This window comes from Nematostella vectensis, chromosome 2 (genome assembly GCF_932526225.1).
Source record: "Nematostella vectensis chromosome 2, jaNemVect1.1, whole genome shotgun sequence".
In the NCBI taxonomy this organism is placed as follows: domain Eukaryota; kingdom Metazoa; phylum Cnidaria; class Anthozoa; order Actiniaria; family Edwardsiidae; genus Nematostella; species Nematostella vectensis.
In genome coordinates this window covers 6,583,033-6,826,825 of record NC_064035.1, presented here as the reverse complement: position 1 = coordinate 6,826,825, position 243,793 = coordinate 6,583,033, and the positions used below count along the sequence as shown (strand labels likewise).

The following is a 243,793-nucleotide window of genomic DNA, read 5'->3' as shown; positions in this document are numbered from 1 at the left end:
TAGGCGGCGGCTGCAGACCGGGCGAGGTTGTCGTCCCTCAGGCTTTCGAATTCCAGCTCTAGATTTTTGATGCAGTAGGATAATTTGGTAGCATCGCTTCCGACGACTACCTGATCAACCGTTGCGAGCGTGATCTCGAAGAGCAGCGCCTCGGAGAGCGCCCTTGGGTACAGTACGCCGTGGTCCGTCAGCAGAGAATGGTCTAGCGGGATGGTGTACTTCGCCCCGTGGGCGGCTTTTAGAGCGTTCTTCTTGGCGTTACTAGTCGCTTTATCGCCAGCCTTGGAGCGAAGCTTGCGCATGTTTTCTGACTGTATGCCCTGCTCCAGGCGGTCCTCTCTCTCGACCTTGGACAGGTAAAGCTCCTCATACGTCTTGAAGACATCGCAGCGGTTGGTGTCCTGGAGCGTTTCTCCTGCAAACGTGATTTTCAGGCGGCTCACGAGATTTCGGCCGACGTTGTTCACGACGGTATTATTTGCTTGGCCTGAGATGGAGAGATCGAAACCGACCCTCAAGGAGCCAGACACAAGCGTGACGCCTTCCGATAGCTTTGGGACCGCCACATATAGCGTCTCGCCGGGGGAAGCGGTCGACGGGTTGAGAGTGACCCGGTGAACAGTTCTCTCGCCTTTCAACCCCAGAGGAGTTCTGGGTGTTCGTTGGGGGTCAAGTTTATCGCTGACTGACATTCCTAGTAGTACGAAGTCACGTGACTATGGTGCGGACTGTTAGACATGTCTAATATTGCGTAGCATGATTTACGCATCATGGATAATGTTAACGTTGACATTGACGATACCTTGCCGGGTGCGTCCGCCGAAGACAGGGACGACGAGACGACGCCCCTTATCCCGTTTGACCCCGACGTTGGGGAGTCGATCCCAATGACGAGCACGTCATCGCGGGGGGGCCCGGACGCAAACGACCGCTGAAACCTCGTTCACTACAGAGGGTGCAGCAACAAGACTCGGTCTCCAGTCCCTCAGGGAGAAATACCCAGACCTTAACGAGAATCTGATGCGGTTCCAGTCAGACCAGAGGGGAAAGACTCTAATACAGCTTCGCAACCTCGGCAAAGGAGGTTGGACTATACCAAGACAGCTGTTCAATGAGAATGGGGGCGTTCGACAGGACGTTGTGAAGCTGAAAGGCTTCAAGCTGGCGATAGGGCCTATGGCAGAGATAGACGCGGTCATTAAGGAGAACACAGAACGAGTCCAAGAGCTGCAAGGGGTGGTAACCACAGACAGGGAGACCATCGACGACCCTAACACGTCAGAGAGTCGCCGCCAAGAGGCCCGTGAGCGCAACGAGGAAAGGCTATCCGAGATTGACGAACTACAACGCAAAACGCAAAAACCGAGAGCCCGAGAACCAAAAGCCGCTCAGAGAGCGCATCAAAGCCATCTTCGGCTTTACCGTCACCGCTATCTGGTAGGCCGTAGCGACGACGATCGCGGCCATTGTGACGTCGCTCGGCAAGTCGCTCTCCTCCGTGGCCAGAGGGGTCGGTAACGGGCTTAAGACTATCGGGAAAAAGCTAGGCGAGCTTCTCCCTGGGCTAGTAGGCAGCATCGCGAACTTCGTGTTTAAGGCTGCAGGAGAAGCGGTGAAATTCTTTGGCGAAAATGCGTGGCAGCTCATTGTAGCCGTAGCCGCGTTCTTGGTTCGTCGAATGCAAAGCAATCATCGGAACAAGTAATACGCCGCGGCCACCGCGAGTGCCGACAACCCCGCCTTATGGGCGGTGTGGTCACTTTTTTCGCCCGGTCCGGGCGATGTCATGCTGCGCATACGCGAAGAGGGGGCAGGCGCCGCGCCCTCTTCGTGCACTACGGCCTCGCTTCGCACCTCGCGGTCCTTGGTCACGTCTTGCACCCTAGGATGCCCACCGACCATGTTATGAGCACCGACTGGCTTTGTTTGTTAATCGCGTTTGCGCCGAGCGTCATGGAGTCTATGGCTTTCTGCAGTTTATTGTTGTAGCCCACGACGCTTTGCGTGTTTATCACCAGATCGCTCGGCATCAGCCACACTCCTGAAGCGACCGCAAGACTCAGTCTCACCTTGGCCTCCTGCACGGCTAACTGGTACCTTTGCACGCTTTGAGCGGTCTTTTTCGATGATCGCGTCTTCAAGCAGCTTCGTGAACTCCGCCTGCGCCTCCTTGGCCGGCCCACCGGCCCCCGCGATGGAGGAACGGACGTTCACCTGCGCGCCAAGCCTCGACCAAGCGATCGAGTCTTCCTAGCCCTGCTTTTGTCAGCCCCTCACCTTTGGGGGGCGCAAACCAGCTATATTGCACGCCCCCGTGGTCGTCGTTGCGTACCAAAACCACCTGCTTCCCACTATTGTACGTCCCACCTTCGTCGCTAAACAGATTGAGGTGGCTCGGGTACTCGTCCGCCGCCGTGTCGTAGCCACGGATCACGTGCACGTTGCGATACCCCTCCCCCGGGTAGAACACAAACACATCGCCTAGCCCGTGGTTCCGCCCGCCTTTCCATCGGAAGTCCGGCTTACGCGGCAAACCGAACTCTATACATAGACGCTCGAAAGCGGCCTTCTTGTAGGGGTTACCTTTTTGCGTGAACGGTCTGTCGCCAGGCAGGGGGGCGCCGAGCTCGTAGAGTATCCTCCGGGTGGTAAAGTAGACGTGAAACCTTAGAAATCCCCTGATGACAGAGGGGAGCGTGGCGAAAGCGGGGTCGACTAGGGAAACCCCACATCCGGCGGTTGCGCACCAGACCGCAAAGTTGAGTTGCTGTGGCCAGTACCCATAGGAAGGCCCCGATAGCCACCGGCGAGACTCCTTGGCGGACTTGTGTGTGATCACTGTCTCTTTGAATATGTCTCGGACCCTAGTCGTGTACGCATACAGTGACGTAACAGATTTTTATTGTATCATTTGAAATTCCAGTTGACCAAAATAATTCGGGGCAGGCTATACTAATCACGAACAACCAACTGCAATAACAAACGGGCACATAAGCATATTTAGTTAATTAGACGGGATTGAGCAGAAATGTTACGGGGGACGGATTCATTGGGTGAGGGGGCAGTATTTAGATAACCATGCAGAACCCACGACCCTTCCACAGGAGTTTCGGCTTTGCAAAAGTGCAACAGTCGATTGATAAAACGCTCAGCGGCGGGGAGAAAGAGGACCAGCAGTATAAAAAAAATGTATTATTTGACTTTATTGCTCGACCAAAAGCTCATTTGTACATTATTTGATGGATATCAATGTATCCGATATTATCTTATTTGTTATAATTTTTATCTACTAACTATCAACTCAGCATGCAATATCAACAAATATCCGACCAGTCCAGTGCAATGTTACCAAAATAAAACGGACCGTCGAGAGAAATCTATAAACTGCGAATCACACACACTGACGGTCGGTGATTATTTACACAATAAAAACACACTCGTCAGAGCACAATCAGATAGAACAGGGGTAGGAACATTATTACAGTATGTGTCGAGAAGTCCATCTAAGACCAAGAGAACCACTAAGATTTGAGTGAGATTTCTAAGGCGAAAGCCTCTCGTTTAATGGTTGATTGTTGAGTAAATCGAGGCCCAGTGACGTGACCGCTTTAATAGGAATCAAGGAATGACGAGTCATCTTTGGATGGAATGACGGGTTATCATTCGGACATCATAGCTAAACTGATCTAGAGGTATTTCGGGAGATGAGAATACGAAAGAGGCGTATCTAACGGGGCTTAGGAAGGCGAGAGTGGGGCGTATCTGACTTGTACTGAGGAAGGCGAGAGTGGGGGTATCTAACTGTGCTTAGGAAGGCGAGAGTGGCGCGTATTTGATTGTACTGAATGAAGATGGCTGTCGGATGGCATTATGAACACAAACCGGACACCTTGATGTTTCTGTCCGGTGACCAGCTTATCGGCCAGCATAAGTAGGATTCTCGAAAGTCGTCTTAGCTTCCTTGTAAAGAGGGTTCTTTTCCTGTGATATAAAATACAAATTCCGATAAGTAAATGGCGTCTCTTGATTGAACATCGCTTTTAAAGCTCTAGACCCTTCCCCAGGTGAAGTTAAGACCGTTGATCATGTGAATCTCCCTGTTCCACTTTGACCTCGTGAGTTCACCTCCATTACCCCCCCACCACCACCATCAGTGTTCCCTACATACACGTGACTCACCCTGTGCCGCTTGAGCCTCAAGAGTTCACCTCCATCCCCCTCCCCCCCCCACACACACTTCCATCATTGTACAAACACGTTACTCACCCTGTGCCACTTGGACCTCATACGATCGCGCTCGAATTTTTTGTACTCGATTCGGTCCTGAGGTAAGAAAACACAAATACATAAGACTACATTCACATGACAAATATGGCCTGGAAAGGTGTTTTTATCAATGGGTTGTATTTTTTTCGACAATCAATTCTCATATTTTGTACTCACCACCATGGAAACCATGATTTTACCAATTAATAGCAACAGCAGGCCGATAAGTAGTATCCCCCCGACCACACCCAGTACGATGGCAAGGATAGGGGCTGGTTCTGGACAGTCCTGCTTTTCTTGAACATACAGATCGTACGTCTTTCCGTCCGCACGCTTGTCGTAAGTGAAGTAATACGTGCATTTATCCCTAGCCCCTTCACAACGGTACAGGCCCTTGGCTGCAAGACGGACAGAAAGGGTTATCGACTGTCGGCAGAATAAAAGTGAAGGCAAAATCGTAGCAATGAATCCCTCGTCTTTTCGCATAAGGGACGCCACAGCTACCATTTTCAGTGATGGTGCTTACACGCATACACGAAAATAAGCTACGATTAGCAGTCTGTGTATGTATACTGATGGGAAGTATGGTATGGAGCGTATCTTAAAATGTCATCTGTTGATGCGAACTGCGCGGAGAAATGATTATCTATACTGGCAGGTAACATCAATAACACGTGAGAAGACCATGTAAAAGGCGTTCTACCCAAACAGACATTGGCACTCACCGGTCAGAGTCTCTATCTTGTCCACGAACTCCACGGACTGGACAATAGGCTCGCAGCGGTTCAACTTCTTGCAATCGTCTAGGGATTTCTTCTCGAATTTGGTACAGAGAATACAATCTTTGCTGCGACTACAGATGCCGCCCTCGCATGACTATAGAAACGAGAGAACGATAATGAGTTAATAACGACCAACAGCAATATTATGTTATTCTATAAAAGGTATTGCGTTGGTCAGGTCCAAGATCACCGAGTTGGCAATAACATTTTGCATTTTGTTTAACAAGACAATATTAATGATGACCAGCAGCACAACTACATCGTAACGACTGCGCTATATAGGAAGTCTGATGGTAGAACGTTCGCTTCTAGTGTGCGTCTAGAAGAAATGTATCTCACTAATTTACAACACGAATTAACCTCACCAATATGCTTTATACATTGCCCCCCTTCCCCCAAGCCTTATTCAATAAATCCTGGCTCCACCCCTGTCAGTGGCTCTTTTGCGTGACTTATTGTTAGAAAGGCATCGCAAGGATTTACGACTTATGTATGAATATGGGTATAACAATTTGAGTGAAAAAAGAAATTTGAAATACTAACCGGACATTCCTCGCAGTACTGGCCGGTGTACTTTCGGTTGCACTTGCATTTTCCGCATTCACACGTGCCGCGGTCGGGACCTCCACAAACGGGCTGAAGCACAGATACGAAAAAAATGATATGAGCATGGATACAAAAGTTGGTAACTAGCTTGAACTTAACAAAACGTATAGGCACAGGGAAGAACTCAAATAAACGCCGAAAACTTTGGGATGTCATAGATAGTATTTTGACACATTCCTTAATTTAAACTAGTCAGAAATAGCCGTTATTTAGCTCAGTTGTCTATAATAGAGTCTTGACTATTACTTGGGCAACGCTTTATGAATTGGGAGTATATGATGTGGGCTCTTACAGATCCTTTGTCCTTTCGGCACTCGAAATCGAGTAGTGAGCAGTTTCTCTGGCCACAGTTCACGCCAACATACACGTCCTTGCATTTACAGACGCCGCAGTCACAGACCCCACGCTCATTACCTAAACACATATATTCAATTATTATACTTCTCAACTGAGAACTACCGTGCAAATACACCAGATGAACGTACATTTATTCTAAGCCACCTAGGAGTGCCATGATGGACAAGACCGTACAATTACTGCACTAAAAAAATTGCGTCCGATAGCTCGGGTTAGAATATAGGTTACGTCAGCTTGGATTTTAAAGATCAAAACCTAGTTCGCTTCATTAGAAGACACCACCTTCGGTTATAGCGCCTAACACACAAAATGACCCTCATTGCTGTGAACTGCGTTGAGCCGTCCATATTTCAAGGGAGGACTAATCATGCCTCGCGACGTTTATTTGCAGTATACAAATACTAACATTACAGTTTTGACTACAACACCCGCAGTAGAATACCCGTGCCCTGGGGTTAGAGGATTGTCGCTCCCGGCTTCAAATGAAAAGCCGAGCGATAATCTCTCTTCGGCACTTTTTGTCGCGCTTTTGGGTTTTCGGCGACACGAGAACCTCTGGAATTCAGGGTAGCAGTAGAGAGTCTTATGTGGAGCGGGTTCGTCTCACGATATTAATTTGGGGTATACAGATACTAGCATTAACATTATCGTTAACAACACCCACTTAGCACCACATATTAATTTGGGGTATGCAGATACTAGCATTAACATTATCGTTAACAACATCCACTTAGCACCACATACTAACCTCTGATGCTCCTGAATATAAACTAACATTAACATTATCATAAACAACACCCACACAACACCAACACCACACAACAAGCCCTGATGCTACAGAATATAACATTAACATTACCATTGACATCACCCACTTACCACCACACAACAAGCCCTGATGCTACAGAATATAACATTAACATTATCATTGACATCACCCACTTACCACCACACACTAAGCCCTAATGCTACAGAATATATACCAACATTAACATCATCATTAACATCATCCACTTATGTACCACCACACACTAATCCCTGATGCTACAGAATATAACATTAACATTATCATTAACATCATCCACTTACCACCACACACTAAGCCCTGATGCTACAGAATATAACATTAACATTATCATTAACATCACCCACTTACCACCACACAACAAGCCCTGATGCTACAGAATATAACATTAACATTATCATTGACATCACCCACTTACCACCACACACTAAGCCCTAATGCTACAGAATATATACCAACATTAACATCATCATTAACATCATCCACTTATGTACCACCACACACTAATCCCTGATGCTACAGAATATAACATTAACATTATCATTAACATCATCCACTTACCACCACACACTAAGCCCTGATGCTCCTGACAGGAGAAGTCGTTACATTGGCACTTGTCGCCATAGATGCGCCCACGGGGGTCCTGTGGTATGGAGCAAACAACAAGGGTCATATTCGGGTCCGGTAGGCAAATCATAAATTTATCAGTTTTACTTTTTACTAAAGAATGCAAGAACCTAGTATTCTTCTAAAAAGAGTAATTGGAAAATAAAAACGGTGTGAATCAGACTTCATGGTAAATCAAATGTATAGTAGAGGAAAGAAAAAGCCTAACACAGACGATGGGGACTTACCCGGTTACAGACGCACTTTCCACAGACGATGGGGACTTACCCGGTTACAGACGCACTTTCCACAGACGATGGGGACTTACCCGGTTACAGACGCACTTTCCACAGACGATGGGGACTTACCCGGTTACAGACGCACTTTCCACAGACGATGGGGACTTACCCGGTTACAGACGCACTTTCCACAGACGATGGGGACTTACCCGGTTACAGACGCACTTTCCACAGACGATGGGGACTTACCCGGTTACAGACGCACTTTCCACAGACGATGGGGACTTACCCGGTTACAGACGCACTTTCCACAGACGATGGGGACTTACCCGGTTACAGACGCACTTTCCACAGACGATGGGGACTTACCCGGTTGCAGACGCACTTTCCACAGACGATGGGGACTTACCCGGTTACAGACGCACTTTCCACAGACGATGGGGACTTACCCGGTTACAGACGCACTTTCCACAGATACACTGTCCTTGGCCGCTACACGGCGGCTCATCAGTGGCGTTAGTCCTGCATCACAAGAAAGTGTAAGGCATAGTTTTAATAACTGCTTGAGATACTTGTAAGCTCATCTTCAGGATGTCATTGTCGTCAGAATCTTCCATCAGCTCAGTTCTAGGAATCCTGAAGCCCCTTGTAAACAGCGCCAACATTGTTGCCACTCAGCGGAGCTGGTGCTTTTTGCACACAATGTTGGAAGGTGCTGCAAGTAGTTGTCAGAATTGTCTTGTGGTCATCCGAGTGATACTTCACCAGTAATGCTTGCTGATGCTGTAGCTGTTTGAATGGGGCTTGAGACCATGTCCCACTGAACACCCGAAAGAAGCAACAAACGAATGACTACTTACATTCAGTCTATAGGTGTCTGGTACAACTGACCTCGGGCACCAAAAGTAGTTTCAAGTGTTGAGTCTTAATGACTTGTTGATGAGTGATAATAGAGGTATGTCCCCTAGTTCAAAGTGTGCCCTTCCTTATTTCCTTAGTGCTTGTAATATATGTAGGGCTGTAACAGGGGGTGGGGCACTGTGGGCTTGTGCCCCCCCCCCCCCAATATTTTAAAAAATTATAAGGAAATGACCAATCCCCCCCAATATAACATGGCCTGCTCTGCCTCTGTAATAAAAGTGATTACTTACGCTTTACACTTGGTGACATCCGTTTTCTTGTCAAATGGATTATCACATTCACACAGCTCCCCATACCTGGATACCAAACAAAGGAGCAAACCATTATACATTTTTGTAGTTTTAGAAATTCCAGATAGTTTTCTTAACTATTTTTGGTATGAAATGCCTCGATGGTCTTGAAGGCATACTAATAGTCAAATTACCTTTATGCACTTTCTAACCACTTTTTTTTCTATTGGCTTATTAAAAGAGCTGCAAATTTGAGAGTGGGCTATTATTTAAATTAACATTCGTTCTTTATGACAAAAGTGTTCATTAGTCCTTTGGAACAAATGTATGAAACAGTTAACGATAAGGCTAATGATAAGTAATAGCAGGGCTTTCATTAACTTTCAAAGTAGGCGGTTGAGATTGATAAGTAGGGGGTGGACGTTAATTTATCTTTTTAGTTCAAATCAAACTAAAGTCAACTTAAAAAAAAAATAGTAGCCAGAGCTCGGTGGAAAATAGCTGGTGCTTCCGCCAGCCGCCGGGGCCTAATAAAACCCCTGAATAGTATTATAGTTGGCATTTTAAGTTAAAAAGTATTTGATGGCCATTTTGGGCTAAACTTAAAAAGGATTGTTGTACTCTTAAAGGGAAAACAATATCAAAGAACGGGTGATAAACAAGTGTTCTCACCTTCCCTTATGACACTGACATTGGCCGCATGCATATGTGCCATTTCCCGAAGAGCAACGGGTACTGTTCTCCTCCTACGACAACATTAAACAGCATAAGTATACTCTGGACAAGTGAAAACGTTAAGAGTAATCAGGTATATTTGCATTTGACATTTGATTTTCCATGAGATCCAGGGTTTTAGCCAATGAAAATAAAATGTGATGCATAATGGTTATTGCATCTAAAGAATAAAAACTTCCAGTTTTATCATGGAATCTCACTTTTTCGTTTGTTTTACCAAGATTTCGTCCAAACCCCCTAAAGCACCAAGGTTGATTTCCCTGCCAGTCCCAACACTTTATCAGCACATTAGTTAGGGGCTACAAGAAGCAACAGAGTCTTCCATTGGCTATAAAATCAATAAACTCACTCGGAAATCTTTGCCATCACACTGACAACTGCAAATAAACTCTAAGTCCACATTTAGAAGACCAAATCCAGGAACACGAATTGGAAAACTGTGGAAAAAGGGTTATGAAAAAAGTTAGCTAATATCCCTCTTTTCGTATCAGCTTCCTAGTGCAGAAACTAGTGAGATCCACTGAGAGTGATTCATGCTGGATTTAGCTACATTACTTTAAATAATTCCCACATCACTCATGCTTGATACTGTACCTTTTGTATTTCTGAACATCTTCAGTACAGCGATCCAGTGTAACAGAGACATCAAACTTAACCTACAAACAAACAAATATTGTGTCTAATAAATACAGTCTCATTTACAAACAAACACATGATTGATGTACACTAACATCCAGTCAATAATCAAAAGGAGAGTGAGGCATATTTGAAGAAAAGGAATAAAAGCAAAAAGCAAAAATCAATTCTAGTTAGCAAGTTTGGGTGTGGTCAATCGAAACTATTAGATACAGTACTTTAGTCAACATTATCAACAAAGTATGTTGATCCATACATGCAAAATGGAATTTATTCAAGAAAAAAAATAGAAGGGAGAATGCTAATCAATAAAATAGTTACTATTGAGGAGATAGTAGAAATTTCGAATTAGTGAGGTAAAGCTTAGGCTTGATTTCCAGCCATCGCTAGGCCTCATCTGCCGAGGCACATACTGTGGGCTCACAGAAACAAGGTGGAAATCGAGCCTAGGTAAAGCTAAGTCAAGGGAAATGGAAACAGTTGTAATAAGCAGGGAACACAAGTTATCTTGTTTCTGGTTCTTTATACTGTACAAAATAAAAAGAAGACTTAAGCTTAAAGACGTATTCAAAGGGGAAATTACCTAAGTTCAAGTTAATAAGGATGATTGAAAGTGTATTTTATTAACAGAGTCTAAGTTTTATTGAGCTTTTCTTGTATTTGACATTGGGAAAAAAGTTTTTTCATAATCAGTTGAGTAGCCAAAAGGTTTGACTGTGCTGGAAACCATTACTTCAATTACCTTCTGTCCAATACCAACTCCTGTGCACTCTCCATTAACCACAGGCTGTCCATCCCTGACAACACAACAAACTCATGAGAATGACTACATATCATCAATTAAATAATTCTGGAATACTCACTTGCATGTGCCACTGTAAGAAACAGAGATCCCAGGGGGTGCTTTATATGAGAGCTTGACAGTGGAAGCAATTTTCTAAAATAATATGACACACATTAAAAATGGCTTACATGTGATTTACAAAATGTGCATGCAAAATTTACTTGCCAAATTTTCCTTTATTCAACTTAACAAAGCCACATCATTAATTGGGATTTTGCTCTCTGTACGCCATGTAAAAGGTTGAAACTCTTTTAATCATTTCAATGTGAAAGATCAAAAGATCTAAGGATACTTCACTTCTCTTCTTTAACAATACAGTATTTGAGTGACCTATGGCCAAAGGAAAACTTGTCACCCAGTAAACTTTCTAAGATACATAAGGGATTGTTGATGTCAGAAAAATCGTAGCCTTCGTGGCGCAGTTGGCAGAGCGTCGCTCTGTAGTTCCTGTGCCTCTCACCACTGGGTTCCGGGTTCGATTGCCGGTTCCGACGTGAGTTGTGTTAGTTGGTCTAGCCTTTGCTCTGAGGGTTTTTCTCTGGGTTCTCCAGTGTTCCTCCCTCCACAAAGACAACAATTTTGATCTTAGCTGTAGTCTGTGGTCAGACATGAGTATGGCAGCTGCCTGAGGCGCCTTGCTATGCCTTAAACTCGACCACGTCAGAATCAGGGCTCTTGTAATTCTGCATCTAGCTGTGATGAGAGTGATGACAGTAGCTACTCCAATTTATCTTTATCTATTAAGGTTACCTGTTTGTGTAACTTACTTCATAGCTGTTCTTTATCAGTTGTACTACGTTCCCTGAGTCTTCAGCAAGGACACCTGTTGTAGCACCCAAATCATCCCAGGAATTACTTAAGCCCTGAAATGAATTGTTTTAAAACATTAATAATAAAATTAGTATAGAGGTTTTTCTCAGCTATTACCAGAACTTAAACTTTATTGAGAAAACGTTTTCCATCAATGATGTTTTAGCCCTTGATTATTTTGATTAAGACCTGAAGGTATTGTAAAATACTGTAGTCTCAAGAAATTGCTGATTTACAGTATGTCTAACATCTACCCCCCCCCCAAAAAAAATGACTTACCAAGTACAGATCAGTGACATTTCCAGTGACTGCAAAAATGGGTTGGATTTGTTTCTGCAGAAGTTTTTCATGGAGTTGGGCAATTGATGGATAGTCCTAACCGAACAAAGTAAAAAGAAACAAATATACCTAAAAATAACAACACCAGCAGCAACAATACAAAAATAGGAGCAACACACAACATTATGAATGAAAACAGACACTCTTTAGGGCCAGAGGCAGATATAGGGGGAGAAGGGGGGAGACATAAGGGCCAGTGCCCCCCTTCAGACTGAAATTTTCAATAAAATGTGGGGAAGCTTAAATCCACAGATTTACCTTCCACCATATGCACGAAATATTAGCTTCCTCACCCCCCCCCCCCCCCCCCCCCAAAAAAAAAGTTAATCAGCCCCTGAGGGATCCTCTTACCAGCTCATCAGACTTGGTGTAGACCCCACTGTTGCTTAAATGGCACTGTCCGTCATTTGGAGTGACAATACCTCCCAGCTACACAAATAAACACACTTTAAAAAATAGTTCAATGTTCAAAGAGATACAATAAATAAGCTGGCTAGATGCAGGTGATTTTTAGGTACAACTGTCCATTGGGGCCAATAATGCAGGAAGTTGGAGCAATCAATGTATTCAATCAATGTATAGCACAACTGCTGATAATTCCTGCATTCAGGAAACGGCATGATTATTCCTACTTTTGTTAAGAGAAAAATCTGCATAATGGAAATTTAACATTTCTCTAAGATGCCCACTCTAATTGCAAATTGTCCCTCTGTCAGTACATCTGTCAACTACCCAGTGCTCACACATTACGCTGTCCCACCCCCTATATAACTGCTTCAACAAAGGGATAATATTTGAAACATCAGATCCCCCAACCTCACATCTCTATTCACCCTGCCCCTAGCTCATTCATCTATCAAACAGACAAGCAAACAGCTAGATGGAGTATTCTTATTGCAATTAGTTGTACTGTACCTTGCCATCTCCAGCCAAATGGAAGGGGGCATCAGTGACGAAGACAACAAGACGACGAGATGTTCCATTTACTGACCAACCAATTTGCTGAAATTTGTATAAAAGGAATTATTAAGTAAAATATTTTCTTGAATCAATTGTATGGGAGTTAGAAAGATAAAACTATGTACTTCAGGCCACGGAGAATGACAACAATTTTTGGGGCTTGTGTAAAGTTTACACAATTCAATTGTCAAGTAGCAGCTACATAATCAGAGAGTCAATGGGAAAAATAAAAAAAATTAAACCATATGTTGTTTGAGTTCTTAGATAGATTTTTTGTCTAAAAAAGCCCCATGGTTGGATGTAAATGAAAGTACCTTCAGAGAAAATTAGAACATGAGAGAGGTTGAAAGGTGAGGACCAGTAAATACCAAACAATACCTGATCACACACAGCAACCTGCATAAGAGCATCAAAACCTCCCTCGGGCTCATCAAGATTGCCAGAAATCTTTTGCTCGTTTACTTTTTCCTTTCAAAAACACAAACAATAACTAAACACAGTGACAATGGTAGTACCTCAATGTATTTTTTGTCACAAAAGAATTTGAATAAGAGAATGGACAAGGTAAAATATGTTTAAAAAAATTAAATTTTAGTACAGTTGTGTCTAATTCGTTCTTCAGACAGCTGCTCTGTTTCAAAGTGACTCAGTTGGATCTTCATTGATAGGAGAGAATAAAAGGTAAAGGAAGTGTGGGAATCAATAATATCCAGAGAAGATGGCTTTTGTTGTGCCCACATATCACACATTTACAAAAATACCACCTTACTCCCTCAAAGGTGTCTTTTGAACAATCATGCATGCTATCCAGGTGGAGGGAGGGGGGGGGGGGGGTGTGTGGCAAATAATGTTTTTAGTGAATCTGGATGACAGACCCAAAAAGGGAATACCATTTTTATTTAACACTCTAAGGGCTAGAATAAGGAAATGTGAATATTCCTATGTCTTAAGAAGCTTGAGCATTATGGCTGCATACTTGGTAGATATCTTTTGCATCACCAGGTTACCTAAACCTACCTTAAACATTGTATCATTCCTAACAAGGGGGAGTATGTGTTTAAACCCATAGCTTGCTACACACTCACTGGTGTCTGAGCAAGGCTTTGTGAGCCTAAAATGAAGATAAGTGTTTATTATTTTTTACCATCATTACACAAAGAAGCATACGGTGTACATGTATCAGTACTCACTCAGTGCGGACATAAGGAGAAACTGTTTTGTCTACAAATGATCCAAACCCCAACTTGAAGTTCTTTGTTATATTCTTCATACTTTCAGCTGTTAAAAACAAAAAAATTAAATTTCATGACTTGACTCTCTCTAAGGATTTTTTCGGTCTTCCCATGAAAGCAAAGATTATTTTAGGTTTGCCACTATAAATAAAAATTGCCATGAAGGAAAGATAGAAGTTCTGCCAAAGTAAAGGCTCACCTATTTTTCCTGCAAGCTTTTTCAGGTTATCTAAATCGTTCTCCATGGACCAGGACATGTCCATAAGGTAATACAAGTCCACAGGGTAATTCTCTGCCGGGCGAATAGTGACTGGCAATATAGATGGAATACCTGAAATTTATGAAAACAAATAAATTATAAAAAAAACATCTAGCTAGGAACAGGAGAACTTGTGTATGCAACTCTTCCAGTTGGGGGTAGTATTTTTTCCATAAAACAGTCAACTCTTGCCTCACGAGTACCATGCATACACCCTTTATTCATAAGAACCTTATTTTATAAGAATGTCCAGCCTGAGATTTCACCAAATTTTAAGAACATGCTAAGAACATGCCGAGGCTCAGATAGCAGAAATGTTTTTATTGTTTTAGTCTTGATGCATTCTAAAATGCAGAATTGAATAGTAACAACCTTATTATTACTATTGATCATTGGGTATATAGTCTTATACAAACTAAGCTAAGAACATATTCTGCCTTAAAATGTCCCAAAAAAAGAATGGCCCAGCCTCAATTGAAAAGTAGATGTTGTTATAAAAACAAAGAGTGTAATGTGTAAGAATGGGGAAAAATAGGTCAGAGCTGAAATAATAAAAAGAATGATTGAAACAGGCTCTTGGATGCTCACTATAAAAGACAATGGATCCCAGAAATACTGTATCTGACAACAAAGAGATTTAATACAGTATGTATAAACTGGCAAATGGAGTACAAACCTGGCCTTAGCTTAAGAGTCACTCTTTGAGGTGTGACTTGAATAGTTGCACCAACAGGATCATTCTAAAATAAAATTACCACAAAGGAAGTTGAAACACTCAAATTTCTACTGATATTATGGTCAATTTTGTATATTGTACATAAACTTACTTTAGTTTCTGAAAAAATACTCTGCGGATTAGAAATGTTTTCTTCGCGACATCCATATCCTTTTAGACGCAGGTAGGTGTCACAGCGTGAAGGGGCTTTTGTATCTTTGTCGAAATTCTGCAATCAAGACAGTAAGCATTCAGTTGGCAAATTCATATAAATACAGTATTAAATATCTTTCGCATCAATATACTCAATACAAAATAATATATGGTAAAAAGTACTAACCTCTTGTGAACACCAAGCACATGATGGTTTACTTATGCACTCATTACAAGTACTCTGGCTTAGACATTCTGAACCTAAAATGGCAAATTATGTAAGTATCACAGATATTTTTTTGGTGGTGTGTTAAGGGAATTTTGTATAAATTTTTTATGTCCTTGAATCCTAAGATTTTAAAATTAATAAGTCAGAAGGTTTCATGTTGTCATTCTTAGGTGATCTCATTATCTGATTTTTAATTTTTTATCTTTTAACCATTTTTTGCTCTCGTAATGGTATAGAAGCTATAGCTGTATCTGAGATGCTTTGAAAGGTTACTATTTCCTCGACAGACAGATGTAAGGTTGGAATGAGGGGCTACCTTCTCTCAGAGATTGAAGAAATTTAAAGAAAAATATACCCAAATGAAAAAGGCATAACAAATATCCAAATTAGTGCAATGAATTTTATAAAAACTTTGCCTCCACCCCTTCTTATTAGGGCACCTAGATCTGGCTCTGTACTCTTACCTGCCTCTGTACTCTTACCAAAACCAAGGGCGGGCTGAGAGATAGGAAAGGGTTCATGGACAGTCATATTATGCAAACAGCATGAAATTCTATGACTGTTCAATGAGAAACTTTTTGGTGGCCAAAGGGGAGGGGCAGAGATGCCTAGAGTACACTAGCTACGCGCCTGTCAATTTACACTGAATCAAAACTACCCTTTTTCCCTTATTCTACTGATCAGCTTCTTTGCATCTTCTTGCAATCCCATTTTCACAGTACATAGCTAGTTGCTACAGTGGTTCCTCTAAAAAAGACACTGGGACCAGGTACTGCAGCAGGAGCAGATGCAGGGGGGGGGGTGACCAGGTACTGCAGCAGGGGCGGATACAGGGGGGGGTGACCAGGTACTGCAGCAGGGGCGGATACAGGGGGGGAGTGACCAGGTACTGCAGCAGGGGCGGATACAGGGGGGGTGACCAGGTACTGCAGCAGGGGCGGATACAGGGGGGGAGTGACCAGGTACTGCAGCAGGGGCGGATAGAGGGGGGAGTGACCAGGTACTGCAGCAGGGGTGGATAAAGGGGAGGTGGATTGGGTGGATATTCACCCCCCCTTTTTAAGTAAAAGATCTGAGATCTATGTGACCTACCAAGAACCACTGGATCAGTTATAAGCCATCTATCTGGCCATTATCCACCCCCTATTTTGAAATCTTGGATCTGCCCCTGTGCAGGTATTCTCTCCATAAGCAAACACTACTATACTGTACATTTAGGTTGTGTAACTTACTTGAAAATGAAGAAGGGATGAATGTATAAATCAAAAATAAAATAGCACCGACAATGTACAGCTCCCTCATTGTGCCAGGACCTTCTGTCAATCAAATACAACATTTTATCACAAAAATGATATAATCAAATGAAGCTTGAATGCATAAATTATGCAGGTAATAGTCTATTTTATTGGTAAGGTAATGAATATATTCATAAAGAATACTTTTAGATTGTGTTAAAAATTCACAACAAACAAGGGCTAAAAGGTCGGGGGCCTGAGACAATGGTTTGATAATATTGATTGTCAGCTGATTTCAAAGCAATGACAACGTTAAGAATGCCATCTTCGGGCATTTGCTACATATCATAGCGGTTCTATAGAAAAGCAGTTCTCATTTAACATTTTAGAGCATAATCGATCAACTTATGACCTATAAAAATGTCAAGAAATTGAGTTTTAGATGTCATTGTGTATTACGGTATTAGCTAAATGATATAAATACAATATCTATTCCAAATGACAATAGCATCTCGTTATTACTGAAGCTTATGTGTGATAACAATAACGCCATAATGTCAAGGAATGATCACAAACTTTTTTAATGGCCGGATCTGATAAAAAAGTCAAGCGGCAAATGAGCAGTGTAGTCTTTGCAAAATCACGTTTGCAATGCTTACCAAGTTACTTTTATAAATAAATTATCAATTACCTGTATTTTCTTTTCTTTCAACCTGGAATCCTTAGTATCGGTGCTGAAGAGAGTCTATGAGCGAACCTTTCGATTCCCTCTAATAGTTATTCATCAACATCACACATCCAGAGGAAGTCAAGCCCGCATTCCGTCATACCATATTTGGGTAGAATGACCAATTATGGAAAGGGCGTCTCTTTTTCCCCCACAGGATTTGAGTCCGAAAAGGCGTCATTTCCGTAAAGTCGGCGTAGCTTCCCGGCGCATACATTTTTTTACTACCGAGTCAAATAACTACATATACTCATTCATATCACGATTGGCTCGTCCCCTAATAATCAAGGCGTAACCTCTTTACAAGGTCGAAAATCGAACGCACTCGCATAATGAATGCGACTACGTTCGATAATCGAAAAAAAAATTATTTCACAATCGAACGTAATCGAACACAAACACTCAAATGCTTTCAATTTAGGATTTTGTCCGATTACCGAACACATTCAGCCTGGAACACATCGAATCGAATACCACTCGATTGCTTTCGATAGGAACCTGGATCGTTTGTTTTGTTAAAAATTTTTTTATCTCTCTAGCCATTTTTTTCTTGTTTTGTGCCCAGGGCTTGCTCGACACGACTTGCGCTAATAGATCACGTGATTTTTTGGGTGGTTCGCGGTCGTCAGCCTTTTCACAAAATTACAGCAACAAAAAGAAACTTATTTGGCACCTACGAATAAGCCAGTAAGCTTCTTTGTCACGAAGGAATTATTTTCATTTACATATATTTTTTTTCGTCGTTCTCTGGAGGGGTAATGTTTGTGTGTATTTTGGCTTGAAATGCCACTCAAAAAGGTCACGTGATCAGCTAGGGTGGCTAGGGCAATAGACGACTTGCCCTAGCCACACTAGCTGATCACGTGACTTGATCGGACCCTCTCGTTAGTCCATTTGGCATGAATACGTATGTAATCACTTTGCTAACCTCTTTTATTCAAAGTGCGGCGGCGGCTAATGAGCCGTTTTAAAATTTTAACGTGGGAAAAGTGTGCTCAAATTCTCCCTACTCTCCCCTCCCCTGAAGTGACAAATTCGCCACGTCTTGAGTCGACCAAGGCTGTCAGACTCAACAGCAGGTTATGTGCTCATAACCCTCATGCTCTGTGTAGCCACGCGCTTATTCTCTCAAGCACTGAAACGATCCACATCTCCTTGGTTTCATCTTGTTGCACGAGCCATCCAAAGTCGAAGAATGTCTCGCATTGTGGAATGTGTGCCTAATTTCTCTGAAGGTCGAAACAGTAAAGTAATCGACGCGATCGCGAAAGCCATCTCGGAAACTGCCGGTGTTAGTCTTCTGGACGTTGATCCTGGGGCGTCGACCAATAGAACGGTGTACACGTTTGTTGGTAGCCCTGAAGATGTAGTCCAAGGAGCTCTAAATGGGGCAAAAATAGCCAAAGAGTTGATCGATATGAGGAAGCACAAAGGTAATGCAACTTGCAAGTGGGCCAACAGAACCTGAATGCAACAACACTAAACACATGTATTGTTTGGTAATTCTAGAACCCAAATTAACCTACGAGTGTTTTAGTTTTTGTGGTTTAATTTTATTAGCGTGTTATTATAAGAATTTTGCAGAATACCGCGTCAAATTGCATGTCTTTGTCTATAATAATAACGTTTCAAACCCCGTAGTTGCAAGGGCGGTAGGACTAATAATTGTGCAAAAGCACACACAAGAAAACTAGATGAACACATGCGCATACATGGGTGTGCGACAAAACAATTGAGAAAAATTAAAAAGAGAACCAAAGATATTCTGAGTTGTAAAACATTTTTGTGATATCCCTCAGTCTTATTATGGAAATACAAAAAGTACAGTTGTCAACTGTGTCTCATTGTTTACTTTTTTGTTCATGACACACTACGATGCCATCTGTGCAATATTAGAAGACAGATGCACACAAAAGTGACATCTTCTTGTTAAATATGAGATTTTAGCTAGAATTGACCTAAACAGGACTCATATATAAGGTACACTTTTATGTACGGGGCTGACTAACAAGGTAATTGAATTATAATATCTCACATATAAGATCTCATATTGACAGACAAACAACCTAGGTTTTTCTGAATTAATCAAGTTCTACCGCATTATAATGTTTTTATTACATGGAAGGTAGCTTAATACATAATTGTTTTAAAAAGGTGAGCACCCTCGTCTTGGCGCCCTGGATGTGTGCCCATTTATACCTGTGCGGGGTGTCACAATGGAGGACTGTGCTGCCTGTGCAAGATCATTTGGAGAAAGAGCAGCAAAAGAACTTGGGATTGCAGGTAGAGTTAAGATTTTTATTAACATAGCAATAACTAGCTCCCCTCCCCTAGCAAATACAAGGAATAAGTGATGACTGTCTTGCCCCCTTTCCCAAGCAAAATATTCTAGCTACAGCCATGTGTTGTGGTTTTAGCAAGAATAGTTGATTAGCATTCTTGGTGATACTGTGTCTTACCTTGGCCATTCTCTATTTGTTTTCAGTTTATCTTTATGGTTTTGCTTCTGAGCAAGACTACAGAAAAACAGTTCCTCAGATCCGTGCTGGGGAGTATGAAGGACTGAATAAAAGGGTAAGGTGTCTTAGTTCAGTCATGTTTTGCCAATAAAAACACATTGTGACGCATTTAAAAGTGTAAAGGTAAGATGGCTTTAAACTTTGCAATGTCTGGTCTATATATAGACTAATAAGAGAACAGTCACAGGAAAGGGTCTTTAAAAAGCAATGTTTGATCACATTTTGTCTTAAAAAATGAAAAAAAAATATTGTTATTTGACATGCTTTTTGGGAAAAACTTTGATAATGACTGCTAGATCTGCATTTTGCTTACCTTAGCCATAGCCTGGATCAGGAAACAACATTTTTCAAGAATTCATAATAATAGGAGGCTTGAATACACTGAAATTGGAATTATTTTTCAGAGAAGTGAGAACTTTGCCCTCCATATTGGGAACTGTGTGAACACCCACTCCTTGCATAAGGACATGATTACGCTGGAAGTCCCATTTCTTAATCAAACTCCATTGGACTGTATCAGGGAGGGGTGTGTGGGTAGAGCTACTAGGGAGGTGGTGGTGACATGCCTATTCTACATTTAAGAAGCCCTCTGTAAATTGAGTGGAGCAGTTGATTTCTAAACATTACAAAAGTCAATAGACCATTTTCATGTTGCGCGCGCATCCAAAATGCAGCAAACTGGCGGCCACAGTTGATCCAAAAAGCGGACAAAAGGGAATTTGACTCCAAAACTCCAGGAAGGAAGCACTCTGATACCATTTTCTATAGCTTCATCTGTAAAGTCCACTTTGTGCGCCATTTAAGATCAGCTGTGGCTCTCCATTGTGTGGCATTTTAGATGCACCATTGTGTGTCATTTTGGATGCACACGCAACATTGTGAAAACAGTCTATTACATGTGAAGTACTCAGGGATTATGTGGTGTGTAGCAGTTAAAGCCGCATTGTCACCAGTGTACTTCCGGAGGTCCGACCGAAACCTCAACCTTTAAAAGACAAAAGAATCTATTAAAATCCGAGATATTAAACAGGCCGTCCGCTCTAAATTATCAATCACATCCTCAAAGAAACTTCCAATAAACACACTGTTTTCAATATTTTGAAATACTTTTGGCGTTTTCCGTTAAAAATCATCGGATATTGTTACGTAATCGACCGGGGGTAAACTGGTGACAATGCGGCTTTAACATTCCTTTTTGTCTTTTTTAGATTGTCATGCCTGAATGGAAGCCTGATTATGGACCAGCTGAATTTGATGCCAAATGGGGAGCAACTATTGCAGGAGCAAGAAAGTTCCTGATTGCCTATAATATTAATATTCTCGGGACAAAGGAACAAGCTCACCGAATTGCCTTAAACCTTAGAGAAACTGGTAGAGGAAATAACCAGGTTTGACTGACCATTAATGTAATTTTGACAATATGAATTTATTATTTTTAATTTCTTGGTATGTTATATCACTTTTAGCCAGGAAGATTAAAATGTGTCCAGGGCATTGGTTGGTGGCTGGAAGAGGCAAACCTGGCGCAGTTGTCACTTAATTTGGTTGACTATGAAGTGACCCCAATGCATGTTGCATTTGAAGAATGTGTCAAAGATGCCAAGGTAGTAAGAGTTTTAACTGGCATTTTTACTGATTGAATGGACTGTAAATAGTGCTCACATATTATCATCACCCAGTTGATTTATATCATCATTCACATTCATGGAATACCAGGTCTACTGTAGCAACACTGTCTGGCATCTTGCCCCTGGAATACCATCTATGCTTGCTATTACCTTCCAAGTAAAGTTAGTAGTTTCTACATTTGTGAGCCTTCCAGCATTGGTACCATGACCATGCTAATTTCTGATAATTTTATTTTAAGACTGATTAATTGTTGATATTTTTTTCATAGTTTTTTTTCATAGATGAACTAGCTAGCTGCAAAAATTTTTTTAACACTATATTAGGAAAAGTTGGCCAGCTCTGTTCATGTGATTATTGTGATTTCTTTCATGAATATTTGAGTAATTGATTTGCAGGAACTGAAACTTCCTGTATGTGGGTCACAAGTTGTTGGACTCATTCCATTAGATGCTATACTGAAAGCTGCTGAATACTACATTGAAAAGGAAAATCTATTTATTTTGGAGGAAGATCAGAAGATAAGGCTTGTAAGTAGTAGCTCTTCTTCATTGCTGTCTTTGAAGTGGAACTTTACTGTAATTGGAGTACCCTTAGGACTGAAAATTGTGGTTTGACTATTATTGAGGTTTCTGTTTCTGTCTGATCATTTTTTTTGCATTATCAGGTAATACAAAGACTTGGACTTAGCTCTGTCACACCCTTTGATCCCAAGACACGAATCATAGAGTAAGTATGAGAATAGAGTGTGAGAACAGATATTTTAATATGATTTGCTACACTTTCTGTGGGGGTCAGGGTTGTGAAAGGGGGATCTAGCTTGACAACAGCATGGGTTTTGATTAATTTTGAAGTAGCAGGCTGCATTTGGGATGAAAACAGCTGAGGGCTCAAGGATTATAATAAGGCCCAAGCTCCCCAGATAGGGAAGGGTATCTCACCTTTTTTAATTGTTATCATTTTTTTATAATGAAAATAAAATTAATAAAAACCCAGTTTAAAACTTTTAGCTCACCAGTTTTATTACATGCGATTATTTTATTCTATGTAAATTTCATGATGTCTCTTGGAGAAATGCTTTGTGGTGAGTTTTTTTTAAAGAACAAGGGGCCAGGTATCAGTGAAAGAAGGGCAAAATCTGGCACAAGGACTAGTTCCTTAGGCAAAGTCCTCCTACATTTGTTTCTCTAGAAAATACAAAATGTAGATGTTTTCTTTTACTTGATCTGCAGATACATGATAAGTAGTGCAGACAAGTCCCCACTTGTGTCAATGACTGTGCGGGAATTCATCAAAGCAATAGGTGCCCGGACTAGTGCCCCGGGTGGAGGCTCTGCTGCTGCAGCTATTGCTGCTGTTGTAAGTGTACCGTTTTATTGAATTGTACATAAAAGTATATTTTTTGTTACCAGATAAGTAAGTGAAGATGATAAACATAAATACAGCGAGGCCACACTGAGAGCTGTAGTAGGCATGTAAGATGGGGGGGGGGGCACAATACAGAAAACAGTAGCATTAAGAAAATATTTGGGGGGGGGGGGGTCACAGCCACATCCTACTGGTCATTTCCTTATAATTTTTGAAAATATTGGGGGTACACGCCCCCAGTGCCCCGCCCCCTGCTTTAGCCCTGACACTTGAGAGAGGTTAGCTGTATCAGGAAAAAGCAACAAGGGTTTTTAAGAATTGTGATTTATTCTAATAGAAATTTGAATTTAGGGAGCAGCACTTGGAACAATGGTGGGCTTTATGAGTTATGGAAACAAGAAATATGATAATCTGGACCCACTGATGAGGTCACTGATCCCATCTTTGAGGCAGGCCATGCTGGACTTGACAGAGATGGTGGACAAAGACACTAATGCTTTCAATGACTTTATGGTGAGATACACAGTGAGATGTGGTGTTGGGGAGGGGGGAGGGGAGAGGAAATGTGTCATTCAATAACCTTTGCAGGCATTTACTAGGTTTTGCAGAGGGGGAGAGGGGTGGGGTAGATGTACAGGTTGCGATGTAGTAGTAGAATTTCTTAGATCTTGCGATTCTGTGGTATCTGTGCTACCATGTGTCTGTTTGCGAGTTTATGTCCAAAAAGGTAATCTCATGTAACCTATAAATTCACTACTGAGTGAGCTGATCTATAGGATTAATATTCATATGACACAGTCATAAAGGTCTTAATAATATAGTGATCTTATATATGTTATTGTGTCAAGATATTTTCTTTTTTGAATTGTTTTAATATCTCTTGGATTTAGCAAGCACGAAAAATGCCAAAGAAGACACCGGAGGAAGAAGAAAAGTAAGATTTCATCCATTTCAAACAGATTGTGATATGATACTGTAGATGTTGTGCATTGTTCTTGTCATGTTGTACAGTATATGTATTATGGACAAATAGGACATCTTTAACCTTTTCGAGACAATTATTTAGTTTGAAATAGTAGTTATAGTTATGTTAATTGCCCCTTAGTTATTCCTTTGTATTTCTTTTTGGCCAGCAATTATTTTGGCCAAAAATATCTACAAAGAAGAGACTTGATTGTAATGTTTCATTCAGGCGTGAAGCTGCCATGCAGGAAGGTCTGAAAAGTGCAGTGCAAGTGCCAATGGCAGTGATACAGACAGCTAACAAAGCCTGGCCACCACTTGTGGAGCTCTCCAAAGTCTCAAACCCCACCACTCTCTCTGACCTTCAGGTAAAATTTAAAACAGAGAAAAGCTACAGATAAGGTGTAGAGTAACTAGGGTATCTGTGTTGGCCAGGTGGAATCAGGGAAAAAGATCAACCCAGGGTCAGAAGGATAAATGCCTTGCGAGAACAGAGCCAGTTTTGCATAGCCCATTTGGGGCATGACAAACATCCGCTTCAACCTTGTGTTGATTTTTTTCTCAGATGAAGGGCTAACTTTCAAAACGTCAGCGCAGCTATTCTGTTTTCACAGAGGCGTAAAATACACAAATAAAACCTTTTTGCAAAATTTTAATCGGAATGCTTCCACTCCTTCTCCATTGATCATGTATTCTTCCGCATCGAGAAGGACAAAGACAAACTGCCCCAGTATTTTTGTACTTTTAAGGAGATAGTTCAAGGCATGGCCTTGAACCAAGGCTTACCAAAACATTCTGGATAATCTTCAGGGTGGACAAATATTTGAATTACATGACTCATCTGCTTCTCTGCTAGCAGATGCCTTTTTTTTTCGTAAAAAAAGAAGCCTCTGTTGGTAGATAAAGCGTCAGCTTGTTTAAAAAAAAAACATTTGTGTTCAAGGTTGGTGCTCGGAGTTTGGAGACGGGCGTTTGGGGTGCTTACTACAATGTGAAAATCAACCTTCCTGACATCAAGGATGAACAGTACAAAGCTGAGGTGAGAATGGCACAGCTACACCCCCTACAAACTTTCACACAGTGCGTTTTAGTTCTAAAACAGCAATCACAAAATGATAAGTGCTACTGAAAACTTAACGTTATGCGAAAGCAGCCACACAACTGGTGTGCTGTGCTTTTATGTAGCAACTGCCTTGATCTGTTTGAACGGAGTTTGTGGAGTACATTGTATGGTTTTGCAAGCCTTTTTGTCCACACTTGATGATAGTTAAGGAAACGTTTGGGGGATATAATGGGATATATTTATTGTCATTTTTAGGTGTTGAAGCAAGCCGAGGACGCAGTGTCACTTGCTCAGCAACAATGCCAAGAGGTTCTAAAGATCCTTGACCAGCGATCACCTAAATAACCCAATTCTAGTTGTTAGACTAGTTCGGTTAATGTTGCTTTGAGCTTTGGTCTTTAAAGTGCAGAAGCCTTTGCAATTATCTATTAGAGTAACACAAATGAACTAAAGAAATGATTAACAAAGTAACATTTACGAATAAAGTTTTGTAAGGCAAATGTAGTTTTTTAGGGTAAGAAAATGATACAAGAATAATCAAAGAGAAATATTTTATCAACTTAGGAAAAACATTCTGTTCGGTTAAGTATCCTATTCTATTTAAGTAGCTAGGCAAGCTGGTATTTAAAATGGATTTAAACCTTCAGAACATTTGATAAATTATATATGGTTGGAAATATAAAGTATCTCTCAATGTCACATTTATGATAAACCCTCACATCTCCCACCGCGAATAAGTACAGTCACGTGACCTTACACTTCCCGAGGGGGATCCTCAGGGTGGAGTTGGCAAGTACATCGGAGTTGTTGGTATAAATGATGACACAATAAAGTTTTCAGGTTTCACTATATCTTCCAATAATAGAACTTTATAAAACTTTTTGACATTGATTTGATTGAAATGGATGAATTGATTTTTAAATTGATATATTAGTTGAAGATGTAAAAATCTATTTACTCTAATAGGAAATACAAGTTATAACAATCTGGTATAATATCCCTAAGATTAAAGACGCAGTGCAGGGAATTGTTGCGTCAGGCTAGTACGATCATACAAATTACACGACTTATTCCGAGGTCAACCAGTTTTGCGCAGATGAATGCCCTTATACGTGTAAAAGTGAACCCTAGATCAAATTCTTAATTTATTTATTTTAAAGAATGTCGATCAACTTCTCCTTTGTTATTGTTTATAATTGAAAATTCAATGGTTCATTTGCAAGAAAACTTCAAAATAACCATCCATGATTGAAGTCTTCTACTTTAATAATAATATTAATTGAAAGTTTTTCAGCACTTGCTTGAATAAGCTGTTGGAAATGGATGCTTTGAGTTTTTGGCATTGGGTGGACGCATAAAATGGCGGTGTGATTGGCCTTCTTTCATATATTATTGTGTCGTGTTATGATCTAGCTTAGGCTAGTCGAGGCGAGCAGAGCTTCACCTGCGAGCAAAGCCAGTAAATTTTGTAAATTGTTATTAGTCATAATAACCCCCACCCCCGATCCACCCACCCACCCCCCCGAGCCTAGAACCCTTGGAACTTCGATATAACGGTACACGATATTTTAGATAAAGATGCAATATTTCGGTCATATCGTTTTATCGAGGTTCCACTGTAGCGTCCACAGCCACATTTTCAAATTCGCTCGTCAAATCTAATTCCAGGGAAAAAGCCTTAGAAGCTGTCTAATCTGTTTTATGAATACAAGGCATCCAGATTTCTGTGGTGCGCAGAGAGAGTAATAAGAAATCTGGGTCGAGTGATCGTACCAACCTGACACTCCGAATGCCTGGTTATTCGTAAAAAGTGGCCGCTAACACAGTAAACTATGAAATATCAATAGCATTATATAACAACACATTATGTGAAATGTTCAAAAATCCATGACAGTGACCATTATATAACATATAATATGAACTATTCAAATATATTGGCACAAAAAGCCGTGATATGTAATTTGAAAAGCATTCCTAGGCTGTAAAATGGAAAATCTGTGTTATAAGACTTTGCCTTTTCTCTCTGAGTCCGGGTAGGAGCTAAAAAGCCATTTCTGTGAAGACACGTTCGGGTCGCATGGCCTAACTAGCAGCTTGTCATCCTGGGCTTGCAAGCACGCCTCGTGCAGCGAATGCTTGATGAACCCGCCCTGCAAATAAAGAGCATCAGATAAGCCAACGGTTTATGAACCCCTCTCCCTTAATTTCTGTCGGGGAAGGCGAAGCTCCGTTAATACAGTACCGTTTTGTGTTAGTTATCAGAAGTGTGTTTGTGTTAACATGAGCGGAATCCGTTGCGAAGAGCACCCGAGAGCTATATGATTACAAAACAAAAACGGCTCTACTTTTGTGTAAGAAACGTGTATTGGTGTATAAACCCGTGTATTATGCAAGTGTGCACGAGTTGCGTCGCAAAGCTTCTTTTGTTTGGTAGAACGAATCCTGAGAAAACAGAAAAAAACATTCCCAGATAGGTTACAAAGGTGTCCTTTCTGGGAATGGTTCTCTTTCAGCGGAGTAGACCCGTAAGATGTACACGCTTATTCTTAGATTGCGCTTATCAAAATATATTATCCTCGGGGTCGGTTGTAAGATGGAAGAGTGTCTCTCTAAACAATTTTATTACACAAAGGATAAAACATTGACGTTCAAACGATACGGTCACAAAAAGTAAAAGCGACATATTGCGTGCTTAGCCAAGGGAGGCGTTTATTAAATGTTGGCTCTGAATGCAGCATTAATTCAAGTGCGGTGCTCATTCATGGGCGATGTTTAACCGGTACTCTGTCTTTTGGGAAAGGCGTTATAATCTATCAGCTCGTTGCAATGTCGAAAAGATGCGGCGAAAAGGGAGCGCGGGGCCATAGGGGATAGCGCGTTTAGTGTGCCAGGGCTGCGGAGAGTTTTCGAGTATTCGAGTAGAGGTCAAATTCAATGTCACCATTAACCTTGCCAAAAAGAGGGTAATGCTCGAAGGTGTTTTTAATAAAGCTCCGTTGTTTCTAATTCGAGTATACTTGCATGCGGGGGGTAGACCAATAGACTGTCCTACCTTGGTATGGGTCCACTGCTGGTTGCCGCCCATCCCGTGGCAGGTGTACACCTTAACTTTGGTGTCCTGGTCGCTGCTGGTCAAGTCCAGGCAGAGGTCATCATGCCACATCTCATGCTTCTTCGTGTACATGAAAAACTACCAGGAAACAAAAACAACAACTTTTAAACAAAGAATTACAATGATTGGCATCTCAACAAACAATTAGAACGATTGACATCAATTCTAGACACTTGACACGTCACTTGACCGGGTTTTCTAAATAAACACAAAGCGTGCTTCCCGTGATTTAACAAAAACAAAATAGGAAAATTTAGCCGGGATTTGTGGTATAAGTTACATTTCTGTACCCACGAAACTCTGCTCATACCGCCCGATAGAAGCTGACTGTATGACGTCAGATATGACGTCATGTCACGCAATACCTGGTTGTTGCCCATGCCGTGGCACATGTACATTCCAGGTTCTCCTCCAGCTTCATTCTTAGCCAAAGTGTCCAGGCAAGTGTTGGTACCAAGGTTACGGATCTGGAAATTTAGGAAAACATATAAATCTGATGGTCAGGCACAATGCAATATATGTTTACATCCCATATTTGAACTATTAAAGATATGATACGTCCATTTAGGTATTTTTTGGGCCTTTTTTGTAATTTGTTCGAAGATTATTCCGCCGGGTACAAAAGGCCTTAGCCTTTCTCGAGTACCGAGATATCACCTGCTTCTACAAGCTAACAGAGGGGAGCCTCCCTTCCGGGAAGTGTCATCCCTAATTTCTTGCTGAATCTATCCCTTTCTAATTTTTTTTTTGCTTCACTTTTTTTCGCCTTCGTTTAAGAGACACTAAAAAAGGGCGAGATAGTGACGGGTTAAAAGGCTAAACGTTATCCGTGCTGCTCACCTCGCCTCGGCCGATCGGGTACAAGTCCGGAATAGCAAGTTCAGAGATCACATTGTCTAGATACCACTTGAAGCTCTTGCACATGAGGCGTTCCCGTAAGGCCTTGCGGCCCGAAACGTCCCCATAATCCTTGCCTTTCAGCTGAGGTCGCATCGCGTAAAATATCTTTTTGTAGTCATCCATCCAGACCTAGAGCCAGCAGGGTAACACAAGTACACTATGGCTAGAAAACGTAAACTTTAATAGAGTCAACACTTTACTAAATAGGTATAATGTGATTAGAAAACGCAGAATTTGATATAGTCAACAATCTACTAACTCTACATTTTGCTAATACAATACACCAAACAATGGTATTCGACTCTGCCTGAAGAAGTCTTAAATTAAATTAATTAAATTAAAGACGAAAATTTGGCAGAGTCGAATACCAGTTTTTAATGTATCGTATTTATTCTTCTGGTTCACGAACAAGACTATTTGGGCTTTTAGTATTTTTGCTAATACAAGATATATTTTTATTAAATAGAACGTATTTATTATGCATTGAGGACGTCACACGGCTATGGCCGGTCTCGAAGGGAGAGGGGAGGAGTGCGCATGCGTATTACCTCTGCTAGCCGCATGTTGTTCCTGTCGATAGCACCTTCTCCAATCTTGTACGGCTGACTCTCTCGAAACACGTGACCTACCTTGGAGCAAGGGATGATTTCTAGGGACCCACCGCACATCCATATCTGCCAAACAAAATACATTATCTCAACACAACCCTTGGTGTGGGTTTATGGGCCCGGATATAACCTCCATAGTAAAAATCTTGATAATCTTATCTTATCTTGATACTACACCTCTCGGAGGCTTTTCGTTGCAGCAGTGTATTACAGTAATATGCTTAACCTTTTGAATGTACATTTTGAAAATACATATTATATGTGCTGTTGCTTCGCCTGTTAGCAGGGATGCAAGTATTCGATGATCTTACCCGGAATGAGATTTCGACGTTCTCTCCTCCCCAGAAGGACATCTCTGTATCGTACGATCCGATCTCATAAAAATACGACTTGTCAATGGCAAATAGTCCACCGGCCATTGTAGGCGACCTGCAAACAATGATAAAAAACGTTAAATATATTTTGTGAATCAAGATTACAACAGACCCTTAATACTTAATAACATGCAGAAAGACGGAAGGACAAATAGGACTTGGTTAGCCAGCCAGTCGGTTTAACAGTGATATAGAGACAAACATACAGACGGCCGGACGATTAGGACTTGGTTAGCCAGCCAGTCGGTTTAACAGCGAGATAGAGACAAACATACAGACGGACGGGCGGAAAGACGGTTAGCCAGCCAGACGGATTAACAGCGAGATAAAGACAAATATACAGACGGACGGGCGGAAAGACGGACAAAATCACGGACATACAGACAGATGGACGGTGGGTCGGTCGGGCGCCTGGCCTACCTGATAGGATCAGAGTCGCTTTTTCTCCGTCGTCTTTCATATTCCGGGATTCCACGCCACTTGAATGTTAACTCCCAATTAAAAATCCCTCTATTGTTGGCCCCGTGCTCATGCGTGTAGCCGAAAGTCCGCAGGTCAATGACTTCAATGTCCGGCGTCACCACTATTGACCGGTTCTCACCAATTCTAGCGAGAAGAGGCTCAAGCCAGCCCAAGTTCGCCTCACAATGAGAGTCTAAGAACACCAGAACCTCCCCTTTAGCTTGCTTGGCGCCGATGAGACGTGCTCGAATCAGTCCCTCCCGTTTCGGGGCGCGTATAAGTTGTACCTTGGTGAACTGAGAGATGTAAGACTCTAACTTGCTTCCGAGATGCCCTGAGAGAAAACAATTAAACACGGTCAAAATAAAGGGGTTTCGCGTGTTAAGTAAACGAATAAATAAAGGATAATCAAAAATAGAAAACGCTTTGACACTGAATAAGCCTGACTAGTGCCTAAGCATTATCAGGAGCCAATCGCCTAGTCTTCCGGGTACCAGAGGCTTCAAGCTTTACTACCAAAAGAGCTGCAAACCGGTTCTTTGGTAGTGAAGCTTAGAGCCTCTGGTGTTCAGGGTACCAGTCTTGGGGATTTTTTTTTTCATTTTGAATATTTCCGCGTTCCTCCTAGGCAAACCCTGATACGTGCGTGAATAATATCAAAAGTTGTAACCTCTATACCGTTTAAATTGTTTTTAAAAAACGAGTGAGACTCCGACTCTGCTGAATCGAGCTAACTTTAGCCTGAGCTACCCGGTAAAATTAAGAGAATGCAGATTAAAGCCGTATTGTCACCAGTTTACTTCCGGTCGATTACGTAAAAATCTCCGATAATTTTTAACGGAAAACGCGAAAAATATTTCAAAATATTGAAAGCAGTGTGTCTATTGCAAGTTTCTTCGAGGATGTGATTGATAATTTAGAGCGGATGGCATGTTAAATATCTCGGATTCTAATAGATTCCAATTAGCGATTCGAATAGAGTCTTTTAACGGTCGAGGTTTCCGTCGGACCTCCGGAAGTGAACTGGTGACAATGCGGCTTTAACAGCGGTTCGCGTGATACGTGATAATCCGTGTACCCGCAAACCACAGGGTTCGCCCTCGGCCACAGCATTCGCCGCGCTGCTTGAAAATAATGAAAGTGGCAATTAGTAAGACGCCGGCCGGAGTGTTTCTAAATTACACGATCTCTCGGTTATATCACTGTGATCGACAGTCAGACTGACTGGCTACATGCTAATTATCAACTGTGATCGGAGAAATTACTACTGTTCTCTACAGTATACGGATTTGGCTATTTAAGGCTGTTTTCTATGTAATGTAAGGTCGCACACTATCTTACGTATGATCGCAGACCGCCGCATTCCGATCGCAAATGGGTTTTCTCATGATCGCACACGATCGCAGCTAATTAGACCGTACGATCGCAACCGATCGCAAAGGTTTCCTTATGATCGCACGCAGTCGCAGTTAATTGGACCGTACGATCGCAACAGATCGCAAAGGTTTCCTTATGATCGTACACAGTCGCAGTTAATTGGACCGTACGATCGCTACCAATCGCAAAGGTTTCCATATGATCGCACACAGTCGCAGTTAATTGGACCGTACGATCGCAACCAATCGCAAAAGTTCCTCATGATCGCCTGCGAGTGGTGATCATATGGAAAACAGCCTGAGTTTAATGATCTCAATGTGATTCGAGACTTCCCCCATGGCATTCAGGAAACGCCGCTCATTTGTCTAAAGGTTGTTTCATTGTGTCTTTATACCTGTTTTGGGTAGTTGGGGGAACTACCTGATTACTATAAGTTTGCAATTACATAGAACTGGTGAGTTTTCAAATATGGTTGAAATAAAAAAATTAATAAATGTCTATGACCCCTCCTCCCCCATCATCCAACACTTGCATGTCCATCTACTACGACATGTTCCTTCTCTTGTTTTTTCCTTAGAAGCTGAGGAGGGGGCTGCAATAGACATCCCATCCGTGCGAGCCACCCCCTGTCTCCCTTTACTCACCGGAAGTATCAAGTCTACTATGGTCACCTACTAATACGATCTCACTTAGTAAGTAAGGGGGACCGTGCGAGCCACCCCCTGTCTCCCTTTTACTCACCATAAGTATCAAGTCTACTATGGTCACCTACTAATACGATCTCCCTTAGTAAGTAAGGGGGACCGTGCGAGCCACCCCCTGTCTCCCTTTTACTCACCGTAAGTATCAAGTCTACTATGGTCACCTACTAATACGACCTTACTTAGTAAGTAAGGGGGGCCGTGCGAGCCACCCCCTGTCTCCCCTTTACTCACCGTAAGTATCAAGTCTACTATGGTCACCTACTAATACGATCTCACTTAGTAAGTAAGGGGGGCCGTGCGAGCCACCCCCTGTCTCCCTTTTACTTACCGTAAGTATCCAGTCTGCTATGGTCATCTACTAATACGATCTCCCTTAGTAAGTAAGGGGGGGACCGTGCGAGCACGCTGTGGACTGTTCTTAGTAGCGTGGACCAGGCCTCATTGTGAAAGATGATTATTACGCTTGCAGTTGGTAGTTTCGTCGGGTAACTCAGCGAAAGACAACTGCAAAATAAAGTCCAAATAATATTAGCAGAACTTCCTACAATAACAAAGATAAATAATCTCTAAGAAGAAATTATGAGATGAGAGGTTTTGGTTTGCAATTTAATTGCGAAAAGCGTACTTAGGATATGCAAATTTCTGTCATTTTAAATAATTTGTTAATTTCCCCTGAGGAAATGAAGAAAACCAAAGTCAAATTAAAAGGAGCCCCATCGGGTAGACATTGCTTAACTCTTAGCTATATTTTTCTAAAATTGATACGTCCAAAGTCAGTCTCGCTCGAGCGGACTAAACACCAAACACAAAGCGAGAAAAGCTGTCTCAAAACACGCACGCTAATTTGCTCGTTTGTACGATAAGAACTCGTGATAAAAAAAGCTAATTTGATTAGATTCTTAGTAGGGACATAACACGAGAACATGGAATGATTCTCGTATATATTTCTTGCAAGCAAAGAAACGCCATAATATTTCACTAAATGAAAAATTAGTAATAAATAATAAACGACAATGAGTTGAAGTTTGCTGATACAAACTGAACATCTATGGCAAGGTCGAATAAAAATATAGGATTTTTTAAATAGAATCAAAATTGAGCTAATCCGAATCAAGGAGAAATTTCTACATCGACGTGTAGGTATTTCCCAAGCAGATTTTTTTGTTTCTATTTATTCGCTCTGGTAATATATAAAATATTCATATTGATCCCTTCCTTGTTATCTATCCGGGACGACCAAGAAACAATAATATTTTCTTAACCTAAACGAAACAATTTTTAAGCATGTTAATATGCCGTTCGGGATTTTTTCTTTCGCTTCTTGAATCAAAACAAACAGACACACGCCAAGCAGTTATTATTACAGCGCGGACCTAATCCCTTTGTTGTGAATCGATCAAAGAGAACTCAAAACCGAGAGGTAATTATAGCGGCAATAAAACCCAAACAAAACTCCCATCTAACCTTGCTACACGGACTTACCTCTGGGGTCTATTATCAGGAATGCTTCGATCCAGAGCAACCTTGGAGCTTGCGAGCTCATTGAATTGGTATAAGCGAAATCGTTCTTTTTCGATCTCTTTCTCGCTCGGGCTATTAAAAACTTTCGCCCCATTTTCCCCCTGTTGTGCGATACGTGGGATTTGTGTAACGTACGTGGACTGAAAATCTTGAATTCGCAAAAGTTTGTTGGGTGGTATGGATAGCTCGTGGGAGTCCAAGTGTTTAGTGTTCTTGGATTTAGGTTTCCATGTTTCCAACTCCGCTCTGTTGGATTTCTGATCAAGGCCGAGGCGACTCGTGTAATTCAGCAAAAGTATCTCTATTGACAGCCAAAACGTTGAAGTCAAAAATATGGTGGCTACGATGTAGCGCTTTTTCGGTCCACGGAACATAATGTTGTCAGATATAAAATGCCATATCTTGACCCAAGGCCATGTTTAGTTCAGTGACACGTATGTTTGTAGTATGTAGTCATTTCACAGCCAGAGACTGCAAACTCGGGGTTTAGACGAGTGCAAAGCACCGCGTTATATTGTAGAAGGTAGTGCTAAATTCTCGCTAGTAGAATACACTTTTCGTCAGGTTTTTCGACTGCTTTCTCTAGTCAGTCGTCACACAATTCCATACTTGTGGCGGTTTCCTTGTGGCACTGCTTGTGCTGTAACGTGAGCGATGCGATCTCAGCTCTATAAAAGCACACTTCCGGTTTGCCTCGACTTGGTGATGAACTTTTGTTTGAGACAGGCGGGAATCCCCTGGCGTTTTTTTTAAAGCAATTCTCACACGAAAATGTAGCAACCGTGATACTTCCTTTTCGGGTTATTTAAAAAAAAGACGTCTTCTCAAAGGCTTTATAGCATATACGATCACCATTTGGAGGATACTTATCACGACACTTGAATGGTTTCTAGTGTCAGTGGCTTACAAGCAGTTGAATGGCTTTACAAGCAGTTGAGTGGCTTCTTTGGAAAAAAACACTCATCACAGTAATTTCCGGGTTGCAAGCCATTAGCGCAGATTGTTTCTTAGACGCATTCGTGTGTCAGACCTCCAAATCTATATTTATTTATTTTCCCACATTTCCTCTGGAACATCCTGTTTTCTTTAGCTTATACTAGGCGTATTTAGGAAGCGGGTAAGTTACGCATTTTCCGTTTGCTCAATTTGTTCGCCCCTTTTTTCATTCCTTCTCGTTGATTTGAAGCTTTCGAAAAAGACTGAAAAACCGGTTCTTCCTAGTGTAGCTACACCTTGATCGAATGTTCTTCGCGGTTCTTCCTACTGTAGCTACACCTTGATCGAATGTTCTTCGCGGTTCCTCCTAGTGTAGCTACACCTTGATCGAATGTTCTTCCCTGGTCTTCCTACTGTTGCTACACCTTGATCGAATGTTCTTCGCGGTTCTTCCTACTGTAGCTACACCTTGATCGAATATTCTTCGCGGTTCCTCCTAGTGTAGCTACACCTTGATCGAATGTTCTTCCCGGTTCTTCCTACTGTAGCTACACCTTGATCGAATGTTCTTCGCGGTTCTTCCTACTGCAGCTACACCTTGATCGAATGTTCTTCCCAGTTCTTCCTACTGTAGCTACACCTTGATCGAATGTTCTTCGCGGTTCTTCCTAGTGTAGCTACACCTTGATCGAATGTTCTTCCCGGTTCTTCCCACTGTAGCTACACCTTGATCGAATGTTCTTCGCGGGTCTTCCTACTGTAGCTACACCTTGATCGAATGTTCTTCGCGGTTTCTCCTACTGTAGCTACACCTTGATCGAATGTTCTTCGCGGTTCTTCCTACTGTAGCTACACCTTGATCGAATATTCTTCGCGGTTCTTCTTAATGTAGCTACACCTTGATCGATTGTTCTTCGCGGTTCTTCCTACTCTAGCTACACCTTGATCGAATGTTCTTCGCGGGTCTTCCTACTGTAGCTACACCCTGATCGAATGTTCTTCGCGGTTTCTCCTAGTGTAGTTACGCCTTGATCGAATGTTCTTCGCGGTTCTTCCTACTGTAGCTACACCCTGATCGAATGTTCTTCGCGGTTCTTCCCACTGTAGCTACACCTTGATCGAATATTCTTCGCGGTTCTTCCTACTCTAGCTACACCTTGATCGAATGTTCTTCGCGGTTCTTCCTACTGTAGCTACACCTTGATCGAATGTTCTTCCCGGTTCTTCCCACTGTAGCTACAACTGGATCGAATATTCTTCGCGGTTCTTCCTACTGTAGCTACACCTTGATCGAATATTCTTCGCGGTTCTTCCTACTGTAGCTACACCTTGATCGAATATTCTTCGCGGTTCTTCCTAATGTAGCTACACCTTGATCGAATGTTCTTCGCGGTTCTTCCTACTCTAGCTACACCTTGATCGAATGTTCTTCGCGGGTCTTTCTACTGTAGCTACACCCTGATCGAATGTTCTTCGCGGTTTCTCCTAGTGTAGCTACACCTTGATCGAATGTTCTTCGCGGTTCTTCCTACTGTAACTACGCCTTGATCGAATGTTCTTCGCGGTTTCTCCTAGTGTAGTTACGCCTTGATCGAATGTTTTTCGCGGTTCTTCCTACTGTAGCTACACCCTTATCGAATGTTCTTCGCGGTTTTTCCTAGTGTAGTTACGCCTTGATCGAATGTTCTTCGCGGGTCTTCCTACTGTAGCTACACCCTGATCGAATGTTCTTCGCGGTTTCTCCTAGTGTAGTTACGCCTTGATCGAATGTTCTTCGCGGGTCTTCCTACTGTAGCTACACCCTGATCGAATGTTCTTCGCGGTTTCTCCTAGTGTAGTTACGCCTTGATCGAATGTTCTTCGCGGTTCTTCCTACTGTAGCTACACCCTGATCGAATATTCTTCGCGGGTCTTCCTACTGTAGCTACACCCTGATCGAATATTCTTCGCGGTTCTTCCTACTCTAGCTACACCTTGATCGAATGTTCTTCGCGGTTTCTCCTACTGTAGCTACACCTTGATCGAATGTTCTTCGCGGTTCTTCCTACTGTAGCTACACCTTGATCGAATATTCTTCGCGGTTCTTCTTAATGTAGCTACACCTTGATCGATTGTTCTTCGCGGGTCTTCCTACTGTAGCTACACCTTGATCGAATGTTCTTAGCGGTTTCTCCTACTGTAGCTACACCTTGATCGAATGTTCTTCGCGGTTCTTCCTACTGTAGCTACACCTTGATCGAATATTCTTCGCGGTTCTTCTTAATGTAGCTACACCTTGATCGATTGTTCTTCGCGGTTCTTCCTACTCTAGCTACACCTTGATCGAATGTTCTTCGCGGGTCTTCCTACTGTAGCTACACCCTGATCGAATGTTCTTCGCGGTTTCTCCTAGTGTAGTTACGCCTTGATCGAATGTTCTTCGCGGTTCTTCCTACTGTAGCTACACCCTGATCGAATGTTCTTCGCGGTTTTTCCTAGTGTAGTTACGCCTTGATCGAATGTTCTTCGCGGTTCTTCCTACTGTAGCTACACCTTGATCGAATGTTCTTCGCGGTTTCTCCTAGTGTAGCTACACCTTGATCGAATGTTCTTCGCGGTTTCTCCTAGTGTAGTTACACCTTGATCGAATGTTCTTCCCGGTTCTTCCTACTGTAGCTACACCTTGATCGAATGTTCTTCGCGGTTCTTCCTACTGTAGCTACACCTTGATCGAATGTTCTTCGCGGTTCTTCTCACTGTAGCTACACCTTGATCGAATGTTCTTCGCGGTTCTTCCTACTGTAGCTACACCTTGATCGAATGTTCTTCGCGGTTCTTCCTACTGTAACTACACCTTGATCGAATAGATCACCTTGATAGAAATATACCATTCCACACATATTATTTGTGGTCTTTTTATTTGTCTCGTTTTTTTTACAAACTTTTTAAACTGTCTTATAAAATTCATAAAATATATCAATTATTTTTAGACACTCAGATTTTGTACCAAATAGCTGCAGAATATTAATTTGTACTTTAAAATAGTCCCCCTAGCAGCCGGTCTGGACTCGTCACGCCAGGCGGTGCTTGAGCTCCAGTTGGAGTCGTCACGCCAAGCGGTGCTTGAGCTCCAGTTGGACTCGTCACGCCAAGCGGTGCTTGAGCTCAAGTTGGACTCGTCACGCTAGGTGGTGCTTGAGCTCAAGTTGGACCCGTCACGCTAGGCGGTGCTTGAGTCCCAGTTGGACTCGTCACGCTAGACGGTGCTTGAGCTCAAGTTGGGCTCGTCACGCTAGGCGGTGCTTGAGCTCCAGTTGGACTCGTCACGCTAGGCGGTGCTTGAGCTCAAGTTGGGCTCGTCACGCTAGGCGGTGCTTGAGCTCAAGTTGGACTCGTCACGCTAGGCGGTGCTTGAGCTCCAGTTCCAGCTGAGGAGTCCAGAACGGCTGCGAGGGGGACTGTCTTTCAACTAGATTACTTTTAAAATTTTCTTTATAATTTTAAGTTATTTATTCCTAGAGGGACGAAAGTGCATTTCATAGAGGGCAAGTCATAACGACCTGGTTACCATTACTTGATTAACATCACACTCGTACCCAGTCGCCAGAGCGTAAAAACGCATCACGGGCAAGATGAAAAAGGGATTTTCTTCGACCTGCCCATGATGCTTTGCTTTTGACTCTTTTTCCCTCGTTAGAATCTGGGTACGAGTCATAGGGGCATCAAAGGTCATGGCGCGCAGGGCTGCAGGGGAGGCATTCCACGACGGTGTTGCTATCTATAGACGAGCGTCTATCTGTGGAGGTAGGACCAACACAGGCTAGGCTGTTTGGAGACTTCCACATGGTTAAAAATGACTTGATCTGTAGAGACATGCCTTTGTACAGTTGTCGATTGCCATCTTCCAGAGATCTAAAGGATCTGACGGAGGGGGTAGATGCGTGTCGGATCAACAAATGCTTGAATGGGGTATGGATGCGTGACTCTATTTGGGTTGCCTGTAGTGCGAGAACACCCATCTCTGGGACTCACGTCCGTCGCACGGGTTCATGACGGCATACTGGTCGCTAGGAGATCCTCTATCCAAACACTGTTGTGTCGTAAAGTGCATTAGTGTGCCCTAGAGGGGAGGGTACAAGAAGATGAGATGGTCAGTTCAGGGTCTGACCACGCAAGTGATTTGATGTCACGAGGGACATCAATCAGTCAGCACAGGCCTGTGTGATCTTTACCTTTTCCCGGTCGTGTTTCCACTCCTGGTTCCCACGCATGCCGTGACATTTCATCAGCTCCACAGGGGCCCCAGGATGAGTCTTAGATACATCGAAACAGTTCTCCTCCTCAAAAATGAGTTCTCCTTTAGACGATAAAATGAACATCTAAAACAAAATAGAGAGTGATTAGTCATCAAAGCAAAACCTTTCTAATCCAACCAAATAGAGCCAGGCTACTTTCATGCTATCCACCCTAATGCTGAGAAAGGAATAAAGGTGCGGATCTATGTTGATTTGTAACCCCACCTTTTGGCAAAATATTTGCAACCCTCAGCTTTTGCTGTTACTACATTGCTACAGTAAGTTTATGGACCTGCTTGGTTTCTCAGATATTATCTGGTAAGTTCGTAGTTGGCGAACACAATCCAACCCTTGCGTCAAGGTCCAAACAGCAAGCTTGAGTTAGCTTGGCTTGTCAGAAACTGAGGCATGTTCAAGCTCTGGTGCCAAAGTATTGTTCCAGAGACTTGAACCAACGACGCACTACAGTAGGTGACTAAGCCTGACAATTCCTGGCGGCTTTGGTCTGTGGATAACTAGTTGTTAAACTAGCTGGGAGTAGCCTATGGTGATGAGTATAACAAAAGATTTAAGGTGGTGAACAAAGAGTAGTTAGTACTTGGCATGTATTTACTAACCTGGTTCCCTCCCTGGCCGTGGCAGGTATAAATTCCAACACGTGCATTATGCTCCGGCTTGGCACCAAGTGAATCCAGGCACTGGTTACTAGAAGGGTTGCGGACCTTGAAAAAAATTGATTGCTATAGCTCAAACTTGGATAACTCAAGCTGTTAATCTGAACTTAGTTTGGGCTTCATTGTTAGCCAGATAGCATTTTTGAGTCATTTCGCTAGCTCTTAGCCTCCCAAAGAGCTGTCTGGATTCTTCTGTTCACTGTATGGGGATAATCCAATGGCCTCCCAGCTTTTGTCTTTTCATGCAATATTTATTTACATTTTTCCCGAACTAACACAATTTATTTTCAGCCTGAAAATTAGCTGAAAAACCAGCTCCAGCTGGGAAAAATGTAAAGAACAAAATGCCAATAAAGTTTTTCACCACCAACACATTCCATCTCTCCAAAATACTTAGACTTCTTCCCAAATCTTGTGCATGCTTCAGGCCCCCCTGGAAATGGCATCTTTAAATACAAAAACAGGAAAGAAGCATTCTCACCTCTCCCCGAGCTGGTGGGTCCAGCTCTGGCATTTGCACGTCAGGATAGATGTTATTGATATACCACTTGAAGCTCTTGCATTTTAGCCTTTTCCTGAGTTCCAAACGTTTGCTGATATCACCATAATCACTATTTTTAGCCTGTGGCTTTTTGTTGTAGTAGAGATCTTTATACTCGTCCATCCAAACCTCAGCCAAGCGGTTGAAATTCTTGGTGAGGGTCCTCTCTACTCCATCAGGAAATTTGTAGGGACTGGTATATTTGCGAAAAACATGCCCAACCCGCGAACATGTTACGATCTCTAGTCGCCCACCACACATCCAAACCTGGTAAATGGAAGAAAGGATTGTTCTCTATTTCTATCCATGAATTTCAGGAAAAAAAAACCCGTCATATTCATTAGATAAAAAGGAGAAAGCTTTGTACCCCTGGAATCTCCCTTGGTACACACATGCATAGGAGTGGCCAGGAGTTGTTGAAGGGAAATAAGAGATGGACAAATACTACACTGTATACAGGGTTAAGGGAGGCAAGAAAAGATGTGTGAAAAAGTGAAAGATACTATACAGTGTAAATGTGTACAAAGTGTAAATTCTTACAATTTGTCCTATATTCAAGCAGCTTTTTGGAAGCTTAAGAGGGTGTAAGCACCCACTCCCTCAGCCCTTGGTTAAATGCATATCTTTATTTGCATTTAGTATGATCTTACCCTGAAAGACAATTCCAGGTTTTCCCCACCCCAGATATCCATCTCCTCATCATAAGAACCAATGTCAAAGAAGTACTGGCGATGTATGGAGAAAAGACCACCAGCCATTGTGGGAGTCCTGTGGAAAAGAAACATAAAACATCACACTTGGAGAAGGACTGTCAGACATTTACAAGGAGACTGAGGGCTTAAATGTCTTGTCTTGGATAAATTCCTGTGGCAGAATAATAAAAATAAAATAAAAAACACAGGCAAGGGGCAAGCAGTCTTTTTTTGGAAACCTTGATCAAAGCAAACTTGAAGTTGCCCTCATTGTTATAGAACACATGATCAAACTTCTCCCTTAACACAATGTCAATGTGGCAATGTATTTTTTTTAATAAAGTGTTTACACCACAACACTCACCTAATGGGGTCTGAGTCATCATTTCTTAGCTTTTGTTCTTCAGGAGGGATGCCTTTCCACTTAAAAAACAGATCCCAACTAAACCCCCCTCTCTGGTCAGCATTTGTAGAGCCTTGATAAGCGAAGGTGTCAGCGTTTATGACCTCAATAGCTGGGCACACCACATTTCTCCTATCTGCAGCAATCCTTGCCAGCAAGGGTTCAGCCCATCCAGGTGTGGCTTCACAGTGGGAGTCAAGGAAGGTCAGGACATCACCTTTGGCTGTGTTGGCTCCTTGGAGTCTAGCGCGAACAAGGCCCTCTCTCTTTTTCATCCTCAGGACTTTCACCTTGGTGAATTGAGCAACGTGGTCATCTAATGGCTTCCCCAATTTGGCTGAAACAGTTCAGATATAGGACTAAGAAAGACAAAGTAGAAAACTAAAAAGAAACATGATAATTTTGAGTAAAGAAATAGCAGCTTTCTATAAAGCAAGAGAAAACCCTGAAAAAAACAACAAGGTAAGAAGACAATATGTAAAATGCATTTAATGCCTAGTGCACACTAGCGGCATATCGACATAACGACATGGGCGTGCGCACTCTTTTCTACAACATAACGACATGGACATAATGGAAAAAGAGAACAAACATAATTTTTCTCAGTTTTGTCATTATGTCCATGTCGTTATGTCGGGCTAAACATAGTGCGCGCGCCCATGTTGTTGTGTTGCTAGTGTGCACTAGGCATTAATGTAAGCAATTCCTGCATTAGGATTTTTATATGTTTTGTTACTTAAAACAGGAACTATTTCAGTTGGGGCTTTCGCCTTGTTATCTTTTCCATCACATCTTTGTTTCTTCGATACTGTGTTTTTTATTTTTCTCTTGTCAAACTTGACTTCATGTTTAATTGTAATCCATAATATTTTTGTGTGACACAGCCAATAACTCTAAATTTTGCCTTAAAATTTTACCTAACAACATGATATTAAATAATTCTCCCTCCCCTGTTGAAAACTAGAAAAAGCTGAGAGTCATATATCATTACACTTTTATTACTAACCATCTTGGCTGAAGTCATCCACAACAATAACCTCTGCCAGTAACTCTGGTGGGGTTCTATTTATCACACTATGGACTGTACGTAATAAAACTGATAACCTTTCTTTATGAAAACAGATAATGACGCTCGTAGTAGGCAACTTTGCTGGGTATGTGTTGTGTTTGGCTTTACATCTGAAAAAGTAAAAAAAAAAATTACCATTTTATTTAAACATCAAAACAAAATGATGATAATAAACTGTTTTTTTAGTGAGTTAGTTGAAGCAAAAGTACTACAACAACTCATTTTCAGAGTATAAGACAAATACAGGAACAGAAAGTGTAAATGACAGAGGATGTTGTCATTCAATGTGACTGACATTATTAAACAGCTGCCCAGATGGTTCCTTTAGGGTTTCAGCTGATAGAAACTTGGAGTGGGATTTTGAGAGCTTTAGTTTTTAGGGGTTTTGCTGAGACAAATAAGAAATGCAGGAAAAATGAAAAACAAGTGGTAATCATGTCAAATTGGATATCCCTTTTCGATTATATTAACACTACAGAGAATTCATTTCCTATGTATTGAAAATAAGAAGAGTTTGAAAAATATAATGAAATACAATAGCTCAAAACAAAAAATCTCAATACTAGCTAATCAACACTTTGTTCTGATAACTTTGGATAAATTACAACAACTTGACTAAATTTAGAATAAACTGAAATAATTTTCCTTTTCCTCTTTTATCACACAATCTTTAATATTGGTCTAAGCATCTGATGTGTCCACTTCCGTCAGTAGTAAAAACGCTACTGACGGAGACAGCCATGCAGCTAGTTTTTTTTCCTCCTTTACCGGGAGCCGTGCAAGTAGACACAGCGTAGTAAAATCCAGCTTTTAACAAAATATCAAGCACTAACAATTAATATTGCAACAAGTGAATGGTAGAACAATAACCATGAATCCCAGATGAAGAAAACTGCTATTCGTAATAGACCGGGTGTTTTAACCATGCTTGGAGAAAAAACTTTGACACTATGACTATCTTTTAATCGTTATAGCATCTAGTTACAGTATTAGCGTAAAATGATTTCACCACGGGGGACTATTGACTGTGTTCAACCAACCAAGCTAGCATACTGCAACTTATGTAACTAACCTTTCACTTCGCACATCGTCTAATGTTCGATCCAGAGAAATTTTATCACTTAGTAACCAATTGAAAGAATGGTTAGCAAAGTATTTCTCCGCCAGTTTTTTATTCTCTTCTGATTCTAGAAAAGCGGGTTTTCCTCCACCTCCGAGCTGATGCGTATTTCTCATCTTCCCTATAGAAGCATCATACACTTTTCTATTTCCGCCTTTATACTTGCGAGGAAAAACGCCGATCATAGCGTTAGCAGCGCTGACGATTAGCCCCCTATTTATGTCCTTGTTCTCGTCTTTCTCCCAAGGGTATTTAATGTGCTTATGTAGCGGTTGAAGCGGTTGAACACCAGCGTGAATCATGTATTGATTCTTAGTGTCAGATATTACAGGAGCGTTGAGCATCGTAAGTGAATCCCTTGTAACCTCACTCGTAAACATCAAGACCAGAACTGTGACAGAAAACCAGAATGTCGACGTCAAAACGATTATATTGAAAATCCGCCTGGAAGCCATGGTGACTGGGCGGAGAACCAAAATATTTTAGACACAAAATGCGGGTGCTTATGTGAGTCAAGAGCGATGCCACGTCGCAAATGTTTGGAGTAGTCCGAAGTTTCTTGATCCGAACCACAGTTATCTCAAAGCCAGTCCATCAGGGCAGAGAGCTAAGGAGAGTGCCTTAAGTGTTCATCAACTATAGAGTGAAGTCATTCTAAGCCGTATTCTGGTATCTATAGGAAGACGCGAAATTTTTGATGAGGCTCGATCCGATCACGGGCCGAATAAACCCTTAGCAGCCGCGCCTCCTACTTAGCAGCCGCGCAATACTCAATTTTTTTATTGCCATAAGTAGTAAAATTAACAAATAAAAATGTAAAACACACTAACCTTCTATATTCTTCTTCTAAAATTCAACAGAAAACCTTGTGCCCCTTTTTTATCTTTAATAAGATAATTTCTTGAAACAGATAATAAAGACTACCTTGAACGAAGCATTTATAAATTTACACTCTTTACTATTAACAAGAAATTTTTTATATATTTACGTTAATAAGGAAATGGCAGGAAGCAAATGACACAAATGGAGAAAGAAAACCATTCTTTATCCATGGTTCCCTGTGTCAGCCCCAGCATGCTGCGCGCGCAGATGGTTATGATCTACCGTTCGGACGTCGGACGCCATATCACTGGTTGATGGCAGAGTCCGACCACCAGCCCATCAGGCCCGTCCGGCAGGTCGGACAAGAGGTCACCATGTTTTCAAGTCAGTACGGTATGGGAAGAAATTACTCGGCGAGTAACCTGGCCGGCGCGGGCTACAGTTATCCTGCTTACGGTGATTTCGTCCAAGCATTTGTTTTAGTATGAATCTTTAAAGATTTAACTTACCACTTTTATCTTCCGAATTCATCGGAACATCCATCCTGCACAGAAAAAAAACTGAATACTATTTTTCTGCAGCGAACATATGGTCGTTGGTGGAAGATTGCTCCGTCATGTCCGTGCAAGCTAAAATGCAAAACTCGTACTCCCACAGATTTCATAAGTCAGGATTTTGCTGGTAAGCTGCAATTCACTGTTTAAAGGTGATTATCTCAAAATAGTACCTCATTTTCCAAAAATCAGCGTGAATGAGTTTTTATAGCCATTTCGGTAGCCATACAAAATGAAATAATGCACTAGTCATTTGAAACCCCCAGCCAATGTTCCCAAAGGGCTTCTGTGTTTTCCAACATGGTGGGAGGCTGTTTACAAATTTTATTCGTCCACACCCCTCCTGGACGGGGGCAAGTCTAAGAGTAAAAACAACCCCCTTGGTGCAGATTCTAATTTAAAAGTGCTCTAAACCCCCATGTTAACCCCAAACTTCCTGGGACCATAGGGGAAGAGGGTTTCAAATGACTATGCATAATTGATAAATTATTTGATATTTATAGACATAGCATATGAAGTTCCCGTCTACCCCAAAGTAATCAACATCTTAGAGACTTACAATCCTGGTGCAGTTGTACGGATACTGGCCTTGCAGACAGACACCAACATGGTACATACTAAAAGGTATGAGAAAAAAGGGTCTTTTGCCTTGTGCTAATAGCATCAAGGTTGCCTAGCATTATTTCTAGAAATGCCTGACTCAGCCAATCACGTAAGAATAGAAATTTTGATGAGCTACTTTTAATTAATTGAATTTGTACCCCACAACATGATCTGCAAACTGTGTCAGAATTGCCAAGGCTTTAGGAGGCTTGTTGTACTTCTACCTAATCATGTCGGCCCTGGGGGACTCCCTGTACCGAGATGACAGGGATGCTCGTAGTACCTTTTAGGAGTAAAAATCATGGGTTTTGTACCTTTTAGGGGGTTCGAGTTCAAGCGCTGGCAGTACCTTCAGGGGTCAGAACAAGCTGCTACTTCGATATTAAAAAAAGTTTAATGAAATGGATTTAAATGCTTTTCAACTATAAATGTACGTTCTTACCTTTTAGGGGTAAAAATTGGCTCGAGCCACGCCCTTTTTGGTACCTTTCAGAGGTAAAAATGAAATTCCCTACAAGCATCCCCATCATTATAATATGGGATTCCCCCCCAGGCATGTAGCATCTCCCATTTGATATTTTCCATGTCATCTCAGGAGATGGGTGACACTATGGTCAGGGCCCCCACAATGCCCTCCTCCTGTTGCAAGAATGTTCTCTCCTCAGATCAGACGCTGTGACAAGCCAACCAGGTAATGGCTTTTTATACTCTCATTACAAAAATACAACTTTTTCATTAATATCTTTGTATGCACACCACCACACAGCAAAATCAGATTAGAAGTAACAAAAATATTGATTGCCCTTAACAAACTGTTTTGTCTAATTTGTTTAGTCTTATCCGACTGGAATTCAACCAAGACCATTTAGACTACTACACTGAGCTGGATGCTGTTGAGTTAATGGGAAATCTTCCAGTGGCAAATTATGTTCCATCTCCCCAGCCAGCTAACACAATGTCACCTGCGACATCAGCTGTAGTCAGCACTACCAAGCTGTTCAAGCAACTCTCCATCAGTGACAAATCACAGCATGATGACCCTAACAGACACCCAGCAGGGGACAATGGCTTTTTTGATATTCTGCCAGTGAGTTTAAGGGTGTTGGAAAATTTCTCTGAGGGGCTGTTGCTTGGAAAATTTCAAGAGGTTATAAATCTGCCAAACATTGGTTAAATGGAATGAATTCAGGCATGGCATCATTGTCTATTGAATCTCTAAATGGTGATGACGTCATCACATGATGGCAGAACAGAAAAATTCTATAATCTTAGCTGTTGAAGTATCTGCAGTATCTGCAATAAATATAAATATAGCTTTATAACATTATTAGGGGGGGTGCCTACAAAGTAAGGTATGCGTTTTCGATTTTTCCAAATAATGAAATTTTCGCAGTTTTAATTTTTATTTTTTCCCTCATTTGAATAATTTCTTTAATTTAGATATTGGGAATATTAAGATATTGGAAAATGGATACATAGTTTTGTAGAGGGCAACTAGGTGAATATTCTCTGCCTAAAAAAATTGTGAAGCGTCAGTTCTTCACAAAGATAATACCGTTAGAAACGCAAACTGCAATTAGAATTATCTTTGCATGTGCAGTTAAATAATGCGATAAAGCCGGGTTACTAATGCAAATATTGTGATAATTTTTTAAATAAAAATGTTTACTTTTCTCCCACTTTTTAACAGTGAAATACGCATTAACAACTCTTTTTTTTTATGGAATCAGCACTTCGAGTTGCCAATTAGGTGCCCTAGGTGAAAAACCACACTATCTTATTTTTGTTTTACGGTATTCGTTGTTTATTACATTTTCTTGACAGTTTCGGGAGTTTGTTTATGTAACTAAAATGATTTTCCCACTGAAAAGTATGAAGTTCCCGGATGATTGCGCATGTGCCTAACAACCAAATCGCTAAGTAACGAGATATGTCCCAACACCCTTAATGATGTGTGCAACAATGAATGAGATGTTGTGTATGAGACACAAAATGCAATGAGCTTGTGAATTGAAAAATGTACTAAAAACCTTGGGTGCAAGAAATTAGTGCCTAGAAGAAAGAGTTGGTTGAATTAGGATTTCTCATATATATTTTTCTTTTTTGCAGAGTGAAGTTTGCCATTTTATCTTTACATATCTTGAGTTGACAGATTTGATAAAAGCAGCTTGCACTTGCAAGTAAGTTCATGAATGCTTTTGAATATCTAATAACATGTCATAGATTGTAAAACAAACTTTCTGATTTATTTGTATTTCCATGTATAGGTTATTTTTTCTACACTGCTATGATCCAGTGTGGTTTAAAGAGTTGGATTTACAACCCTATTGGACTTTGGTAAGGATAGTGTGAATTCTGGTCTGTTCTACTTTACATGCTTGTAAGCAGTGGCAGTTTAGTTCTACTGCACAGCTGCCTACAAATGTTCTTATTGAGAAAGTACCAGACAAGACTTATGATCTTATAACAAGGAATAAGATACATTAAGTCAGTAAAATGGCCCTTGTAGCCAGAGCGAAGCCAAAGTTTTAAGCACTTATATCCAATGTTTTGCAACATGTGGTTTTTTCGTCCATTCTATACTATGCATCAGCATAACTACACATGATAAAATTAATTTTAATCCATCAGCCAATTCCAACAGATAGTAACAACCTTCTCCCCATTATATACAGTTATCCTTTCTTTTTTTTTAGTTCAATCTGGACATATATTATGCCAATTATTTATTTTTTTTAATTTACATCTTATGGGAATCTTTTTGAGTTGCAGATAAGTGACACTGCACTTGCAGGGATTCAGTCGAGATGTACTGGAACAGAGAAGCTGAGCCTTGCATGGGCAGGGCCCTATGGTGCAGTAACTGCTGCTGGATTTGAAAAGTAAGAACTATTAGATCCTCTACTTAGAGCTATATGAAAAACGAGGCAGTGCTGCTGTCATATTTCTGTTGTGAGCTGCAGTTCTATACCAGGCCCTGAACTCAGGTTTACAGTATGGGGTTTATAGTTTTCATGCACATTTTTTTCTTGTGTTATTTATTCTTGGTATTTAAGCTATATTTATTTAAACAATATATATATGTTTTTTATTTTCCTTACGACTATCAACTTAAATGTACTCCACATTATTTAATTTTCTTCAAGAAGATCTTTAAAAGAAAAAAAAGTAAAACAAAAAATACCATTGACTGTTATCATTCTATCGCTCAATATTTCTAATGCCATGTTTTCAGTTTTCTTTTGTCTTCATGTGGACAGCTGATTTGTCTGCGCCTCAGTAGTTGTTCATTTGTAACAAGTCATGCAGTCTACACTATATCAAGGACATGCCCTAGTCTTCAAGGTACATTTATTTAGAGTGGACCTGCTTATAAGAACACTATGAAGATACCCATAAAACTGTCCCCATTAACAGGATGGCTATCCACCCCTTATTTTATTAATTTTTGGTAAACGTTCTGGATAAACCAGTGTATACTCTCTCGGTTGAGCCTGGATACATAGCAAGGTTTCAGCCAACTTTCCATGTTTACTGCATGTCTTCCCAAAAAATTCCTAGTACAGTTGTTGTATTTATACCACAATATCCTGTTTTGTTGGTGATTTGGGAGTTTTCAGGGCTGGCAGATTAGCCTGAATGCCAGGCCCTTTTATCGTTCCCTATGAAGTATATACCAGGAAACAATTATTTTTGCTCTCTGACTTTTGAAACATAAAATCGCCTGATACTTGGGCTACTGGCAGATATGAAGCAGGAGTGAGGAGGTCTTCCTAACACATCACCCACAGTCCATATGGATGACCAATACAATACTGCCCAATATGCTATTAATAATAGTTAAAGAAATGTGTCAGCTGGTAACCGATTTTGTTTTAATTTTTCAGAGCTTGACATCTCATCGTGTAAGGCAATAGGGGAAAAGGGATTTCTTGAGCTTCAAATGCTAAAGAAACTGGAAAGACTGAACTTGTATCAAACTGCTATAACAGACACCATCCTTGTTTCTGCTTTATGGTAACATCTACATTTTCACAGGACAAATATGAGGCGATACCCTCTAGCCATAGTGATACCTGTCCTGTGAGCATTTGTTTGCAGCCGGAACTTATTTTTAATACCAGAAAAAATAAAAGGTACAGCCAACCAAGGTTTTTGACAAAAAATACCAATAAATATGAGAATTGAGTAGCCAAAGTGAAACCAGAAAACACAAAAATAAGTCAACTCAAAAAGCCCAGAACTTATTCAATGGTAAAAAAGGTAATGGTTTGTGAATGGGTTTAATGTTTTAGGATAACATATTAACAAATTAGAATGGAGTGCATCTATGAACTTTTGTTCCATTTTAGCATACCATTTTTTGTCATAGCTTGGCATGTTCGCACTTTTCAAGTAATCAAATATCCAATAAATGAACCTCTTACTTGGCTCACTGGGATATAAGCAGATATTTTTTAGTGGAGGAGAAATGGTCCTCAAAATGTCAGTTGCCCTCAAAGCTACCCATTTTGGCCAACTCTTTATCTTTCATACCATTTCTCATCCTTGGACATAATAGGCCGATATCACTGCCACTAGAAGGGTTTTTTTTACTAAATAGTGTTTTGTTTACTTTTTAGACAATTCAGGGTTTTCCCATACTTTTACTCTGACAGATGTTGTTTTGTTTTCAGTTCCTGGCCGACCTTGAAGCATCTAAATCTTGGAGGGTGTGCAGATATCACTCAGTGTGATGACATCACACAGACACTAGCGCTACATTGCAGGTAGTGATCTCATTTAATATCTGCCCTCTAGAGTGCATTATGCCACAATTTAGTGCTCAGTAGTACCAAATAAAAACCAAAGGACTAAAAAGGAGCAACTCACTCACTAAGGCATCCAGTACCAACACAATAAATAAATTGGTATCATATCACTTGATAAATGGTTTTAATTAAATGCATTGTTTTGTTTTAGAAGTCTTTTGTCACTGGATCTTTGGCGGCAGAAGTCGCTGACCTCTGATGGAGTCTTTAATTTAGCAAATGGGTGCACTCAGCTACAAGAGCTGGAGATTGGGTGGTGGTAAGTTCATGCAAGAGTGAGATAAATTGTGTTCCTAATGGGCTAAGGAGTAGTGTTAAAATTGTTCAAGAATTTTTTTTATATAGTTTTAAAAAAGGAACATTGGAGGAAATGATGCAAAACAAAGCCTCTTAACATTAATTGTTTTCAGCACTAATGTGGTTTCCTCCAGTGGTTGCATACAAGAACTCACAAGAAAATGTCCGAAATTGAAGAAGCTTTTCATGGCTGCTATTCGGTGAGCAATATGCAGAATAACCTCCTTTCAGATGGACCTTTTTTAGGGAAGGGCTTGGCAATTTTGTTGAATGATATATATATATATATTAAATTTGCCAAAATGTTCTTTTTTCTTCTTCTGCATTTATCCACGGGAACCCAGGGCATCAAGGTTTACGTATTGAGTTCCTCTTGTTTCACACCCACTACATTCTTTCCCTGCCAGCTTGTTCTGCCTCATTCTTGTATCTTGTTATGTTGACCTCAATGCCCTTAGTTTCCGCGGATGCTCTGGTTTTTCCTGACAATGGTATTTCTCATTCTAAAAATATGTTTATAGTAGATTCCTTACAGGGGTCAATGCAGGTCATGGTTGTAATTTTTTTTTTTACTAGCTCTGTGAGTGATGATGATGTCAACGAAATTGCAGAAAACTGCAAGGAACTTGAGCAACTTGATATTCTTGGAACTGCATTAGTTACTATGGTAACAATTAAAAGGTGATAACTCCCAAACAGACCAAATGCCATTTTATTGCATCATGGAAAATTGTTGAAATGTATCAGAAAAAATATGTGTTTCAAAGGATTCTATTTAATTATTGAAACAGTTCTACTGTTATCTGTTGTCTACATTTTTGTTATGTTACCTTATACAGAAGCATACAAAGTATGAATAGGTATTAATCAATATTTGTCTTTGTTTTCAGAGTGGTACAAAATTGCTGCAAGCTTAAATTTGCTGATCTGTCCTTTTGTAATAAACTGAGTAATGAATTTGTGAAGCAATTGAGGCAGGATCACCCCAACATTGCATTCAAGAAGAGTTTTGTTAGTTCCGATGGCCAATGAATGAAAAAGTTAAATACTTGGAATAAGAATCACACTTTTCTAGAATTTTTTAATTAAAAAAAATTATCTGTACAGTTCACATCATATCCATGCACCTCCTATCACGGATAATAAAGAGATTTTATTGGCATAATTTCTTTGATTGACCAATCTAGTGAGATGGCCCTTTAAAACATTAAAAGCTGAAAAGTATCTGTTGTGTTCCTTATCCTTTCCAAAATAGTGTAGGCATAGCCTACTTGTAGGCTTAGAAGTTTTTTTGTTTCGGGGAGAAAGCCCAGAGGTTGCTATCTTGTAAAATTAGGATGTGGAGGAGCGTAGTAAGTAGTAGATCCTGTATCTTCTTCATGACCACTAGCCTATCAAGTTCCTTGCCTGTCAGCAGAGTGATTCCTAAAAAAAAAACCTTTGCAAACTACAAAGTTTTGTACCTACATACAATCTTTTTGGCGCACTACCTATGTTTTCTGCTTCTCTTTCCACATCTTCGCCATTTGTAGAAGTTTGAAATTTGGCATAGAGGTGTCATCATCAGGGAAGATGTAGTCGTAATATTCCTCCCAGCCAGCATCACTCTGTTAACAAGGAAATCACATAAATCTAAGTGATTTTACAATTTGGATGGATGGAATAAAATGAAAGAGAGAAACCTGATAACCAGGAATTGATAACTCAATTCACATTCAAACCAGAAATCAAACCTGGAACCAAATAGTGAGAGGCACAGACACTACAGAGCAATACTCTACCAACCCGGCCAACAATGCTCCCATTCAATACACCTTTAAGATACTCACTCCATCATCTGCCTGCAGCTTGCGACGCCGCTTCACACGCCGTGGCATTCGGTTTTTCATTTCTGTCTGACTCGATTCATCACCATAAGAATCCTGGAAAAAAAATTTTCTTTACTTTTTATATATTTATTTTTTCTTGTATTACCTATCTGTTGTGTGAATTCTTAAATTTGTGTGAAATAAAGTTAAAAGTTATTATGACATTTCTAATCATGCTATATATTTATATCTATGTTTTAGGCTGTTAAAAGTGTTTAATTTAAAGCTAAGTTTGGAATATTAAAATTACTTCTAAAAAAATCCCTGCATAGACTTAAATCTAAAGGATTTATTAGGGAGTAAATATTTTTGTGTTGCTACATTAAGAATTGAGTAACCTAGCAACCAGGGGTGGGGTGAATGATGCGGACCCAGCGCCTCTGAACTCCTGGGTAAGATTTAAGCCACCCGCTCTTACAATTGTAGGCTAGATTATGGATAGGATAACCTTTCCCCCCATTCTCTGTCATAGACAATTAAACGTGAACTTGGTTGATTAGACACAACAAACCTAATGACCCTAAAACTCTACATAACTTATCACTAACCAATTTCTTTTGTAATAACCTTTGACATACTATCAATGACAACTCGTGGGTTTCTTACCTCTAATTCCTTCCATGACTCGAGTAGTAGCACTCGCTCCTCCTTATTCTCAGCTGAACGCAACTGCTTGTCAGCACGTTTGTAGATACCCCTGTTCAAGACACAAGTCTCAATGAACATACTTTAAACTTTATTTCACACAAATTCAAGACTTCAAACAACAGACAGAAAATAAAAGAAAAACAAGAAAAAAAATACATTTCACATTTGTGGAGACTCAGATCATGGAACAGTAAGAGTCAAAACAATCTCACCTTGCCTGATCCGTGCACCCTTCTACTCCAGTTGTGAGTTCAAACTGTGCATAACTGATCCACACCTAAAAGGAGCAAAGCAGTTAACTATACCTGAATGGGGAGGGGAGGCACAGTCTCAAAACCCAAGAAAAGTCAGGGGGTTTGGATAAACACTCTTCTGGAAAGGGTGGAGGCCTCCCTTTTTGTAAGGATCAAGATTTATCTGTATATTACGATATTTTATTTTTTATCAATTTTGTGTGGATATTCAAAACAGTCCTGCCCACAAACTTGTGTTTTCTGCTTAACTGGCATGCTACAATGAAAATAACAACATACTCTAGCTGCATTCTACTTGGCTAGCATTGTGTAGTGTAGAAACAAACCTTGACATGATTGGTACGCTTCAGTAACCGTTCATAGAGGTCTCGAGTATGATCAAATTCTTCTTGATTGATCTCAAAGTCAATGTAAGCTTTCCAAAGAACCTGATGAGGGAAATATTATTTGGAAGGTCATTGAGTTATTCTATAATTGAATAAAACCCAGGGTATGTTGCACATCGGTGGGTTTTTTAGCTTCCGGCAAAGGGCAGTTTAATTTGTGAGGGCTCATGCTCAAATTGGCTATTATCTGGGTGACCATATTAGGGAGCGGTCATTTATTACTAGGGAGGGGGCTGGCAAATATGTAGGGGGGGTTACATTTTTTGGGCACCGATTTAGGGGGAGGGTCACATTTTTTAGGGCTGTATTAAAAGGAGGGTTAAAAATTTTTTGGGGGCACCAAATTTAAGTCTGGTTTTAATATAATACTAAGCAAGAGAGTCATTGTTTAAATGTTAACTTTATTCGGATCACAATGTTTCCTACTATTGTAATGGTAGCTATTCCCATATTGTTCAGGGACCAATCTTGTCTTTATATAAATAAATTTTGAGAACCCCTCTCACGGTTGACAGACAAAGCTTCCTATTCTAATACTTTAAAATGTTGCAAAACCTGTCTTTGTTAAAATTGTCGACGACATAGTCGTTTTCTAGCGACACAAGTACTTGTTGTTTATCTCTGTGCCACTCTTAAATTAGCCAAAGTGAAGATCTATACTTAACTTAAAATAAATAGTACAAAATTGCCATGCTAGCTGATCTATATTTTAATAAAGGGTATATTCGGTTACACTCAGTATATCAAGTCTCTGTGGTTTTTAAGACATAATAATCTAATATAAAAAGTGGAGGGGTGGGTTGCACAATTTGGGGTCTCCAATTAGGGGGGATCACGATTTATGGGCTTGGATTTGAGGGGGGGTCACTATTTTTTAGCTCAGGGTTTTGCAAAAATACTGACCCCCCCTAGTAATTAATGACCGCTCCCTTACTGAGATTTTTTGCATTCTAACAAGCAACATGTGTGCTTATATCTTTGGTAAAGTTTTTATTGATTAGCACAAAGAGAAAGAAAAGGAATGAGGAAAATTTTAAGTGGGGTAGTATTGTTCTTAGGTCTTTTAACTTTCCAGGCAAGATTTTCTGCAATGTAATTGACATACCTCAGGCATATCAAGAAGTGGTTGAGCCACTGCAAGCTCAAATAGTGCTCTAGCACGATCAACATCACCCAAAACAGACTCAAGCTCAGCATACTGCAAACATAAAATGTAACATGTCAAAAGACAAAACATTGATTTAACCTTTTCAAGAGAGGTATTTTGAAAAAAATTGAAGGCACTTTCATTAAAAAACTAATTCATTAGAAAACTAACAACTAAATAAAACAGCTGAAAGAGTGGCATAAGAAGGAATCTGTAGGGGGAAGGCCATTATTTGCACTCAAAATACCACTCTTTCTTCTAGTGGTAACTGACAACTTAAAAAAGACATGTTCACACACCTTGACCCAGGTTGTGCAGTTTGCAGGATTAAATGTGAGAAACTTCTCATAAATCTTCCTGCAGCGATCAAACTCCCGCAGCTAGAAGAATTAATCGAAAAAAATCAACACCACAAAAAAGGAGGAATTTTCAAAAATAAATTATTCACATAATAAATTACTTTACCTGTAATTCAAGACCTATGTATTCTCGGAACAATTTGTCCTTTGGGCATTTACCAATAGCAGTACCCTGAAAGAAAATAAGTATTATCAGTGATCTTATTGAATAAGTATGTAATAAGTACAGTCCTTGAGTCTGTCCTTGACCAGGGGGACTCACCAGGGCTTTGCGAGCATCTGCCAAGTTCTTCTGCCTGATTTCAAACTGTGCATATAAAAGCCAGATCTTGGCAAAAGTAAACTGCAAGATAAAACAATGGAGAGGTAACAAATATATATATTAATCAAAATTATCATTACTTTAATTGCTGCAGAAAATGTGGTATACTTAAAAAGACTACAGACAAGCTGGAGACAAGCTTATCAACACAAGGGTGAAAAAGTATATATTGTTGTACACCTCTGTGAAACCAATTATAGTTGAGCTGACAGTTAAAGGGCGCTTTTGCTCCAATTAAGGGATAATGCTTGAAGTGTCAGCGCAACTACTCTGTTTTAAACAGGTGTACAACACACCATTCCAAACTTGTATTGATTTATAGCTTGATTGGTTTGAAAAATAATTGCATCAAACTATTCGATGCAATGATTAAAAAAAAAGCATTTACCTTTCCATGTGGAATAACATCAAGGCATGCCCTGTACACAAGTCTAGTCCTTTCAATATCCTGTAGATAGTAGACAAAATCCTCACTCTTATAATAACATGATGTATTAAATGACTTTCAAAACCAATCACTAGGAGGGATACACTTGGTCAAATGAACTCAAGTCTCTCTGAACTCTTGCTTGCACTTTTTTTTCAGAATTGACAACATCTGCTTCATAGAGATTCAGCTCATGATATTGAAAATGTTCACTGTCTTATTTTTTTTTTTCTTGCACCAAGTATTTACGTTCAAATAAGTAAGAAAACAGACTGGTTCAATGTATAATAACTACATTATTAAGCTCTTTCGATAGCAAAATGTCAACAGAGACAGGGCTTATATTAACTCCCAGCTATCTTTTACCTTGGCCATAAGTTCTTCATACAGAGCATAGTTGATCCACAGGTAAATGTACCTTCTCCACAATGTTTTCTCCTGCAAGTAGATAGTAAAAAGGCATAAAAATGTTAATTCAGGCATGTTACCTGTCACAAAAGCAAAAACGTAAAGGGGAGGGGGAAGGGGTAATACAACTACAATACAATTAAGCCAGTCCAATGCTAGGGGGATCGGCCAAGTCCCTTCTGCCCTCCCCCATCCCCTGCTACAACCTTGTGGTTAAAATAGGTGAGTTATCAGTACAATATTATCAATGACATATTATCAAGACAGCAACGATTGAGAGAACAGTGCTGTTGAATATGCTGTACTCACTGCAGCAAGTGGGACATTGGCAATTGATCTCTCGTACAACTCCCTGACTGTACTGACATCAGCCTCGGCCTCCATCAGACGCAAGTAGTCAAACCAGGCATCATAATTGTTAGGGTTTGCCTTTACCTCCTAAAATTCACAGTGTAAACAGGAAATAATTTAAAAAAGCTCTACAACAGCTTATTGTGTTCATTTTTTCAGGCATTCTTTCAGTTGATTTATTCACATACTGTACCTCTTCATACTGGAACTTTCTCTTGCTGACAATAACATTCTCAATTCCACCCTTGTCTCCATATTTCTTTTCATGCTGTGTAAAGCTCTTGTACAGTTCCTAGGAATTAGAGATAATATTATTTTTGTCCTGTGAGCATTTCAGTGATAAACCCAGGGTGACCTTGCCCCCTCCTCCCTTTTAATTAATTTTCTACCCTTTGATTCCCCAGAGCCTAGCTATATGTATAGCATGATACATTACCTGGCATTGCTATATGTATAGCATGATACATTACCTGGCATTGCTATATGTATAGCATGATACATTACCTGGCATTGCTATATGTATAGCATAATACATTACCTGGCATTGCTACATGTATATATAGCATGATACATTACCTGGCATTGCTATATGTATGTATAGCATGATACATTACCTGGCATTGCTATATGTATGTATAGCATGATACATTACCTGGCATTGCTGCTATATGTATGTATAGCATGATACATTACCTGGCATTGCTACATGTATAGCATGATACATTACCTGGCATTGCTATTTGTATAGCATAATACATTACCTGGCATTGCTACATGTATAGCATGATACATTACCTGGCATTGCTATTTGTATAGCATAATACATTACCTGGCATTGCTATTTGTATAGCATAATACATTACCTGGCATTGCTCCTTGGGTAGATTGTCAAGTGCATACTTGTAAATGGTGCGAACTCTATCATGCTATGAGTAAAAAAAATATACGATAAGGCTCTACATATACAACAGGCTTATTTGTCTGCAAAAAGACTTTTGTTGACAAAAAAATTGGAATTACCATTTTCAGAGATTAATGCGACAGATGATTTATTTATGAGCAAACTGTACAAAACAGAATGTACAATACAATAACAGGTATGCATACCTCTTTACAGCCCTCTTCAAACTTCCCAAAAGCCAAAAACAGTTTCTCGTCCATGTGTTCTTCTCCATAGAACTCTACGGCCCTCTCATAAACCCCCCTAGCACCAACTAAAACAAACAGATCATACAAGCACTATCACCCTTCATTCAGTAGATCACTACAGCCCCCTTCTCCCCTAGAACTATATAATTATGATAATATGATTCATTTTTAATTAGCCAAATCTGGAACCCAGTGATGAGGCACAGGCACTACAGTGGGCCCTGCCAACTAAAATCGTAATAAAATAAATATGGCTTTTCATATACAATAAATCTCTACGCTTTTCTTATGAAATCCCTATACTGTAACAGCAGTTTCTTATACAGTAGATAGACAATTAGTCTTTTTTTTGTAGAACTCTATAGCACAGAAAACAGCAGAACAATGAATTGTTATATTACTAGCGCTTAAAATATATACTTACCAATGTTACCTTGACGTTCTTCAAACTTTGCAAACTTGACCCAATTTTTGACATCGGGGTGAACAAGCACAAATCTCTCGTAAATTGTCCGGGCATGTTCAACTTCCTTGTATCTTAACTCCATGTTGATATACGAGTGCCATGCCTGCTCTTCTGGTTCCCATTCCATCCAGCGCTCAAAGATCTGACGGGCCCCTGCTATATTACCAAGCATTTCCTCCATGTAAGTGTACTTATACCTGGGCAAAAAAAAAAGTAAAAAAAAAACATGATTTACCTAATGTTGCAAATCTTATAGCCATTACATTCCAAAAAAAAGTTATGACATTGAATAAATGACTTCATACCATTAATGTTGAAGATAATTGTATAAATACTGTATCTGGTGTTTTGTTTTTTGTCTGCACATGCCTCATCAATACCATGGCCCTGATGGTTTGCCAAAAAGTCTTCTGCTACAACTGTTAATAGTTGTTTTTGTGTATAAAGACATTTTTAAAGGTTTTTTTTAGATTAACAATTTTTTAAGGTTGTATACACTTATACTTATCATTTTGATTCTTAAAGATAATACATGTAGACTGTCAATTTTGATTCTATATTCTGAAATTTATGTTAATTTGTAGCAATTTAGAAACATTACCTAGAGTTTGCAGCATTAAAAAATTTGTTAGCCCTAACTTGACAAAGCACCCTCCTTTAAAAAATAGGCAGACAAAGCTCCCTAAGTCCCTAATGATGGTAAGCTGTTCTTCCCCACAAAGACACAGTAAGCCAAGTAAAATCCTGTAAATCCTCAGTTGCTAACCTAATCTTCATTTCAGCCTTATAACAAATTGGTATAGCAAAGGAAAAAAATTGTCTTACCAAAACTGGTTCACTCTAGGGAGAATGGTGACTGCTCTGTCCCAGATGTTCCTTGCATGGTTGATCTGCCGATGTCTAAAATACACAAACTCAGAATAAGCCTTGTTCCTTACAGGTTATGCTGATTGGTCTAGGGACCTACTGATGCTGATATACCTCATTTCCATCTCTGCATACTTGAGCCATATTGTTATGTTGCGATGGTCAACATCTAAAGACCTCTCATAGACCGATCTGGCCCTAGAATGGAGAAATCATATGGTTTGAACTCTTTAAGAAAGAAGACACCATATCGTCATAGCAACTGTAGAGCTTTCTTAGGTTGATGTTAAATAAAAAGATTTGATAACAGCTATTTAACATAGAATTTGAGCAAAACCAAGTGATTTATACATTTTTATAGTTGAATTATACAAAAGTTGTATACAGGGTTATAAAAACAAGACTTCTTTTACCTACTTTTTGACAGCCCTGTTTATAAATCTTATTGATAAGGGTACTGTAATTATTTGTCATCATGACAAGGACAACAAAGATTGACCCTCCAAGCATAAGAATTATTTGCACTCACTGTTTAAGAAAGAATAATACAGAGTTTGACTAAGCAAGGACTTTAAGAAGTGATCAAGAGTGAATCATGAGTGTAATACCAATTTTAATCACTGTTTGTGTACCTTTGGATCTCTTGTTGTGATTCTTCCCACTGAGCGTACTTCAACCAGTTTGCTACAACAGATCTGTTCTTACGGATATTATCTTCAAATGCCTAAAATAACAATAATCATACATGTACAGTATGATCACATCCATTTGGGTTTGAATTTCTATTTTACTATACAGTATTACTGTTTTTTTTACCTTTCGTTTGCGTAGCTTGTACTCTGCAAGCTCATCAGGGTCTGAGATCTTCTGCTTGGGAGGCTTAAAATTTAAAAAAATTATACACAAATTTGTAAATAAAAAGTAACTAACATAAATGTATCAAACAATTGCTGTATGTATTGTATTGTATTTATTGTTAAAATTATACTTACTGGCAAAGAAAGTTCAAGCTGCCGTTCTTTTGCTTCTCGGAGAAGCTGCTCAGCAGTGATCTGCACTGGAGCTGGTGCCTTGTTCTTAACCTGATACAGAAAATTAAAACAATTTTAACAATAATTGTCAGGATTCTATTTGTAAGGCCATTTTAGCAAGTCTTACAATTAGGTCCCCACTATTGAACCATCAATGTGGGATACTGAGAGTGAAATACAATATGGTTTGAAGAATGGAAAACAGGGATCAAAAACAAAGTTCCAGGGAATTCCACATTAAATGTCCTTCAATCCTTAGTTATTCAAGATAAAAGTTCTTAGATGGTGGATCAAAGTGGAAACCATAGAGGACACTATTTGCAGATAAAAATTTGGAGCCACTACCACAACCTAAAGCCACTGCTAATAAATGAAGGAAGTACATTAAGGAAAAACATATACTCCTACATTGAGGAAAAACCAGGAGCAGGGTGGGTGCAATCAAGAAGTAATTAAAAGAACCATGAAATAGGTAAAATTAATAATGGCATCAGTTTTTTGCATTCTAAGCCATGCCAGGCTACAAAAATGTTATACACCTATCTAAATCTAGACGCCATGCCTTCCTATCCAAATATCCAAACACACAACTCAATCATCTTCTTAACTATAAACAAGGGAGTCAACCGAAGTTGAATCAATCAATTCAGTAGTGAAACGGCATAATCTCTCATCTTAAATCCCCCTCAGGACGTATACCTTGATCTACCATAGAAATCACAGGGTTGTGTTGTTTATAGGCTAGAGCAGAAAAAACTGTGCAAGAAATGTCTCCTTAACTTTTAGGGGGCATGGGGGGTCTCAGATTAGATCCATGATTAGACCCAGATATGCTAAGTGGTTTGTGAAAACATCTTGGCTGTATATCCTCAAATAACAAATTTCGCTTGCATGAGTTCAAATCCTAGCAAAAACAACAATTTATCACTTATTTGTTCTAAGCAGACAAGAGAAATGAAGGTGAGTGTGATAATGGAGTTTATGGGAATTTATTTCTTGTTCTCGCTTTATGCATTTCAATCTTATTTCCTCTGCCATTTTTAGAATTATTTCTGTGATTCATAAAAAAAAAAGATTTTTTTAGGGTGTGATCTGTGAAATTGCCAAACAATTGGTCCGTGTTTAGGATTTTTTTTCCCATGTCCACCCCCTGAAAACCGTGTCCTTGCTTTGCTTAGACAGGTCAAAGCTACACCAACTAAACTTGGAGTTGTCAAACTCGGCAAAGAACAACAAAAATAAAATAAGAAAAATTATACATGCATAATACAGTATACATGGCTAATTCTTGGGTTGTAAAGAAAAGAAACAAAGACGTAAAACTACATAAAGCCTCGTCATCTGACATGCCTTCAAAAAATAAGCACTCAGTACTTGAACACACAAAACATTGAGCAAAGTTTGAAAACGATAACAAGTCGCAATTAAGATTTTTTTCTCTGACGTAGCCTTCTCTCAACTTTTTTTGTTCGCATAAGATCTATCCTCGTAAAATTCTTATAAGCTCAAATAAGTAAATTCAACAATTAAGTACAAGTTCAAGTCTACGTCGGGTAATCGTGTGTTTTAGACTGACCTTTGCCACTTTTGGGACTCTCTTTCCCATCGGTCCTGAGTCTGAAGACGCCATGATTATTTTCAATCAATTTCTCAAACTCGCCGGCACTATTTCTTCTCTAACATACTTTTCACGGATGTGAATAAATAGAAAAAACAAATCAGCTTCCAGTGATGTTGAACAACGTTTGAAGGAACACGATAGACAACTTGAGACTGCGATCTACTGAAACAGCGGTCACAACACAGGCTACCCATCATTATTTAGGACCTTTAGAATTCTTTCTAAAGAATAAAGAAAATGTTGTTTGTAATTGTTTGCACATACTCGCAAATTACAATTTACTAATGTACTTATTAAATTAAAGTCATTAAAATGCTTTAAACCTTCTCGTCATTCCTAAATCACGAACAAAAACTTATGGGGACAGATCTTTTTCAAACTTTGCAGCTAAATTATGGAACTCCCTCCCCCTACACATTAGAAACACCGACTGTCTCAGCAAATTTAAATCGTCTTTAAAGACGTACTTATTTTGTAAGCACTACAACAATTGATTAGTTTTTAACCATTAGAAATATAAGTAGAATAGAGTAGGATGTTTGTAAAGCATTGAGATTTTTATAATGCTATATTAAATTATTTATTTATTTATTTAAAATAAAAGGGTTTTCAGTCGATATGTCATCGGATAGTTGTCGCTGTTTTGTCGGAAGTTAGCACACATTGGGATTCACGTAAAATAGTCACTTGACACGGAGCGGACTGCGAAACTTGTTTTGTTGTAATCTAACGTGATTCACGCTCAGAGATACGCCTCTGCAGTATTAATGTCAACGTGAAATACTTAGTGATGCAAATTGGTTAACAAGAGTCGCTTTACTTTGTGCAATGGCGTCGAGATGGCTTCGTTTTGCGAGACCTGCAAATGATGTTAGCTCGGGAGTTCGTGGCCAGCGACCCTTGTTTTTTTGTAGTAGCCACTCTATTGGTGTCCGGAAGCAACATACGAAACCTTTCCCAGAGTCGATTGTACCAAGTAATGTTGTAAGTATTGATGTTTTCGTTTGTAGAGCTGAAATTCGCAATGTTTTAAAAAGTATTCGATACAATTAGATTCCATGGTCCGTTGGCCAATAAAGTCCTTCCGTAAGGATAGTGGAAAGGGTCAGAAGCACTCTCTGACCCAATTTTTTTAAATTCCCAATTGATTCGGTAACAATAAACTACAATTTCTAAAAAGAATTTTCTTTTTATCTCAAAAGAATCGCGAGTTACAAGGAAAGTTTGTTTTCCGTCGAATATAAACATAACACGAAAGGTAGTATAAATAACTTAACCTTTACACTAAGTGCTATAGGATTCTTTCTGCTTAGAATTTATAAACAAGCCATGTGTTTTCTTTGTCTTCTGCTTATATCATGACTCATTAAGTGTTTCATTAAGTTGTCATTTTGTGCTTCAATACTGCATGTTTAGCGCTCGGTTGCGAACGTTTGCTGTTCTGTGCATTTGTTTTTCTGATAAGATACCATATAAATGATTCGAACAAGCGCCCGGGGCGCTTATGTAATTTTCTGGTCTTTGGTTTGGTAGGTTGGTTTCTTGACTTTGGTTTTCTGTCAGAGGGGAAAAAGCCAAATAAATAATACTTAATGTGATATTTTAATTCTCTAGCCCAATGATAGGCAAAGGAAAGCACTGTTTGGAGACAGGGAAATCAGACCTTTCAGTGAGTTTTTAACAGACACATTTGGGAGACAACACAATTATCTCAGAATATCTCTGACTGAGCGCTGTAATCTCAGATGTAAGTACCGGTATAACATAACATATTATTAAAGTGTATAAATCATATATGTGCCGAGCTCTGCATTTTCTGCTTTATTGCATTAGACATGGTTTTATAGCCTCACTCATATTAATTTCTAACCATCGCCCTGTGTACTAGCAATCTAAAAAATAGTTCTATGTATGCAGGCCAGTACTGTATGCCAGAGGATGGTATCAAGCTTACACCCAGTAATGAGGTGCTTTCCTCAGAGGAGATTATTCTTATTGCAAGAATGTTTGTCAAACAAGGTGTGACCAAGATCCGTCTGACAGGTGGTGAGCCTCTGGTCCGGAAGGACATCATAGAGCTTTGTGGTAAGTGGAAATTGCACAGGGTGATACTTGTTGGGTAAATCTACCATTATTTTTAATTATTTTTATTATTGATAATTATGATGAAAATTATATTGATAATTATTACGGTGATGATATGGTAGCCATTATGTCTTTGTTTATCATTATATTGTGCATTTTTCTATATAAAAAACATTTATTCACACATTTGTATTACAGAGGAACTTGGGAGTATAGAAGGGCTTCAGGATCTTGGAATGACCACCAATGGCATAACGCTAGCAAGGAAACTTCCACATCTACAACGAGCTGGCCTCAATCTACTTAATATCAGTCTAGATACGTTAGTGCCGCAAAAGTTTGAGTTTATAACTCGGAGAAAAGGTATTTATTTCACATACTATCTTATCTCTCTCTCTCTTTAGAATGTGAAAGAGCTATTCATGTTTAACTGGAGTGTTATCTTTATATTTTAGGTTGGCATAAGGTTATGGATGCTATAGACACTGCATTGGACTTAGGATATGACCCTGTTAAGGTATTTATCTGAAGAGTTTTTGTTAAATGAAAAATACTTATTAGAGCTTAATGTAATTAAAGGTAATTACCATATATATGGAACTGGCAATGACATGCTATACTGGATGGAAAATGACATTGTTATTTTCTGTTGGATTTAATTGAATTTTATTATCTCATATTTTTAGGTTAACTGTGTTGTCATGAAAGGACTAAATGAAGATGAGATCTGTGATTTTGTCAGTTTGACCAAGAATAAAGTAGGTTTGGTTTAAAGTATCCAGCAAAATGTGTTAATTTTTTAAAGGAAAAATATTTTACTTGAGTTTAAAGTATATCAGCAATACTCTAAAAATGTTTTCTATTTGTTGTAGGCCATTAATGTGAGACTGATTGAGTACATGCCATTTGATGGTAAGTGTTAAGGGGCCTGGCCGGGATTTCTAAAAGGAGGATGCACAAGGGTCCTTCACAAGAAAACCCACAATTTTAAGTATACCCTTTTGGCCCTCCCCCTGGCCACAGCCTTGTTACAGAGCCCTAGCAAGCATTGTGGCATCTATCCATGACCAGTTTAGCCAGTTTTGCAATGGAAATAGTATGAAAAGGGCCCTCTTACAGCAATTGCAGTAAATGATTAGGACTTGACCCCCACCCCACCCCCCACCTGTATCTGGTGGTCATACGTCGCATCCAGTTATAGCTTCATGTTTTCCATTGTTGCAGGTAATAAGTGGAATTACAGCAAATTTGTATCATATAAAGAAATGCTGAAATTAATCTGGGAGAGATGGCCTGATTTCAGTAGATTGGACGACCATCCTAATGACACCTCTAAGGTGAGCTGCAAGTAAAAGAATAAATGATAGCAAATGGACAATATGAGAATTTTTCAGAGTGCCAGACACAGACAGGATGATTTGTTCAATCTGATGTAAAAAAATTCTATTTTATAATATACATGAATAGAAATTTCAAATCTGATGCTGTGATACAGGAACCCTTTTATTTTTTTCATAGCGAAAGCCTAGCTTGCAGACATTTGATCTGATGAGCAGGCTCTCTTGGAACTGTTAGCAATTGAGTAAAGAAATACTGGGAAACTCTGGGAAAAGACTTCAAGACAAGATTTCAATAAAATTTTCATGATTTTGCCAATCTTTCAGAACCATTCGAGCTTCCTCAAGTTTTCCTGTGAATAAGCTTAGTATTCAGTGGTAGCAGGTTTTTAACTTATAATATTTCAATTTATGTTGCAGGGCTTTCAAGTTCCTGGCTTTAAAGGCAGTGTAGGTTTTATCACTTCCATGAGTGAGCAGTTCTGTGGTAGCTGTAACCGGTTAAGGATCACTGCAGATGGAAACCTCAAGGTCTGTTTGTGATCTTTGTGAAACGAATTTATCTGTTCTGTCACAAAAAAATTGTTTACAACAACCATTATTGTGACGGAAAAATGTTTCGTGAACCTCCCCACACAACTAGTAGGTCCGCTCTAATGAAAGAAAATTGAGTAGGCTTTGATTTTACAAGCAGAATAGTCAATCAATGAGTTTTGTTTGTTTATTCAGTGTTTATTTAGTGGACCACGGAAATGACTCGATTTCAGAGTTTATGTGCTTTTAGATACCCTCTATATAAAATATAACTAAAGAGTTAAAGTTTTCTTACAATGTCCTTGTTAAATCATATCAGGTTTGTTTATTCGGGAACTCTGAGGTGTCTTTGCGGGATGCGTTGAGGTCTGGGGCGAGTACAGATGAGATGCTGGAGCTGATTGGGGCTGCTGTGGGGCGAAAGAAGAAGCAACATGCGGGTAGGCGTACTCATGTTACTATATCAGCACTGATATTATAATGGAGCGAAAGGAGGAGCAACATGGGGGTAGGCGTACTCAAGTTACGATCAGCACTGATTTCTGCAACTTATACAGCAATTTTGTTGCATTGCGAGTTGCAAAAAAATTCGTGTGTAACATCCATGTGCAAAAAAGGTCAAACTAGTTTCTTCTTTCCGCAACAGTGCGAGAGAAATTGCTCTGTGTATTATGTTTTTGCAAATCGCAATGCAATTTGCAAAATCATTTCAGTAAATTAGCCAACCAACGCTCTTCATTTCTGCCGGGAGAAAGAGGCGACCACAGTAAAATGTAATATAAATGTAGACGCATTGCAAGTTGTAAAAAAAAACTTGCGGGTGTGTGTCAGTATGCAGCTCTTACAAGCTGCAATTTGATTGGGCAAATGAACAATATCCGCACCTCGACACAAAGAACGAGAAGAATAGAGACAAAAGAACTCCTTTGTAGAACAAAGATAATAGGAGACAAAGCAGCTGCGTACTTACTCGGCGAGCGTGTATCATCCCTCTGCAACCTGCAAACTGTATAACGTGTATAACTAGGATCACCAGGCCTTTGACACGCTGCTATTGTATTAACAATAATATCAGGATCCTCTGCATTCCAATTCATCAAGGAATTTCAGGAATTGTTCATTTCTTTTCTTTTTTTTTTTAGGAATGTTTAATATTGTGAAGCAAAAGAATCGTCCAATGATCCTGATTGGTGGGTGACTATCATGTACGTAGCTATGCCTTTCATGTTTCCCAATAGGTATTATACATTAACAGCAGAGATCCTCACTAGAACATTTAGCACACAGTAACATTAGAACCCTGAAAACGCACATTCGAATAACTCGGTTTCCGTATTAACTTAAAGTGTGCTCACAATTTTCTCCGGATTTGCATCACATCTTCAGCCATTTCGGATAAAAATAATTGTTCGAACTTAAAACCTGGATTACTCGAACACGATTTTCAGTCGATCCCCATAACTCGCAGGGGCGTTGCCCGAAGTTTTTTAGGGGGGGACAATGTGCTTTCTCGAACCCCCCGCACACTTGAATTGTTTTTGTCCCCCTTGAATTAAAGCCCGAGTTGTCCTGTAAATTCTCTCTTTCCCACACTCCCCTGGATACGTCACTGTAAAATATGCGTCCAATTAACAAAAAATCCTTTGGCCTTTTTATAGCTTGGATGAGGAATAGAATTTCAACACACGTCGACAACACTCCCGTGGCATTTCTACGAGCTTGTCGGTATTCAACGCGTTCCACTTCCAATGACGGATCGAACAACCAATCACAACCAATGAATTTATACAAGAGCCAATCAGATATGTCTTGTACTACATCACAACCAACTAACCAGGACAGTGACCAATCAGAGACCATAGGTCAGGACAATAACCAATCAGGATCTCTGAAGCTAACGCACGTGGACAGCACGGGCATGGCTAAAATGGTGGAGGTCAAGGACAAAATGGAGACAACGCGCATCGCTGTTGCGACGGGCAAAGTGCTTTTGCCCACTGTGGCCTTTCGACTAGTAAAAGAGAACAAGATCAAGAAAGGTGATGTACTAACCACGGCTCATTTAGCGGGTATTATGGCAGCAAAGCACACCTCAACTTTGATTCCTCTTTGCCATAATATACCGCTGACTCGCATCGAGCTGTCTCTCAGGCTCGAAGAGGAAGATCAGGCTGTGGAAATTCGCAGCACTGTTACGACTGTCGGTCGCACAGGCGTGGAAATGGAAGCACTTACGGCAGTATCTGTTGCCGCCCTTACTGTCTACGACATGTGCAAGGCCGTGTCACATGATATACGGATTAGTGACGTCATGCTATTGAGGAAGACTGGCGGCAAGAGGGACTTCACAAGGAGCGGAGAGGACGATGGGAAGTGACGCATCGTGAAAACCACCTAAAGATTTGAACCATAACATTACCTAACATTACCACCTAAAAATTTGAACCATGGAACTATAGTAATAACCGAAAATCAGCTGTATATATACTGGTAGTTTTTATATATTCTCATAATTTCGCACAAGCAAAATCAAACAAAATAAATGGTATAATTTTTATTCATTTTCGACTCACTGACTTTTCTGATCGATTGTACAAAAAAGTTAATAGATATTGAATTCTAATAATTTGTCTAGCGTTTTAGAAGTTCGAAAAGTTTTTACACCTGATGGACGACATCAGGTGTCATCGCTTATAAAATTAACGCCAACTGACACTAGAAATATCTGAATTTTATCTTGACGCCGCGCCCCAGCAAAACAGGACCGTGGTAGGGGATGGGGAAATAACCATGGCTGTGCCATCCAGTATTTTCTTAATGTTTCTGTATTGCGCCCCTCCAATATTTCAAGGCCTGCTAACGGCACTGCAAACACATATACTCCTTGATTTAGTTGCTATTGTCGTTCTGTCTATTCTTGTCAAAAATCATAAAACAGTCTCAATTATACAACCTTAAGAACCTTGGGTTTGCTGTTTTCTCTTGTAATCAGACCTTATTTTCCGTTATTCTCTGCGTATTAATAAATCACAGCAAGACCCATTACTCACTAACCCTCACCCTTATTCCTCAGCAAAATACAAAGAAAAGAGGCCTCTGCTAGGACCTGGCAAGAAGTTCGACAAGCGACTTTTTGACCGCGTGGGGCCCGGGCCCATTTCTTTCAGCAGCCAAACATACAGTAAATGTATGAGACATGACTTAAAATAAAGGAGAAAATTCTGTCCCTGGCTAGGCCCCTGAAAGGGGTGAAAACAAGAAGGGTAGAAGAGGGAGGGAGGGCTCTCTGAGTTTCTTTTTTATCTACACATTGAAATGCCTGCTTCTACATGTGGTTCCTGGGTACCAGAGGCTCCAAGCTTCACTTTCAAAGAGCAGCTTCGCTCAGTCGTCTTTGGAAGTGAAGCTTGGAGCCTCTGGTACCCAGGGACCACGTACATGCCGACATGGGTTCGCTGTGTTCTCGTCACCAGGCTTACTCGTTGTATCCAAAATGGCGGAAGAAAGTGTCTTGATGGCGCCTAACTTTCAAGTCTTCATCGCTACTGAATAAAAGATTGAAGCAAACTCAATCAGTCCAATATGCAATGCTCCGTCGTTTTACTAGATTGTTGTTGCCACCCTGTTGAGGATTTTTTTTATTTGCACAACTGATGAGCCCGAGAAGGGATGTCGAAAACACTTCTAGAGAAAGGTAAGCTTTTGCACCAGCCAATGTGACCAACCCCCGCCCACTTGAAAATGGCATGCCAGAAATGTCCGTAAAACAAGAACCACCGTATTGATAAAAGCGGCTAAGTAAAATTCCGTATAAATATCCTGTAAGGTCAGGCTGCTGTCACAAGGGATCCCATATCTGTCACTGTCTCGCTTGCTAACAGGCAGCACAAGACTACTGTCTGTAGCTTTTAAAGGAATCTATGCGGACATCTATGTTGATGAAAAAATTCTTTATAGTGAAAAATAAAACAACAGATCTTGTAATATTGTGTTTTAGTATTCCTTTATGTTGTAAAGTGGCCCATACATTTCTTTATAGAAGTAGCCTTCTGAACCTTGACCTATGGTTTGCTTGTAAATTGAAGCAAGAAAAAATCTACCGTTTGTGCAAAATAACTGTAAAAAACTTCAGGATGTTGCTTTACCAGGCGTACTGTCGTCTCCAAGTGCCACAACATTCTGCACTCTTGATGGGCCAATTAATGCGTTCTGCTCATCCAAAGATGGATCCCAAGTAGCTGTAGCAGGAAGAAATGGTAACAGCTTCTGTGTCTTTGTCACCTCGTCTTTGTCATCACACCCAGTGATGCCCTTGTCTTAAGTCCATTTATCTTTATCTTGGTAACTTTTTATGTATCTTGTTTTTGTGTTTATCAGTCAATGAATACAATAGAAGTTAATAAACCACTTGATTTTAAACATCCTTAGTTTGTGAAGAATTTGGCTCAATATTTTTCTATTTTTGATTCAGTAATTTTTCATGTAAGCTTTCATCTCAGGAATAATTTTTGATCAGCTAAAAATCCGGAGAACCAGGAAACAATACCAATACCCTTGAGGCCCAAGAGAAACCTCTGCCAAATTGATGTCCCTCTGATAAAGAAGTATAATAGGTTATTAGCTGCATTTAAGTGACTGTATAGGGCTATAAACTTGATTCTATTAATTCTCTCATATGCAAATTACCACAACAGGGAAAGGGTTGAGCAAAAGCAAATAGTTCTTGTAATCTCTGTAATCATTTCAGTTTTCAAGATCGTCTCAATTGACCAAGACAACAAGTTCCAGGAGAAGATTAATTTGCGTGTTGGAAGAATCAATCTAAATTTTAGTATCACTGATGTACAATGGCATCCAGTAGAAGGTATGATGCGTAAGCTTGAGTGTATGGGCTTGTCCTTAAGACAACCTTTTTTGTTTGCTGGATTGCCAGTAAATTGAGCCAGGTAATTACTGGTCAAGAGGTACATCTGAGAAAGGTGCTAGACACATAGTTGCTTCCATACATTTTGTCTAAAATTCAGGTCTGTAGGAGTAGTGGAGGTGAAGGGGATTCAGCAGCTGATAACCTGCTTGGCTTCCCTCTTGTTATAACTGTTCTGTTTGTTGGCAGATAAATATGGTCAATTGCTCTAAGGTCAGACATGAGGCTCAAGTTTCAGATTTCTAGGAAGCATCAGAATATATATTCTACATATGTAGTTGTAATTATGTGACATTTTATTTTTCTCAAAGAAATAGTGCACATCCACTTATTTTCAACCTTGTGAGAGTATTTTCGACCTTTTGAAATATGACAAAAGTTTTTAAAAATAAGGAGAATGGAAATGTCAAAGATACTGGCTCGTTCTCAGCCTGATCTCTTTGATGATGTAGCAATATTGTTATTTTGCTAAAATCGATTTTTTTCAATAGTATTTTTTTCATCATTTTCAGATCACATCCTTGCGACTGCTGCTGGTAATGGAGCTGTTGTCATATGGAATCTCAACAAAATCACCAAGCAAAAACAAGGTGGGCAGTAAACAACTTAAAAGCCTAAGTGGGCTTGGATACTCTCTGGCATTGACTTGATTTCACTTCATTGAAATTATGTGCATTGTGTATCAGCCATATCATTGACCATTGGCTCATTTTCTTAATCATCTATTTTGACCTTGACTTGAAATGATACAAAGGGATACTAAAACCAGATTGGTTTTTAGAACTGGTGTTTTATGAGCACAAGAGAACAGTAAATAGGATCAAGTTTCACCCTCAAGACACCACACTCTTACTGAGTGGTAGCCAGGATGGGACTATGAACTGCTTTGTAAGTCCTTCTCCAGATAAGAGCTTAGAATTATTATTGCAATATGGAAGTTCAAAATGCAATGGAGACTATCTTATACTTCCATCTATCTTCTGGCCACACCCAGATGTCAACAGTCCTACTTGAATGCTAGGGTTTTATTAATAATATTATCTAGAACACTCCTACTGCAAATACAATAATGCAACAAAGAAGCAAGAAGTAACCTATAAGTATTCTTTTAATTTGTAACAACGAGGCCACACAATTATTCTAGTTAGAATTTCAGCAGCTGATGACAAATTTTATCCTGAGCTGAAACTCTAGACTCTGGCTTGGAAGCTGAAAATGTTTGCCAGTTACATACCTGAACTTAGCCAGGGCTGAAACAACAATTAATTGTTCCATGTTAACAGCTGAATTATTAATATTGTGCACATCACCCGATTACTCACATCAAATTATTCTGTTTATCAGGACATAAGAAAACAAAGCGTGCTTTTCTCAGCTCATGGAAAGTCCGAAAGCATCAGAGATATTGAGGTATCAAGATAGTATGATTGTATGTTGTGTGCAGCTAGAATGGGAGTGATAGCAGTTCAGGGTTTGACATGAGTTGAATCTCTTTTTTCTTTGGTTTACTGTGAGGGTTTTTACAGCGAGGGTTTTTCAGTTTTCCTCCCTCCCCCCAAATCATGTGATCAAACGTAAATCATACCATTGGGGCATAATGCTTTCCAAGTTGACATACAGTATCAACCATGTCTTATCTGCACTCTCAAACTTCACCATGCCAGCTGCTAAAAAGAAGATTTTAAAAGTTTATTTTTTGCTTTTGAAATACTTGCGGTTGATGTTCTGTCTTATCACCAGTTTAGCCCATTTGATGGCTTACGGATGATGTTCTGTCTTATCACCAGTTTAGCCCATTTGATGGCTTACGGTTGATGTTCTGTCTTATCACCAGTTTAGCCCATTTGATGGCAAGCAGTTTGCCACTGCCTGTGACAATGGAAATGTTCAGGTAGGTCATACAGTACTTGTCTTTGGTTTTGTTCCCACTCAAACGGACACAAGACATGTCCAAATTGTGAAGACTCATGGGAAAATCCGGAAAGCCTCGCAACTTGCTAAACACAACTCACAAGTTTTATCTTATGAACAGGGCTTCTGGAATTACGCGCTTGTGCGGAAGCGCGTAATTTGGCTTTTTCCGCGTAATCTGTGTAATCCACAAATTTCCACGTAATCCCGCATAATTTGGCTAAATTTTGAAAGGCAAAACATTTAATTGCACAGCTGATGGGTTCTTACCTCTATTTCTCGTAAAAAAAAAGAGAGAGATTCTTCGTAAGATTGTGAAGTTTCGAACTGAATTTCGAAAACAAATAAAATGACTAGGAGTTCTTTGCTAAACCGCGAAGGCCTAGGACTTATAATAAAATACATTTTTTTTAGGCTGGTAGCTAGGAGCCAATGAAAACTTGCCTAAGATATTTTCACGCAAAAAAAATAACCTTTTCAAGTTATTTCGTGCGTTTCTTTGGTACAAAATGTAGTTTGGGCATAACAGTTGATATTTCGTGTAATTAAGCGCGTAATGATTGATTTTCCGCGTAATTTAGCGCGTAATTTATCCTGTATAAACAGAATAGCGAATATCAAGTTGATCCTTAGTCGGCACTACGATTTTTTCATTACAACAGTTTTTTTTTAACCAGCGTGGAGCGTAGATAAGTCAAGGTAACCAATGAGCATCTCATACCAAAGCCAGTATCATCTCTCATTGATCGCACTGAAATCCCACCGAAAATGATTACGAAATAGTTAGTATTATATACCGATGGATTTAAGTTACAAAGGAATTCATAGTGTGTTTGGTTCAATAAAAGCTACGGTTTTGTCTTGAATTCTTGTCATTACGGCTTTTTTAAAAGAGTACCAAAGCACCTTGACAATCTCTCACAGATCATACTCTCTCTCTCGAATCACAAAAAAATAAATATGAAATAGTTAGTCTGGTAATTTCAAGGATCAATAAAAGATATCTAGGGTTTTCGTAGTGTATTCGGGGAATAAGGACAACAGTTTTTGACTTGAACTATCCCTCAAGAGGCGATTGGTAATAGCGCTATTGTCTTGATGTAGCGTCTTAGCGACTTTGCCATTCGATTTCCTTGCTGGCTGTATGTCTGTGGTAACTAATGTGCAAGATATAATCCTACTGCAACTCATATGAAATTTGTCAATTGAATTTTAGCTCTGGGATATGAGAAGAACTGACACCTATTACCATCAGTTCATGGCACACAATGGACCAGTGTTCACTCTGGATTGGCATCCTGAGGACCGTAACTGGATTGCTACTGGGGGCAGAGATAAGTGTGTTAAGGTGAGTCTTAGGGGTGTAGCCAAATACAGGCATGGTGGGGGTACAAGCATAATGGAGGGGGATTGGCATGGTGTTACAAGGGATATTTATATATTTGTATGATGTGTGTTCTGTGTTCTGATGAGCTTCAAAATTTTATCAATTATTTTATTTATAAATATAATTTAGCAAATGAATAGGAACAATATATTATCATTAACAATGTATTACTAATCTATTCTTTATAATTATGTACATCAGCTAGCCGTGGATGAGTAGTAGGTAGTACTAGTAGATGCATAGATATAAAAGATTTGTACTATTGGATATGTATTTAAAATAATTTCATGAATGTATGGTTTTATTATACCTTTTTGTAATATTTTGTTAACTCCTGTTTTGTTAAGGTGTGGGATGTGCAAGGGAAAGCGACACCTGTGAACAACATCCAAACCATCTCATCTGTATCACGAATCAAGTGGAGACCTCAGAAAAAATACCAAATAGCAAGGTATATACTTGCTATTGAAAGTTTCATCAGAATTCTCTGTGATTTACCTTGAAACAATCCATCACAAATAAAGTTTTCCGATATTTTTTTCGAGGGGAAGGGTGGTGGAGCTTGACACTCAGCGATTTTTTTGTGTGAAAAGCAGCAATGCAAAGTAGCCCAATATAAACTCTAAGGACTGAATGCACATGTCCAACCAAAGTGATGAATATATACTCAAACTGGATTAGATGAATACTGTTCCTGAAATGCATTGCTTATCACTATTTTTGATGTTTTTGTTTCCAGCTGTGCTCTTCTCGTTGATTTCGATATCCATGTTTGGGACATTAGGCGGCCCTACATACCCTATGCCACTTTCAGTGAACACAAGGACGTGCCAACAGGTGATGAGATAACTTCCATAGTGATAAATGGTAGTATATGGTAGTCGATCTGTGGTAATGGTTTAAAAACAGTTAATTAGATGTTATAAGAGTGGGTACGTGACATGTAAAACATCCAACAGAGGCAATAATTACATTCAGTGTCATCATTTATGCATTTGCAGATTTGATTTGTTCCGCGAGTCCTGCACATATGTTCAGTATGATCATTCTTTAACTATTTGTCTTTTACAGGAATTATGTGGCGTCAGACAAGTCGTGGCAAGGACCCCCATGTTTTCTTGTCTTGTTCTAAGGACTGTACCTTATACCAACATGTGTTTAGCGATGCATATCACCCTGCGGACCATGCACCCCCAATGGCTGTTGCACTAAACATCAGCGGTGATATCAGCTTTGCCATGTGTGATAAATCAATCACTAACAACACTAAAAGCTTTCACACTAAAATGTAAGAAAAATGATTTTTTTTCTCTAATTTTATTTTAATTGTTAGATGTATTATGATTCACACAATCACAGGGTGATGTACCAATGTGGTATTGCTTTCATAAAATCTTGTTTACTGCCTATTCTTGTGTGCTTCTCGTGGTTGACCTTTATTTTTGTAATGAAAAGAATTTGATTTTTCTGTCTGTGGCCTTATTTGCATCTCTCCTTACAATTCAAATTGTAGAATTATGGAAAATGTACTTATAGCAATTTCGAAATGATTACATATTGAAAAACGAGAAAACATTCTTCCTTGTTGTGAAATTGGGTGTGTGCTCGCCCAGTTAAGTTTGTTGGAATCAAGATTGTTTTCCCACATATAGCCATCAACATTTTGATGTCTATATCTTTTAAGATATATTAAAATTAGATAATGATATTTCCTCAGTCGCACCCCAGTACAGTTGTCAAATCAAGGTTCATTCACTCGAAAGCTCCCAGATGCACCGAGTGACCACTTCACTTCTAGAGCAAACAGCAGCCTGTTTGTCTTCTCTGAGAAAGACTCTACAGTGAGTATATGGCATTTATTCCATGGATGGGGAGCTATTGGTGTGGACAAAAGGGTCAGAGAAAGAAAGATATTTTTCCAGGATGCTGTGTTTTAGCTGTATGAAATCGTGTGAGGCTTTACTTCTCAATCTAGGTTACCAGGGTCTCAATCCGGATTAGTTAAGGTTGGAATTAAACCCTGGATGTCTACTTTGTGGACTGTAGATTTCTTGTCTTCTCGGATAAGCTGGACATCATGTGTCTCATCCAAATCCCCAAAAACATGTTCTGGGTGCATAAAAGAACAGCTAGGGGTACAGGCCCTATCTATAAGATTAATAATTTGGAGAAAGAGTGAGATATTTTGTTGAGACCAACCTCAACGATGTGCTACCATTTTACTTGTCTTTGTCTTCATTCGTCACCAGACTGACTCCCAATTCAAAGTTCTGGCAAAGAGTTATAGGTTAAGTGGGCGCCCATTTGCTGAGCTATGTGAACACAACAGTAATGTGAGTACTTTATTGTTTTATTGTCCAGCCAAACTGCTAGCTCTTTTTCTTGTGACGTGTGACGTGTTTGAGGGGTATTTCTAATACACTTATATTTAGCTGTAACTTATCCAAGCATGGTTGGATTTAGTTGCATTGTGAGAGAATAATTTTCTAAAGGCTGTACGGTGTAGTATACCACAGGTGACCTGTTTTTATTTCTTTTATCCCAGGTTGCCAGCAGTCTTTTCTTATACAAGCATGCGCAAACCTGGTCCATCTTAAAAACCTTGTACACTGATGTTGGAGACCTTGGCGAAACGGTTTTACCGAAACCTTCCTCGGCTGTAGGACATGCAGGGGGTCTGGGCCCTACCGCTGAGGCCCAGCCTGGTATGGTGTGGAGCCTGGAGCCTAATATTGGTTTCCCAATGCATGCACTGTATTTGTTCTTGTGCAAAAGAAAAGATAAGCAGTTTTGAATTGTGAACTGAAGGTTTATTATTTGACCAACAGGTTCACTTCACTCATCGAATCAGGCTACATTTGTGAACCCTAAATCTGCTGTCGATACAGTGGTACTTGCAAATCCAGATAATTCTGCACTGCAAGGTCAGCATTCCCCCCCCCCCCCCCCAAATGTTGAAGTTTACTCCAAACTTTAAAAAAGTAACACAAAGTGATGACAGTTTGATTGATACCAACATATAGAATCTGAACATCCAGGACACACGGAGGTGTGCTAGTTCGTTAATTCCATCATATAGAATCTGAACATCCAGAACATTTTGTCATTAGATGATGATGACACGTCATCGTCAAGTAGTCTTGAAGACAATCCCAAGCTCATGAATATTGCAAGCGGTGGAAACGCAGGTAGTGTACTTGTAATGGGAGGCTAAGGGGGTTAGTGGTGGACGAGCTGTTCGGCAGAATTCCAAGCCTGCTAGCCGGCTCTCATTTGGGTTATTCCAAAATGTTTTTTTGTCAAACTCATGAAAGCCAAGCTTCACTGGAAAGCTAAAACAATGCAATTCACAGTGCAACATTATTTTTCTCTGAATAACCCCAAATACGAGTAGGCTACAGGCTACATAGTTTCAAGCTCATTATCTGTAATGTAGTTGACCATACAAGGAAGATGTGAGTAACTTTTGTCTTTTTAGGGGGTTGGGAGGAGTGGGATAAAAAACTACCTTTTTCCCAGAATTTAGGGTAAATCTACCTCTTCAGAAGAATTCGAAACTTTTGAGATGTTGTAGAAAGATGGGATATTCATTTAAGGGAAAGATTTGGGCAACTCTTTCTCAAGGGAGGTGTTGAGAATTGTATTTTGGCTGAGCGAGCACCTGTTTCTTTTTAGATTTTTTATTTGGGGAGGAGCAGGATGATCCAAGTTTTTATTTTGAGGAGCCAAGTACACTGGATGGAACCGGCCAAGACTGGACATTACCAACCGTACGTACTAGACCTTCCCCGTGTTGAGCTAGTTACCATTGTAATTCCTTTTTGAACCGAACAAGAGCCCTCCCACTTGAGATGACATGGTAGGCCATTATATTGCATTCTAACCTTTCTCTTTTGGTTATTCCATCTCAGGAAGCTTTCCAGCCACGTCAAATAATCACAGAAAGGTAGACGATTATGTTAAACGTACGTGTTTCCACTTTATGTTCCAGTTATGTTCCCTTTCTCTTTTGAGAACTTCATATATTAATGAAATGTAAATGTTGCGAGAGTAAGGCCATATGAGGCATATGATTTACAGTACAATATTAAATGTATGAAGCAAATCGAGGGTTACCGAGGGTTCGAGTAATCGTTGTAATCTGCAGACCGACATCTCCTTCGTTGGATCCAGAGCAAGATCGTGCGGAGTCCCCTACCAGGTACTGTACGATATCATATCTTTCTTCTGTCCACTCTACGCTTCATATCTAATTATATAATGGGTGCCTTGTAGTGGCGTCGATTCCGAATCTGCGTCCGTCCAGCGGAATACCGTAGAAGCCGGCAATCAGGAGCCACGTGCGCGAGGGACTTGCTCGACCCAGGCCCTGGCAAGTAATTCAATCAACCATATACCACACCACAGGCTTCCCATCCATTCGCCACACAAGATACCACATTACCACTTTCACTCAACGCTACAAGAGTCTGCAAAGAATGTCACTACCACGCGGACCGGTGGTAGCCCGGTGAATGACTACCAAGACAAAAAAAACTAAATTTTGTTTAATTCTGACGCTCAAACGCGCTGCAACCACTATATCTAGCCAACAGTGCTCTGTTAGCGGCTATTCTAGGGGATTTCTAGATTAAATTAATTGCAATTAGGAGTACAAAAGAACGAAACAAAGCAACTTGAAACAAACTCACCGAGCTGTCGGCCATTGTCAACCATGTACAAGTGAAAACGTGTGTGGTCGTGACCACACAGGGATACCGTGGCATCGGTAACCACAAAGAACCATTCCCATAATGCTAGAATGCGAGAACTTAGACTTGGTCACCTCAATACTTCTACCCCTCAACGCTAAAAGTGACCAGTACCACAGTGCTACAAATTAATCTGCAGTGGCTAATAATGTGTCACCTTTTTTTCTGTTTTAGTTTCTACCACAGTGGGATTTCTCTCATTTAGCTGTGAAAGTGTTACAGCATTTTGCCGAAGAGGTACTTTTCACTTTTTGCTTTCGTATAGAGATTGGCAGGTCAATTGTTCTTCTTCTTTACCCATAGCCCGAGTATCTGGTGATTTTGTTTTTCAAAAGTTGGAGAGGAAAGTAAAACTACGCCTGACACAAATACTAGACGCGACACCTGCCACCCCTTTTCAGGCCGCTGTCAAAACACATCGGCTGTCAATTGTCCCTCTTAAATGACTCGCATGGAAGTACAATCAAATGCACGAATTGAATTATAAACGGTATTTATGTGTAGCAAACCTACAGTGGTGTTATATGTAGGGTAATCATTTTGGTAACGACGAACCAGGGGAAAGAAAGCGAAGAGGAAACATCTTCAAGGTATAAACTTCAAAAGGAAGGATATAAAGAACCTGACACTCGGGCTAAATGCATGTTGATAAGTACATGTTGAGTGGCTCATTTTGATTTGTGCATATCGATAAGTGCTTGGTGATTGATACATGGCGATGAGTTAATGTCGATTGTTTTGTTTTGACTGGTGCATGTTGATTGGTTCATGCTTATTCTTTAATCTTGATTGGCTTATGATTTGGGGGGGGGGGGAGCACAATACAGAAACATTAAGAAAATATTAGGGGGGTACAGCCACGCCCCTCCTGGTCATTTCTCTATATTTTTGGAAATATTGGGGGGGGGAGGGCACGTACGGCCCTGTTGGGGCATACTTATTGGCGCAAAGTGGTTGACCCACCTTGATTGGTTCAATTTAGTGGTGCGCGTTATTTGTAAAACTCTTGTGAATAAAATTGTTCAGATCGTGTTTTCTCATCCTAGGGTGACATCCAGATGTGCGTATCACTGTTGATCGTACTTGGCGACAAGATCCGCAGCAAGATTGACGAACAGACACAGGAGCAGTGGCTCATGTCCTATATCGGTAAAGTTTATTGGAGAGAGCTCGCTGCAGCAAGTGGTTTGCCTCTGATTTATTGGGAGCCTAGGTGGCGCAGATGGCGGAGCGTCGCTCTGTTGTGCCTCTGCCTTTACCACTTGGTTTTTGGTTCGATTCCCGGTTCTGACGTGAGTTGAGTTGGTTGGTCTAGCCTTTGCTCTGAGGGTTTTTCTCTGGGTTCTCCGGTTTTCCCCCCTCCACAAAACCAACAATTTCGATCTTAGCTGTGATCCGTGGTCAGACATGAGTTGTATGGCGGCTGCCTGAGGCGCCTTACCATGCCTTCAACTCGACCACGTCTGAATCTGCGCTCCAATAATTGAGCATCTAGCAGCAATGAGAGTGATCAACTACTCCAAGTTATGTATTCATTCATTCATTCATTCATTCATTCATTCATTCATTCATTCATTCATTCATTCATTCATTCCATTCATTCATTCATTCATTCCATTCATTCATTCATTCATTCATTTATTTATTTTGTCTCATTCCTTCCAGATCTCCTGACAGGGCTAGAATTATGGTCAATCGCGACAGAAATAACCAAGCTGTCTGGCCTGTCTGCAGTCAGCACCATTAACCAGGTAATGATGCGACAAGAGCAAGTTAGCTAATAACCAGCACCATTAACCAGGTAATGATGCGACAAGAGCAAGTTAGCTAATAACCAGCACCATTAACCAGGTAATGATGCGACAAGAGCAAGTTAGCTAATAACCAGCACCATTAACCAGGTAATGATGCGACAAGAGCAAGTTAGCTAATAACCAGCACCATTAACCAGGTAATGATGCAAAAAGAGCAAGTTAGCTAATAACCAGCACCATTAACCAGGTAATGATGCGACAAGAGCAAGTTAGCTAATAACCAGCACCATTAACCAGGTAATGATGCGAAAAGAGCAAGTTAGCTAATAACCAGCACCGTTAACCAGGTAATGATGCGACAAGAGCAAGTTAGCTAATAACCAAGTTACGAAATCTGCTCGGAGGAAAGACGAGAACCACATCAAACTCAATTCATGTCATATCCTTGACTAGTGACAGGAGAATTGACCAGGATCGAAAGATTTGTCTGTAGCTATGTACTGACTACATTCGTCTTCTCCGACAGGCATCCACCACTGTGTACGTGGCATGCGGACGATGCAACAAACCTTTGTCGGGCTGGTTCTGTACCCGCTGCCAGTCTCTTACTCAGCCCTGCTCCATATGGTAAATAGCAATCCTGAAAATCGCTTATTAGATCGGCGAGGGCGTGTTAGCATTAGTGTTAGGAAACATCTCTGTTCACGTGGATTTGGCTTTCTGTTTTCACCTGTTTGTTCGCGTGTTTTCACCTGTCTGTTCGCGTGTGTTCACCTGTCCGTTCGCGTGTGTTCACCTGTCCGTTCGCGTGTGTTCACCTGTCTGTTCGCGTGTGTTTACCTGTCTGTTCGCGTGTGTTCACCTGTCTGTTCGCGTGCGTTCACTAGTCTGTTCGCGTGTTTTCCTATGTCTGTCCGCGTGTGTTCACCTGTCTGTTCGCGTGTGTTTACCTGTTTGTTCGCGTGCTTTCACCTGTCTGTCCGCGTGTGTTCACCTGTCTGTACGCGTGTGTTAACCTGTCTGTTTGCGTGTGTTCACCTGTCTGTTCGCGTGCGTTCACCTGTCTGTTCGCGTGTGTTCACCTGTCTGTTCGCGTGTGTTCACCTGTCTGTTCGCGTGTGTTTACCCGTCTGTTTCTCGTGTGTTCACCTGTCTGTTCGCGTGTGTTTACCCGTCTGTTTCTCGTGTGTTCACCTGTCTGTCCGCGTGTGTTCACCTGTCTGTTCGCGTGTGTTCACCTGTCTGTCCGCGTGTGTTCACCTGTCTGTTCGCGTGTGTTTACCCGTCTGTTTCTCGTGTGTTCACCTGTCTGTTCGCGTGCTTTCACCTGTCTGTCCGCGTGTGTTCACCTGTCTGTACGCGTGTGTTAACCTGTCTGTTTGCGTGTGTTTACCCGTCTGTTTCTCGTGTGTTCACCTGTCTGTCCGCGTGCTTTCACCTGTCTGTCCGCGTGTGTTCACCTGTCTGTACGCGTGTGTTAACCTGTCTGTTTGCGTGTGTTTACCCGTCTGTTTCTCGTGTGTTCACCTGTCTGTTCGCGTGCGTTCACCTGTCTGTTCGCGTGCGTTCACCTGTCTGTCCGCGTGTGTTCACCTGTCTGTTCGCGTGTGTTTACCCGTCTGTTTCTCGTGTGTTCACCTGTCTGTCCGCGTGTGTTCACCTGTCTGTCCGCGTGTGTTCACCTGTCTGTTCGCGTGTGTTTACCCGTCTGTTTCTCGTGTGTTCACCTGTCGGTCCGCGTGTGTTCACCTGTCTGTTCGCGTGTGTTCACCTGTCTGTCCGCGTGTGTTCACCTGTCTGTCCGCGTGTGTTCACCTGTCTGTTCGCGTGCGTTCACCTGTCTGTTCGCGTGCGTTCCCCTGTCTGTTCGCGTGTGTTCACCTGTCTGTACGCGTGTGTTAACCTGTCTGTTTGCGTGTGTTCACCTGTCTGTTCGCGTGCGTTCACCTGTCTGTTCGCGTGTGTTCACCTGTCTGTCCGCGTGTGTTCACCTGTCTGTTCGCGTGTGTTTACCCGTCTGTTTCTCGTGTGTTAACCTGTCTGTCCGCGTGTGTTCACCTGTCTGTTCGCGTGTGTTCACATGTCTGTTCGCGTGTGTTTACCGTTTTGTTCGCGTGTGGTCATCGTCTCTTTAGTTATGTGATTTTTTTCTGTTCCAGCCACCTGTCCGTGAGAGGTCCATACGTTTGGTGCCAGGGTTGTGGTCATGGCGGCCACTTGGACCACATGAAGCAATGGTTTGATGAGCAGATATGGTGCCCTGCTGGCTGCGGTCACGTGTGTGAGTTTATTTAGATTACACGCGTAGAAAGCAGTGAAAGCTGAGACTAGTGATGGGAATTTAGACACGTGCCAGATGAATGAACCTGCGATCAACTCGGAAGCAATATTAAGCTCTATTATATAGAAAAAATCAACCGGGAATCAACCGGCCTGAAACTAATTAAAAACATGTCACATCCGGCTAATGAACCACACCAGTGAAAAACAAAGATGGCGCTTACTTATTGTGAGTATTTCGCAGCTTTATTTATCTTCAATGTTTCTGTTAGGACGCGAACGGCCTCAATCATACAGCCAAATTGTTTCAAAACAATTTTAATTCAAATATTCAAACTGTATGATAATGTTCAACAAATAGAGAAGCAGTGTAGGATATTTTTTTCTCTGAGACTTTTGGGAAATAAAAATTACAATTGTCTTTATTATGGTTATTTTCTTGTGAGGAGTACACAGACCGTTATTACCCTTATCATGCTATACACGCACGCGCGGCTACCAAACACCAAAAGCCAGCAATGCATAAATAACTTTTATTTAATATTTGTCATAAAAATATTGTTTTTCATCTTTGTTGTTCGTCATCTTGTCGTAAAGACCCTGTAAACAGTTATAAATGAGTTTTAGTATACTTGGTACTTGATAATTCGAGCTTTCGTTTGCATACGATCTGAATGGTGTTGCTGGACAACGATCCTATGATGCTCGAGGATCCACCTCTTTCTTTTATTACAATTTAGCCCTCTAATTTAGGTTGAAACTTGGACTTTGCTAACCTTATTCAATATAAAACGATATATTTATGTAATCTTGAAACAACCATCTATCACAAACACAAAGATTTTGCTTTTCCAATTAATCGGATATATCGCAATGGCTTCGCCAAATCAAACACAGATAACAGGTTTATGCTATACACTTAATGCCGTTTATCATGCGAGTAAATTGAAAATTTGAAAAGATAAATCGTGACCTTTGTGAACTTATAAATGTATTTTGCCTTGCGTCGAGTGCATACCTATTTCAAGTAAGGTTCTAAGAATCCATGTGTAATGACAAAAGGTATGTTCGAAACAACATAAACAAGAATACTAATATTGCCAGTGATAATTTTCGTTATTTAATTAGCACTGCAGGTAACAACAGTTAAATATACTAAGTGGAATAGGTGTATAAGACGGGACGATCTTACAAGACCTTTGATCATTTCGAACCAGTACGATGCTTCTGCGACAGCCTTGTTGATGACTTACGGTGTTTGTCGTAGTATCGGTACCAGGTGTCCTCTGCCTTCAACGCCTCGTCGGGAATCTTTGATCGCGTACGTGATTGAAATCTACCCAACGCAGGTCCGGCTGTTGTTGGCCTTTTGACGAATCGTCTTCCGCCCCAGGCGCCCGCGGATATTACAAAAAGGCTGATCAACAGCGCAGCTATCACATGACCGCGATGCATTGTGGTTTTCGCCTGTTGGTGGAAGCCATATGGAAGGTTGGAGAAGCTCAGAAAATAATTTGAAAAAGGACAAATCACTCTACCCAGAAGGCAGCCATCTTGGGTTGAGTGAGTTGGTAAAAGACATCTCGCACGCGATGTTCTCTTAAATAAGCGCACATATAACAGACAACGTTTGATACCATTCCAACTTTGTGTTGATTTATTGCTGCGATTCCACCTAGTTTTTGTACAGCTTGTCTGTAGTTTTTCTAGTTATACATGTTTCTAAAGTGGTTCCTCTTTTAAGCGTCCGTACAAATAGTGGCCTTAAGCAATTTTTTACCAGCTGGGTTTGCTTGAAATTTCTGACCACTTTTTTCTTGGCTGAAAGTTTTTTTTTAAGACATTAAAGTTAAAGTGGCTAGAAACTTCGGAACATTTTCTACTAGTGAATATTAGTCATAAAAGGCATTTGTGTTGTTTGGTGAGAAATTCCTCCCCAAGTTTTTTTCTTGGAAAAATAGTGACCATATACTATCTTAACCAGCTGTTGCTAGAAACTTCTGACCGCTAGGAATTGTAAAGATAGCTTCACCATGAGACAAATTTTACCTTTTGATAAACCTTTTAACAACATATCCCTACCGAGTATTGTTTTCTGGTGGTAACCTTTGCAAAAAGGATGTTTTTTTTTACCACCATTGGATTTGGGGAAAAATACATTTTAACTATGTATTTTTTTAAAATAAAGAAATGCTACTTCAGAATATTATACTCTGAAAGAATTTTGTGCTTTCGAATGAGAGATGTATGGCGTTAGATGTCTTACCTGTGGGAAGTGTATTCGTGTATAGTAGCGTCCTCAGATGCGGCGAAGGGTTATATCTTTTCCCAATATTTATAGTGGTGGTTAGCATCTGACGTCACCACTATACTTGTATTTATGCACCTGTAAGGGGAAGCTCTGTGTTAGACAAAAGTCCTTAATTCCTTGCTTTGCGTTTAGATTTCAACATGCCATTTGAATATGAAAGCATTTTAATAGCCAGGCTTAACATCGCGACGGCAAAGTGCCATTATCTCGGGCTACAAGTTATTCATCATGCCAAGAAGCGGACGATTGTTAGAAAAAGAGTACAAAAGTCTTTAAAATAGCTGTCTTTTTTGTCTTTTGTATGCGATACATAAATTCCCCACTGAGAGATTTATTAAGAAATAGACCACAGTACTTTTGATCATTTGCGCAATCCCTAACTGTCTAATTTTGCTAGTTTTCGGTACTCTAATGATAGTAATCGAGTAATCAATATTTGACAAAGCCTGCCTTTGGTGTATTAATAGAATTATTACTTAAAATAATTGCGTCAACAATATATCCAAGTTAAGGATATTACCTTTTGGTTGTTTGCCGCAACGTACAGCTGAGTAATATCTAAGAGGAACTGGCGAAATTGCTTGTTCAGGCTAATAAAAACAATCAAAACAAAGTACATCAGGGCAGACTGCCCATTTGTCTTCCATAGTACGTGGGAAATTTGGAAACAAAATTCGCTTTATTAAGCACGATTCTCCAAGGGTGGAGCGCAGAAATAGAAGTGGGAGCGTTGGTTTCCCTCCGGCCGAGAGAGCAAAGCCATTTAAAAATAAGTGTATCCGGCTCGCCATTAAATGGTGTTTAGGTTTTGTTCTTTTTTAAATAGAAAATGAACAGTCCAGAAAAAGAAACCAGCTAGAAACAGCGCCGCTTTTTCTCCTATGGAACTTAACATCGCTTCACGTTCATGTCTGTTTAGTCTAAAGACTGGTGCCACGATTTTGTTACTAAAATAGATGTTTGAAATGGGCGCATTTGGATTTTGGCATGTTCTCCTATGCAACAATGAACAGCACTAAACAAAGAGTAAAAAAGGAACAATTTGGCGTGTTCTACCATTAAAAAATACAGCCGAACGTTGTGTCCAAGACAAAAGAAATGAACAAGTTCAAAAAACTCTTGTGTCATTTCTAAATAGTGAAATATTCTTTAGCCACTTTTAAGCTAAAATTAAGTTTAAGTTAACATTAAAATGTGTGTGATGCATGTATTCTTTTATCTTATACAACACAAAGGTCTCGCGCGAGGATATTAAACATCAATTAGTTTGCTCAAATTGTAAACTTCTTTTCGTTATGGACAACGTTAATGGGGTCGGCTTTAACTTTCTATCGAAATATCCCAACATATTACAGCCATTACACAGTTTGTATGGTCCATCGACAATGTTTTTCAAATATTACTTCAAATGTGAGAACACTTGATTTAATTGATAAATTGATTAAAAATAAATGTACAGCTGTTGCTCTCAGACCTCCCAAAAAGGTAGGTAAACAGCTTCTTGTGTATTTTTTTGTATTTTTTTTACTGTATGACTTCTCTACTAATCATTTGGGCATGTCATCGTTGTCAGAAGTGGCTGATTATATAATTAGAATTTGTTTAACAAAAGCTATTGGGAAATGTGTGTAAAAGGAAATGAAGGAAAGCAATAGCATGATACTTTAAAATAAAATTATTTGTTAACTAGTTCGTTAATAAGCGGTAGCACATCATTATTCGTAGTCAATTAAATAAGGGCCTTAAGGCGATTTTTGTTGTTGTTTTGTTTCTGTTTTATGCTTTAAAGAAATGCAATGATATAATAAACTGAATAATAAGCAAGATAAGATAGGTCATGCATCGTTTTCAAAGTCCTGTCTCTAAGATGTTTGAATTACTCTCAACTGCATTGTTGTGCTTATCCTTGGCTATATAATTGTTACTCGGTAAGTATCGAATTGCTTGCATCGCATTGCTTGTTATGATGAATGCTTTTTCCTGTTGTTCCTTCGTGGTCACGCAACTGCCCCCTTGCAGATGGCTCATGGACCTCCTCTCCATACTCTTTTTGTTGAAATCTCTATTCTTAGTTTTCATGTGAAGTCATAAACAGAAGCATCCACCAGTCACGGTGGTAGATTTCTGTTGTCCATTCACCAGCATACCTTTAGTTTCGTTTGCCCTCCTGGGAATTCTAGCCTGGGCCATGGCTTGTTCGGGATTTCTGTGTTGGCCGCGAGGCAAGATGGCCTTTGTTGATGGTTGCCCGAACAGAAAACCCGAAATTAACGCCATAGGGACTAATACAATCTAAAGCTCGCCTTATCACACATTTATAGTGCTTTGATAATTTCGAGGTCGCTTTTGCTCGCCCGCTCAATTCCCTATTAAAATGCAAACTTTCTGTGAGACGCTAGAAAGACACTGACCCAGAGTAATGCAGGCGCTGTTTTCACACGGTGTTGGAAGTGAGGTGTGTGTGGAGGAGAGGAGGGAGGGGTGCGACGTGTGTGGAAGAGAGGAGAAAGGGGTGTGACGTGTGTGTGGAGGAGAGGAGGGAGGGGTGTGACGTGTGTGTGGAAGAGAGGAGGGAGGGGTGTGACGTGTGTGTGGAGGAGAGGAGGGAGGGGTGTGACGTGTGTGTGGAAGAGAGGAGAAAGGGGTGTGATGTGTGTGTGGAGGAGAGGAGGGAGAGGTGTGATGTGTGTGTGGAGGAGATGAGGGAGGGGTGTGACGTGTGTGGAGGAGAGGAGGGAAGGGTGTGACGTGTGTGTGGAGGAGAAGAGGGAGGGGTGTGACGTGTGTGTGGAGGAGAGGAGGGAGGGGTGTGACGTGTGTGTGGAAGAGAGGAGAAAGGGGTGTGATGTGTGTGTGGAGGAGAGGAGGGAGAGGTGTGATGTGTGTGTGGAGGAGATGAGGGAGGGGTGTGACGGGTGTGGAGGAGAGTAAGGAGGGGTGTGACGTGTGTGTGGAGGAGAAGAGGGAGGGGTGTGACGTGTGTGTGGAGGAGAAGAGGGAGGGGTGTGACGTGTGTGTGGAGGAGAGGTGGTAGGGGAGTGACGTGTGTGAAAGAGAGGAGGTCGGGGTGTAACGGGTGTGGAGTAGAGGAGGGAGGGGTGTGACGTGTGTGTGGAAGAGAGGAGGTCGGGGTGTAACGGGTGTGGAGTAGAGGAGGGAGGGGTGTGACGTGTGTGTGGAAGAAAGGAGGCAGGGGTGTGACGGGTGTGGAAGAGAAGAGGGAGGGGTGTGACGTGTGTGTGGAGGAGAGGAGGGAGAGGTGTGACGTGTGTGTGGAGGAGATGAGGGAGGGGTGTGACGTGTGTGGAGGAGAGGAGGGAAGGGTGTGACGTGTGTGTGGATGAAAGGAGGCAGGAATGTGACAGGTGTGGAGGAGAGGAGGGAGGGGTGTGACGTGTGTGTGGAGGAGAGGAGGTGGGCGTGTGACGTGTGTGTGGAGGAAAGGAGGCAGGATTGTGACGGGTGTGGAGGAGAGTAAGGAGGGGTGTGACGTGTGTGTGGAGGAGAGGAGGGGTCTGACGTGTGTGGGGGGGAGAGGAGGGAGGGGTGTGACGTGTGTGTGGAGGAGAGGAGGTAGGGGGTGTGACGTGTGTGGAAGAGAGGAGGGAGGGGTGTGACATGTGTGTGGAGGAAAGGAGGCAGGGGTTTGACGGGTGTGGAGGAGAGGAGGGAGGGGTGTGATGTGTGTGTGGAGGAGAGGAGTGAGGGGTGTGTGACATGTGTGTGGAGGAGAGGAGGTGGGGGTGTGACGGGTGTGGAGGAGAGTAAGAAGGGGTGTGACGTGTGTGTGGAGGAAAGGAGGCAGGGGTGTGACGGGTGTGGAGGAGAGGAGGTAGGGGTGTGATGTGTGTGTGAAGAAGAGGAGGGAGGAGTGTGACGTGTGTGGAAGAGAGGAGGGAGGGTGTGATGTGTGTGTGGAGGAGAGGAGGTAGGGGTGTGACGTGTGTGGAAGAGAGGAGGGAGGGTGTGATGTTTGTGTGGAGGAGAGGAGGTAGGGGTGTGACGTGTGTGTGGAGGAAAGGAGGCAGGGGTGTGACGGGTGTGGAGGAGAGGAGGGAGGGGTGTGATGTGTGTGTGGAGAAGAGGAGGGAGGAGTGTGACGTGTGTGGAGAAGAGAAGGGAGGGTTGTGACATGTGTGTGGAAGAGAGGAGGTAGGGGTGTGACATGTGTGTGGAGAAGAGAAGGGAGGGTTGTGACATGTGTGTGGAAGAGGGGAGGTAGGGGTGTGACATGTGTATGGAGAAGAGAGGGGTGTGACGTGTGTGTGGAAGAGAGGAGGTAGGGGTGTGACATGTGTGGAAGAGGGGAGGGGTGTGACATGTATGTGGAGTAGAGGAGGGAGGGGTGTGACGTGTGTGTGGAGGAGAGGAGGTGGGCGTGTGACGTGTGTGTGGAGGAAAGGAGGCAGGATTGTGACGGGTGTGGAGGAGAGTAAGGAGGGGTGTGACGTGTGTGTGGAGGAGAGGAGGGGTCTGACGTGTGTGTGGGGGAGAGGAGGGAGGGGTGTGACGTGTGTGTGGAGGAGAGGAGGTAGGGGGGGTGTGACGTGTGTGGAAGAGAGGAGGGAGGGGTGTAACGGGTGTGGAGTAGAGAAGGGAGGGGTGTGACATGTGTGTGGAGGAAAGGAGGCAGGGGTTTGACGGGTGTGGAGGAGAGGAGGGAGGGGTGTGATGTGTGTGTGGAGGAGAGGAGGTGGGCGTGTGACGTGTGTGTGGAGGAAAGGAGGCAGGATTGTGACGGGTGTGGAGGAGAGTAAGGAGGGGTGTGACGTGTGTGTGGAGGAGAGGAGGGGTCTGACGTGTGTGTGGGGGAGAGGAGGGAGGGGTGTGACGTGTGTGTGGAGGAGAGGAGGTAGGGGGGTGTGACGTGTGTGGAAGAGAGGAGGGAGGGGTGTAACGGGTGTGGAGTAGAGAAGGGAGGGGTGTGATGTGTGTGTGGAGGAGAGGAGTGAGGGGTGTGTGACATGTGTGTGGAGGAGAGGAGGCAGGGGTGTGACGGGTGTGGAGGAGAGTAAGGAGGGGTGTGACGTGTGTGTGGAGGAAAGGAGGCAGGGGTGTGACGGGTGTGGAGGAGAGTAAAAGGAGGGGTGTGACGTGTGTGTGGAAGAGAGGAGGGAGGGATATGACGGGTGTGGAGGAGGGATGTGATGTGTGTGGAGGAGAGGAGGTAGGGGTGTGATGTGTGTGTGGAGAAGAGGAGGGAGGAGTGTGACGTGTGTGGAAGAGAGGAGGGAGGGGTGTGATGTGTGTGTGGAGGAGAGGAGGTGGGGGTGTGATGTGTGTGTGAAGGAAAGGAGGCAGGGGTGTGACAGGTGTGGAGGAGAGTAAGGAGGGGTGTGACGTGTGTGTGGAGGAAAGGAGGCAGGGGTGTGACGGGTGTGGAGGAGAGTAAAAGGAGGGGTGTGACGTGTGTGTGGAAGAGAGGAGGGAGGGATATGACGGGTGTGGAGGAGGGATGTGATGTGTGTGGAGGAGAGGAGGTAGGGGTGTGATGTGTGTGTGGAGAAGAGGAGGGAGGAGTGTGACGTGTGTGGAAGAGAGGAGGGAGGGTGTGATGTGTGTGTGGAGGAGAGGAGGTAGGGGTGTGACGTGTGTGGAAGAGAGGAGGGAGGGTGTGATGTTTGTGTGGAGGAGAGGAGGTGGGGGTGTGATGTGTGTGTGAAGGAAAGGAGGCAGGGGTGTGACGGGTGTGGAGGAGAGTAAGGAGGGGTGTGACGTGTGTGTGGAGGAAAGGAGGCAGGGGTGTGACGGGTGTGGAGGAGAGTAAAAGGAGGGGTGTGACGTGTGTGTGGAAGAGAGGAGGGAGGGATATGACGGGTGTGGAGGAGGGATGTGATGTGTGTGGAGGAGAGGAGGTAGGGGTGTGATGTGTGTGTGGAGAAGAGGAGGGAGGAGTGTGACGTGTGTGGAAGAGAGGAGGGAGGGTGTGATGTGTGTGTGGAGGAGAGGAGGTAGGGGTGTGACGTGTGTGGAAGAGAGGAGGGAGGGTGTGATGTTTGTGTGGAGGAGAGGAGGGAGGGGTGTGATGTGTGTGTGGAGAAGAGGAGGGAGGAGTGTGACGTGTGTGGAGAAGAGAAGGGAGGGTTGTGACATGTGTGTGGAAGAGAGGAGGTAGGGGTGTGACATGTGTGTGGAGAAGAGAAGGGAGGGTTGTGACATGTGTGTGGAAGAGGGGAGGTAGGGGTGTGACATGTGTATGGAGAAGAGAGGGGTGTGACGTGTGTGTGGAAGAGAGGAGGTAGGGGTGTGACATGTGTGGAAGAGGGGAGGGGTGTGACATGTATGTGGAGTAGAGGAGGGAGGGGTGTGACGTGTGTGTGGGAGAGAGGAGGGAAGGGTGTGACATGTGTGTGGAGGAAAGGAGGTAGGGGTGTGACATGTGTGTGGAAGAGGTGAGGGAGGGGTGTAACGTGTGTGGAGAAGTGGAGGGAGGGGTGTGACATGTGTGTGGAGGAGAGGAGGTAGGAGTGTGACATGTGTGTGGAAGAGAGGAGGGAGGGGTGTGACGTGTGTGTGGAAGAGAGGAAGGGTGTGACATGTGGGTGGAGGAGAGGAGGGAGGGGTGTGATGTGTGTGAAAGCAGGAGGGAAGGGTGTGACGTGTGTGTGGGAGAGGAGGGAGGGGTGTGACATGTGTGTGGAGAAGAGAAGGGAGGGGTGTGACGTGTGTGGGAGAGAGGAGGTAGGGGTGTGATGTGTGTGGAGGAGAGGATGTAGGGGTGTGACATGTGTGTGGAGGAGAGGAGGGAGGGTGTAACGTGTGTGTGGAAGAGAGGAGGGAGGGGTGTGACGTGTGTGTGGAAGAGGGGAGGGGTGTGATTTGTAAAGAAAATCTTTCGGAAAAAATAATAAAGCTTTCCTTTTTTTCTGGTTGCATAAATCCGATCCTGAAAGTGGTTGAAGCCAAGTCTAACATTGTCAAGCTCCAGAAAACTGTTTAATTTGACAATAAAATAATGTTTTGATTATAATGGTCACTTTCTTACCCTTCTAGCTTTGGACTAGAACTTATTTTAGATCCAACAAGCAGAACCATTTCATTCATGCTATTAAGAGCAAATTACAAACCAAAAATCATGGCTTCAGAAAATCTTGCTATTTTAAATAAAAGATTACTCAATCATAAATCTGATTTCTAAAGATTGATACATGGATGTTACAGATGAAATAGTAGTTAGAATTTGTAGGGGCAACATACCCAAAAATGGCTACACCCCAAAGCAAATACAAGGAATGCCTAAGATCCCCCTCACCACAGCAATTTATCCTAACTACTGTGTACCCTCTGCTGTGTATACACATGCCTCACAAATTATCAGACCCTAAGCCCCACCCACATCTGTTTTATTTATTTATTTAGATCAGGAATTGATGACTAAAGATAAGGGGAGTGCAACCTTGCTTGGTTGAAATATGCTTTCTTTTTACTACAGTATATATTTGGACTTTTAATAGAGTGCCTTAAAACATATCCCTCTAACGCAAATCTAGTATTGAACATGGTTGTTGAGAATTTGATGAAGACTGAATGGTATGACTAGAGAAATTATAGGAAATCTGTTGAGTAACTAAGCTAAAACAATAAATCAATGAAGGCTTGGAGCTGAATATTGTATGTCTTTTTAAACAGTCTAGTGATGATATTAAAATCATAACCCTTTCCTGGAGCAAAAAGAGAGACTAATGTTTGAAATGCCAAGAAAACTAAAGAGGCATACAATGCACAACTTCAGCCTTGTGTTGATTTAATTTCTTGATTGGAACTAGTTTTGATGGTCATGTAAACATGTGTGGAAAGTCCATGTGAGACCAAACTGTTCTTTAACTATCACTTCCAATGGTATACATATTCTTATGAATATTCAACCTATTATTAAATAATTGTTTTATGATTTATAAACATGTATGTAAGTGTCATTCAAACATAAGTAGGATAGAAGGTGAACAATGATAAACTAAGGGTGTAAATATAGCCTTAGCCTAAATCATCAAAGCGAGATTTTTTTTTTACTTTCTGTGGCATATGTTGTGATAAACACTTGAAATACTGATAGTTTTTTTTGCATGTGTGATACCTTATATCCTGTTCGTTATTTGTGATACAACCCTAGGGAAATTTGGTTGTAAATTCATATCAAAGAACAAAGTACAGTGATATATATAAGGTAAGGAATAGAGCTAGTTGTGTTATCTATATTGGTGTTCTTGGACATGAATTTACAACCGAAACTTCAATCTACTGCTTAATATATGTATCATAGTTTAAATATTTGATAATTAGGTTTTTCCTTTAGTGAAGCAGTACTTAAACATTTGGGCATTTTATTGACAACTTAATGTAAACTGTGCCCAAGTAAAGAATTTTATTAACAAGGCAGTTGCCTTGGGTACTATTGAAATAAAAAAAAATGATTATGAATTGGGTAATAAAGTACAAAGAGTGACAAGCCTTGTGTTTGTTATAATAATATAGTTCGTAAGTGCAGGATGAGACAGGATTATTCAAATGTCAAAAGCTGTGGAACACAGGTATTTAGTTTGCACAACGACTTGCCAGTAACTAGTAACAACTGTACAATACAATGTTTACTGTACTATGCCAAACTAGTGCACTCAATTGTCCTGACTATATTATTATTGTGCCTAAAGTCTACACTGTTGATCTCAAATTACAATCGATAATTACATCCACCATTCATCAGAGTATTACACATTTCTTTTTACCCTTTTTACCCTTCTTGCCTTTTCCAGCAGGTTTAGAACCATCGTCCATTTTTCGTGATCTTATCTCCCTCATGAGATCAAAAAATACTTTGTCCACATTAGAACGCGTCTTGGCAGAGGTTTCTACGTAGGGAACACCCCATTCATCAGCCTTGCTTTGCCCTTCTTCGCTAGTAACTTGTCTTTTGTCGGTTAAATCGCTCTTATTTCCAACCAAAAGGAAAGGTATTTTATCATCCCCTTTCACTCGGAGAATCTGTTCACGAAACTCCGTCGTCGCTGCGAATGACTCCGGCTCGGTAATAGAAAACACACAGAGAAAACCCTCACCACTACGGAAATAGTTGTCTCGAATCGCGGCATAATCTTCTTGTCCGGCTGTGTCCAGAATATCAATCTGACATTCTTCCCCGTCAAGAATCGCCTTCTTCCGATAGCTATCCGCCTTAGTTGGCTCATAATCCTCGACAAACTAAAAAAAAAAACATCACAGAGAAAATAGACGGTTACTCAAATTCTTTCATGCAAAGTCGACGAGTTCTCGGTTTGTTTTCTCTCTATTGGGGTTGGGTTTTTATAAGTAAATATATTTCCAAATTAAAATACAACCTTTATTTCCCTGCTCTACGAGTTCAAACCCACTTCTACAAAATCCATAACCTTCCTGTATGTCCTCACTTTCATGGCATGTCCAAAACAGAATAAATCGAAATAAAAACACTTCAATTTTTGAGGATATTTTCACATTGTGCATAATTTCTTACCTCTTCGTACATGAATTGTAAGGTCAAGGCTGACTTGCCGACGCCTCCACTGCCTACCATAATGACCTTATGAAGGCCTAGCTGCTTTTCCTTAGTCTTCGACATGTTGTTGAGGTACCTGTGTGGTAATTTTAGTGATCGGTATCCAGATTCGGTGTAAAAATTAGGAATTTTTGGGCAAGGGTTTGCTTTCTTCTTGCAACCGCTCCTTCCTGTAGTGACAGCGGTGACGTCACGGACTAGCCCGAGGCCCCAGCCGGGACAAATCTCATAGCTATAAATAACCAAACCCCGGTGGAACAAATAAATAGCAGTCAATTTTTGCAGTCCATTAATCATTTGATTCGTTTTATTCGAATACAGAACGCACCTCAGGCTAAATAGCAATTATTCAGTAAATATATGGTTGTTAGTCTAAAATGCAGAAATGGAAGTCTTCTTTCTCTCTCTATTCTTCTTAAAAAAAGGCCCTCTGTTTTCCAGTGTAATGTGAATGTGGGGCTTCTGGTTGGTTTTCACTAGGACGCAAGTGCAACGCACATCATTCTCTAAATCAATGGAGAATAGCAGCTTGATTTTTTTGTGCTTGTGTTTGCTCTTGCCAGTACAGGGTATAGTCTAGTACTTGACCTCTCCTACGCAGCTCAACCACTGGGGTGCATTTCATGATGGCAGTAAGGAAGAGTAAGCACACAGATGGACACAAAGCTTACATGGCCATAAAACAAATATCAAAATTTTTCTAAATTAAAAGTTCTACTTGGTTATCCCCTTACTTATAAAAAAAATTGCCTTCAATCCTTTGATTAAATCTAAAAACTAAAAAGAAGCATTTTGAGTTATTAGACTAACCTTTTACACCAGCTATAAGTTGGAAAATAATGTTTTAGAAATTTTACAAAACATTTTTTACATTATTGGGAACTCAAACCCTTACTTCCCTTACATATTTTATTACAAATGCAGCTTGAGCTAGATATGAGCTGACTATGATCACCGTTTTATCATATGATGGGCCTTTTCGAGCAAGTCCTCTTTGGTAGCAACATAATAACTTTCTTTCCACATTTGCTTTAATTGACTCAAAGTTCGGCCAAATTCTGGACCTGGTTTCAGACCAATGCTCTTCAAGTGATCACCAGTGACAGGAAAAGATGGAATAATCCAGCAGGCAATAGCCTCACCTAGCTCATGTCGCCCTTGGTAGTGCAGTAATTCTGTTATATGGCCCCTGAGGGTTCCCTTTGATTGGGCACTGGGGCTTACGACAAGCATATCTTGGTATGGTTTCAATGGGGTTTCATGTTCTTTGGGCAATCTGTGCTCTGTTATGAACTTTCCAAGGTTTCTCTCAGCATTTGAAAGCTTCCAATGTCTTGCCAAGATTTCTGCCTCACAAGCAGTGTTGACAAGACAGCAAAGAAGGGTTACCGGTTGAAGAGAGAATATTTGGCTTTCTTTCCAAGCTCTGTGGAATTCTGTCATACAGGAAGCATCATAGGTTGGCAAACCTACAGTAAAAAAAAATTAAATGCTTTAAGTAAAAAAATCGAAAAGTACTGCTAATAGTACTACACCAAGATAAAATTCTCCCAAATGAAAATTTCCGCCCTGTACCTTGGTTTGCCACTATTCTCTATAAGGTAGCCATATATGATAAATGTAACTGCATTTATTAACCCCCTGTTACCAAAACACATAAATATTTTTTTATTCATGGATGACACTTGACAGAAGCTTTTAGGGTTCTGTAAGGGTTAATAGGAACCAAAGTTTGGCAGGGAAAACAGGATTTACAGTAGGATATCAAAAGGAGCACAATTTTAGTTTCCTGAAAAATTGTGCTGGATTTTGGAATTAACAGGTTGTAAGTAAGAATTAAGGTAGGAATTGTAAAGAAAAGTTTATGAGAAAACTAGATGAGTACTACCCCTTTTGGATCCTGGCCTGTTCAAGCAGAATTATAATATTTCAAAATGCACACTAAATAACCCTAGGCCTGGAAACCAAATAAACTCTAACCCTTTCACTCCTGGGTACTTTTGAACAAAATTGTAAAAAAAAAAAAAAAAACAGACTGAAAACAGAAACCTCCCCCTTATTTCAAGTCCAACCCTAACATTTAAGTTAGGCTACCACTGACCCAAGACGGTATGCCTTGAAGTTTCCCAACAATGCTCTGCGGTGTCTTTTCAATCCAGCGACAGCATTGCTACAGCCTGTTGCTTACAACAGTTTTGCTTGTAATTTTCTTTAAAAATACAGCTTTTTCACATCTGGAGAGTGCCTTAGAACATCGTGAAGTCTATTTGGGCAAAATTAATGCTGTTCTCATGGATATTTGCATGCTGAGGCTGATTCAATGGGATAGTTCCTTTTTTGGGTTTCACCGAGTGAGAAAGGAATTTTCTAGTAAATGGCCTCATACTCTCCGATGTGGGCCATCTTTGCTACCCAACCTTATTCAAAAATTGTTTTCAGACTTGTTCTGGGTTCCTTGGACCTGATAATGTTTTGTTTGGCTTTGGGGCAAAGACACTTATAAACAAACTGTTATGATTATGGGGGAGGAGTTTGCCCCCTCTTTGTGAAGGTGTTTTCAAGACTCCCATGATGCAGTACCAGCATGCAATATAGCCTAAACATGGAGACTCGCTTCCAGTGGAGGTTTTAGCATTGAATATTGTGGCTGATGGCTGTCAAATGGGACCCGACAGAGAGCATTTAAGGAATCTATTTGTGACTTGATCTGTGTTCGCTTGTCTCTATTTGTAGTTTGAAATTTCGTGTCTATTTTGGTTATGAAATGTTTCTGAGTTTAAGCATTTGTTAACGAATTGGTCAGAAATCAACGTTTATATTTTGCAATGGAGTCAACTCTAATACATTGCTTGGATGTGCTTTTGAAGGTTGTCTATGCCTTGGATGAATCCATGAGTATCCGGGTCTATATTATTTGGGCCTATATATTACGGGCGTCTGGGGACGTTATAGTAATAAAAGACCTCAGGCCTAGGACAAATTATGTTCTTTTCATCTTCTACTCCAAATGAACATAGAATGGTTCATTTGCATGCATTTGCATTTGGAATGGTATATAGAAAGGACAACATCTAAACAAGGCCTAATTTTTCTCAAAATTGTGTGGATGTTCAAGTTACACCATGGCATATTTTCGCTATATACTTGTTTACCTTACCTATATTGCTTGCAATTCCTAAATCATAAAGCATCTGGAGCAAATGTTGGGCATGGTTACCAATCAGTATTTTAGACACTTCTAGCCAGATTCGTTCCACTGATATGATCCTTAGCCCCTCCGCTAGTTCTTTTATAACAGCCAAGGTATCTGGATCATGATTATCTGGTTCTGTTGCTATCTTGCCATAAAATCTAAAGTAACGTAGGATCCTAAGATAGTCTTCCTTGATTCTGAGCCTTGCATCCCCAACAAACCTTACATGACCCTTGCTGAGATCTATCTCTCCATTAAAATAGTCATAAAGATTCCCCGTTAAGTCAACACTCATTGCATTAAATGTCAAGTCTCTCCTTTCTGCATCAAGCTGCCAATCATTAGTAAACTTGACTGTGGCATGACGACCATCAGTTTCTACGTCAATCCTAAGCGTTGTCACTTCAAAGTCAGTTTTGTTTATGTGTGCTGTAAGAGTTCCGTGTTGCAGACCTGTCTCAATGCATCGTATCTCCTCGTCTTTGAACATCTTGATCATTTGTTCTGGGGTTGCATTTGTGCACAGGTCGATATCTTTAGGCAATTTGCCCATCAATAAATCTCGAACTGCCCCTCCGACAATTCTCAGCTCGTAACCATGCTTAGTGAAAACGGATGAGAGACGAAGAAGCTCTGGTGTATGAATAGCCTTAAATCCTTCAGTGTCCGCCAAAACCGTCTTCCCTTCCATTCTACGTTTAGAACTCACAGCAAACTTCGACAAGTACCAAGCCAATATTGTCTTACATTGATTTTTCCCACACGGTTCTAAGCGACTTGGTTGAAAATCCAGATGTTTAGAAAACGCCGCTATGCCAGGAATAAGCTGTACTAGTCTTCTAAACATAAGAGTCCAAGTTGGATACTAAACACTTGCACATAAAGTAAGCAGGCGCCATCTTGGATGGAATATGAAAGAGTGTGCTATGCACAGGGAGCCCACGACAGGCCCGTACCCAGGATTTTTCTTGGGGGGGAGTGCGAAATCCGAAAAAGTGGACCTAATTTTCCGGGGGAGGGGGGTTGGAGGGAGTTTTCTGATAAAAACCTGACCACCCCCAAGAGAACAAAAAGGGATTTTTTATGCCTTTGAAGTATCTCCACGGACATTTATTGTCGGATCTGGCTACAAATAAAGTCTGACTTATATATTGATGACATACCAGAGTGATCAAGCTTATGCTTTATGGAGGGGGGGGGGGGGGTGGGGGTGCGTTCGTTCCCCCTGGGTACGGGCCTGCACGTTTAACCTAATTGCCGATAATAATAAAATACTAATAATGTAACGGGTGTCTCTATATCAGAAAAGAGGTTCCTACGCAGTCATTCAGTCGTTACATATAGTCAATCGTCACATATTGGTCCTACACAATTTCATTGACAACCGCGCATACCTTTACGCCTCCATTGTCCTAAACCTCAATCATACTATTTTTACACAGCAATTCAATATAAAAGCAGTACCCTTGTTCAATTAGCGATACCGTAACGATTCGAATAAGCGTCCATCTTAAATAAGCGCCCCCTTCCCAATAGGCGCCGCCCTTCGACCTCGAATTTTGGAATAGCGCCCCCTCTCCCTTCCCTCCCCCAAAAAATATCCAAACAAAAGCAAATTAAATGGTGCATAAATCTGCATTTTATTGCCATCAATTTATAAACAATCTAACGGCATTTATACTGTAGTTTCAGTTTATCACAAACATAGTTTGGCTCTCAATCGATTCAGAAGCTGGTATTTTCCGCCGAAATAAAATAAGAGCCCCCTCCCCAATAAGCGACCCCCAAAGACCCCAAAAATTGAATAAGCTCACCGGGCGCTTATTCGAATCATTACGTTAATTCAATATAATAATAAAAATTTTCGTCTCCTTGTCATCATTGTATCGAGGTTAAACAGTCCTGAGCTCATGTTCATGGCATGACAGAGGACAGAACGAATTACTCAATATAAATTACTCAATGCTTATTGGCTAAGAGCCAGGGTATTTCTTTCTTAATTGAGGGCAAGATTACGGAAAACATTGAAAACAATTGTGCCAATTTTTGTTAAATCCGAAATTTTACTCGGCCCCATATTATCACCTATACTAATTCACACCTTAATCACTATATTTTTCATTCAGTTACAGATCCAGGAAAGGGAAGGAGTTAAAAGAAGAACTAGGTAAACTACTTATATTCACAGCCTATATGATATGAAATAAATGATTCTTGGAAAGGAGTATCAATTAAGTTGTACTCTCATTTTATTTTTTTATTTGTTATCATGCACATACATTCTATTTATCTTCTATAAAAGACATATAAATTAACACTTTCTATGGTAACATATATTTCTCATGCAGGTTGATTAAATATAAAATCCAGATAATAAAAACAAATACTTATGATTCTAAATCTAGCTTTAAGTTGACAAGTCGACGAAAATAACGATAATTTCCGTCCTCAAAAGCCGTTATCTGGCGATATTTGGCCATACTTTTGGTAGAATCCGTAGGCAGCACTGACAAAAGCAAGCACACAAGACGCAAGTCTGAAATAGACAGCCCAGGTTGACCATGAGTTTAGATGGCAAGAGGGGAGAGAAACAAGCACGTGCCAATTTACATTGAGGCGGAGAAAGAGTTTAAAGAGCAGAGAGAGATGTACCACGATGAGAGTACAACAAACATATTAGGGGAGTGGGCTAAAAGGACCCCCAAATACAGCATAACAAGCGGAAAAATGCTTATTGAACATTCGCAAGCACTTGCGAAGCACGTGACTACCCATAAGCATACGCACCAACATAACTGTCATCCAAAAATAGCCATCGCCACAGTCGGAATACTTGGGCCTGAAGTGGTACCAGTCCATGCCCTTAGTTCTTGAGCAGCTACAAGCAAATAAGAACAAAGTCCAACTCATTTATTCGGAAAAAACACACGTGTACACACTGGTTAATGTGCACTGTACTCGTTATATACACAGATGGTGGTGAATACACAGGATGGCGGCGTGTGCGAATTGCTCGTCATGTACATACTAGGTGATATGTGCAAAGCTTGTTAGGTACACACTATGTGATGTGTGCAGAGCTTGTTACGTACACACTAGGTGATGTGTGAATTGCTCGTCATGTACACACTAGGTGATGTGTGCAAAGCTTGTTAGGTACACACTATGTGATGTGTGCAGAGCTTGTTATGTACACACTAGGTGATGTGTGTATTGCTCGTCATGTACACACTAGGTGATATGTGCAAAGCTTGTTAGGTACACACTATGTGATGTGTGCAGAGCTTGTTACGTACACACTAGGTGATGTGTGAATTGCTCGTCATGTACACACTAGGTGATGTGCGAATTACTCGTCATGTACACACTAGGTGAAATGTGCAAAGCTTGTTATGTACACACTATGTAATGTGTGCAGAGCTTGTTATGTACACACTAGGTGATGTGTGAATTGCTCGTCATGTACACACTAGGTGATGTGTGAATTGCTCATCATGTACACACTAGGTGATGTGTGAATTGCTTGTCATGTACACACTAGGTGATGTGAGCAGTGCTCGTCATGTACACACTAGGTGATGTGTGTAGAGCTTGTTATGTACACACTAGGTATGTGTGAATTGCTCGTCATGCACACACTATGTGATGTGCACAGTGCTTGTCATGTACACACTAGGTGATGTGCGCAGTGCTTGTCATGTACACACTAGGTGATGTGCGCTGTGCTTGTCATGTACACACTAGGTGATGTGCGCTGTGCTTGTCATGTACACACTAGGTGATGCACGCAGTGCTTGTCATGTACACACTAGGTGATGTGCGCAGTGCTTGTCATGTACACACCAGGTGATGCGCGCAGTGCTCGTCATGTACACACTAGGTGATGTGCGCAGTGCTCGTCATGTACACACCAGGTGATGTGCACAGTGCTCGTCATGTACACACTAGGTGATGTGCGCAGTGCTCGTCATGTACACACTAGGTGATGTGCGCAGTGCTCGTCACGTACACAATTTGATGTGCGCAGTGCTCGTCCTGTACACACTAGCTGATGTGTGCAGTGCTCGTCATGTACACACTAGGTGATGTGCGAATTACTCGTCATGTACACACTAGGTGAAATGTGCAAAGCTTGTTATGTACACACTAGGTGATGTGTGCAGAGCTTGTTATGTACACACTAGGTGATGTGTGCAGAGCTTGTTATGTACACACTAGGTGATGTGTGAATTGCTCGTCATGCACACACTAGGTGATGTGTGAATTGCTTGTCATGTACACACTAGGTGATGTGTGCAGAGCTTGTTATGTACACACTAGGTGATGTGTGAATTGCTTGTCATGTACACACTAGGTGATGTGTGCAGAGCTTGTTATGTACACACTAGGTGATGTGTGCAGAGCTTGTCATGTACACACTAGGTGATGTGTGCAGAGCTTGTTATGTACACACTAGGTGATGTGTGAATTGCTCGTCATGTACACACTAGGTGATGTGTGAATTGCTTGTCATGTACACACTAGGTGATGTGTGCAGAGCTTGTTATGTACACACTAGGTGATGTGTGAATTGCTCGTCATGTACACACTAGGTGATGTGTGCAGAGCTTGTTATGTACACACTAGGTGATGTGTGAATTGCTCGTCATGTACACACTATGTGATGTGCGAATTACTCGTCATGTACACACTAGGTGAAATGTGCAAAGCTCGTCATGTACACACTAGGTGATGTGTGCAGAGCTTGTTATGTACACACTAGGTGATGTGTGCAGAGCTTGTTATGTACACACTAGGTGATGTGTGAATTGCTCGTCATGTACACACTAGGTGATGTGTGCAGAGCTTGTTATGTACACACTAGGTGATGTGTGAATTGCTCGTCATGTACACACTAGGTGATGTGTGCAGAGCTTGTTATGTACACACTAGGTGATGTGTGAATTGCTCATCATGTACACACTAGGTGATGTGTGCAGAGCTTGTTATGTACACACTAGGTGATGTGTGCAGAGCTTGTTATGTACACACTAGGTGATGTGTGCAGAGCTTGTTATGTACACACTAGGTGATGTGTGCAGAGCTTGTTATGTACACACTAGGTGATGTGTGCAGAGCTTGTTATGTACACACTAGGTGATGTGTGAATTGCTCGTCATGCACACACTAGGTGATGTGTGAATTGCTCATCATGTACACACTAGGTGATGTGTGAATTGCTTGTCATGTACACACTAGGTGATGTGTGCAGAGCTTGTTATGTACACACTAGGTGATGTGTGAATTGCTCGTCATGTACACACTAGGTGATGTGTGCAGAGCTTGTTATGTACACACTAGGTGATGTGTGAATTGCTCGTCATGTACACACTATGTGATGTGCGAATTACTCGTCATGTACACACTAGGTGAAATGTGCAAAGCTTGTTATGTACACACTAGGTGATGTGTGCAGAGCTTGTTATGTACACACTAGGTGATGTGTGCAGAGCTTGTTATGTACACACTAGGTGATGTGTGAATTGCTTGTCATGTACACACTAGGTGATGTGAGCAGTGCTCGTCATGTACACACTATGTGATGTGTGTAGAGCTTGTTATGTACACACTAGGTGATGTGTGTAGAGCTTGTCATGTACACACTAGGTGATGTGAGCAGTGCTCGTCATGTACACACTAGGTGATGTGTGAATTGCTCGTCATGTACACACTAGGTGATGTGTGAATTGCTCGTCATGCACACACTAGGTGATGTGTGAATTGCTCATCATGTACACACTAGGTGATGTGTGAATTGCTTGTCATGTACACACTAGGTGATGTGTGCAGAGCTTGTTATGTACACACTAGGTGATGTGTGAATTGCTCGTCATGTACACACTATGTGATGTGTGCAGAGCTTGTTATGTACACACTAGGTGATGTGTGAATTGCTCGTCATGTACACACTATGTGATGTGCGAATTACTCGTCATGTACACACTAGGTGAAATGTGCAAAGCTCGTCATGTACACACTAGGTGATGTGAGCAGTGCTCGTCATGTACACACTAGGTGATGTGTGAATTGCTCGTCATGTACACACTAGGTGATGTGTGAGATGCTCATCATGTACACACTAGGTGATGTGTGAATTGCTTGTCATGTACACACTAGGTGATGTGAGCAGTGCTCGTCATGTACACACTAGGTGATGTGTGAATTGCTCATCATGTACACACTAGGTGATGTGAGCAGTGCTCGTCATGTACACACTAGGTGATGTGTGTAGAGCTTGTTATGTACACACTAGGTATGTGTGAATTGCTCGTCATGCACACACTATGTGATGTGCGCAGTGCTTGTCATGTACACACTAGGTGATGTGAGCAGTGCTCGTCATGTACACACTAGGTGATGTGTGAATTGCTCATCATGTACACACTAGGTGATGTGTGAATTGCTCGTCATGTACACACTAGGTGATGTGTGAATTGCTCGTCATGTACACACTAGGTGATGTGTGAATTGCTCGTCATGTACACACTAGGTGATGTGTGAATTGCTCATCATGTACACACTAGGTGATGTGTGAATTGCTTGTCATGTACACACTAGGTGATGTGTGTAGAGCTTGTTATGTACACACTAGGTGATGTGTGAATTGCTCGTCATGCACACACTAGGTGATGTGCGCTGTGCTTGTCATGTACACACTAGGTGATGTGCGCTGTGCTTGTCATGTACACACTAGGTGATGCACGCAGTGCTTGTCATGTACACACTAGGTGATGTGCGCAGTGCTTGTCATGTACACACCAGGTGATGTGCGCAGTGCTTGTCATGTACACACTAGGTGATGTGCGCTGTGCTTGTCATGTACACACTAGGTGATGTGCGCTGTGCTTGTCATGTACACACTAGGTGATGCACGCAGTGCTTGTCATGTACACACTAGGTGATGTGCGCAGTGCTTGTCATGTACACACCAGGTGATGCGCGCAGTGCTCGTCATGTACACACTAGGTGATGTGCGCAGTGCTCGTCATGTACACACCAGGTGATGTGCGCAGTGCTCGTCATGTACACACTAGGTGATGTGCGCAGTGCTCGTCATGTACACACTAGGTGATGTGCGCAGTGCTCGTCACGTACACAATTTGATGTGCGCAGTGCTCGTCCTGTACACACTAGCTGATGTGTGCAGTGCTCGTCATGTACACACTAGGTGATGTGCGCAGTGTACTCCACATTAATTTGTCAGTATACGCATTCATGTGTGCAGTACCTGTTAACAACGTAGGACCTACACCAGGCCCAGAAGCCAAAACTGACCAAAAACGCACTGAAGATGGTTGAGACGAGGTTCAAAAACGCTATGCATGACTTAAACCGGCTCACTAACCTGTAAAAGAATGGAGTCGAGTGTTCTGTAAACATGCTTTACCAAGAGAGCATAAAATAAGAGAGGGACACTTTGGTATTACCCACGCGCCATGTCGATTCCGAATCTGGCTATTTTTAGAAACCACCACCCCACCACTGCGCGTGAGCATTTTTACTCACCCTACCCCCGCGCTTTGGCATTTACATCTTGTTGTTTGCCGCTGTTTTGTGACTTGAAACCGAAAAAAACAACCCTATTTGCACAAATACCATCGAAAATTTCATTCTGGCATCAATGATACGGGAAGTTGCGGTTTATTAAGGGGATGTAGTACTTTGAGGATTGCAAGATTTCGAAAACGAGACTTCATTCAAAATCAAGAGCGGAAACCTCGTGCTTCAAACACCGTTTTCGCTCAAACTCAATGCTTCTTCGTGGTTTCTAACATTCATTATCTTCCTAATGGTCAAACGAAATCTGTAAGTTAGACATTAGATATGATATTGATTCTTGCGAATATTCCGGTGAATTGAGAAGGAATCCAAGAAAAATACATTTCATAAAACTATCCTTGTAGCGAGGGAATGCATTTTTGTGATGATCAAAGCCAGCAAGCTGGAGTATCTAAGCTTTTCTAATAGCGAGAAAATAAAAAGGGGGATATTACTGTACTTCTTTGATGTTGTTATTATTATATGTTATATTATTATGTTGTTAAATTATACAAGCTGGAGTCGGGATTTGAATCAAACGCGGTATCACATCCATTCTTCACTTGACTTCGTCGCTCAGACAAACAAAACAGTCAAACTATTCAGGGATTTAGCTTTCTGTGAGTATATTTGCCAATCTTGCTTACTTAAGTTAGACTTGTTTTCTTCTTTCGGGTTATTTTACATGATCTCTTTTCATTCCTATCGAGTTGGCAAAACAACAAGACGCAACCCGCGGGGGAGTAGGACAAAATAAAAGGAGCAAATCCTCACGCGCAGTGGTGGGGTGGTGGTTACTAAAAATAGCCGGATTCGGAATCGAAATGGCGCGCGGGCAATACCAAAGTGTCCCTCTCTTATCTTATGCTCTCTTGGCTTTACTTAACGCACCCGTTATAAAGAAAGGACCTTAGAAGAATGTTAACAAAAGGGAGCGAGCAATCCGACTCTCTGCTTACCTTGGAGGCCGAATGAGCCCTCTTTGATCCTCTTCAAACACCAGCAAAGTGCTCATCGCGAGGTTAAATACGCTCACGAACAGAACGAGAGAGCACCACAGCCGCGAGCCGCCAACAAGGACACGTGACACCTCGAACACCTGCGGATATAACATAGCTCAGCCCAGTCCCTCTGCTGTTCGGTTTAGTGAGACGAGTAATGAGTGCGACTCGCCCTAGACCTCGCGCTATATCGCGGTCCAACTTCGAACACAGGAAACCGTCAAGAACGGCAGGAATTTATATAACATAAAAAGATCTATCATCTACGATCTTGAGTTAAGGGAAGGCTAGTTAAGCGCAGAAGGTTGTGAACGAGTTAAGCTCTATAACAAGGTTGAACATACCTTTTCAAGAAATTTCTTACCTGGGCAAACAGCAGACAATGGCCGCACTTTTTCAACGAACTAATCATCACGTGGGCGATGATGGCGTGTAACACAGCATTTCCGCTCAACAGAAGCGGTATCATGGGCTGACGAAAATACATCTGTGCGAAACCAGAGGTGCGAAACAGTCTCAAACTAGGACGTCCGACCTGGTTAAAGAAGAATGACCATAAAGTATACAAAAATGCGCGGTGAACCGTTAAGTGTTAGATTTGTGCTTCACCCTCCTCATCTCTTCGCGTAAAACCGAGGTCAGGCGTCAAAATTGACGAAGTTTGTTTTTATCCTCGGTTTCACGCGCTTCGCAAAGAGTTGTGGGAAACTGTGGGCAAGGTGAGTGAAGCATTCCCAAGATGACTCAGCACACACCCTGGTCCCTTGGTCCTTGCTCTTTTTTTGCCTATGCTCCTACGCAGCCGGTTTTAGTTTTGGTCTTCCTGTGCGGTGTGCGCCCTCGTTCCGAGATTTTGGCTACAAAGTAAAAACTTCTCCATTTGATCAATTTTATTCCTATCTATTCCTTTATTACAAATTTTGATCCTTATCAGCCAGCAACTATGGCACGAGGCGAAAAAGGACCAAGTGCATGGCGGAAGAGCTTCCAGCTAACACGGAAAGAGGTGGGTGTGGTTTTGCAAGGGAATAGGGAGATTGGGCGCTTGTTCATAATAGTGCGTTAAGATACGGGAGTTTAGCCACTCAAAGTAAGGTGGGAGTTTGGCTACCACTGAAAAGTGGGACGGGGTGGGGTTCTTGTTAGAATAATGCGGAGAGAGTTTAGCTACAACAGGAAGATGGGAATGGGGTGGAGTGTTTGTCACAATAGTGCTTTAAGATGCAAAAGGCTTTTAGCTTCCAAGGGAAGAGGGGGGCGAATTTAGCTACCAAGGGAATATGGAAGTGGGGTGTGGTGCTTGTTTACAATGGTACGTTAAGATACAGAAGGAGTTTATCTACCAAGGGAATAGTGGTAGAGTGTGGTGCTTGTTTACAATGGTACGTTAAGATACAGAAGGAGTTTATCTACCAAGGGAATAGTGGTAGAGTGTGGTGCTTGTTTACAATGGTACGTTAAGATACAGAAGGAGTTTATCTACCAAGGGAATAGTGGTAGAGTGTGGTGCTTGTTTACAATGGTACGTTAAGATACAGAAGGAGTTTATCTACCAAGGGAATAGTGGTAGAGTGTGGTGCTTGTTTACAATGGTACGTTAAGATACAGAAGGAGTTTACCTACCAAGGGAATAGTGGTAGAGTGTGGTGCTTGTTTACAATGGTACGTTAAGATACAGAAGGAGTTTACCTACCAAGGGAATAGTGGTAGAGTGTGGTGCTTGTTTACAATGGTACGTTAAGATACAGAAGGAGTTTACCTACCAAGGGAATAGTGGTAGAGTGTGGTGCTTGTTTACAATGGTACATTAAGATACAGAAGGAGTTTACCTACCAAGGGAATAGTGGTAGAGTGTGGTGCTTGTTTACAATGGTACGTTAAGATACAGAAGGAGTTTACCTACCAAGGGAATAGTGGTAGAGTGTGGTGCTTTTTTACAATGGTACGTTAAGATACAGAAGGAGTTTACCTACCAAGGGAATAGTGGTAGAGTGTGGTGCTTGTTTACAATGGTACGTTAAGATACAGAAGGAGTTTATCTACCAAGGGAATAGTGGTAGAGTGTGGTGCTTTTTTACCTACCAAGGGGGGTGGGGAGGTGCTTGTTTACAGTTTAGCTACCACGGGAGGTAGGAACTTGGAGACCTTGAACGTGCCTTATATTTCTAAGGGGGTCCATGAAGATTCTTAAGAATCTCAGCCATGCATACATCAATCGCGCCATTATAGCAATGTCATTGTATTATTTAATCGATATTATCAATAACAGAAAAAAAAGAATCAGAATCATTTGGTACTGCTTCAAATATCGATAGAATCCCTAGCTTTCTTCTCAAAAAGAACCCAATAAATCAAATAAACTGTTTTGATAACAAAAGCAAACCATTTGAGGCATTTTGTCGGATACTTTTTAGTATACCCTATCAATGACAAGACTTAAAACACCCCGTGGTTCATCCGTTTCTTTGATTCACTCCAATGAACATTAACCAATCCTTGATAAAAAAAAGTCAGCCAACCATAAACAGTTTAACAAAACATTGACTAAAGAACAACCATTTGAACCAAAACTAATAAAAAAAATCGGAAAAATCACACTGCTGCTGTAGTGTATTCCTGTTGTAATATCTATTTAGTCCGAAAACCTGAAAAAACACCAGTGGAAGAATATAAACCAAGAGTATTGAGAGAGGAAAGAAAAGTGTATACGAGTTTGTTTTTATTCCAGCTCCATGCAACCAAATAACACCACAGTACTGGAACCCGCGACAGGTTAGAATTTTATTGCTTTCATTTACCAATAGATAAGTAAAGGCCTCTAAACAGCCAATTCTTAGTGCACTTCTACATACCCCTCCCCCCATAGGTTAGTATTTTAATTCCAAATCTCCAACGCGAGCGCTTTGCATATCCGATCGCATTGCATTATTTAAATTGCTCGGTAATTGTTTTCAGATAAACAGCTTGTAACACGGAAAAATATCTGCAAAAACGCGCTGAAATGTGTGTTAGAGGTTGCCGAGTGTTTTCAATATAATACTGTACATTATGGGTTGATGGATTAATATGGGAAACGCTCAGCCGACGAGTTCTGAAGGTAAAAAGCAAACCGTTTCGTCAAGTCTGTAGCCATTTTGTGTAACACAGGACGGCGCGGCTGCTTGCATGACAATACAATAGCATGAGCCTTCATTATAACGATAAAACACTAGAAATTTAACTATGAACCGAGTGCAAATAGCATAGCGATTAGAAATACATTCTTTTGAGAGTCTTTGACGTTTCCAAACCAGCGATGTAAGGAAAACATTCCGAGTAAGAGTTTGGTTCCAAGCGAAGCTAGAGTTACGTAGTAACCTTTGATTTCCGTGCGTTGTGCGTCATTCTGTTGAGTAACCCTTCTTCAGTGATTCCGATCTATTTGTAGTGCAGACAGTAAAGCCGTTTAAGGTCTTATGTTAAAGAATAGCGGGCAAACTTCGTTAAGACTTGTGTACATAGAGCAATCATTGAACGCCATTATGTTGCTGCCCTTAGCGTCAACAGTGTTTGCATAAGCTTCAAACTGCTTGTTCTGTAGTGGCTAGCAGACCCGAGCACGCATAACCCAGTCATCTAGCACGCTCAACGCTCGATAAATGCCGCTGATTAGATAGAAAATCGCTTAACAGCCTCGCAACTCGTTAATACTATACTCCTCGAGAGCGAGAAATCGTCCCATTTGCGAACCGATTAATCACACTCAAGCAAGCCCAAGCTACGTTCAATCGCAAGTCAGAAAAGTATTGAATCGGAATTGTCTGAGCCGTGTGGCTTTCCCAGGCACTTTAGATATAGGTCTGAAGTCCGTGCAAAACTCTATCACCTGAATATCTATCAATCTTTTCGACAGTATCTACCCGGAAAGTCCCTGCGACGTTCTAGCACGCTTATGTTTTACTGTGTGTTTTGTGTACAGCATCTCGTTTATCTTAACAGTAGAATAGTACTCGTATCAGTAACCCACAGGGTTTTGTAAACTGCCACCTATGACGTCGAACTAAGTTGTGTGGCTCTGTGTGGGCTAGATGTCGTGTTTGAACAGGCGATAATAAGATAATTGGATCTGAAGATTTTACTGAATTCTCCAAATGCAAGGTTAACTTTCTGGCTTCTGGTTATACGGCCTGGTTATTCTCGGGATCTGACTTTCAAAACACTAAAAATCAAGGCATCTATTTGATTAACCAAGAGGGATTTAATATGAAATATTGTTGTATTTCATCATAAAGAAAAAAGTGGTTATTCAAATTACGGAAAGAGACCTATTTATTCAAACAAGATTATCCCGATTGCTTGATATACTTCGCAGATCGAATTCGCGACAGAATAGGCATGGCGTATATTAGCGATATAACTAGTAATCCAAAACATATCTTTAAAATAGTAATCCAAAACATATCTTAGCACGCTAAAAAACTTATCAGTGCGACCTCAAGTTTTATTGCACTAGTCGAATGTATGATTTCATCGACTTGGTGATTTGATCATGAAGCATGCGTGAGTTCGGGAAAATGTATATCATAAAAATATCTTCTCAATATCATGATATTGGTCTCGTTTTAAATCTCATTGAGTTCTAGATTTACTGTTATTTCATTCTAATGTAATACAGCAAAAAGCTCACGATACTACCATAGCATGTTATTTGTAAGTAAGCGCTTTATTTGTAGGTGTTTATGTGGGTTATCACGTGAGGGGATTGCATTACACACGCACATCTGTGCCAAAACAGGTCTAGAGACAATCGTGAGATACACAAATGCTTCGCCTTTAAATTCCAAGGATGCAGCGATCCGAGCGGAGCACTCTTGCGAATGGAGCTTGAGCAAAAAAAAAAAACTTTTAAAGTTTATCTATAGAGCGCACTAAACATTTTAAACGTTTTGCGACGAGCTCGTGTAGCGTCTAAGTGAGGAGAGGATGCACGTATTGGAAGTCCGTAACAGCATGCTTAACCTTAAATATGAAGGTTATCTGAATAACTGTACAAGAAGACACAAAGTAACCCCAGTGTATCTAGCCATCAATCATCATCATCAGTCACACTAGTCTAGAGGCAAATTTGCCATTTAAATGGTAAGAAATTAAGGGAAAGTTACTGTGTTTGTCTAGTTTCTTCAAAATATGTATCGTTTTTAAGCAACCTCTTAAACCTACATACCTATTTGAACTATCATTGATCATTTTGTTGGATTTCCTTCCAAATACCAACCACTTCCCATTTATGTATGTACCCAGCTCTCAACATGCAAGCCATTATACTCAGCTTTTTGTTTCCTTATTATCATCAGCCCATCACGCTCCATCTTATTCACTGATTACCCTTAAAATGCTAACCAATGCCATCTCTCCGTAGCAACCTCTGGCAAAACCCACAGATCTGGGAAGAATGTTGCTAAACCAAGGCCTCATGGTCAGCAAGTCCAGTCAAAGTTGACAAACAGGAATGGTGTGAACCAGCAAATGCAGAATGGGAGTGCTGGGGACCTTACTCTACCAGTAAAAGAAAATGACCTGCCGGACTTCCTCCAGTTACAGCATCGTCCACAGGGCTGGCACCAATCACCGGTCATGCAGCGGAACCTACGGGACCCAGACTTGACTGTCATGAGCACAGGGCTTATGATACCAGATAATGAATTGGAAGTTCCAGATTTCTTACTGGCAAAAACCCCAAAGACTAATGGCAAGTTTGTACAGGTGGATGTGAATCACCATCCAAGGATGTCAAACGGTGTAAAGGAGCACAACCAGAGTAGGGCAAGGGATCCTGGGTACATGAGAGAGACATCAACATTTGGGATGCACTCATCTAATGACAATATAAACATGGAGTCTGATTCCTATCGGCATACCAGGATGCCAGCTGATAACAGACCATATAGCCCTCCTCTGGCACATGGGAAGGTGGTTACGAAAATTATGCCTAACTCTACACAGAGAACACAGACAATGGTTCACCATAGCACAAATGATTTACGAAGCAGGGAGAACTTGAGCAAAAGCAGAGACAAGTTGTACAGGAGCAGTGAAAGTTTACACAAAAGTAAGGAATCCATGCATAAAAGCAATGACAATGTTGTGGACTTGACAGATGGAATGGTGGATGATTTTGGTGACTTCACCTTGAAAAGAAAGTACAAGAAGCCAGCAAAAAATAGTAGCACAAACCAAATGTCAGATATAGACAAGTTTGCACCAGGTGTCACTGGTCGCCATGCTGTTAATTTCCAGAAAAAGTCACCTTCAGGAAACATAAATACAAGAAAACCCTATAAAACAGGCAATATTCATTTGTCTGGAAACGATTCAGACAGTATTCCAAGCACATCCTCACAGTCATTTACAGAAACTCTGTCACCCAGACGGGACCAGAAGCAACCCAGAGAATATATCACCCCCAGGCAAGACCAGCTAGGTGTTCACCCTCCTCATTTTGGGCTAGACAGTAATGAATCAGAATCAGCTACTCCTGGTTCCCATAGCAATCAAATAGGAGAATCAAGCATGGGTTACCAAGACAGTTCATTGGATGACAGCGGCCATAAAGTGACTCGAAAAAACTCCCTGCAAGCCCATTTGCGAAGGAAGATTCAAGAATATGAAAGATCACAAAAACAGCAAACATTAGCTCAAGTAAGATACGACAGTGACACTACTACCATCAGTGAGCCCAGTGCATTCAGCGAGGGAAATGCATCAGTCACTAGAACCACACAACACGGGAAATGCCCTAGTGCAATAAACAACCTTCCAGAAGACTTACTCTTGAACATCTTCTCATATCTTACCACACCAGAGTTGTGCCTGGCATCTGGAGTTTGCTGTAAGTGGCAGTATTTATGCTGGGATCCAGTGCTTTGGACTTCTATAAAAATTCTCAACCACCAGAACAGTGACATCAACCGAGTGCTTAGGAACACCTTGACTAAACTAGGAAGCAATACACAAGGATATTGCCTGACTGTGCGCAGCATTAAGTTGAATGGGAGCGAGCTGGTTTCTGATAAGGGACTTGGGTGTATCAGCAGGTTTTGTATTGATTTAGAACACTTAGAACTTATTGGATGTTGCTGTGTGACAAGTAAGGGAATACAGGAAGTGTTGATGAATTGTTCTAGTCTACGACATCTCAACGTTGCAGGTTGTTCCTGCCTTAACAGTATCTGCCCACCATCCTTTAATGGATTCAGCATCACAGAAAATGGGCAATTTTTAAAACTACGGCATCTGGATCTAAGTGACTGTGTTGCTTTTGATGATATGGGTTTGCGAACAGTAGGTCTAAGCTGTGGTCTGCTTGAAAATCTTTATCTGCGGCGATGTACACAGGTAACAGATGTTGGCATCAGACACATCGCCAACAACTGCCGGCAGCTCAAAGAGTTGAGTACTAGTGACTGCTACAAGGTCAGAGACTTTAGTTTGAAAGAAATTGCCAAAAACATCCCAACCCTGAAATACCTCAGTGTTGCCAAGTGTCCTGTTAGTGACACGGGAATCAAGTACATCGGCAGATACTGTGTCCATTTAAAGTACTTGAATGTGAGGGGTTGCGAAGCTGTCACAGATGCTGGGATTGCATTTGTGGTCCAAAACTGCCTCAAATTGAGGTCTCTTGATATTGGAAAATGTGCCATCACAGACAGTGCATTGAACACGATTGGAATCCATTGCCCTCAGCTGAAAAAACTGAGCATGAAAGGATGTGACAGAGTCAGTGTTAATGGCATAAAATGCATAGCTAACCAGTGTTGCAACATACAGTATTTAAATGTTCAGGAGTGTAATTTAGATTATGACACTTTTGTCTATATTCGGAAGCACTGTCGCAGCTGTATTATAGAACATACATGCCCAGCATTTTTCTAACTTGTTACAATCACCCTATACTGATGCATATCATAACATGGGCATTTTGGTTGGCACACAAACCCAACATTAAATGTATTTTTCTTTCACAGTTATTTATTACCAGGTGCATACTGAAAACACATGTGAGAAAATAAATGCAATTATTTGTAATTAATCTGAAGTATGGAAATCAATGTGTTACTTGTTTTTTTATAGTTTCATCTATCTATGTAAGAGCCAACATTCATAATCACAGACAATTTTTTAATTTAAATTGGTACCTGTAGCATGTTATCTTTAAAATATTTATACATTGTTACAAACATAACAATGTACTGTACTGAAAAAAACAAAATCAAAATGTTTTATACGAATACTCCATCCTACAAGGTTAGTTTAACCTATTGCTTCTGGTTTATACACTATACATCTCAGTGAATACATTTATAAATTTTATACTTATCAGGGCATGACTTACAAGTTCTATCCTATTGTTCAGGTGGCACTTCTTAATCAATATTCAATTGATGATAATGGGAGAGACAGTGACACTAATTTCATTAAATATTTCTGCTTTGCATTTAAGCAATTATTCCATCTATACTGGTATTTTTTCTGTAGTGTAATGTGTAGCACTGACTCTCTTGTAGTCATAATTGAAGAGCAATAAAAAGTGTGTCTTTATCAGCCATTTTTGGCAATTTATAAACCAAATCTCTGTTGCTTAGAGACAAATGCAATTTTAGGTGGGTACTTGATTTTTATATGAATATTTTTATAGGAAAATAAAATAATCTCAAGTATGAAAACTTTTTAAAATAAATAAATAAATAAATTGGAGTAGCTAATCACTTTCATTGCAGCTGGGAAGCTGAATTACAAGAGCGCAGATTCAGACGTGGTCGAGTTGAAGGCATATAGGAATGCGCCTCAGGCAGCCGACATACAACTCATGTCTGACCACGGATCACAGCTAAGATCGAAATTGTTGGTTTTGTGGAGGGATGAAAACCGGAGAACCCGGAGAAAAACCCTCGGAGCAAAGGCAAGACCAACTAACTCTACTCACGTCGGAACCGGGAATCGAACCCAGAACCCAGTAGTGAGAGGCACAGGCACTACAGAGCGACGCTCTGCCAACTGTGTCACCTAGGCTCCCTAAGCTCCTTGCTTTGTCCTCAATGTTTTTGAATGCAGTGCTTCATATTTCACATACACACTGGATCCTGCCCCCTGCCTTGTGCGCCTATCACTCAATTAAAACTAAAAGGAATTTGTAAAGAGATTTATAATAAAATGTATAACGTTGATATCTAAAATGACAGCGATAAGACTGTGATTTTCTAGCTTACTTGAATGGATAAGTTATATTTCAAAATTATTTTTATTTCGCATTGGTAATGTTTTGATAAAACATGTTTGAAAAGCACGTGAAGGTGCCATTTTAGCATCAAAAAAACTCTCAAGAAGAAACTCCCAACCCATCATGTATGAAGACCAATTTTTTAAAAGGCTGACACGTTTAAGTCTTTTGATTCAAATACCAAAAATACATTATGCGGCAGTCAATTGACAGCCTGACCCCTGGGACATACCGGGGAGGTAACGCTGTCATGCGGGGGATTTAACACATATTTAACACCTGTAGTCCATCGGGGGGGGGGGGGGGGGGTAGGGAGGGGATTTAACAGAAGCCCTCAACAGGCCGGGAAAGGGGGCGTGGAATTAACGCTGAAATGGAAGTTGCGTCCCCGGTTTTTCCCGGTGTATTCAAATAATTTTTCAACAAAGATACTTGCTTGCAAATCTAAATCTCTGATAGTATTGACTGAAGAAAAATATAGTTTACTCTCTATCTATCGATGTCTGTTGATTTTTAAATTTTAGCAATCCTATGCTGAAAATACTAGAAAGGGCCCGAAAGTGGGTGTAGCAGGCAAAGGCTTTTTCTCGCCGAAGTTTCGTTCACTGAACATGGCAGCTCAATGTATGGCTTTCTATGGTGGGACGTTATCGGAAAACACCGGGGCCATGTATCGGGGGTTTTAACAGCGTCACAGGCCCCGGTAGCCGGGAAAGTAACGAGCATTTAACACAACATGAATGTTAATTTCCCCGCTATGTCCCGGGGGTCGGGGTGCCGTGGTTTCAATTGACTTGTGCATCAGCGGACGGAAGTTACCTGTGTCGAATGATCCTCAGTCAAAATCATTCACTTGGTGAATGAGACGAGAGAAACCGACCTCCTGAATAAGCGTACCACAATACCCAACCTTTAAGTGCGCTTTGAAGATGATATGGAGGATCGCTTCTCTACATATTGGCGATCGTAACTTGGGCCGAGGAATATACAATGAATAAGTGTTGTGACTTTTTGTTTAGAGAGAATGAATGAGAAAATAGCGGGTATAACGCCTGCGATCAATCAGCGGGATTTCCGTACAACATACGCGCGCGCAAATAAATAAAAATTATCAAATTTTGTCTTACTGTATCTTTGCTATATATTTTCACTATCCAGAAAAATACCATAAGAGTATCAGCTTTTGTGGAAAACGTCGTTCCACCTTCCAATCTTTGTTTGTTTTCACAATCTAAAACTTTAGAATTGCCGAGCCTGCGGTTTAAGTCAGCGCATGAAAGTTCCCATGGAATGCTGGGATTTCCCGCGCAAATCTGATTCGAGCAAACACAAAATGCCATCAAAATGCATTGACGATACTTATAATATCAGCTGTGTATTCACTGCATTCCCCTAGAAAACAGACCTCAAATGCACTCCAACGACATCCTTGGGTGAATAGACTTGTTATCTAATGTCAATTCAAGTTTTAGTTTAAAATAATTATATTTTTAAAAGAAAGATTTTTAAAATAATGTCTACTCGTCGCTACTCGGTGAATCTGAGCAACAATGGAAGCCGGCGAAGCCCTCGACGGCATCGAACGAAAACACCGTCTTTAAACGAGCTGTCCAAGAAATTTAGTGAGTACTTTGGCTTATTTTCTCTGTAAAATAAGTTGACTAGTCAATCGGCTGTTTTTAAAAAGGCAATGTGTACTTACTGTTAGTTTATGATGTAGCGTCTCGCTCACTCGTCAAGTTCGGCGTTCACTTGATTAAGCTTGTTTTAAACTTTGTCATTGTTTTTTTATGAACTTATTTTAGTTGAGCGACTCTTATTTACGCAATCAGCTTTGGATTTTGATTTCCCTGCATCAAAACTGAAGATAAAACCCCAAACTCTTCAAATCTAATTATCTTTAGGGGTGTCAATGGTGTTTTGGGTTTGAACCGCACTGTTAGAGTTTTAGTAGGTTAAATTTTTGGCCCCTGGCCTTTGGGATCTAATATGTATTTTCCCAATATCCTAAGCCTTGTGGATCAAATCACTGAGACAATCTATAAAAATTATATGGATATATATTTTTTTGGGCATCTGGACTTGGGGATCTGATGTGCATTAGGCTAATGCATTAGTCAACGAAAACCCCGACCCCCCCCACCCCGGGACGAGGTGGGGATTAGTAGGGGATTTGTTGTGAAATTATTCCCGAGGGGGTGGGGCATTGGAAGCGTTTTGCAATTTAACTTTCCCGTGGGGTTGGGCATAGGTGGGGATATGGCCTGAGACTGTGAGTGAAGGTCAGCGGCAACCCGAATGAAATCTCGTCCCTCATGTGCGTTCTTCATGGTTGAACAACAAGTCAAAGGTGAGTAGCTTTTGTTATTCAAATTATCAGAGTAAAATATAAGCCATCCTTGCTTGAGAAGCATTAAATAACTTCAAAACAGTCTTGATTTACAATCTGCGATAAATATTTTTCGTTTTTGTGACCGATTTTGGTGTCATTCTCGGTGGTTTCTCCACGATAAAAAACATGACAAAACTACTTGAAATGTTCAAAAATGCCCATTTGCAGGGTCTGTAAAGGTCAGTGTACTTGATTATTGCAACTTGTTAACACTGATAGAATAGAGGGGGTTTTGGTAGGATTAAAATAGTACAGTAGTAAATAAAAATACACTAAACCACATTGTATTCTTATTTTCAGGTTAACCAAGATGTGCCAGCTACTGAAACCCTGTCCCCAGGGTGGGGCATTTGGTAAAGATTCTCTATTGGACTGTGTCCCCAGGGGTGGTGGGGGGGTCGGGGTTTTCGTTGACTCATGCATCATATTCACAGCCACATTGATCATATCAATGAAAAAGTCTTAAAAAATATATTGAAATAAGATCTTCATTTTGAAATATGATAAATTATTGATTACACTTTAATTGCAGAAACAAGTCCTAAAGGAAAAAGGAGATTAGAGTTTCAGAGTAAAAAGCCACTTAAAGGAAAGAGTTTTTATCTGGATTTGAATGGATACAAGAATATATCTAGTCTGACTAGTAGACTTCAGGAGTTAGGAGGGGTAAGTGAACAAGTATGCTTCCCTCTTGTAACGTACTAGTGATTTGAAACCCCCAACCCCATGGTCCCGGGGAAGGGTAGGTGATTAGACTTTAACCCAATGGTTGTTCCTAAGTCCCAACTTGTGACAAGATTTGTAGGAAAATTAGAAGTCAATGGAAAGTACTTTGGTGGCATTTTGAATTCAATATTTGTCTCAATTTATAAATGAATAATGGAAATAATTTCCTGGGAGGTGTTACTAACTAAATACCCTTTCAATAAGGCACTAATAGCGGTTATAGGTTTTTTTTTGTCATTTTAACAGAAAGTAGAAGAGTTTCTCAGTAAAGACATCACATTCCTGATAACCAATCGCAAGGATGCAGATGGTAGGTTGTCTCCAAGAAGCAACTCTACTCCAAGTCCAGGGATTCCTAGTCCATTTCCTCCAAGTAAAAGGTAGAGGGAAATAATATTTAACTATATAACAAGGTTATGTCTAGAAGGTCAATGTTTAGCCATCTCGATTTTATTTGCCAAACGACAGACGTCCTTTTAAATCCAAGATTCCAGCTTTAAAAGAATAATACTTTTTAATGGCAAATACCATTGACTTGAAAATTTTAGGCTGGTAACCCTTGAAAATGTTGTTCTTTAAAACAGAGGGATTTTGAAAAGTCTAGTGATGAACAGTTAATAGCTCAAAACTTGTTGTCTACACACATTTGTGATGGTTATAGTGTTTATTAATTATTGGTTTTCTGTAAATTCAGCTCATCCACCAGGACCTGTCTCTCGCCATACAGTCCTGACTCTCCATACTGTATGGAGCCACCAAAGCCCACACCTAAGGAGTCCATGCGTGGAAAAACCCTTGCCAAGAAAGCTACTTTGAAGAAAGCAACAGGTTCTTGCAACATTCTGGCTAATGCTGTGACCTGGGGAGTAACCATTATAAATGTTGACAAGGTTCAGGAGAGACTTGCCGAGTTTGGTCCATATGAACCAAGGCAAGCAACCAAAACCATGGTAGGATACAACATGTCAAAGTTGAAAGTGCGTTTACGGAAACTTAAGCCCCCCTTTATCAAAGTGGTTGACAAAAGCTGTCAGTATAAGCCATTGTTTCAGGAATTTAAGTCATGGCCTACTCTGAACTTTGACTCCCCTGTTTGGTCATGTCCATTTGATTCACCAAAGACTATCAGGGACTTGGAAAAAGCAAAGCAGTAAGTATTTTGGTTTTATCATTTGTTTAATCCTCTTATTGTGTAGATGAAGTTCAACACTGTTGGCTTGAATTTTTAGTGATGGATTTTGATATTAGTAGGCCCAAAAAGAATGATCATCAAGAGGTCAAGAAGCCAAAGAAAGGTTACTGTGAGTGTTGCCGTCTACACTATGAGGACCTGGATGTGGTAATTGCTAGTGCCTATCTTCTCACACTAATGTCATCTTTTGCACTAATAATGCCATTAAATAAGCAAAACATACACTCATACAGTTTAAATGAGTTTCATTTTTACATTTGTAATTAGAAATGTATGGGAAAAAAAACAAGGAAACAGCCTGACTAATGCAATCTAGGAAAGGGGGAAATCTTAATGTGTTAAGGGCTTCTGGCCCTTTTTCAAAAATCCACCAGTGCAAGATGATATTTTGTAATCATTATGTCTTAATGTATTTTAGCACTTAAGGGGTGATCATCACCAGGCATTTGCCAGGGACGACTCAAATTACACAGATCTGGATAGTCTTATCAGGCAAGGACCCAGCCTTCAAGTGTTCCTGGACAAAATTAAGTTCAAGTACCAGGACCAGAAGAACACAACTGATGCTAGGTATGTACAGTAGGGATGAAGGCTATTCTTTTACCTTTATTATTATACCAAAGCAGTCATGATCCAAGCATTCATAATCTTGCACCTTTGCTATATATGAGTCACACCCAGTTTAATATTTTTAAAGTCTTTACCAGTCTATTCACATCTATTTGACCAGTGTTTGGTGATATTTTTTCATATTCACATGCCGAATTCAGTTCCTCCTGTTAGCAGGGTGTTCACAGAAGCTTTAATAAAGTCTTTTTGAATGAAAAACAGCATTTCAATGTCTTAACTGCTAATAACTTAAACCGTGTTATCTTGGACCTTCAATAGTTCCTGCTAACTAGGGTTGATTTCCGTTTCCCTTTAGATACTTCCACCTTAGCCTATTGCATTAGATTACTGTAGGTATACAAAATATACAGTTCATAGTTACTTAAATGGCAAGACATTGCCAGGCAAATTTGACCAATCCAAATCACATTCAATTAGTTTGCACATTCTCTACTTTTTCCCTTTAACTTTTAAAGGGGTTTGACAATTGTTATGTTAGCTTAAACTGTGCTCTATTAAATACAAGAAGTGTCTAATATTTACTTGTCTTCGTCGTTTTAGATGCAGAGACATGGACTACATGTATCAAACACCCGTGAAATCGCTGGCCAGGGAAGACAGCTCAAGCCAAGCAGATTGTGGCAAGGAGGAATGTGTGACCCCAAGCAAACACAACAATGACGTCTCAAAGGAAAGCGCGTGTAGGCAGATTGACAGCAAACCAAGGGAATCGAACCCTGGTGACTCTACTTGGGATTTAAAGAAAGGTTATGATGCAAATCATGTTAAGAAAACCTCCAAAGAGGAAAATAGGCAGGCTATTTTAGATGATAGCACGCCCACTGAAAGTGCAAGTCCAAGAAGTAAACCAGTCACTCGCTCAAGATCACTGTCCTCACCTGATGGTGTTCCCTTAAAACTCTGTAGAAAAGCCAAATTGAGAATGGCCACCGAGTCTCCCAAAAATACTGTAAGTATAAGCTCTCGACAGATTGCCGGAACTCGAGCAGCAAGCAAAGCAAATACGAACCGTGTACCTGGTCCAGAAGATGCGAGACTAGCCTTACCCAATCAGAGTAATGATAGTGATAAGGAAAACAAAGAGGGGTGTAAACATCGCGACAAGCAAGCACCATCGGTCAGCGATAGGAGAAAGAATGAGAAAGAAAGCTCTGAAGAGACGGAGAGCATCGAACTACCATCTGATGTGATAAAGCCTACAAAACCTACACACGATAGAGTAGATGATAACACAGATTCAACCACTGAGTCCCTTTCACCAAGTAAAAACACCGAAATAGGAACAGAAGATGAAAATGATACACATCGGCTAAGTCTGCGGGACAAAAAGAGTGTTTGTAAAAAAGCAGTGGCAACAAAAACGCTTCCCAATAGAGCTGATAATGACATCGTTTTAATCACGTCGCCAGGTAAAACCACCGAGAGAGAAGCAGAGAATCAAATTACATTAAATCGGCCGAGTCTACGTGACAGAAAGAGTAAAGTAAGGAGCGAAGTCCCTCAAGCCCCCATATTACACAGCGAACGGAAAAACCCGGCAAATGAATTAAGCAGTCCTAAGAGTGGGCCATCTAATACTTTCTTAAGTAATAGTTCGGGTGGTGATACAACCAGCACAAGCTCTGAATCCTCTGTCGCAGTACAGGTGGGGAACAGTCCTGAACTCCAAAACCAGAAAAGAAAAGAAAACACTAAACATCCAAACCATGAGCAATCAGTCCGAAATCCACCAAAGAAAACCCAACATCATAACCAGGAAAGTGACACTGACGCCAACGACTTAACACAGAAGAATGATGACATGGAAGCCCTTTTCGAGTCAGATGATGAGAACTCTTTCGAAGGCTTCCATGTACCACATTTCGACCAGTTACTGTCGTCAGAAAACGACCTTTCACGCACTGTGTGTCATATCGTGCAAGAACTGGAGGACACTATCGTTGAACCGGCATGTGGAAATGACATCGAATTCCCTCGTACAGACCCTGACCATATACCGCTGTCTAAAGCAGAGTATCTGGATGGGCTGAAGGATGATGTTTTCACCAGTGATGACGATAGTGATGTCTCAAGTATAATTGCTGATAGCACTAGCGGAGAGTATGACGAGCCAGAAATATCCTCGCCTTTTCATTTTACCCATTTTCATCTAAAGAGAAAATCTCAAGATCTAAGTGATGCGGAATCCCGGTCTCCCGTCAAACGAAGACGCACCATTAGCAGCGATGAGTCCGATAAACAGTCCGACTTCAACGAGCCGACAGCAGGGGGCGCGACACGCTCGTTATCTCTCAGCAATGAGAATGGCAAACCAACTAGGAATTACACGAGGAATTCTTATCGAGTTGCCGAAACAAAAGATGAGAGCGAACAACAACCTTTAAGGCGTGAGCCTAGCATGCCCTCCAGGCGTTGCAAGAAACCTGTAGAGGATCCGAACAGTGAAGAAGGTTGCATTACACGCCGCTCCTCGAAGCGCAAATCAGAATCGAATGAGAGTAAACAAGGACTATTCTTGAGACGAGGGCGGGCGACAACGGAGACTAGCATTCGCCTCAGAGGTAGCAAGCAGCCTGTAGAAGACACATCAAGCAGTGAAGATGGTCACATTGCCTTCTGTGCCTCGGAGCGTAAGCGGGATGAGAGAAAACAGAGATCATCTGCGAAGCAAGGGCGTAAAACAACGGAACCCAGTAGATGCTCTGAACGCAGTAAGCTGCCTTCGGGGGACACAACAGCAAGCAATGAAGACGGTCTCGTTACCCGTCGCTCAACAAAGCGGAAGTCGGAATCTACAGACGATGACATGCCTTCCAAGAGGAGCCGTGCACACGCTAAAGATAAACGTGCATCAGGAAGCAGGGTGGCTAGCTCAAGAAAACAGTCCGTGTCACGGGGTAAAGCGTCTACTAAGACTAAGGAACAGAAGACTCATTCGCAGCAGTCAGCACAAGATTTTTCAACTGCATCGAAACATAAAGATAAGCAGAACCGAAATAAAGATTTGCTTTTGAAAGTAGCGCCCGGAAAAAAGGAACAAGCAAGTACTTCCAAGAATCAGAAATCATCTATGTGTCTGCCTCAGTCCGCAGCTGTACCTAAAGGGCACGAAGAATCCTCATTTGATAGCTCATTCCTAGAAAATTTCACGCCTGAGCTTCTAGAAGCCTTAAGTTCCCATATGTCTATTGAAGAGCGTGTTAAGATGCGCACGAGACAAAAGCTCTTCGACACCTCTGAAGTCCTAGCAAAAGACTCACTTGGTCGCGTTGCACGTGGTTCTTTGAGATCCACAACAAAGATGGTAGATTCTTCAGGGAATAAAAGGCCTAATCCAGTGGAGGAATCTGGGAGGTCGTCTGCTAAGTCGAAGTCAAGGCGTAACTCCGGACCACAGCGCCCTAGAGCATCTTCACTTGCGTCGGGCTCGTCTTGTACCGATAACCTACAAACGATATCGGAGTTCTCGTCACCTCAGATGACAAGAAGATCGCGCAGTGTAACTGCCGCGACTAACAAGAATCAAAGAAAACCGTTAAATGATGAAGCGTTTGTGGCTTCGCCTGTAGCCGGCAAACTGGTATCCTCTCCAAGCTCTATATCTTCTGGGATCCGCGGGCCTCAGTGGATCTTCAACTCTGGTAAATTCACGTCCTCTACTCCCCAAAGCGGCAAGAAAGTGTCTCGGGGAGTGACTCGGCGTACGACGAGGCGTAAAATAACTACCAGTCCATGCCTGCGCCCTGGCGATGAATTTGAGTTTGCCGGTGAAGATGCTTTCGCGTTTGATGAACAATGATGCTCTCTCTTCCTGCCCCATCCTATGACATAGATAGGAATTTGAGTTTGCCGGTGAAGATGCTTTCGCGTTTGATGAACAATGATGCTCTCTCTTCCTGCCCCATCCTATGACATAGATGGGAATTTGAGTTTGTCACTGAGGAATTCTTCGCCCTTGATGAAGAAAGATTGAGAAAGTCTGCTTTGATAAACACTAATGTTCTCACTACCAGTCCCTTCCTGTAACATATAGAGAAATTTGCGTTTCCCAGTACGGAAGTCTATGCTTTAAAGGACATTGATGTTTTCACTATCAGTCCCTTCCTTTAACATAGAGAGGAATTTGAGTTTGTCGATAAGGAATTTTTCGCGTTTTATGAACATGGATGTTTTCACTATCAGTTCCACAGTTCTCGTTTTCATAGTTCCTACGCCAGGCCTTAAGCTAGTCACATCCTTCCTTAATATGTATATATTTTAATACATCAGAGCATCTAGAAAATCTCAATTAAATTGTATGAACTAAATTGGAGAATTATAGTCTCACAAGTAATGAAGGACAAGAAAATAAACGATTCCGATATTCCATATCCAGTTTTTATATATTTCAAAAGTGTGTCCGACCATGCTTTACGATCGAGCCTCTCGGGGCTCGAAAGCATGTTTATTTTTTATTTTTTAGAATTGTAAAATAACCAATTATTGTATCTTGTAAATAAAACACGGTAAATGTAGTGACGCTTGAGGGCTCGTGCGTAAGTTAAACGATACATTGCTTCAACGACGTAAATCTCTAAAGTCGGCTTTTGACTAGCGAAGGAATAGGAGACGATTAAGTGAGCAGATACGTAAGAGCTGCGCGCGTGGGAAAATTACAGGAACGTCAGCGAAAAACGTGGAGGTGGAAAAGGCAGAAAAGTAACCGTTCCTTCTCCCCTTGCGTTTCCTTACCACCAATTTCCGTAAACGCGCTAAGAAAATCATCAAAGAAAAATGCAAAATTTTAGCATGAACTTGATCAGTTTCATTTCTTATCTAACCCGGACGCACACCTTGGCACCAGTGCGTCCTGTATAAGCCCTACCTACTGATTTCCAACGTGTCTAAAACGACGGAGAAAATAAAAATTTGCACCGTTTACGTATAAAAGCCCTGTGCATCGAGTAGCCAAAATGCTAAAATGATAACAAAAAGTTGTAAAAATAATTTGACATTAAAGAATTCTGATTTTTTTTTCAAAGATAAACTAATTTTTTGGGCACTTAAGTTTTTTTTTATTAGGCCAAGTAAAAATACAAACATGTTTATCGTCCTGATAAGATCACAAAAGGAGCATGCAGCCCTTTTTATTTATTATTTATTTTTTCTTCTTGGGTTTTTAAATTTTTGTACTGTTCACAAAGGAAATTTCCGCAATGTTAAGTGTGAAAAACATCGTAAGAGGAGCTTTGAAACGGGAACGTCTGCCTTTATTTCAGTGCCCAGGCACCGCTAACGAACAAAATTTGAACTTCTTAGGAACATCAAAACAGCACAATCAAAAAAGCAGTAAAAATAACTAAATAAAAAATATATCGATGCGGCCCCGAAAAAGAATGCGGGCGGGGACGATAAACGTGTTCTTTTTTTACTTGGCCTTATTGTTGGGTGAAGTGATGTTTGTACGTCTATTTTTCAATTACCCGCTTTCTAAGTTCGCATCGTCTAAATGAAAGGGATAATTACCATTGATCGTTAGCAATATTTATGAACGATCCAAACATGAAATGAGCGAGCTTTTTCAATAGTCACTTTATTATCGTGACGTCAGTTTAACACCCGGCATACGTGGAATACATACCGCCGCCCGGCATTTCGTGAGCCAACTGCTACGGTACACGTGCTACTCTCCAGCTGACAAACGAAGGCCCAAAAGACTCAAGGTAAGACTAGAATAAGCTTGTCCAAACCCTAGTCTTCCAGGGGAACGCATCTCAATCTAGTGTTAACCTGGGTGCCAATCGCGCCGTGGCTTCTGATAATATTGGCTGACCAGTACGGTGCGACTACGGTAAAAGCATGTGAACCTTGATATTTTTGGAAGGTTTAAAGGGGATCGACGTCCCATGTAAGTAGATAAAAAAAACGTCAGTGCCAAGGCGAATGGCAACTGGGGAATAGCAGTTCCAAGAGAGAAAGGTGTTGATGGTTAGTAATAGTTCACAAACATAAAGGTTCTGTAGAAGAACTTCACTGATGCCAGAGCGAGACATTGATGGACTTTAATGGATTATCGTATGATTGATTTATATTATCCTACATTCGGAAGAAATAAAATTAGACCCAAGGTACACTTGGCTCGTAGAACTTCCATTTGCCAATCGAAACGTTTGCCGTCTGCAATGACAACGTTTGTATTTTGACACTACCATACAGGCATTACGGCGCCAATTTTGCATCTCATGTCGTTATTACAAGGAATTTATTAATGGAGTTCTGTAAGTCTGTTTTTGGCCGAAACGCCAAAATGTAACGAGAAAATTTCATATAATGTAACAAGAAGTGACGTCACCAGATGAAAGATCCGTTGTATTTTTGGGCTCTACTCAATAGCTTACTTGAAAGCGCGAGTAAGAACATTTTCTAACTTCACGTAATTGTTATCATTTAAAAAATTCAAATTGTCTCTTAGGATGGAGACTTGGGTTATCCTCCAATGTCCAAATAGATGCAGACAATCTTGAGAAGGTAATTACGTTTTTTTTATACCGGCGAGAACAGAGCAGAACCAGAGACCCGTTCAAAACATCAGAATGGCAAGCAAGAGCATAATATATTTTAATCTGAAGGTTATTAAAGATGGCTGATATTTCCCATGATGCAATGCGTCGGCGTAGCCATAATCATTTACGATTTACTTTCATCCATAGAAGAAATTATTGTGCAATATTGTATCCAAATGTTTATTACGTAGGACTTTCTATTAATCAGAACAAAGGAAGGAATTCTGGGAAGGGTGATTGGCCCCTTGAAAGGAAAAGAAAAAGGATGAGATAATGCAAAATTATACCTGGATTTCACAACATTCCTTTAAAAAACGGATTTACCACTACGTTACTACTACAAGCAAGCCGTGTATGCAATGCACGTGTAATGACGACTACACCTGCACGGAACACGAGACTAGAAACTTAATCACCTCAAAAGAGCACCCCTACCGCGAATTAAACTAAAAGTAATTACCAGACGTAAGGTAACAATATTGATAACACAGCCAACATTTTTTTATGTCTTTGAGTGTCGATATTGGTGCATTTTTATGAGCAGTAGGATGTCACTAGTGACTATCTCTTGATTACTTCTGGGGAGATGGAGTGGCTATTCTGTATTAGGGGTTCTCTTGAGACCACGCACACACACACACATCCATATTCTCCCCCTTTGCCCATTCTAAACACTATAACACTCCTGTCGCTATCATCAAAGCTCGTTTACTTATTTATTGCGTCTGTCGCCATGCGAGTACTGTCTAGTTTAGTTGTAATTCTGTTAATTTGATGTTTACTCTATGCGTGGGGCCTTGGTTAATGGTTGTTTTCACATATTTTGTCTAAGAAAGACCATTTGAAATAAAAATAAAATAAGAGGTTGCCAATTACCAGAAAAAATCAAGCTTTCTCGCATTTGATTTATTTTTTATTTTTTTTATTTTTTTTTTTTGCTGTGATTCAATACTTGTCTTTGTCAGGTTAAAATCCAAGCGCGTTCGTCCGCCACTCGGCATTTGTTCGCCGCGTATTTGGTATTCGGCCATGCGAGAGCGGCTGGCATCCAGAGTACAGCCTGCGATACAGGCAATGCTATATCGTTTTACCGCCAATTTCTCCATTCACAGGAACTATCGCCTCTATCAGCGCTCTGTATCAGCCGACAATTTCAAAGTCATATCTTAAGGAGATGAGATTATCAAAAGGTGATTAAAAGTGCAAGCAAAAAGTAGCATTTGTTTGGCAAGCACTGAGCGGCCGGGGGGGTGGGGGGACTCTACATAGAGGTAGACAGGGGTGATCGTCCTTCCTTGAGGATATAAAATTCTGCTGGGGTGTGTTCAACGGTTCTTCCTATTCTGCTATCATTTAAGGGGTTTCACACTGATGGATCATCTATCCAGTAACAAAAGTCGCCACAAATATGGATGTGCAATCAATGTGCTATCTTTTAGGGATAAGAATTGCTGTTGTCCACGCCTAAAGTGCTATCCCTAAGGGTTGAAATTGATATTGCTGACAAATACCCCCGTCTGTTTTTATGGGAGTCCCCCTCCTCCCCGAGACCGTGCGATATGTCGAGTAAAACTGATGGGATAAACTATCACGTGGTTAACCACCCGCTACGGATGTCCTCTCCTAGATGCGTAGACAATGTCCAGTGTGTCCTGATAATAAACGCAACAAAAAACACGATTTGCGTGATTGTCTACAATTATATATATATATACGCATTATAACTACTGTTTCATCTCTACAAGCCTGTTTCGTGGTTGCCCACTCATTAGGAGATTTATTAAGAATATATTACTACCATCACTTATATACTATCTATGTATAAAATTAACATGAAAATAGGGCGTGAAATTTGAATGGCTGTTATGATGAAATTGAATAGTTCAGCTGTTGTATAACAAGGCTTTGTTCCTGTGGCGGCACGAAGACAATAGCTCGTTACGCTTGTAGCGGAGCCAGCGCGGCCGTAGGCCGCGCGCGGAGCTCCATAGGTATAGAAATATGGTATAACTATGCGACTTGGTTTTGTGGTCATCGCGCGGGTACCCTGTGGTGTCACTCGCCAGCCAGCCAGCCAGCCAGCCAGCCAGCCAGTCAGTCAGCCGCGCAACTCCCAGGCCTCACTCGGCCCCGTAATGGCGGCTAAATACAAGCACAGAGCAAGGGAAAAGTTCTTGTCATGCGTTGATTATTTCTTTTTGCCTCAAATTTTGTGACTTAAGGATAAAGTCAATTAGAGGAGATCTACTAACATTCAATCACGCCAAGATTTATGTAAGGATATGTCTGGTTTTTGCTAGTAAATTTAAGTAAGTAATAGTTCACATTAAAAAGCGAACAAAACCACAAAAAAGCGACAAAATTCAAGGTGAGTTTCAGACGACTATTTCTTTTGTCTATTGAGGATATGACAGTTATTGGGCTTTTTGTTGTCCTTTTTGTTTGCTTTGAGAATGAGCATAACACATTTTGTTTTGACATTCTTTGTTCTATCTTTATTCTTGATTCTGTTGAAATATTTCATAAAGGCTAACCAATATCGTGTTGCATTTGTCATATACTGGTAAAGAAGACCGTTCTTGTCTTTAAATCATGTGCTCTTAGTCCTAAGAAGATAGATATCCTTAGAAGATACAGCAACTTTTTCAACTTACAAGAGAAAGTTTCCTTACCGAGGATAAAAACAAAACAAAATTCAACCCCTGTTGCCAATATGTATTGTTATTGTCTGCATCTTACATCTCATGTGTTTATTATTATTTTTTCAAATATTTGTGGAAATTAGTCAGATTATAAATGTCTTGATGAAAAGATTGTTTTGAAAGAAATGTTACTCTTTTATGAACCAGGGACTACCTGAGGGCCAAGATGAATGCTAAAGACTGGATGACATGAGAATTGAAAACCATGTCTTGAAAGACATGTCTGAAAGACAGTAGGGAGTTCTTATTCACTAGTCATTTGATACCCCCACACACATGGTCCCAGGAAAGGGTGGGGGATTAGACTTTAATAAAAGCCTGTTTCCAAGTTAAGAGTCAAAAACAGTCAATACCACCACCCCTCTTGATATATTCTGGTTAAAAAGTAATCTAAAACCCCACATTAACCCCTGACTTCCCCAGGACCATAAGGGAGGGGGCTCAAATGACTAGGGCATTACTATGTGATTCAGCAGTACACACTCAATAGGGTTTTTTTTAGAACAAGATACTTATATTATATAAAACTAAAAACAAACTTTTGCTTTTTAAATAATAAATCTGTATCTTTATTAACCTAAAGATAATGGGAAAGGGGATATTTTCGGAAAGTACTGAATATAATTATCACATTATTGTTATTATATTTTCTTTTCAAACATTTAAAGAAGAGTCATATTTCTTCCTTTCCTTCTCCATGTTGACTATTTTTATGCAATTGATGCTCTTTGCTATTTCCCCTCTACACCAAAAATAAATTAGTAAACAGATTTGATTTTTAAATTAGAAATTTTCATTTAGTACTTTCACTTATATCTTCTTTTTAGGATTTCCTTTCATTTTCCATTACATTTATTTTAAAGGTTTAGATTTATTTCATTGGAATGGTTGGATCCAGGGTTTCTAAAAACACCAAAATATAATGCATTACTGGATGTATATTTGTAGATATTAATTCCCATGGGGATGGAAAATCACCACTTAAAATGGTACATTAAAACTTGAGTATTGCATCTTATCTAAAATTGTGTCTGACAATATATTCTATCTTTGAAATCCTGTTTCATCCATTACTTGTTCTTTGCAAGGACAAAGCTTGTCAGAATGTAGCTTTACAAATGTACATTAATGAAACTTTTATTAAGGAAAGGGTTTTTTAGGGCAAGATACTTAAACTTTATAACACTAGCAACAACCTTGTTCTTTTTCAATAATAGAATTCTGTTCACATAGCTTGGATAGCATAGACATGGCCTGTTTAGAGGCCTGTGGTGATGAAAGGGTAAGGATAATGGGAAAGGGGAAATGTCAAGAAATGCTCAATCAAATTATGTTCATTACTGTTATATTTTTTTCAACAAACCTTTCAAGTTGAGTCAATTCCCTTTATATCTCCTCCACCGTCGACTATTTTTTAGTCAATTGATATTCTTTCCTTCCTCTCTACCCCAAACATAGATCAATGAAAGGGTTTGGTTTGAAATTAGAAGTTAGCATTTTAGCACTGTCAGTGATGCCTTAGATGTTTTTTTTTAGGATTTGCTTCCAAAATCAATTTGTTTTTTCTTCATTGCATTCATTTTGGAGTAGGCCACCAACAACAAGGCCACTATATGGTAAATGGTGGGTGCACCAATATGTAATGCATGAAAGGAGATATATTTTTGGATTTTTATTTCCAGATATTTTTCTGAATATTCGGTCCAATGAAGGAGAGAATCGCCACTAAATCAATACATAAAAATTACAGTATGGCATCTAAACAGTCTAAATATATTATATTAAATCTGTGGAATGCCGTTACATCCATGACCTATTCTGCACAAGGGCAAAGCTTGTCGGAGTATTGTTTTGATTAAAAAAATATATTTATAAACTTCTAGATGGGACATAAGAATTTACCATTAGACTCTTGACAACTTTGACAGCCATATTCACACCAGGAATTGTGTTTGTTAACTTTGATGTACTGCATAATTTAAATTATTGGATAAGGCCTGGATCCATTTGGTTGGTACAATAAATAAATCTCAGTAAAGAGCAGGATCCTAGATCCCCCCAAAATACCTCAATCAGTCAACATAGAAGGTGTTCAATGCTGGCTCCGCTTTTAGGCAGTGCCTAAATCTATATATTTTAAAGTTGATAGCTTGGGTTGGCTATTAACTTTAAACAAGCGTATATATATATATAGCATGTATAGCATTTTTACCATGGTTCTGAAATGCTGCTGAAATATAATGTTAATGGCATATGACTAGACAACAATTTGGCTGTCTTCGTGGAGCTGTAAGTGTCTTATATGCGTGGTACTTTGTTTTCCAATAAAGCCCTTACACATAAAAGTCCGGCTACTTGTATTTGTTGATAAAATAGATAGCGCAATTTAACCAGTCTCTTCTTTTTGTCTAGATTAGACTCTCAAACCTCTCGGTAAAACTTTCACGCTACCTAACCGCACTTTTAGATCTAATATTTATAAATGTGGGTAGGATGATTTTTCAAGAGGTAATTTTTCTTCCAGTTCTTAGTTTCTCTAAGCAATCCAGACACGTGCTTGAATAGTATTACTCCAAATTGCTCCACAATTAAAACAAGATCTTAAAAGCATAAAGGATGATTATCGTTTGGCAAAATAAAGCCAATATTAATAGTCTGCTTATCGTATAGGATTGTGTCAAAGTAGTATTCATCTCAAGTCGAACGCGTCCTTGTGCTAAAAACGAGAATAATACCACCCCATTAACAAATCATAATTATGATCAAAATGCTGAAGCATCGTAGAGAGTATGGTTCACCTTGCGCCGCTGGTTTGGCTGGTTTTAAACAGCGTGATTCATTGTTTGATGCACTATTTATTTATGTATTCTTAGTGTATTTATGTATTCTTAGTGAGGGCTCGTTTCCCGCCGATTGTCGAAGGGGGATTCGCGGCTTTTTGACGTGTCGGGCTAATTGACAGCTTCATAACAAACCACGTTTGTCTGGCGAAGAACACCAGTTAAAACCTTAGTCTTAAGTTAGCGAAAATATCCTAAGGCTGTTCTCATCAACAATCCACAGTTAAGAAAAACAAAATGGAACTAATTGCTTGTGAAACAGAAACGGTTGTTTTTGGAAATTATACGGATTACATTCTATTATTTAAAAAATTAGCGCAGGTGTCATATTTAAACACATTAATATTCAGTAAAAAGAAAATTGTTGCTAAATATCAAAATTATACTACACAACAAAATTGATATGAGCCTTATGTTATCTCTCAATTGTTTTCATTGTGTCATAAAAATTGATTGTTCCCTAATGGAAAAAACGTACCTCCTCACCTTCTGTTGTTTCTTAAGAGAATTCCGTGATAAGTCATTTATCAAAACATTGTGTTGCTGCCGAAGACATGCTTATCAAGTAAAAACAGTACTTAAAATTTTCTAGTCCAGTTAACAAACAAACAAGCAAATAATTAAAGAAGGCGCATGCAAGCGGGAATTCACTTTCATTTCCACATTTAAACAGACTCAAATGATTGTAGCTTTATTGTTAATTAAACCAATGATTTTTAACTGATTATAATTTCGAGGCATTTGAACTGTCTCCTCCTCCGAAAAAAGCTTGTTAAGCTAATGCCATATCATTCAAAATGTTCCTATACAAGGTTGTTTGCCAGAGAGTGCGCCAGTCGAACTGTCTGCAGTAAAGCGCTAATTATTGAAGAGATTGTGGATTTAGACATAAATATGGCATTCTGTAGATTGTCGGGCGGTCTCATAGCGACGGTAAGTTCGCGCGAAAATTGCGCATAGAATTCCATACAATGCAGAGCAATAAATGTTAATTTGCCTCCCGTTTTTTCCGCAGTATTTAAAATCATCGCATGCTAAAAAAAAAAAAAATGAAAAGCCGACGAGAGTACGAGGAAGAAAACATTGTCAAAACAAAAACAACCCGCTACGGCGAATCGGTTCGTTTGAGCACGCATGCCCCTGAGAGCCTTAAAATATGCTAGCAGACCTTGCCGCTATAACCAAATGTTTTGGACAATATAATCTCTATACATGCATTATACTCCACTAGCAAAACCAAAACACTGCAAGTATGGTTAAGACTCTGCATAGGCCATCGCAAAGAAACCCTCGACTCTTTTTAGATAGGAGATCGCCGAATTACACTCTTATCTTTTTAAGCCAATATTGATAACACGAATGTTGCTTAGACAGTTACAAAAGGCTCGCTAATACTAAAAAAAAAACTAACAGGGAAGTGTGAAAAAATAGAAGTAATTTTGCCGAGGGCTAGATCGAGCCAGCGTGGATAGACCAGTCACAGCTAGCAGGTGCATGCTACCGCCCGTGATTGACAGATTCGGTTGTTACCTAGCATACTATTGGCTTCCTCGGGCAATCACCGCTTATTTTAATTCTCATTCTGACTAGGTCATCGCCAACCCGTGTTTTACTGTAATAGTACTCCTCCGAACAAAGCTATCTCGATGGTGCTATGGAGAGCAGCTTTAGCGCGAGGGACGTGCCCTGCCGGGATCGTGCTTACATGTGCCAAGCGCTGGTGATGAAACTGCGAAAGTCTACCTTTGGTCAATAAACGCGTTTTAAGCACCGCCGCACTGACATGTGGACTGCTTTTACACGAGGGACGGGTTACAGTGAATAATGCCAATGCGAAGAGGCCGATTCGCCCCACAGAATACATTCCTGGAGACTATCGCGCAGAAATTCGACCATGGAAGTAAGTAAAATCCCATCGCTCATCACGTAAACGCGTTAACTACAGTACATTTGAGTGCACACTAGCATCGAGGCAGCGATGTACAACAAAGACTGTTTTGTAAAAATACATCTCGATTTAAACCAGTGCATTTAAACCGCAAAATCCGTTTTAAAAATGATTTCTTATTTCACGAATGCTTAATGTAGTGATTTTAATGCAGCAGGATTCCTAAGATATTTTATCAATTTTATCTTTCCTTAGAGATGATTATGCCTCTAATTGCTCGTGATGATCTTTTTTCATACTCCTTTTACTTGGGGTTAAACCTTTCGCAGATAGTAACTTCGTGCTGGGAAGTGCACAAGAGAAGAACAACTACCCTATCGTGTATTGTAGCGATGGCTTCTGTGAACTCACTGGGTTTACTAGAACAGAGCTCATGCGAAGAACATGCGCATGTAATTTCCTCTACGGACTTGAAACTAATCAGGAGGACGTGAGAAATATACAAAACGCTCTGAAGACGCAAAAAGAATTGAAAAAAGAAGTCATTTTCTACAGAAAGAATGGTAGGTTTCATATGATTAAAGACCAGTGTCGAATTTACACCTTCGTGTTTTAGTATAAAGTCCAGTGTTATTCATATTTGTCACTGATATACATTACAAGCGGTTAGCAGTGAGCGTTGTAAGAGCGGGCATTATTTCCTACGTGTAGGTTCGTTGGTCTTAGAGCATGTAGTCTGTACGTATTCTTTACTGGATGCAATTAAATCGCGCTATTCAAAATGCAATAATACTCCAAGCAAGCGCAAACAGTCGCGTGAATTTACATATATTCATACTGCTCAACTACCCTTGAATCGTTCTAATAGTTCCCCTCTTGTATTCATAAAATATTAACCTAGGCCACCAGCCATAATACTGAACATAAAGAGGAGAAGGCACCCAAACAGCGGTGAGGACAGCACGTGGAAACTCGTTAGGATGCGCTCAATTCGCAAAAGGAAGTAAAAAAAAGTGCTTTTGTTTAATTTAGCATTGGCACTAGTTTTACTCTACAACACAGAGATCCGCCAAATTGCTCCTGAAAATTAAGACTCTATCAAAAATAGATTAAAATATCGGAGTTCGTTCGAGGTTAACAAATGAATCGAGGAATTTAAACGACAGTGTAGTGTGATTTTGGTTGAAATAGACATAACATCATCAAAGTAAATACAGACTGTGTTCATTCCTTTTAGGAGATTTTTTGCAGTATTGATAAAAGCAATGATTTGGCGTATACTCCAACAGAACAATAGTTCATTTCTCGTTCGTTTCTCGTTTTTTGTACAGATATGCACTTATTCTAAGCCTACGTTTTGCTGTTCTCCCGTTGCTATTACTCATCCTCTGAGCACCTGTTCCCAAGCTTGTACAGTGTTGTACTTTTCTGTTTGCGTTCTCTTTGATTAACTAGCTTCTTTTCTATTTCTACTAGTCTTATAGAACCGAATAACTTACTCACTGAAAATAAGTGTGAAATCTTACAAAATAATCGAGAATCTTACTCTTTCCGGCATAACCTTAATATTATGCCGTCAGTATATTTATTTGTGTCTTCAACAGAGTACATCTCAAGTGTTTTGATTCCTGTCGTTCTCATATTATACTAGTGATTTGGGATTTGCCGTTTAGTCGACACCGCTACATGCGTGGGTGAATCCCACCGGTAGATTTTCATTCACTTGAGTGTAAAATTTACCGTTCTTTTTGTTGAGCGTTACAAGTCCCATATGCGGCGGCCACCTATGTCTATATCAACTGCTCTAGCTAAGTACTGTTTGTAGTCGATGATACAGCATTAGCCCTGGGGGCGTACGGGAGATGAGAGCGCAATATGACAGCTAACACGCGGAAAACAAAGAGGATAACACGACAGTACGTAATAACAAGCCTAACGGACCGATAGTTCGCATGAAACCCTGCTATTCTCAATATACATCTGGTATTAAAAAAAACTAGACCAGCAAAAACGTAATTCGTAGCGATTTTTAGAGTTTTATATCGAGTATGTCGTAGTAGAATATTTGATACTTGAAAGTCTAAGAATATCGGGTTTTAACGTTATCACCCAACGTGTACATAAGACGACATATCTTCCGCACGTCTTTGTTAAAGGATGGCTTTCAAAAGTAATGACCAACTAGAAGGAAGCAAATCTGGTCACTGTTAATGCTTTGATTTATAAGGCTACCTTGAATCTGCTTTACACGGAACCATTTTTCTATGCTACTCGTAGAAAGAAATCAGACTGAATAAAAAGGGATTTTGTATGTTCTTCGTACGTGAGACTGCCTTATCCCTGTCTTGTTTTCGTTATCTTGTCAAAAAACTCGACCAAAAAGTCTTCAGCTGTCTGCCTCGAGAAAGTGATCTGCCATTATATTCGATATACCTATGACTAATCGACGAAATCCCTAAGTCATCGTTTCTATAGTTACCACAGCTGATAAGAACAGGCTTTTTATTTATCTAGCGCTATCTTAAATGTCTTGTGTTGGTTGTTTTAAGAGTAAATGCTTAAGGACCAGTTGGTTTGACTATTGGAAGCCTTACAATCTCCATTTTATTAGAATGTTGATCGAATAGATGACTATTCAGTAACACATCGCCATATTTATCTCTCAGTTTTATCTTATTCCTAGGGACCCCCAAGGGACATGTAATTAAGATACCAATTCCCCGTTTCCTGGTCATTTTTCTCTCCCTCTGACCGAAAAAACCCCAAACTATATTTTCTTCATTAAATTTATGATCCAGTACACAGTTCTCAAGATTCTTTCTGGCCCATTAGAAATACATCTTTATGGGTACCACGGTATTTTTAATAGAAACACGAGAAAGTATCGGCACTGCAACAAACAAAAAAATTTACGTGCTACAGTATTTGAAGAAAAGCTTAACTCTTCGTTATCCGGTTTCTCACGAGCGTTTCCGTGACATCTCTCGTCAAAACGCCGTCCTAAAGAAGTCTTGCGGGCTAGCAAGCGCTAACGATCATGCCTAACCGTCATGTGCGATAAGAGAAGTCGAATATGAATAGTCACAGTAAAAGAGAACCTTGTCAGAATAACGATTAAAATGTGGGTTGTTTTCTTACGATTTTTTTTAGATATTTTGTAACATTTTCATCAATGTTAGATAGAAAGCAAGTACCATAATGCAATTTTCATCAAAAGATAGAAGGTAGTGTTCGAACTTATCATTCTTATAACCTAAACAAAGAGCTCATCTTTTCATGTTTTCCGCAGTGTTTTTTGGATGAAATGGCCCATCATACTGTTATTGGTGCATTTACGTACATCGCTCTTAGGGGAAAAAAACTTATTTTATTATTGCATTTTTTATTATCATCTAGTTGCCAGTTCTTGGTCGGCATTTTAATTTCATCAAAACGCGGCACTCTATTTGTGTTGCTATTGCTCTGCACGTTATTAGATCACTCTCTAATAAAAAAATATGCCACCCCTATTTGCAAAAAGAAAACGGCTTTTATTAAAAAAACAGGATTAAATCGGATATATTGTGTAAGGATGTTAAAAGTTCAATATTCGGTTTAAAAAAACGGGAACAAAACAGAGCTCTTCCGCCAAACCCAGGGTTGTTTACAGATGTTGACTAAGCCAATATATCTTCGCTAGTTTTAATAGCTTTCTAGCAAGTTCCGTTAACGGCTCTAGTGTTGATAATCATGTATCCTTGGGAGTATAAAAACTTCCTCAGCTATTGAGTGCTTTGGCAACCGTAGGGAAATTAAACCTGACCAATTAGGCCAACATCTCGAAAATTGCACATGCTTTTCATGAAAAAACGCTGAAATGAAGTAAGCCCAACATTTGAAAGGTTATTGTGCCGTAATTTCACAAAAAGAAAAAACACAAAAAGATATAATAACATTACAATTTAGAGTGGCTACCGCCCAAAGGCATTTAAACTTCACCGAACAAAGTCTATAGCTTGATTTAATTGAAACTGTAAGTACTCTCTTAAACAGTGAAAAGCCTTTTACGACTACAAAAACTCGGCTTTAAAAAGGGAAAAAAACAATTAAAATAACTTGAGTGATACATCTCAGAAGGATACCTCTAATAGATTTCCCTTAGCTACATAAAAACGCATCCTGTGTGTGTGTACTGAAAAAGAAGCCTTGATGACTCTTTCATGTTATAACGCGCGGCGGGAAACACGAGGGTCAGGCACTGCCGATCTTGTCGACTGCCAATGTCACTCACTGTCACTCCGATAATACAATAAGATTGCAATAACATCGACAATTTATTCAACACTCTTTATTCTTATACCTAAATAAGAGATGTCTCTAGTTGCCCATTTTCCCGTTGAACACGCTAAAGGTCGAATCTCTACTAACTTGTATTAACAAGCTTCAAGAGCGGACGAGAAGGAGGACACGATGATTCATTTGAGATTTTTCAAGTTAGCTCTCGTCTCTCTTCTGAAGGATTGTTAAGCTAACTGTCTCTCAATGAAAACCCATGACGATAAAATACCTCTTTTTTTTCACCTGGTTTCCTTGAACTATAGCCCTACTAGTATTCACAAAAGTTTTGCTCATACTGCTGACATGTAAAATAAGAAAAGAAAAAAACATGTTCTGGTTATCTCAGCTAGAGTTCGTCACGGCAAAAAGCACAGAATTACTATGGTAATCACAAATAGCATCGCTTTCCCAGTATGCGAAATCTTGTTACCGAATTATCCTCACGTCTCTTGTGATGTGCCGCGGTGGATGCTGGTAGACATACAGGCTGAAAGGATTTTAAAACTCACAAAAAGCCTACTAAAAGAACATAGTTTATGCTATTAGCGTTCAATTGTTAAATAATCTCCAAGATATCTCTTAGTTTCTATTAATTGCATTCCATTCTGACTGATTACGTGCCGCCAGAATCATGGTTAAACCTGATAATTTTTAGAGGGATCTTAAAAGTAAAAAAACTGCGATATATTTAAAACCGCCATTACAGCACTCCACTAACACTATAGTATTTAAAGCAGCAGCCAAAAAAAATCTCCACTAGATAAATATGATTTAAATGAACTCAATTACGCGTTTTTGCAATATTTTTTTTTCAATCTAACGCTATGAAATACTTGATATATGTGCTAGGCGCTTACTCATCCAAGGCACGACACTATCAGTATTACTTGAAGAAAGACGTCATTTCAAGAATCTCTTTGTACAAATAATGGTAAAATGAGATATACGGTGATGTGATGAGCGACGTTGTTTTAAATCTAACAAGTCAACACAAGTATGTAGTTTCGCAAAACATCGTTTTTGACGTAAACTAGAACAATTCTCAATATCATCATAGTCGCTGGACACGAATTTTAAAAAGACATCTCTCTAAAAAAATAATAATTTCTACGGCCTGTCCTAGAAAAGAGCGTTAATTTAAAATATAACTGTTAAAATTGCAGTTACAGATATTACAATTCATCAAGTCTTTTATTTCTTACAACAGCTAGTTTTATGCTCCGTACCCAGTTTGTTTACTCGGGCGCAGGACCCTCGAGCAATCGAATGGGAAGTTTTCCGTTGAAATTTTATCTTTCTGTTCGTTGTAGGGGGTTATCTATTAAGACGTGAAGCAAACAAAAAAGCTCTTTGTATTTTTCATGCGTACATATTTGTGGAGCGAATATGTCGTCTAGTAGTAACATCCTGACGCAATGCCTTTCACTAAAGATTTGCTTGAAGTACTGGGAAGAACCTCAATATCATAGTTTACCTCTCTAATTCAATATCTCCCCAATAGCATATATGGATCCGCATTTGTTATTCAAATGATATTTTGCCTTTCTTTTACATAGAGCAGTCGAAACACGTAACAGAAACACACACACAGACTTACTAGATTTAAGTATCAGAGGGAATATGCGTCCAGCTCGCTAAACACGAAGTTTGATCACTTCCAAAATCCAGGTTCTAAATCAGCGATGTCTTGTTTGTTAGAAACCCCATTCCCTCCACCTCCCAACCCCCCCCCCCCCCCCCCCCCCCCCCCCAGTCCACTTTTAAGGCCAGCGCCTCGCCTACGCCGCCGGCCCTGAAGAAGAGTCACACAATATATAAGCAATAATGATATATTATTTATATATAAATTGTTCTCGTCTAAGCTTGAAGTGTCCTAATTATCGCCTGCGCGTTTCACAACAAAATGTGTCGTTAAATGTTTGCGAGTTTTTCAAAGGTTGTTATGTTTTATGCGTTTTAACTCCTTGATGTGTTGCTCGGTAAATGACGAGGTTTTCCCTGTCTACAGGCTCCCATTTTTTCTGCCTGCTGGACATTGTCCCGATTAAAAATGAGAAAGGAACAGTGGTGTTATTCTTGGTCTCGCATAAGGACGTCACGAAGCGCAAACAGAGCGGAGAGGCTACCCATGATCGCGACGAGAACGGTAATCGATGTACGAGCAGAAAGGGGGGGCCATATAGGAATTGATTACCTTCCTTATATAGAATTCATTGCGTTCAAAATAAACGACATTTTTGGTAACTGTTCTGATATTTTTGGCAAATTTTCTTTACTGCATGTCGCTGCAGCAAGCAGTCGGACGGGGCCTGGGGAGAGAAAGCTGACCCGTTCACGGTCACGCAAGTTCAGTCGGGATGTGTTACTTCATCTGTCACGCCAGTATCAGCAGTCCAACAGCGCGACAAAGCCGCAGTCACGCAGGCCCACAAAGAGATCACGGGTGGGTGAAAGTTCATGGTGAAAATTGTATCCACCAGACCCGTACCTAGCTCCTGCCGGTGAAATGCACCACAGGAAGCCTGGTACCATATATTAGGACAACACTTTCTCGATCTCAATATATATAAACGTCTTGACTATAGTGCTGATAAATGGGGGCATCGTTGAATAATCAATTGACATGACATGTTCTTTCTGTTTTAGTCGTTCTCCTTCACATCTGAGCGCCTACCATTGTACAAGAGGGAAACCACTAAGAAGTCCAAGCTATTGTTCTTACACTACAGCAACGTGAAAAGCCTCTGGGATTGGTGGGTGCTGATCTTGACTTTCTACATCGCCATCATGGTGGGTACAAACACGTGATGATCAATGACGTCATGGAATGTGACGTCACAACACATGACCTTAAATGACGTCACAAGCCCCGGTCCACGATTATAGTATAGTGGGTCATTTTCCAGAGAAGTGGGTCATGTGGAACTTATAAACAAACGTTAGAAGCCCACCTAAGCCTCACATTCGTGCTCAAATACGACAAAGACCCCCATGTCTGGAAAATGTCTTTTTAATTTTAAATGTCTGTTTAACTTAAAAGTTCCATCATATGAGGTAGTGTCTCTATTTAACATGTTAAACAGGTTTCGCCCAATATGAGATAAACAAATCACAAGCTTGTATTTGTCTGACAGAGCTTAAAGAATGTCGATCAGCTCAAACCACGCTATAACACCACATCGCTCTTTGATTTACACACTCCAAGATTCCCATAAATGAAGCGCGCTCAAAGTATCTTGATTCTCCGCAGGTCCCATACAACGTAGCGTTCAGCAGGCACGGCAAGGCTAGGGACCTAATCATAGTGGACATGGTTATAGAACTCTTCTTTATTTTGGACATAGTGGTCCACTTTCGGACGACTTTTGTGAACAAGGCTGGACGGATCGTTTACGAACAGAAAGCCATCGCAATTCACTATCTCAAGGGTTGGTTTATACTGGATTTCCTGGCCGCCCTACCATTCGAAGCGTTATACTTTATCAACAAGTCATGGGTATGTCGGCGTTGCCAATAACATTTTCCACATAGGGAAAATAAATTTTAGCGAATTTTGGTATTGAATTTCGGGAAGAGTATTATTTGCTTTAAGCTTTGGATGGTTAATGGTTGTTTTTCAAGGGGGGGTGTGCACCATGAGTCTAAAAAACACAGGAAAACTTTCATAAAGAGGTGCAAACTTGCATTACCACCACTGGGCCCGCCGGTCTGGAACCGTGTGCTTGATTTCATAAAATCGGATTGATGGTGCTGAAGTAGGTACTCTCTTTCATTCAAGAATGTGTTCAACTTTCTTGGGTTTTCCATCTGACTGACAGCTAACCAACTCCTTTACCATTTGTAAATTCCTATTCCAAGGTCATACGCATCGTACACATTCCGATACACCTTTCATGACCCATATCGTACACATTCTACACATTTCATGTACATATCGTACACATTTCATGTGCATTTCTTACACATTCTACACATCGCATGTACATATCGTACACATTTCCTGTTCCTTTTCATACACATTCTACACATCGCATGTACATATCGTACACATCCTACACATCGCATGTACATATCGTACACATTCTACACATTTTATGTGCATATCGTACACATTATACACTTTTCACGTACATATCGTACACGTGTTTGTATACACCCTATACACGTACAAAGTCCGTCCGATAGTGCAAATCATGCTTAAGGAACTGCGGTCTAAACAAACTATTTTCTATATGACGCTAGCCAAAAACTAGCTGGAGGACGATGGATCAGTTACGCGAGGCAAAAGACATAAACAGCAACATGATCCCGATGGAGCAGATGGGCGGAGCATTTTCACGAGTCACTAAATGGCCTACTCCTGAAAATGCAAGAAAGGGGATTTATCATTCCGCTTTCTATTTTTCTAACCTTTTTTCTTCTTTCTATTGACTGTTGGTTGGATAACAATAAAAAAAAAACACGGTGGAAGAAGGGACATCGGATGGGATATCCGGTACGGACATCTTTACATACACTTTCATGGGACCCGTCCGTGGTATTTAAAGCCGTAAAATGCGAAAAAACAAATAGAAAAGGGGCGTAGAGAGTGGTATGAGAGGAAAAAAGACGAAACTGGAAGAAACTGAAGAAAGTCAAAATCAAAGTAAATGGAAATGAAAAAGGGCGACAAAAACACATTTCGTGTGTACATTGTAGACATTCTTTAAGTCATCGTACACATCATGTACACATCTGTTTACACAATCCATTTACACATCCTACACATTTTTTAAAATGTCTTTAAACTGTCATACTCCACGATCCGTATGCACTGTCGGATGTATGCATATTAAATACCGTCCATTATTTCAAGACGTAAAACTTAACATGTATTACGTGCAACTGCATTTTAAGTCTATTTCAGAGCTTGGCTTTTGCTCCATTATTCGTTCACGTCTATGACTGAAACATGTGCCTCGAGTAACTTGAATGGTTTTCTTTGCACTACTACAGGAGTATTCAGCATTCACTAACCAGAGCTCGGCATACAAAGAGGTACCTGTCAATCATGTCCCACGTCACGCATCACATGACTCGAGGGGAGGGGTGGACGTAGGGGGGGGGGAGATATGGTTTAGCTGCCTTTATTGTTGTAATAGCAGCAATTTTTAAATAATTAAAATAACACGTAAATTAATAGTCTCTAGAAGCTAAAAAAAATATTGCTTTGCTTTTAAGCTAATTGTACCAGCTCAAAGACACTAAATGCAAAATGAGGTTTAATCTAACATTCTAATTGTTTTACATTCTCACACCCAATGCACCGCATAGTTCATACATCCACCTCCACCACCTTCATCACCTCACACTAAAATCATATCACACTTCCCACGAGTGGAACAGACACCGACAAACACGCCAAACACACAGACTGAACACTATAATGAACTACCTATTGCTGGCTAACTACAATTCTGATTCAGGCCTATAACTATTAGCACTAACAATGCGACGTACGGGTGTATTGTACACAATATCCTGAGGTTTGTATTTCTGGCGCTTATCCTTAACTTTGAATCACACTTTCGCCTTTTGTTCTTGGAATCCTACACTTCTTTTAACCCCCATACCCCGGGACCGGTTCCTAGAAAGCAGGTTTAGCGCTAACCTAGAGATTAATACTTGACATTTGATCACATAAAAAGGGCATTCCTCCCAGGTACTACCAAACACACGTGATATTCGTCTTGGCCAACGCTAATTGGCTACATCAGACGCTCAGAGCTCGTTTGTTTTTAATTTCTAGTAGAGCAAACGACTTTTGCTTTACTTTTGCTCTTAATAGTGGACGCACACAAAGTGTCCTATAATTGAGGTTTCTTATTAATGAAGGTAATTGTTATTGTATTTGACTGAATGATTTGCCATCGGAACTTTGAACATGCTCGAAGATCCGGCGTACTTTGCGGGCGCTCCCAAAGGTCACCCCCGCGTGGTGACCGTTTTGAGCGCCCGCAAAGTACGCTGGATCTTCGAGCGTGAACTTTTGAGAGTGTATAAAATGTGTGCCCTAACGAGAGAACTGGCTGTCGTTGACTTTAGGTTTTTGCTCACAAGGAAGTAAGCTGTAGTTGTGTCTGATAGAGCTGTTTTTAGTAACGCATTCACTATCTGTCAACTGTACGCAGGGGTTCTTAGTGCAATTACTCAAGTGTGGTCGCCTATTGCGCCTGTTTCGCGTCGTCCGAAAGCTTCACCGGTATACGGAATACAGCACAGTGTTACTCACGCTATTAATGTTAGCCTTTGCGATGGTCGCCCACTGGCTGGCATGTATCTGGTAAGTATTTCCCTGGTTATTATTACTTGTCCTGGAATAAGACATTTCGGCACTCTCACCACGACACTGACATCCTTCCCTTCAATGTGTCCGTTTGCTTGTGTATGACGTCACTACTTTCAGGGCGTCCGTTTGTGTATAACATCACTTCCTTCAGTGTGTCCTATTGTGTGTGATATCATCACCTATAGCGTTTTCGTTTGTTTGTCTGTTTGTCCGATATCCGTTATGTGTGATATCACCACCTATAGCGTGTCCTTTTGTTCGTTCGTTTGTCCGATATCCGTTATGTGTGATATTACCCCTTCCGTATGTGTGATATCATCTTCTTCGTTTCCGTTCATTACATAACACATTCCCTATCCTTTGCGTTCAGGTATGTGATTGGTCTAGAAGAAGTTAGCCACAACTCCACCATTAGCTGGCTTTACCAGTTTGGCGAGACTATTCAGATGCCTTTTATCGCATTCTCCCCGGACACAGGACCGGACGAGGGCTCTGCTTACGTCACTGCGCTCTACTTCATTCTCACAAGTATGACGACTGTCGGTTTCGGCAACGTGTCGGCTAACACCCGAGCTGAAAAGGCGTTCGCGGTTGTCGTCATGTTAATAGGAGGTGAGACAGAAAAATCCGTTCATCAAAACATTCATATAAATAAGGCAGAGATCCTTCCTTATCAGCACAGTTTAATCTCATATCAGTTGCGATGCATAAGTGACCCCGAAAAGTGTTTGAAATTACGCACTGACTCGTGTTATACGAGCTACTACGACCGGGCTAGATTCTCTCTGTGCGCCAATTAAAAAAAAAAATAGAAGGGAAGTCATAGAAAGGTGCCGCTGCAAAGATCACGGACCGAGAAAGAGACTACCTTTACGGTCAATGCTAACTTACACCCTCTTTATATCTCCAATTATCCATTCATTTTGCTTCTAGCATTGATGCACGCTGCTATCTTTGGCAACGTTGCTGCGATCATTCAGAAGCTATATGCAAACCGAGTGCGTTATCATTCCCGCTCTAACGAGATCAAGCAGTTCATTCGGGTTCACCACATCGAGGCAGATCTTGCTAATAGGCTCGAGGACTGTTTTCACACCACATGGTCGCTCTCAGGAGGAGTCGATACACGAGAGGTGGGTGGGATGGAAACAAATCCGTGATAATTTTAACTGTTTTGGGCTTTAGGGAAGGATTTACTTTATCTCAAGGCTCGTCACAGCAACCATGTTATGAAGGCCGTGTGCACTTGAACCATACAAAACTAAGCCACTCGCTGATCATGCTTTCGACGAATCAGTTACGAAAATTAACTATACACTACTTGCTCGCGTGTATATCATGTACTTGCCACTTAGATCTGACAAGACAGTCACGTGCAGATAAATGAGCTATACATTACTCGATCACGTGTCCATCATATACTTGTGACGTAGACTAGAGGAGACAGTCACGTGCAGATAAATGAACTATACATTACTCGATCACGTGTCCATCGTTTACTTGTGACGTAGACCAGACGAGACAGTCACGTGCAGATAAATGAACTATACATCACTCGATCACGTGTCCATCATGTACTTGTAACGTAGACAGTCACGTGGTAAAAAAACAAATGAACTACACACCATAAGGTTACGTGCTAGGTACCACGTGCTTTATCATAAGCAGTCACGTGTACATCACTCTCTCTCTCTCCCTCCTCCTTCTGGTCTCTCGTTGAGATCTGCTAGGTCATTTACTTTATTTTCATTTCAGATATTGACGACGTTTCCGTACGAGCTCCAGGCTGACGTCTGTATGCATCTCTACCGAGGACTTCTCGATCTCCCGGTGTTTTCTCAAGCCCCGCGCGGCCTATTCCGGATGGTCTCGCTCAAGGTCAGCCCGGTCTATATCGGTCCTGGAGAATACCTGCTTACACAGAATGATGTCATCAACAGCATATATTACATCGCCAGCGGTTCCATGGAGGTTCTTCAGGGCGAATCGGTTGCTGCAATATTAGGTCAGGCTGAAGTGTTGATATACGATCGTTATATGTTTCATAAAAGGCGATCTTACCCTGGGTGCCAGAGCCTCCAGACTTCTAAGGCGATCTATGCCATACAGGATAATATTATTAGAAGTGTTTCGAGTACGAAAAATAGTTGTTTAAAAAAATTATATTTGTTGCTTGAAGTTGACAAACGCTTTAAAAAAACGTCGTATAATTATTATTTCTTCTTCAAATGAAATACGCTCTGTAGATACAGCGCCTGTTTGACGGCGAATATTGAAATTTGAATTCCATTGCTCAGGGTTTATTTGAAATCAGCTCCCAGTTCAAAGCAACTGATTATGGTCCTTGACCTTCCATAGGGAAAGGAGACTTATTTGGAGAGGACATATCTCGCAAGTCACCGATTCGCCGATCCAATGGTGACGTCAGGGCGCTGACGTACTGTGACGTGTATTACATCACACGTGACAAGCTACAGGAGGTGATGCACCTATATCCAGACTTCAGTTACAAGTTCAGCGAGAAGCTGGAGCTCACATACGACTTAGGTGCCAGTGAGGTGGGTCACAATTAACATTAAGTTTAAATATAATATAGGGTAAATTACATAAATTCAGTATTGCTGATAGCTCCGCTGAGAGCATTCCATTATTATCACAAAATTTACAGCTTCAAGTCTTGTTTCATGCCCGAAATGTTCGGGTCACAGTGATTTGAGGCAGCTACAACGTATGCTTTAATGTTCGAGTTGAGTTATAGAAAGTTAACAGTTTTTATTTGAATGCAGAAAGACATTTGGCGCCGAGGTGGCCTGGACTCAATATCAGAAGATGAGGAAGAGGACGAGGACGAGGCGACGTCACCAGAAACCGACAAAGAAAATCCCGTCACATCCCCTACTAGGACAAGATTCGACTTCAGCCCCAAGCTGAACATGCTATCCCGGCGCCGCAGTAACCCTCTGAGATTTGCTAACGAGTCTTTGTGCACGAACAAGGTGCAGAACCGTAGGCCAAATAGTCTCACGATATCCAATCGAAGGCCTCAAGAGACACAACCTCTTTTGAATGCCACGCCCACGCGGCTTGGTTCCCATGGTGACATGAATGAAGAGGTTGGTCAGGAGGATAGTGAAGAAACAGCGCTTGAATGGGAACAAGAAAACTTCACCTTGAAGAAAGAGGAACCCGTGGAAAAGGGTATGGAATGTACCCAAAATCTGACTCTTGCGGTTAGCGGTGAGATCACGCCTTCGGCCATTGACAGGACGGGTCGCTTGGAAACAGACATGGGAATTGATAGTTTACAGTCTCGCAATGCGGACGAGACAGAATCGAGTTTAAGGCTTGATAGAGATTCCTTCATAAAACAGCTGCACCTCAGCACGGACGAGATGGGAAACAGAATGAGTCGGAACACTAGCTTGGGTGATTTGGAAGAGGCAGAAGAATGCAGAAACGACGACGGCGATAAGGAATCATCCACGGAGGATGAACCTTTGCTTGATTCTATGAACTCGAGTCTGCGCAAAAAGAGAAGACCGCAATTCACGCGGTCGCAGGCCTATAGCACGCCAACACCGAGACTTGTGAGGCAGATTTGTGCGTCACCAGGGGGGAGTAGCACCAGGTCGTCCAAGGGGGTCTTGTTAGGAGACGTAAGACGGACGTTTAGTTGTGGTGCTCAGGAGTCGAGTGAGGAACACACAGCGAAGTATAGGAACAATGACTCTCCGACAAGTGGACGAGGGTACGCCGATAACTTAACGAGCGATCACCGAGAGCATAATCGTTTACTCATTGAACCAGAAGATTTTGATTGCGACTTTCCACCGATCAATAATCTAACCTTAGTAAGTGACCGATCAATACAGGACACATTAGAACTAAAGGGTCTAGACAGCGGCTGTAGTACGCCTAGACGGAAAAGAAGTATTTCGCCCGGGTGCGAAAGCCCTTATATGAGTAAACTTTTTGCGTACACACCACCTCCTCATGAAAGTACCGAGTATGGCCATAATTCCCACGAGGATGTAAACGATCTCAGCTACACCACTTTGAACGACGCACCCCGGCATTCTTATTATGAGAACCAAACGCCGGTAGTTTCATCCCCAGCACCCCCCGAAGACAAGCCTCCCGCGAGAAGACGTAAAGTGTCTGCAGTGGCTCCGCCACCAGCAATATTCGCGTCTCTTCTATCCCAGGCGTCTAGTCCCTATGCAGATTTCACTCCACCGCAAATTGTGCGCGAGTCGCCGATAACATGTGACTGCGGCGAGGATGAAACCTGTGTTGCATGCCGGGGTGAGAAACACAGTGATAGTACGCATGCGCTGGAGGATCATACCACCTACTCGACAGCATCTTCATCACGTAGGTTCTCCCGGGGCTCGAGTGAAAACTTGAGTAAGTCAGGCTCCGTGACAAGTAGCACAGAATCCATCTCACGAGGACTGCATTATTCTTTAAGTTTTCGAAGAAATGCTGACCTTAATCGAACTAATGCTCTCCAAGAGCCAAGTGATGACTTGAGAATTTCCACGGAAGGCTTAACTACAGGGTATATTTTAAATGGAAATATCATATCACCTGAAGAAGGAAGCATTCATAATGACACCGCTGACATGTATCTAGCTAATCACAACGAAGCATACCAAAGTCCTTGTGCCTCAGGCAGAGATGATCCTCTCATCGACGCAATGTGCCGCTTGGAGGGGTTTTCACATGGCGAATCGGCCACTATCAACCGCGCGTTTTCAAATGATAGAATTCCGAGTACGCATGCGCCGAATGTTGCGCCATCCAGTGAGGGCGCGGCGGGGGAAGTAGATTTTTGTCTGAGGCTTGGGTCGAGTGCAATATCAGACTCTGAGGAGATTTGTACCGGACCTGAAAATAATGACTCAAAAAGACCCGGAACTGGACTAAACCTACCATTCTTCGACGGTGGTACTAAAATGGGATGCAATCAGTATTTATACAATGACCATCTCCTTACAGTACAAGACTCATTTACCAACACAAGCGACATTTCGTCACAGTCATCTCTTTCGTTCTCACCCGTGACATCTATCAGGTCTTCCGCTATTAAAAGTATACGATCCATGGATAACGTAACAACAGACGATCTTCCACAGCGCTATAAAGAATCCCTAAACACACACCCCGTCAGAAAGCCCAAACTATCAGGAGAACTCTCGACATGCTCGCTACAGTCTCTAACGGATAACACCACCGCCGAACGACCAATCAGGATCAGTTTCTCAGAGCCTCACTTGCATACTAAGTATTTGGGGGAATTGCCTATTACTGAAAATGAACAGTACGGTGACGACCAGTTGGAAGATATTTTCAAAGATGTAGTTAGTACAAAGGAGGCAATGGAGAGACTCCAAGTGATCTTAAACTCACCCGAGCCAGATCTGTGCTCGGAGCTTACAGATACGAAGGAAACAGTGAAGAGGTTAGACAGACAAGTGGTGAATTTAAACCAGGACGTTGCCTCGCTTAGCCGAGACGTAAAAACCGTACTGGAAATGCTTAAAGGATTTAGGAATGGACAAGTAGAGCCAAGGTTTTAGCATAGGCTCTTGTGATTGTATGTTGCGTTCACATTAGTAACGAAATGTTTACTCTGAACATGAATCAAGATTTACCGTTGCCAGATGTTATAAGGAATTGCCGGTGTTAGTGTGAACGCAGCACTTGACATGAAACATGGCAATTCAGGGCAGTTGAGGATAGTCATGGTTATCACTTTCTACACTTGAAGGAATTATATGAGTGAACTTAAGACGCTTCTGCATGACCCACGGCAACCAGAAGTGGAGGACTTTTGTTCTTGACGCCAACAGGCTTCTAGTGTAAGTAAGTTAGTTAACGAGGCCGATATGTCTTCACAACGATCGAGAAAGTTGAACTTCCGGTAGCCGCCGGTTTTGAGGTTTTTTAAGTTCCCTAAGACATTTAGGGCTTCAGATCAGACCAGTTTAGGACGGCAAAATGTTTAGGTGATGACTAACATTTCGATTATCTTCTCGAGTCGTATAGTACTCTTCGAGTTCGAATGATGTGTTTGAAGATTATGTAGATATAATTGCTATTACAAAAACTGTACATATCCTATTTGTACAAATAAAATTATTTATGATCTTCTATTTAATTGTTGCAATGGGAAGCGCTTGTTACTTGCAGCAAAGGTTAGACCGGGATATAACCACTTAATATCTAGTAATTACCAGAGGGGGAGGGGGTACGGTAGGAGTCCCAGTCAGTGTTAGCGCAGATATCCGCCCAATGCGTTTACATTTTAACAAATCAACATTGCTGTCACTTGAAAATTCTTCGGTCTATTGCAAGAAACATGAAATAAGAATTTCAATACTTGAAATACTGAATTTGACCGAAGTATCTAATACTAAATTTGATCGAAGTATTTGAAATACTAAATTTGACCGAAGTATCTAAGCTACTCGATTCTTAAAAAAATGGCTAGTGCGTCTGACTTGTTTTTTTTTATTTGCACGAATATGACCTTTTCAGGTGCTAAAAATCGGACAAGACATTTTAAAGATAAGAAAATCGAAAACTCAATCTCGATAGTGGAGACGATTTTTATTAAGTTAATGTTTTACAGTTCAGGTACGTCTATATTTTATAGAAGACTTGAAAGACGACTAAAAAGTGATTGTAGTTTCCTTTGCTTATTGGTACACAAACGCTCACATGCTACCAGTCGTCTGACCTTCAAACAAACCAAACTTTGTCTCGACTTCAGACCACGTGATCTTTCCATGGACGAGATCCCTGACCAGCTGTGGCAGCAGGCTCACCTTGAAGTAACAAATATACAGGCACGTGTGGGACGTCAGTTTAAGTTTAATACTCGTTTGGGGATACTCGTTAGAAAAACCAAATGAGACCCTAAATAGGGGTGGGTCATCAAATACTTAAATATACCAATTATAAACGGGAGGCTTTGCGATTTATTATAAGCATACCTTTATAATTTGATAGAATGTTTTTTTTTCTAGAAGCGGAATATACTTTTTAAGTAAACAGATGGCCGTGGTTGAAGTAAAATATTAACTTTGGCGTTGATTTTGCGATTAAATCCCAAGTTTATCCCATCCCTTTTAATTACCACTGTATTTAGTCACCATCGCTCATGAACTTCAACAATGCTCCGTACTTGGGCCCCATCTGCCACTTTTCAGTTCTCGGCTTGGCAATATGTTAACGGTGGCTTTTATTTTTTGTTAAAAACACAGCTTTCAGTAAGCTTTTGGTACATCCCACGGCCGATACAGGTCAGCACAGCAGTAAATGGGTATCTTCTACTCGTGGGCATCTTCTACTCGTTAGTCACAAGTCTTACCTCTGCTCTGATTTGACGTGTTGTGTTACGCTCTCGCAGTGTCGCCGTGTGTGGCTCTTTGTTTACTGTGTCAAAGTCCACAGTTATACCAAATGGAATGGCAATTTCGTCTGTCCGGGCATACCGCCGACCGATAGAACCGCTGGAGTCGTCAACCTTGTGTGAAATGTCCATCTCGGTAAGGGCACTTGCTGCAATGGAAGATCATAACCCGGGTCATACAAAACAATTAGTTGACGATAAATGGCGACTGACAAATGGCAGTTGCACGACCGAAAGGACCCATGGATTCCGAAATATTTGTTCCAATTTCAGAAAAATATAAACAAAATTTGCGACTCCATTAAAATAATTACTACCCATAAACACCTTTCAGTAGAACTGCCACTTGGCAATTGCCATTCGCCGTTTGCGCTAACAACCTTTATTGAAAGGGGTGTAGACATTGTCGCGACTTTGTTCCGCAATGTCCCGCGGGTTCCGCGGAGTCCAGCTCAAAGCTCCTAAATAATTGGCAGATTACTCTCGATCACTCGACCTGTCAGTATCTCGGGCACATTGAAGCGATTTCTGTTTCTCTTCTTATGGAATTTTCATTTACATTTTTTATTTCAATAACTAGTCTAAACTAAAGCTTACACAGCTCCTTGACAAATGGCGAGAACTCCTTGTTTTTACTGAGAGGAAGAACAGAACACTTGACAGGGGCAATGACAGGAGGCAATGATAACCACTGAAAAAAGAAAACAAGAAAACTAATAAACAACGGATGATGATTATGCAAATAGACGATACTTTTCCACTGACCGTTCGCTGCTCGTCGCCTTCTCTGATCTTAAAATTATGCTCAAGGACAGAGTAAATGATCCGGCCAATCCCGAACGAGGGTTCGATCACATGGGGCTCTACGTCACGGACTGCAAATCAAAACAAATATTCTACAGAAGGGCAAGCATGTAAACCGAATGGTAATGAAAACCTGCAGCTGTTTCTTCTGTCGCCATTGTTTCTGGCGATGTCATGACAGTTGCTGGCGTTGTCATGGTAGTTGCTGGTGATGTTATTGTAATTGCTGGTGGTTTCATGGTAGTTGCTGGTGATGTTTATCTAATTGCCGGCAATGTCATGGTAGTTGCTGGCAATGTTTGATAGTTGCTAGCGAAGTCATGGTAGTTGCAGGTGATGTCATGGTAGTTGCTGGTGATGTCATGGTTGTTGCTGGTGATGTCATGGTAGTTCCTGGTGATGTCATGACAGTTGCTGGTGATGTAACGATAGTTGCTAGTGATTGTATTGATATTGTATTGTATTCCTTGTTTCAATTGTTTTTTAAATGATGCAACTGTTCTTGTTGTTGTTGTTGTTGTTACTAAGTGTTGTTTACCCTAAAGTTGGTGTTGTCACTGCTTTGTTTCCTAATGTGTTGCTGATTTTTGTTATCACTGTTTTGGACTTTTCTGGCACAGGTTACTCGACAAACACCATCTAGAGATATAATAAGTACCATGAACATCCTTCTGATATCGCTTTATTTCCTTCACCATCGCCTTTTGAATAAGCAACTGCTGATCATCCACTGTCATGGCAAACTCTCTGAAAACATCAGAATACATTGTTTACAATCAGAACTCTTGCGGTTCCAAAAAACGAACTCAGAATAAAGGTGAAACTTAATATCACAATGCTCTGCAGATGCTTCTCCGGTAATAACCTGATTACATGACTAACAGCTTTTATTCAGTGGTTATAAAGTTACGTTATTAAAAAGTAAAATGATTTTAAATGTTCTTTTGTAAAAAAACTAATATAACAAGGATGTTGCACCAAATGAAGATTCTGGGTTGAAAATAATATAATAAATAATAATAATAATATGATTTTATCATCAAAGCCACAGCCGAACGTTTAGCACTGTTTCACATGCTTTTCCGGTACATCCTTCATGTGCACCTGACACTCACCCCTTCTCGTTCAAGGCATCCTCTAATTGCTTGGCGCCTTTACTGTCTAAAGTAGTCAGTTTCTCCATTACTTCTTTCGCTTGCTTCTTAAATGCTTTTCCTAGAATAGCTTTGTCAGGCACAACCTCCACTACGTCAACTTTGACCTGAATTCTAGTCAAGGTACATATAGTATGCCCAACAGTATCAACGGTATAACAGTACAACGGTATCCTATGATCCAGAAATAATGAATTGATTTGTAATATGACTATCGAAAACTGGGTTTTACTCCCGCGTTTCTAGAGCATCATTTTATTTGTCATTTTATCTAAAATAATTGACTTAACGGAAAATCGGCTTCACAGTTGAAAACGACGTATCAATTAGACCAAAATTATTTTGCAAAATTGTTGCTCAAAATTCAGGTGAATCTGTATTTCTGGAAGATTAAAAGCTCTGTGCAGAAATACAAAATGGATAGTATGGAATGATCAGAGCGAACAAAATGTTTAAGAATACCGACGTGGGTCAAAAGCAATACCTCGCCCGAAGAAACTACAGAAAAAAGCCGATTTGTGCCTTACACTACTCGGTCGTTTATCAGAAGCCTTGTTCAATGCGAGAAAGAGAAACGATAAACAAGGCAAGTACAGCTTGAGGATACAGGCTGAGGTAGATCGACTTGCGCCACTAGTTTCTCCCCCGTAGCATTGGTGTGTTGGCACAAGTCGTAGCAGGCTCGATCAGCACAGCCAACACACTCGATCCAGCCCTGTGAGAAAAAAATTGGAGTTATTATATGCGCACTCGACTTCCAAGAGTGACTTTCAATGTTTGAACTTAGTCTAGTTTTAAACATTATTTTACGCACATAGCCCTCCTTCCCTGCCAATACCTCTAAGGTGCAAAACACAACTCTAGTGCCACGATAGCTTAGTTTTACCATAGCTTCGTTTCTTGGACTAATGTCTGATTAATATCAGCTCGAGTTTTTTTTTTTTTTTTTACTTTTTCAGCTGTCAAAACCTAGCTCTATATTGAGGAGTGTAAAGTCTTCTCGAATAAGGGCTTTAACTTGTAGGTAAAATATCTCGTTATCTGTTCTATGAACACGGATACTTACCCGTGGAAAAATCTTCAATCTATTGATTAGACTTCATTTGCAGTTTGTTTCTTTTATACAGATGGATACATAGCCCAGTCGTATCATCGTATGTGATAACTCGCATATGATTGATTACAAATACAAATATATTTACACAATTACTTTGTTTTACGCAGTAAAGAGCTAAACGGATTTGACCCATGTTTGATCTCAAAACCTCAGACTTACAGAGCGAGGTATTGATATACAATAATAATCTGCAAAAGGGGAACCTTACGTAAGATGTGCAGAGCTCAGCATCCCAGCAGTCACAGGCGTAGTGGGCCATCTCGTTGGACATGTGCTGACGGAAGCGAAGTTTGCTTGGATCAACCCCACACTTGATCAGGAACAGGTAGATACGTCCAAGGAAGTACGCCACAGTTGTACTACTGATCATTTTCTACCACAAAACGTGTTATGCGAGAGTTATTTTCAAAAGAGATCACTCTAGCAAACATAAAAGAACCTCTATACGATAAGGAAAACTCATTCAGTATATCCATTTAAGTGACCACCAAAATAAATGCGAAATCTGTATAATTGCCTTCACTATTCATATTTTTTATATTCTCCACGATTCATATTTTTCATATTCTCTGGTCCACTAATGGCCTCTATGGCCATCCCTGATTACGCGTCTGCAACTCTCTCACCTGTTGTATAGCATCACCTAGGGTGATCTGCATGGCTGGACGGCCATCCATCTGGTAGTCTGAGGGAAAGAGTGTCACCTTGAGGCTTTCTACCTCAGGGAATCTAGGGTGGCTCTTGTCTGTTGGGTCCACAAAGTGCTCTATTTCTGCCAACATGAACTCTCTAGCAAAATAAAATGGTGCAGTATTATGACAGTATGTACATTTTTGCAAAGAACATAAAGAAAAATTGGTCAAGGGAAAGAAACTCTCAAGTAGCAGATGTCGGGCAAATGCAGACTTTTGGTAGCATACTTTTCGGGCACATGCATGTATGCAGTTTTGAGCTACTGTAGGGTATGTACACCAGCCTTTACAATATAGACAGATTTAGTGTAATACATACCTTACTCTTAACAAACCAGATCTTGGGGAGATCTCATTTCTAAAGGCTGGACCAATCTGGGCTGAGGCAAAAGGAAGCCTTCCATTGTTAGCTTCAAGAAGACGCTTGAAATTGACAAAGATCCCTTGAGCTGTCTCTGGTCTTAAGAATCTAAACAAGATAAATAACATTACATTATAATAAAAACTTCTTTTTCTGGTTCCTTGACTGTGCCTGCAGTATTATACCATAGTACTGAGTATTATACTTGCACACCCAGGGTGATGTTATTCCAAATACTTATCCAGGAAAATGGGATATGGGAGAAAACTCCCCTTTGTGAGGGTTCAAATTCCACACAACATGCCTTTACTGTAAAACTAATCAAAGGTTTTAACAATAGTTGTTGCAAAGCTTGGATTAGTTTTGCAGTATTTACAGTTGGATTTATCAATACACTGCAAAGAACCTACCTTGCAATCTTAGGGATTACCATAATTATTATGAATACTAAAAAATACATACTTGTATTTTAAAATTGCCCCTTACCCTGGAATTATTCCACTAGGCCCTATCGACGTAGTAAACATAAGATTGAATTCTACAGGGTCACTCAGATCATTGCCAGTCGTTGTTGCTTTTGCATCATATTTCTTGATAAGTTCTCCAAGTTCTTGCATGTTGTAGTTGTCAATCTAGAGAATAGTAGACTTCTTCAAAACAAACTTCACAACAGTTTTGGTTCACATTTTTTTAGGAGTGGTCAGAAATAAACATAATTAAGGCTGCTCATTTTTGTCTCTCCATACATATAAGAGTAATAAGAAAAATGATTCCAAGCAAGATTCATTGCAATTATGTATACACCTAAAAAAAAGCTTGTTAGTGCAAACAGCAAATGGCAGTTCCCAGACAAAAAGGTGCTTATAAATGAACTCCAGTATTTCTAGAGCTAAACACTGATAGCCTTAAATTGATATTGGATGATTGATGCATGTTCTCCTGCATTGGCTTGAAATATAATATGCACGATGCACGAAACCCTTCAGTTGTGGAAAAGTCATTTGCCAATCCCCATTTTAGGTGTGCACTGACAATATTTATTGGAATAGATCTATACAGGATGTCATCAGTACCTTATTAAGCACACTTTGATATTCATTCCTCTTGTCCTCAGGCAATTTTTTGTCAGCCATAAGCTTTTCCAGGTGTCCTATACAAAAACACATTTCATCAGATTGTGCAAGGAGAAAAACAGCCAATCTAGATTGCTAACCTTCTAACAAATGGTCAGCTCGGTAACAGTCCCCTGTCTTTACATCTTTAACCATGACGTCAGCAAACCTGTCAACATGGCCTGAGGCTCTAAAGGTGAAATTGAAAAATAGTTAGAATAGTTAGATCAGTAACTTTGATGTCATTTAATGCACAAAATAAATCAGTAAAACATGGGGGAATATGCACACCAATTCGGGGTACAATGGAACCTAATTGTAACAATGGATAAAATTGAGAAGTAAATTAATATCATTTTACATATATTTTACTGTAAGCAGGAAGACATTAATTTTGGGGGTCAAACTATTTTATTGCATGCTACATTTAGGTTCTGTTAGGTTCCTTGATTAAAGTTCACTCACAACAAAGGAACTATGATTTTTCAAATATAATTATATAGTGTATTTTGCGGTATGAAATTTTGGTTGAGGTATTGGTTTTTATATGAGTAGGTATCATACAACAGAATACCAGGCCCTGTACAGGTGATTTAATAATAGACTATTGGACATGTATACATATCAGGGGAAGTCTTACTTTAGAACAGGGTGTGGGGTTAGTAGAGCAGCCCTTATCTCTAACATATGCTCCTCCAAAATAAAGTGCTTCTTCCACAAATTGATGACATTGGACTCCATGGCACAACCTGCAGGGCCGTAGTCATACAGACCTGCCACACCTGAAGCAAAAGATAAAAAAAAGTGTTATCAATAAGATGTTTGCCATGATAAGAGAATCTGTCAATTGTAAACAAAAACAAGGAACAAGGGAAAGTTTGAAGCGTTGAAAAAAAAGTTGAATGTTGAAAAAAAGGAACAAGGGAAGCTTTGAAAAAAATTATGTGAGGATTGGAGAATTGGTTGACTGGACAAGGAAAATAATCTTGACCTTATTCTATCTGGCAAGCAATCTCATAATCCATTTAACCTCACAGTTTTCTACTTGTTTTGCATTGCAATGAAACTAAAAGAATACTCATCAAGCATGTCATATATACTAAAACAGTTCAATAGATTACAATGCATACCTCCATAGATTTCAAAAGCTGGAACAAAAAAGAACCTTCTTTTCAGAAGATCCTCTAACTTTCCCCTGTCAAAGCTCTCATCTTGTGGAGCTATTTCTTTTTCCTAGAAAAATTGAAATTATTGTCCAGCTATATAAAGGTTGTTTTGCTATTGCATATACTATTGTTTTGTAGGCTGTACAGCAGCATGTGTATTAATTGAATGGCTTATAACAGTGGAGTTCTGAGTATAGTTTGTAGTCAGCACCCCACTGTTTGTTGAAAAAAAAGTAAAAAAATTTGCAAGATATTAATATAAAGTGAATTACAATTTAAAGATCTTCTTCAAGAGATAAGGGGAAAACTCTATCGGATAAGAAAGAAAAAGTCCAAGTTATCATATAAATGTCTAAAAAACAATCAAGTCCTGACCTTTTTCTCAAGTGCTTTTTTTCTTGCTTTAAGTTCTTTGATTGCAATTTCCACATCATTCTCAGGAGCTTTGTCTTCTTTTAACTTCCTCACAAGATCACCCTGAAATAGAGTGTTGATACCAATCCAATAATAATATTTGAATTCGAACAGGTAAAGTTGCAGTTTTAGCCTATGGGAAAGATAAGCCCTAGTGTTTTGCTGAACAACTAATCGCAGAGAACAACAGAGGGCTGTCACAAGATGCCTGGGGGAGAGGCTAAGGTGGACTGTGGATAGAATCAGGGAAATAAATCAACACAAGGTTGCAATGGTATGCTTTATGCCTCTGTGAAAACAGAGTAGTTTAGCTGGCCAAATGCTTGAAATTTTCGTGAAATGTCTCTGTTTTCACTGATCCTATGTTAAGTACAGACCTTATTAAAAAGCAGGGGCGCATCCCCTTCCCAAGGCAGAATATGTAACAGTGGGCAAGAAATTTCTTCAAGAAAAGGGGTAAATATAGAATTCAAATGGCAAGAAAAAGGTTTATCTGCCAGAACAGGGAAATTTTTAGATTTTAATTCCTGGTACCCAGACAGTCTTCTCATTTGAAAAGCCCTGGAGGGAAGATGGAGGGGGGGGGGGTGGGGGGGGGGGGAGATGGGAGGAGGCTTCCTGCTATGCATATGTTTGTTTGATTTTATATAATAAGCATTAAGTACTAGTTGTTTATTGGTCACTTTGGAATACAACTATTCATGATCACAGGCTCAGATATAGTATGCACACAAGGACAATCTGACTGACAGTCAAAAGGATGATGCAATAATGTTAACATTGATCAAAACATTCAGACAGAGCCTAGAACATACAACGCAATAATTAGACATTGAAAAGCAAACATTTGTGAATCGTGAGTTTCGGTACTGAAACGAATCTCAAGATTGTATTTTGATTTGCCTTTGTCCAATCATTGGTCTTATCCACTTGAAAGTTAATAACTTCATTTTGAAATTTAAAGATTCAAATTTGAGGATACCAATATAACTGTGATATCGAAACATACTAGCAAATTAAAATTGTTTAAAAAATAGCTAGATAATCAACCATTTTAAATCATGTACCTGTTCTTTGACTGATTTCCTTAGATTAGAAAGAATTTCTTCGTCGTTTGCAGAAGCCATTACAAACTGTCTTTTTGTTCCTACAAGTGCTATGCTGTCTTGAAAATTATTTTGCCTCGCCCACAAAGTCCCGATTACGAAGGTGCTTTTGAAGTGGCCTCTGTGCGATCTATGGCAGCTTTGTGCAATAGATAGATATCGTAGAGGACTGTTTATTCTAAAAAGTCGGCAGAAACACAATCGAAGCATTCACTCTCTCACGTGTTGTATTGGGGTTGGATTGCTACCGGCGAGCAGGCATGCGTATTACCGCTGACCTTAGACTAACGCCAAACTCTCCGCACAGGCAACCCGGTCATCCAACCATCTTGACCAGCCGAAAGGGGTTGGTTCACCCTCTCCCACCCTTAAAATCTCTACCAAGACCTTTAAAATGGTTGTTTTCATGTACTTCTAGCAATATCATCTTTTGCGCCCACTTTTTTTTTTTGCTCGCATAATTTTTGCGCATTTTGTAAACGTTTCGTAGGGAGTATTTATTTTTTCGGAACGACGTTTCTACGTCTACTGTAGCTGAAAAAAGTAACTTTTATTATGTGATTAAATTATAAGGTCGCGTTTTGTGGGAAGGGAAACTGATTCTAGCCCTGCTATTTTTGCCTTCTTCCGGTGTGGTGGTCAAGTGCACGCTATTTTTCATAGTTGTGCCTTCCCGCCGTGACTGCGTGACGGGAATGAAAGGAATGCAATTGAGCCCACAATTCTCTCTAGCTCATTATGGGATCCGACCATATCAGTTCGAATTCCTACTACTAGAACAACAACAGTACTAAACGGCGAGCAAAATCACCTTTCAACTCTACTCAGTTTAGATAAGCGCTCATATAGAGGTCAGAAACAAAAGCGAAAAGTCCTCACAATTACATTCGCGCGAAGTGATAAGAGAGTTTTTATTGAATATGGATAATTTTCAATTGAATGTTTTCAAATAATTGTGCATGTCGCAAATGAATAAGCGCCTTTCAGAGAGGACATGACAAGCCGCAAAGAGAACTACAAAGATTTAGCTGTTTTTAAGCAGCAACCAAAAAAAGTAAGTAAAAAGACCTTATATGTATTTAGTGTAGAATTGAATTTAGATGTTTCAGTTATAGTCTAACGCATGGTAGCATGAAATATATTCCGTATTACATCTAAGTTATGATTAATTATTAATCAGTTAATCGTTAAGGTTTGACCTTATTTTGATCAAATATGCTTGGCTTCATAATACAAACTATCAGTACCACTATTTTCATTATTATCATCATTTTTAATATGCATTAATGATAGAAACATAATTATACCTCTTTGTGATTATTATCTGAATATCATATTATTACATCTAGCGCTTGTATACTTTTATATTTAGTTTTCGCTGCCAGTCGGGTTTCTCGATTATTTACCCTCTGGTATTTCATTATGTCTTTTATCCATGGCGTTTCGTTCCATTTCTAGAGTGTTTTTATTTTCGCGCAATTACCCTGGGTACTAGAGCCCCCAGACTTCTTTCGTCCAGTGACGCTCAGCCAAAATGCCGTGACGGACGAATGTAATGTAACCCGGCGCGAAAATCATGAAGGAAACTAGGCTATATTAAGTCGCTATATTGTCCGAGCTGTAAAATGCATACAGTTTTTTTTTTGGTTTAGCCACATACCGCTACAGTAGTGAAATGCGACCACAAAATATTTTTTTCCGATGGTATCGTCCTTTTATATAGTCATATGTGATAAGGATTATGCGGGATTTAGCGTGTAGTGAGTAATATTTAGTGATGTCGTCGGATTGATATTTCCGATTATTGGTTACGCAAGCCTATGACATCATCGCAAAAGGGATTTATTGTTTATGCGGCGGAAACGAATTAGCAGCCTGCCTCACCCCTCCCCACTAGTCTTCACGAGACGCTGCCCGCGGCTATATGTATACCGCTGCTGATTGGCCAATACCCTCACGTGGTCACGAGCTCAACAGTTTTCGTAATAATTTATGCTGATAAAGATAAACTAACATTTCCTTGAACGAACTCGACCATCGAGTGAGCGAGTTGCGATGTTTTCACGGGCCTTATTGTGTATCAAAGGGCATTCCATCGTGCTATGATGAAGGTTGTAGTTTGTTTTGGCGCTACCAAAGTTATAGTGCCTTGTGGAAGCGGTGATTTGACGGTCGCGGAACTTACAGAGCGCGCCATCGCTCGTTATAGAAAGGCAACAAACAAGGTTTGTATCGTAGTTACATACTCCTACGGCGTCCCTCGGACACCAATGTCGGTTATTACACTTGCTAGACCCTCAACACGCTCTAGTTGTGGTTTTAGTGGGTTCCTGCTATTGTTCTTGTGTCATTTGACACGCTAGTTTTAGCGACGCTTGATAGTCGAGACTTCGTAATTTGAATTTACTGATTCCTTCGTAAATACGAATAAAATCCCAGATAATCCGCCATTTGATTTCGAATAGCTAGGGATGGCTTCATTTGAAGAAATCTATTTATTCTGTGTATTTATATTCTGTGTTAACATTGCGAGGATAAAGAAATCTGTAGTTGTAGTACGACTAGAATCTTGTCGATGGTTTGTGTCAGTTTACACACGTTTAAACACAACAAACGACTCTCAGACTTATAGTCTGAATTCCATAACTGCAATTTTTACCTTTCAAGCTGTGGAAAGGAAAAAAGATTTCTTTGATCTAGCATTTTAAGAAGAATCTTTATCTGTGGAATTTGCCTTGTCTATGCATGTCATGTCGTGCAATCTGGTTTCGAATTCGGCATGCATAGTTCGAACTTTCTGATAACTAACAACTAGACATTTTGGTTTGCTTCTTGAATATTTTTTGATACTAAGTTTTAGCTTTCCAGTTATGTTCATAGGGTATTCGAATTCTAGCCATGTTGTATTATTGCAGATCAGGAAGTTTTTCGAAAGTTTATGGTGCCATTTGGGACAACGTTGCCGCCCCCTTAGGCATAATTCATCATTATAATCCCTCCGGCGTTTTGGTCACTGTGATCCTACTTATACCACCCCAGATTTCAAAGTGTATATACTAGAATTCTGTTATATGATCATTATTTTATTATGTGTTTTAGGCGGCAGCGGATAGAGTAGATGTGCAAGTTTTAGAGACCATTACTGATCAAGGCATCCTAGATCCAGATGATCTTGTCTGCGATGTTTTGGATGATAGAGACAAGGTACCCCATCCCTTGTGCTGATAACATGTGCAGTTTCCACTGCTAGGATGGTCCTATATATGATGTAAAATAATTCTATGTTTGATACTGAGTATAAGGACCAGCATTATATACAATAAGTATTTGCGTAAAAATAGCTTAATCCTATTCACCATTGTTCTGCTCTACTGTATATTTTCCCAGGGTTAATCACCATTCATTGCACCTTTTTCCCTTCACAAAATGATTTCCACATTTGTCCAAAACCTGAATTCAGTCTGTTTTGCTCATATCACTGAAATGTCAGTTCTTGTTTAAGGATAAAATTCATTAAATTCCTCTAAATGTTTCTGAGATGTTTAAGTAGCAGGAGACCATTGTTTTGCACTTAACAGTTTAGAATACTTCAAAGAAACTCATAATTCTTAAGAGTGCCCTATTGCATTTTGACTGGGTACTATAAAACCTGTTGGCCATGAAATCACATTCCTTGGAATGCTTTGTTTGATGTCCATCTCTGCAAATATCTTTAGTCCTGTGCTATCATGAAGATTATGTCATTTTTTCAATGTACATGTGATGCCAGAAAGCACTTAAAATAAGTGAATAGATTATAATTCTCATATAAAACACTTGAATTCTAAGCAATTATCACTAATCATGCATCCATTTTTCAACTTGTTGTGTTATGAACATCAACAAATACAGAACTCCTAGTGTCAGTTTATTATCCCTCAGGCTTTTTTATCTTTTGGTGTTAATTTTCTGTGCAAAAACATATGGTCTTCTAAGATACTAATCTGTGAATGCACTGTTTGGCTTTGGAGAAGTCACACAATTCACAATCATGTCTTTAAGCTCAGCTTTGAGCAGTCATGATCACCATTGTTGTTGTTTTGTGTTGGAGCAATCAAACTAATGATAAATAAATCCCTCAATCTCTCCAGTTTCCACACTTTAAGAAAAGTTTACTTTTTATTTATTTAATGATTCATCATTGAATTTTATCAAGCTTGTCAAAAACAAACATTGCTATTATTAGAAAAAAATACTTGTTTATTTTGGCTGACATAAACTTGGCATAAAATGCTGACTTTTTGACAGAAAGCTTTGATATTTGAAGTACAATGAAATGCCTGGATTTTGTAATTAAATTTTTATTTGCACTTAATTGACACCATGTGGTCATCACTTTTAAGAAAATCTCTCTTAGGATTTCCTTATATCTGAGTGATCTTAATGCTGCCTCTATTGGGAATCTTGGTCACCAATTCTGATATTCACATAATTCAGTTCTTTGATACTTTTGTAACCAGGCTTGTGTAACACCTTAGCCTAGTTTGGATTGTATTCATTATTTGCATTATTAGTTTTCCAGTTTTTTTTTTTGAGTGAAATGTGTAGTATTTTTATGACATTAGCATTAAGCTTGCATAACCCTGCCATAAGCAACTTGTTTGTTATTCAAATGTTAGGCATACTTTGAGTTATCTTTGGAAACCACAGTGATAACATGTCTGTCAAGTTTGTCATGCCAAACATGTTGAGATTAAGGCTATAGCACTAGGCTCTGAGGACATCAGTAGATGGCATACTTTAAAAGTCTTTAACTTTTGACGTCTACAGTAGATGGCATACTTTAAAAGTCTTTAACTTTTGTCAATGGGGTTGAGACCACCTCATACTTTCAACTACAGCTTCTTTTAGGGTCTTTCTTTGTTGTGTCTCTATTTATTTAACTTGATTTTTGTCTTAAATAAACTTTTTTTATTAGACCTTTAATCATAGAGTTTATCAGCTATATTGTAGTACCCTAGGGCTGAAGTTGTTTCTAAGAGTATTATGATTTTGCATTGTGGGAAATTTTTTTTTGGGGGGGGGGGAGACTTTGTTCAAAAAGAGATTAGAGGGAGGTAAAGTATGCTCCATTCTTTGTACACTAAAATATGGTACAAATATAACTGCTTTATTTTGTCATAGTTAGTAGAGGGGACTGGTTTGGAAACAAGGCCAACTTCAAAGAGACATGTTATTGTTCTCTTATTTCCAAGTTATATGACCATGACTGTGCACAAGTCGTGCGTACAGTACAAGAGATTATATGGAGTAGCATAGAATCGTTGTTGTTTGCATCAATACTGCACTTTGATCTTTAGGAAAAGTCTTCAGTATTTATGCAGACGCTACTATACTTACCGCAAAAGCTCACCAAGTTTCTCTGATAGAGCTCTACTACGATAGAATTTAAGCGCCGCTCGGCACTTTGAAAAATATACATGGCTGTATAGAACTAATTTTCTAGGGCTGTAGAGCTTGGGATATAATGGCGATAAAACTTACAAAGTGATAAAGACAAAGATTAAAAGTAAGTGAATAAGAATAGAAAAGTTTCAAAGAATTGATAAACGATTTGTGCCTGAATGCGCATATTCATAAATTCCTTTCATGTGTTTCTTGTACTCTACGCTTCGTTTGTACACCTTGTGACCGCATGATAGGTTGGTTCAACATCAGAGAGTGCCTTCACCGAGTATCCTAGCCATCTCCCTTTACTAACTATGATTTTGTCAGCCAGTAATTTTTTTGGGGGGTGGGGGCAGTGCATTATTTATACCATTGCAACGGAAGTACAATTGAATTAAATGGCCTTAAATTTTCTGACATTTATTTTTGTTTTAGCTGAATGCAGTATATGAAGAGTCTCCCACTACAAAGCAATCCTGTAATGGAGAAGACAGACTTAATGACATTTCTAATTCTGATTTATTTAACAATGAGACAAATACTGTGAGAACCATCAACCAGAACAACAGAGTGTCACCTGAAACTATTAGAGATGAAAATCACAATAATCGTGCATTGCCAAAACTAATAACAAGTGATCCTAAAGTAAAACTAAAACCCAGCCCTCCACCTGTGGCACCTAGACCCCCAAACACAAAGAAAAAGGAGCAACCTGTCTCTGTGTCTACATCAGAAAGCCCTTCAGAGGAAGATTCTGGGATATCTATCGATGTGCGTGCTCGTATGGAATTGGACTCTGTTAACTCTGAGAGCAATGAGGTTATTGCAACTCCAAGAGTTCTACCTACAGGAGAGACTGCATTTGTGGCAATCGGAACTCCAATGAAAAAAAATAAGACTTTCGATTTTAATGAGAACCACCCTGAAGACATGCTCAAAGAATCCTCTTGTGATTTTGAGCACAAGGATGATGATTTGGATGCCTTTACACTAGGAAGGAACTCAGCTCGTCAGAGCATGTTTGTTGATAACCCTGTTCTTGATCGCTGGGCAGAGTTACAAGAGGAGCGTCAAAAAGATCAGCTAAGATCATCTGGGAGATATCAACCTCAGGCCACTGTCAGTTTACCTAGGAAAGAACAATTAAATGATTTTCCATCATATCATCATCAACAGTATCCACATGAGCGAGAGCGCACAAATTCCTACAGTAGTGAGTACGTATACCAAATGGTTGTTGTATTGTATTATTATTCAGTTGAAGAGTGGACAAACTATTTATTTTATCCAGTTATTGTGGTATTCCAAAATGTATATCTTGCCGGATGTGTTGTCATATTTGTAAATGTAGAAAGGTGTTACTGGTTAAAGTTTGTTAGTATGTGTGTATAGCTTCAGTGAGTGTTTCTTTTGCATGTATCATAGAACCCTAACATAATTTGGGAATGATCATTGTGAAATACTAAAGTTGATGATGATGATAATATGAGCATTTTTGTCAGGATAATGATGGTGGTTTAGAGATGATGATGATGAATGGGTGTGATAAAACTGATGTTGGCAGTTGATGGTGATTGAAATGATGCTGGCAGTAATGATGGTGATGCATTTGATGATGGCTATGATGTAGATAATCATGATGGAGATGATGCTGGCAATGATGATGGCATTGAATATGATGATGATAAAAACAGGGCTTCTGGAATTACGCGCTTGTGCGGAAGCGGGTAATTCAGCTTTTTCCGCGTAATCCACAAATTTACGCGTAATTTGGCTAAAGTTTGAAAGACAAAACATTAAGTTGCACAGCTGATGTGTTCTTTTAGGGTTCTTACCTCTATTTCTCGTAAAAAAAGATATTCTTCGTAAAAGTGTGATATTTCGAACTGAATTTCGAAAACAAATAAAATGACTAGGCGTTCTTTGCTAAACCGCGAAGGCCTAGGACTAATAATAAAATACCTTTTTTAATTGGCTGGTGGCTAGGAGCCAATGAAAACTTGCCTAAGATATTTTCACGCAAAAAAATAACCTTTTCAAGTTATTTCGTGCTTTCCTTCAGTACAAAATGTAGTTTGGGCGTAACGGTTGATATTCCGTGTAATTTAGCGCGTAATTCAGTAAAGATTCCCGCAAAATTTTGATTTTTAACGAAAAATGTATTGCAAAACTCCGCGTAATTTAGTGCATAATGATTGATTTTCCACGTAATTTAGCGCGTAATTTATCCAAGAATCCCGCATAATTTTGAGTTTTTTTTCGCGTAGTTCCAGAAGCCCGGTAAAAATGATGGTGAGGAAATTGGCAATGATAGTCATGGTCATGATAAAATTTATTATGAAGATGATACTGGTGTTGTTGAGGCTGATGAAGTGCTAGTGCTGATGACATGATGATGTTAATTATGATTGTGACTGACCATCAATTTTACAATCTGAATGACAGAAAAGTGATTAATATTTAGGCATGTATTGAAAGTTCTGAATGTGTATAGAAGATAGGGCTATACTTATATTGAGTTTTGTTCAGTGACAGTTCTGATGATGTTATAATGATTGAGCTGCATCCTGACAATGAAGATGACCTTGGCTTTACTGTCAAACCTTACAAAACTGCTGATGGCAGGTACAGTATTTGATGTCTTTACTTATCCATCTGCCTTTTCTAGGTTTTTGATTGATAAAGTATGTTGTGGTATTTCCATTTCCATCTTGACAGGGAAATAGGGCTAATAGTGCGGGAAATAGCTCCTGGGAAATGTGCATCGAGAAATGGGAAACTACAGGTATGTAGAATAAGTTACCTTAGAATTATGTATTGTAGGCCATCAAAAAATGATTCAAAAGTCTCTCCGTCTGTCTCGTTATCTGTTTGTCTACATGCCTACACTATGTATCTGTCTGCCTTTCTTGCTGTTTGTCTATCTGCCACTCTTGATGTATATCTGTTTATAAGAAGCATGTCATATGTGATAATTGCATCCCTTCTGTTTTGCAGGTCGCTGATAGAATACTAGAGGTCAATGGCCAGAATCTAATGGATCTCTCCAATTCAAGGTATTATATACTTAGGCTTCATGAAATGCTGATTTTATATAATTTGGACAAACCATTTTTCATTGTATGAAGGCTGACAAATTAGTGCATAACTTATCCTGAAAAAAATGGCACATCAAGCAATACTGTCCAGCACTGTCTCACATTGGCCATTTGTCATTTGGAATGGCCATTTGTCAAGCGCTAGTGGCAAATGGCCAAATGGTAATATAATGCAGTAGAATGTGGCTTTCAGGGGGATTGATGGTCCTATAAATCAATAACATTACAGTTTTTCTAGCACTGCAAGCATCTGATAGCACGGAGATCAATACATAAAAGTCATTTAGCACTGCAAGTATCTGGGCTAAGGGACAAATCTATGGCAACAGTTATGAAAAGTAAGAGGGAGGGGTGGTCCACCATACATATAGCAGACAGTCAACACTGCAAGTACCACGGTCAAGGGATAGGGCTACGTGACAAATGGTGGATATGGTAAAAAGTTAGGGGGTGGGGTGGTCCATCATACATAGCAGACAGTCAACACTGCAAGTACCATGGCCAAGGCATAGGGCTATGTGGCAAATGGTGGATATGGTGGAAATGGTGGATATGGTGAAAAGTAAGGGGGAGGGGTGGTCCACCATACATATAGCAGGCAGTCGACACTGCAAGTACCATGGCCATGGCATAGGGCTATGTGGCAAATGGTGGATATGGTGGAAAGGGTGGATATGGTGAAAAGTAAGGGGGAGGGGTGGTCCACCATACATAGCAGACACCTAGCACTGCAAGTACCATGGCCAAGGCATAAGGCTATGTGGCAAATGGTGTATATGGTGAAATGTAAGGGGGAGGGGTGGTCCACCGTACATGGCAGACGCATAGCACTGCAAGTACCATGGCCAAGGGATAGGGCTATGTGGTAAATTGTGGATATGGCGGAAATGGTGGATATGGTGAAATGTAAGGGGGAGGGGTGGTCCACCATACATAGCAGATATTCAACACTGCAAGTACCATGGCCAAGGGATAGGGCTATGTGGCAAATGGTGGATATGGTGGATATGTTGAAAAATAAGGGGGTGGGGTGGTCCATCATACATAGCAGACACATAGCACTGCAAGTACCATGGCCAAGTCATAGGGCTATGTGGCAAATGGTGGATATGGTGGAAAGGGTGGATATGGTGAAAAGTAAGGGGGAGGGGTGGTCCACCATACATATAGCAGGCAGTCGACACTGCAAGTACCATGGCCATGGCATAGGGCTATGTGGCAAATGGTGGATATGGTGGAAAGGGTGGATATGGTGAAAAGTAAGGGGGAGGGGTGGTCCACCATACATAGCAGACACCTAGCACTGCAAGTACCATGGCCAAGGCATAAGGCTATGTGGCAAATGGTGTATATGGTGAAATGTAAGGGGGAGGGGTGGTCCACCGTACATGGCAGACGCATAGCACTGCAAGTACCATGGCCAAGGGATAGGGCTATGTGGTAAATTGTGGATATGGCGGAAATGGTGGATATGGTGAAATGTAAGGGGGAGGGGTGGTCCACCATACATAGCAGATATTCAACACTGCAAGTACCATGGCCAAGGGATAGGGCTATGTGGCAAATGGTGGATATGGTGGATATGTTGAAAAATAAGGGGGTGGGGTGGTCCATCATACATAGCAGACACATAGCACTGCAAGTACCATGACCAAGGCATAGGGCTATGTGGCAAATGGCGGATATGGTGGATATGGTGAAAAGTAAGGGGGAGGGGTGGTCCACCATAGATAGCAAACACCTAGCAATGCAAGTTGCATGGCCAAGGTATAGGGCTATGTGGCAAATTGTGGATATGGTGAAAAGTAAGGGGGATACTTGGCACTCTAAGTACCTATGACAAATGGTGGACTATGGTGGATTTCGTTAGAAGTTCTCACCTTAGAATGTCAACCGAAGCCGGCTTCTCAATTAATATCCTGTTTATTTTCTAAAATATCAATATAGAATTTAATGATATCGCTTTCAAGACAAACTATGTTATATCTTCCCACTCAAATGATTTATCTTATAAATTAAGCCCATTGAGTCCCATGCAACTTACTAAAATGGTAAATTCCTTTGGAAGTATAGGTAGCTAGGTCTCCGAGAGGATTATGATAATGCTGTGTTCCTCATTCTTTTAACGGATGCCCTTTTCAAACGTGGTGTTTCGAGATGCGAAATTCACAACCACAAATATTATTGATGCATGCTTTGCCTCGTTTTTCTAAGAAAGCCTTTTTCTTCAAACCGTCTATACACTGTCTATATGCGCTAGGAAAATCGTGAAGTTAATGATAACCCAAGCAGTCACTTCTTTGTCAGTTGTCTAGGTGCGATAGCTTGTAAAAGTGCCTGGAACAGTATAAAGGTTTGAAAGGTAATACTAAAAAGCCACGGCAAACAAAAAGGCAGAAACAACCTATTTCAATCGTGCTGTTTCGACGTGCGAACAAAACAACAACAAATAATACTGATGTTTTACCTCGTTTTTAAGAATGACATTTTGTTCAAACCTTCTATGTGAAAATTTTTGAAATGACAAGTGAAAATGATATTGTTGTGTTGCCTCGTTTTCAAACGACACAACATATAACATATTAAGGCACTGCTTAGTTTTTATTATTTTTTTCAAACCGTCTTTATGTACTAATGGAAATCGTAGTTTTTTAGAAAAAAAAAAGAAGGCCCTTCTAATAAGGCAATAATGATAACGCGATAGTTTGGATAATAAATATTTCCCGGAATAGGTGTGACTGCTCGTAAACGTTACATTACTGTGTCTAGCACTCCAAGCAAGAAATTGGACTATGACTAATAGTGCAAATACAATAAAAGGTATAGCTCCATTGTTATCAGGACATGGCCATGACTAATGTAAGCCCAAAAACCTGTAGCAGTGGTCAGTGTGGTTAAACTTAAAAAGTCACTCGTTATTGTCTATTAGAGACATTAGATAGAATTATTAGCTGAGAACATTTACTTACTGTATAACCTTATGGTAAATATAAAGGAAATATCTTATCCCTGTCAAATGTTTAATTTTCTTACAAATATTACATTGTGGCACTATTATTATTTCAATAATAAGAAAATGAAAAGCAGTCTGCGCAGCAGTCGAGTAGGCTGAAGGCCTACGAGACGGAACCAGTGAGCGATGCCGTACTTGCCAAAACGAAGCATTTTGATTGGTATCATTGGGCATCCATTTGCCAAACAGCCCTATGCCTTGGCCATGCAGTGCTATGTGTCTGCTATGTATGGTGGACCACCCCTCCCCTACCATATCCACCATTTGCCACATAGCCCTATGCCTTGGCCATGGTACTTGCAGTGTAAACTGTCTGCTATATGTATGGTGGACCACCCCTTCCCCATACTTTTAACCATATCCACCATATCCACCATTTCCACCAAATCCACCATTTGCCACATAGCCCTATGCCTTGGCCATGGTACTTGCAGTGCTATGTGTCTGCTATGTATGGTGGACCACCCCTCCCCCTTACTTTTCACTATATCCACCATTTGCCACATACTCCTATCCCTTGGCCATGTTACTTGCAGTGCTATGTGTCGTCTTGTCTGCTACGTATGGGGGACCACCCCTCCCCCATACTTTTCACCATATCCACTATTTCCACCATATTCACCATTTGCCACATAGCCCTATGCCTTGGCCATGGTACTTGCAGTGTAAACTGTCTGCTATGTATGGTGGACCACCCCTCCCCCTTACTTTTCACCATATCCACCATTTCCACCATATCCACCATTTGCCACATAGCCCTATCCCTTGGCCATGGTACTTGCAGTGTTGAATATCTGCTATGTATGGTGGACCACCCCTCCCCCTTACATTTCACCATATCCACCATTTCCGCCATATCCACAATTTACCACATAGCCCTATCCCTTGGCCATGGTACTTGCAGTGCTATGTGTCTGCCATGTACGGTGGACCACCCCTCCCCCTTACATTTCACCATATTCACCATTTGCCACATACTCCTATCCCTTGGCCAGGTTACTTGCAGTGCTATGTGTCGTCTTGTCTGCTACGTATGGGGGACCACCCCTCCCCCATACTTTTCACCATATCCACAATTTGCCACATAGCCCCATGCCTTGGCCATGGTACTTGCAGTGCTATGTGTCTGCTATGTATGGTGGACCATCCCTCCCCCTTGCTTTCACCAAATCCACCATTTGCCACATACTCCTATCCCTTGGCCATGTTACTTGCAGTGTTATGTGTCGTCTTGTCTGCTATGTATGGGGGACCACCTCTCCCTGTACTTTTCACCATATCCACCATTTCCACCATTTGCCACATAGCCCTATCCCTTGGCCATGGTACTTGCAGTGCTATGTGTCTGCTATGTATGGTGGACCACCCCTCCCCCTTGCTTTTCACCATATCCACCGTTTCCACCGTATCCACCATTTGCCACATAGCCCTATCCCTTGGCCATGGTACTTGCAGTGCTATGTGTCTGCTATGTATGGTGGACCACCCCTTCCCCTTACTTTCCACCATATCCACCATTTGCCACATAGCCCTATGACTTGGCCATGGTACTTGCAGTGCTATGTGTCTGCTATGTATGGTGGACCACCCCTCCCCCTTGCTTTTCACCATATCCACCATTTGCCACATAGCCCTATCCCTTGGCCATGGTACTTGCAGTGCTATGTGTCTGCTATGTATGGTGGACCACCCCTTCCCCTTACTTTCCACCATATCCACGATTGTATTAGCCCTATTCCTAAGCCTTGGTTCTTCTAATTCTGAATAGACCCTATATATGCTAAGTATGGGTCTATAGGACCACCCCCCCCCCCCCTTAAGTCCTATGCTACAGTGTTATATTACCATTTGGCCATTTGCCACTAGTGCTTAACAAATGGCCATTTCGAAATGGCCAATGTGATACAGTGTTGGACAACCCTCACATCAAGAAATAATAACTATTCTAGGAAAAAAAAACATTATATTCATAATATATTATATATATTTTATATATTAATTGAACAAAATGTCTTGCAGACCCCCTTCCGCGCATGATATAAAATAAATGACCTCATTCTTTATTCTATGCTTTGCATCCATTCTGCTATTATACCTTCTAACATTTGCTTCAATCACTGATGCTGACTGGGGCAAATATTGATTTGCTTTTTTGTGTTGCAACTAAGCTTAAAAGCTTATTCGTTTACTCATTCATATTTTTAATGTTTTATTCATTCATCCTTTTATTATTAATTCTCAGAGCTCAAGAGGTGTTTGACTCTGCAATCCGTTCACCAGTTATCAAGCTTGCCGTATCAGCGTCCTCATCATTTGTGTCAGGCAACACAAAGAAACCCACTAAACATGACAAACCTCCCTCTGCCAGTTTTCAACCAGAACCTGTTGTAATAAAAGCTGTTTACAAAGACAAAGAAAAAGCAAGTATGACAAAACCAGAAATTCCTCAAAATTTTGGTCTTCCTAGAAGTCCAGTTAGTCCAGGAATACCCAGAAGCCCAGGTTTTCCCAAGAGTCCAAGAAGTCCTGATGGTATTGAGCCACCACCTGGATTCAGAGATAACAGCCAGGGTAAGTACTTGCAAAACCATTCTAACTAAAGTACAATTTTACTAACATTATCTTCATTTTGGTTATGTAATGGGTTTTTCCTCAACTGGCCATTTTATGCCTCTTGTCCAGCCAGTGAAACTCACTGGCCGCCCACACTTATTTACAAAACTAGAGTAGTAAACAGAGATTTTACTTGACTCCCTTCTTCCTCTTATGTTGTCAATCAATTTAGTTGGCAATTTAGTCGGCACGGCCATGTAATAATTGCCATACCTTCAAACTTTAGTGTATTTTTCTATTTTTTTTTAATTTACTACTGGTTATCACAAAAGAAATAGAACTCGATGGACTTTCACCGAACTATGAAATAATTTTATTCATAGGTCATTCAGCATTTTCAATCCTATTGATGTATATGTGTACTAATTTTGCTTAACACATTTTGTTTTTGTTTTTTCAATACAAGCAGGCGCACCTCCACCAATGTTAAGCAGCAAGGTGGTTAGCAAGAGGATGTTGCTAGAGCTGAATAAAGGTACGGCTTTCACGTCCTGTTCTCTTTCACTCCTGTGCCTCTAAATTTAATAAGCGCTCACGGCGCTTTAAGTGATATCCACTCTACCAGGGCACCAATTGAAAGTTTTAAGAAATATATCCAAGATATCATTGTAGTTAAGGGTTTTACTTTTCCCAGGTGGTGATGGTTTAGGGTTCAGTATAACAACCAGAGATAATCCTGCTGGCGGCCACACCCCCATATTTGTCAAGAGTATTCTTGCTAAAGGTGCAGCCATCGAGGATGGTCGGTTAAGAGGTGGTGACCAGATTATCGAGGTATGGTGCCAGAGGTTGATAACCCAAGTCGATCGTTTCATCTTTATTTGGATAACAGTTCGTTTTTCAGATGATAGGGATACTATAGAAATCTAGCACAAAAGTGAGGCTTTGGCATTTGTTAATAACCGCTCCGCAACTTTTCACGTGTTTTATTGAGAAACTGTGAAGCTACAGTAGACGTCCTTGTGGAAGGCTTGGAATAAGATAACTGTCAAACAACACCGAAATTATCAAACAGGACAGAATACAAAAACCGAATATCAAACGAACTGAACTTTGACAAAACCTGGTTTCACGCTAGAAAACGCAAGAGTTAACTTTTTTCATTATAAACAATTTTAAAGCGTGGCTTTAAGTAACCCCAAGAGACCATGATGTATCATGGTCTCTTGGTAACGCTCTCTAGGTAATCGCGCCATCCGAGGGGTCCGCTAAGGATAGTGTTGACTGTGATATGTCGTATTCTGAGCCCCAACCCCTCATTAATCCCGTGTTGTGGTTTAGGTGAATGGGATGCCAATGACAGGCAAGAATCAGGGGGAGGCAGTGAACATCTTGCGGAGTACAGAGGGCGTGGTAAAGCTTCTGATTCAGCGAGAGGAGCTGGTGCAATCACCCACCAAGCCTGCCATTGAGGTAAACACTTTTGGTCACACTTTTCCAGTATCAATATATATTTTTGCGATGTCGATGACAGTGCACTCTTCTTATTTCAATCTTGTAAGGATTATTAATAAATCCCCCTTCCCTTTATGCTTTGTGTGCTTACCGCACAAGACACAAGACTGGGGTGTGACATGTGCCATGTTTATTATTTTTTTCCCAGCTTAACGAGGACAGCACCCGTTATCTGCGAGAGCAAGGGAAACAGGTGCTCACCTTCAAGATTCCACTTAACATGTCCGGTGCAGCAGGCCTAGGCGTTAGCGTCAAGGGCAAGGTTTCGGACACTGACAGTGGAAGGGACAGCCCTATAGACATGGGCATCTTCGTCAAGTCTGTTATCGCAGGTGGAGCCGCTTTTAAGGTATGTTTCCCTAGAGATTCTGCTCTGAAATCTAGGTGTCTCTCGTCTCTCGTTTTTCTTTTTGGCGAAAGTGACGACATGACGACATATGTCGTTGTAATGAGGTTTAATTTACTCATGTGTTTGGTTCGTAGTACGCATAAATGAAGATCCTTTTTTTTATTGTGTGCAGGACGGTCGGCTCAAAGCCGAAGACCAGCTTTTGAGCGTGAACAATGTTTCCTTCATGGGGTTGACCAACACAGAGGCGATAGATGGCTTACGTCGCGCCATGCAGAACACAAGACTCGGACAGGCCTTCATAGAAACAACTGTAGCGAGAGAACGCGACCCGCAGAACGATATCGGGACGGTGGTGAGGTCCCACGAGGTGCTAAAAGCCCCGCCCCAAGAGAGGTCCATTGAGGGTGGAGACCACACCCCTACACGTGTCGAGCCTCCTACATTAATGCAGCCGCCTGTGATAGAGCATCGACCAGGTAAAGGCTTTAGGCTTAGCGTACATTCAACTTCGGAAATAAGCTTCACTTATTACATTGAAATAAAGGACCTGTGCTTAGAGATCACGTGACCTTTTCGGCCAAAATAAAAAAGAATGTGCCCATCACGCCAGCAAACGACAAAAAATTTTAAAGAAATATAAACCTTTTCTGAAAAAAAAAACTTTCTGGCTTTTTTCGTAAGCGCCGATCAAGTTGCTTTTTGTTGCAGTTATTTTGCCGCCAAAAGCCTGAGCGCGCGCAAGTTTGTCACCCAAAAAGTCACGTGACCTCTCAGCCCCAAAACCCCTATTGGATGACCTTTAGACCTGTCAGACAAATACGAGTTCGTGGTGAATAGAACTGGTATGGGAACTGTCAGCTTTTAGGAAAGGCCCTAGTGTATACATTCCCTGCCCTACTCATATCACGACAAAAATTAGTTATTTGTTTGCTTTTATGGAATTACCATTAAGATTTTAATCATTGTTTTTCATTTTTTTTAAATATATTTCCTTTATTCAACCGTGCGATTTTCGTTATGCGAATAGCAGACAAACAAGCTGAATACCTGGAAGATGATGAAATAGATGGATTCGAATCGGGCGCACTATTAAACTTGACGCCCGCAAGATCCAGGAACCCTGTCCAGCGGAATGAATCTTACTGCAATGCCGTCAGTCGGAGTCCTGGGTACTATAGCCCCCTTCGGGATAAACCTGCCCGTTCCAGTCCCCTAGCATTCAGGGAGCAGCCTTCCTCAGCGTCTACACCAAGTGGCGCTCGACCACCTCGTGACACAGACAGACCGTTCACCACCGTAGCCATGCCGACGCCCCCGCTAGAGAATACAGGAGAGGGGCGTAGTCCGCTCCCGCCGCCGAGGAACGACTCGTTCAGACACACGGTCGTAACCAACCACAAGATCAAGCAGCACTTTAATGAAAAGGGTACCATGCCACCGCCCGCCCCGCTTGCCAATAGACCAGAAGGGTCCAATAGACCAGAAGGGTCCAATGGGTCCACTAGAGACACTCTACCTTCTTATGACCAGGCTCTGGAGAGACTGCGCAATTCTCCCGCCGTGACCGAAGGCGCGCCCCAACGATTCTCTTGGTCGCAGGAAGACAACAAGGAGCGATCGCGCAACTCCTCTAGCACTGGCGAAAGTTCGCCAAAGCGCTTTTCGTGGTCGCAGGAAGATAGCAGGGTGCAAATGCGCAATTCTCCCGCCGTGACCGATGGCGCGCCGAACCGCTTCTCTTGGTCGCAGGAAAACAACAAAGAGAGATCGCGCAACTCCTCAAGCACGAGCGAAAGTTCGCCGAAGCGCTTCTCTTGGTCGCAGGAAAATAGCAAGGACGTTGTGTTTGCAGGCCCAGATCTGCCAGCGGATAACCCTTTCAACAGAGAAGGGTTTGGTCGCCAGTCAATGTCGGAAAAAAGAGGTCGAGCGGCCGTTGACGCAAAGAAAACTGAAGTGTTCCAGAAAAGAGAGAAGCAGCGGAGGACGAGCGTGCCTGGTGACGAGTCTGTCTTTGATGGCAAACCTGCACCTCTGAAGAAAGCCCACTCTGAAGGGCAGATGAAAGTCAACACTCTTCCAGTTAATGGTAAGGCTTTCAATAGTTCCAGAAACATGAATATGACATGACAACCTAAACACCACGCATGCTGGCGACATAACGACATAGTGTGTACATCCGCGACACAATATAACATCGACATAAGACGTGGACATAAGACAAGGACATTAAAAAAAAAAAACGGGAGAAGTAGGAGGGTCAAGAGCCAGCTCGGAAAAAAAAAGTCGAAAAAAAAAGGTTTGTCTGCGGTCTCCATTTCGCGCCAGGTTGTCAATGATTGCAGCGCCATCTGACGAATTGAAATGAAGTGCCCGAGTAACTCTCCCCACGGAGGAATGAACGACCAAATGTGTTTTTCTAAATGGTCTAAAAGAGCGCGCGGGAAACCTGTATTGATGTGGATCTTTCCAAGATCCCTTACGTGTTCCTTTTGCACCTTACCCACAGGGTCTAGTTTACCGCGGCTGGCTCCCGACAATAGACCGATGTGGAAGTCTAGTTCGGAGGGAAGGATACGCAACGGCCCGAATCAAAATGCTAACAGTACAGGTACAAACATTATTAACTATTGTTAACTACCGCAAAAACCTGTGAGTGACTTTGCAGCATCGACCCTGGCGCATTTTAGAAAAAGGTGGAAAAAAATAATTACAGATGGAATGCTGGATTTCTAGAGCGCGGTCGAATCAAAGGCATAAAATTCGCCTCGTTCAGCCGCCTTATGACGACCTTTGTCTGACCACGTAACGCAGATTAGATATATAAATTGTCTTTTTTTGTTTGCTCTTTTTAATTAGCATCGCGAACTATGTCGTGGGTTTGATCATCGTTATATTTGCATGATTGCAGGTGATGTATCTGGTAGTAATCCACGAATCAGCCAATCAGAGGACGCACAGGAAGAAATCCCTATCACCATGACGAGCAAGGCGGACTTCAACGACGTTCAGCAAAAACTCGCTAACAAGAAACCATTTTATAGGAAATTCAAGTAAGACTTTTACCATTTTCTATCTGAGCATTTTTTACTTAAACACTCGATATAAGAGCAACAGCCCTAACGTCTCGTGAAATACTACTACCTAGCCCTCAGACCGAGTGGTAGGGTTCTATTAACCGCGTTTCTCGTCGTTCGTCACGCCTTTGGGTGCTCGGCGAACCAAACGGCGCTTCCACATGGGTTCTACTTTATATGTATTTGTAACACATGTGTTCACTTAACAGGCTTGGTAAGAACAAGCGAGGTGACTACAACTTATCAGACTCCGAAGGATCCCCGAAGCACTCGGGTTACAGCCAGGAAGCACTCATTGATTTCCCCGCTGAGCAGAGGTACCGTCAACTCGTCAACCACTACGGCCAAGAGGACTGGGACCAACGATCTAGATCCAGTCGGCAGAGTACAGATAACGAGAGTATGCACTCTAGCTCTTCTGCTGGCTTAAAAATAGGGAGAGTGATCGTATCACAGCCTACACGCGTGTAACGCCGTCAGAAAGCGCGCTGGAAAATAAGAATGAATGAAGCTTCAGCCTAACACAGGAAGACCGTTACTTCTTCTGACCCATGAAGACCGGGACTCAACCTGACACAGGAAGACCGGTAGTCAACCTGACACAGGTAGACCGGTAGTCAATCTGACACAGGATAACCAGTATTCAACCTGACACAGAAAAACTGGTACTTAACCTAACACAGAAAGACTGGTACTTAACCTAACACAAAAAGACCAGTACTCAACCGAACAAAGGAAGACCGGTAGTCAACCTGATACAGGAAGACTGGTACTCCACCTGACACAGGAAGACCGGTACTCAACCTTACCCAGGAAGACCAGTACTAAACCTGACACAGGAAGACCGGTACTCTACCTGAACCAGGAAGACCGGTACCCAACCTGACCCAGGAAGACAGGTACCCAACCTGACCCAGGAAGTCCAGTACTCAACCTAACAAAGGAAGACCGGTACTCCACCTGACCCAGGAAGACCGGTAGTCAACCTTACAAAGGAAAACCGGTAGTCAATCTGATACAGGAAGACCGGTACCCAACCTGACCCAGGAAGACCGGTACCCAACCTGACCCAGGAAGACCGGTACTCAACCTGACCCAGGAAGACCGGTACTCAACCTGACACAGGAAGACCGTTACTCAACCTAACACAGGAAGACCAGTAGTCAACCAAAACGACATTAACGCAGAACACATAAATACAAGCAATCGTTGAAGATTTTGTTTTATTCAAAAGCATTAAAAACGGTTAGACCACAATATAACTAATAGTTGTGGCAAATGACTCACACTGTTGTGTGTAAAAGCAACCATATTCGTGTAATTATCTCCGATGTATAAATTATGTTAGAAGCGTTGTATACCAACAGACTCGTGTATGGGTCGGCTCTAGATCACAAACACCCTATATATAACCCTAACACTATTTCTGTGTTCGGTGGTTGCTATATAGTATTCGGCTCTAGATCACAAACACCCTATATATAACCCTAACACTATTTCTGTGTTCGGTGATTGCTATATAGTATTAGGCTCTAGATCACAAACACCCTATATATAACCCTAACACTATTTCTGTGTTCGGTGGTTGCTATATAGTATTTCCTTCGTGTTTGAGCCCCAAGCAGCAGCCCAAGGCCTCTCAATACTCATACTGCATTTTTCATGAATACCTTGTCGTAAATATTATTTTTAATCAACACAAAAAGGAAACGATTATCGAATTTATAATAAAATTCTTGAAAAATTAAAATATGTTAAACAGCAAAACTGTTGCATAAAGTGTGACTTCTAGAATATAAGGGAAGTTTTTGGGGGTTTTCTCTAAAGATGTCATGGTATGAAGCCCAAGCTGCTGAATCGGGCTGCCTATTTCCTGGCGTTCTTTTCGCATCCTCGGGCACCAAGGGCGTCGCGGAGATTGGGGATACAGGAAGCGCGGTCTCCGCGTCGCCCTCCCTGAGGATGATCTTGTCGGGTCTCCTGTGGTTCTTCAGGTTTCCTGTGGTAGATAATGCGACCTCTCCTCTTGCTACACCGCCATCCACAGGAATCCCGAACAATGTCTTAGGTTGTGTGGCGAAGGGCAATAGGGACTGTGTTTACTTGAATACCTAATGCACAGTAGGCTCAAAGGGTGCCTACTAACCCGGTGAAACGAAGCACAGAAGTAAGCGATGAAAGAACAAATCAACAAATACAGAGCATAATTGCTCGTGTATTTGTGCTAGAATTATCCCAGCTAGCTATGAAAGTGAAACCATTTTCACGCTGTAGAAGTCGCAGCAATTTTTGTAGTATTAGGAGTATTTTTCAAATTTCTCAACGTGCTCCCCTAACACTTTTACCCCCTGAAGTACCCTCTTCCCCCCGGGCTACATACAGTTCCTGTTTTTGCGTAACGGAGGGTTTGCGATAGGGTGCACTCTATATTAAAGTTCGGTTTCGTGTCGCTGGACGCATCGCCTGAAATGCGATGTGCGCTTAATATCTTTTTCCTGGGTATGATAGGGACTGGTACATTAGTAATAAATAATGCCCAATGGGTGTTCATCTTCGCCCGCCTGTACAGGACCCGAAATGATCCCAGTACCTGAAACGATCCCAGGACCCGAAACGATCCCGAAAAGTACCCCCAACTGATCCCGGGACCCGAAACGATCCCCATGTAAAACAGCAAACATGTTTGCTGTTTAAGCGTTGAATTGACCAAGTGTAACATTTGGGATATCCATGATGATAAGAAAAGCAACCCCGCAGTCGTATTGATGGATGACACGATAGAGTTAACATTCAGATTGTTATTTCTCACTCGCCAACCAATTCACCATCTTTTCAATTGTCATCATATAACAAATTTTAATTTCTTAAAAGAAAGCCTTCTTTGATTCCGTAACATGGATACATTCTCGGAGGCCCAGCGATCTTTGCGGGCACTCCCAAAAAGCCTTTGTGGTGACATAATCGCTCGTAAATTTGATATAGATTATCAAGGCGAGTTCCTGGTCCTGCAACATCACATGAGCGGAGGACCCGCTTTAGCTTTCCGGATTTCTGCATGTTCTTCCGGGTCAATTGTCCATACAACTAGTCGATAAAAAATATATTTGAAAAGTTTTAATCGCAGAGATTCCTAGGAATGTGTAGTAAAAATAGACTATAGAGGCAAGACCACCGTGACTAAGATAATTACAGGTAGCCCAGGCTCTGTCAATGAGTATTTTGAACCGACCGCCTCATTGAAGTTGTCACTTTATGCAAGTATTCTTCCACAAAAATGTAATGAAATAAATCCAACTTGATGTAGTAGTTGTAGTTGTCTTCTGATAGAGGGGTTTTTAAATTTTACCGAACAGCGCTAAAGCGGCCCCAAATGCGCTCTAAATCGCTCAAATGTGGAAATAATAGACGGCTGGCACGTACTAAATCACGTTGGATTGAATTTATTACATTTTTTATGGAAGAATACTTGCATAAAGTAACAACTCCATATGCTCTCTCAATAGCGGTCAATGAGGCGGTCGGTTCAAATTACTAATTGACAGAGCCTGGGCCCTGTGAGATAATATAATCTATAATTTCAACGGTAAAAGGAAAAGATCTGCCAAAAGGAATGCCTTCGCTTCCCATCATACTGGCTACGGTGTTCCTCACCCTGAAGAACGCTGTAATCATACCTGCAGTCGCTTTTTCTTTTACCTTTTTTTTCTTTTCTTTTTTTTTTTGTCATCAGTATAAATCATGTGATATTTAGATGTGTAACTGCCATTGATCTTATGCGGTCGCATTGCTGTAGTAAGGTGTGCCGGTTTAGGCCTGCATGCGCCTTCGCCGTATGACCCTGATGGTTCGCCATTTCTCTTGGAAGGCAATTGCCATTTAGGGCTTCGAGAGTTGTAAGCTCGGCTCAAGGAGGTACAACAGCGGGAGCCAAGTGAAGTTATCAAAACATCTGGTACAAAATCAAGGCCCAGTGAAGCGGTTTTAACAAGCCATATTCAGCATACTACATCCGATTTTGTTTATTGACCACAAATCGGCTCGAAAGTTGCAAGGCAAATTTTTTATTTACGCCACAGAATGCAGAAGAAACTAGCGTCAACTAGTTTACTGGCTACTTATGTTACCGTAAATGACCTAATAAACGCCCGGGGCGTTTATTAAATTTCGAACTTTAGAAGCACACTAGCATACACACATTGGCACCAGTCGGGCCAAGACGGGACGCTAGCACAGTCTATTACCCGTGCAGTTCGGCAACCATGGACAGCTGTTTCGTCCTTATTAGGACTCGTCAGCATGGCATAGCCGGTTCGCCTCAGTTAAACTTCATCGGCAAAAAAACTGCAGGGCGACTTCGACTCGAACGAAGTGCTTTAAACCACAGCTCAGATCCATGTGGGATCTAGAGCTGCGACCGGGCTAGCGTGATGCCAATTGTGCGGATCACGCATGCGACCTTTGCTAGTCTAAAACTCCGTCGGATAGCCAAACTAGCGAGTATGTATACATAAATGTGAACTTTAGAAGCACACTAGCATACACACATTGGCACCAGTCGGGCCAAGACGGGACGCTTGCACAGTCTATTACCCGTGCAGTTCGGCAACCATGGACAGCTGTTTCGTCCTTATTAGGACTCGTCAGCATGGCATAGCCGGTTGATCTATGATTGATGCTTCTAAAGTCCACAATTATTAAATTTCGATTGTCTGAGGGGGGGGGGGGGGGCGTTCATTAGATAGGAGGCGTTTAATAGAAAGGGGCATTCTTTACAAACTATGAAAATATAACAAATCCAAGTGCAGTGGGGTTCTAGTCTCAGCCAGGATCATTAAACGGTAAGTATGCCTTGTTATTCCTGGATGCTAGGAAAAACGAGCAGACATCCTAAGCAATGAGATCAGTAACGTTAGAAAGCGGTACCCTCATTTTGAACTTGGCATTGAACAAGACGCTACTATACTCGCTTACCAGTGTGGATATTGATTGAACAAGATGGCAATTAAATTACCATTTAAATTTACGGAATTCCTATGTCGTTTGTTTTAAGCTGGCAGGGAAGGGAGCGGGGGAGGGTAGGGGGGGCGTTTTTTAGAGAGGGGCGTTCATTGCAAACTTGTAAGCTTAGGCGTTCTTTAGATAGGGGGCGTTTATTAGGTCATTTACATTATCTGATATCTTTGTCACGTCTTGGTGCTTGCTGCGTTTTATCATTCACGCACCTAGTTTGCGTTTACGTTGATTTCAAATCAAATTTGATATTGATGTTGTCGTTCGCCTCGAATCCTCCACAAACAATGAGAGTTAAATTCACTAAAACTATTTCAGGTAATGTGGATACGTCATGCAGATAAAAACTGTTATTGATTTGTCGTTCTCCTCGTTTAGAGACAGCCAACTTGAAACTGTCTCGCGAAATGCAAAATTAATTTGACGCCCATTGAGCAGCGATGGAAGGGATGTTTTGGGATGTTTTGGTTACATCGCACAGAAGTGTGATTTCGGATTCTGATCTATGATTGGCTAGTATTGGGTAGATTGACGTCCACTACCGCGTCACATCGTATATTCGACAGAGGCCTCCCTCGCCGCTGTACACACATGTCGACCTTCCTCCCTTATTTGGAGTATCATAGAATTGTCGCATTTTATTCGATTTCAATGAACAATACATCGTTTCAAAGCTGAAAATTAATTCTTAGAAAAAAAGATAGAAAGCTAAAGGTTTTAAGCACTTTAAGTTTCTTGGGGCATGTTGAAGCTCAATGATTGAATCCTCGATGTAACATTTTATTGTGAGGTTATTCCCCAGGCCAACTTCCGTCTCTCTTCTTTAATGGCGAGTTTGTGTAAACTGTGATAGCTGGCTGTAATATTATGGATGTTTTCCCATCCTACAAAGCTCAATAATTTTTTTCTATATACTGAACTAAATCCGAAGGCAATGACTTTTCAATGACTTTAGAAAAGTAAAATCGAGGTACAGTTTATGTTATCGTCTCTTCACCTAGAATGAACAACGAACAATAAAACACTTGTAGTAATGCGCTTATACAAACTAAACCGGCGTTTATAGTCCGTCCCATGGAATTTTGTGCACTTGTGAAAACATCCAATACCATATCAGATAGCGAAAGTAGACAATTGAACATGAAATAAAATAATCGGAAGCGGAAAGTATGTTTAATTAACTGCCGCCATCATTTATAGAAGGGTTCATTAGTTTTATCTGCGATTTACCAGTAATGGCAATAACAGAATTAAAGCTTATCGCAGAAAGGTACAATTGCCCACCCAAGCTGTGCCTTGCCTGGCGATAAACGGAAGATAACCACAGGCATACCAAGGCTTCTTCTTACACGTGATAATTTGTGTAGTACTTGAGTTGAGATGAGACGGCCTTGACAATCGGCGCCATGAAGGGGCTTGTTATCAATACAACGTAAAACAAGATACTTACTCGCTATCTGCCTACCGATAGGGGAAGCGAAGCTACGTTTTGTTTTGGGTTGTAAGTAGATGTAAGCGCATTTGAAGCGCTGGCGAGCTGGGAGGTAAGCTAAGTAAAGAATATGTGACGCTCCGTGCAAGATGCGATGAGGATTACGGACGGTAGGTGCGGGATTCCCGGTACAGATATTAGTGATTCTGAGTCTTATCTTGAGTGTTATGTTATGATGGAGATAAAGCTATTGATATCAGTCATAAAACTGCCCCAAGTCTGAATCTAGGGCGGCGGTGGGAGACATAAGCTTTCATCACATTTTATGGAACCCACAATCAAAATGTCAAATAACTAAATTAGTTTCCGTGGAAATAACACAGCCGCAAAGTCGTAAATACATGAAAATACCAAGTGCGCCTTGGAAATAGTCCTTACACTGAGCAATTTATGATTTAGAAGATGTAAAGTTATGTTAAGCGTGACTTCTCAAAGTCACAATAGATCTACGGTGAAATAATGGTCAATGGATGGCTTTTCATATAAATATGACTGTTTCCATATCTATGATAGTGTAGATTGTGGAGATAAATTCCATTTATTGGGGATCTTAGCAATTTGAAGGCCATTTCCCCCCAGTACTTGGGAGGTCCGTGCACATATCTACAGTCTCAACTCTAGTGTACTGAATTCGTTTTTGTATTATTATCCTCCTTGGCTTAACGTCTCAATACTTGTTCCATTTTGATGCGAGATGTTCTCTAGCGTGCAACCATTAGTTTACTGTGACTGCGCACTTGACGTAGCGCCACATTTCACTGCGGTACATAGTCGTTGGCATCTTCCAAGTCTTTCCGTGCCTGTATCACAGCTAGACTGCTCTCACGGATGGCTCTTCGCTCAACCTCCACCGGACAACCCGTTAGCACGACTAGTTGGATTCCCTTCAGACAGTCCTCTGGGACGGCTGACTGTTTGCTCAACGTCAGAGAACCCGTTAGGTCGACTGGCAACGCTTTCAACCTCTGATAATTCACTAGCTCGTCTTGCCGTGTGTTCCTCATCGGAAAACCAACTAGCACGATTCGCCGTATGTACGTCTCCGGCATCTCGACCAAACATAAGCAGAACACTAAAATTCGGTATTGAGAACATCCTGTCGGGACACTCGACAACAGGTAAGAACTTTACTCTTGTGTCTCTAAACAAGTTTATAAGAACTCTTGGGTGGAATAGCTTTAATGGATTATTTGGTATTTAATCGCTGTTTACTATTATTATGGCTTTGCGCTAAAGACCTCCTAAGTACTTCCTCGATTTTCAAATCAAAGTTTAATGATATAATGTCGCTTGTTTATTGTGTAAATAGAGAGATTTATGAGAGATCGCCGGCTTGAGTTGTCAATTACGCATTATTGGTAAAGACATTATAAATTAAGTACGTCAGCGTTTTCCAAACACAAGACTGGCAATATCCGTCAAGCAAGCTAAACTGGGTCTTAAAAGGAAGCAATCGCGAGCACAACTCAAGGGAGTCTTGAGAAAAGCAAGAATGCATACTTAGGCGCAAAAGAACGGGCTGCTTGAATTCCTTGTGCTTGCGTTCGACCGGATCTCACTTGTGTTACTGAGAACTAGCACAAACTATGTTCTAGTTGGAAAATGTCTCGAATTCCGGCTCAAACCCCTAGCCTTGTTATCGGTTTATTGTTTTACTTGGGTCGTGAAAATACGAATCTCGTTGCACTTCACTCTCCATAATACGTTATCGTTATTTCTGTATTGGTCCCAGTTTGACTGAGATATCTGAGGTTTTTTTTCCAAAGTGTATAACTATTGTGTGTAACTATTAGTTCGCCTAAATCCATTGTGATATACGTGTCGCTTTGAAGACGGTCCTGGATATGCCTGAAGAAGTGGTCAACGGTGCGGAAAGTGTTTTCCAAGCGCAGATTAGAACGATGCACTTGTTTTTATTAAGAACTCACGAACTAACTTCGTGTTTTGTTAAACTCGCAAACAAACAGACAGGGCCTACGCAAATGCGGCCGTAGTAGCTTTCTGAAATCCGTGCTCCCTCTGCTTCTGGCGCACGATAAACGTCAATAAAACTATAACGTTTCCCTTACGATCATTAGGGCCATTAGGGTTTTATGGCATTCACACATGTTTGCGCCTGGGCTAACGTAAACTTCAGGCTTAGGAAGACTGTAAAAAAGACCCGATACTTTCAAACGAATTTCCTTCATCAAGAAGATTTGTTCTTGTTTATTCTATAGTTTTTATTTATCTTATTTTTAGGTTTTTGGGTAGCACGCTCCCAAAGTAAAACAAATCAGCGATTGACTGGTAGTACTGTATAAAAACAGCCTTGATAAATGCGGAAAGACTTGTTTGAGGAAAAAGGTCCTTCAAAAAAAGTATTCCCTACCAACGCAAGAACACCTCTTGAGCCAAAACATAAACGAACTTTTAATAAGTTTCTTATCGTTTCTTAAGCCTTTGCCATGTATAAGCGGATGCAGTTATCACAGTTAATAAGAACGCTTGCTTCACAGCACAAGTATCATAGGTTTTATCGGAATCGCAATCAACTGATCAACTCGAGTCGCTGGACGGATGGACGCCGTCTTCGCAGATTACGCATTTTATGGTATTTGAGGAATTAGTTCACGCGTGCGTCATCATTCAGTCATCACCCGAGAAATCGGAGTATCTTCCTTTACTAAAAAAAAACGGCTAGAACATATAAGAAAACTAGATTTTGTGACATTTTGTGATTCCCTCAATAAACCACCGATTTTTCGCGATCTCGAGGGGTACGCGCGCGCTTCTTCTCTTTGCTTCTCGGATAAAGAATTTTAGCTGGAGATCCCGTCTCTCGTCACTCTTTATTGGCCAGTATTTTGGGGTGTAAGGAAAAAACAGCACTAGCGCGTGGTACCATATTCAGTAATATACACAGCCACAAACAAATAAAATACAAGTAAAATACACAGCCACACACAAATAAAATACAAGTAAAATACACAGCCACACACAAATAAAAAACAAGTAAAATACACAGCCACACACAAATAAAATACAAGTAAAATACACAGCCACAAACAAATAAAATACAAGTAAAATACACAGCCACAAACAAATAAAATACAAGTAATATACACACCCACAAACAAATAAAATACAAGTAAAATACACAGCCACAAACAAATAAAATACAAGTAATATACACAGCCACAAACAAATAAAATACAAGTAAAATACACAGCCACAAACAAATAAAATACAAGTAAAATACACAGCCACAAACAAATAAAATACAAGTAAAATACACAGCCACAAACAAATAAAATACAAGTAAAATACACAGCCACAAACAAATAAAATACAAGTAAAATACACACCCACAAACAAATAAAATACAAGTAAAATACACAAATAAAATACAAGTAAAATACACAGCCACAAACAAATAAAATACAAGTAAAATACACAGCCACAAACAAATAAAATACAAGTAAAATACACAGCCACAAACAAATAAAAATACAAGTAAAATACACAGCCACAAACAAATAAAATACAAGTAATATACACAGCCACACACAAATAAAATACAATAAAATACACAGCCACAAACAAATAAAATACAAGTAAAATACACAGCCACACACAAATAAAATACAAGTAAAATACACAGCCACAAACAAATAAAATACAAGTAAAATACACAGCCACAAACAAATAAAATACAAGTAAAATACACAGTCACACACAAATAAAATACAAGTAAAATACACAGCCACACACAAATAAAATACAAGTATAATACACAGCCACAAACAAATAAAATACAAGTAAAATACACAGCCACACACAAATAAAATACAAGTAAAATACACAGCCACACACAAATAAAATACAAGTATAATACACAGCCACAAACAAATAAAATACAAGTAAAATACACAGCCACACACAAATAAAATACAAGTAAAATACACAGTCACAAACAAATAAAATACAAGTAAAATACACAGCCACAAACAAATAAAATACAAGTAAAATGCACAGCCACCCACACATGCATAAATCTAAACTGCTTAAAACTGTCCGTATCTATGTTATTAGAAGTAATGTCAATTGCATGTGAAGCCCATTTGATAGTGTTTTGCATATTTAATTCGCCAAACAAACACTAAATATTCACATTTATCTATATGTATACGACGCTGTGAAATACAAGGAAAAAGACTGTGATTGGGTGGTTATCTTTATGAAACTATTTTTTATCTGTCTGAATTTATCAATATATTTGCGTCTTTCAGTCCACTTGTTAATACATGTACCTGTGTTGATTTGTGTATCAGAAAGAGACATTGCGGGTGCTCCCTCCCCTGTATGTCCTCTACAGGGCAAACCTCAGCGAAGACGACCGTGGTCGCGTCCTGTTTTCACCCAATTACAGCGACGAGGGCTGGAAAAGCGATTCCAAGTGCAAAAATACATCACAAAACACGACCGATACCAACTAGCTGCCATGCTTGGTCTATCCGAAACGCAGGTGAAAGTTTGGTTTCAGAACCGACGCACGAAATGGAGACAGGATATGAAGGATGAAGAGCGGAAAGACGAGGAGGAGGGGAGCGGAAAAGAGGATGATGAAAATGAAGGGAAAGATACAAAGATAGAAAGCGAGTTATCGGTGGATTAGAATGTGCGAGTTATCTGTGGATTAGAATGTGGGATGGTTATAAAGTAGAGCTGCGTATTAGCGCGCGAGATAAGAGCGGAAGGATGAAGAGGAGGAAGGGAGCGGGAAAGTAGATGATAAAAATGCAGAGAAAGACATAAAGGAAGAGAGAATGATGTCTACGTGTAGCTAGGTTTGGTAGGCTGTGATGCAGGCCGTAGCAGGGGATGGGACACTGGGGGCACATGCCCCCCCCCCCCCCTCCCATATTTAAAAAAAAACTATAAGGAAATAACCAGTAAGGGCGTGGCTGTGCCCCCCCAATATTTTCTTAATATTTCTGTAATGTGCCCCTCCAATATTTTAAGGCCTGCTACGGCACTGTGATGGCAACACTCGTATTAGCGCGCAAGGAAAGGATGGACATACACGAGAAAGGGAAACATGGTTTTCCACTCGCGTGAAAAAGAATGCATAGTTTGCTTGTCTAACTCTGGTTTCTTATAAAAACAAAGAGTGTATTAGACAAAACGGTGTACAAACATAGTCCTACATAGAAAGTCTTATCTAAATAATATTATACAATTCTAAGGAAAGAAACAGGTCCAGGGTATTGAGGGCCTGACCTAAGTGACAACAGAAACTAGCAGAAATATAAGGGAAGGGACAACAAGAGAGCCTTTCAAGAGCCACGGAAGAATCCTACGTTAAACTCTACGTAGATTCAGACGCACTAAAAGTTCATTCTCGTTCCCAGAGCCCCTCCGTCATAGATAAGAGATAGCAGAGGAGGCTCTGGGAACGAGACCATTTAACGTACTTAGTAAAACAAACCTGAAATGTCCAGGGAATAAAAACACTGTAAACATGTTTTTTTTTCGCGGTGGTTTTTTCGGAGTTTGCCTCGAAAGGATTAAACCCTGTTTGTTGAGAAAAACATCCCATGTCTAGCAATCATGTGTGTCACACAAGTAAATACTCCTCCCGTGCCAATCATTCGGTGCGGTAGCTGAATTTCAGGCCTAATTGAACAACATTGATTTGGGGGGAGGGGGGAAATGGCTGTATCTGATAAGAAGTTAACCGGTATGCACCCATAGACAACGCAGAAGGGCGCACCGATGTTGCGAAATGGGTCAACAGTTTTGTAGGGGATTGTTGCTTCCTGAGTCAGTACGTGACAAACGTGTGCGCCTTTTAAATTAGGGTATATTTAACCCTTTCGGACTAGGGATGGGGGATTGTTTTGAAACAATAATATCTTTTATAAAAAAAAGCCCGTTCTACAGTAATGAGCTTTTTGCGAATGAAAAAGCCATTATAAGAATACAATCCATTGAAAGACTGACACAATAGCATCACACTTGTTGTTCAAGATCTCTATACAAGATATATATACGTATTCACTTCGAATATGACATGAACTTGTAACACGACACAGCAAAAAAAAGGAAAAAGATGAGTACAAATATGAATAAATAAGTGATATAGCTATGATATGGACTACCTTGATGACAATGTGACTATTAGACACAATAATCCCCACCCCACCCCCTTATTTATTAGACACAATAATCCCACCCCACCCCCTTATATATTAGACACAATAATCCCACCCCACCCCCAGTATATATTAGACACCATAATCCCCACCCCACCCCCTTATATATTAGACACCATAATCCCCACCCCACCCCCTTGTATTTAGAGACCAAAATCTCCACCCCACCACACCCTCTTATATTAGACACCATACCTCCCTCGCTTCTGCTCTAAACTCTCCCACATTTTTAACTCGATATCCCTCCTCCTCTTCTTGTCTCGCCTCATGTGCGCCTCATGTGGGATTCGGTTTACCTCTAGCTGCAACTGTGTTCAATTACAGGTTCAATCGATGACGTGGTGTGGAATACCAATCAAACTTGATCCAGGTCCTTATATTCCATTTACTTATACTCAGTAGATATTCCATTTGATTAGAAGGGTGCGTTTTGTCATCTGGTCAAAAGGAGCTTCTTTACTTTTTGTTCGGTTAGACACTCGAAAGAAAAAAGGATATGATTACGATCTGTTTTAAAAAGAAGTGGTTTGATATCAAACGTTTTCTTATCATTTAATTAAGTAGTATTTTAAGAAGACGTTTAAGACGCAAATCGTTATTTTTAATAAAGAGTTTTGCCCATAAAGTACTTTTAAAACGTAAAACGTAAAATAACCCTTTTGGAAAATAAAGGACTTGGTTGGAAAATATTTACTCAAACATCATTCCAGCATGGGTTCTTAACCTTCACGAGTCATCAAAAGGCTCACAGTGGGGTCGTTTATTCTTTAAAACGTCTGCTATGTGCGAAGTCCTCTTTGTAATATTTCTTATGAATTAGTAATGACTTACTCGACAATCGTACGACCATCATTTCAACGAAGTTGTTAAACTATGCGACCTTGGTGTAATTTCATTAAGCTGTGGCTGTGAAAAAGATTTCTCAGTAGTGATTCGTCAACCCCAGGGCGCCCCGGTTGCTCGGCCAAGTGATATTTTGTGTGATTAGCTATATATAGAGCTATAGGCGAATCCCTTGCGTTCCAGTCATTCTGGGTCAAAAGACAACACAATTGCAGACAACTCCACCTTTGGAGTTATCTAAAAGTACGGTTTCAGTAGTTAACGGCGGATATAGTAAAGTGAAAGCATCACCTATATAGGTATGTTGAAATTTGAAGGTTTTGCGTTTTTTTACTACTTTTGTTATGCTAAGCTACTTTAAAACTTTTGTTATACATTGATTATGCAAAAAACAGAATTACCGGAAATAGGTGGATATATAACCGTTCAGTCACAGTATATTAACTTATTAACCATCTAGTCTTCAAACTTGAAAAATATCTAATAATGTTTTCGTTTTACCTGTGTCTTCGATTTGCTACTAAAATAAGAAAAAAGTATATTTAATCGAATAACTATACCTACTAATCATATTCTAGCAGGAAACGACGGGTCAGTTTTATCTGAAAGTGTACGGAATTTTATTTATATTTTTTTAGCTTTTTAATGTAGTTTTATAATGAATGCATTGCCACAGTCGCCTCAAAGAGCTCTCTAAGGAAGATTCCTGATCACTGCTGATCAACAATACTGTTTTGCGGACTCTCATTAGAGTAATTCGCCCTAAAGATCTATAACGGCGGAAGATCGAAAGATCGTTAGTTTTTTGGAGCTCTTCTTCAAACATTGTACGATCTGTGATCATTGGTAACGTTTTTTAGACAAGTTGTAAATCTGCAATCTTCTTTGTGTCCGTCCATTATTAACTTAGTGAGCAAAGAAGTATTTTTTGTGTGGTTTCGTTAGAAGATTATCTCGTCTGTGCAAGGGTGTCATTGTAACAGTATTGAAAGACATCAGCTGTTCCGAAATATAATTGCGTATCTTTTGAAAGTGTCAATGCACTACCAGAACGTGTTGGTGACATAAATCAACCTGTGTGCACCATTATAACGGGCATTTGCCCCAATAAAACAAGATACGCCTGTTTGAAAGGACACTCCTTCTCAAACCATGAGAGGGAAAACACCAGGGTTCATCTAAAGTTCGTTTTTGTACTCACGAAATTCATTGTATTTGGTTATGACCCCCGAGTGGCGATTATGATCATTATTATACTCGGGTAAAAGTTGCGGTCTTTTTCACTTCAACAACAGCGTTCTCTTTAGCTTGGACATAATTGATGGTGCTACAGATATTCTGAAATAACCACTTTACAAGTCTCTGCCTTCTTTTCAGTTAGCAACAAATTTAACATTGTTAGCACTTTTTATTTTTATTTATTTTCTAAGTTACCAGGTAAATCCACTTCAGCAACAAGTTCAAATGTACCATTTTAGTGATAATGGCTTACCGAGTCGAACACCATTTGTTTGTATCCAAATTAGTAGTGAAAATAATACCCACTGATTGGCAGAATCGAACACAATGTTGATAAGTGCGCTGTGTTGAGTCTGTAATAAATAATAAACGAGTTAAGTAGAACGGCATCTTCTGTGTCGGCACTCACCTCAGCTCTTAGGCTATTTATGTGGTTCGCTTTCCATCCCTCGCGATGCAAGAAAATTTAGGCTTGAAAGCAAATGTTCTTCTAAGGTAAGCCATGGTATTTAATAAGATATAATAAGATAATATGATAAGTGTTACAAATCATACTAAATCCAATGAACAGAACTTACGTCCCGTTAGTTTTAATTATTATAGAAAACAAAACGGTTTGATTAACTCAATTTGGTGATGTTTATTCTAGAGTTTGAGTCGCCGGTAGCGCAAGACGTAGCAGATGTTCTAAGTATAAACCAACCATGCGATTGCAAACCAGCCAGATACTCGTCCAAAAAGATCACACGAAAACCTCACAGAAATGAGAGGGGTGCTGGGGAACTATATTGAACTCGCCCAGCAATTTGTTTACTTGGTAGTTTTTGGTAAGTACATATTTTTGAGTCAATTTCGATGGTCGCGAATGTTAATTGTATTATCTCGGCGAGAAAGCCCCAAAGAGTTTATTTACGTCAATAATCGAGTTCCAATTTTTCAACCTGCTTTGCTCTGTCGATGCAGTAGAAGTCCTTTCTACAAATTGTAGAGTGAAACTGCATAGAAGTGTGACTTTCGCGAAGAAACTTTGTTTCTATTTTAAAGTCCTCACCTCAGAATTGTCCACCAATTATAAAAAAGAAAAACGAATTTCCCTTTCTCTAATGATGAAATATTTATGACAAGAAGAGAAGGCATAATACCGCTAGAGCGTATACCAAAATAATGTCAAAGATATCGTGCAAATCTTCAAAGTTACAAAAACAGGTTAAAACTAAAGGCCAATGATTGAGCTTGTATAAAAAGTTCGTGACAGCCGTCTAATATTCTTATTGTCTTAAAATATATGCCAATTAGCAAAAACAAAAAAAACATTTAAGAAAAAGTTTCCGAAACAATTTAAACAAAAATGTGACCACTGTTTGTGATGCAGTCACCAAAAATGTTCAAGTTTTATACGGGAAGTTTTTGCCGAAGGTTTTAGAGATATATATTTTGCCTTTATTTTGCCTCGCTTTACGAGTGCGTTGAGACGTCACGACAGAATTGCCGATCCCAAAACCTTTTTTCGTATATCATATTTCTTATGTCATTAATTTTCTTCGAGCCACGGTGTACTCAACAATCCGCCAAGAGGAAAAAAGTAGCCTGAATAATCCACATGAATTTTGTTGTTCTCTTGGCATCCGCTTTATATGTTTAAAGAATAACGGAGTTTTGACCCTAATGATAAAGATGGCCCACGAGAAATTCCATGCGCAAACGAGATGCGCAAATAACATCTCCTTTAATATCAAAACGGGCGAGGGGCTTGTAAAATATGAGTGATATGTCCTTGATCACGCTTGGGTCCACCTTAACAATGTTATTGAAAATATATCACTCACTAGAATTAGCTGATTGGAATGGATTCTTTGTGTGACTCGGTATTGAACGGGCAGTTTAAAATCGTGTTGATTGACATTCATTAAAGTGCACAATTTAACGCTAACTAACTGTATAAATGCATGTGTGTATCTAAGTAATGCTTTTAATCATTCTTTTTGTAACTTTATTAACCCTCTCTCTATATTATTTCATTCTAGCCTTTCAGCATTCCAACTGTAAGTAATGTTTAATTTTATATACACCAAACACAAATAGCCTGTGGAGCTGGCGCTTTTGTGCGATTTTTCGAACATCTAAGAAGAGAATTATGAATTTTGGGCTCGCGCAAAACTATGGGATGGCCAGGAAGAATGGAGTGCGTTGATTTCGTCCCAGCTACGCTCGAACGTATACTGAGCCCACGAATAGGCAATCATCAAGGTGCACTTTAACCAGTGTGCTATCGCGGGTAAACACGTTCCAGGCATCTCGCAAAACTACCGGCTTCGCAGGCTACGCACGAACTGCTTTGTGGCGCGTTCTCCGAGAGAAAAACTGGTCAAGATGTGAATCCTTGCTAGCCTGGTTGCACGCGGTGTTTTATCGCGGAAAACGCGACAATCGGCTAATCAGCCGTCATCGTGGATTTGAGATTAAGGGCGGACACGCAGATGAGCGCGGGATAGCTGAAAAGAATATAAATAAAAATTAGAATGAAAAGGATGCATTCCTTATCCGCTAGCCCGAAAAACCCTGATTATCGTCGAATAAAAAAGGTGGCCTATCATCTGAGGAATCGAGTTTCCGCGATCAAACACCATGCAGTTGCATAGACATGACCAGCAGTCGGTAAACTGGTCACAAAGTAGGCGACCCTGAGGTGCATATAAACGCGTCTACCCTATGCCATATCACGGATGCATAGAGGCAGATGTATCAGTAGTGGGTTAAGGATGACATGTAACCTATAACACTAACCATAACACGGCTTCTTGAACCATTGGGATGGCTCTTTGCAACTTTTACGATATCAAGCAAATATGAACGGACATTCGAGTACTTAAAAAAGCTTTCGAACTTACAAGAACATCCAAATTATTGGCGACCATCCAAAGGCATTTCCTGAATAGTTTAATAGCTGCAGAACATATATCTCCCTTGGAAGTATTGCACGATTTGCGTTATGTTACCACGATACATGCATTGTGAAATGTTTTAATATCTGTTGTTGTGGTTGCATTATGAAGGTACCATCTTCCCTTTCCCTACATGGGGCTCGCCGTATCAGACCGCAGACCACTTTTGGCCATACCAGAACATCTCAGATGGCGGCTTCCTGGAAGATGTCCAGGGATCAGCTCACACGGTGGTGTATAACGGTGGAAAAATAAACAAGATACAGCAGCTTGGGACTTCACTTTTCCTCGATGGCAAGGATGATTGGGTGGATATCGGTGAGTTAATACTTGTGACTTGATATCCGCTGAATAAAGACAATAGTTAGCTCTCCGCTAACCAGGTGTTCTCGTTAGCGGATAGCCTTGACTCATGAAGCCTTTTCATACACCATTCTTCCTTATTGTCTCCTGGCCTGTATTTATTCCTTCATTTAGTGGTCGCAGCCTATTTCGTTAGCAAACAATCATGTTACCTCTTGTACATGAAATTTACAAAGGCTTACATAAGTTACATAAGTGAACTTCTAAAGCACAATAGCTATACACACATCGGCAAAAGACGGGTCGATGCCGGATCGCCAGCACTACAGTCTTATCCTTGCGGCAGAAAATGGACAGCTGTTTTTGTCTCTGTTTGTACTCAGTAGCATGAAATAGCCGGTGCGAGTCAGGCATACTTCATCGGCAATCAGCTGCAAGGCGACTTCGTCTAACACGAAGTGCTTTGAGCCACAGTTTAGATCCATGTGGGATCTAAGCTGCGACCGGGCTAGCGTTATACATAAGAAATTCTCTACTGAAGTTACCAATGGCCAGGGGGGAGGCCATCAAATATTTGAGTGTAATGTATCGTTGTGTGTTATATGTGTGTGAGGGGGAATGGGGAGAGCTCTTTTTTCAGAACAAAATCGACAATTACTGGTGACCAAGAGCCAGGTACCGAAATGCGATGCATGTCTGTTTATGTTTTGTATAAAGGGAATAGATCGTGACGGTAATTTAAAAAGCTGTAAGATGCTTTGGTTAAAAGAGCAAAAGTAACAGCACGGCCGAATTATAACATCTAATATATTGACTGACTTGCTATGAGTACTGAAAAATAGCACGACGCGATTGGTCAGAACGTCTGTCATTGCTAACACGTGGTTTGGTTCCTCAGGGAACCCAAAATGCCCGGCCCACTGTTTCCGGTTCCGCTTGGCCCATGGTTTCCGAGGGTTTGTTGGTAGGGCCATTTTCCATGTTGGTTGGGCCATTTTTGCGTGATGCTATTAGTTCACAAGCAAATCTTCATGGTTTCCGAGGGTTTGTTGGTAGAGCCATTTTCCATGTTGGTTTGCGTGATGCTATTAGTTCACAAGCAAATCTTCATGGTTTCCGAGGGTTAGTTGGTAGGGCCATTTTCCATGTTGGTTGGGCCATTTTTGCGTGATGCTATTAGTTCACAAGCAAATCTTCATGGTTTCCGAGGGTTTGTTGGTAGAGCCATTTTCCATGTTGGTTTGCGTGATGCTATTAGTTCACAAGCAAATCTTCATGGTTTCCGTGGGTTTGTTGGTAGGGCCATTTTCCATGTTGGTCGGGCCATTTTTGCGTGATGCTATTAGTACACAAGCAAATCTTCAATGCTTTTGATGAATGATGAGTTTGTAAAACCCAGAAGCATTCATTATTAGTACTGTCTCATACTCGGCATTTGCAAGACGAGAGGGAGACAACGAGAATCTTCTAGACACGGAGAGGGGGGTCCTCAGGGTAAACACCAGGGTGAACACCAAAAATTGTTACCCTAAAAAGTACCATTTCTTATAGAAAAGGCGATTTTCTCTCAGATACTTCCTAGGAAATACCCGGGGACCCTTAAAAAAACTACGACATGGGAAGAACCCACCTCCCCCTTCCGGCTTCTAGACCCTGATGTTTGCTCTGCCTTGCCAAAAGACGAACCGACACGAATCCCTTTCACCCCTTTCATCCTTGACCCCAGTTCTGCAAATGGCGGGTTGGTTCATACAGAGAGATCAGGCTATTCCCAAGCATTCTTACTAGGCTTCCTGGGGTTGGTAAGAGTTGTGCTGTCACAGTAAAACTCTTTCCCCAGCCCCTCTTTCCTCATAGCCAACCACAGGAAACCCGTACAGCACGGCAGCGACTAGGCTGTAGTGAGATTACGCTGCCACAATGCGCCAGAAATGCGCTAATAAATGACGATGCTGTGCTTAAACTGATTGCATTACATATGACGCGATACGTAACCAAACACATACTAACTTTTGTTAATAGGCGGGTTTCAAAAGTGCAGCTCTCTACGAGAATTACGAACCTATGGCTGTAAGTAACTTCTCATTTGGTTGATGCGTATCTTGCACATCACACCAACAGAACTGTACATGTTTGCATAAGGGCATTATCGCACACAACGTAGGCATTTTACCTTTTAAGATTCGAGATAATTCACGTTTTGTTGCCCATTTCTCAAAAACTAATAATGATTTCTTACACTATTTGCCACGTCCCTTTATATGCGACAATGTCTTATGTAGAAACCATATCACGATCTATTAACGTCTGAGTTACTTGCATGAGTACGCCCTCACTGGCCGCGGGAAGCATGCTCTAAGGGTTGCTCCTAGGGGTGTGGCGGGGTGCTAGGGGAGGGGATGTCGCTATAAGTGGCAAGCTGAGCTGATAAGATTACGCAATCTGTTTTATTTCGCAAGTCCTCCGAGAAACGTAGCGGAACAATCATCTAAGGGTGAGCTTTTTCTAGCGAGTTATATTTGCTCACCATGGTCTGTGCCTTGCTTTTTCGGCGGACTTCTGCGGAAACAGGTTTAACAAAGCTTTAGATCCGACGACCTGTTCCATGTTTGGTCATGCACAGAAGCTGCGCATATAACAGTGCAATTGTCGCAGTCACAACTCAAAAAAACAGACCCTCGTCACGTTGTCCTATCAAACAAGTTGAATTTTCCCTTTTGATCCGCTTTCCCCTCATCGAGATTTAATTGATCCCTTCGTTGGTAGTTAACAAGACGGCTAACTTTATGTGTGTGTTTAGATTGAAAAAGTGGTTAGATAGTATGTTGACCTATTACCAGAGCCAAGGATGCCGATTTTTTTAATTCGTGGTCATTGAATCACTACTCTGGACACCACCCTGCGTGTTTCTTTAGACACGCAACTGTTTAGCTAAGATTTTGCGAACTCTTTGCCAAAGCTGTTGACTGCACGCGAGCAATCCGATAGACTGTCAGCTAACGACGAAAGCTGCATGGAGCTGGTCGTCGGATCTAGATCTTTCTAATGTGTTTATCTTGGGTGCTTACGTGACAAGGTAACTTTTGAGGTAACTGCGTGCGTGACGTAAATTGACATAGATTGTGACGGTCACAAAGATGTTGTGTGACACCAGAGCCGCTAGAGTTGCACTAATGACGTAGACTATCGCTTCCCTGTGCATGCTGCATGACTGCGTATGCCTTTATTTCTCAGGTGGCTTCAATGCGGATTGTGTTACCGACCCAGCCCGATGTGTTGACGGATTTACGATCGGCTTTTGGCTGAGAGTGTATGAAGCAGGGTATATTATGTCGTCCGGGGCTTTTACAAACTCTAAAAGAGGGCCGGGTTTCCAACTCATCTACGATTCTAACATCGAAGGGTTTGAGTTTGTATTGGAGACGACAAAAAAGCAATGGCGCTTGTACGTGCACGGTCAGTTGCGCGAATGGACGCACATGATATTCACGTGGCGCGAAGCTTACGGCATTGAATATTACGAAGATGGTAACCTCAGCACAAAGGCAAACAAACCCTTCCACTTAGCAGCGCGGCCACCAAAGCGATACACTCCAGTTATCACACTAGGGAGACCTAACAATGTGTTCGAGGTGCGCAAATTTGGTCACTTTGAAATCGCGCAGTTTGCGATCTGGATGCGTCCCTTGTCTCTCGGGGACTCGGCAGGGGTGTACCTGGCGGGCGTGGTTTATGATCAGAACACTGCGGTATGCTGTTACTTCAAGTCCGGTATGTACACTGTGATACATGCACACACGACACCCACCCACTAAAAGCTCACGAGAAAATCAATCAACTATCTACCGAGACAAATAGAGAAGGTCGCGATAGTGGGTACTGGAGGGAATCCAGGTTAGCTTTTTTGAGGGTTTTTTCCAGATTTTCAAAGTCCTCAATTTCTTCTTCTCTTGGTTAAGGACGTTAAGACGCCGGAAGTCCCGTCTCTCCAATAGCACACTGGACTAACGTTTGTAGTAGTGGTCGTAAAGAACCGCTGGGGACGCTGGCTCGTGGTACCATCTTCAGTGATTTGACTACACACTTATCCACACCCATGAATAAAAACTACGTATGATTAGTAGTCAGCTGCAAGCGAATGCCATTTGATTATGTGCTATACAAATTAAGCATTCACATTTCTACAAGCCTCTCATATATGATTTTCTTATCTCGACTAACTGTTTTGTGTCTTTTTTTAGTTGGACTGTGTGCAGTTAATCCATGCTACGACTCCCAGCAATGCAAACGTATCGAAGCTACGCACAAGTGCCTTTGTCCTCGAGTCAACCTGCAACGGAAAACATGCGAAGGTATAGCTTCACACCGCGGTTCCTGTGTTATAGACAATCACTTTGTCGACCTTAAAGATCCTAGCTCTTAAGAATGGTTCTCAATAGGACGCAAGGGTAAGCGCAAGCGGCAGCGCAACACAAATAGGTCAAACACAGGCGCAAGCGCAAGAAAATCAAGCAGTTGCGTTCTCTGTGCTTCCGCTTGCGCTTGTGTTCTAGTGAGAATCGGAAAATTACGTGCGTTCCTCTTGCGCTTATGTCCAAGTGAGAACCAACATTTTATCTGCTCATCATGTCATGGTACTCTGTGTTAGATAGATCGTTTCTTTTCCCAGTATTTATTTATAAAAATAATAGGATAGAAGACCACGTTCTTGAGGAAATATTGCGGGTCTTATGTCGAGCTTTCATCTAGGGAAATAAGAGCATTCGCACCAACGTTTGTTTTCTGTGACATACCGTGATAACACGTAACACGTATATCCCAAACACGTTAAAGCAGTTTGTATTCCCTACAACGCCGCAACCCCATAAAACCTTTAAGACGACTTCCAGCAAATAACATAAGAAACAAAATGATCAGCAATTGAAAGTGGAAGTGGAAAGAACGTGCCTTCAGCTTTAATGTCATGACTGTGTGAAATTTGCTTATAAAAGCCAAAGAAAAGCCGATTCTATTACAAGCCTGATACATTAATGCAATCTTCTAAAGATTATATAGCACATGTAGCTCAATGTGTATTAAATCACTCTATCACTTCATCTTGTTATGTAGAGAAAATCGAAGGCTATTGCGCTGACAAGTCCAGCAGCTGCAACCTCTTCTCTCGTCAGGAGAAGTACTGCGAGCATCGATCCATGCGAGACCTCTGCCCGCGCTCTTGTGATTACTGCGGTAAGTAATACGAGCTATGAGATAATTTCTGAACTAGCCTTCGCATTATCTAACCAAAGCAAATGATTTATGGTGTCCTCATATTACAAAGCATAAGATCATTGTGGACGCGTTTTCATTTGTGCCTTTTCTTAGTAACAATGTTAGTTAGAAGTTCGGAAAATGTCAAGGGTTAATTAATCCATCATTAGAAGAGGGGCACAATATAGCATGAAGAGTCCTGCATGGAGTTTGTTTGGTTCCCACTAGGACGCATATTCAGCCTAAGTTCTGTTTGACCGATTCTCACCTGTGTTGCGCTTGTGTTTGACCGATTCTCATTTGTGTTGCGCTTGTGTTTGGCCGATTCTCTTTTGCGCATGCGTGTTGTCGTTCTTGTGAGAGCTGACCGTCAAGTGCTCATGGTTACCCGCTTTATTCATAACGTGGTCAACGGTAAATTTAAAACTTCCTGCGCAAACTATTCGCACAACTGAAGATATAGCTCTTCATTTTGTTTTAACAGCCCCAGGATCTGTCGCTGTTACCACGACACTCACCCCACATGGAAAGACACCACCATACGGGAAGTTTTCCTCTCCACACCACCCCTCGTCGTCAGGTTACAGTCATATGCCTGCCACTCTGTTCCCTAACTTGGAGCCTGCATCGCCAAAGCCATCCACCACCAGCTCCTCAATAGCAGGCGCAACTACTAGCATGCCTGGCTATAATGTTAGACCTTCGAACAGCCTATCACCTTATGGGAACTTCAGTGCAAGGCGGATGCCTAGAGGTAAATAAACAATGCAAATAGTGTAGGGTAGGTGATGGTGAGTGTATGGTGGATGATTGTTAGTGTAAGGTAGATGATGGTCAGTGTAGGGTGGATAATGGCCATTTTGCGGTAAATGTTGGTCAGGATTCTGAATTACCAAAATCTCTTTAGGATCTGACTGCGAGGCAATTGACTGCAGTTATTACTCAACCTGCAAAGTTCATGCAGATGAGGGTTACGCCCAGTGCCACTGTAAACAGGACTGCCCTCTGGACTATGAGCCTGTATGCGGGACCAACAGCAAGACTTACCTCAACAGCTGCGTACTGCAAGCAGAATCATGCTACATAGGGCGATGGATTCGAGTCGCTAAGAAAGGGCCTTGTGGTAAGCCTCTAGCATACCTTTCACCTGCCTCACGCTGGCCTTTGTGGTAAAGCTAAGCATACTATTTACCTGCTGGCCTTTGTGGTAAAGCTAGGAATACCATTTACCTGCTGGCCTTTGTGGTAAAGCTAGGAATACCATTTACCTGCTGGCCTTTGTTGTACAGCGAAGCATATCATTAACCTGCGCAACGCTGGCCTTTGTGAAAAAGCTAAGCATACCATTTACCTGCGTCAGCTAAGCATACCATTTACCTGCTGGCCTTTGTGGTAAAGCTAGGAATACCATTTACCTGCTGGCCTTTGTGGTAAACCTAAGCATACAATTTACCTGCTGGTTTTAATGGTAAAGCGACGCATACCGTTTACCTGCTGATTTTAATGGCAAAGCTAAGCATACCATTTACCTGATGGTTTTAATGGAAAAGCTAAGAATACCATTTAACTGCTGGTTTTAATGGTAAATCTAAGCATACCATTTAACTGCTGGTTTTAATAGTAAAGCTAAGCATACCATTTAACTGCTGGTTTTAATGGTAAAGCCAAGCATACCATTTACCTGCTGGTTTTAATGGTAAAGCTAAGCATACCATTTACCTGCTGGCCTTTGTGGTAAAGCTAAGAATACCATTTACCTGCTGGCCTTTGTGGTAAAGCTAAGAATACCATTAACCTGCTGGCCTTTGTGTTAAAGCTAAGCATACCATTTAACTGCTGGCCTTTTTGGTAAAGCTAGGAATACCATTTACCTGCTGGCCTTTGTGGTAAAGCTAAGCATACCATTTACCTTCTGGCCTTTGTGGTAAAGCTAAGCATACCATTTACCTGCTGGCCTTTGTGGTAAAGCTAAACATACCATTTACCTGCTGGCCTTTATGGTTAACCTAAGCATACCATTTACCTACGCAACGCTGGCCTTTGTGCTAAAGTTAGGAATAACATATACCTGCTGGCCTTTGTGGTAAAGCTAAGCATACCATTTACCTGCTGGTTTTAATGGTAAAGCTAAGCATACCATTTACCTGCTGGTTTTAATGGTAAAGCTAAGCATACCATTTACCTGCTGGCCTTTGTGGTAAAGCAAAGTATACCACGTACCTGCTGGCCTTAATGGTAAAGCTAAGCATACCATTTACATGCTGGCCTTTGGGGTAAAGCTAAGCATACCATTTACCTTCTGGCCTTTGTGGTAAAGCTAAGCATACCATTTACCTGCTGGCCTTTGTGGTAAAGCTAAGCATACCATTTAACTGCTGGCCTTTGTGGTAAACCTAAGCATACCATTTACCTGCGCAACGCTGGCCTTTGTGGTAAACCTAAGCATACCATTTACCTGCGTAACGCTGGCCTTTGTGGTAAACCTAAGCATACCATTTACCTGCGCAACGCTGGCCTTTGTGGTGAACCTCAGCATACCATTTACCTGCGCGACGCTGGCCTTTGTGGTAAACCTAAGCATACCATTTACCTGCGCAACGCTGGCCTTTGTGGTAAACCTAAGCATACCATTTACCTGCGCAACGCTGGCCTTTGTGGTAAACCTAAGCATACCATTTACCTGCGTAACGCTGGCCTTTGTGGTAAACCTAAGCATACCATTTACCTGCGCAACGCTGGCCTTTGTGGTATAGCACACCTTTTAAACTCAAACCTGTATAGAGCAATTATGCGTTGAAAACAAGTTTGGGGTAGAGTTGCTCATTTTTTATATATTTTTGTTGTGTGTAGTTTTCTTAAAACTTGATTAAATCCTTGGTAATAATTTAGCTCATTGTATCTTTGAAATGTGTTTTCATTGCTAGATTGGGTTTTGATTTTGATGGGAGTTAATATTTTATACGCTTATTCATGAAACCGGTCGGGTTTTTTAATCTTGCAAAATTACTTTGCTCTTTCACATTTTTTTATCCCTATTTCTACTATATGCATAATTTCTGATATTTTATGAATATATATTAATATAAATATATAGCTGACAGTATATTTACGCTAGAACTGAACATTAGCTCAGACATTTGTTTTCATACAGTATAATCGATTGATTGAATTGCTAAATGTGTTTTTCCCAGTGCATCCCCCCTTTGGAGGTTGCTACAATTCTAGCTATATGGAATGTGATATCGCGCCTGATATCACATTCCACCGCGTATGTGTGCCTATTTCGCCATCTTGGTCGCGAAATAGCAGGCGTGTACCGAGAATTTGCTGAGGGGGGTGGGGATGGTTGTAACCTGCGCACCCCCTAGACACGTGCCTGTATAACGATTTAGGGCCAGTGCTTTTAACCCTTGATTGCTTGATGCTCGTCATGTGAGCTGTGTTGTCTTCTAGGTAATTCTAACAAAACCGCGATAGGGCGTGATGCAATGTGTTTATTTAGTATTTGTTTCCTTTTCAATCCGTACAAGCACCTCGCTGCATGCCACAGATACCCCTTATTTCCCCTTTTTTTGCCCTTTTTACAAAAACTCAAACACGTACGTTGCCATAATATTGGTGATATGGATATCATAGTAAAATATAAGATGGATTTCAAAAGCTCGGGCAATAGATTTCACGCTGGTGATATGCGTTTATAGAGTGCCAAGTCGCTCGGAGGTCAATTTCAGTTAATTTGCGATTTGTGTGGTATTCAGCCATTTACACGTTCACGCTTTTAAATCCATTCTCTAGTATATTTGCTAAAAATTCTCACACCAAATGTATTTTGTAGTGACAAACGCATTACAAGCTGTTTTCCAATTCAAGTACCACAAACATTTGCTTCCCTCACGTACACAGGTAACCGTGATAATTGCCGTACACCTAATGCTTCCTTTTTACTTATAATGGTTTAGAATTGACAATGGTACACATCAATAAATGATGAGGAAATAAATTACACAAATAAACATTAGCAATGAAATTTAAGCTACTTATTATGAACACGATTTGATTCTGCATTTAGAACCCATCAGACTAACAAAGCAATATTCTGCTATCTGAGCCTCGGCATGTTTTTAGCATATGTTCTCATGTTTCTGACCACCATGTTGGTGAAAGCTTAGGCTGGACGTTGGTGAAATCTCAGGCTGGACAAATAAGCATTACTTAAGCCTCATTTAATCAAAGCTATTTAGTATAATGTTTGACTAGAAAGGCCAAAGTATAAGCATGAGTCACCCTTCTGACTTTTATTCTTTCTCGTAATGGTCAATGTTTTGTTTAAAACTACTTGGAGGGGAATGTGACCGAGTTTTACTTTTTTGCCCTTCACGTTGAATTCTAAAGTAATTTCAATAAAATAAAATATACTTCCTAGTAAGCCAAGGACCCTTTATTCTCGTAAGTAAACACAGAACCATTGGTTTTGGCTTAAACATCACGTTCAGTGTTCGAACACTCCATTGTTCTCTGCAAATGCCGATTTTCCGAAACTTGTTAAAACAGTAGATGTGAAAACACGATAATAGATAGGTATTTTGGGGGAGTATATTTGCAATGGAATTATAAAGGATTAAAATTACCAAAAGTTTGTCGAGAACGTGTACTACTCCAGCAGACTCAAACAGACTACGATATTAAGCTGGAAGGGCCGTTTTCAGCTCGCTCGCCCAAATTTTGCTATTTGAATATTCGGGTGTAATTCAGTATACTTTTATATGCCTTTTTAAAGCTTTTAAAAATCTGATGGAGTCCAAGTTTAGCTGGCATAAAAAATTGGTACGCCCCGGATTCTGCCAAAGACTATCGATTATGCAAATTTTTTGCTTCAGGCAAGACCATTTTGGGGATTATAGGAACCCAAACTTTAGAAGTTTAACCACGATTTGGACCTAGCGCAAACCTGAGGGTGTTCAAACGAACCGCTCACGGGACCCCCAAGGGAGACAATTGAAGTAAGCGGGAAGTCTGCGTTTACCGTGTGGATATGACTAAAAGTTTGTACCTAGGTATCTTTTAGTTCGAATTGCGGAGTGTTTTTGGGTAACTGACTCTATACTTGCAGGATAACGACCCCTAGAGTGTCGGATTTGATATAACAAAACCTCAGGAGGATATTAACTACTTACTAACCGAGAGTGATGTCATGCTGGGAAATATCAAACTGAGGCTTTGGCGTATCGACCGAGGCTTTGCCAATTTTGCAGTTTGAAGGTGGAAAAAATTCAACAAACAGAAGGTCGTGAATTTTTTTTTTCGTAGGGCAATACGGAATTCCGTAATGCCCTCAGATACGGGCAATACGGGAATGTCACGACTACCAATTAGCCAATCACAGCGCGCGTACTATCGTAGCCTTATAATAATATATCTTTCAGCATACCTAATAATAACAACTTGCATCTTTGTTGTGAAAGTTTGGCTGTGACTGTATAGTGAGGATACTTGAACTTGAATGTAATCTCAATCGCAAACTTGTGTCAAGGGGTGGATGGTAAGGTTTATATTTTGATTAAAAAATACCCACATCCTTCCAGATAATAGATTTTGGATTCCTACAGCGGAAGCGTCAAAGGTTTTATTCCTAATAAATATTTAATATATTTCTTGATCTAGTAGAATATTCGACATGTTTCTCTCCCAGGCAACGAGATCCATGACCCCAGGAATTCTCTCTACAGTTAAACAAAATATCGGAATTCCGGTTGAAATGTACGTTTATAATGTCGAAGGCGTCAGATTTGTCTATCCACATTCAATGCATTATTGGGGATTGGCTACCTTATAAAACCACAAATTACACTTGCTCTCATACTAACCATATTTTTTTTCCTCCCGTAAAATAAACAAGATCTAAGTCAACAATAGCCTGTTCGGCACTGCTTTGAATAGAACTCGTTAAACCAATATAGCCAGTGTCGGCGGCAGTGTATACAGAATTAGCATTCTTTCATGTGATATTACCATTTTCAAAAATCTAGGTGTTAATATGGTATTTTTTTAAACTCTGAATAATGCGGGGCGTCTAAGACCAAGACCATCTTGTATAAGTCGATTTCCCATTTTTTTAGTCAACATCGATTACAGCTACTGTCGATGTTATATTTCTCTTACCATCCTTAAAGTATACAAAAAAACTCCATTTCTAATGAATTTGTTCTTTAAGACTGACTTCAAAAATTGTTCGAGAAAAAGATTATGAAGGATTTCTTATGTTTCTGATGTTTATCTTCCTGGTGGTTGAGAACTAATGTTATTAGTAACGCTTATAATACCGGCGTACATGTCATCAAAGTCCATTCACAACAACTTTAAAACAAAAACAATTCCTAGAAAAAAAACCTATTTATTTCGGACCATCATTAAACATATCATTGCAGTAACTTTGATTGCAAGTGGTATTTGATTCGTTATTTGATTCATCGATTTAATTCATCGAGGGTTTTTATCCGCAATTGGATGAGAAGTTTATCCCTCCCACCCATTCATTTGGCAGAGCCCAGAACAGCACCTTTTGCATCAACAATAAAGCTGATTATTTCTACGCTTGGCGCATGTATCTCTCATAAGAGCTTGTATTGTTAGTTCTAGTGAAGTTCTGAAGGGCTATATATTTACTGTTTGCTGTAGCAGAACCGCACTTGTTGAAAGAGAAGGGGTTTGTACAGCAATGCATAAATTAGCGCGCTTCCGCTGAACACATATGTAATTACCATTTGTAGTCCAATCCCTCCGACGGGAAAATGAATTAATTATGAGGTCATTTGAAAGGGAGATTGCAGATTGCAGGTGAAAGAAATCTTCGTGAGCTGATCTCACCGAATCCACGAGTGTTATCATGCTCGACAATCAAAATGGCCTTCGTGTGCTTGTTGAGTTTACGAATTGCATAAACCCATCGGAGCCTCTAACCCGTTAGCCTGTCGCAATGGTCGTTATACGCTCGAATTGTGCGGTATACAAGTTAACGTAATTAACAGGAGGATAACTAGGAATTCCTCCTGCTTTTCAATGCATATCAGTTATATGGAAGAGGTGGTCGTATCCCTTGTGTGTGTACTTCTGCTTGTCAATTCTCCTCGTTTCTTGACGACTGCGACTCCGGTATCAAACGGATGGAATCCGCTTGACTCTGCGCAAATAAGACGAGGATTTTACCGCTTTCAAGGTCTGTGAGTCGTCCGTTACTTCATTCCTTCAATTACAGCATCCGTGTGGGTGACTTCATGTTCAGGTTACGTTTACAAATGTGTGCGCCAATGACAAATAGCGCTATAAGTTTCATAGGCTGAAAACCAAATAAATAAGAAGTGAAATGCAATTTCGTGTTCCTCGAAATATTTTCTTTAACATGAATGAGCATGAAATCTGAATTCGCGATTATTTTTATTATGACAAGACATAATTTGTCGTTAGGGAGGAATATAGCTAAATTATTTCATTTAATGTGAGAAAGCTAAAGTATTTAAAGCGAATAAATGTTTTTGACCTCTGACCACGTCGCTCACTCGACCACGAGTGAGTTAATATTGGAAAATACAAATGTGATTATAAAAGGGGATAATTCGGTTTGATTACCTTTTGCTCTGCTAACCTTGTAAAATAACGGTCATACATGACCTCTACAATTTACCTCACTCTGATTCATTCAACCAAGCACGTTTTTTTTCATAACGGGAATTAACGACATTTCTTGGAAGTGCACGGAGCCCTCGTATAACGTTCAAACGTATTCATTTCACTTTTCTCTTTCGTTTTTTTCACTTCTCTCAATTTTATTTATTTTTATGAAAAATATCACTATACGGAAAACATGGGTTTCTGATGTTTTATATGGCTATAAGTTATAATAGTCTACAAATTAAGACCAGCGGGTTTTAAGTGTCTGGCTAGTGGTTCGTCTCAGGCAGCTTAGTTATTTCGAATCCAATTATCAGTACAGCTCACATATTCGGTTAATACGCGCGTGATGTTCTCAAAAGAAAAATCCACTTTCGAACCGCAATCAAACCTTTACGTCCAACAATTTTTGGTGTTTTTCAGTACAGTTTACTGGTGAGATTCTATCACTACAAGCTGAACTCAAAACCATATAATATGGTTCTTTTTGTTAAATATGATATTTTAAAGACTACGAGTTCGAGTTTTCTATGAGTCAATAGATAGTCCACGATGCGCGTAGCGAAAAAAATATGATTTTAATAATTCTCAGTAATAAATAACCGCTTTTGGCGCGAAAGCGCCGGCTTTTTCGCTACTCACTATCTATGGCTCAATAGATAGTGAGTACGAGAGCCAGTGAGCGGATTTATACTAAAATTCTATAGAACATTTATGATAGGTTCCCTGTGCGACCACCGCAGCTATTCTTCAGGGGCGAAAGTGTGTAAGAATATTCCTTTTCTTCCATTCATATTAACACCTGGTGAGCATAAATACAAATACACTGCAATGATAGAGGCAAACAAATCATGTACCGCGATCTAACCCAAAGGCAGTACTGAAAGTACACGTACAGCTTACACTATAAAAGGATATTTGACAGAAACATCGAAAAGATATTGTTAGGCATTGGTTTGAAAAGGAAGTATTTCAACCGATCACTATCGTATCGTAATCTTTACAGATGCTTCTATTGTTAAGAATCAACAGGGAATTTCTCTATTGATTAACTTTAAGTATGTTCTCATCTCATATAAGAAGCAGAGCCGACATGTTTTAGGATTAAAAATCTTAGTTTACTCTTTTTACCCGTTCGTAATGACACATAGAAATATTAATAACCATTTATGCTGAGATCACCTTAAAGGGAATAAATGACGCCTTGTGAAATATGCGGCAATTATGTTTAAGAAACGTGTTGCGTAGGACGCTCTTGCTTAAATGGCTGTAGACTCTTAGCAGGGGATGTTGGTAATTATTGATCTATTACCACCTTCCAATCCCCCATCTTTGCAGCTTGAACTGTGACCTACTTAACATCGAGAATTTACAGCATAGTAACTTAAGTATTTTTATATGGATATACTTTATATTATATTCGATTTCTCTTGTCAATTACTAACAGAGGGGATAGAGCGGAACCCTGTTCCCTGTATCCCTGTTTGCGATATAAGATATATTGCGAAAGTCGGTTAATGGCATGTTAGGTGACATGACCAATATCAGGCCTAAACTGCACTCTACTCCAACGTAAATCCAATTCCGCAATTCCCGCTGAAGCCACATGCAAACGGCCAGCGTTGCTTGTGAAAAGAGCAAGCATTGCTTGTGAAACCAGCAAGCATTGCTGGCGAAAACAGCTAGCGTTGCTGGCGAAAACAGCTAGCATTGCTGGCGAAAACAGCTAGCGTTGCTGGCGAAAACAGCTAGCGTTGCTGGCGAAAACAGCTAGCGTTGCTGGCGAAAACAGCTAGCATTGCTGGCGAAAACAGCTAGCATTGCTTGCGAAAACAGACAGCATTGCTTGCGAAAACAGCTAGCATTGCTTGCGAAAACAGCTAGCATTGCTTGCGAAAACAGCTAGCATTGCTGGCGAAAACAGCTAGCATTGCTTGCGAAAACAGCTAGCATTGCTTGCGAAAACAGCTAGCGTTGCTGGCGAAAACAGCTAGCATTGCTGGCGAAAACAGCTAGCGTTGCTGGCGAAAACAGCTAGCGTTGCTGGCGAAAACAGCTAGCGTTGCTGGCGAAAACAGCTAGCATTGCTGGCGAAAACAGCTAGCATTGCTTGCGAAAACAGACAGCATTGCTTGCGAAAACAGCTAGCATTGCTGGCGAAAACAGCTAGCGTTGCTTGCGAAAACAGCTAGCATTGCTTGCGAAAACAGCTAGCATTGCTTGCGAAAACAGACAGCATTGCTTGCGAAAACAGCTAGCGTAACTTGCGGAAAAAAAACTAACATCGTTTGCTAAACAATGCTGGCGCTATTTCTTGAATTGCTGCAAGGCGGCGAAAGACCATGCAAGCCTTGCTAACCGATGAGGGCCCTGTTTGCACGCGGCACTTTGTTAACTGTCGCAAGCGGTCTGCTAACTTACGGACCCATGTTCTAGTCGCATAATAAGGTGATTCCCTTGCAAAGACTGTTTTTAAACATTTTCGCATTTTTCATTCTGCAGGGTCACGATATCCGAACGCTGTCCACTACTGGCCCTTCAACTCGACCACACCCTCTAGAACATTACTGGACGTTCGCGGCAATTGCAAGACTTTGACATACAACGGAGTGCGCACCACGTATGCGGAGCAGTTGGGCCCCGTGTTGTCACTGGACGGAGTAGATGACTGGATATTGATTAGCGGTTTGAAGAGCAAGTGCATTAATGACCCGACGCTGTGCGATGACGGACTGACTGTCGCGTTCTGGATCAAGTACCATGCAGGTATTTATACAACGAGGACAGGAACTGAAGTTTGAAGACAAGAACGAGTACGACATTTGCCTTGTGCACGATGTACGTAGCTGCTTGCAAAATAAAACATGATGGAAAACAAGTGCAAAATACAGAGACACAAAGTCGAACGCTTATTTATTCACTCTTTTATCTGATATTGAAGTTGATAAGTAATTCAGATGTCACTCGCAGTGCTGTAAAAGAAGCTCACTGCTCTGAAAGCTCATTCTTCTACTTCTATATCTCTACCTACTACAAAATCGCGTCGTCTGATTAGGAGTTTGCATTTGCGACCATGAATCTGTCTTCAATGCGAAAAAAATAATGATTGACTTGATTGATGACTTTTTTGTTTCATTGTTATTACAGGCGAATTTATTTTATCTGGCGGTCGATACACGGACCATCAACGAGGACCTGGCTTCCAGTTCCTATGTCTAAATTGCCACAAAGACCCTAAAAAGAACAAACCTAAGAACTTTGTACTAAATCTCTCCACCCAGACCAAAGACTGGAAGATCACGCTCGACTTCCTGCCAAAAGCATGGTTTCATTTTGTCTTTAGCTGGCATATTGACAATGGTCTAAAAGTCTATCGAAATGGGAAACTAGTAGTAACAGACAAGAGTGCGGCAGAGGTCACCTTCCCGCCTCTCAAGCCACGTTACGAGATAATCACACTAGGGCGACCGAACAGTCTGACCAAGCTGCATAACTATGCAAAGATTGACATTGGTCACTTGGTGATATGGACGTATGAACTGTCTCACTACGAGGTAGAGGTCTCATTCCTTACAGTTCTCGCAAAGACAACAAAGTCCCTCATCTGTTGCCACTTTAAGAAAGGTTTGTTGTGAATGATTTTAGCGCTTCTTAATTTGAGAAGCTAATACGTAAAGAGGCTAAAGAGGCGACATCGTCCGGGGTTTCCCGTAGACATCACAAAGAGTTCAAACTTCATAATTCATCCATTTATCGGCGTGTGGTCAAATATAGTCATAAGCATTCATTTGGGGTTCTTTTTTCCTCTCATCTAACGGTTGGTAAAACCGATGTCTCTCCCCAGGCCACGCCCTTCCCCAACCCCCTGTGCAAGCAATCAACCCTGTGGCGACCACCCTTATTGACCGTACGGACTAACCCTGTGCATAACAAATGAAGCTTTATAAAAGAACCCCTTTTTTATTTAAGGGTTTTTTCTGGCCTACGTGTAGCCGTGTAGGTTTTTGCCAGTTTTACATGGGCTATGGTATACTAAAAAATCCAACATTATTGGAGATAGACGTGTTTAACCTAGTAGGGTTGGCCGGCAAAAAGTGTTTCATTTCTTACTAAAGTATCGTCCAGTACTATTCTTTATCCATATGAAACCCACGTCTGCGCATCCCTCCTCCCCTAAGCAAATTTTGTGCACGCCCCTATGGGAGACGGAAACTAGCATGAAGAATCTCATATGAACATTAATAGACTTTTTGGTCGAAGCCTGTTTTAATGAAATAATCATTGTGTTGCAAGACTAATGACGTTTTGTATTTTAGCGGATCCCTGCGTGACCAACCCATGTCACGATGGCGCCACGTGCCGCTCATTAGATGAGAAGTTCGAGTGTATATGTCCTGACATTACACCTGGCCCCTGCGAGGAAAGTAAGTTGGGAACCCTCTTCTCGTTACCAGGAAGCTTAGGTTATTTCTTGTATTTCAACTGATGCTACAGGTTCTGCAATTAATTTCTTCTAGATCGCAATTGGTTTGGATTTTATTCTAAATTATGTGGTTTTAGTTACTTCTGAATTTCAGAAAGGCAAGCTTGCGTTCTGATAAATCCGTTCGAGTTTGAATTAGCGGTAACCATGAACTATGATTATGTTTTGCAGGGGCTCTAGTTAGAGCCAACAATGCAAAATATATGCATGCTGACATTAACTAGCCCTTGAAGGCATAACTGCCCTTGAAGGCATAACTGCCCTTGAAGGCATAACTGCCCTTGAAGGCATAACTGCCTTTAAAGCAAACGGAATGATTCCACCACATCTCCATCTCAAATGACTCGACCGCGTGCAAAGCTGAAAAAAATATTTAAAAAAAATCAAGATAGCATAGATCCCACAACTAGGACCTCGTCCATTATATGTTCCATTAATCGTTGCGCCAGGGCGTCACAAAATTACTTTGATTTGTTTGCAGAGCGTACGATCAGCCCATGTCAGGATACTCTTGAGAACTGCTCCGTGTACGCCGCCCAGTCAGGCTACTGTCAGTTCCACCGTCGCTACATGGAGTCAGTCTGTCCCTTGTCTTGTGGCTTCTGTAGTAAGTACATCCACGCCGCGCAACACTATTACATCCACACCGCGCAATACTCTTACATCCACGCCACGCAACACTCTTACATCCACGCCGCGCAACACTCTTACATCCACACCACGCAACACTATTACGTTTAAATGCCACACACACACACACACAAAACGATCAATTAACTCCTAAGCCAATGATATAACGCTTCTAGAATATTATTACTATTAATAACGCTAAGCATGGCTGGTTTAGATACTTCCATCGACAAATTACTCTGTTTCCAACTAAAGTAACATCACATGGCGCGATAGATCCTTATGCGTTAGTGCAGTTTAAACTATATCCCCGGAAAAGAAAAGTAGGTCTGCATCTGAGAAATACTAAATACCACCACACGGAGACTAACCGCTTCGTCTAACGGCATCCAAGAGGTCTTGTTCCATGTGCTCTTTCATCTTTGTCGTGGTTTTCGCCTTCAAGAGCCATTGCTAAATATAACTTGTCACGCACCCTGTCACGCTATGTGTCGTTGTCACGCCGCTGCATGCCTAGGACTGGCTTGCAGACTTCGCTTTGGCCTCGCGCTTATCATTTTCACCTCGCGTATGATGTTTGGCGGCCTGCTACATGCAGTATTTCCTATGTCTTATCATCCACCATCTCATCCACCCATGCCTTATTCAAATCTTTTAACTACGTAAGCTTTGTAATGTCACGTGACGTCTCCACATACTTCATCACGTGACGTCACTAAATCTCTCGTCACGTGACGTACGACAGCCCTCATCACGCGACGTCACTAAATCTCTCGTCACGTGACGTACCACAGCCCTCATCACGTGATGTCATTAAATCTCTCGTCACGTAACGTCACCACAGCACATATCACGAGATGTCTTCCCATCCCTGACCACGTGACGTCCCACATCCCTCATCACGTGGCGCCACGACATCTCACATCACGTGACATCTCTACATCCCTGATCACGTGACGTTATTACATATTAAACATATATATTTTTTGAATTTGTATTTCCCTTCTCACTCGACTACCGATTGAATACCATTATTTGTAAGTCCGATTCAATAGCTGGTTTTCTCGCCTTGGCCACTTAACGCAATATTAGTTGAGAACTTTTATGCGACTTTGCAAAGGATCCTCTTTTCCTTCGTTTTTCGTAGCGCGTAAAAACTCAATTATTTCTATTGCGTGAGTATTTTAGCCCGCGCACCCCGTATCGATCCTCTAATGACCATTTAGACGAAAGCACTCATCGTGTGACGTCACTCTTCATACCATTCCTTCTTGTTCGCAAATTTTCTTGTTTTCTTCTTGAATGAAACGATGATGTTTTTCTAACATTGTACAACTAGCAAAGACAAATAATCATTAACTAATAATGAGTACCCAATAGTAGCAACTAATGCGGCTGCAAAACACGCTTTTAAATGTAAAAAGATGTGCAACTCACATGTTCATGACTTGGTTTATGTTTGTGATCAGTTTGTTATTTATTGCCACTGCATGCTGTTTCTACGCACCCACTACAGCCAAAGATGCACTCCACTTTCAAGCCAATGGCGGCGAAGACGAACCTTAACTAATCTCCACGGATATAGCCACTATGCAGGCGACTGACACAAGCAGGTGCACGTGGTCACATGAGGCGTGCACGTGTCCAAACTAAAAAACTTTGAGCCGACATCACAACATTGCACGTGGTTCTACACGTGGCGTGCAATCGACGGAAGCAAGTGTACGAGAGCCCCAAGAGCCGTGCACGTGACGATAGAACAAACCTAAAATGGCAGTAAAGGACTATTGAGTTTGGCGTTCAAGTAAAATCCATGTGGACAAGCCGTGTGAGTACACGTGGTCGAATAGGAGAGGTGGGAGTTTGGCACGTGATATACACGAGTTGTACATATGAGGGTTTGGCGTGTGATGCACGAACGAGGTGTGCAAGCGAAAATCTGGCACGTGATCTACAAGAGGCGTGCCAGTGAAAATTTGGCACGTGATGCACGGATGTGGTGAGCAAGCGAAACTCTGGCACGTGATCTTCACGGGACGTGCGGGTGAAAGTCTGGCACGTGATCTTCACGAGGCGTGCAAACAAAAATCTGGCACGTGATCTACAGGAGGAGTGCACATGACAGTTTGGCAAGTTATCACTGGTTGGCGTATGAATATATATGGCACGTGATGTTCACAAGGCGTGAAAGCTTAAATCTGGCACGTAAAATATGATGAGAGTTTTACCATTCCTCGAAATGACCAAACCCTGCTAAAACACTGAAATACAAAAATATTAACATATCGTGAATTATGCTTATACTCAACACTTAGATTTAATCTTCGTCATTTTGTTTCCGCTCTTTTCTTTATGACTGAAAAAGTCTTACTCAGAGCTTTTTTCACCAATAAGGGCTTAGAACGCATTTTTATGTCCAATTCCAACAAAACGTCTTTCACTATGTTCTTCTCCTTCTTGATTTTTACGTGCGTTTTGGATTATAAATAGTTTAGTTTGCTTTGCTATAAAATTGGTACAAGCACAACATCTACTTGAATATTTTAGGTCATCGATAGTTATCTAAGCGTTTGTTTGAAGTTCAATGAAATATCTTGTTTCTTCGCTTTTTTGTGGTCACATGAACTCCAAGTTTTTGAATTTTCTGTTATATTTTGTGTACATCGATTTTGACATTAAGAGAACATGTATATGTAAAATGTGTACTGCGACGGTGTGTCACTTTTAAACATTTTTTCATCATGATTATTTCACACGCTTCTAGTGACTATCCGTGCTTTCATCTCTTCTCAGATTTTAATTTGATAATTCTAATTTCCCACCTCAGGAGTTAATGAAATCTCATAATCAACAAAAGTTAATTTCTTTTGTATTTAGTTTTTACTCTGCTATACGCCTCTGTTTACGAAAGCCGCCACTTCACCACAAACATTATTTCAAGCCGCAGCAGGCCCTGAATATTTCACAAAAAAGATAAATCCCAGGAAATGGAAGGCAAATAAATTAACGTCTTCCTGTTCTTTATGTTCTAGGCATAGAGTAGATGTTCAATTGACAAAAGAAAATATAGGATTTTAATTATATCAACCGTGAAAGGATAAAAGCAATAACACTTCCTTAAAGTAATACTCAGTTTTGAACGAAAGTGTAATTGAATTGAGTGAGAAAATAGCAATACTAATTTTTAGGGGGGAAATAAAACAGAACAGAGCATAATTCTGCTTTGTCAAGCAGAGGAGTTTATTTCTAACCATGACATTGATAAATTATTTAACCGAGTGAGAATGCGGCAAGAAGAGATATTTTACTTCCACAAGAATATTTTTCCGAGGAGATGTCCTAGGTGTTAAATGGTGTCTGTTTCAAAGAGCGGTTTAATAACGAGATTGAAAGAATTTGATATGATGAGTAATTCGTGGCTTTTTATGAGAAAATTGAAAGCAAACAGACAATTTGGGGTCACAGGTTTTCCTCAGTGATATTTCAGGCTGTGTTCAAAGTTGTACCCGAATATTTAATTCCCAAGTTCGATTCATCTCTTATAGTGCGTAAGTCAAATCGTCTTCCTTTAACCACTACCGTGCGTTTGGTAGGTTAGTCGACGACAGCTTCTCAACCTGCGGTTCGGGCGTCTGTTGGATGCGTTAATTACTCGACTATAATATGTGTTAGTGTAGATCAATTGGCTTCTAGCAGGGTAGATCACAAATCGTTAAATTGCCTTTCTTAAGTCCATTCCGTGTAAAACATCAATTACAATCGATTTAGACGCTAATAGATGCAAGTAAGAGTACGCGGGGTATTCGCCCTTCACGATTGGCTGAACGGCGACCAGCCACCTGCCTCGATCGCAGTGTCAAATTCTCTGTTTATTTTAATCAGTGTTTTGGCTCGGAAAGGGTTAATAAGTGAACTTCGCATAGGTAAATGTTGTCGACGAGAAAGCGTTCAGCTGAGTGTTCGCTGGGTCTTATGTATGGCTTAAAAATGATGGCCCCTATCTTTCCAACTGAGTGCTTTATCCAGACGTGAGACTTTATACACGGCATGCCCAAGTCACAAGTCACACTGCTGCCTAAACACCGGGGCAAATTTACACTTGTACGCAGGGTATCGCTGAGATGCCTTCTCCTCATCACTCTTATTCACCTTTGTGAACCCTCAGGGGATGGGGAGAGCGAGAGCCAAGTACTGGATTCCACAAGTGCGCCTTACACGACGCCGTGCTCTACCGAGACCCTGCTCACGTCGACTGCAAGCGCCACTCACGGGGACGGAATCATTTTGATCCAAAAGGGAGGCTCATGGTCCAATATGGAAACCAATCAAATACCGTCGGAACTTGGGAACCTGAAAAGCCAAGACCCATGGAATACAGGATCACTTAAATCAGCTATTGGTGTTGACTCCAAGCCGTCACAATCCTTCAATCCAGAGACCCCTTTTTCAAAGAATGAAATGACACCATGGCGTCAGGGGTCTAGTGGACTTCGTCCCTCTTCAAAAACAATCCGGGATAGAACCCTTTCTCGTCTACCGACGCTGCGACCTTCGCCAAAGATCGACGTCACGAAAACATCGCGGACCCCATCGCCACTTCTCTCAGCTACACCTTGTAAAACTATCACGCAATCCTTTTCGAATGTTGCATTCTCTCCTTCCACAGGTACCCCGAGCATGTCAGTTGTGCCGAGTAAGATCCAGGGTCAGCGTGTACCCACCTTGCCGCCAGCTGAGCCTTACGCTTGTTCTACGGGCGGCGTCAAGTGCGTGTGCTATAACTGCGCCTCAGATACTAGCGGACTGCCGTGCTGCACCAAGTTACTTGACCCTCGTGCTTTACAAGAAGGAGTCGCCCTCACAATTGACTCAATTAGTATTAGAGAGTTCTTGGTGATCGAGCCAAAGATAAAGCAAGTCACACAGAAAGTGCTAGCGGATGCTTGTAGAACAATTGATTGCTTTTCAATGTCAAAGTCACTAAAGAGAAGACGCCGGGAAGCGGACAGCGGGGAATTAAGTCCAAGTACACCGGGACATGTTATCAAAATTGTTAAAACTTTCGAGCCAACGGTAAGACCGGACAGCGTAAATCCTTCAGCCCCATCTTCCACAGGGAGTTCTAAGTCTCAGATAGACGTCAGTGTGGTGATGTTTAGTATTTCGCCAGATGCGCCTGCGCATAGCAAAGGCGGGTTGACCGCTGCATTTTACGCAACTGTGACGTCCCACATGGGAGCGAGCAACCGTACTAAAGTCCTTAACGGAGTCGTGTTGGCTGACCTCATGCGCGAGAAGCGAGAGGTGCTCAACAAGCAACTTAACATTTCCATTGGGGTGATTGCAGCCTGGGACTCTAAAGGAGGAACTAGTTCGAGTATATGGGATGTGTCATCCACACCAAGAAGCCCAACTCGGACCCCAGGTAGGGCGATTTAAGAGACCGGTTGTTATTGTGTTTTCCTACACGCCCTCTCCCTTTATCTCCGATAGTATTATCATAAGTCGTTAAAACAATGTTATGCGTTCTTTTGTCGATTGTAAGTGAGGTTGTCTGAGCAACCATAGGAAAGTTTTAATGAACAAAACCACCTTATAAAGAGGGATTATTTGGCTGATATTCTTTTGCGCATTCTTACGGTTTATGCTAAACGATTCAAGACGAAGGCCCTGACCGCATTAGGCCCCACGGAAAGAGCTGTCATGCGCGCCATCCACGCATCTGTGGCATCACTCGTCTCATGTTTGACAAATGTTAATATATTACTATTCTGCAATGTACAGAAAGAAACATATTGCAATGTCTATTCTCTTTATTAAGAATTGTTGCTTTTGAATCCAGCTTTTGATCTTCCCGGGGATATAATGAAATTGGCGAAAAGGTGTCGGCATTTGTTCTCACGTCTTTTATATTCGCATCAATAATTGAATATTGGCCAGTTCAAATGAACTCCCACAGTTTAACATTGCCACTGTAGGTGCTCTTTAAATTATAAATCGGTGGACCTATATCAAGACATGAATTAAATTTTCGCGGTTTTGTATGGAGCGCATAAATAATTCATATTACATAGAAAACTGAAATTACATACGAACCAATTTATATTAAAAAAAAAACACACACACGCACACGCAGGAACGATTAACACAATTCCTACCCTCTTATCCAGACTAAAATAATAAAAAAATAATAGAAAATGTCAATGATGCCTCGATTTTGCATATAATATAATAATACTCACAATGCAGGCATTTCCTCAGCAGCTTATTCAAATAACTAAAAAACAGAATCACTATTTAGAAGCTTTGTGTTGCAAAGAGTTGCCAGATGGACCTCGATGTCAAACGCATAGCACTGCTCGCCCATATTCGTACGCTTCGTGACAACATCTCTATTTTTTCACCTGCCGCTCTATGATTCAAGCTACTCGAAGTATAGGCCGTGTATAGCAGTTTCAGTATTGCACACTCGGTACAATGAACAATATATGGCCGTGTATAGCAGTTTCAGTATTGCACACTCGGTACAATAAACAATATATGGCCGTATATAGCAGTTTTGGTATTGCACACTCGGTACAATGTACAATATATGGCCTCGTATTGCAGTTTTAGTATTGCACACTCGGTACAATGTACAATATATGGCCGTGTATAGCAGTTTTAGTATTGCGTACTCGGTACAATGTACAATATATGGCCGTGTATAGCAGTTTTAGTATTGCACACTCGGTACAATGTACAATATATGGTCGTGTATAGCAGTTTTAGTATTGCACACTCGGTACAATGCACAATATATGGCCGTGTATAGCAGTTTTAGTATTGCGTACTCGGTACAATGTACAATATATGGCCGTGTATAGCAGTTTTAGTATTGCACACTCGGTACAATGTACAATATATGGCCGTGTATAGCAGTTTTAGTATTGCACACTCGGTACAATGTACAATATATGGCCTCGTATTGCAGTTTTAGTATTGCACACTCGGTACAATGCACAATATATGGCCGTGTATAGCAGTTTTAGTATTGCACACTCGGTACAATAAACAATATATGGCCGTGTATAGCAGTTTTAGTATTGCAAACTCGGTACAATAAACAATATATGGCCGTGTATAGCAGTTTTAGTAATGCACACTCGGTACAATTAATAATATATGGCCGTGTATAGCAGTTTTAGTATTGCACACTCGGTACAATAAACAATATATGGCCGTGTATAGCAGTTTTAGTATTGCACACTCGGTATAATAAACAATATATGGCCGTGTATAGCAGTTTAAGTATTGCACACTCGGTACAATGTACAATAAATATGGTATTGATAGCTACAATAACACCACCCCTCCCCCCAATATTAAAAAAAGTATAAGGAAATGACCAGTCTGGGCGTGGCTGTTCCCCCAGATGTTTTCTTAATGTTTCTTTATGCCCCCCCCTCCTCAGTAATTCGAGCCCTTCCAAGGCTATGAATAAAAGTTCATCGTGCCATTCACTATCCATGCGCAGCGTTGCATGACAGCTTAATCGCGGTTGCGCATGACAGTAAGTGCTTTGTATTGCCTGTCCGCTCGTCTTTATTGCTCTCAATATATTAAACATAAAAAATGTAACAGAAGAATGAATCTGACGTAAGAACCTGCAAACAGCAAGCACTCGCGAACTTTTGTGTCCAACAAGCGAATCGCATTTTCGTAATCAATTCTTTTCCGCCTAAACATTTGAAGCCAAATTCACTGTCGATTTGTTTGCAGTTTGTTATGCTCTTATGATTCCGTTTGGACATATGTTAAGTTTGTGCATGGATACCGAGGGAAGGTTAAGAGTACCATTACTACCCACGCACGGGTTCGCGTATGCTTTGTTGGTACCATTAGCAATTTGCGCAGTAAATCAAGGATAATTGGCCAGCGTGACATTTTAGCCAACGTCCGATAGAGAGGTCTCGATCGCCATGCATCAAGATGTTTCACCCTCGCAACGATATTTCCTCAATGCTAACTGCTGTATCATTACAGTCAAATAACCCGTTTTGTAACTTTTCTAATATCCACTCCTCAGGGGGAGACCCTAACGTAGGAGGGAGGTCTGGTGCAGAGGACGGAGTGCGCATGTCACACACCACTTTTATCATCATCCTTGTGACGGGTATCAGTGGCTTCCTTGTGCTAGCGATCGTCGTTACCTTTATACTTGTACGATTCCTAAGGTAAGCAACTCAAATCCCTTTTTTTTATACCTAAGCCGGGCAAAACCCTTTTTTAGATTCTGGGCCCAACTTGCGTGACACTGAATCCGACTTGCGTGACACTGGATCCGAGTTGCGTGACACTAGATCTTAGTTGCGTGAAAGCACAGTGTGTTAGCGCGTCGGCCTCTCACCGCTGTGGCCGAGTGTCGAATCCTGGCTCAAACTGGGGATTTTTCCGGGTTCCTGCCATGATTCGAATTTGTGTCACAAGTGAGTTGAAGTTATTTTCCCGTGTTTCCAGTCTTCTCGGATAAGGACACTAAACCGGAGGTCCCGTCTCTTCAAGCTGCACTACATTAACCTGAACCGAAGGGACGTAAAAGAACCACTGGGGACGCAATAAACCCTCTGGCAGTGACCACCCCCAGTGACAGTGCTTACTAACCGAGGGCGATATGTTAGAAAAATGTATATTCGGTTAAATATGTTACCCTCGATAAACAAAGATTAAACTGAAAATGAAACAATAGATCCGACTTGCGTGAGACTAAATCCGAGTTGCGTGACACTATTGTTTTGGTTTTATTTTAAATATTAAAATATCTCATTTTGGAAAATATCATGACTATAGGTTATTGTATGCTTTTTCGCATTTTTACTGTAACTTGGATTGAATTTCGCTGTGATTCAAGCGGATTTAGTTCCTTACTGAATATCTCGTTTGCATTGATTTTTAACTTTGACCCAACGCCTCATTTTTGCTTCGTGAAGTGAACGCGCATCGCCAACACTCTCAAATAAGGATGCACTCTGGGAAGCTATGAGTTGCAACCTGCAAAGAACCATGGATAATGAACAATGACAAAACCATTTGAATATTAAGATGCATATATGGAACAGAGCTATCAATCACCTTTATTTCATCAAAAGTTTTATATCCATAAGGCATTTCGGGCTATGAAACATGAATCGCAGTTTAAGTCTCGAACACACAACGCCAACACCTCCAGCTTTTTATATTAAGCCCTATACAAACAATACCAACATCTGCCTGCTTTTGGGACAACTAGCAATTCTACCGCTGTTTACACGGGAATACTTTCTTGTGTTACAACAGGAGAATGAAGGGTGAATTTGTACCTGATAGAGTCTATCCTAACGGCCAAAAGGCGCCAAGTGGCGAGGATCAGCTCATCCCTTCCTTTGTTGACCCCTCCACTCCACGTATCACCGACGTACCCAAAAAGCCGTCCAAGTCCTCTGGGGGAGGAGGAGGGGGCGGAGGAGGAGGCGGAGGGGGTGGGGCTGCTAAGAAGAAAAAGCCAATGGGAGTCAAAGTGACGTACAAGCCACCAAAGTGGGATTAGGTAAGATCGTACGCAAGATCTAAGTAAGATCGGGAGGCGTGGAGATCGCCGCGTGTGATTATGTGCTTTTAGTTCCCCAAAGCATATTATTTTCCGATTTGTGCTCATCAGATTGGATGTACTGTATAGGTTTGTTGGTTAGTTGATATATTATTTTTCAGGTTTTGAGCCATCTGATCTTAATTGGCAAGTGGCGAAAAGGTGTTGGCTACGACTTCCGAACGTTCTCCTGTGTACACTAACTCAGACAATGAATTCACCGACGGGAGGATATTACGTGAAGTTGGCTTTGCTGATCTAATCTATATGAAACTTTCCATAATAAGGATACGTGATGGAAAAAGCGAAGATGATTTCCGTAGTGAGGATAGGTTATGGAAAAAGCGAAGATAATTTCTGTAGCTCTCACTGATGGGAACTCGCCATTAACTGATTACAGCAAAATAGAATATAATTTAAGGGGTGACCATGTCACGTGACCTTGTCACGTGACCATGATCTGTACGCTAATACGCGTATGGCGTATCTGATCTGCGAACGCATTAAAACAAAAAGTTTAAGAGGATATGTAGGTAAATATTTTAAAGTTGTAGGCCTTTTGCGGTAATTGGCTTACCTATGGAAAAATCCTAGTTACGCCCTGGGGAAATCTACTTCAAAGTGAAATTTGGCGAACAAGATTATAGAAAATGCCACGTCGTTTTAAGATTTTTATTACCCGACACGGAAAGAGCTTTAAAAGTGCTCTCAGATTTTAATGACAACGTATATTAGTAGCCAGTAGCAAATAGACGTCTGCATGCGTAAAAGAGCTCAGCAAGTCAAGTTAGAGACCGATTCCCGACCATGTGGGAACGCGCTGGCGCAGCGTCTATATTATAAAGATCAGTGGATGACGTCATACCCAGTGTCAAAATGTCAATTGCCATGTGTGTCGTCAGACAAAGTCATGTGACATGTCATGTGTTGATCGTATTCTTTGACTTAATACCGAGCTTTTGAAGCTTTGAAGTCATACGCAGCTGCCATTACATTCGCCATGTACGACGTCGTACGAAGTAAATGTGACATTCTCCGTGTATGACTAAATAAGAAGTATATATGAAATTATGTATGACGACATACGATGTATGTGACATTCACCGTGTATGACGCCATGCTAAGTAAATGTGACATTCTCCATGTATGACGTCATACTAAGTAAATGTGACATTCTCCATGCATGACGTCATACGAGGAATATGTGGTATTCTCCGTGTATGACGTCATACAAAGTGTCTGTAACACTCGCCGTGTATGACGTCATACAAAGTGTCTGTAACACTCGCCGTGTATGACGTCATACAATGTGTCTGTTACACTCGCCGTGTATGACGTCATACAAAGTGTCTGTAACACTCGCCGTGTATAACGTCATACAAAGTGTCTGTAACACTCGCCGTGTATGACGTCATACAATGTGTCTGTAACACTCGCCGTGTATGACGTCATACAAAGTGTCTGTAACACTTGCCGTGTATGACGTCATACAAAGTGTCTGTAACACTCGCCGTGTATGACGTCATACAATGTGTCTGTAACACTCGCCGTGTATGACGTCATACAAAGTGTCTGTAACACTCGCCGTGTAAGACGTCATACAAAGTGTCTGTAACACTCGCCGTGCATACAGTCGATTGACAAAACGTTGTCGTCAACCGGCTTCGCGACCAAGCCTGAATATATGCGGTGGCTATATAGCTAGGCGCTTCAGTGGTTTTTACTCATGCTTGCATGCGGGCTTGTCGCGTAGTCGCGAAGCCGGTTGACGGCAACGTTTTGTCAATCGACGGTAACTTAGGCAAAGCCATACGGAGCGTGTAGTAAAGCGCGCTTTATAGAGATAATGTCGAGATATGCATTAGCCTCGCTTAGCGCCTTGTGCTATGTTGACCATACCATGCATAGCTCCAACTACCATGCACCCTGCAAGATGGTTCCTATGGTAGGAAGAAACAAAGGGCTCCTAACCAATAATCGACATTACCCTAGAATAAAGACAGCACTACAACACTGGCCTGAGGGTTTGTGTCCTGTGAGATGCTATTTATTTATTCCCCACCCGCTTTATGCCTAAGCGAACTGTTTTATACGAAATTAGTTTACTACCACTAACAAATTATGAGTATGATCGACGCTTTGTGAATAAAGTGGTCATTGCAATCTTTGGTTGTGTTCTTATTGTTTTATGTTGGACGATTTATTATTGCAATCTGCATAAAAATATGTCCTCATTTTTCGCTTTATTCCATGTTATAACATGGAATGAAATTGACTACTCAGCCAAGCAGCAACCCTTTAGCCGATCCAAAAAAACTATTAAAAGAAATTTAAATAACCTCTAACTACGTCTAAGACGTTTTTGCCGCCATTTATATCTTCATGTGTGTATAATATTCAGGCCTTCTGGAATTACGCGAAAAAAACCCTCAAAATTACGCGAGATTCTTTGCTAAATTACGCGCAAAATCAATCATTACGCGCTAAATTGCGCGGGATTTTGCAATACATTTTTCATTGATTTTGCGGGATTCTTTACTGAATTACGCGCTAAATTACACGGAATATCAACTGTTACGCCCGAACTACATTTTGTACCGAAGGAAAGCACGAAAAAACTTGAAAATATCTTAGGCAAGTTTTCATTGGCTATTAGCCACCAGCCAATTAAAAAAGGTATTTTATTATTAGTCCTAGGCCTTCGCGGTTTGGCAAAGAACGCCTAGACATTTTATTTGTTTTCGAAACTCAGTCCGAAATATCGCACTCTTACGAAGAATATCTCTTTTTCTTTACGAGAAATAGAGGTAAGAACCCTAAAAGAACACATCAGCTGTGCAATTAAATGTTTTGCTTTCAAAATTTAGCCCAATTACGCGGGATTACGCGGAAATTTGTGGATTACGCGGAAAAAGCCAAATTACGCGCTTCCGCACAAGCGCGTAATTCCAGAAGCCCTGTAATATTTGCTACTTTTGTATGTTTCGTTCTTATCTAAGTTTACTTATACATTTTTTCTTTTTTATTACTGTTTTTGTATCTGTGCCTCGTCTGACGACAAAATCTCGTAAGTTATTTAATTTTGGCTGTCTAGCTAGATTAGCTCTTCATTTATTTCTAGACAGCCGGTAGTATTGTATTGTAATTTCATCTTGTGGTACAAATAAAATTTATTGTATTGTATTATCTCCCGCCAACTTGCAATAAATTCGATTTCCATTTACTTTTAATTAAAAAAAAAAGTAAATGGGAATCGAACTTATTGCAAGTTGGCGGGAGATGGTCCATTCACTAGAACATTTCTTTCGGTAAAACTCAATATTCTAACTAACTTTTGTCTCCCTTCAGAGATTGAGAAGTTCTCCCTTTATTTACGATTTCCCAGTTAACGTTTTTTTTATTCCAAACAAGGCCATTTTTACGAGGTTCCTTAAGGAAGTCCTGCGGGGATGCCCTTAATTGTGACCTTATAAACGAGGTTTCACTGTATGAGGAAAGTTGTATGGGTTCAAACGATGTCTTTATTATCGAGGTTTTACTGCACATCGCTTTACTCCTGTTGACCCTGCTCATATTTTCCTGGCGTTCGCGAGCAGAAGAAGAATGAGGCCTCTGCTAGCAGGGAATGCTATGGGCCTTTTGCCCGATGGATTGCCCCAGGATTCTTTGCGCGAGTAATTAAGTGAATTAAGAAACAAGAAAGAGATGCTCACCCAAACTCATCAAAACCAAGTCCCAGATAGAGACGAATGAGCGGAGAGAACCTAGAGAGACCCTACAAGCAAGATGTACGTGGGGGGGGGGGGGGGGGGGGGGGAATCAAACGGCAAGGTGGTCCGGTAGTAGGTAAAACATAAGAAGGAAGGAAGGACTTAATAGAAATAACAGACTTGACTCATATAAGCTTAACTGTTTTTTGTAATACATCATATCGCCGCAACCGGGACACTTTGAAAAGAGGGGGACATAAAAGTAAAAAAAAGGGTCCAGGTCCAAGGGCACTAGTAGCGTACTGGATAACGACCCCCAGGCCCTTTGTCAACACATCCCCTGAAGGGTTCTCAAAACCTACGGCGGGACGTCTTTGCGAGTACTGTACAACTACCTTGTATGTATTTTATGCGTTTACAATAACAAAAAACGCAGTTAACTATATAAAGATTGTCTATGAAAGTCCTTGTCGTTTCCCCAGCTTTTATCGACATGATTATGTCTCTGGTTGCGTCTGGGGCCGGGACGAATGAAGGGCCTCTGCGCGTATGGATGCAAGCTCTTCCAGTCTCCTACCATGTGAAGCATCCTCCTTTAAAAGGAAATACTCTACGGTCTAGACTGTTGTACACAGAAAAACACCCTAGCATTTGATTAGGATCCAGAAACTACCAAAGAAAATAAAGTGCCCAGAAGGGGATTTTGCATGGGTTTATGAGCGATTAAGTGTTATGCCTGGTGCACACTGGCGACATAACGACATCGGCGAGCACACTCTTATGTTCATATTTTCAAGTGAGAATGGTTCGACATAAAGACATAAGTCCGACATAAAGACATGGACATAACATAACTTTTATGTCTAAACGTCCATGTCGTTATGTCGGGCTTAAATTATGAAACATAAAAGTGCGAGCGCCTGTGTCGTTATATTGTTATGTCACTATGTGCAACAAGCATTTTAAATTTAAAAATTGAAAAACTCGAAAACAGAGAAAATAATGTGGATTGACCACTAAGGCTTATTAAAATATCTTCTAATTATTTGAATTTTTCTTCTAGATAAATAAAGTACAATATTGTGTTTTCAGCCTCTCCATATTAAGTTGAAGAAAATGGATCTAGCTTTCGTTCCAGGCTGTAAGTTTACTCTAACCTTGGAAGTGCATAGAGTGGACCAACTAAAATTTTCCAGACAGTTTCCTCTCTATCAATGTCATTTAGATCAAGTAAAGAAAAAAAAATTGAACGTTGTTTTGATAAGAAATCCGTCATTATATATATACTTTTACAAGCGCCTTTTTAAAGTCACACGTCAAAGTATAGCTCTTATGATGTTAGAATGGTGATTGGCCGATGATTTATGCACTAAAAGTATCTTATGTTATAATAAAGTGTCAGCAGATTGTACAAGTTAGATCATACTGTACCTTAATTGCACGTATCTTGGCACGGACAATAATATTGTCGCAATGTTGTTTTAAGCTACTACCTGAAAAGGAAAACAAACATTCAAGCTGAAAAAATGGATAAAAAGTTTTTCCCACTGCTTTGAGGTTCTATAGTTACAGTATCTGTCAGGTGAATGCCACCAGCAACAAAAGGCAAAAATGATTATATTGTCTCACCCTTTTCCTCCTCTATATCATCTTCAGACTCTTCTTCAGAGTCATCCTCTGTGGAAGAACTGTTTCAAATAATTGGGCGAAAAAGATTTTAGATAAACCAATGTTCTGTCGGAAAGGTTAAGAACACAAGTCCCTTACACTTCAAAGCCTACTTCTCTCCTGTCTTTGTTGGTTATTGTGGCTCCATCAAGTTGTTTAAGATGTGGCAAAGCTTTCAAGATGCAAGACCTATGATAGGCAAAGTGCAAGTTATTAAAAAGTATGCAATTAACGTGCTCTTCCAACAGGTTTAAAAAATACCCTTCCAAGCTTTGAGCTAACCAACTTTTTATTATAATATAATAAAATCAAGAGTCTTATTTTTAACTGAGTGCATTTTTTCTTGCTTGTTGGTGCTCTCACTACTTGAAACCAAATTTACAAATTAATTCCCATGTTGTTTCAAAGCATTCTAGTCCCCCTCAAAAGAGATGTTGCACATGGGCCTCCCAGATAGGAAGAGAGGAGGGTGGGGCATTGAGCCCCCTTCATGACAGACTTTGTAACTTGAGGGCTACATTTGATGAAAATAAATCTTATTCATCTTATCTTACTCTTTATTTTATTCTCAGCCACACTGGTGCTACTCTGAGGACTATGAAGTACCTGTAATTTTCAGACTGTAGGCATGGGTTTCCCTGAAGGTTTAGAATCAATAGTTCACTTGGAAATTCATCTATAATATAAGAAAGAGCACCTAAGTTATCTTGTTCAACTTTGCCCATCAACTGAAAGAGGATTTAATACCAAATCATTAATGATTTGGATTTTTAACAGGAGGGGGCCCAAAAGGCCCTTTCAAGGCATTTTCTCCTGTATTTTAGATAATTTTTTTCATACATTTACTGTATTTTTGGATGCTAGAAGGGAGGGGCCGGGCCCTCTGGGCCACCCCCCTGTCTACGCCCCTGGATCTTTAAAATGTGTTTACCATATGTGAGTACATATATTATCCAAATCTCGTGTTGATCTGTTTTACAGTATGTGAGTACATATATTATCCAAATCCCGTGTTGATCTGTTTTGGGGTGTTGTTTTCAATTGACACCAGTTCTCTTAAGTGAAAAGTTTCAGTGATACTATGATATTTTTTAGGCAAATAGCTATGGATGAGTGCAGAATAAGCACCCCGTTCCCCATCCCCAGCTGCCAAAAAAAAAACATTATGTCACACAGATTGTCTTTAACAGAGTGTTGACACTTTACACTTACATTCACAGTTTCATTTTCAAAATGTGATCTCATTCCTACCTGTAGAAAATTCAGTAATATTATTGTCTGACAAGTCCAGGAACTTTAGCTTATTCAGGCATTTTAAATTCTTCACTTCAGAAATCTTGTTGCTTGCCAGAGTCAGGAAGCTGAAAAGAGATTCATCATGTTGTAAATTGTATTAAAAATATCTGTACAAATAATCAAATATAAGGGAAGCACCTAGTATGTAACTTGCTTACTTGAGTTGTTGCAAAGTCTCCAAATTTTCGATATATTCAATATTGTTCTGAAACGAGAAAAAAGGCAAATTGACATCATTGCAAATATTACCATGCTTCAGTTTTTTATCTACAAGATACTTTGCAAGTGATTGCTATGCATTCATTGCATTGTCTGGCGTACAAATTCTTCACCTGAGCAACACAATGGCTGTTGGCTCCCCTGCCTCCCCCCTCCTCCCCAAAGGACATATAAAGGACATATAACAGGACATATAACAGGACATATAACAGGGCATATAACAGGGCATATAACAGGACATATAACAGGACATATAACAGGACATATAACAGGACATATAACAGGACATATAACAGGACATATAACAGGACATATAACAGGACATATAACAGGACATATAACAGGACATATAACAGGACATATAACAGGACATATAACAGGACATATAACAGGACATATAACAGGACATATAACAGGACATTTAACAGGACATTTAACAGGACATATAACAGGACATATAACAGGACATATAACAGGACATATAACAGGACATATAACAGGACATTTAACAGGACATTTAACAGGACATTTAACAGGACATATAACAGGACATATAACAGGACATTTAACAGGACATATAACAGGACATTTAACAGGACATATAACAGGACATTTAACAGGACATATAACAGGACATATAACAGGACAAATAACAGGACATTTAACAGGACATTTAACAGGACATATAACAGGACATATAACAGGACATATAACAGGACATTTAACAGGACATATAACAGGACATATAACAGGACATATAACAGGACATTTAACAGGACATATAACAGGTCATATAACAGGACATATAACAGGGCATATAACAGGACATATAACAGGACATATAACAGGACATATAACAGGACATGGTACCTACCCCATCCACCCTCATCCCTAATCACCCTGCAGGTAATTACTAGGGATGGGGGAAGTTTGTCCCCTGAAACAAATTTTCAAGTAACTGATTCAAACTTACATGCTGAAGGTATAGGTTGGTGACATTGCCAAGGCATTCCAAGTTGTCAATACATTTGAGGTTTTCACGGTCCAGACGCACATGGGTCAGCTGGAGTAATGCTTCAGCTCTGAAAAATGTTAAAAAGTTAAGACTAAAAAAACTTTACTTTCTTAGTAAATCATATAGTATGATTTTGCATTTTCTTTTATGTAAAACTGTACAAACCTTAAGAAACAATTGAAAAATTTATGATTTAAAGAGTAGTAATAAACGTAATAAACGGAATCTGATAAGCTAACAAGGACAAATCAAATCATGTCTGGTCTAGTTGAATGCCTATGTGAAAACACAGTAGCTTAGCTGACGTGTCGAAAATTAGCTCTTTGTCGGAGCGAAGATTTTTATTGTTTACTATTATTTAATCCAATCGTATGCACATATGAGAATCATATAAATTAATTTACACATAAAGCCAGAGCTTCCAGTGTGTAACTTATGAATTATGAATACAGTAAAATTATTTTACATCTTTTAGTTTTCACGCAATTCGTTTTGTGTTGCGTAGTTGTGAAGTAAGCAAACGAGTGGGCTGGTAACTGATTCCTATATAATGTAAGATATTGGATTATCTAATAAATATAATTAAAAAAAACATTTTTATACTTACATTTGGTCAGAGTTCGTTTGTTCTTGTTGTGAAATATTTCGCTTAGCAATCAGAGCAACCGAAATACCTTTAGACGGCGATGAATCTGCTGCGCAATATAGATAATCGACTGTTGCATAAAAATTTTCATGATGGAACAAATGGTTTTAACGCTTACCCATGTCTTTTTTTAGCATTTGTGAATACAAAACTCACAACAAAACTGCCGCCATTTTTGTTGTCAAGTTAAACTAGGGCTCGGTTACTAAGCTAAAACACACACACAGGAAACCCAAAAATTTTTCGTCGTCTTTACTTGCTGTGTGTCTGTGTTTGTTTGTTTTGCACAAATACCCCTTCTCCAAAAAAGGTGCTACTTTATCAGCGGCGTAGACAGGATTTTTAACAGAAGGGGGCAAGAAAGGGACTTTCAAGGTATTTTTTCTCCTGTATTTTAGATAATGTCTCATACATTTATGTAATTTTGGCTGCTATAGCTAGGGGAGGCCGGGGGGGGGGGGGGGGGGGGTCTAAGCTAAACAAGGGTTTATTCATGAGATCTCACATCCATGACGTATTTTTACAACAGCATATAACAGCATATGTTTGTATAGGACGTTTATCTTAGCTAGAACCTTCCGTTCGGGCCTCTGCTCAACCCTTTCAATTCTTTTCTTATTCTGTCTTTCATTTCTAAGGTTTCCATAAAATGTTAGAAAGGGACTGGCAGCTTGCTTTTCCTATTTTCATACTTTTCAAGATGAAAAAGAAATGAACAAGGTTTCTTACTTTTTTCTATCTAGATTTTTAACGCGACACGCTCAAGTTGTCTTTCGAAGTCCTAAAACTGTTTTTGAGATCTTTTCAAGCTTTAACCTGGAAATTAACTTAGGACAGACCTAGATGAGCACTAAAAAGCATAATGTATCAACATATTAGTCATCGAAAAAAAAGAAAACAGAATCGGAGAAGAAAAAAATCTAACACAGGTTCTCTTCTCTTGCAGCTCCCTCCAACCAAAACCCTAGATGTCATCATGATTTAAAAACCATTTCTATCTGAGAACCATATATATGTTCTATCAATTAATCTTTTGCTAAACCTTTAATTGAGGCATTGAAGACAGGCATACCCATATTCAGTGAGCAGTTTACCGATTACTAAGAAGTCGATATTATCACAAGGCGAGCATTCTCGCCACGATAAGCCTGGCAGCATTCAAAGCTATGTCTGAATATGGCGATAGAAATAATTGAGGCGCCCCCTCTTACAGTGTTGATAACATCCGAGACCGTGCAAATACAGCGATTTCCAATACGAAAAAGGAATCGATAACGAGGCGTGGTGATCAATCTAGCATAGCGATCGGTTGACGGTCACGTGCAGTGATTATCTTAATGATATAGTGGTCCTTGGTTTCAGCTGTTGCAAGCTGGCGCATGTATAGATGAGGAGAATACAAACTAAAAGTATTAATCGGGTTAAAAGACAGGATATGTGGCTAGAATACTGAAAAGCGCTGAGAATGCGAACGTGACGGTCCCCTCGTAGTTGACGCGCTTATAACTGACTCGTACGTAAACACGGCGAACACCGTGTTCCCCTGATAATGCTGCCCGCAATACGATAGCCGTCAGTAAAAGATTACCTATCGGGGTATCAAAAGGCAATGCGAAACTTGGAACTACTCATGAGCACAGCCACTTAGCTCCCGTTGGCGCTGAATGATCAAAACCAAATCAATTCTTCTTCTAGCAAGACAAGAACGACATTTACAGCAAACATTTGAAGATTTTTTTTTTTGCCGTCTACGGCGTTTCCCTTTCCCACAAGAACAATGTGCACAGTATTCTTAATGAGAGAAGCTTGTTATATATAACTTGAATATTGTTGCTGGTTGTGTTTTGAATTTGAAATGGTATTTTTCCTGATAAATCACTGACTAAATGATGAGACGACGCTGATGACACAAGCGACGAAATTCTATATAACTGGACCAAGAATCTATTAGAAAACTGGAAGATCTGACCTAACTATGAACTATTCGTACAATTCGACCGACGAGCCATTCGCATCACGCGCACTCGTAATGACTCTGTATTCTGCTATATTCAGCGTTAGCTTGACCGGAAATACACTTGTGTGCTTAGTGGTTTGTCGTCAACAAAAGATGCGGACATCCACAAACTACTACATTGTTAATCTTGCTTGCGCAGACCTAGCAATCACGGTGCTTTGTATCCCATTCGATATTGCAATTCAGAAAAACAGTTATGTGTGGCCATTTGGTGCTTTCATGTGCAAGGTGCTTTATCCAATAATGACGATGTCTGCCTTTGCGTCCGTTGGTACATTGACAGCGATCGCTCTCAACCGCTACATTGCCGTAATGAAGGCTATGCGTGTATACGGGGCAAAGAAACGCGCCAAATTAGCGATATCGCTCATATGGGCTTTTTCATTCTCCGCTGTGCTACCATACGCGTTAGCGCTAGAAGTTGATCAAAACGCAAAGTGCGTTGAAACATGGTCAAGCAGCTATAGTCAGTGTTATACATTGTTTATATTTGTGTTCCAATATGTGATTCCTCTGTCGGTCATTACTGCAGCGTACGTGGCTATAGGGCTGCAGCTGAGGCGTAACCGCGCTAATCTGGCTGCCGCGCACAGACGACAAGACCGAGATGTCGCCAAGGTGGTTCGAATGATGACTATTGTTGTATTGATATTTGCCGTCTGCATGCTACCAAACCACATGCTGTGGATTTTTAGAGACTTTAGCTCCAGCTTTGATGATTCACTAAGAGAGACGCTGCAGCATTGGGGTGAGATTTTGATTTACGCAAACAGCTCTTCCAATCCCATTGTTTACAGTATATGTATTGAGGAGTTCCGAATGGCTTTTAAAGCATATATAACAAAATGTTGTCGGGTTAGCGAGGAAGATGTACGGCCAATCAATAGAATGTTTGAGCGGATCTCATTTCGCGGAAGATCCTTCTCAAGTGACCGATTAGGAAGACAAGCCATGCGTCTAGCTAATAGAAGATTGGATAAAGAACGAGCTCTCCGTCACACCCTCAGCCAAACCACGTTCCACGAAAGCGAACTACCAAATCGCTACTTGCAAAGAATGCACAAAAGTGTGCTAAACGACAGACTCGCCAAGAAAACTGGCAAAAGACCCGACACGGAAGTTGATTCGAAACGCTCTAATTGCTCACATGCTACATTCAATAGGGACTCCCTTAAGATAACAAGAGTTTAATAAAATAAGTCGAGTTGCCAAAGTACTAAAAGCTTCCGTGCTGTGCTTCTAATGGAAGCCTGAAGGCCAAGTCACAGAGGAGCTTTCGCAATCAAGGAAAACTCAACATCGTTTGCCTTGTCTGGGAATAGTGCGAAGTCAATCAACTATCTAAATACCTATCATTTACTTTTATGTTTTCACGTCGCTCGATAAGCCACTGATCTGCAAACAGCAAGTGCATTTGATTGGTCAAAGTCGCATGATTGACTTCGTCATAATTCCAGACGAGAAATGTATTTCAAATTATTGGCTGTCGCAGAACTACAAATTCGGTTTTAAGGTGTATCGCCCTCCGGCTTCCAGGTTTTTCGATATGACATATCTTAGCCATGTAATTCAGATAGATAGATGTTGTCTGGGCATATAAGATATTGCTAAAATAGGACGACGGATGCAAGAGCAGTATTTTCATTCATCATAGCCTCATTTCTTATCGAAATCTTCCTCCTACATCTCTTCACTAATATAAAAGCTATGATGTGCATATTTTCTGATCAAACATTGATTTCCAGGGTGGGGTTGATGTCCAGGGTAGGGTTGATGTCCAGGGTAGGGTTGATGTCCAGGGTAGGGTTGATGTCCAGGGTAGGGTTGATGTCCAGGGTAGGGTTGATGTCCAGGGTAGGGTTGATGTCCAGGGTAGGGTTGATGTCCAGGGTAGGGTTGATGTCCAGGGTAGGGTTGTTGTCCAGGGTGGGGTTGATGTCCAGGGTAGGGTTGATGTCCAGGGTGGGGTAGATGTCCGGGGTAGGGTTGATGTCCAGGGTAGGGTTGATGTCCAGGGTGGGGTAGATTTGGGGTAGGGTCCAGGGTGTGGTAGATGTCCGGGGTAGGGTTGATGTCCAGGGTGGGGTTGATGTCTAGGGTAGAGGGTTAATGTCCAGGATAGAGGGTTGATGTCGAGGATAGAGGGTTGATGTCCAGGGTGGAGTTGATGTCCATGGTACCGTTGATGTCCAGGGTAGAGGGTTGATTTCCAGGGTTGGGTTGATGTCCAGGGTAGCGTTGATGTCCAGGGTAGGGTTGATGTTCAGGGTGGGGTTGATGTCCAGGGTGGGGTTGTTGTCCAGGGTGGGGTTGATGTCCATGGTAGGGTTGATGTCCATGGTAGGGTTGATGTCCAGGGTGGGGTTGATGTCCAGGGTAGGGTTGATGTCCAGGGTGGGGTTGATGTCCAGGGTGGGGTTGATGTCCAGGGTAGGGTTGATATGACCGTATGTCCTGGGTAGGGCTACCGTATGTCCTGGGTATGGTTTCCGTATGTCATGGGTATTGTTATCGTATGTCCTGGGTATGGTTACCGTATGTCCTGGGTATGGTTACCGTATGTCCTGGGTATGGTTACCGTATGTCTTGGGTAGGGTTACCGTATGTCCGGGGTATGGTTACCGTATGTCCTGGGTATGACTACCGTATGTTCTTGGTAGGTTACCGTATGTCCTGGGTATTGTTATCGTATGTCCTATGTATTGTTATCGTATGTCCTGGGTATGGTTACCGTATGTCCTGGGTATGGTTACCGTATGTCCTGGGTATGGTTACCGTATGTCCTGGTTTTGGTTACCGTATGTCCTGGGTATTGTTATCGTATGTCCTGGGTATGGTTACCGTATGTCCTGGGTATTGTTACCGTATGTCCTGGTCATGGTTACCGTATGTCCTGGGTATGGTTACGGTATGTCCTGGGTATGGTTACCGTGTGTCCTGGGTGGGGTTACTGTCCTTGGTAGGTTTGGTATCATTGTTATCGTATGTCCTGGGTATGGTTACCGTATGTCCTGGGTATTGTTATCGTATGTCCTGGGTATAGCTACCGTATGTCCTGGGTATGGTTACCGTATGTCCTGGGTCGGGTTACCGTATGTTCTTGGTAGGTTATCGTATTTCTTGGGTAGGGTTATCGTATGTCCTTGGTAGGGTTACCGTATGTCCTGGGTATTGTTATCGTATGTCCTGGGTATGGTTACCGTATGTCCTGGGTATGGTTACCGTATGTCCTGGGTATTGTTATCGTATGTCCTGGGTATTGTTACCGTATGTCCTGGGTAGGGTTACCGTATGTCCTGGGTAGGGCTACTGTATGTCCTGGGTAGGGCTACTGTATGTCCAGGGTGGGGTTACTGTACTTGGTAGGTTTGCTATACCGGTTATCATATACTGGGTAGGGCTACCGTATGTCCTGGGTAGGGCTACTATATGTCTTGGGTGGGGCTACTGTATGTCCTGGATAGGGCTACTGTATGCCCTGGGTAGGGCTACTATATGTCTTGGGTAGGGCTACTATATGTCTTTTGTAGGGCTACCGTTTGTCCTGATAGGGCTACTGTATGTCCTGGGTAGGGCTACTGTATGTCCTGGGCAGGGCTACTATATGTCCTGGGTATGGCTACTATATGTCTTTGGTAGGGCTACCGTATGTCCTGGTAGGGCTACTGTATGTCCTGGGTAGGGCTAATATATGTCCTGGGTAGGGCTACTATATGTCCTGGGTAGAGCTACTGTATGTCCTGGGTAGGGCTGCTATATGTCTTGGGTAGGGCTAATATATGTCCTGGGTAGGGCTACTGTATGTCCTGCGTAGGGCTACTGTATGCCCTGGGTAGGGCTACCGTATGTCCTGGGTAGGGCTACTATATGTCCTGGGTAGGGCTACTGTATGTCCTGGATAGGGCAACTGTATGTCCTGGGTAGGGCTACTGTAAGTCCTGGTTTGGGTTGTTGTCCTGGATAAGAATGTTATTCCTAGTATTTTTCCTAGGCTGTTTCTTTTTTACGTTTACATTGAATGACCTCAGACCAAAGGGTACCCGTGGGTTTAAAGGGTTTTGATTAAGGCTATTTTGATAAGCATTTTTTCCTGAATTATTTTCCTATTTATTTCCTAATTATCCTATGATGGTCTTGATTAGCTTTTCCTGGCCGAAGGCCGGAAATCTAGTTGGCGCAGTAAAGCGCAAAATTTTAAGGAAGGAAGGAACAACCATAATAGGGACCTTAATATCTACGCCGACGACGGCATGTTCGTATTAGCGTTCAATTCCAATCAAGCTGCAATGGAATAAGCACAAAATTAGGGCTTACAAACGTTGTTAAAGGAGTTTACAGGGCGGCAAAAGACGGCGTCCTCAATTGATCGTGAAAGTTGCAGTTTTTACGTCGTGGTTTGGTGGAAAACGGCTAAAATGTATACACCTATTTCACAAAAGGTTGTCAGTGCAAATGGCGAATGGTAAATGGCTTATGGGTTCTAAGTATTTGTAAAATTAAAGATGTTAAATAAAGTCCAGCAATGTCAGAGCCAAGCATTGGTAACCTTTAATGGATAATTGTTTTGATTAATACATATTCTTCGAGACGCATGGTTACTTTCGGTCGTAGAACTGCATTTGCCATTCGCCATTTGTCATTTGCACTGACAACCTTTATTGAAATAGGTGTATAAATTGTACTGAATTTGCAATCCAATTTTAATTGTTTTCTGCCGTGGTCGTCCAGGTTGTCGTCCTTTTCTGCACTGCAGTCAGAACGTCCGTAAAATCCGGCAGCATATTACCCGCATCTTGTCGTACTGCGGTGCAATAGGCTAAGTATTTCATGCTCTTTTTGCTAGTCATCGTCCCATACAGGCGGTTTGTAGGTGACTTTAACTCCACTGGACCGTCTTTTCTTTCCTTTACCATTTTTTAATTCTTCATTTTTACCTTCAGTGTGTTCTTTCTTGCTTTCTTTGTTTCGTTTTTCTTCTCGTTCTTTATTCTCTTCTTCTTGCCAGCTAGTCGTAGCTGGCTTTTTGGGCACATCTGTGATACACGGTAATGAAGGATCGACAAACGGTGGGAAGGCTCTGTCGTCGCCATGATCTTCATCACAAGTTATTTGGATATTAGGAGGTACAAACTCACCATTTATTCGCCTGCAAGATAATTCATCCAATATGTTATATTCAGTGTGCAATAACAATCCCCAATAAACCAATGCTGTGTGTGACGGGAATGCTATCAAGGTGTGCTTCAGGGTGATCAACATCTAAACCGATTTAGTATAAACCCAATCAAGCTACAGTATCAAATAAAGAATATCAAATTTGTTCCAAAGACTCAAGGACATGACACCTTATAAATGAAGGTCAGTTTACTCCTTTTTTTCTTTTTGTGATAGATTGTTTCGCCTAGAGTCTTGCGGTCCAGAAAACGATAATAAAAACGAAAATGCCAAAGCCTCCAGCCCTAGCCTGAGAAATCAGAATCTCGGAGATCGTTCGCTTGTTTCCTGGAAGGGGAGGACCGATCTTCAAGCGTCTGATAGAAAACGCTACTCAAGCCTTCGAATGTGTCTGCTATAAATACAAGCATCATTTTTCTTTAAAGTATGGCTCTATCAATGAAACTACCCCGGGAGCCGATACTTAGGGATAGCATCATACCTTTGGAATCGCACAAGTACGAAAATGACGACAAGAGTTAGCACAAGAAATCCGCTGATGCCAGACACAAGGATGGTGATGACTACAGCGTGGGATATGTGCACTTCGTCCTTCTTTCTGGACTCTGGGTCTGTGTTAAATATCAGATGCATATGTAACATGTATAAGCACAGCAACCCGTGAACAACTCGCTAATAAATGCCGGTTTTTGGTTATTCGGAGGATACACGGAAACTATACAAAATGATGCCATAACATGCACAAATAATTAAGCGTTCAGTAATATTGTGCAATTACACACACTATCTTTAAAAGAATTGGAGAGGAACATCATATAGACTTTATGCGTTTTAGCTCAAACTTGACTGAATTTAGACAATAGCAACTAGAACCAGTGTAATTTCAAGTTAATATATTTTAATCTTGAAAGAGACTACAATAAATGAACAACAGCTAAAGGAGTATACCTATATTTTCCTTCCGTATGTCTCGCGTGGAGTTCCAAGTTGAGATCACCCCAATGGAAATGTTAAGTTGCTTGTTGAGCGCCTCTCGCTTCTCGCTCATGAGGTCAGCCAGCACTTCTCCGTTAACGACTTTAGTACGGTTGCTCGCTCCCATGTGGGACGTCACAGTTGCGTAAAATGCTGCGGTCAACCCGCCCCTGCTATGCCAAGCCGCATCTGGCGAAATATGAAACATCACTACACTGACAGCTATTGTTAAGTTAGTGCTTGTTCCTACGTCCGAAGATTGGCTTGAAGGTGGTACACTTGGCTTCAACGTGTGACCGTCTATGTCACGTCGCCTTTTCGTGAGCAGCTTAGACCTTGAAAAGCAATCAATTGTTCTACAAGCGTCCGCTAGCACTTTCTGTGTGACTTGCTTCATCTTTGGCTCGATCACCAAAAACTCTCTAATACTAATTGAGTCAATTGTGAGGGCGACTCCTTCTTGTAAAGCGCGAGGGTCAAGTAACTCGATGCAGCACGGCAGTCCGCTAGTATCTGAGGCGCAGTTATAGCACACGCACTTGACGCCGCCCGTAGAACAAGCGTAAGGCTCAGCTGGCGGCAAGGTGGGTACACGCTGACCCTGGATTTTACTCGGCACAACTGACATGCTCAGGGTACCTGTGGAAGGAGAGAATGCAACATTCGGAAAGGATCGCGTGTGAGAGGTTTTACAAGAGGTTTCAGATGGTTGTGCCGTTAAAGTCCGTGTTGCAGATTTGTCGACAAGAGCCCCCGATAAAGAAAGCAATGTTGGTATACTATGCAGAAATGCATTTGATGTTGGAGTCCATCTCTGTCCTAATGATGTCCCCGGTCTAAAGACTAAAGATGTAGCGTAAATTGATAGCAAAAGTTCTGCATCTGACGACTCTAAGTCTCCATTTTGGATGAGTTTCTTGATTCCGTTGCCTCGAGTAGTGTCTGATGGTGTGTATGTGAGCAGGTCATTGTTAAAGTATGGCGTCGTGTAGAGCGCACTTGTCGAGTCCAGCACTTGGCTGATATTCCCTTCAATCCCTGAAATGTGAGTAAGAGACTCATAGAAGATTTTCCATTGGGTCACTGCCAGCTATCAACTTTTGGTGTGAAAACTCCCCCCTATCACGGACCGATTTGGGTCCTTTGCACCGGCAGTTGACTGACAGCGCCTATTCGAGTGTTTTTGGGGCACCCCGAGCGTAATTTGTAGGACGCAACACCATCAGGAGAAATCAGCGAGCAAAATTGGACGTGAATGT

General features: G+C 40.9%; 21 protein-coding genes and 4 long non-coding RNA genes across 55 annotated transcripts in view; 11 read left to right on the top strand and 14 right to left on the bottom strand.

The window, feature by feature from the left end:
* Positions 1-3,181: 3,181 nt before the first annotated feature.
* LOC5517967 (integrin beta-1) lies at positions 3,182-17,812 on the bottom strand. Of its 2 annotated transcripts, none has more exons than XM_048724391.1 (27): positions 17,651-17,812; positions 16,957-17,037; positions 15,683-15,756; positions 15,455-15,571; positions 15,304-15,367; positions 14,568-14,699; positions 14,327-14,414; positions 14,154-14,247; positions 13,515-13,604; positions 13,092-13,178; positions 12,528-12,605; positions 12,117-12,212; positions 11,795-11,890; positions 11,047-11,120; positions 10,926-10,980; positions 10,142-10,203; positions 9,897-9,984; positions 9,485-9,558; positions 8,813-8,878; positions 8,111-8,183; positions 7,378-7,459; positions 5,947-6,068; positions 5,592-5,684; positions 4,992-5,142; positions 4,444-4,664; positions 4,267-4,323; positions 3,182-3,981 (listed from the first exon to the last, which is right to left on the bottom strand). In XM_048724391.1, the coding sequence occupies exons 2-27, from the start codon at positions 17,024-17,026 to the stop codon at positions 3,916-3,918; spliced, it is 2,370 nt and encodes a 789-aa protein (XP_048580348.1). In that variant the 5' UTR covers positions 17,027-17,037; positions 17,651-17,812; the 3' UTR covers positions 3,182-3,915. The 2 variants fall into 2 exon arrangements, with proteins under 2 accessions (XP_048580348.1, XP_048580347.1); XM_048724390.1 differs by having other exon boundaries at positions 16,957-17,040; positions 17,651-17,810.
* Positions 17,813-18,571: 759 nt separating this feature from the next.
* On the top strand, positions 18,572-25,908 carry LOC5517908 (formimidoyltransferase-cyclodeaminase). Its single transcript, XM_032362486.2, has 13 exons — positions 18,572-19,119; positions 19,841-19,969; positions 20,172-20,260; positions 21,414-21,593; positions 21,672-21,809; positions 22,230-22,361; positions 22,499-22,560; positions 23,064-23,190; positions 23,551-23,712; positions 24,090-24,133; positions 24,392-24,530; positions 25,106-25,201; positions 25,481-25,908. Exons 1-13 carry the CDS (start codon positions 18,786-18,788, stop codon positions 25,568-25,570), a joined length of 1,722 nt encoding a protein of 573 aa, XP_032218377.2. The 5' UTR covers positions 18,572-18,785; the 3' UTR covers positions 25,571-25,908.
* A 156-nt stretch (positions 25,909-26,064) lies between these two features.
* LOC5517966 (polypeptide N-acetylgalactosaminyltransferase 13) lies at positions 26,065-35,030 on the bottom strand. Its single transcript, XM_001637843.3, has 9 exons — positions 34,245-35,030; positions 33,091-33,266; positions 30,640-31,015; positions 30,157-30,274; positions 29,786-29,911; positions 29,178-29,366; positions 28,703-28,804; positions 28,278-28,415; positions 26,065-27,375 (listed from the first exon to the last, which is right to left on the bottom strand). Exons 1-9 carry the CDS (start codon positions 34,655-34,657, stop codon positions 27,226-27,228), a joined length of 1,788 nt encoding a protein of 595 aa, XP_001637893.3. The 5' UTR covers positions 34,658-35,030; the 3' UTR covers positions 26,065-27,225.
* A 3,069-nt stretch (positions 35,031-38,099) lies between these two features.
* On the bottom strand, positions 38,100-44,737 carry LOC5517907 (polypeptide N-acetylgalactosaminyltransferase 13). The gene is made up of 8 exons (XM_032362483.2): positions 43,945-44,737; positions 42,810-42,982; positions 41,765-42,140; positions 41,359-41,476; positions 40,649-40,975; positions 40,111-40,215; positions 39,431-39,577; positions 38,100-39,318 (listed from the first exon to the last, which is right to left on the bottom strand). Exons 1-8 carry the CDS (start codon positions 44,445-44,447, stop codon positions 39,184-39,186), a joined length of 1,884 nt encoding a protein of 627 aa, XP_032218374.1. The 5' UTR covers positions 44,448-44,737; the 3' UTR covers positions 38,100-39,183.
* A 331-nt stretch (positions 44,738-45,068) lies between these two features.
* LOC5517965 (F-box/LRR-repeat protein 4) lies at positions 45,069-52,303 on the top strand. 3 transcript variants are annotated; one of them, XM_032362484.2, is made up of 15 exons: positions 45,069-45,296; positions 45,396-45,495; positions 45,872-45,992; positions 46,567-46,662; positions 46,806-47,058; positions 48,081-48,151; positions 48,239-48,308; positions 48,744-48,853; positions 49,207-49,316; positions 49,859-49,988; positions 50,648-50,740; positions 50,934-51,041; positions 51,193-51,279; positions 51,656-51,760; positions 51,970-52,303. In XM_032362484.2, exons 1-15 carry the CDS (start codon positions 45,129-45,131, stop codon positions 52,109-52,111), a joined length of 1,764 nt encoding a protein of 587 aa, XP_032218375.1. In that variant the 5' UTR covers positions 45,069-45,128; the 3' UTR covers positions 52,112-52,303. The 3 variants fall into 3 exon arrangements, with proteins under 3 accessions (XP_032218375.1, XP_048580350.1, XP_048580349.1); XM_048724393.1 differs by having other exon boundaries at positions 48,738-48,853; positions 50,937-51,041; XM_048724392.1 differs by having other exon boundaries at positions 48,738-48,853.
* On the bottom strand, positions 51,774-62,531 carry LOC5517906 (crooked neck-like protein 1). Its single transcript, XM_001637841.3, has 22 exons — positions 62,339-62,531; positions 60,724-60,813; positions 60,548-60,610; positions 60,364-60,455; positions 59,846-59,929; positions 59,690-59,764; positions 58,823-59,061; positions 58,357-58,463; positions 58,113-58,175; positions 57,443-57,541; positions 57,208-57,336; positions 56,857-56,928; positions 56,452-56,511; positions 56,004-56,084; positions 55,848-55,913; positions 55,682-55,762; positions 55,341-55,433; positions 54,176-54,277; positions 53,808-53,872; positions 53,554-53,644; positions 52,909-53,001; positions 51,774-52,686 (listed from the first exon to the last, which is right to left on the bottom strand). The coding sequence occupies exons 1-22, from the start codon at positions 62,390-62,392 to the stop codon at positions 52,570-52,572; spliced, it is 2,016 nt and encodes a 671-aa protein (XP_001637891.1). The 5' UTR covers positions 62,393-62,531; the 3' UTR covers positions 51,774-52,569.
* A 505-nt stretch (positions 62,532-63,036) lies between these two features.
* LOC5517964 (molybdenum cofactor biosynthesis protein 1) lies at positions 63,037-68,965 on the top strand. 3 transcript variants are annotated; one of them, XM_032362460.2, is made up of 13 exons: positions 63,225-63,367; positions 63,586-63,641; positions 63,998-64,130; positions 64,301-64,468; positions 64,667-64,831; positions 64,924-64,985; positions 65,155-65,226; positions 65,341-65,380; positions 65,693-65,805; positions 66,226-66,336; positions 66,659-66,779; positions 67,482-67,529; positions 67,998-68,965. In XM_032362460.2, the coding sequence occupies exons 4-13, from the start codon at positions 64,312-64,314 to the stop codon at positions 68,714-68,716; spliced, it is 1,608 nt and encodes a 535-aa protein (XP_032218351.1). In that variant the 5' UTR covers positions 63,225-63,367; positions 63,586-63,641; positions 63,998-64,130; positions 64,301-64,311; the 3' UTR covers positions 68,717-68,965. The 3 variants fall into 3 exon arrangements, with proteins under 3 accessions (XP_032218350.1, XP_032218352.1, XP_032218351.1); XM_032362459.2 differs by lacking the exon at positions 63,586-63,641 and having other exon boundaries at positions 63,037-63,367; XM_032362461.2 differs by lacking the exon at positions 63,586-63,641 and having other exon boundaries at positions 63,037-63,367; positions 67,482-67,544; positions 67,998-68,139.
* Positions 68,966-69,812: 847 nt separating this feature from the next.
* On the top strand, positions 69,813-83,771 carry LOC5517963 (GATOR complex protein WDR24). The gene is made up of 25 exons (XM_048723858.1): positions 69,813-70,033; positions 70,488-70,595; positions 71,087-71,203; positions 71,776-71,853; positions 72,045-72,151; positions 72,608-72,673; positions 73,098-73,154; positions 74,391-74,522; positions 74,909-75,012; positions 75,301-75,398; positions 75,633-75,849; positions 76,279-76,402; positions 76,811-76,894; positions 77,107-77,266; positions 77,390-77,485; positions 77,672-77,749; positions 78,237-78,331; positions 78,473-78,507; positions 78,709-78,762; positions 78,837-78,933; positions 79,487-79,549; positions 80,359-80,461; positions 80,978-81,063; positions 81,593-81,693; positions 83,226-83,771. The coding sequence occupies exons 1-25, from the start codon at positions 70,009-70,011 to the stop codon at positions 83,359-83,361; spliced, it is 2,421 nt and encodes an 806-aa protein (XP_048579815.1). The 5' UTR covers positions 69,813-70,008; the 3' UTR covers positions 83,362-83,771.
* A 94-nt stretch (positions 83,772-83,865) lies between these two features.
* LOC116601549 lies at positions 83,866-85,731 on the bottom strand. The gene is made up of 3 exons (XR_004290077.2): positions 85,613-85,731; positions 84,600-84,813; positions 83,866-83,946 (listed from the first exon to the last, which is right to left on the bottom strand). It is a non-coding gene; the product is annotated as an uncharacterized LOC116601549 (long non-coding RNA).
* Positions 85,732-93,058: 7,327 nt separating this feature from the next.
* On the bottom strand, positions 93,059-95,376 carry LOC5517905 (ras-related protein Ral-A). The gene is made up of 2 exons (XM_001637840.3): positions 95,145-95,376; positions 93,059-94,852 (listed from the first exon to the last, which is right to left on the bottom strand). Exons 1-2 carry the CDS (start codon positions 95,247-95,249, stop codon positions 94,355-94,357), a joined length of 603 nt encoding a protein of 200 aa, XP_001637890.1. The 5' UTR covers positions 95,250-95,376; the 3' UTR covers positions 93,059-94,354.
* Positions 95,377-95,841: 465 nt separating this feature from the next.
* LOC5517962 (CCA tRNA nucleotidyltransferase 1, mitochondrial) lies at positions 95,842-99,291 on the bottom strand. The gene is made up of 2 exons (XM_001637839.3): positions 98,344-99,291; positions 95,842-96,655 (listed from the first exon to the last, which is right to left on the bottom strand). The coding sequence occupies exons 1-2, from the start codon at positions 99,224-99,226 to the stop codon at positions 96,138-96,140; spliced, it is 1,401 nt and encodes a 466-aa protein (XP_001637889.3). The 5' UTR covers positions 99,227-99,291; the 3' UTR covers positions 95,842-96,137.
* A 1,352-nt stretch (positions 99,292-100,643) lies between these two features.
* Positions 100,644-117,265, bottom strand: LOC125561043. Of its 2 annotated transcripts, XM_048724006.1 has the most exons (7): positions 117,037-117,265; positions 107,714-107,815; positions 107,323-107,493; positions 106,917-107,056; positions 105,647-105,763; positions 101,167-101,257; positions 100,644-100,915 (listed from the first exon to the last, which is right to left on the bottom strand). In XM_048724006.1, the coding sequence occupies exons 3-7, from the start codon at positions 107,443-107,445 to the stop codon at positions 100,838-100,840; spliced, it is 549 nt and encodes a 182-aa protein (XP_048579963.1). In that variant the 5' UTR covers positions 107,446-107,493; positions 107,714-107,815; positions 117,037-117,265; the 3' UTR covers positions 100,644-100,837. The 2 variants fall into 2 exon arrangements, with proteins under 2 accessions (XP_048579963.1, XP_048579962.1); XM_048724005.1 differs by lacking the exon at positions 107,714-107,815.
* Positions 109,859-115,689, top strand: LOC5517960 (F-box/LRR-repeat protein 15-like). 2 transcript variants are annotated; one of them, XM_048724003.1, is made up of 2 exons: positions 109,859-110,055; positions 112,357-115,689. In XM_048724003.1, the coding sequence occupies exons 1-2, from the start codon at positions 110,025-110,027 to the stop codon at positions 114,870-114,872; spliced, it is 2,547 nt and encodes an 848-aa protein (XP_048579960.1). In that variant the 5' UTR covers positions 109,859-110,024; the 3' UTR covers positions 114,873-115,689. The 2 variants fall into 2 exon arrangements, with proteins under 2 accessions (XP_048579960.1, XP_048579961.1); XM_048724004.1 differs by lacking the exon at positions 109,859-110,055 and adding an exon at positions 110,073-112,076.
* A 241-nt stretch (positions 117,266-117,506) lies between the features above and the next one.
* Positions 117,507-125,671, top strand: LOC116601525 (serine/arginine repetitive matrix protein 2). Of its 7 annotated transcripts, none has more exons than XM_032362418.2 (9): positions 117,507-117,839; positions 118,469-118,567; positions 118,910-118,962; positions 119,142-119,275; positions 119,582-119,715; positions 120,030-120,485; positions 120,584-120,674; positions 120,946-121,097; positions 121,698-125,671. In XM_032362418.2, exons 3-9 carry the CDS (start codon positions 118,920-118,922, stop codon positions 124,954-124,956), a joined length of 4,269 nt encoding a protein of 1,422 aa, XP_032218309.2. In that variant the 5' UTR covers positions 117,507-117,839; positions 118,469-118,567; positions 118,910-118,919; the 3' UTR covers positions 124,957-125,671. The 7 variants fall into 7 exon arrangements, with proteins under 7 accessions (XP_032218309.2, XP_032218308.2, XP_032218306.2 ...); XM_032362417.2 differs by having other exon boundaries at positions 118,910-118,995; XM_032362415.2 differs by lacking the exons at positions 118,469-118,567; positions 118,910-118,962 and having other exon boundaries at positions 121,698-124,930; positions 125,016-125,671.
* Positions 125,672-133,770: 8,099 nt separating this feature from the next.
* Positions 133,771-151,932, top strand: LOC5517959. Of its 2 annotated transcripts, XM_032362411.2 has the most exons (13): positions 133,771-135,141; positions 135,459-135,692; positions 141,455-141,592; positions 141,738-141,889; positions 142,093-142,236; positions 142,697-142,942; positions 144,442-144,483; positions 145,617-145,768; positions 146,145-146,386; positions 146,708-146,907; positions 147,530-147,779; positions 148,133-148,332; positions 148,561-151,932. In XM_032362411.2, exons 1-13 carry the CDS (start codon positions 135,066-135,068, stop codon positions 151,354-151,356), a joined length of 4,872 nt encoding a protein of 1,623 aa, XP_032218302.2. In that variant the 5' UTR covers positions 133,771-135,065; the 3' UTR covers positions 151,357-151,932. The 2 variants fall into 2 exon arrangements, with proteins under 2 accessions (XP_032218302.2, XP_032218303.2); XM_032362412.2 differs by lacking the exon at positions 144,442-144,483.
* A 440-nt stretch (positions 151,933-152,372) lies between these two features.
* LOC5517958 (glycine--tRNA ligase) lies at positions 152,373-161,391 on the bottom strand. The gene is made up of 17 exons (XM_001637837.3): positions 161,082-161,391; positions 159,976-160,077; positions 159,565-159,667; positions 159,075-159,216; positions 158,536-158,624; positions 158,396-158,472; positions 157,809-157,954; positions 157,281-157,430; positions 156,896-157,058; positions 156,478-156,642; positions 155,760-155,867; positions 155,114-155,259; positions 154,657-154,745; positions 153,960-154,069; positions 153,792-153,885; positions 153,153-153,343; positions 152,373-152,607 (listed from the first exon to the last, which is right to left on the bottom strand). The coding sequence occupies exons 1-17, from the start codon at positions 161,328-161,330 to the stop codon at positions 152,497-152,499; spliced, it is 2,235 nt and encodes a 744-aa protein (XP_001637887.3). The 5' UTR covers positions 161,331-161,391; the 3' UTR covers positions 152,373-152,496.
* A 446-nt stretch (positions 161,392-161,837) lies between these two features.
* LOC5517957 (partitioning defective 3 homolog) lies at positions 161,838-181,922 on the top strand. Of its 4 annotated transcripts, none has more exons than XM_032362423.2 (16): positions 161,838-162,174; positions 164,220-164,324; positions 166,983-167,764; positions 169,077-169,172; positions 169,266-169,332; positions 169,545-169,603; positions 174,901-175,229; positions 175,678-175,746; positions 175,906-176,045; positions 176,553-176,684; positions 176,875-177,075; positions 177,248-177,554; positions 178,106-179,167; positions 179,588-179,689; positions 179,990-180,131; positions 180,365-181,922. In XM_032362423.2, the coding sequence occupies exons 1-16, from the start codon at positions 162,115-162,117 to the stop codon at positions 180,624-180,626; spliced, it is 3,915 nt and encodes a 1,304-aa protein (XP_032218314.2). In that variant the 5' UTR covers positions 161,838-162,114; the 3' UTR covers positions 180,627-181,922. The 4 variants fall into 4 exon arrangements, with proteins under 4 accessions (XP_032218314.2, XP_032218313.2, XP_032218312.2 ...); XM_032362422.2 differs by lacking the exon at positions 161,838-162,174 and adding an exon at positions 163,112-163,345 and having other exon boundaries at positions 178,109-179,167; XM_032362421.2 differs by lacking the exon at positions 161,838-162,174 and adding an exon at positions 163,112-163,345.
* Positions 164,188-164,562, bottom strand: LOC125561093. The gene is made up of 2 exons (XR_007307114.1): positions 164,477-164,562; positions 164,188-164,377 (listed from the first exon to the last, which is right to left on the bottom strand). It is a non-coding gene; the product is annotated as an uncharacterized LOC125561093 (long non-coding RNA).
* Positions 181,923-186,519: 4,597 nt separating the features above from the next.
* On the top strand, positions 186,520-227,976 carry LOC5517903. Of its 10 annotated transcripts, XM_048724333.1 has the most exons (19): positions 186,520-186,767; positions 193,179-193,224; positions 195,586-195,763; positions 196,961-196,978; positions 197,990-198,196; positions 200,204-200,251; positions 201,416-201,952; positions 202,423-202,533; positions 203,291-203,410; positions 203,916-204,185; positions 204,339-204,554; positions 213,599-213,862; positions 214,244-214,720; positions 215,413-215,520; positions 216,061-216,186; positions 220,375-221,634; positions 224,278-224,425; positions 225,525-225,774; positions 225,936-227,976. In XM_048724333.1, the coding sequence occupies exons 3-18, from the start codon at positions 195,700-195,702 to the stop codon at positions 225,772-225,774; spliced, it is 4,224 nt and encodes a 1,407-aa protein (XP_048580290.1). In that variant the 5' UTR covers positions 186,520-186,767; positions 193,179-193,224; positions 195,586-195,699; the 3' UTR covers positions 225,936-227,976. The 10 variants fall into 10 exon arrangements, with proteins under 10 accessions (XP_048580290.1, XP_048580291.1, XP_048580288.1 ...); XM_048724334.1 differs by lacking the exon at positions 193,179-193,224 and having other exon boundaries at positions 186,520-186,709; XM_048724331.1 differs by lacking the exon at positions 193,179-193,224.
* LOC5517904 (homeobox protein DBX1) lies at positions 186,766-192,163 on the top strand. Its single transcript, XM_032362346.2, has 2 exons — positions 186,766-187,775; positions 190,971-192,163. The coding sequence occupies exons 1-2, from the start codon at positions 187,352-187,354 to the stop codon at positions 191,312-191,314; spliced, it is 768 nt and encodes a 255-aa protein (XP_032218237.1). The 5' UTR covers positions 186,766-187,351; the 3' UTR covers positions 191,315-192,163.
* On the bottom strand, positions 209,037-211,130 carry LOC125561094. The gene is made up of 2 exons (XR_007307115.1): positions 211,055-211,130; positions 209,037-210,764 (listed from the first exon to the last, which is right to left on the bottom strand). It is a non-coding gene; the product is annotated as an uncharacterized LOC125561094 (long non-coding RNA).
* LOC116601496 lies at positions 215,344-218,137 on the bottom strand. Its single transcript, XR_004290051.2, has 2 exons — positions 217,647-218,137; positions 215,344-217,544 (listed from the first exon to the last, which is right to left on the bottom strand). It is a non-coding gene; the product is annotated as an uncharacterized LOC116601496 (long non-coding RNA).
* A 1,340-nt stretch (positions 227,977-229,316) lies between the features above and the next one.
* On the bottom strand, positions 229,317-234,578 carry LOC5517956 (leucine-rich repeat-containing protein 46). 2 transcript variants are annotated; one of them, XM_032362343.2, is made up of 10 exons: positions 234,486-234,578; positions 234,329-234,416; positions 233,680-233,788; positions 232,646-232,692; positions 232,443-232,552; positions 231,798-231,867; positions 231,291-231,380; positions 231,153-231,211; positions 230,955-231,016; positions 229,317-230,116 (listed from the first exon to the last, which is right to left on the bottom strand). In XM_032362343.2, exons 1-10 carry the CDS (start codon positions 234,502-234,504, stop codon positions 230,021-230,023), a joined length of 750 nt encoding a protein of 249 aa, XP_032218234.1. In that variant the 5' UTR covers positions 234,505-234,578; the 3' UTR covers positions 229,317-230,020. The 2 variants fall into 2 exon arrangements, with proteins under 2 accessions (XP_032218234.1, XP_032218235.1); XM_032362344.2 differs by having other exon boundaries at positions 234,329-234,413; positions 234,486-234,572.
* Positions 234,579-235,807: 1,229 nt separating this feature from the next.
* On the top strand, positions 235,808-238,103 carry LOC5517902 (galanin receptor 2a). Its single transcript, XM_032362342.2, has one exon. The coding sequence runs from the start codon at positions 236,343-236,345 to the stop codon at positions 237,573-237,575; it is 1,233 nt and encodes a 410-aa protein (XP_032218233.1). The 5' UTR covers positions 235,808-236,342; the 3' UTR covers positions 237,576-238,103.
* LOC5517955 overlaps positions 237,556-243,793 on the bottom strand; it is a 23,086-nt gene continuing 16,848 nt past the window's right edge. For 2 of the 4 annotated variants that reach the window (XM_032362338.2, XM_001637835.3), the window contains 3 exons: positions 242,508-243,572; positions 242,041-242,170; positions 241,218-241,530 (listed from right to left, as the gene is read on the bottom strand). In XM_032362338.2, coding sequence (XP_032218229.2) covers positions 241,224-241,530; positions 242,041-242,170; positions 242,508-243,572 — 1,502 coding nt within the window. In that variant the 3' untranslated portion in view covers positions 241,218-241,223. Of the gene's footprint in view, positions 240,666-241,217; positions 241,531-242,040; positions 242,171-242,507; positions 243,573-243,793 lie in introns of those variants that run through there. The other 2 variants (XM_048724330.1, XM_032362340.2) reach the window with 2 other exon arrangements.

Bases quoted from the DNA above. Each gene is read 5' to 3' on its own strand.
- LOC5517959 (XM_032362411.2), top strand. From the start codon at position 135,066: ATGCCAATGCGAAGAGGCCGATTCGCCCCACAGAATACATTCCTGGAG. The intron at 135,142-135,458 runs GTAAGTAAAATC...AACCTTTCGCAG, and splicing joins GCAGAAATTCGACCATGGAA to ATAGTAACTTCGTGCTGGGA. The intron at 144,484-145,616 runs GTACCTGTCAAT...AACTGTACGCAG, and splicing joins AGAGCTCGGCATACAAAGAG to GGGTTCTTAGTGCAATTACT.
- LOC5517904 (XM_032362346.2), top strand. From the start codon at position 187,352: ATGTTCTCTAGCGTGCAACCATTAGTTTACTGTGACTGCGCACTTGAC. The intron at 187,776-190,970 runs GTAAGAACTTTA...TTTGTGTATCAG, and splicing joins GTCGGGACACTCGACAACAG to AAAGAGACATTGCGGGTGCT.
- LOC5517957 (XM_032362421.2), top strand. From the start codon at position 163,223: ATGATGAAGGTTGTAGTTTGTTTTGGCGCTACCAAAGTTATAGTGCCT. The intron at 177,076-177,247 runs GTATGTTTCCCT...TATTGTGTGCAG, and splicing joins CAGGTGGAGCCGCTTTTAAG to GACGGTCGGCTCAAAGCCGA. The intron at 180,132-180,364 runs GTAAGACTTTTA...TTCACTTAACAG, and splicing joins CCATTTTATAGGAAATTCAA to GCTTGGTAAGAACAAGCGAG.
- LOC125561043 (XM_048724005.1), bottom strand. From the start codon at position 117,066: ATGATTTTGACTGAGGATCATTCGACACAG. The intron at 105,764-106,916 runs GTAAGCAGAGAG...ATTCTTTTACAG, and splicing joins GGGCTCATTCGGCCTCCAAG to GTTAGTGAGCCGGTTTAAGT. The intron at 100,916-101,166 runs GTGCGTATGCTT...TGTCTATTTCAG, and splicing joins TTTGGATGACAGTTATGTTG to ACTTGCGTCTTGTGTGCTTG.
- LOC5517960 (XM_048724003.1), top strand. From the start codon at position 110,025: ATGGGAAACGCTCAGCCGACGAGTTCTGAAG. The intron at 110,056-112,356 runs GTAAAAAGCAAA...ATCTCTCCGTAG, and splicing joins TCAGCCGACGAGTTCTGAAG to CAACCTCTGGCAAAACCCAC.
- LOC5517956 (XM_032362343.2), bottom strand. The intron at 231,868-232,442 runs GTAGGAATGAGA...CTTATATTATAG, and splicing joins TATTACTGAATTTTCTACAG to ATGAATTTCCAAGTGAACTA. The intron at 230,117-230,954 runs GTACAGTATGAT...TTCCTTTTAAAG, and splicing joins CCAAGATACGTGCAATTAAG to GAGGATGCTTCACATGGTAG.
- LOC5517958 (XM_001637837.3), bottom strand. From the start codon at position 161,330: ATGCTTCGATTGTGTTTCTGCCGACTTTTTAGAATAAACAGTCCTCTA. The intron at 157,955-158,395 runs GTACTGATGACA...ACTATTCTCTAG, and splicing joins ATCAAAGTGTGCTTAATAAG to ATTGACAACTACAACATGCA. The intron at 155,260-155,759 runs GTATCCTCAAGC...ACTAGAATTCAG, and splicing joins AAGTCGATCTACCTCAGCCT to GTCAAAGTTGACGTAGTGGA.
- LOC5517907 (XM_032362483.2), bottom strand. From the start codon at position 44,447: ATGGCTTCCAGGCGGATTTTCAATATAATCGTTTTGACGTCGACATTC. The intron at 42,983-43,944 runs GTTAGTTACATA...TTACTTTTTCAG, and splicing joins GACGATGTGCGAAGTGAAAG to ATGTAAAGCCAAACACAACA. The intron at 40,976-41,358 runs GTAAGATCATAC...TCCATTTACCAG, and splicing joins ACCTGGAATTGTCTTTCAGG to GTTTGGATGTGTGGTGGGCG.
- LOC5517967 (XM_048724391.1), bottom strand. From the start codon at position 17,026: ATGAGGGAGCTGTACATTGTCGGTGCTATTTTATTTTTGATTTATACA. The intron at 12,213-12,527 runs GTAAGAGGATCC...TTGTTCGGTTAG, and splicing joins ACACCAAGTCTGATGAGCTG to GACTATCCATCAATTGCCCA. The intron at 11,121-11,794 runs GTAAGTTACACA...ATATTATTTTAG, and splicing joins TGATAAAGAACAGCTATGAA to AAAATTGCTTCCACTGTCAA.
- LOC5517965 (XM_048724392.1), top strand. From the start codon at position 45,129: ATGGCAGAGTCCGACCACCAGCCCATCAGGCCCGTCCGGCAGGTCGGA. The intron at 45,297-45,395 runs GTATGAATCTTT...ATTTTTCTGCAG, and splicing joins TCGTCCAAGCATTTGTTTTA to CGAACATATGGTCGTTGGTG. The intron at 51,280-51,655 runs GTGAGCAATATG...TTTTTTTACTAG, and splicing joins CTTTTCATGGCTGCTATTCG to CTCTGTGAGTGATGATGATG.
- LOC5517966 (XM_001637843.3), bottom strand. From the start codon at position 34,657: ATGTTCCGTGGACCGAAAAAGCGCTACATCGTAGCCACCATATTTTTG. The intron at 33,267-34,244 runs GTAAGTCCGTGT...TTTATTTTGCAG, and splicing joins CCTGATAATAGACCCCAGAG to TTGTCTTTCGCTGAGTTACC. The intron at 28,805-29,177 runs GTGAGCAGCACG...CTAAATTTCCAG, and splicing joins ACCCGATCGGCCGAGGCGAG to ATCCGTAACCTTGGTACCAA.
- LOC5517906 (XM_001637841.3), bottom strand. From the start codon at position 62,392: ATGGCGTCTTCAGACTCAGGACCGATGGGAAAGAGAGTCCCAAAAGTG. The intron at 60,611-60,723 runs GTAAGTATAATT...TTAAATTTTAAG, and splicing joins AGCTTGAACTTTCTTTGCCA to CCTCCCAAGCAGAAGATCTC. The intron at 58,464-58,822 runs GTAAGTATATAT...TGTTTGTTTTAG, and splicing joins AGAACGTCAAGGTAACATTG to TTGGTGCTAGGGGGGTTTAT.
- LOC116601525 (XM_032362415.2), top strand. From the start codon at position 117,731: ATGTCTACTCGTCGCTACTCGGTGAATCTGAGCAACAATGGAAGCCGG. The intron at 117,840-119,141 runs GTGAGTACTTTG...CTTTAATTGCAG, and splicing joins CGAGCTGTCCAAGAAATTTA to AAACAAGTCCTAAAGGAAAA. The intron at 124,931-125,015 runs ATGCTTTCGCGT...TTGCCGGTGAAG, and splicing joins ATTTGAGTTTGCCGGTGAAG to ATGCTTTCGCGTTTGATGAA.
- LOC5517902 (XM_032362342.2), top strand. From the start codon at position 236,343: ATGAACTATTCGTACAATTCGACCGACGAGCCATTCGCATCACGCGCA.
- LOC5517962 (XM_001637839.3), bottom strand. From the start codon at position 99,226: ATGTTTAGAAGACTAGTACAGCTTATTCCTGGCATAGCGGCGTTTTCT. The intron at 96,656-98,343 runs GTAAGGTAAACA...TTTTTACTGTAG, and splicing joins AGGAATTGCAAGCAATATAG to GTTTGCCAACCTATGATGCT.
- LOC5517964 (XM_032362459.2), top strand. From the start codon at position 63,212: ATGGCGTCGAGATGGCTTCGTTTTGCGAGACCTGCAAATGATGTTAGC. The intron at 64,832-64,923 runs GTATTTATTTCA...TTTATATTTTAG, and splicing joins GTTTATAACTCGGAGAAAAG to GTTGGCATAAGGTTATGGAT. The intron at 66,337-66,658 runs GTCTGTTTGTGA...AAATCATATCAG, and splicing joins CTGCAGATGGAAACCTCAAG to GTTTGTTTATTCGGGAACTC.
- LOC5517963 (XM_048723858.1), top strand. From the start codon at position 70,009: ATGTCGAAAACACTTCTAGAGAAAG. The intron at 72,152-72,607 runs GTAAGTCCTTCT...TCTGTTTATCAG, and splicing joins ATGGGACTATGAACTGCTTT to GACATAAGAAAACAAAGCGT. The intron at 78,763-78,836 runs GTACTGTACGAT...GGTGCCTTGTAG, and splicing joins CGTGCGGAGTCCCCTACCAG to TGGCGTCGATTCCGAATCTG.
- LOC5517905 (XM_001637840.3), bottom strand. From the start codon at position 95,249: ATGTCGAAGACTAAGGAAAAGCAGCTAGGCCTTCATAAGGTCATTATG. The intron at 94,853-95,144 runs GTAAGAAATTAT...TTTTTTTTTTAG, and splicing joins TACAATTCATGTACGAAGAG to TTTGTCGAGGATTATGAGCC.
- LOC5517903 (XM_048724334.1), top strand. From the start codon at position 195,700: ATGAGAGGGGTGCTGGGGAACTATATTGAACTCGCCCAGCAATTTGTT. The intron at 204,186-204,338 runs GTAAATAAACAA...AAATCTCTTTAG, and splicing joins TGCAAGGCGGATGCCTAGAG to GATCTGACTGCGAGGCAATT. The intron at 215,521-216,060 runs GTAAGTTGGGAA...ATTTGTTTGCAG, and splicing joins ACCTGGCCCCTGCGAGGAAA to AGCGTACGATCAGCCCATGT.
- LOC5517908 (XM_032362486.2), top strand. From the start codon at position 18,786: ATGCTCTGTGTAGCCACGCGCTTATTCTCTCAAGCACTGAAACGATCC. The intron at 23,191-23,550 runs GTAAGTGTACCG...ATTTGAATTTAG, and splicing joins CTGCAGCTATTGCTGCTGTT to GGAGCAGCACTTGGAACAAT. The intron at 23,713-24,089 runs GTGAGATACACA...TCTTGGATTTAG, and splicing joins ATGCTTTCAATGACTTTATG to CAAGCACGAAAAATGCCAAA.